We start from the raw sequence: 247,559 nt of genomic DNA, 5'->3' as shown, positions 1-247,559 counted from the left end.
CAACTGCCTCTGCCTCCCAAATTCTGGGATTTAAGGTGTGCACCAGCATCATCCCACTAAATAAATCTTTTTTTAAAAAAATCATCCTTACACTTCTGTTGCTCTAGAGCAGTGGCTCCCAACCTGTGGGTCATGACCCCTTTGGGTTGCATACTAGAGATCCTGCATATCAGAAATTTACATTATAACTCATAATAGTAGAAAATTGCAGATATGAAGCTGCAGTGAATCATTTTATGGTTGAGGGATCACCACAACATGAAATGTTTAAAGTGGTCGCAGCATTTAGAAGGTTGAGAACTACTGCTATAGAGGAACAGAACTGATAGAATGAAGCTCTATCTATCTATCTATCTATCTATCTATCTATCTATCTATCTAATATATATGTATATGTATGTATTTATTAGAGTGGCTTACAGGCTGTGTTCCAGTTGGCCAAAGAAGGGAGGCTATGAACAGAAAGTCTAATAATCCAGTAGCTGTTCAGTCCATAAGGCTGAATGTCTCACTCTTCTTTTCTCGACATATGCGGGAATCCCAAATAGGCTCCAATACCAGTGAAGGAATAGACTTACCAGCAAAGTGAGAAAAGCAGTCATGCCCTTATAATATAGGCTTCCATCAGAATGTGTGATCCAGAGGACATGTGGATCTTCCCACTTCAAATGATTTAATATTGAAATTTATAGTTTATATATTCAATGAATGCTTAAACCAGGCCCTTCAGTTGTAGCCAGCAATTTCCATGCATTCACATAGCCCCAACCTTACTATTTAAGACAGGATGTGTCACTGGCTGGCCAGCAAGTCACATAGGATTTGCTTGCATCTTCCCATTCCCAGCTCAGAATTATAGACACTGTCACTACCCTTGACTTTAACATGAATGCTGAGGATCTGAACTCAAGCCTTCATCTTACATAGCACCACTTAACCCAGTGAGCCATCCCTGACGTTTCTTGGGCTTTGATACTCATTTTTTGTTTTGTGTTGTTTTTCAAGACAGAGTTTCTCTGTAGCCCTGGAGCCTGTCCTGGAACTCGCTCTGTAGATCAGGTTGGCCTTGAACTCAGAGAACTGCCTACCTCTGCCTCCCAAGTGCTAGGATTAAAGGCATGCAGTACCACTGCCTAGCTAATATTCTTTTTAAAAAATACCACCTTATAGTTCAATATCACCATTTAAACTGTAGCTATCATGACCATCCTTTGTGGAACAGAATGTTTTAGAATTTCGGTAAGTTCCTCTCCCTTTCCCTCTCCCTCTCCCTCCCTCCTTTCTCTCTCTCTCTCTCACACACACACATACACCATTCCCACCTCATTGGCCAGAATCTAGTCATGAAATTAAGAAGTGTTAACTTTTCATTAGGTAAATGGAATCCCCAAATTAAATAACATGCTTTTCTGTAAAGAAACTTGAGAAGGGATGTAATAATAATAATAATAATATAATAAAGTCAATTTTGCTACAAGCTTCTATATCTGGAATGAACTGGCCAACTGTAGAATGCATAGACCACCATTAAAGAAAGTCTTAGCAATCTTAAATCTGTAAAAGGAAAAATGTTCCTTTGGGTGCCTCACTGTTTCTGCCTTTAACAATAAGTAGGGGGAAAGAAGGCGGGATATTGTGTTTATTTTTCAATTGGGAAAGTAGTTTGTCTTGAATAATTCAAATGTACATCTGGGCGAAATGACTAGTTGCTAATTCAAGATTTCTCATCATGAGTTGGTTGAAACAGTCACTGAAAAAGATGAACAGGTAATTTGAGGAGGTATAAAAGCATACAGTTTATTGTTAGATATTTTCTTAAAATTAATAGAACTGAGAAGAAAATGTACATTTTAGGGCACAGTAGGCTAGATATATTCATCTATCTTGCCATGGAGTAGATTTAGCTTTAGGATATGGGAGGAGAGTTTGGTGTATGGAAGATTTTGCTGCTTATTCCTGCCATCTCTGTGGAGGGCCATATCAGTGAAATAGAGGGTGCCACAGCAGCATGGTAGCTCTTCTTGCCAGGAGCACATATCAACATGTGGCTTCAACTTAAATGGCTTGCTCCAAAGGACCACAGAATGGAAAGTAATCCTACACAAGCCCACATATGTCCAGGAAATCATTACTTTCAGAGACTATGCAAGACAGGCTTTGTAGTTGACTGGTTGTCTCTGGCCAACCACTGTGCTTGAGTGTGCTGTTCATGGTACTTACTAGGGTTTCTTCCCTGCATGTCCTTGAGTTGCTATTGGACAGATACCAGAAAAGGGGGCTTTTTGTGACTAGTGCTTTGATATAACAGGATGGGCTCAGCGTCACTGCATTGTGTTTTTAGGAAGAGTTGAGACCCCTGCTTTTATAGTAACTTTAATGTTGCTATGACCAGTACTATGACTGACAGTAACTTGAAGAGGAAAGGGTTTGTTTCAGCTTATAGTCCCATGGAGCAGTTAGGAAGCAGAAAGAAGCTGGAAGCTGATGCACAGGTCACAGTTGATTGCTGCTAATGGGCTAGCTGTGTCTGCTTTCTCAAAATACCCAGGACCAGCCAAGGGATAGTCCTGCCCCATTGAACTGGGCCCTCCCACATCAATCATCAGGCAAGGGAGTTCACCACAGACCATTCTGGTAAGGCATTTTCTAAGTTAAATTTCTCTTTTCCCAGATGATTCTAGCTTGTGTCAAGATGACATAAAACCACCAGCACACCTTACTTTTATGTTATACTAATCTGAAAACCATCTCCAAAGGTTTTGAGCTACAGATGACACAAGTAACTAATAGAGAAGACACTGAATGGGCACCATACAAATAACTGTCACAAGGCATTTGGTAAAGGACTTTTGTAAGCAGACAGTTTTTTTTTTCCAAAGTACTTTTAGGTTTATCTTACAATCCCCATAAGGCAAGGAGTTCCTGGATATCCTGGAAGCCCTCTAGTTTAAGCAACCAGCAGCAGTGTGCCAATGTATGGCACATTTATTGAAATCCATGAGTTGACAGTGATAAACTAGGATTCACTGGTTTTATATAATTTATGAGCTTTGACAAATATAAAAGGACAGTATCATGCAGGATGGTTTCCTCTAGTCAACCCCTCCCTCGGGTCATTCCTTCTGTACCTCCTGCTCAGTTCTCTAGCATCAACTGTTCCTTTTGAAAAATGTCGTGTAATTAATGTCATACTGTAGAACAGCCTTTCGTTTTGTAGACCTACACTGAGAGGGGTCTCGTGCATAGTCACCAGTGTAAGAAAAGCTCCATTTCTCCCTGGAGCACCTACTTAAGTCTTTCCCATCTGTGGGGTAAAAGATTTACTTAGATTCCACTTTCTCCCCTAAGGACTATCTTAACTCTCTTCTTTTTATAGCCAAACCTTGTTAAGCTCCCATTCACTTCTTGGCCTATTCCAATCTGCTGTCTCTCCTCATCATTCTACAAGAACAGTTCTTATTAACGTCACCAATGCGGAACATGTTCCAAAGCCAATGGACACGTTCTCTACTCGTCGTACTTGACTATGAAGACAATACTTGGCACTGTTTCCATACTCCCTTTTTTAGAACACTCTCTTCCTTTATCTCTCCGTCCCTGCCTCTTGGGCTAGTGTCTAGTTTCTAGCTACAGCCACTTGACATGAGGAAACCTCTATTGAGAATTAAGGTTGGCCTATGGACAAACCTGTGGTGCATTTACTTGATGAATGATTGATGTGGGAAGAACCACTCCTGGGCTGGTGATCCTGCTGCTATAAGAAAGCAGGCTGAGCAAGCCACAGGGAATAAGCCAGTAAGCAGCTCTCCCCCATGGACTCTGCATCAGCTCCTGCCTCTAGGTTCCTGTCTTGAGTTTCTGCCCTGACTTCCTTCAATGCTGGGCTGTGATGTCAAAGTCAAAAGGAAGTAAACTCTTTCCTCATCAAGTTATTTATGGTCATGGTGTTTAATCACAGCAACAGAAACCCTAACCAAGAAGGTTTTTAAAAAAAAGCTTATTTATTTTCCTTTCACTGTATATTCTGCATAAACAAACTCAAAGGCTTTAAATTCCATTGTATATGAAGCCTTCCAATTTGCTTTCATGATCTGCCTGTGTCATCAGTGCAAGTACTCACATAGTATCTCTAAGTATCTCTACTGGAATTATAAACAAATCCTTCAAATTCACCAAATTTAAAAACAAACACGTGATCACTCCCAAACATCTTTTTAATATATAATTTATTTATCTTTGTGTGCATTTGTATGAAGGTGTCAGACCCCCTGGATCCAGATTTGTAAACTCCCAGGTTGGTGCTGGGAATTGAACCCAGGTTCTCTGGAAGAACAGTCAGTGCTCTTAACTGCTGAGCCATCTCTCCAGCCCCCACCCCCAAAGATCTGAATGGCAAAGGGTCATACAGGTTTTACATAAGTTTATATGTTATGAAAAAGAATCTGGGAAGAAAGTTGATTGAATGCTCTACAATTCTGTGTGGTGTTGAGTGGGATAGGGAATGCAAGCTGAAATGAGGTGTGGATATTTTACTACTGCTGTGTATCGACTGTCCTGCCACTATGATAAGATGGGCATATGAAAGGTATTTAGAATCTTACTATATATAATTCATTTTCACAGTCTATTTAGAGGAAGCATTTTACTCCTTCAAGTTAAATGGAGAAATTTAGCCACTATATAGGTTACTTTACTCCTGCAATGTTCACTCCTAGCATTTCTGACACCAAATATGCAGATTTTCTTAACTGAAAGAAAGTAAAGAGATAATGAAGTTTCTTACTCTTCTCATTGCTATGACCAAATTCCTGGCAAGATGTAACTTAAGGGAGGAAAGGTTTATTTTGATTCCCCGTTCAGAGTACCATGAAGACCATGAGAACAACAGCATCAGTTCCTGTCGTTGACAACAGAAGGCTGCCTGTTCACATCCTGGGAAATCAGGAAAGATGCCAGAGATCAGTGGGCTACTCCTCTTCCCCTTTTTATTTGGGTCAGGACTCCAGGCCATGGTTGGTGCCACACAAGTTCAGAGACAGTCTTCCCGTCCTTTCTAATTCTTCCTGGAAAAACCCTAAGACACTGGAAGGTATGCTTTATTGACAGATAACCCAGGTGTTTCTTAATTGTCAGTTGAAATGAACCATGATAATTTCAGATTTATGGGACTGGAAACTAATATTGTGGGCTGTCAACTTGATTGGCTCTGTAATCAGCTAAGCAACATGACTCCTCATTGTTCCAGGGTGGGTGTCACTTTCCAGTAGTGACCCAGAGAAAAGTAGTGCTGCTCTTTCTTGTCTGCCTTTGCTCCTTGCTGGTCAGTGCATCTACTTTGTTGCTGTTGCTGCTGCTACCACCTTCACTGACATCAAAACCCATCTTCTTCAGCCTTCTAACATAAACAGAAGACTAACACTCTCCAAGAATCCTCCAGGCTTCAGGACCAGATTGGGACTGTGGAGGCACCTGACCTTGTGGACTGAGCAACTACTGGATTCTCAATCTCTCCAGCATCCAGACAGCCATATTGGATAACTGGCCCATATCATGTAAGCCAATCCCTTTTCACAATATATACTCATTCTTTGATTCTGCTTCTCTAGAGAATCCTTACTAATATAAGAGAAGTACCTGTCACATAATTATATAACCCTTGGGGTAACTGATTAAAATCTATCCTTTGCTGTATATCTGTATACTCCATAAGTACAAGAACCATGCCTTGTTGCCTACTATTATATCTTTTGAATTAATAATGATCAGAATGTGGGAGGTTTCAATAAATCTTTATTGCAAAAAAAGTAAACCTGAATGAGTCATCTGTGTCTCCTGGTGTGATACTTTACATTCATCTAGTTGACTTTTACCCTTATTCTTTACCTGACCTTGTTTGCCCTCTTAAGTTGAAAAAGTGAAATTAGCAGAGCTAGCTTGAGAGTAACACTGAGCGTGTTTTTAGACTGTTTTGTTAGGTATGGGAGATGTAGACAGAAACCTTTTTTTCCAAATGAGCCATCTGTCTCTTTATCTTTCTTTTAAAACAGTTTATCATTCTTCATTTTGATATTTTCCTGGTCTTTCTGCTCTTTCAAATAATTTCAATTTTTATGTATTTTCAAAATCAGAACTGAAAGCATACTAGATGCAAGTGAAACACTTGAAAATGTGGTGTTTGGAAGGTTACCAAAAGCGATTATTACATGGCATGCTCGTGAGACTTGGGAAGGTGACTGGAACTTCATCGCCTATCAGGCAAAGACTCACAATCAGAAAGGAACTATAACACACTTGTAACCACACTTTGGGTTGACATCTGTTCGAGCCCAGCCTCAATGGGGTTCACACTCACACGTTCCAGGGTAGGGGTATGTAGATTAGAAAATTTAGGTAGGAGAAACAGATATGAACAGAAAGACTTAAGATAGATCCCGGAAGGCTATCCAGTGAATACTGAGTACACCCATGTTTATTTTCCATATGCTTATATACCCCAATCCAAAAAGGGGGAAGAAGGCAAAAGCTTGCTTTAACATAACACAAAAAACAAACAGAATAATTACTTGTTTCAGTACTTGAAACACCAAGTGACTATAGTCTTTAGTTAAGTATTCTGTTGTTTAGACAGTACACTAACAACCACACCTTAGTGGACAGCCACTCCCTGGGCCAAACCTCCAGGCGCCTCCTTGAAGAAGGAAGGAGGAATAGGCTTGAATTCTCTGCCCTTTTTTCAAGGTGAAGCAGACCCACCTCTATGGGCTATCTTACACCCAAAACACCAAGTATCCACACCCTAGGTCAGGGTATCTTGTTTGTAGCCACTCCTTAAGTCAGACTTCCTGTCAATAACTTTGAAAGAGCTGAGTAGGTCTACCCTCTCTGACCTTCAGTCAAGCTGGGGCAGACCCACTTCTGTGGACACCCCACACAGACTGGCTCCTTGTGTCTCCTCTGATAGAACATGACTTAGTTAAGAAGAAAGGAGCCAGAATCTCCATGGTTGTATTACCTAGAATTTCAAAGCATAATTAACCCCCCAGATCAATGACCTGTGGCTCTGCATCTGCATATTTTCCTTTTGGTTCATGCTATTATGTTGCTCAAACCCAATAAAGAGAAGAGCTTATGATCCAAGCTCTTAGAAATTATGATGTCCTGGATTCTGATTGCTGTGTGCATCCATTGAGGACCACTGTTGAAGCACTTATGAGAAATAAAAATGGGAAAACTGTATAGTCACTCACTCAAGCAGACAAAATGTTTCTTTATCAGCTCACGAACTCAGATGTATTGCATTGAGGCACAAGGAATGAAGCTTTCACATTCCAGCTCTGCTGCTAATACGAGGTTGTGGGTGGTGAATAATGGCTATTCTTTGTTGTCAACTTGACTCCATCGGGAATTAACTAAAATCCAACTGGCTCAGCACACCTGTGAGGGATTTTTTTTCCTAATTAAATCATTTGAAGTGGGAAGATGCACTTTTAATCTGGATCTCTTGAGATGGGAAGATAATCCAGGCCATATCTTCTGCTGGTTGCCTATATAAGGACATGGAAGAATGAAGCTTTTGCTCTTTGCCTGCTTGCTCTATCCTTGCAAGCAAGTCCATTCCTTCCCTGGCATTGCAGCCTACTTCTTTGGGATTCGAACATATACTGATGACCAGCCTAGACAGCCAACCTCATGGACTGAATCAGCTACCATATTCTTGGATCTCCCATTGGTAGACAGCCATTGTTGGACTAGCTAGACTACAGCCTATAATCTACTCTAAAAAATATATATTCTATATGCATAGAGATTCTTTCTATCAATTCTACTCCTCTAGAGAACCCTGACTAAAACAGGTGGTTTCTGCCTAACTCATTTGATTGCTCTGCAGTCAGCTGCAAAAATTTTATATAGTATAGGAATAGTTCTTCTGGGTCTACAAGATCTTTTTTCTCTTGCTTTAAATGCTTTTTTAGTGTTTTTGGCAAAGTAGACAAATACCTATAGTGTGTGTGTGTGTGTGTGTGTGTGTGTGTGTGTGTGTGTGTGTGTGTGTGTGAGAGAGAGAGAGAGAGAGAGAGAGAGAGAGAGAGAGAGAGAGAGAGAGAGGTGGAGAGGGAGAATATGAGTGTATTTGTCTTTGAAAGAGATCTAAAATCTTAGCAAATGCATATATACACATCCATGGTAATTATATTGCAGTAACAAAGTTACTAGGATATGTTTAGCAATAACCCAGAGCCAAGAATTTTGAAACATTACGTTCTAATTGATTAGGTAAAAGATTTCCTCCATCTCATTCCTCTAGAACCTCTTGATGATAAACAAGAAGATGCCCATATCTTGAAACCCAGAAATAACATCTTGGTCGTATTTACCTCCAACTCCCTCCCCTCTAGCTACTATATCCTTCCACCACTTTTCCTCCTAACTTCATGTACTCCTATTTTTTGTAGAGACAGTATCTAACTGTGTAACCCTGTCAGGTCTGAAACTCACTATGTAGATCTGGCTGGCCTAGAACTCACAGTTATCTGCTTGTCTCTGCCTCCTAAATGCTGGCATTAAAGGTGTGTACCACCACACCCAACAATGTATTCTTTTTATTTTTATATTCCATTCAAAATTATTCAAAATTTAAGTATTTTGGAATACATGTGACTAAAGAAATGAAAGACTTCAATATCAAAATATATCAAGATATTGAAAAAGGAAGTCACAGAAGATACTAGATGATGAAAAGATATTCCATGCACCTAGATCAACAGAATTAATACTGGAAAAATAGCCATACTACTAAAATTAATTTACAAGATGAATACAATTACCTGTCAACATTCCTTAACCTCTGAGCCATCTCTCTCCAGACCCCTACCAACATTCCTATGTCACATGTCACAGGCTCAGAAAAAAATAATACAAGATTCCACATGTAATCAGCAAAGACTATGAATAGACAAAGAAACCCTGAAGAGTAAGAACAATACTGTAGGTATTACAATAAGAGACCTCAAATTATATTCCAGAATTATAATTATACAGTCTGGTACTGACATAAATAGACAAGAACAAAATGGAGTCTAACAGAGGTCCTGGAATTAGAGTAAACACATGCCTACTTTACATTGGAAAAAGATTTAACAAATGGTGCAGGCAAAACTAACTAGATTTCTACTCGCAGAGGAATGAACATAGGTTCTTTTTCTTTTCTCTTTTTGTTTGTTTGTTTTTGAGATCCTTTCTCTATGTAGCTTTGGAACCTGTCCTGGAACTTGCTTTGTAGACCAAGTTGGCCTCAAACTCACAGAGAACCACCTGTGCTGGGCTTAAAAGTGTGCACAAACACTACCCAGCATTTTTTATATATTTATTTATTGTGAACTTAGAGTTTTATCTTTCTCCTTGCACAAAAACCAACTCAAAAAGGATCAAAAGCTTTAAAACCTGAGACTGGGGGCTGGAGAGATGGCTCAGTGGTTAAGTGCACTGATGGCGCTTCCCAAGGTCCTGAGTTCAATTTCCAGCAACCACATGGAGGCTCACAACCATCTGTAATGAGATCTGGTGCCCTCTTCTGGCCTGCAGGCATGAATATTGTATACATAATAAATAAATATTTTTAAAAATAAGTATAAAGCTTCATTTTACAGTACAGTATTATAATCATAGCTAGAAAATCTACATTTTATTGCTTTCCTATTTATAACTTGCTTAGTGTATTTCTTGTGTTTTGCTATTAGAAACGTTGTTACCATTAGATGAGGATTGACCTAGGTGGCATAGAAATCAAAGAAAGAATAAAACAACCCTCGACAGGAGCAGATTGTCCTTTAATCAGAACAATGAGAGATGACAGTCTCTCCATGGGAATAGGGACCATGCATACATGGTACATGGAGAATGGGGGTTTTATGTGCAGACAGAATTCTTGAGCTGAAAGAGTCCATCTGCAGGGCTATTCCCCCATGGTATCAGGGCTGTAATTATCAGCGGAGGTTGTGTGGTGTTATCAGGAGAAGCGTGGATGTTCTTCTTGAAGGGCAAGGGAGATTGCTTAGTTTATGGGACCAGATCATCATTTGGGCTCCCTTGTCAGGAGCCTCCCAGATCCTAGAGGCCTGGCAGATGCTATCAGCCTGTCCTTAGAGTAGGAGGCCCCTCAGCTTCAGGCTTCCTTATCGGGAGCTTCCAGCATCCTGGCAGCCTGCAGATGTTAGTAGCTATCAACATTCCTGCCCTGGTTCTTAACCAGCTTTAGGCTTTTGGGTCATTAGCCCTTTAGCTATAATAAATGTCTTTCCAGAAGAGCTGTGGAAAATTACTCAGAATTGGACCATTCTCATGAGTGCCCATTACCAGAAACATAGATGGACATGTCTGTGTCTTTCCCAGGTGTCAGAATTTGTTGAATAACAATTCCAAACTGTATCAACAGCTTGTCAAGTAATCCCAATTTCCCTTGAGGTCTGGCTGTTGGAAGACATGTTCTTTGATTTAACTTTATTTAGTAATATTAAGTCTTAGTTCACACAAATTGTTTCTGTGTAAGTTGCAGATTGGTCACAAAGGGTTAACAAAGCCACAGACTTGTTGGGGAGCTCAAAGAAGGATCACTGGTGGCCAAAAAGAGGTGGTCTAGACAGTCTGGGGAAAGCTTCTTCAGTACAGAAAGAACTTTGATGCAGACACTGCAAAGTTGAGCCACAAGGTCACAGGACTGAGCCAAGAAGGCGTGGGCCTGATTTGAGGTGCAGAACAGCATCAAGATAACAGTTGGAATAGGCCTTGCCAGGAGTCTAGATTGAGCTGAGCTGAAACCCTCGAGGAAATAGGATTCTGTACCTAATCGGTTTGTTAACTGACAGACAGGGGAGGCTGCCTTGGTCTCAGTGCTATGTGTCTTCTTTTGTTGTACTGTATATTATTGTACGAGGTGATGTGTTGTCTAAGAGCATTCTCATTCAGGTATATGTTACAGCCTGGGCACAGTCTCTGCCTTCCTCCTTACCCTCCTCACCACCCCTCCTGTCAGTCTCCTTTGTCATACTAGAGATTCACTTCTACCTTCATGTCATATATGCATACATAAGTATGCATACATACATACATGCTTGTGTGTCTCTGTAAAATCGAGGGATAGTGTGTAAGAGAAAACTTAGGCTAGTCATCTTTCAGCCACCTTTCTGCAAGTGACAAAAGGATTTTCTTCTTTATGGTTAGAAAAAAAATTCCATTGTGCATGTATGCCACATTTTCTTGGTTGATTCCTCTGTTATTGGACACATAAGCTGTTTCCGTGACTTACCTACTGTGAATATTGCTGCAGTGAACATCAGTGTTGCAAGCATTATATCCAGTTGTTACTCTTGGCTTAGGATTGCTTTGACTAAAGGCCTTCTTCTGTGCATCCATGTGAATATTAAGATTGTTCTGGTGGAATTCACGGGGATATTGATGAGCATTCATTGAGTAGAGTCCTTTGGCAGTCTAGCCATTCTCACTTACTGATTCTTCGAATCCAGAGCACAGGAGGTCTTTCTATCTTCTGGTATCTTCTTTCGTTTCTTTCTCTGCTGTTCCCAAGTTTTCATCATGCACATCCTGGAGGTCTGTGCCTTCCATGTTTAGGTACACTGCCAGGGATTTTCTTGAGGAAATCATGAGTAGTATTGTTTCCCTCATTTCCTCCACAGCTCGTTTGTCATTGGTGCATAGGAAGGCTGCTGATTTTTTTAGATTAACTTTATATCCTGCCGGTTTGCTGAAAGTGTTCATCAGCTCGAAGATGATTTTTTAAAATTTTGTTTTGTTTTTTGATGGAAGCTTTAGGGTGTTTTATGTACTAAATCTTATCATCTACAAGTAGTGAAACCTTGACACTGGTGTCCTTTTCCTCATGGGATTCAGGTCAGGGTGTTGCACCTTCCTTGGTCTGGTGTGTTTGGTAAGTCCTCAGGCCTAGTTTTTCTTACATGGTTTGGATACCCCTTTGTGGTGATTTAGTAAGATTAATCTACCTTAACCTCTCAATCTACTTTAGTAAGTTTACAGGATGGTTCCGTTTGACTTTTAGGAATAAGTCATTTGTCAGTCTGGTACTGCTGACCCGTGCTGGTGCTTATGCATCCAATGGAGTGTGCTCAAGCCCCCCTGCTTCTGTACTGGCATGCAAAGTGGAGCACTGAATTCTGCTTGTAACATGCAGTTGCCCACTGTTTTGCATTGATATTCAGGAATTTAGAGCAGGAACAACCTGATTTCAGTTTAGGTGAGTGCTTTATTTGTGTTGATTTTATAAACCAGGAGCAATACGGATGCAGGAGCAGCACAAAGGTTACTGCTTACTTCCAGTCTTAACAAAAAGAAACAAATAAACAACAAAAAAAACCCAGGAGCTACAAATTAGCAAAGAAAAATAAGTTCCTTTATTTTGGGGCCACAACTAGAGTGGAAAAACTTCAAAAACTTCATTTCCTCCTGTTTCAGTGTTACAACAATTTTTTGAATGTAACGGACGCTAAAAACTATCTATACATTTAGCTGTGAGCTAAGGTATTAGAAGTGTGAAAATCTCTTCCTGATGCAGTTGGTAGGGTTTCTTCTGATGTTATAGCTTAAGAATTCATCAGTAGCATAGGATTATATAAAGAAATTTTAGTTTTTAAAGTCCAGTTGTTGATTCCCTGTTCACCTCACAGATTGAGTGTAGTAATGGTTGGTTTCCTGGAAAAGCCACAGATATGTTACAAATTCTACAGACTTTCTCATTAGAAGTTCCTGATGGTGAGGAGTTGGAATGTTGCAGATAATGGACCAAAATCATCTTGGGCGATCATTATCCTCTTTATCGCGCATGTATCACTCACCTCTGTTTCTGCCCTAGCTTCCTCCTGACTATCAGATAACCATTGAAAATATGTGCTACCCTGGCAGGCCATTTGCTTCCAGTGACTCAAACGCTAAGAATAAGATAGCGTCTGAAGCCTGTGATGCCATAAGCTAGGGTCTGAAACCGGTAGCGGATACCTCTGCATTGCCTAACTATTGACCTGATGTCACCACCAGCGTATCTTGTAAGTGGTTCATAGTTTTCTTTTGTTCCATAACTAGAAAAGGTTAATAGAAATGCATTTCTGTGATAGAACATGTCCTTCATGCCGGAATTGCTCCTGGACCATGGTCACTCATGTGGCTCAGAATAAACCCCATAGTATTTCTTTTGGAATGGTAGTTGTGATCTAAAAATACTGTAGTATGAACCTTCAGAAATTTTCTTCTCCATAAAAGAGGAAACAGTAAGAATGAATCTTTTTTTTTTCAGAATTTTGAAAATTAACTCAGGCTGACAGTAGCCTGAAAACGTTTATCCAAGTCATGTGGGTGATCACGATGAGAATAGCAGTTTCCCACCGTGTGGCTTGTCTTGTTGCTCTAGTCCCTCCTCAGCTCCCATGTGGACTGGAAAGCCAGCCATCAGCATGATAAACCTGAGCCTGGCAACCACAGGAGCAGCGGCAATGCAGCCACCATGCTTCAAAGCTCCATTCTTAGAAAAAGCTCAGTATTTGAACTGTCTGGGAGTTTCCTATAAAAGCTCACTCACAGCGCTTATCTGTATTTGACTTCATTCAGAGCTCACTTTATCCATTTCCCATCAGGTGTTCACAAAACCCAAACCAAAACAAAACACAGGCAGTTCTTGGACTCTGAGCTAACTGAGTCAGTAGCATAATATTGAGAAACAATTGCCCACCCAAACCAAAAAACATAAAAGGCAAATCTGAATCAAGGATGCCTTTGAACAGCTCTGATATATTCTGGGAAGCCAGAAGTCTCCGTTTACACTTCAAATGGTGAGCATGTTCAGTGAAGATTCTCATTTCCAGGTAACTTGAGAATCAGTTAAATCAGGAAGTAAAGCCTGGGGCAGACTGTTAAGCAACCCAATTCTTAAAGCTTGTGTCTCAGTTAAGGTTTCTACTGCTGTGATAAAACACCTTGTGACCAAAGGAACTGGGGAGGAAAGGGCTTACACTTCCACATCACAATCCTTATCAAAGGAAGTGGGCAGGAACCCAAATTAGGGAAGAGCCTGGAGGCAAGAGCTGATGCAGAGGCCTTGCAAGAGTGCTGCGGACTGGCTCACTCCTCACAGGATATCCAGCCTGCTTACTCAAAGTACTACCACCAGGCCAGGGGTGGTACCACCCACACAGGGCTGGGCCCTCCCACATCAATTTCCATTAGGAAAAAGCTCCACAGGCTTATGGATAAGCCAGGCTTATGCAGGCAGCTGCTCAACTGAGGCCCTCTCCTCTCAGATGACTCTAGTCTGTGTCAAGCTGACAAAAAAAAAAAAAACCTATCCAGCACACTTAACCTCTTGTCAGCCAGCTGTGCAAACATCACTCTTCAACTCCAAACTTTCCTGTTTCTTCCTAACATGGCATGTTAATTTTATATCACAATATGAAGCATTCCAACTTTGAAAACTGCCACAATCTTTTAAAAACTGAATACTTTAGAAGTCCAGACTCTTTACATTATCCAAAGTCTCCCTAAAATACAAAGTCTATGTAAATTCCAAAGTCTCTTAACTATGAGTGCCTGTAAAATGTAAAATACGATACATGCCTTTTTACTCCAAGAAGGAAGAACCAGAAGACAGTGACAATCAAATCTAAGAAAACTGTAGTCCGGCACTGTAAATTTCACTGTCAGACTTCTGGGACCCACTTATGGGGCATCTCTTGTCAACAAAAATTGTAAGACATATAAAGAAACAAATGGCCTGTATAGAGGAAAACTATAGTCCATACAGATGTTTGCAAACGGATACCAATAAGCTATCAAATGATGTCATATTGGGAACTAAAAAGGTTGCTCAGCAGGAGAGAACATACTGCTCTTACAGAAGATCTAGGTTTACACACACACACACACACACACACACACACACACACACACACACACACAGAAGCCCGGAACCTCTGTAACTCCAGCTCCTGGGCATCTGGGTGGTACCCTCTTCTTTTCTCTTTGGGCACCAGGCCCCCACATGGTTTCTAAGCATACACACATGCAGGCAAAACACTCTTAAATGAAAATAAATACATAGTTTTAACAATGTTAAACTAAAGAAAACTATGCCTCATATAGTACAGGAAAACTATATCTCATCAAAGAGAAGATATCAATAAAGAGATCAAAAATGTATAATGATACCAAAGAGAGGTTCTGGAATACAATGAAAAGCAATGTAAAATTCTTCAATCTTTTTCATTTCTGAATTTAAATTATTTATATTCATAAGCTTAAATTATGGTATTCCCATTAGAGTTTACAGTGTATTTTTAATTGTCAACATTTATGACACCAAAGATTGTATCATTTTCAAGTATTTAAAAATATATAGGTGGCTGGAGAGATGACTTAGTGGTTAAGAATGAGGCTGCACTTGCAGAGGTCTTGAGTTCGATTCCCAGCACCCACATGGTGACTCCCAATCATCTGTTATCTCCATTTTCAGGGGATCTGATGCCCTCTTCTGTCTTCTGTGGGCACCAGGCACACAGTGGGGCATAGACATACATGAAGGCAAAACATCTATACATATAAAATAAAAATAAATAAATCTTTAAAAATCTATAGGCTTTTCTAGATATCAACGTCAAAATATATTAAAGCACATTAACATAAGAACTGCAAAGGTTGTCAACTTTGATTTCACATTGGAGCTGTAAAATGTATGGGTGGCTAAATCTTACTTCTGTAGTTTCTGACCACAGTGGTGTGATGTATGGCCTGTGCCCCATTAATTCTAATTCCAGCCAAAGTAGGCCACTGAGTGTGAAGGCTCTGATAAGGATGCTCTTTGTCCCTTCTAAGCCCAGCACCATTCTTTGAAGGGGTCACTATTGGTCACATAGTATCAGATCCTGTTCTCATTTGTTTAGTGTTTTGTTCTCCACATAGTTCAAGTGTTCCCAAACATGATTCCTTCAACCTCAGGCTGGGGTTTGCTTACAACACTGCCTTTTTTTCTGGGTAATCACTTTGTGTGCGCTCTGTCCCCTAACATGCTCCAGAGAAACCTACAATGCTGATGCTACCATTGCCTCCTATTTTCTTATGAGCTCCTGTAAGTAACCCCTTACACATATTCCTGTAACTAACCTCAATGAAACTCATTGGTTCGGGACTGGAGAGATGGTTCAGTGGTTGAGAGCACTGACTGCTGTGTAGGGGATTGGGGTTCAATTCTCAGCGCCCACATGGCAGCTCAGCACTGTCTGTAATCCAGCTGCAAGTGATGGATTTGACACCCTCACACAGACATACCCCAATGCTCATGAAATAAATAAACATTAAAAAACAATTCATTGATTCACCAAGATGGGCTTTGGTAGTACCTGTGCTTTATTCTGTCATGAGTTCCCTATCTGGGATGAGTAGGTGTATGTGTTGCTTCTCCCCAGGAAAAGCTTAGTCACACAACAGAAGCAGTGATGAATTACCCTTCAGGTGGGTTTTGTTAGGAAAAATGATGGCATCAAGGCCACAAGCAGCCATGTCTGCAGGGAGGGAGAGTGAGTGGGCTGTCAGGTCCAAAGATGAGATTCATCAGGAGAGATAGCCACCAGGGATAGCGGATAGCGTGGTGACTTCCTAAATGAAAAGACCCTTTGGTTCCTAGGGGAGCTAACACATTACACCATGCAGTGCTGTGCAATGTGATTTTAAGGAGGCCTTAGGCTGCCCTTTCTTTCCCAAAGAACAAAGGGCGTGTCCTGCTCTCATAGGTTTTCAGTAGGGGGAGTTCCATACCACAATTCTAGTCTGTACCCTAGAAATCCAGAAGGTGCTGATAAAAGGAATTTAAAATTCAAGGTTCTTTGGAGTCTGAGAGAGAGGGAGACTAACCTTGTCTGCAGCTGCAAAGGGGAGGGGGGGAACTCAGCTCCAGGAGAGCTGCAAGATTACAGCAGACAGCTGGGGTCAAGGCCTGATTTCTGGGAGGGAGAACAGCTAAGAGACTTCTGGGAGAGAGAATAGCTAGGGCTGTGGTTCTCAACCTTCCTAATGCTGCGACCCTTTAGTACAATTCCCCGAGTTATAATGACCCCCAACTCTAAAATTATGTTTGTTGCTACTTCATAACGGTAATTTTGCCACTGTTAGGAATGTAATGTAAATATCTGTGTTTTCTGATTGTTTTAGGCGACCCTGAGAAAACTGAGGGTCGCGACACGCAGGTTGAGAAGCACTGGGCTATAGAGACTGTAATGTACAAATAGTGTCTAGTGAGGATCTGGTAACTATGACAACTTTGAGCTGAAATCACATGGGTTGGCTCAAAACTGTGCATTTCCATTTACTGCTTCAGCTGGTTAGCTCGGAAAAGATGTTAAAGGTCTCAGGGAGATAGTACTTGGAGCTGTCAGAACGCCATAGCCTAATGTTTTCCTCAAATAGGCTTTGGCTTTAGCAGATTACATTCTTCAGATGAAATCTTTTCGTGTACTAGGCTCTCACAAAATTCTTATCCATGTTTCCTCGGAGACATTATTTTTATTTTTTTATTATTTATTTATTTATTTATTAAAGATTTCTGCCTCCACCCCGCCACCGCCTCCCATTTCCCTCCCCCTCCCCCGGTAAAGTCCCCCTCCCTCGTCAGCCCAAAGAGCAATCAGGGTTCCCTGCCCTGTGGGACTTGCTCTAATGCATGCAGCATGGGTCTCTGCATCTGCCCTAAGTTGCTATCTGGGTGTGGCTTTAGTGCTTGCATTTTTCTCACAGTCTTCTTGAAAAGTGTTGCCCTGTTGCACTAAGAGAGGGTGTTGGCCTAGTTTGTCTTTTTTGTTGCTGACCAAAAGCACCTTGGGGAGGAAAGGGTTTAGGGATCTTACAGCTCTCAGTTCATCCTGGAGAAAGGTCAGGGCAAGAGCCTGAGCAGAAACTGAAGCAGAGACCACTGCTCTGGTGGCTGGCTCCTCTGGCCTTTATCATATTCCTTTCTTAGGCAACCCAGGGCCACCTTCCCAACGGGGTCTCCACCCACAGTGGGATGGGCCTTCCCATACCAATCTTTAGTTAAGAAAATGCTGGGCAGGCGTGCCCATTGACCAATATAATGGATGCGATTTCTCAGTTGAAGTTTTCTCTTCTCAGGTGACTCTAGTAGACAAAAACTAAGTAGTATAGGTCTCAAACTTAGTGATGATGGGATCAGCACAGAGTCTTGGACCACTCCTTAGAAACGGTTGCCATCTTTGAAAGAACTCCCATCAGAGAGAAGCTCTGACACTAAAGCATAAGGCCCTCATCAGCAGATTACTAGGCCTCATTAGAAAGGGACTTTCTCTTTGAGTCCTTGAATTTTCCTGATTCCTTTAGCACACTGTCAGTAATTTGAATTATTCATCCCAGTAATGAATGCTATCATCACTGAAGTGGAAACATCATCAGGGGTTGCTGAACCTGTGCCAGTGGTCTGAGGCTTTCCACTTCATTTCCTGTGGGCTCTGTGGTTATGTCATCTATTGTTCCCATGTGAAAGTGTCTGTGTCCTCTTAACTCCAGCAGCCTCGTTGGCTACAGGCAGTCCGTGAGTATAGCACCCAGGGCTCTCCCACCTGCTCCTGCCTCATCCAGCCCCCTTTAATGAAATGCTCTTGCTTTCCTGAACCCTAAACCAAGTGTAATACATACTGAATGCGTGTGGCAGTAACTGTGTTCAGGATTGTACCAATTTTATTCCTCTATTTAATGTTTGGCAGTCTTCTGATCAAGAGTGGGGTTTCATTGTTGTTTTCATTTGGCCTTCTCTGATCACCATGAAAGGAAGGCTAGCTTTTCTTTTGTTTTGATTTTTTTTAATTGCCCATGTGTTAAACACCCTTCACTCACTGACGCCTGGGGAATTTTAACGATAGTCTTTGTAAAAAAGAAAACCTCAAAAGACTAACTTCGATGACCTTTTTACATAAACTTCGTTAAAATTTTATCTTTGAATTATAATTTTAAATCCTTATATAACTAACACCTTTTCTTAACACATTTGTAAAAGGAATGACTTCTGCCTGTCTGGTGATACATGCATCTTGCCTGGATCATTACATGCTTCTGTATTGTTCGTTGCTACTGATGTGTTTGTATCGTCAGTGTTTCTAGAGATGTGACACAAATTCATAACTAAATAAAAACTTTGAAGTTTGTAAAAGGTTATTTTCCCAGTCATTGTCTTAAGTTTCTTCTTGTCTCCTTAGTTTATTTCTAAATATTTTAGTATTGATACTATTGTGAACAAAATCATTATCTTAAATTATCAGAATTTTTTCATTGCCATGTAGAAATATAATTAGCTTCGCATTAATCTGTGTGCTGCAATTTACTAAACTTTTATTGAATCTTTAGGGTTTTCTATATGTGCAGTCATTTCTTTTCCTGGTTTGACGTCCCCTTTCTTGCCTAATTGCTCCAGCTAGAGCTCCTTGTCACAAGGCGTTGGACAGAAATGGTGAGGTAGGGCATCTTGTCACGCAGCATTGGTCTTCACTGCTGGAATCTTGGCCAGCCCTTGTTGTGTTTGGTATTTCCTCCCATTTCTGGTTTTCCTCAGGAATATATATTAATGTTTTTCAATTGCTTTATCCTCTATCATTTGAAAAAAAACACAATCTTATGTTCCCCCCTTTAGTCTATTAATATAACATGTCTCATAGATTGCTGTATGGTGAGGAATTTAGGTATACTGGAAATAACTCTCACTTGGTGTTTAATATTTCTGTTATGCTGTTGAATTCCATTGGATAGCATTGAATATTTCTATGTGTATGAATGTTTTGCCTATATGTATTTATATGCACCATGTGTGTACATGGTACCTGAGGAGGCCAGAGAGGCATGTTAGATCCCATGGAACTGTACTACTGATGGTTGTGAGCCACTGCGTGGGTGCTTGGACCTGAACCCAGGTCGTCTGTAAGAATGAGCAGTGCTCTTAACCAATGAGCCATCTCTCTAGCCCCAGCATTAATTTTTTAATATATTTTTATTGATTTTTATTGAGCTCTACATTTTTCTCTGCTCCCCTCCCTGCCTCTCCCCTCCCCTTCAACCCTCTCCCAAGATCCCCATGCTCCCAATTTACACAGGAGAGCCTGTCTTTTTCTATTTCCCATATAGATTAGATCTATGTAAGTCTCTCTTAGTGTCCTCATTGTTGTCTAGGTTCTCTGGGATTGTGATTTGTAAGTTGTTTTTTCCTTCCTTCCTTCCTTTCTTCCTTCCTTCCTTCCTTCCTTCCTTCCTTCCTTCCTTCCTTCCTTCCTTCCTTCCTTCCTTCCTCCCTCCCTCCCTCCCTCCCTCCCTCCCTCCCTCCCTCCCTCCCTCCTTTCTCTCCTTTCTTTCTTTCTTTTTTTTTGGGGGGGGGGGGTTCGAGACAGGGTTTTTCTGCATAACAGTACTAGCTGTCCAGGAACTAACTCTTGTAGACTAGGCTGGCCTCAAACTCACAAGGATTCACCTAGCTCTGCCTCCCGAGTGTTGAGAATAAAGGTGTGCACCACCACCACCCGGCCAGTAGGCTGGTTTTCTTTGCTTTATGTTTAAAAACCACTTATAGCTGGGTGATGGTGGCACACGCCTTTAATCCCAGCACTCGGGAGGCAGAGGCAGGCGGATCTTTGTGAGTTCAAGACCAGCCTGGTCTACAGAGCTAGTTCCAGGACAGGCTCCAAAGCCACAGAGAAACCCTGTCTTGAAAAAACCAAAAAATAAATAAATAAATAAATAAAAACCACTTATGAGTGAGTCCATATGATAACTGTCTTTCTGAGTCTGGGTTACCTCACTCAAAATGATGTTTTCTAGCTCCATCCTTTTGCCTGCAAATTTCAAGATGTCATTATTTTTTTCTGCTGTATAGTACTCCATTGTGTAAATGTACCACATTTTCCTTATCCATTCTTTAGTCGAGGGGCATTTAGGTTGTTTCCAGATTCTGGCTATGACAAACAATGCTGCTATGAACATAGTTGAGCACATGTCCTTATGGCATGATTGAGCATCCTTTGGATATATACCTAAAAGTGGTATTACTGGGTCTTGAGAAACGTTGTTTCCTAATTTTCTGAGAAATCACCACACTGATATCCACAGGGCCCGAAATTAATTTTTAAATGCTTGGTAGAATTCAGCGGTAGGGTCATCTAATTCTGTATTTTCCTTGGTACAGATGTATTATTACTGATAAAACCTTCATTATTTTTTATTTAAAGATTTGTTTGTTTATTTTTTTATTATTTTTGGCTTTTTGAGACAGGGTTTGTCTGTGTAACAGCCCTGGCTGTCCTGGAACTTGCTCTGTAGACCAGACTGGTCTTGCCTGCCTTTGCCTCCCAAGTGCTTGGATTAGAGGCGTGCACCACCACCACCCTTAAAAATTTATTCTTATTTTTAATTATGTGTGTACATGTATCTCTTTGGGAGTATGGGTGTGTGAATACAGTTGTGTGTGGAGACCAGAAGAGGCCATTGGTTCCCTGGAACTGGAATGCAGGCAGTTGTAAGCCATCCAATGATTTGGGTGCTTGAAACTGAACTAGGTAGGTCTCTGAAACAGTAGTACACGCTCTTAACCCCTGAAATATCTCTCCATTCTTACTAATTGAACCTTCTTTCTAGTGCTAAGAGCATTCCATTTTTTTCCTTATTTTTATTCTGGCTCCCACAGTCCTTCCTCCCTCTCTTCTACAGGATTCCCTGAGCTCTGCCTACTGTTTCGCTGTGGGTCTTTGCATGTTTCCATCAATTGCTGGAGGAAGTCTCTCTGATGACAGTTGGGCTATGTCGTAAGCCACCATTTTGTGGCGACTTTTGCCGCATTTCTAGCCATGGTAGGCAGGTTCGTACTTTTCGGGGTCAGAGTGTGAGGATTAGAAATGGTAGATAGGAAGAACAGGGATAAGAAAGAAACACAGAGATGTAGAATAGAGCGAATCCTGAATGCTGGATTTCTGACTTCTGAGTTCGCCTGTGTTTATTTTCCATATGCTTTTATATCCCGATACAAAAGGCAGAAGAAGGCAAAAGGCTGCTTTAACATGACACAGAGGACAACCAGAACAGATTCTTGTTTTGATGCTTGAGACATCAAGCCATTAATTCTTGAATAAAGCCATTTGATGTTTGGGCAGTGAACACACTCTAGAACAAGAATCCTGTAGGCAGCCACTCCCTAATTCAAACCTCCTATTTCAAAAGAAGGAGAAGAAGTTTGCTTGAATTCTCTGACTTTTGGTCAGGGTGGAGTGGACTTACCTCTGTGAGCCAAGTAACCACAGCCCTAGGTCAGGATGTCTTGTTTTGTAGCCACACCTGTTGTCAACAACTTTGGAAAAGCCAAAAATAAGCTCAAACTCACTGACCTTCAGACAACGTAGAAAAAGCTCACATTTTTGGGCTACCATAGGGATGCATCGGTCTATGAGTATAGCAAGATATCTTAGAAATCATTTCATTGACTTTGGCCTTCCTTCCTTCCTTCCTTCCTTCCTTCCTTCCTTCCTTCCTTCCTTCCTCCTTCTCTTCTCCTTTTTCTATCATTCGTGTTTGGCTCTACCCTAAGTCTCTGAGCCATCCAACTTTTGGTGCCTGGCATGGTCTCCCTGTCTGGGTTTGGGCCTCAGATTGGACCAGTCATTGGTTGGTCATGCCCATAAGCTCTGAGCCACCATTGTACTTACTAGCACATCTTGAAGGCATGATAGGTGTGTGTTGAATGTTTTGTGATTGAGTTGGTGTCCCAGTCCCACCACTGGAAGCCTTGCCTAGTTACAGAGAATGGCCAGGGCAGACTCTGTATCCCCCATTGCTAGGAGGCCTCACCGAGGTCACTCTCATAGATTACAGGAATTTTCCACTGCAGTAGGTTTCCAGTCACTGCTGCCCAAATGCCCCCCCCCACCCCAAGTCTGCCCTCAAAATCTGTTCTATTTCCCCTTCCCAGGGAGATCCATGTGCCCCTTCTAGAGCCCTCCTTGTTACTTAGCCTCTCTGGATCTGTGGATCAGACTGTGATTATCCTTTACTTATCAGCTAATATTCACTGACCAGTGGTACGTTATCACATTTGTCTTTCTGGATCTGAGTTACCTGAGGAAGAAAACCTAGATCACTCTGATTTTTAATGCAAGCATTTATGGGTCTAAACTACCATAGGACTGGATTTAGAGCTTGGAGAAGTGGCTTTTAGCAGGTTCATTTTCTAGCATACATACAGTATGTCACAACCATCTCTTATTCCAATTCCAGGGGATCTAACTTTCTCATCTGGTCTCTATGGATACCAGACCCACACTAATACACACAAAATACAAAAATAAACAAATCTTTAAGACATTGCTTTTAGAACTGCATTTATCCCACAAGTACTGGTATATAATATTTTCATTTTAAAATTTCTCCCTGATTTCCTTGGTGATTCATCATCACTTTACAGATTGTTGTTTGATCTGCATGCTTTTGTATATTCTCTATAGTTTTTCCTGTCACCAATTTCTAGTTTTCTTATATTGTAATCAGATACAATAAAAAGAAATTTATATTTTTATTCTTGCTAAGACTTGCTTTGTATCCTAAAATATAGTTTATTCCTCATACTGCTGAGATGATATTTTGCAGTATTGGGGTGAAATTTTCTGCAGATGTGTTAAGATTGTTTGATTTATAAGGTCATTTATCTTTGGTGTTTCTTTGTATTTTCAAATTAGCTGTGTTGCTCTGGATGTGACTTGATCTGCAGTAAAATTCAAGTTTTCTTTTTTATTGGTGGGAGAGTTACACATGCACTTACATTCTAATCTCAAGATTGTATGATTCATTGGTTCAAAATTAAGGTATTTTTTTAAAGATCATGTAACTCATAGGAAAAAAGCAAAGAACTATAAATATCAAGGTCTTATTCATTATTGTTTTCAAACAGAATTTTAATTTTGTTGTGTGACAGATTTTTCTGGGGAGACACAACACATACCTGTCTAATCACCCCAGATAGAGAGCCCATGACAGACCAAAGTATGGATATCCTCAAAGTCCAACTTGGTGAACCAATGAGTTTCACTGAGGTTAGTTACAGGAATATGGGTAAGGGGTTACTTACAGGAGCTCAAATGATTCAAAGACAGCTGTATCCACAAGGCCCACTTCAGCATAGTGACAGCTCCCAAAGATGGGGCCCTAGAGAACATTGCACATCCTGCAGGCAGCTCCACAGGTTGGATGGAGGGTGCCCTTCCCAGGTGTCCCAATGGGTTAAATCTTTCCAGGCAGCTGGGCTGGTTTCTGCTTCTCTCGGGCAGCTGGGTTTGCTGGAGAGTCTTCTGTGCAGCTTGGGTCCTCTCAGAGTCTTCTTTGCAGCTTGTCTTGTCTGAGAAGGACTCTCGGAACTCTTCATTGCTTACTCTGGGATGGCGGGGCCCAGTGGATTTGGTCAGTTTCAGGGACTTCCTGAAACTGTTTTGAGTTGCTTATGTTCTGTCTTAAGGAGCTTCCTACAGGATGAAATGATCCAACCTTGGAGGAAACTGTTATACAACTCCTGTATAATCAAACTTCAGTAATGTTGAAAATTCACAAGAAAAGAGGGGAACCAAAGAAAAATGAAAAAAAGAACAGGTCTATGGAAAGAGCAGAAAAACAAAATAAGATGAGGTGAGATTTATGAGGTCCTTTTTAATTTTTCCAGACAGGGTTTCTCTGTGTAGCCCTTGTTGTCCTGGAACTCACTCTGTAGACCAGGCTGGTCCCAACCTCTCAGAGGTCTGCCTGCCTCTGCCTCCCAAATTCTGAGATTAAAGGCGTGCGCCACCCCATTCCATCTCTAATCTGTGAGGTCTTATGTGCATAAGCAACCAAGCACCAATTGGGCTCTGGTAAATTGGAAAGTTTAGGGAGTCCTGGTGGAATCACTATTTGTTACAAGGAAAATCAGGGTTCCTTCTTGGGGTTCTTAGTGTTATTAATAAAAAAAAGTTTAAGGGTAGACTCAATAGGGACAATTTCATTAGAGTTTAAAAGAAAAATCTCAGGGCAAGAAAGATGAAAATCTCAACAGATACTTGGAGGAAGACAACGGTATGTACATTGGTGTGGACATTGGTCATGGCAGACACACAGCTACATGGTGGAGATTTCTAGAAAAGAGTGGAGTCCAGCATGTTAGAGGAAAGCATGCTCAGAATAAAAGAAAGGAGAGAAGAAATGGGAAAGTTACTCTCTTCTCAGGAATTTAGAGAGATGGGCTGAGTGACACAAACTCGAAGACTGAAGCCCTGCAAGCTATTGCGCTGGGGGCTGCAACTCTAAATAGGAACAGTGCATTACTTCATAAAGGACTAATTGTTCCTCTTTTCTCTTTAGCATGACTTAAGGTGAATCTGCTGTCTGGAGGGTTGGTCCCTTTGTCAGATGACTGGCCAGTCCAACTGGATTAACAGGCAACAAAACAATCAGAATCTTCCTAGGAAGAGAACACCCAATCACAAGATGCACAAGGATAGGTGGTTCTTCTAGAAGGCCCACAAGAATGTTCCCAAGTCCCACTAATTATAAAATAAATTCCTTGTACCTGGAGGGGGAAAATAAAGCATTGGATTATATTAAGTATAAAGAGTAATTTTTCATCCAACCAGAATGGCTACCATCAAGAAAAAAAGCAGCGAATGCTACTTTTTGTGTGTATGAAAGTAAGTCAGTCCAGGCACTCTGAAAATCAATGTAAAAGTATCTCACAAAGCTAGAAGTTCAACTACCATATAATATATCTATACTACTCCTGGGAATATAGCCAAAGATACCACATAGACACCTGCATATTTGTGTTTACTGCTGGACTAGCCACAAGAGCTAAGACTTGGAACTAGCATATATAACGTGTGTGTGTGTGTGTGTGTGTGTGTGTGTGTGTGTGTGTGTGTGTGTGTGTATGTGTGTGTAAATATTTGCCAGCACCGAGAAGGGAAAGGTAACACAATGTCTCACATTAGTCAAAAAGCTATTTGCAATTGACACCTCTGTAGTGATAGCTCATTTGTATTTTAATAAATAAAGCTTGTCTGAAGATCAGAGAGTTAAACAGCCACCCTGGTCAGTCTTACAAACCACACAGTGGTGACACACACCTTTCATCCCTGTAGCCATACTAGTTGCCATAAAAAAAGGCGTTAGAGGTATATGCCTTTCATCCCAGCCCTAGAGAGGAATATATAAGACAGGAAAAGACAGCTCTTAGACACAGTCTCATTCTGAGGTTCCTGGATCACCATTTCGGACTGAGGTAGAGGTAAGAGCCAGTAGCTGGTTGTTTTGCTTTTCTTACCTTCAGGTTGAACCCCAATATCTGTTTCTGGATTTTTTTTTATTAATTGTGCTACACACTTCCTAGGAAAGAGAAATTCAGTGTTTCCCAAGGCAAAGTCATTGGATATATCAACCACAGCCCAGGGCAGGCCCTGTGCCCAGGAGTAGTTGACCAACACAAAATGGATTACATGTTTTGCTGTGTGTGTTTGTGCATGTGTGCACACACACAGACGTACACCCTTTTTGCTTTGTTCTGCTTTGGTATTTTTTGTCTTAGTGATTTTTCTTCTTTTTTTCAGTTTGACTGTTTTGATGTTCGTTTTCTGTTATTTTTCCTGATGTTTTTTCTTGGGGCAGGCTGGGGGCAGAGGTACAGAAGGAGAGGCAAAGAAAGAGGAGAAAGAGTGTGAATGGAGCTGGCTAGGTAGGGAGGTCTCCAACGAGATCTCCAAATGATAGTCTTCACTTATTATTACCAGCAGAGATTTGGGAGGGAGTAGATCAAAACAGAGTGTGGCAGTAAATTGTCTGGACATAAGTGTCACTCGATTAGGTACTGGTGTCATCACTTTGTCTTTTTGACTTTTGTCCCTACATGCACTGCTCTTGTATGAGTGCTAACATCCATCTTTCAGCTAGAATATGATGTAGGGAGTCATTTCCTCATCCGGATGCTCCTAATGAAGGTCCTCTATCATCATAATGAAAATTGTCTCCAAGTCCTTTTCCCTCTCCTTCTCCACAGTCTCCAGTTCTGCTTGTTACTGCTGCTTCCCATGCTTTTTTGTGGGTTCCAGACTTCACTTCCTTGTTCAGCCTGATGTTTTTTATCCTCAGACTGCCAGATAAATGTTTAGAAGGCAATACAAATATCAAAAGGGACATACCAGTATTTATTTTGCATAATACTGAAATGACAGCATTTCATTTTAGAGGTGTTTTTAAATTTCATAATAAAGTAATGGGTGAAATCAAAATTCAGCGTGTTTACAACTAAATTGCTTGTATTAAAGATGAAATACAATTATTTTAAGATCAATATTAAGCATGCATTACTGTTTACACAATTACTATAAAATTGAAAATGCAAAATATTATTTCAACATAATGAGCTTATGAAAAATTAAGCAATGTTCAATAGTGGTGACAAGTCAAAAATGGAATAAACTTGGTATTTTAAATGGGTGAACTTTTTGATAAGTTTTATTTTAATGACGTTATTTTTCATAAAGAAGATCTGAATGTGGAAAAATATATCATATTCATGACTGAGACAAGATAATATAACAACAATATTAATTATCTCGCAAATTATTTGTACATTTAATGAAATTTCCATTAAAATTCCTTATAAATAATGGAAGGATGAAAAAGCAATAAATCAACCAAAACTCAGGACATTCAATAGAGAATATTTATAAGCAATTTGCCAAATTGTAGGCCCAGCTGGTTATGTTATGAAGAAATTCTCAGCTTTGCTCTACTCACAAATACACATAATTCAAGCTACATGGAGTGATGATGCGGTGTGACGGCAGAATAGGAAGTCCCTGCTAATATTCCCCACAGGGCAACAATCAGTTCACAGATATGCATGGCCTTTTCGAGAGTTTTGGAATTGAGGTAGGTATTTGTGATATCTTTGTGGTACTATGGCATAGCAGAGGTCTTTTGCGAGGAGAGACCTAGCCCAGATGACAGGCTCATTAACTGTGGACTTAGCTCTCCACATTGGGCCTGAGTTCTTTTATGAGAACTATCTGCCGAGACACCTGGTAGAAGCTATGCTTATTTATCCCTTAGGTGACAGGCACATAAATCTCAGTCCTAGCTATAGGCCTTGAAATCACCTTGAATATTGACTCCAGTTCCTGTGATCTGAGATCTCCGAGTGTTGCTGCCCACACGATAGCCCAAGTGTTTCTCTGCAGATCCTAAAATGGCCTTGTATACTGGGTCCAAACCTATGACCAGAGAAACATATATGAGAGAGAGGCTTGGGAATCCACAAGGAAAATAAAAGGATGCCCAAAAGGGGGAGGAACAAATGGGCAGTATAGCTCCTTGGTAGAGTGGAGAGAGACAACTGCTTCCAGCAGTTATGCCTGGTTGGCCAGTCCTCAAGGTAAGCTCGCTCCCAGCTGAACACATTCAAACTCAGTCGGGGTCTTTGATAAGACAGTGACACCTCTGCTGGATGGGTCATCAGTAGAGAGAAAACCCATTTTGTTGTGTTATTTGACTCAGAGGCAACAGCCAGGTGTCATATTGAGCTTAAATATATATAAATATTATGTATTAGTATAGATAATATTATAAATATTATTATAGAATAAAACATTTGTGTTGTAGGAGCTGCGGGTTGCATTCCACCACCCAGCTCCCGCCACTGGCTAGCTTTACCTGAAATAACAACACACAAACTGTATTCTTTTAAACACTGCTTGACCCTTTAGCTCTAGCCCTTACTGACTAATTCTCACATCCCGATCAACCCATCTCTAATAACCTGAGTAGCACCAGTCTTACCGAGAAAGATTCAGCATGTCTGACCTGGTGGCTTGCTTCATTGCGTCTGCCCGGGAGAGGGGAGCATGGCATCTGAGCTCACTTCCTCTTCCTCCCAGCACTCTGTTCTGTTTACTCCTCCCACCAATGTTTTAACCTATGAGGCCAAGCAGTTTCTTTATTACTTAACCAATGACCTTTCTCCATCACATTTGGTCAAATGTGGATATTAAAATGATGAGTAGCACTAAAATAACCTCTGGATCTGATGTCTAAAACAATCTGTACCAACTACCTAAAACATTGATGAAGAAGAACTAATTCTAACACACTCTACTAGTTCAGCATTATTCTGATATAAATATTTTGATATATTCTGATATAAAAGCTGTAAAAGGTACTGTCTTCCCACCCTGTGTGTGTGTGTGTGAGAGAGAGAGAGAGACACAGAGAGACAGAGAGAGACAGACAGACAGACAGACAGACAGACAGACAGATATTGAAGGCATTCTTTCCTCTACAATTTGGGCAAAAACAAAACAAAACAAAAAATCAGAGATGCCTGAACAGGAGACAAAAACTTTGCATTGGGTGACTGTGGGTACATTCATATATCCATTCCTTGATACCCAGACATATGAAGTCTAGTTTTGGTAGAAACAGCATTGTTTATATGTCTGGGTAGTATTTTCAAAAGGCCGAATTCCTACATTGTAAAGGGTACCCTTGTAGTAACAAATCCACAAGCATAGAAACATTGACACATATGTTTATTTTTACAAAATGAGTCATTGATCAGATATATTATTGTATGATTCCGTAATGGTATATAAGAATCTTTTAAATACATAAATGAGAATTCTGACATAAGTATTGTATTCTAGAAAGACAGCTGTTTTGGGGAAAATATTTTATTTTATTTTTATCTATGTGTATGCATCTGATGTTTGTCTCTCTGTGTTTATGTTGATGTGAGTATAAGTGATGTGGGAGTAATTTCTTTCTAATCTGTTGCTTTCATTGGTTAATTAATAAAGAAACTGCCTAGGCCCATTTGATAGGCCAACCCTTAGGTGGGTGGAGTAAACAGAACAGAATGCTGGGAGAAAGAAAGCTGAGTCAGTGAGTCGCCATGATTCTCCCACTCCAAACAGCTACAGGTTAAGATCTTCCCTGGTAAGCCACCTCGTGGCCTACACAGATTATTAGAAATGGGTTAGGTCAATATGTAAGAGCTAGCCAATAAGAGGCTGGAACTAATAGGCCAGGCAGTGTTTAAAAAAAAATACAGTTTCCGTGTAATTATTTCGGGTATAAAGCTAGCCGGGTGGCCAGACGCAGCCCCGCCGCTCATATTACAACATATAAGGGCCTGCACAGGCCAAAGGCATCAGATCCCCTGAACCTAGAATTACAGTTGGTTGTGAGCTGCTTGATGTGGGTTCTGAGAACTGAACTCAGGTCTTCTGGAAAAGCCCAAAGTGCCTTAAACTATTGAGCCATCTCTCTAACCTTAGAAAGACAAATTTCTTGAGTTATTTACAGCTTTAAAGACTGAGGGTTCTATTGTCTATAATGTTCCCTATTGTGCTCAGTAAAGATCAACTAAGAGAGATTTCTGATAATATGATTGAATTTGAAATACAAAAATATTGTATTGCTTTCAGGGCTCTGAGCATTAGGTTCCTTGTGTACAGTATATCTCACTTCATTTTCCTCAGAGCAGATGGATAGACTTAGCAGTTCTGAGAGACCAGGCTTATCTGTATTCGAGGCTCATTTCACATTGTCAAATGGGCCTTGCTGTTGCTACTGTCTGTGAATAAAGAAACAAAATTCCCCAAGCCTCAGCCCCTTGAAAAACTTTACTAAAGAGGCCAGCATGGAAATTTGGAAGTCTTGTCCTGATGTGTGTGTGTGTGTGTGTGTGTGTGTGTGTGTGTGTGTGTGTGTGTGAGAGAGAGAGAGAGAGAGAGAGAGAGAGAGAGAGAGAGAGAGAGAGAGAGAGAGAGAGAGATGGTCAAAAGTACAGAAATAATAGGCCTTACCAATTAAATGCATGCTCCTCTAACATGGAAGATGTCTGATTATTTTGGTCATTGATGTCGAATGCTAAGAAAAAACTTCCCACATGTTGTGAGAAGTCCTTGCTCAAGTCCTTTCTCTAGTGGCGTCTAAAGGTAAAGGAGTTGAACTACAGTAGATTGACTGGTATTTTCAGATCTAACATGTTTCAGAGTTCTATTCCAATCCCCATCGTATGTTATTCCAAACTTCCTTGACGCAAACTGGCATCTATGACTAGTCTACCATAATAAGTATTAAATATGCAAGAGCCTGGGTGACTGAATATTTCCACTATGTGTCGTCCAGGCTGGCCTCGAACTCACAGAGAGCTACCTGCCTCTGCCTCCCGAGTGCTGGGATTACAGGAGTGCACCACTATTTGATTCCTTTTTTATGTTCTATTCTCTATCATATTTCATCCTTTCACCAAGTTTCCCATAAAATAGGAATTATATACATTAATAAATGTACAAATAATAAAATTTTGGGTTATATACAAGTTTATTTGAGAAAATATCAAAATGTATCTTTCCTGAATGTGAAATATATAATATCATATCACATAATAATGATGATGATGTAATATTTGGTGGTCTGTGATGTCCATATATATATATATGTATACACATACACACACATATATATGTGATATATATATATATATATGATATTTGGTGGTCTTTGATATCCATATATATACTTGTGGGAAGCAGAGGATTCTCTGAGAAATTGTGTAAGGAGAGACTGAAATCCTGAGCTAATGTGTATCATTGCCATGAACACAGTCATATCCAGGACCCAAAGCCTTAGACCCATGGAGATGATAAAGCCCTCCCCGGGTCATGCTCAGAGAAATGACAGTCTTTTTCTTTAGAGTAGGAATATTGACAGTGTGTACAGAAAGCATCAACGGCAGCATGCTTCTCCAAGATGTTTGCAACCTGAGGCTGTTCCCCTACAAAGACCTCCTCGCAGAGAAGCTAAGCCCTCCTCCTTCTGCTACACACAATAAATACCTTGTGCTTCTCAGTTGTGTAATAGTGCCCTCCATCAGAGTGACCAATCTCAGATTTTCTGTATGTGTATCTGACATTTATGAGTTATATGTTGTATCTTCTTCCCCAAGTTGCCCCAGTCAGTCCTCGAATCATGCTTACTGGATACAAAAAATAATGAATAATTGCCCAGAAATAAAACTGCCCTTATATGGTACAGCTTTTCTTGGGCTTCTTGAGACCAGGGATGATGCATCTGTAATTGCAGGATTACACTGGATCTCAGCATGGACATTTCAGCCAGCTGCTACTGACTTACAGGGAGTGGGAAGGCATGGTTACCATTACTAAGTTCTGCCATGATTTGCTGAGATGCCAAAGGTCATTAAGGTGTCTTGAGGCTATATGCCCTGTTCAATATGCCTGTGAATTTATGGGACTGATACATCTTGAACCAAATGGGGGTTCCTTTGTTTAACCCAAACCATACTCTCTCTCATCAGATGCTACACCAGGGATTTAACCCTTTGTGGGGGTTGGGTAAATTCAGGGAGGTACAACCACTCTCATAAATACTCCAAGTATAAAAGGCTGGAATTAGTGTATTCCATGGCTGACTGTTTTAGCGAACATCCCTGGTCAATGTTACAAGGCACACCCCCCATAGAAATTTCCCTCCCAGACTGGTATGGTGACCATTGCTGCTTGACGAAGTTCTACCATTATGACATTGAAGACCATATTTGTCCAGCACATTTTAACTTTCATTTTTAATGGTTCTCAATATTAATGTCTTTCCTCTTGGAAAATTTTGTGTGGACTTCGGTAAAAGATAAAAATATGTACAATGATAGCCTCTCTAAGCAAAATAATTCTTTGGGAAAAAATCCCCGCCACCATGGAACTGGGAATTCCATTGTGCCCTCCTAATTACACCAAACACAGGAAAGTTAGGTAGAGAGTTATTAGACCCACCAAGAATGATTCCCAAGGATGAAATGTCTACAATTCATATCCAGAGCCTGAGGCCATCAAGAGCAAGTATTCAGTTAATAAATGTAGAGAAATCGGAATGGTGCGGTGTGATGATATTTTGTTCGTAATCTAACAAATAAAGCTTGCCTGGAGATCAGAGTGCTGAGCTAAACTACTAGTTAGTCATAGAGACCAGGCAGTGGTGGCACACACCTTTAATCCAGCACTCGGGAGACAGAGGCAGGCAGATCTCTCCTTTAGGCCTTGAGACTGAAGCGTCTAAAAGAAACAGCTCACACAAAGGTGATCCCAGCATTTAGGATCCCATGCCTTTAATCCCAGCACTAGAGAGGTGGAGACAGGAGTGATAGGGCTGGTCAGAGAGAGGAATATAAGGTGGGAGACAAGCACTCAGATGCAGTCTGAGGTTTTGTAGAGACAGCATTCAGTCTGAGGATTCGAAGAGACAGGATCGCCCCTTTGATCTGAGCATTGGTAGAAGCAAGAACTCTCCAGTGATTGGCTACTTTGCTTCTCTGATCTTTCAGCATTAACCCCTATATCTGACTCTGGGTTTTATATTAAGACCAATTAGAATTCATGTTACAGTACAGTAAAATGGAAAAAGAGACTTTCCCTTTTGAGAGCATGTACTAAGGAGAACAAGGCCATATAGTAAGACTAATAAACTGTAGTATTGTGTCTGCTTTCCAGAAATCCTCAGGCATTTGGATAAGGATTTCCATTCCCTTGGGATCTTGAGGAAAGTTCCTGCTTGAGAAGAGAAAGCAGTCCTTCTTATCTCTAGCAAAAGGAACTTGTGGCCCTTCCAGTAAACGCTGCCTGTTGTCAAGGTCAATACTAGAGTCCTCAACAGCTGGTCTCATGCCACACCTCAGCTCATTTGCCCCTTGTCTCCAGTTTAATCCTATGTGCAACTATAGAATATAAAAGGCATGGTCTTTTTTAATTAAAGACTGCTGGCATCCATCCAGATTCACCCTTGAATCGTGTCTGTCTCCTCCTTCTCCTCCCCCTTACTGACTCCACACATCCTCTTTGGGACCTGAAATCACATACACAGACACACACACACACACACACACACACACACACACACACACACACACATTGAAGCAGGTCTCTAGTCCCAGATCATTTGGCTATTAGAGAAATTGGTCAGGGTGGATTGAAGGAAAAACTTAACTGCTACCACTGCTTTGGTGGAGATATAATTACAAGCCGGACACATAGAACAGTCCAGTTATCCTTAGAACATCCCAAACTTCATCATAGAAAAGAAACTGAGTAAATGTAGGCTGCTGCCGGATTTAAGAGGTACAAATAAAGTCACACAGACAATGGGGCCCCTGCAGCCAGGACTGTTGTGGCTTACTGCTAGTCCATCTTGTTTTCATGTAAATTATAGTTGACTTAAAGAGTAGCTTTCCACCATTCCACCACGTCCTGGGATTGTAAAAATGTTCCTTTTACCTGTCTCTTGCCTAGCATTTCTAATGGAATATTTTTTCTTAGGGTCTGAAAAACAACCCTACTATGTGTCAGGAATTTGTTGCCAAAGCTCTCAAGCCCATATGCAGCGCAATCCCTAAGGCTTATAGTATCCGTTATATGGATGATATTCTAGTCAGCCACCCTGACTGAAAGCCATCCATTTTTGTCTCCCTCCAGTGCTCTTTGGTTGCTTTGGCAGGTAGATATTCTTCATGTCTCCTCATCTGGGAGAGTCAAATCTGTGAATGTTTCTGTAGATATGTAGTCTCCTTTTGTTTATGCCTCTGTTCACACAGAAGAGACTGCAAAACATATGACCGCTCACTCACTGCCCTGCTGCATTTGCCTTCAGTGCCTCAAGCTTATAGCCCTTCCACCTTTGAAAACCTTTGTGCCCAACAGAAAATGGCTCCCAATATGTGCATTCCTTACAACCCACAAGGACAGGCTAGTGTAGAAAGATCCTCTTATGGCTCAAACAACCATTAGAAAAAGTAAAAGGGGGGGGGGGGTAGAATTCTCTACCATCCTAATTTTCAAAACTAAGTTTTATGTACACTAAAAATTTAAATCATACAGAAGATGATCTGGCAGACAAGGAGTGCTACTGGTTCCCAAGAAACTGGAATAAAACCCTGTGTGCGATGGCAAGATGCTGTTGTGAGGAAATGGTTTGGCCCATCCCCTGAGCTAATGCAGGAGTGGGCCTCAGCTGCTGCCACGAGTTTGAGGGTACTCCTCTGACTGCCTGGCCTCCATTCAGCTCATCAGGGTAGGCTGCAGCCTTGCAATGTGGACAGGATTTAATATATCACAAGAATCATTACCAACACATATGTATGACAACAGCTCCTTCTAATTGAGAGCAGATATATTTGGGAATCGACTGGGTGTTTGAATTCACAATAATGATAGCATGGATGTGGCCCAATTATGTCAGCACATCCTAGCAGTATAAAAGGCTTATGATCAAACTGTTCCTCTTGCTATTATTATAAAAATGATCCTTGATGAGCTTCGAGGCTTCATTCCCTTTAACTTGTTAAAGTATTCCTTTTGTTTTTGCTGTGCACAACAGCTGTTCTGGCCTTTCTTAGCATCCTTACAGTGTGGTGTTGAGCATTGTAGTGAACTGCCCTGGACTAATCATGAAGATTGATCCTAAATATCTAAAAAGTAAGAACCAGGGAGATGTGGTGAATTCAGAAATCCCTTAGTATTGAATGTGTGTTTTTAACACGAACATTAGCATGTCAAGGACCTAGTGCCTCGCTTGGACCCACGGAAATAACAAAGCCCTCCCCAGGTTACCATCAGGGAAATGGCAAAGCCTTCCCGTATCCATGTGCAAGTACCAGTGTTGACTGTGTGCAGAAAGCATCAACCAGCAGCTTCCTCCTTCCAGTTGTTTACAGCCTGGGCCTGCTCTCCCACGGAGACCTCCCACTGAGAGTTGCAACCCCTCCTCATTCTGCTGTGCAGAATGACTTACCAGTTTGTTTGGTAGGGGCTGTTTATCAGTTTATCAGAGCCAGCAGAGTCCAGCTGATTCCAGCTTCTCTCTCTCTCTCTTTCTTTCTCTCTCTCTCTCTCTCTCTCTCTCTCTCTCTCTCTCTCTCTGTGTGTTGTTTCTTCTTCATTGTCTGCCATTTCTTCCTTCCCTCGTAGCCCCAGGCAGGTTTCTAGGACCCAGTTGCACAGGATCCAGCATATATTCATGTGTTTATTTCTTGCAGCCACTCTCTGAAATAGGCATCATTATTGTATATCCATGTGCGTGTGTGTGCGCGCGCGCACACATAGATATTTTTCACTGAGAGATGGTACTCAGGAAAAAAAAGGTCTTGTTCATTGTCATCACCACGTCCCACGGGCAGGAAGGAACACTTGTTAGGTTCATGAGAAGAAAGAACACATGCTTGGAACAAAGAAAATAAAACAGAGGCATGAAATAAATGTCTCTTCTATGACTCTTTTAGAAAAACAGTGATTTCTTGTGCTTGAAATATAAAACAAATGGGAACCCTAGGAAGATAGGGTTGAGGTCTTGGTGCCCCTCATCCTTTATGAAAGGATCAAGTATCTAGGGGTAAAAAGAAGAGTCAGATTTCAAAACTGTTGGAAGGGAGTTCAGGAAAACTCAGAATAAACACTGGCTTGAAATCCTTACAACCTGAGTTGGATATTTTTTTTTTCATTTTGTTTTGGTGACAAGGTTTCTTTGGTGCCTGTTCTGGAACTAGCTCTTGTAGACCAGGCTGTCCTCGAACTCACAGAGATCTACCTGCTTCTGCCTCCCGAGTGCTGGAATTAAAGGTGTGTGCCACTACCATGCGGCTGAGTTGAATATCCTAAAGTCACATAAAAGTAGGAGAGAACCAATTACACCACAGAATACACACAGACAGACAGACAGATACACACACACCAATTACACCACAGAATACACACACACACACATACACACACACACACACACACACACCAATACATTACAGAATAACATACACATTATTATTGTTAATTACTGGAGGTGAAGTCAAATGACTTACTTTTTCACTAATCACATGTGAGTACACAGCTTTAGGCAACTGAGTAAACAGAAGGCCCACATAGATTTGAAGCCCAGAAGAAAGCTTGAAGTCAAGGAAATAAAGGTATGACAATAAGCACACAGAGCAATGGCTAAGTGAAACCGGGGCTTGAGTGAGGTCTCCACAGGCAAAAGTGTTAAAGAAACATCATGCTAAAAGACAGATGGAGAGGTTATCAGCCAAGTCTGCCACACAGGATGTTTTTATATGTGTTGTTTGGAGCAAGTTTTTAACCTTTCTGAGTCCGTTTCCGTATGTTTAAAGTAGACACAACAGGATTGCCCCCTTTATTCAAGAGATGAAGGCTAACGCTAATGCATGATTGAAGCCCAGCTTCCTTGTGAGAATTCCTGTTAAACAGTTTTTTTTGCTTCAGTGCTACTGTCTCTCTTTGCAGTCTTGGCTCCGAGGAGTTTCAGAGCATAATTATGCTGCTGTATACACTTCTTCACAGCTTTTATTTGCTAATCTTTTCTATAGTAATTATAATACCAAAAAGTACCATGAAGATTGTTCCCAGAAGTCACAAGGCGCACAAGTCACAGGACACTGACAGGGTACAAAGGTATCCATGTTTATCAGCCTAACTGGACTCACTACGTGCAATAGTTTGCTTTTCCTTTAAACTCTGATTTTGAGATTAAGTTTGTGGGATTTTTAATTTTCTTTGAACTTTTTTTTTTATTTATTAAAGATTTCTGCCTCCTCCCCACCACCGCCTCCCATTTCCCTCCTCCTTCCTCCAATCAACTCCCCCTCCCTCACCAACCCGAAGAGCAGTCAGGGTTCCCTGCCCTGTGGGAAGTCCAAGGACCTCACACCTCCATCCAGGTCTAGTAAGGTGAGCATTCAAACTGCCTAGGCTCCTACAAAGCCAGTACGTGCAGTAGGATCAAAACCCAGTGCCATTGTTCTTGAGTTCTCAGTAGTCCTCATTGTCCGCTATGTTCAGCGAGTCTGGTTTTATCCCATGCTTTTGTAGACCCAGTCCAGCTGGCCTCGGAGAGGAACATGGGACGTACTCACTCATAATTGGTTTCTAGCCATAAACAAAGGACATTGAGCCTATAATTCGTGATCCTAGAGAAGCTAAATAAGAAGGTGAACCCAAAGAAAAACATATAGTCATCCTCCTGGATATTATCCTTCATCAGGCGATGAAAGGAGACAGAGACAGAGTCCCACATTGGAGCACCGGACTGAAATCCCAAGGTCCAAATCAGGAGCAGGAGAGAGAGCACGAGCAAGGAACTCAGGACCGCAAGGGGTGCACCCATACACTGAGACAATGGGGATGTTCTATCGGGAACTTTTCATTTTTTTTGAGACAGGGTTTCTCTATGCAACAGCCCTGGCTGTACTGCAACTCACTCTGTAGACCAGCCTGACCTCAAACTCTGCCTGCCTCTGCCTCCCAAGTGCTGGGATTAAAGGTGAACCACCATTACCCAGTTGGTGATGGAGTTTTTAGCTTTCAATCGTGGCAGAATTTATTACTTACAATTTCATGCCTAACAATTTCTATGTGAATTTCATCAGCAAAATTTGCATATAGTAAGCTTTGCTATTGTGTTGTGGCAACTTCATCACAAGAAATTTTCAATGAAGGGCTGGAGAAATGGCTCAGTGGTTAAGAGCACTGGCTGCTCTTCCGAAGGTCCTGAGTTCAATTCCCAGCAACCACATGGTGGCTCACAACCATCTGTAATGAGATCTGGCGCCCTCTTCATGCAGGCAGAATGTTGTATACATAATAAATAAATAAAATCTTTAAAAAAAAAAAAAGAAATTTTCAATGAAGATTTTGACGAGGAATCTAAGAAGTATTGCCTGAGTTAACATTGACCACATGGTAAACGTTCACAAATGGTATTTCACTTCCTCCTCGCGTCTCAAGCACTGCAGACACTGTAGATGCTTGAACAGAAGGGCAGTTTGCAATGTTATAATGTGTAGAAATATCTAACAATGTCTATAAATTCTCATTTGAATTACATAAATTTCTACCCCACTTTTTCTTTAATTAAGAGTATCTCTACATTCTTCAATCTATATTCCCATCTAGTGGCCCACAGAGGCAACTGCCTGCAATTGAATTTCCTCTTGGTTTTATTTTTTTCTAAAACCTGGAGAAAAAACAAGAAAGATAGTATGCCCTAGTTAAAATCACAGATAGACTCACTGACCCAGAGGTGTCTATTACAAAACCTTGGACAAGTTTCTACTCGTTTTCTATAGACTTTTTATGTCAGAGAACTGAACTCAGCAACTATAGACTGTTTTAACTGAGTTTTGCTTTAGTATTATATTCAAAGTCATTCTCCATGTCATTAGGTCATTAGCCACTTTGCAAACATAATATTAAAGACTATACAATATTCCAACATTTGTTAGATTGATTGTTCTTAAAACTTCAGCACAAACATTGCGTCATTGTGCCTTGTATCTCTTTGTCCATATTTTTCCTATTCCTTAAGTTTGAATTCTAGTCTAGAAATAACTATCAAAATGTGTTTGCTTAAAAAAAGAAAAGAACAGCCCGGTGGTGCTGGTGGTACACACTGAAAAACTCTCTTGGGGGTGGAGTCTGGACTGAGGTAACTCCCAAGGGAGGGGATTTGGTATGGAACTTCCACCCAAACACACACCTTTAATCCCAGCACTTGGGAGGCAGAGGCAGGTGGATCTCTGAGTTTGAGGCCAGCTGGTCTACAGAGTAAGTTCTAGGACAGGGCTCCAAAGTGAACCCCTGTCTCAAAAAACCAAGAAATAAATAAAATAAAGAATCTTGTCTCTATGTCGATGATCTCAAGAGTGAATTGGAAATAAAGGATAAAAAGGAAGGACTATGTATGGTGGTAATCCCCATAAGAGGATCACAGTCTGTCTAACAAAGGAAGCAAAGAAAGAGTGATGGTTCAGCAGGTAAGGGCACTGGCTGTCAAACCTGACCACTGGAGTTCAATCCTTGGAACCCATATGGTAGGAGAGATCTGATTCCTGCAAATTGTACTCTAACTTCCAAACAAGCACTATAGCGTGTGCATGAACACACACACTCACACACACACACACACACACACACACACACACACGTGCACACACAGCTGCACAAGAGAAACAAAGATAATTACAAATTTCAAGTTAATTAATGATTTAACTAACTCACAATGGGTAGGAGCTGCTGATTCCTGGATATAAAAAAAGAGCTATCATCTCAAAGAAAAGATGGTAGTAAGAGCCCCACAGCCCCAGCTCATCTCTGGGCTGGGGAAGCCACGTGTGTCTTCTGGATCCTGGGAGGGTCCTTATTACAGAGGGAGAACATTTTTCTTGACCCTAGGTGCTTTTGGAGTCGCCTGAATTAAAATTCTGAACTCAGGACTTGGTAGGAATTTCTGTGTTATATCTTGAGTCAGTCCTGCTTCTTTTTGCCAACAATTTTCTCTGTTGAAACGTGAGTGTCTTTCTACACATTACCTTCATGTTTTAGAATGGAAAAGCCCGCTATCCTCAGCTTTCTCATTCAATACTGAGCAGCTGCTAGGATGCCACTGTCAGCCACTGACAAGCTTACATCTCCAGGATGAAAATAACAATGAAGATTGGTCTTACGTCGCAATCTCAGTAATCATAAATAACTGAGGATGCAAACAGAAGTTGATGGTTAATGTAAAATAGGTGCTTGGGTGTGTATTTGTGAATCCTTTCTCTTTTAGAAGGCTAAATAATACAAAGACTACGTGGCTGGCTTCTGTACCCAGCAATGACAAGCTCAAAAGAGGCCTGAGTCTCAGTAGTTTACCCGAAGGCAATATCTGGTTCCGAGAAAGACACAAACTGAGACCACCCAGGTACCACCCAGGAACAGACCATCCAAAGGAAATTCCTAATGTTCCTACCATTGTAGATAGGATTACCTGCCAGCACACACCCATTGTTTTTCCACCAGGACACCCCTAGACAAATGTCAGCCAGCCACAGGTCCTGAACCTTAGAAATCCCTTACCCCAATCTCTGCTATTATGAAAACCCCAACCTAACTGAGCTTGGACTCTCCTGGTCACTCCAAAAGTTGGACACACAGAGAGTCCGAGTTTGAACTTGAATAAGAATAAAGGCTCTTTGCTTTTACACGACTCGGTCTCCTTGTTGTTGTTTTTTTTTTAACAGACTTAATTCACTTTTATTTATTTTTTTTTGTATAAAAATCCTTATGTGGTGGCCACAGCTGGAGCCTGGGTCCTCTGAACAGAGACTCTGGTGCGGGTTTTCACAAGATGGTCAGTGAATTCCTGGTAAGGAGACTTGGTGAACACAGTCTTTTTCCAGAGGTCGGGGGTCAGGTAGCTGTAGGTCTTAGAGATGGCATCAAAGATGGCCTTGGCAAAGTTTCCCAGAGTGGCAGTACAGCCCCTGGCTGATGTGTAGCAGTCATCAATGCCAGCCATCACCAGTAGCTTCTTGGGCACAGGAGCGGGGACTATGCCAGTGCCTCTGGGGGCAGGGATGAGAAGCACCAGCACAGAAACACAGCGGCCTGTCACTTTTCAAGGAACAGTGTGGGGCTTGCCAATCTTGTTCCCCCAGTAGCCTCTCCACACAGGGACAATGGAAAGCTTGGCCAAGATGATGGCCCCTCGGATGGCAGTGGCTACCTCCTTGGAGCACTTGACACTGAGACCTACGTGACCATTGTAGTCCCCAATAGCAACGAAAGCCTTGAACCTGGTCCGCTGGCCTGCCCTAGTCTGCTTCTGCACGGGCATGATCTTCAGAACCTCATCCTTTAGGGAAGCTCCCAGGAAAAAGTCAATAATCTCAGATTCCTTAATGGGCAGAGAGAACAGGTATATCTCCTCTAGGGACTTGATTTTCATGTCTTTGACCAGGCGGCCCAACTTGGTGATAGGAATTCACTCCTTGTCTTCAGCTTTACCTCCGTAAGCCCTGCAGCCTTGTCCTCGGCCACGGCCTCCACCAAGGCCATGGCCCCTCAGACAGCTGCCGAATCCTGGGCAGAAGCCGCCACGGCCTCCTAATCCTGGGCCCCTGGGTCCTCCGGGCCCTCCTGCTGCACCGGCGTCTTCCACCATTTGGTGTTTTCCAGAAGAAAAGAAGCTCCTAGTTGGTTTCTGGGGAACTCTGTGGTCTTGACATAATAGCTTCCAGGTTTTAAAAAAATATTTTTTAGAATTGGTGAGATGGATTGGTGGGTATTTGCCACCAAAACCTTAAACCCCGAATTTGATCCCTGTGACCCACGTAGCAGAAGGAGAGAACCGACTCCAGAAAGTTGTCCAGTCCTTTCTTAAAAATATTTTTTAAAGGCCTTCAAATTTGGGTCCTTATGATAGTGCAGTACTAGAATGCACTTGGTTTCCACTTAAAGTAAAAGAGATGATAAAATGTTATAGACTTCGAAATCTTTACTGAACAAGAACAAAGATCCAGAGTGGCAGTTCCACCTTGAATATGATATGCTTTTAAGTGCTGGTTTCTGTTTTGAGATAGAGTCTGTGTATAGCACCCTATCCTCAAACTCGTGATCCTCCTGCCTTAGCCTCCTGCCTTAGACATGTAGGAGTTTAGGTGTGTACCATCATACCCAGGCTGTATTTCCTGAGTTCAGATCCCCAGAACCCCGGACATGTTGGGTGAATGGGGTAGGCTGCATGTTATTTGGGGGCACAAAAGACAAAGCAGAGCCCTGGAGCAATCTGGCCATTCCAAGTGACCCGTATGAGCAAGCTCTTGATTCAACTGAGATGAGTAAAGAAGGGAGAGCCTGGATGGTGACCTCGGGCCTCTGCATGCGCATGCGCACAGTATGGGAAAAAGGCACAAAGAAGATAAGATGACTCCACGGTCCATCTCCAACTCTGGGTGTAAAACAGTGGAGGGAAAAAATGAGAAGCTTTCCATCAAGTTTTTTCTCCTGAGAAAAAGAAAAAAGTAAAATCTTTCCTTAGGACTATGTGATCAGAACCACCGGAAACGCGTTAGATGAAATCAAGAAGGTGTAGCATTAGAGCATGTCATGGTGTTCCAAAATAACCGCCCAGGACCATGGGTACTCTAATGCCTGGGACATAGGACAAATTGCCCACAATTTGAAAGTGATAGTCATGACATCAAACAGAAAATTCTGAAGGTTCTAATGTTTACTTAGATTGGTCCGCCAATTTGAACTGTAATAGAGAGATCCGTAGTGAATACTAATCATAACTGAAAACACAATTAAGAAGCCGTGCCGAAGTTACAAATTTCTCTGAACATCTGCTGATACCAGGCACCAAAAATATGTTTGGAAACGCAGCTATAATAATTTGAATCCATTAAAAAAATTTCAGAATGATGCAACTTGAGCTGTGATTTTCAAACAGATCATTTGTGGGAAGAATTAGGTACGGAAAACTGAATGAAAAATTGTCATGCCTAGGCATGAAATGACTTGGAAGAAGTGTTGTTTAGAGCTTTCTCAGCAATAGGTGGGAGTAGACGGCTGAGGTTATGGCTTTGTCTAAGATTTAGAGTGGGAAAAGGAGAAGGGCCTTATAGTCATATGAAGATATGTTGGACTGATTCACCAAAAACTGCAGAAATTGTGGCCCAGAGACACGAGGCGCTAGAGCATACGTACAAGCAGTAGAAGCAAGGTATTAAAGATATTAACTGAAGCCCATGCATAGATTGCTGCTATGGAATATTGGTTTAAGGTGTGTTACATTTGTTTATGCTGTGGAACATTTGTTTAATGATGCAAAGTTGTGTTGCGTCTTTTATGATGCATTTGTTTAACTCTGTGAAGCTGTGTTACTTTGCCTGTCTAAAACACCTGATACTCTAATCAAGCGCTAAAAGGTCAATAGTGAGACAGAAGAAAGGATAGGTGAGGCTGGAAGGCTGAGAGAATAAATAGGAGGAGCAAGAGAACAAGGGAGGGGGACTCTAGGAGCCTGCCACCCCTCCCCTCTCCCCCTCCCACCCAGCCATCCAGCCACACAGTCAGCCACGGAGTAAAAGTAAGATAATTGGGCGGTGGTGGCGCACGCCTCTGACTCGGGAAGCAGAGGCAGGCAGATCTCTGTGAGTTCGAGGCCAGCCTGGTCTACAAGAGCTAGTTCCAGGACAGGCTCTAAAACTACAGCAAAACCCTGTCTCGAAAAAAAAAAAAAAAAAAGAGTAAGATATACAGAAGTAAGAAAAGGAAAAAGTCCAAAGGCAAAAGGTAGATGGAATTATTTAAGTTAAGAAAAGCTGGCTAGAAATAAGCCAAGTTAAGGCCATGCATTCATAAGAACGAATAAGCATCCATGTGTGATTTATTTGGGAGCTGGGTGGTGGGTCCCCAAAAAGTCAAAATTGTAAAAAAACAACATCAAAAAACCACCACCAACAAACAACTATAGATTGCCTCTGAGAAATGCCACTAATTATTATTTTTAATTTAGTTTAATTTAATGTGTGTGGGAGTTTTGCCTGTATGTATGTCTGTGCACCATATACATGCAGTGTTGAAAAAGGACATCAGATCCCCTGGACCTTGAGTCCTAGATGGTTGTGGCTACCATATGGGTTCTGGAAATCGAACCCGGGTCCTCTGGAATTGCAGCTAGTACTCTTAACTCTAGGGAGTCGTTTCTCTAGAACTGTCAACCAATTACTATTTTTTTCTTTTTGAGACAAAGTTTCTCTGTGTAGACCAGGCTGGCCTCAAACTTTTTCCACCTACTTTTCCTTCCCAACTGCTGGGATTAAAGGCATGTGCCACCATGTCCTCTCTTTGACCAATTATTTTAATTGGTATTTCTGTTAAAGTTGGCCAGGTACCGTAGAGACTTGGCTTAGTGACTCTAAATTTCCTAGTTTCTTACTCTTGGTACCCAACTCTTATACGCTCATGAGCTCACCCAGAAAATGCAGGAGCTTTATCCACACACTTTCACAAGTCTCATTCTAGCAAGGATTTTGTCATTGTAGTTTTGATTTGAAAACATATCTACATCCTAGCTATATTAAAATCCCAAGTATATTCTAAAACAAGAGGCAGACAGGATTTATCAAATATCTTAAGCTCTTTGGCTGTTTCTGGAAGCACCGAAACAGAACACTTAGAGATCTGAAAGGTCTCCTGGAAGAGGTAGCTGTTTAATGAAGCTTTGCCATTAACAGCTAAGCTAAGTTTAGCTAACTCTGTTCTCTTTAGGTATTTGCAGGGATAGCTTTTTAATTCATTCACATTTGATGTGTGTGTGTGTGTGTGTGTGAGTGCGCGCACACACATGTGTGTCCTTACTGACAGCTATAATTTGGAAATCACATGCCTCACACAGGGAAATGTACTGGAACTGGGTCTACAACCAGTGCCACTCTTTTTGGAGGTTCAGAAACTTCTGACAGAGGGGCCTGCTAGAGGAGTTGCTCACTGAGGTCATTCTTGTATCACTATCTTCTAAATGGTTATCGCTCTTCCTCTCCTTCTCTGTCTTCCCCATTCTTCCTCAGGTTCTCCTCTCCCTTCCTCATCTTCCTCCTCCTCCTCCCCTCCTTCCATCTGCCAAGCCCTCCTTTTCCTTTTTGCTATCCCTCTCTCTTTCCCTTCCTCCTCCTGCCATACACTCTCTCTCTCTCTCTCTCTCTCTGTGTGTGTGTGTGTGTGTGTGTGTGTGTGTGTGTGTGTGGCCCAGCAATCATGGGCTTAGCAGACTCCTCTACAACTTATGTCTGCCTCTAGTATATTCTAGCTTAGTCTGCCTCAGCACAGGCTCAAAGGCAATAAATCCAGCCAATCTTTTTCTTCCCTGAAGCAGATTTCCCTGTGTAACCCTGGCTGTCCTGGAACTCGCTCTGTAGACCAGTCTGGCTATGAATTCACAGAGATCCACCTGCCACGGCCTCCTGAGTGCTGAGATTAAAGGTGTGTGCCACCATATCCTGGCAAATCCAGCCAATCTGAAGTGAAATAAACCCTCCCTGATTTCAGGTGTTTCTTGGGCATTTGTCACAGGCATTGGTCATGTCTTAATAATATTTGTTAACCTATCTATCATCCAACCCCAAAGCTGGGACATTGCTAATAATGTACTTCTGCTTAGCTTTTCCCATCTCTCCCAGAAATGGCCTGATGTTTTATGCATTTGCTGTTTTGTTCTGTGTGTGTGTGAAAACACTGTCTTGTTTCATTCTGGTAGGTTTTGTACTCTGTTCATAGCTGCTCAGCCATGTCTCCTGGGACTTCCTTTGTGTCTTGGTTACTTTTCCTGTTACTCTGATAAATCTCCCGACAAAGGCAACCTAAGGGAGAAAGGGTTTATCTTAGCTCTCAGTTTGAGGGCACAGCTCACCGTGGCAGGAGGTTGAGGCAGCAGGAACTTAAGGCAGCTGCTCACATGGCATCCATGATCAGGAACAGAGAGTGATGCATGCATGTATTAAGCTTACCTCCTTTTCATACAGTCAAGCATACAGCCCCCAAGTGGTGCCCTTCAAACTGGGTGGGTCTTTCCACTTCAGTTAACCTGATCAAGATAATCCCTCACGGGTGGGCCCAGAGGCTTATCTCCCTGGTGACGGTGGAGCTCCTCAAGCTGACAGTTAAGATTCACTTCCACACTTGATTTACTCGGCATGAGGTTATTAGCAACTGTGCACTGTGCTGCATTGAAGAAGTCGTTCATCTTCTTTTGAATAATTAATAGAAACCAACCAAGGAAAGAGTGACTATAGGAGTATTTCAAGCGAGGAAGGGAGTAGCATAGGTGGTCACTAGTGCCCAGGAAATGTTGGGTAGACAAGAGTAGAAAGATGTTAGATATTGGTTACTGAAAGATGATAGCCACTTATGATGAACTCATTTTGGTGCCCCTGTAGCACATTAGGGAAAATATGGTCCAGAAAAAAAAATGTATGGTACATTATCATAATTAGAAAAGAGGATCTTGGGATTGGAGAAAATGGCTCAGTGGTTTACAGCCCTTGTTGTTCTTGCCGAGGACTGGGGTTCAAGTCCAAGCACCCATATGATAGCACTCAACCATCCGTAACTCCAGTTCCAAGTCCCTCTTCTGACTTCCAGTGCAAGCTTTTGATGTACATACAGACAGACATAATACTCAAATAAATAAAGTAAAATAAATTAGTCTAAAAAAGTTTTTTTAAGAAAAGAGGGTCAGCTGTGGAATATCATTTTAACTATGTGAAGGTGTGTAGCATTTGTTTCCTCTGCCTTTGTTACCAGTGCAAAGATATGTTGCATTGTTTTCTGCCACGTTTATTTAATTATGTGAAGATGTGTTGCATCTGTTTCACCTTGCCTGCCTAAGTTACTTGACTAGTCTAGTAAAAAGCTGAATGGCCACTAGCTAGGCAGGAGAAGAATAGGTGGGGATGGTGGACAGACAGAATAAATAGGAGGAGAAAGTCGGTCGGGAGAAAATGAGAAGAAGAGAACGAGGGAGAAAGAAAGGGACACCCAGGGCAAGAAGTCAGGCAGCCATCAGCTAGCCAGATATGAGGAGAAGGAGTAAAAGGAAGATATACAGGGGGAAAAGAAGGCAAAAAGCCTCAGGGCAAAAGATAAAGAGAAACAGGTTAATTTAAAAGAGCTAGCCAGAAACAAGCCTGAGCTAGGCCGAGCATTCATAACTAATGTCTCTGTATCATAATTTGGGAGCTGGTTGGTACTTCAAAAGAAAAAGTCTGGTACAAGATTCCCAAAATTTCCCACCACATAAAAATAGTAAGTGTTTGAAGAGGTAGGAATTCTGCGTTGTCTTGATTTGATATATTATACACATGTATTGAGTTATCCCACTGTAGCCCATAAATTTCTGCAAATAATCATGGGTCAATTAAGACAATAAAGAAATGAGTGCTTTCCAGCCTGGTCTACAAGAGCTAGTTCCAGGACAGGCTCCAAAACCACAGAGAAACCCTGTCTCGAAAAACCAAAAAAAAAAAAAAAGAAAAGAAAAAGAAAAAGAAATGAGTGCTTTGCATGGAAGTAGAGCATGTGTGATCTATAGCAAGGGAGGCCAGTGACTCTGAGGCCTGAGGAAAAAACAATAGAGGATGACTTTAGACCATCACCTAAAGGCCAAATCACACAGGGTCATGGAGGCCATGGTAAAGATCCAGGCTTCTGTCCTAAGTGTGATGAGAGAAATTAGGCAGGATAATGACACACTCTGATCTTTAATTTAAAAGGTCAATTTGACTACATATGGCGAATAAATTGAGAAGAAAAGGTGCTAACAATTCAATCCTGAAGTCGTTTCTATTCTCATCCCCACTAGAAAAGACAAGGAAATTAAGACTCAGTGATTTTTGGGTGACTTGCCTAGGAATGCATACAGAACAGAAAGGATTTATGTTAAATTATTATACTTTGTATGTTACAATTCTCTAAAGGAACAGTACCGATAGAAATTGATTTACTTAACTGGCTGACAGGATGTGGTCTAGGTAGTTCAACAAAGGCTGTCTCACAGAGGAAATGTCCTCAGTGGTTGTTCAGTCTATGAGGCTGGAGGTCTCAGCTGTTCTAATCTGGCCCTGAAGGTCTCAAGGTTTCTTTGGGAGCTGCTAGTCTGCAATTTGTGTTGAAATACTGAGGAAGTCGGTTTGAAAATCAGTGAAGGAATTTCACAGCAACAAGATAGATGGGTTTGCCAGCAAGATTGAGGACAAGCAGGCAAAAGCCAGTTTCCTTCTTCAGTGCCCTTTATATCTGGGCTGTCACCACTTCTATTGTGTACCAGATTTAAGGTCTTTCTTCCTACTTCAAATAATATAGTTCAGAAAACTGTACACCGAAGTGCCTCATATCTTTGGTTTTAGTTGATGCTAGATTCATTAAAATTGGCAACCAAGATTAGCCATCACAAGTTCATCCATTGTCAACTTGACACATAACTTTCATCTATTCATATCATGTTTAATTTCTAAATGAAAATAATAATCATGCCATAATTCCATCAAACATGATATAATTATCCCACCTAAAGCTATAGACACATTATATAATTTAGAATAGATGTCATAGTCCCTTGAGGTATGCTTGATATTTTATTGTTTCGTAACTTAAATACAATAATATAGGTTTATACCAAGTAAACACTGATATTATCTTAATCAATGATACATTGTATGATAAAGATATAAAGGAAAGAGAACTCAAAAATAGGCTTTTATATATAAATGTGTAAAACTTGTTCTGAACACACTAGAACAGAAATTGGTACCAAGATTGTGTGGTATTGCTCTGAAACCTGACCTGTTTTTTTGTGGGGGAGGATTATGTTGAAATTTGGGACTTTGTGTGTAAAAAGTCATTGAGTGATCAGAGTTTAGTAGACCGTTCTGTGGGAGCTTGAAAGATGAAAACGTTGAGAGCAATATAGACAACCGGAGGTCTGCATTTAAAGGTTTAAGGAAACAAATGGATGTGACATTTTGAATTACAAATCTTTGGTTCTGATCAGCTGGGGGCTTAAGGATAATTGTGATTAACAAAAAAACAAAGACCATTTTGCTTTACTGTGACAATTGATGCTAGTTAGATGGGGCCCAAAACAACCAAACAAGCAAACAAACAAACAAACAACCCCACCTATAATTAACATGAGATCAGCATTATTGAGATGAAATCTTCTGGAAAGTGTTTCCTCAAGGTTAATATACAAAGTATTTTCCAGAGCAGGACCAAGACTGCATCTCAGACTGGCAGCTGAACTTGGTGCTGTGTAAACGTCTCCTGGGTGTTCCTGACTTTGACAAACATGCAAACTGCAGTACTAAAGGGTCATGGAGACCAGAGCAGCTGAGGCTTAGCTTTGTGAGAGGCCAGGAGAGACCACTGGTGAAGGGGTTTCCACTGCAATGGGTGCAGTGGAAACCCCATTATTGAAGAAATCATGGAGAGATGTTAAAGCTTGGCACCATGTAGCATGATGAGAATTCTTACAGATATGGCAAGGGGCCATTGGTGAAGAGGAAGCTTCAGGAATAGTGGAGACCCCACCATATTGGAGGTACCAGTGCCATAGGACACCGGCTACCTTAGTGACTGACAGGTGGAAAGTGGAGCTGGCTTGAATCTACAAGACAACTGCACATTCAGTGGGTTGCAGAAGCAGAGAACTGGAGGAGCTTCCCGAGCCCCATGGAGCCCGGGAGACTGGGAATTCTTACCTCTGGACTTGGGTTTTGCTTTGATTTGACTATGACTGTGCCCTGGTTCTTCCCTCTTGAAATATTGTAGGAACTGAATATTTTAAAGAAACTGAACTTTTAATGTTTGACTTTTTTAATGTGCACCGGTTATTTTGCCTGTGTGTATGTCTGTGTGAGGGTGTTGGATCTTCTGGTACTGGAGTTACAAACAGTTGTGAGCTGCCATGTGGGTGCTGGGAATTGAACCAGGGACCTTTACGAGAGCAGCCAGGGCTCTTAAGCCCTGAGTCATCTCTACAGCCCTTAGTGTTTGAAGTTTTAAAGACTGTGGGACTTTAAAAAAAATAAGAGTGTGCTTTGTATTGTGGTATTGATATTAATGTAAGATCTTGTGGATTAGCAAGAAAGTAAAGGTTATGGTTTAACTACGGTGTACTGGTGCATCAAGTTGGCAAGTAGTCAAATGTTCTGATTAGAGGTTTTTTTGGGGGAGTCAACTGACACAATTGAAAGTCATCTGGGAAAAGGAACCTCAACTGATAAAGTACCTCCATAGGATTTCCTGTAGGTAAATTTATAGGGAATTTTCTTGATAATTGAAGTGGGACAGCCCAGCATACTGTAAGCATTGCCACCCAGGGGCTGGTTGTCCTGGATGGTATCAAAAATGAGGCAGAGCAAAGAGCGAGGAGCAAGCCGGGAAATAGCGTTCCTTCATGCTCTCTGCCTCAGTCCTGCCTCCATGTTCCTGCTCTGCTTGAGTTCCTTCCTCGACTTTCCTCCGTGGTGGACTGTGAGAAGGGTGTGTAGAACAAGTAAGCTCTTTCTTCTCCAAGTTGCTTTTGGTGGTGGTGTCTGTATTACAGTCATAGAATGTAGCTAGGATTCTTCAGAATCTGTCCTCTGAAATGTGATACCATAGATGGAGGTAGAATTTAGACAGGTTTATATTTGAGATACAGACTTAGGAATTCATTGGCTCATATTCAGAACCACTGTACTGTAAGAGATCACACAGGAAGACAATATAGATAGAATAAAAAGGACAAGAGAAAACTAGAGGTTCTCTATTATTTAGAGCTTAGCAGAAAAGCCGTCTGAAGAGCAGCCAGCAAGGTAAAAGTCAAAACACAAGAGTATTTCTATGCTGGGCAGTGGTGGTGCAAGCCTTTAGTCCCAGCACCTGGAGGCAGAGGAGTCTCTGTGAGTTTAAGGTCAGCCCGGTCTATTGTGCAAGTTCCAGGACAGCCATGGATACAAAGACAAATACTGTCTGGGAAAAAACAAAATCCAAAAAGAAGGAAAGAAAGAAGGAAGGAAGGAAAGAAAGAAAGAGAAACGAGTATTTCTTTTTTTATATAATAAACACATTTTATTATTTTTTAAAGATTTATTTATTATGTATACAATATTATACAATTATTATGTATACAACTTTCTGCCTCCATTTATACCCACACGCCAGAGGAGGGCGCAAGATCTCATTACAGATGGTTTGGAGCCACCATGTGGTTGCTGGGAATTGAACTCAGGACCTCTGGAAGAGCAGACAGTGCTCTTAACCACTGAGCCATCTCTCCAGCCCCAGAAACGAGTATTTCTATATGAAAACCATTAGGAAAAGAACCACATCACTTCCTGGTCAGTTATACTAAATGTTTCAGAATGACAAAGACATTTAAGGACTGAAAAATGATAGTTTGATTTAGAAATAGGGACATCACTGTAGATCTACAAAAATGACCACTTAAGTAGCATCACGAGGAAGAAAAGCATGCTGAATTATATTTAAAAGTAAATAGAAACTCTCAGAGAGTATTAAGTTTTCACAGGAAATATTATGATGGAAACCATAAGAATTTTAGACTGGAAGCTTCTAAAGGGAAAGAAAACATCTAACTCTGAGCAGCTGGTAAAGTTCTTCCACTTGATGGATGTGCAGTAAATGTTTCTTGAGCTCAACTAAATTACATGCAGCTCCTACTCCCTCTCTTAGGGAACTATGCCAATCAGAGTGGAGGTACAACCACAGCATGGCGGCATGGCATGTTCTCTGCCCCATGGTAAATGTACCTTCAAAACGAGTGCGTATCCATGAAGCCAAAGTCCCTCTGAAAAATACTCAACTGCTCTTGGATATCTAAGGATCATTGGGGGCTTTCAGATGTCCATCTTGTGGCCATTTATTATTTATTAAGGATTAAACACTAAAATGCCTTCCCAAGCCAAAGTGATCGCATAAGTAAGTGTGTGGAATGTTCTAGTAGGGACTACAGTGAGCTCATAAGATCAAATGACATCTGAAGAGGCCAGGCACTGATTATTTCCAACCAATTAATGACCAATTGGAAAGTGTGTATAAACATGGAAAATTAAGTTTTATATCGAAATCTAGATTTTATACAGAAATCTATTTTTATTAACAATGGGTCAGCCTTTTTTAAAATTTTTGTTTTATTTGCATTGGTGTTTTACCATGGGTATCAGGTCCCTGGAACTGGAGTTACAGACAGTTATAAACTGCCATGTGGGTGCTGGGAATTGAACCTAGGTCCTCTAGAAGAGCAGTTGGTGCTCTTAACCCCTGAGCCATCTCTTCAGCCCAAAAATCTAATTTTTATACAGAGATTAACTTTTACATAGTATTTTCCAATGCTGGTAGTCTTTTCGATTTGACACATACACATGTATGTTTGTGAACATAGTTGCACATATATACTGTAGGCTAAATAAAATATATCTGTTGACATTTAACCTATGAATTGTGGATTTGTGAGCTCCATTTTAGAGCACTTTTAACTCTTGCTACCAGACTGCCGGGAGTTTCTCCACCATCCTTACTAACATGCTTGCTCTGATTTTCCCAAAGAATACAATGTTGGAGCCAGGCAGTAATGGCACACGCCTTTAATCCCAGCACTTGTGAGCAGAGGCAGGTGAATCTCTGAGCCTGGTCTACATAGTGAGTTCCAGGACAGTCGGTGCTACACAGAGAAACCCTGTCTTGAAAAATGAAAACTAGAACCCCCCCCCCCCCACAAAAAAAAAAAACAAACCCAAATCAAGCAAGCAAAAACAATGCTGGCTGTTTATTTATTTATTTTTTGATGTAAAAAACTATCAGAGATTCCTATTTTTCTACAATAGCTACTTCTTAGCTAAGCTCTATCTTAGCCACTTTAGGGTATATGTACAGAAGCTTGATAACATTATTTCCTCCATACTTCTGTGTTACATGGATAGGCAATGATATTGCAGGATATGGAGATTTTCTTTCTTTCTTCCTTCCTTCCTTCCTTCCTTCCTTCCTTCCTTCCTTCCTTCCTTCCTTCCTTCTTTTCTCTCTCTCTCTTTTTCTTTATTTTTTTCTTTCTCTCTTTCTCCCTTCCTTCCTTCCTTCCTTCCTTCCTTCCTTCCTTCCTTCCTTTATTTCTCTCATTCATTCATTCATTTATTGTTTTTTTTCGAGACAGGGTCTCTCTGTGTAACAGTCCTGGCTGTCCTAGAACTAACTCTTGTAGACCAGGCTGGCCTTAAACTCACAGAGATCTGCCTGCCTCTGCCTTCTGAGTTATGGGATTAAAGGCATGTGCCACCACTGCCAGGCTGAGGATTTTCTTCCAAGTCCACTCTTTTCTGAATGAAAAGATGAAATAAAAGGAGGACAATTACTCCTAAAATAGGAAGAAGATTTTTAGTGTATATATAAGGGAGAAAGCAGAGAGACGAAAGGGTACAGGCTGAACGTGCCTGGCAGACTAAACGGGAGCTTGAGACAAAGAGAGGAAGAAGGAGAGCAAGAGAGGAGCAACCTACCCAAAAGCTAGTAATCAGGCTAGGGAAAGGGAAGTGAAGACCAGCCCCTGGGAGCGGGAGGTTTAGGATAGAGGGTGTGGTGAGAAGTTCTGGGAGGAGCCATAGGTACTGAGGGGATTCTGGGAGAACTGGGAGGAGCCACGGGTATTGAGACTGCTGTGAGAGCTGACAGAACGGGTCCCAGTTGACTTTGCTATGTTAATAGATGTCTCATTTAGCCATTTGTCCTGGGTTTCCGAGATGTAATGCTTTCCACTGTAGCACAGCTGTCTTCTGCATCAATCAAGGCATATTTTTGTTTGTTTGCTGCACAACTAAATAAGATACTACATATATTCCGTTCAACACGCCAGAGCGCTGTACTGCAGAATGTTTGAATATAAACAAGACTCAGACCAAACTCATAAGGAAGCTTGTGCGGTCTAGTAAAACAGCATCTAAATATCTGTAGTCTAAAACAAATTGGAAAGTATTGGAAGATCAGAAAAATCAGGACCTGGTTTAGTTTGGGGCTAGGAAATTGGCAAGAGAGAGAACTTCATTTTTCATTCATTCATTTATTCACTCATACCTCTATGATAAATTTATTAAACGCCCTTATTTCGCCAGTTATGTCACAAGTTTCTAAGAGCAAACTACTATCTAATTCAGAGCATCCATTACCAGAAGTCTGGAAACTGGGCCTGGTAACACCTGTAATCAAAACAATACTGAGTTTAGAACCTATCATGGGTAAGCAGCTGAGAATGTCTTGATAATGGCTAAAGACAGCTCTTTAAAAAAGGATTCTTATTCTCGTAAGACTTTTTGTCTTGAGATTAAATAGCTTTCTGTCCTTCTGCTGGTGAAGGAAGGTGGGGGTTTTTGATGACCTTGCATCAAGGTCAGAGGTTATAAAATTACTCACACAATCCTTGCATTTACATACCTAATGCCCTTCATTTGCCTTGCCTACATCTCTGACCAGTTAACTCCAGAAAATCAGCTTACCTGTTTTTCTAATATCATGGTACACTACAGATTTCCTTAAGAACTATATGGGAAAGTGTTTGTCTTCAGAGCCCTCTGACTGACATTTAAATTCCAGCTTTACCATTTCTTTGGGCTGGAGTTTTGGACAAGTCTACCTCCCAAGGCTTCTGTTTTCTCATCTGAAAATGAGGATAATAATAATAATAGCCAACTCATTGTGATGTTGTATAGTTAAATGAGGTAATATACACTAGTGGGTGTGAACGAATATAATCTCACTATAAAGCAGAGAAGATTCTATTAATTTAGATGGTCTTAAGTCTCCAAAAATCTATGCTCCCTGGAACTATTAAGACCCTAAGTGAGAAATCAGCTACCAACTGCAAATCCTAAAGACAACCCAAAATCACACTGCTAGTAGGCCACAGCTTCTACCAGTTAACCTTAATGTTAGCCCAAGGGTAAAGTATCTAGGCAGATTTTTTTTTTAATATTTATTTATTATGTATACAATATTCTGTTTGTGTGTATGTCTCCAGGCCAGAAGAGGGCACCAGACCTCATTACAGATGGTTGTGAGCCACCATGTGGTTGCTGGGAATTGAACTCAGGACCTTTGGAAGAGCAGGCGATGCTCTTAACCACTGAGCCATCTCTCCAGCCCCTCTAGGCAGATATTTTAAGAGATAATAAAGGCAAGTTGTTTATAAAAGGCATCTATGTCTTTAATACCGTCTTTTTTGGCTTGTTTAAAAATAGATACTAGTCTGGGCGGTGGTGGCACATAACTTTCAATCCTAGCCCTCGGGAGGCAGAGGCAGGTGGATCTCTGAGTTTGAGGCCAGCCTGGTCTACAGAGTGAGTTCCAGGGCAGGAGGGAGGGCTACACTGAGACCCTGTCTTGAAAACAGTAACAGTAAACCAAAACCAAAACCAAAACCAAAACCAAATAATAATAAAATAAAAATAGGCATTACTCAATAGAGACAAAAACAAATAATTGAATAAAATAAAAATATATATTACCCAATATATCTCTGAAAATACTGCGCATAATATTTTTTTTAAATTTGTTTTTCCTATTTTATGTTCATTGGTGTTTTGCTTCCGTGTACATCTGTGTGAGGGTGTCATAAGCCCTGGAACTGGAGTCACAGACAATTGTGAGCTGCCATGTGGGTACTAGGAATTGAACCTGGGACCTCTGGAAGGGCAGACAGTGCTCTCAACTGCTGAGCCATCTCTCCAGCCCCAATATTTTCAAACATATATTTATTGGCTTCCCACTATACAGCAGCCAATACTCATATATATATATATATATTTAAAAATAGATTTATAATTTTATAAAATACAAGTATATATATTTGGTTTTTATTTTTTCAAACATTTTTTTTTTGGAGACAGGGTTTCTCCGTGGCTGTCCTGGAAATCATTTTGTAGAGCAGGCTGGCCTTGAACTCACAGAGATCCATCTGCTTCTGCTTCCAGAGTGCTGGGATTAAAGGTGTGTACCATTGCTGCGGCCTGGCACTCTTCGTTTGTTTGTTTGAGACAGGATTTTCCTGTGTAGCTTTGGCACCTGTCCTTGAACTCGCTCTGTAGAGCAAGCTGTTCTGGAACTCACAGAGATCATCCTGCCTCTGCCTCCCAAGTGCTGGGATTAAAGGCATGCGCCAGCACTGCCAGGTTCCTGGCCATATTTTACAGATGGAGACAAAAGGATGTTCTGAACAATTGAAAGTGACCCAGGAGGGGAAAATGGTCAAGTTGGCTCTAAGATTTTCTTTTTGTTTTTTGGTATTGAAACCAGGTGTTATCAAGAACTAAAAAGGACACTAGCAACAAACATATATATTTTTTTAAGTTTTTCAAGACAGAGTCCTGGCACTAGCTCTGTAGACCAGGTCGGCCTCAAACTTACAAAGATCCCCCTGTCTCTGCCTCCCAAGTGCTGGGATTGGCATCTGCCACCACTGCCTCTCAACAAATATAATTTCTGATGGGTCACTGTAGAGCTCCACTTTCAGCCCATGGGATAGGTCCTATGCAATGCTCTTCTGACTTCTGAGTTGCCTGTTTTGTGGAGTGGGGTGGTGGTACTGGAAGGCTTTTTATGGTTTGGTAAAGGTATCACGCAGATTTCTGGGTATCACTACAGCTTCTTTTTCCATTCTAGTCAGAAATTTGGAGTCACATGGATGAAAGGTGATGACAGTATCCCCCCTCCGCCCCTGCACCAGGCATAACTTGGAGAAGCCCCAAAGGCCAGGAGAGCTATTAAGCCCCTTCAGTCTAGAAAGTGCACAAGAGTGGGTGGTGCCAAGGAGGGCGTAACAGGAACTTTCTGGAGTTCTGGCTGGCTAAGGAAGAGCTTTTACCAGAAGCAAAGTTAAGTGACCCGGCCTGGTGTGGTGGGGCTGAGCCTGGCTTGGCCGGAAGGAGTTTGGGTGGGGTAGAGTGGGCCAGCTTCTGGACAGAGGTGAGGAGGGGAGGCTTCCACTAGGAGCTAACCCCAGCTTCATAAACCCAACAAAAAGGTCTGGGGCATTGTTAAAAAGGCCCTAGGATTCTGTCTGCCCATTTAAGAGGGAGGAAAACCCCAGTTGTGTGATGCAGCTTTAAAGGGGCTGGTGATTGACAGAATGTGTAGCAGTGGATGGGGTGGAGCCGCTGGGTGGGGTCTGGGACAGGCAGCTGGGAGAAACCAAAAGGGAGAAACAAGCAAACCATTGCCCCAGATATCGCTAAGGCTGGGCAAGGGACGCTCCTGCGAATGAGGGGAAAGGAGGGTTTTCCATCTTACCACCACTCACACCACTGGCTAACTCCCTCACACCCTTCTGTCTCGTCTTAAGATCAGTACTACGGAGTGTGCCGGCATCTCCCTAAGTCTCCCTGGGCTTGGCTCGCGGGGCGAGGCGGCGAGGACCCGCGCGCGCTCTGGCCCTGGAAGGGGCTGGCAAGAGAGGATGCCTTCGGAGGCACGGAACCCCAAAGTAAGTCTCTTTCATTTTGCGCGGCCAGCACCTCGCCTTCGGCCGCCCTCGCAGGGTTTCGGCGGGGCGGGGACGTGGCCGCATTTCTTCGGGTGGCTCACTCCTGGAGGAAAGAAGGGTGGGGCAGGGTGGAGTAGGGTGGAGGAGACGGGTGGAGGGTGGTGCTCTCGCGCCCTGAGAGGCCACGCGGCCAGCCCGTGCGCACTGAAGCGTGTTGTGTGTTTACAGCCTGGGTTTCCACTCCTGGTGTTACTGCTTCCCTGCCACCCTTCTAGCATTCTTTCTTTTTGTCACACTCCAGCATCCCTATCAGGTTGCTTGAAACCTCAAGCTGCGAGCTGGGAGGGCTCCATCTTGCCTGGCTTCTTAAAGGGGCAGTGCACAATTTTACCTAGGGGACGTCTCTACTTGGACTGGCAATTCAGTTTCAAGAAGAATATCTATCTGTGTCTTACCTTGTTTTAACACTGCCTGTTTATTGGAGGGAATTTATGTGCAGAGAGCGGCACCTCCCTCCCCCAGCTTCCCCTTCAAACTTGGTTGTAATATCCAGTGGAATTTTAGGAGGTGCAGCGTGGGCATTGATGCCAATGTGCACATTAGTTAACCACAGAGTCAATTGGCTCTGCAGTTTTAGCTGAAGGGAAACATTTCCATTTCTTAAGAGATAACACTGCAGTTTAGATGACTTGAACAAATTAATTCATTCTACAAATATATATTTAATGCCAACTTTATTGCCTGTGGCTAATTATGCTGCTGGACGATGTGTATAAAATCTCAAGGCCCTGCAGAATGCTGTCAGTGACTCCTTTATTAGCTGATTGCTGGCCAAGACCTCCTCCCAGGATATGGAGAAGAATGTTGAATTTCATTCCAACATTTGCCAAGCATCTCTAACATACACACTCCTAGTTCATATGTATTTTCTTCCTATCAATGCTGGGAATCTATATACTCAAACCAAAGGAACTGGGAGCACAGGCTGGGTAACAGGATAGCTAGTCAAAATGGCTTGCAAAGTGAGTGTGTTGGTACATGCCTGTCGTGTCCGCACACGGGAGGCAGAGGCAGGTGGATCTCTATGAGGTCAGGGTCAGTCTGGCCTACATAGTAAGATCCAGGCCCCCAGAGCTACAGAATGAGACACTGTCTTAACAAAAACAAAAAACAAAAAACAAAACAAAAAAAAAACAAGCTTTGGAAGAGAACAGGGCAGATCTTGTATGCTCGATCATTTTCACATTGGTGTCTTATCCACTACCTTGTGTTGGGAAGGAGGTCCTCACTACCTCCCTCCCATTAGCTAAAAAGAATTGGTATAACAAAAATTCAGGAGAAATGGCTTTTATGGACCAGGGACATCTTTTACATGTGTTTCTCTTTTGTTTCTGCTTAGCGAGGGTGAGGGTGGCAGGATTGAGGATGGAACTTAATGATGTCTCCACACACAGTCCACCAGTTAGCTGTCTCTAGTTTAAATGCAGAGAGTCGCTTTCTTCTGTAATACGCTGGCTTTCATTGTGTCTCTAGGACCAGTTCTCATCAAGAAAAGGTGTCTGTTCTAGGTTCCCCAGCAACATTTTAAAGGGAATAACAATCCTCTATCCTGTGTCTCCTCGCCTCTATCCTGTGTCTCGTCTGTACATCTTCTAAATTTCAAACAGTCTTATTCCAAACAGCCCATATTATTGAGTTGGCTGGATTCAGATTAAAAAAAAAAAAAGACAAAAAAAAAAAAAAACCACGACTCAACATTTTTCCTGTGGCCTCCTGAAAACAAAGGAAAACACCTTCAAAAGAACCACTCCTGGTTGGTTTTGACAGCGGGAGTGTAGTCTTGTCATTGAGTCAAAAGCCACTTGTGCATACCAAACCTCCCCTTGAATGGAGGGAGGGGAAGGAACTGTGTGTTGATTCCGCAGCCACTATTCCGCCTTTGGTATTTATGTCATTTATTTGGGGCTGCTGTATTTCTGTTTTAACATTTGCTTGTCCCTCGTTTCACATTTGTTGGATTTTCTTTGTGGGGAATTTCTAGTTGTATATTTGGGAACTAGGAAACGCTTAGCTGTCATATTGTTGCTGAAATATGCTCAATGCCTTTCTAGGACAATGGAAACTTTATGAACCTACTAAGAAGTACTCAAGGAAAGCAGTAGAAATTTTCTCCAAGGGTTTTAAGTGGCTTTTGCGTTATTTGGCGTCGTTCTGCTTCCTTGGATTTTCATCTATGACAAGGAAAAGGGGCTTCATGAGAGATAATTGTAAAAAAAAACAAAAACAAAAGAGAGTATCTCTCTCTTTGTCTCTGTCCACCTTCTGTCTCTTTCTCCCCCTTCCCCTCCCTCTGCCTCTGCTTCGCCTCCCTCTGCTTTTGTAATTCCGTAGCACTAGTTCCAACCCTCAAATTGCCTTTTGGAATGCCTAGACTTTCCTATACTAGAAAAGTTTGGACAGCTTTGCTTAAGTCCTGTTTTGGTTCTTATTCAGCCCACAAAAGTAGAAAGCTGCAAAAGAGAAAAATTTCAACACAAATTTGTATTGTATCATGATAGTCATTTATTCATTTAGTTATTTCATGTATTTCAATTTTTAATGAATTCATTCATTAATTCATTTACCATTGTGGAGATGCTCTTGGAAGACAGCAAAGATATGTGTTGGGTAAAGATCTAAATTAGTAGGAATAAAGTATGGCATGCTGGGGGAGAGCTACTTAATCCAGAATAGTCACACGAAGCCTCTTTGACACAATACAGAACAGAATATCTCCTGAAATCAGGGAGGTAGCTATGAGGATATTTGAGAAGGGTGTTTTATGTGGTGTGTTCCAGGACTAGCAGGAATCCCATTATTGCAACCATGGTAGCAGATACCTGGTATCCCAGCACTTTTGAAGCTGAAGGACAGCCATTGCTAGCTTGAGGTACATAAGCAAGGCTGTCTGAGAAAGAAAGGAAGGGAAGGAGAGAGAGGGGGCGAGCATCATTGGAGATAGGACATGAGGTCAGTGAGACAGAGGAAGGCAGATGCTGCAGAATAGGACGTAAAGACTTTGGCTTTTTTCTGAAGGAGTTAGGATGCATTTTTTTCTGTTCTTTAATATTGTAATTATCTTTTTTGTTTTAAGTTGAAACAGAATTATATTACTTCCCTCCTTTTAACCATTCCCACAAATTGATAGCACAGGGTGGTGGTGCTGGTGCAAACCTTTTATACCAGGCAGAGACAGGTGGATCTCCTTGAGTTTGAGGCCAGCCTGGTTCCAAAGCTATAGAGAAATCCTGTCTCGAAAAACCAACAGAGAGAGAGAGAGAGAGAGAGAGAGAGAGAGAGAGAGAGAGAGAGAGAGAGAGAGAGAGAGAGAGCTGAGCTGTTGAGCTGTTGATCTTGACAAAGTTGAGGTATATTGTTTTGCTGTTTGGCTGCAATGCTCATTGTAAAAATTCTTAGTAGAAGCCAGGTGGTGGTGGTGGTGGTGGTGGCAAACGCCCTTAATCCCAGCACTTGGGAGACAGAGACAGGTGGATCTCTATGAGTTTGAGGCCGGCCTGGTCTACAGAGTTAGTTCCAGCACAGGCTCCAGAGGTACAGAGAAACCCTGTCTCAAAAAACAAAACAAAAAAAAAACTTAGTAGGAATTTTTTGTGAGTTGTTCTTACAAACTAGTACTTAATTTTCACGGTGGCCTTTATTAGCATAATTATCTGAGGATGGTTTCAACGTGAAAATACAAACGGCTCCAGTGCATTTTAACAAAAATATCACCATACATTTATTAGCACTAGGGAAATTCTTAACTTTAATTACAAAAGTGTCACAGATTTTATAATGCTATTTATCATGGAAATGTGAAATATTTGTTTGGAAATCTTTTTTAAACGTTCAGTACTACAAACATTATTTCTTCTTCTCTTTCTTTTCTTTTCTTTTCTTTTCTTTTCTTTTCTTTTCTTTTCTTTTCTTTTCTTTTTTTTTGGCTTTTCTAGACAGGATTTCTTTGGGTACCAGTCCTGGAACTTTCTCTGTAGACCAGGTTGGCCTCGAACTCAGAGATCCGCCTGCCTCTGCCTCCCAAGTGCTGGGATTAAAGGCGTGCGCCACCACCACCACCGGGCCACATCAGTTCTTTTCAGTTAGTTGTTCAATGTGCTTTTCCTCAAGTCCTCTAAGAAGACGTTCCATGTTTAGATGTCTCACTAGCCTGGGGAACTCAGAAAGCCAGAATGAGAAGAAAGGAGTTAAAGGAGAGAGAAAAAGGACCAGAGATCATAGTGGAAACTCTAACAAGGCAGTTTTCAGTGTCTCCATTTTACAGTTTGAAAATTCCATAGGCCTTGAAAATCCCCCTTCTTATTACAGATCCTCTTTAGGAGTGAAGTAGGTGTGTATGTTGGATGTATGCATGGAGAACTACTTGCCCCCCTCCCCCCATAATTCTCAGTTTGGCCACATAGTAGACTCAACTTCATGAAAATTTGGATATTTTTGCCTATCTGTATAGATTTGGATTAGGTACCTGGGGAGTAACCTGAAAGAAGGTAGTTTTAAAATCAGTCTTCAGCAGCACTCGGGAGGCAGAGGCAGGCGGATCTCTGTGAGTTCAAGGCCAGCCTGGTCTACAAGAGCTAGTTCCAGGACAGGAACCAAAAGCTACAGAGAAACCCTGTCTCGAAAAATCCAAAAAAAAAAAAAAAATCAATCTTCAGGTGATTTATACACACACACACACACACACACACACACACACACACACACTCCCCAATCACCCAGAGATCAGAGATGTGCCAACCACTCTGAACAAAACCTTCCCATAAGCAGTGGGCATGGACAACTGTTATTTAAGCTGGACATGGTATATAGTCCATGCCTTTAATAGCTGTGGTTGAGGTAGAGGCACGTGGAAGAGACAGGTGGATCTCAGAGGTGGAGGTCAACCTGTTTTACAGAGAGAGTTCCAGGACAGCCAGGGCTGGGTAGAGAGAGACCATGTCTCAGAAAACAAAACAAAACAAACAAAGCATGTCAAATTTCAGGCCTTGACTTAGATGATCCGGTTCAGAAACTCTTATGGGTGGGACCCAGTAATATGGATTTTAACAAGCCTCTAGGTGGCTCATTGCTTTAGAATTTAGAGGATCTCAAACATTTGTTCCAGGTCCAACACACCTGAGGATATAATTGACTTCATTCAGTAACTGAAGATTTCTGTGCTTGCAGGTGATAGGCAGGAAAGATGCGCTTGCTCCCACCCTGTGTCAGGGCTGCATTCCCACGCCATCACCCCACTGATTGTATTGCATGCATCATGTGCCCACCTCTTTTTTTATTTTTAGCTGAAACCTTTGTTTATTGTGCATTGCTTTATTTGATCTTCCCAGTAACTTCGTAAGACAGATACTGTTATCATCTCTATTTCACAGATGAAGAAACTGGGGCTCAGGAGAGTCGTTACTAAAGATCATACAGACTAGTTAGTGAAGGATAGATTGGAGTGATATTTTGTTTGTGTTTTAACAAATTAAGCTTGGCTGAAGATCAGAGGACACAGCTAAGCCACTAGAAGCCAGGCAGTGGTGGCTCACACCTTTCATCCCACGCCTTTAGTCCCAGCACTAGGGAGGTGGAGACAGGAAGGGTTCTGCCTGGTAGAGATGACTGTAAGGCAGGGGGAGACTAGAGCTCAGTGTAGTGGGAGGATTTAGTCTGAAGGCTCAGTCTGGGGATAGGATTGCCCCTTCAGTCTGAGCATTGGTAGAGGTAAAAGGTCTCCCTAGCGGCTATTGCTTCTCCTATCTCTCTCGGCTTTCACCCACTAATACCTGACTCCGGGATTCTGTTAAGAACAATTGAAATTCTAGCTACCGTATATGTTCTCTGTTGTATCCTAGGAGATTTTGTTCTGTCAGCTGATGTCCTCCTGTCCTGACTTCCTCACTTTTTCTTCTTTTGTCCTCCTGCCTATCCTGCCATGCCTACACAGTATACTACCTTGCTCCAGACTCTCTCTTAAGCGCTTCCTTTAGATGCATCAGTTCATACCCTGGTCACAACAGTCCCTTGAAGTAGGTGCTGTTGTTTTCCTGCTTTATAATTGGAGCACAGGAAAACCAAGCAGTTTGCCCAAGCTTCCAGAGCTTGTAAGTGGCAGAAAGACATCTGGTGTGGAGTGTGCAAAGTGTGCACGCTGATCATTTCGTCATACTGCCTTATCGGCAGTAGTTTGAATGAGAAATGTGGCCAGTGGGCTTGGGTCTTTAGACACTTGGTCCCCAGTTGGTAGCACTCTTTGGGGAGATTGTGGAACCTTTGGAAGACGGAACCTTGTTAGAGGAAGTAAATCACTGGGAGCAGGCTTTGAGTGTTTCTAGTCTCACCCTTACTTTCTGTTCGCCCTCTCTGCTTAGTGCTGTGGTTCAAGATGTGAGCTTTGAACTTGCTACTCCAGCCGCCATGGCTGCCACTTGCTGCCATGCTTCCTCGCTATGATGGCCTCTTAGCCTTCTGGAGCCATAATCCTAAACAAACCCATTCTTCCATAAGTTGCTTTGGTCATGCTGTTTTGTCCCAAGCAACAGGAAAGCTATGAATACACCTTTCTAGCCATACTTTCTTTCCGGGTCTCAAGCAATCTTTCCTCGATAGCATGCAAATTAACATCCACTTTGTCTTCACTTTTGATTTAAATCCTTTCTGAAGCTGTGCTCATCGAAGTTACCACAGGCTCTCTCCTGCCTAGTGGTAAATCTTTAACCCTTCAAACTATGGCCTTCAGGGTTGCAGGCTGTCCTTTCTTCAGAGCCTCCCCTTGCTTGTCTGTTCTGTCAGTGTTATTTCTTAGATTTCCACTTGCCTCTTACTGCTCTCTGCACTCTCTTCTCTCGCTACTCTGGAATCCTTCAGTATTTCTGCCGCTGCTTGTATGATGACGTCTGTCTGCATGGCAAGTCTCCATTTTCAAACGGAATGTTTCTCCCGAGCCTAGACCACGCATCTGTTAACTGGACAGACATTCCAGCATCTCACATGTGGTGTGTCTAACACCCTTTATGTATTGCCAAACCTTCCATTTCCCTTTTTGTCTTCTGGGTAGCAGTGACCTAACGGACTCAGTTACCCTTTCTTTTCCTCCCTTTGCAATTATGCCAATCATGTTTTTTCATTGTCTCTAACCTGGCGTATTAAAACAGCTCTTTTGCTGTTGTTTTCCTTGCGTATCTGTGTTTCCTGTTGAGTTGTATGCTCCAAAATGTGTTGGGGCCCTAACTTTTTCAGTGCCTTAGAATGTGAGTGTATTTGAAGATTGTTGTTTTGTGTTTGGTTTCTGAGACAGGGTTTCTCTGCGTAACTGCTCTGGCTGTCCTGAAACTTGTTTTGTAGATTAGGCTGGCCTCGAATTCACAGAGATCCACCTGCCCCTGTCTCCCAGATTCTGCAATTAAAGGTGTGTATCACTGTCGTCACCACCTGGTGAGACTTTTTTTTTTTTAATGATTTTTGAGATGGGGTCTCTCTGTGTAACATCTCTGGCTGCCCTGGAATTCGCACTGTAGACCAGGCTGGCCTCGAACTCACAGAGATACATCTGCTTCTGTCCACTTGGATGGGAGATTTTTTTTAAGAGAGGCAGTAAAGTAAGAATGAGGTCAACCGTACTGATTTAATTACTGGAAACATAAGATGAGAAATTTAGACACAAAACTCACACATTGGTGCTAAGTGAAAAGCTAGACAGCGAAGACAGCTATCTGCAAGACAAGTGGGAGGTCTATACCTAATCCCTCCCTCGGAGCCCTCAGAAGAAACCTCCCCCTGCCGCTCTAGCTTCAGATTGCTGGTCAGGAGAACTGTAGGACAGTGTGTTTCTACTGTTAAATTAGTGTGTGATGCTTTCTTATGGTAGTCTCGATAAACTAATATCGAGTCCAGTCTGTTGTATAACTTAGGCCTTTTCTGAGATTTTAACCCTTTCTTGTCCAATGTTGAGAATCTTTCAGAGATGCCCTGTCATAGGATTAAATCCATGCCTCTTCATAAGACACTTTTGTCTACAACCTGCTATGCAGATAGCAGATTTTTCCCCACCATAGGACTCCTGTTAAACTTATTAATATTTCTTGGATATGCCATATTTTTTCCCACAAATTCTGTCTTTAGTCCTTGCTATTCCCTTTCTCTCTAGTGTCTTTCCTGGGCTAGGAGTGTACCTCTGTGGTGGAGTGCTAAGCCAGCTCGTTCCCGTTCCAGCACTGCAAACATTCCATTAGCGTTTTCTACTTCAGCCCACCCTTGCATCTCAGTTTTCTCTTTCCGGCAAACTCCTAGGTGTATCATGAGCTCCAATTCAAATTCAATGAAGTCTAGCTGTTGTTAAAAGTATACGTAGGACTTGGGTAGTCAGGGTGATGGGAAAGGGATATTCCCATCAGGAACAACATAACCATGGAAACAAAGGCAGAAATATAATAAATATAATGTGGGTTGAAGGAGATTGAAGCAAAGGCAGCCGCTGGAGAAGACAGAATGCTCAGGCTATATAGCATTCACTCTTTCAGATCCTACATATGAGTGTACTCGTGTACACTGAGTGTACTTGATATGCCTGGTTTAGTTCACTTAGTATAGTGTCCTTTAGCTTTTGCATGTTGTGGTGTATGGCAGCATTTCATCTTTATCATGATTAGATAATTCCATTTTGGTGGAATTTCCATTTCTTTTTCTTTTGGTTTTTGGAGACAGGGTTTCTGTTTACAGCCCTGGCTTTCCTGGAGCTCACTCTGTAGACCAGGTTGGTCTTGAACTTACAGAGATCCGCCTGCCTCTGCCTCTGCCTCCTGAGAGCTGGGATTAAAGGTGTGCGCCACCACCGCCTGACAATGCAATCTCATTCTTGTCTTTTACTTTCTCTTTTCATGCTTCTGGGTACCTGTCCAAAATTACTTGCTTGTTCCAATCTCTGGAAGTGTTTTTTCCTAATAGGTTCAGTTTTAGGTCTTACATTTAACGATTTAATCAGTTTTGAGTTGATTTCTGTAGCTGGTGATTGGGACTGCATCTACATTCCTCTGCATGTAGATAATCAATTTTCCTAGCACCATTTATAGAAAGACTGTCATTTCTTCAGGTCATTCTCTTAGAACGTCTGCTAGAAATCAATTGTCTGCAACTGGATGGACTTACTTGTCTCTATTTTGTTCCATTGGTATCTATCTGTTTCTATACCGTTTCTAACAGCTGGTCTTATTTATGCCTTTATGCAGACAATATAGCTTTATAGTATATTTTGAAGACAGGCAGATGATGCCTATGTTGTTCTTATTCTATAAGGTAGCTTTGAGTATTTAGGGCTTTTTGTTTATATATGTTATGATTTTTTCTAGCTAGGAGAAGAATGTTATTGATATCATAACAGGGTGTGTATTGAATGTGTGCCTTGCTTTAGGTAGTGTGCATATATTAATGTTGTTTCTTCATTTTTTTGTTTTTTCAAGAGTTTCCTTGTGTGTAGCCCTGGCTATATTGCATCTTGGCTCTGTAGACCAGGATGGTCTCAGATCAAACTCAGAGATCTGCCTGACTCTTTGTCCTGAGTGCTGGGATTAAAAAGGTATATTCCACCTCTGCCTGGCAATTTTTGTTGTTGTTTTTTTTTCAGACAGATGAAAGGTTTGAAAAGTGAGACAATAGATAGAAAACTTCTTGATAGGTCACAGTTCAAAGACCTGCACACTGATATCAGGGTGCACATGTCCATGTTTTTGAAGAATGTCTTCTCAAAATTAGACTTCATTGTCAGCACATAAGAGAGTCACCAGAACCCTGAGCAGGTGCTTCAACCTTAAATATTTAATTTATTAATTAAAGTTAATATCTTTGATTATAATTAAAGTTAAGATTTGTTGTTGTTTAAGACAGGGTCTCATTATGTACCTTTGGCAGTCCTGGAACTTACTATGTAGATCAAGCTCGCCTCAAACTCACCAAGATCCTTATGCCCCTGTCTCCTAAGTACTGGTGACTAGGTCTTAAGCATGGACTGAGTTTAAGAAATGAGAAGTTGTGCCGTGGTGGGATCCCCGTTTCTGCCTCTTGGCCCATCATGGTATAAATTGCTCCGTTTTACCACACCAGTCCTACCACGGTGGACAGACACCCAAAACCATGACCAAGATAAATCTGTCCCTCTAATACTGGGCATGGGGGTAGGCACTGTCATTTAAACTAACTCAAGTAAACTAATATTTATTTAATCCCATTCAGGAAAAAATGAGATTGTATGGAAAGAGATAGGAGATTGGTGGGACTCCAAAGTCTCCAAAGTTCTCTCTGTGTGTATCTGTTGTTATCCCCACTTTTAGAAAGCAATAACCCCTAGTGGGCAAGAGATAACTTCTTTGTGTGCTGAGTTCATGTTACAGTTGTTATGGTTCAGTTACTTGAAAAGACTTTGGATATCATCATTCTGTTTCCAAACTCACGGGACTCTGATATGCCTAGCTTTGATCAGTTCTGGGTTGCTAGATGGGTTCTTAGGACCATGTAATATGACCAGGGCTCACAGCTTTGCTAACTAGTGAGGTGTTTCCAGGGGATAATTTCCCCAGTCTCTGTTATTCTATTATAGCAATAGGAAGCAGATGAATATAAGTACCTAGCGTAGAACATTCAGTCAATAAATGGTACACACATGGATTTTCTACCCTTTCTCCTGCTCTTTCCTATTAAAACCTACTTGGATTGGGCCTGCTATAAGTCCATGCTTTCTCACTCAAACTCACCTCAAATTCTGAGACATTTTTATATCTGTCACACCCTGTTCAGCCTACTTACAAATTTGACACCCTAATTTGCTGATGAACTGTATGTATTCCTTCATCTATCCTTTACTTCCCCGAGATATGCTCAAACCTTAGTGCACATAAATTCCTTGCAGTTCTGTTTGTAATGCAAATTGAGCCTGGAGATTCAGACTGGAGCCTCGGAAGCTCTCTCCTTTCTAACTGCTTGACTGACCTGAATGGATTGCACAGTGTATAGTAAAGGGAAAAGTTAAAATTTCATCAAATCTGTTTTCTTTACAGGAAAAGTGATTGCTATTTAAATATGTTAAATGACTTTCTCAAGGTCACAGAGCTAGTCAGTGACAGAGTCCAGACTTCAGTCCTAGTAACTGCTGTTTATTATGCTGTGTTTACTAGTCTTTGCTTAAAATCAATTCTCGAAGCAATGCCTTGATTTTGAATTTCTTTTTCTATCTCACCTTAGCCTATGAAAGTACAGTAGAGGAATTTTATTGTGTCTTCATTGAATATAATTTTGTTTTGTTGAATTATTACTTTATTTACTGTTGTGTCCTTGTAAATAGATTAAGTCAATTTCATTGAACACGAGTGATGATTACTTTATGAAACCTTTAAGTAACATAGAAGGCTGCTTCTTACACTATTCATACAGTTTTATTGGTCAAAAAGGAGAAGTGAGGCTGATTCAAATATCTGAAGATAAGATTCATAGTTGCTGATGAGGGAGAGGTAAAAATCTTTAAAATGTGCTTTTACTTCTGGTCTGAAAGCATGCCTACTCTATCCGAATGAGGCTGAGGTCCTCTTGTCTCAGTGCATGGAGGGTCAATGGACAACTTACTTATTAGATAGCAGCTATCTTTCAAGCTATTTCTTGCCAGGTCCCTCCGCCCAGAATACCTACAAGTTGATGAATTTACGATAATCTGATAGCCCAGGCATCTGACATTTGAGAACCTGCAAAACCCTCTTGGGTATCATTGGAATCCACCACTTGAGTTATTCGTCTTCAGCTGTGTTGCAATGTGTGTGACCATGTTTATAATGCCTGGTGGTACCTTTAACAACCTGCAAGCTTTTTCTCGTTTGTAAAAATGCATTTGGTGCAGTTGTGTTAAATTTGTCCTTTTTGACTCACTCAGGGGATTTAAAATATAATATTCATAATTGGGTAGGTTTATGCTTGGGAAGCTAATTTTGCATTTCAGCCTCCTGCTAGTGAGAAACAGTACATTCATAGGGAGGAAAATATTCAAGCAAAGCAGCCTCTTGGTGAGTAGTCAAGGGTCAGGGCAGCACAAGCTTCTGAATGCCCAGCATTGTTTCTTTTTCCCCCTCTGTGTAAATGTTATTTTGTTGAATCAACGTAATACAAACCTGTGAAACGCCATTTTCCCGTGTTATGAATAAGTAAATATAGAATCAGTGAAGTTAACTAAATATCTTCCTCTAGGTCACATAAATTGTACTTTAAGTGATAGATCATGTCACTTTTACTCATCAAAGTTAGCAAAATGACAGATTCAAAGTCACAGGCTTTTTAAAACGTATTTGCTGGTTTCCCATGATTTACCAATTTTCTTCTCACTGCCTTACAGAGAGTGAAAATTAGATCAGGGGCCTCTGGACTCCTATAGTAATAGACTCAGTTATATAGAAATATCTTAGTCATGTCTGCCCTGAATGCCTACAATGTAAGAGGATTCCAGAAAATACATATTTATGTATGTCTATAGGCACAGATAAACATACTCATTCAGAAATTGCTATCCTGATATACACAGACTTATAAAGATACATTGCATAGGGAATGGAGAGATGACTCAGTGGTTAAAAAGCACTGACTGTTCTTCCAGAGGATCCGGGTTCAATTCCCAGCACCCACATGGCAGCTCACAACTGTCTGAAGATCCAGTTGCAGGGGATCTGACACCTTCACACCAATGCACATCAAATAAAGTTAAATAAACCATAAAAATATTTAAAAAAGATACATTGCATAAATGAATATACTTGGTTTTCTGATGTTATAAAAAATCATACCATAAATAGTGTCTTATTTTTATTTTTCAAGACATGGTTTCTCTGTAGCTTTGGAGCCTGTCCTGGTACTCTCTCTGTAGACCAGATTGGCCTCAAACTCACAGAGATCCACTACCTCCCTAGTGCTGGGATTAAAGGTATGCGCCAGCATTGTCTAGCTTTTTTTTAAAATGTGCATTTGTGTTCTGCCATGGGTGGTAGGTCCCCTAGAACTGGAATTGCAGATCGTTGTGAGCTGCCATATGGGTGCTGGGAATTGAACTAGGGTCCTCTGGAATGGCAGTCAGTGCTCTTAACCACTGAGAAATCCCTCCAGCCCCCACAAATAGTATCTTATACTGAATTCATACTGCTTCTAAACTTGGCTTCCTAACTTTCTGATGTGATTCATTCTTTCAGTCTCCTGTACTTGAGCTGTTAGTACAGTTCAAATTTTCTGTGCATAAATGATCTGTTTCTCTGATTACAGTACAGTTAGAACCAGAAGGTCTGGGTGGAACCTCAGGAGAATATTTCTATGACCACAGAGTGGGTGACTTAAAACACAGAAATTCATTCTCATAGTTCCATAGGATAAGAGCCTGGCATCAACATGCTGGCAAGGCCAGGGTCCCACACAGACCTCTACACTAAGATCCTTGGTTGGCTTTTCCAGCTTCTTCTAGCCCCATGTATTCCCTGGCTTGTGACAACACAACTGATTTCTCTGTCCTTTATTTGTGTGTATGTTTCTCTCTCATCTCATGATGGCTTCTTGTAAGAGCATACTAAACCAAGGTCTCCCTTAATCACCTCATCTTGATTTTATTCACAAAGACTTAAATGATTTTTAAGTAAGGTCTCATTGGCAAGAACTAACCACAACATAGCAAAAACTTATTTTGAGGGATACAATTCAACCTGTAAGGCCATATCCTCTGACTCGCCAGGATTCATGCCCTTCGTATGGGAAAAGATTTTCAACCTATCCCAGTATTCTCAAAGGTCTCAACCCAGTCCACCACCAGTCTAAGTCAAAAAATGTCAACTAGACAAAATCAATACAAAAGTCCCAAGTTTCATCTGTCATTTATTTAAATAAGATACGGTTGGTTGGTTGATTGAGAGGTCCCTCCAGGGGCAGAATTCTTTTCCATTTGCAGACTTGTAGAACCTGGAAGAAAAATTAAGAAGTCAGGACAGGGACAAAACAGGCATTGTCATTCCAAAGTCCTTCAAACTAAAAGAATGAAAGGAATCATGGGGTCGAAGCAGGTCAAGGAACATTGTCGAAAAGGTCAAAGCCTGAGAATGATCCTGTGGTGTGATTCTCTGTCCCCTTGGCCTGGAAGTTTTGCCCTCCCAGCCAGAGGAGCAGTGACCCTGCCATCCCTGCTGACGGAAGTGTTGGGTTTGGCCCAGGCCTCTGCAGCCACGCCCTGGCCCTTCAACTCCCTCTTTCATTCCTGCTCTTCTCTGTTCCTTTAAATCAAGACGAATAATGCTTCTGCTGGCATGGGGTTCTCACAAACTTGTTGAATATCTAACCCACATATATGTGTGTGTGTGTGTATTATATATATGTATACTTATTTACACTGGAGAGTATCCAACTGTTATATATTTATTTTGTTTATTGTTTGCTTCTCACCACTGACTACCACTTCATGAGGGCTATACCTTTTGTTTGTTAGTGTTCAATGTTGTTTTCCCTAGAACTTGAAATGACACATAGTCCATTGTTAGAATTCAATATCTGTTCATGCAAAGAATGCACAGAGGAAGATGGTTTTTATGGAGCATCGATTTGATGGTGGGTATTTTCACCCCACTTCACTATATTTATTACTTTTTATTTTGTGTCTGTTTGCTTGCATGTATGTATGCATATCTAGTGTATACCTGGAAACTAGAAAAGGGTGCTAGAGCCCTTGGAACTAGAGTTACAGATGGTGCTGAGCTATCATGTGGGTGCTGAGAATTGAAGCCTGGTCCTCTGCTAGAGCAGGAAGGGCTCTTTTTTAAAAATGATTTATTTTTATTTCACGTGCATTCATGTTTTTGCCTGCATATATATCTGTCTGTATGAGGATGTTGGATCCCCTGGAACCAAAGTTACAGACAATTGTGGGCTGCCATGTATGGGTGCTGGGAATCGAACCCTGGTCCTCTAGAAGAGCAACTGGTGTGGTTAACCACTGAGCCATCTCCCCAGCCCCTGCAGCAAGGGCTATTAATCACAGAACTGTGCTTGAGAGATTTTATAACCGCCAAGTAAACAAGGGAGGATCAAGTGAAAGCATGTGTAAAAATCAGGTCTGTCCCTTTGTCTCTTAGGACAAAGTGACAGCAGCTTCTCCTATTATGTCAGTGACTGATGGTTCCATCCGATTAAAGGTTGTAATGTAGAGTTTCACATTAAGAAACTACGGGCCTTTTCCTCAAGGAGAAAAGAATTTGGTGCAGAAAGAAGGAAGCATTTTGCTTGTTTTTTAAAGGGGCGTGGATAGTGGCCTGAAAACAGCAAGGGCATAGTAAATATAAGGGTGTGGGTGTAAAGCAAGAAAAGCAATGGCATACTGTATCACCACTATAAATACCCCACAATGGACTATACTGTCTTAATCAACAGCAACAGCAGCAGCTCTTGGACCATCTGTTGCATTTACTACATGCCAGGCACTGTGCCAGGCCCTAGGGGTAAGAATGAATATGGCTTAATATGTCCCCTGAAGATATTTATGGTCCACTTGAGTGGGGGAGGCCCACAAGGAAGTAGTTACAACCAGGAAATGCAGAATACCCAACTTGAAGGGAACAGACAGGTTTAAGGGAAATGACAAGGGTAATGGCGGTCAGAAAAATAATGTTTCAATGACATGGAAAGGCTTGAGTTAAAGCTTTGAAGATGAAATTTTTGTCAAGGAAGCAAGCAGGAGGACGATTTTGTGAGAACGAGGAGTGATCTGAACTCAACCTGCCTGGCTCTGAGTTCCCTGGGGGCGAAACAAGCCTGTCTGTTTTGACCACATTCTTGGTGCCTAATGCGTGTTTGGCCACATAAGAGAGTGCTGCTAGTATTTGTGGCCACACGGCGACACCTCTGCATTTCTATTTGGATGGAGCACACAGTCTCTGTAAGTGAGCAGTTAGAAATGAGGGGCAGTTGTAGGAAATCTTTTGTATAAAGTTCCCTTACTGGTGATTCCCCGTTAAGGGTGCTCCTTTTACAAGAGAAAGGGAGAGGGCACCCAGAAGCCCAGTGAAGACTGTCGTTGTAAAGGCGTAGAGTCTGTGCTCTGCCTGTGCCTCCCACCCTTCTCTTTACCCAGACACCCAGTTTCTCTCTTACCATTTGCTCTTTCCTGTGTTCAGTTACACATTTTCTAGAAATTGATCATTCCCTTTGTATGTGGAGGTTAAAAGTTGGAATCAGAGTCAGGGTTTTATATCTTATATTCCACCTTTTAAAGGTACCCCCTTCCACGCACGCCTTTGATCTCAGCACTCAAGAGGCAGAGGCAGGTGGATTTCTGTTGAGTTTGGGGCCAGCCTGATCTACAGAAAAAGTTCTAGGATAACCAGGGCTACATTGAGAGACCCTTGTCTTGAAAAAACAAACAAACAAACAAACAAAAGCCAAAAACCCCACAAAACAAAAGAAATTAATAAAGAAAAATAAGATAAAGTTTTCTACTATTAGTGTAGCTAAGATGTTTACCCCAAATTGGACTTGAATAAATAGAGCATTTTCCCCAAGTTACAGGTATCTCTGTTTTCATTTTATTGTACTATTATTGATATAGACGTTGTATTGCTGTACCATAGAAGAAAGTGTTGCTTGAAAAAAGAACATTTTAATAACTTTAGGAACATACTATACTTTAGGATTAAGAGGCCATTTGATCTCCCTTTATGATTCGATAACCAAAGAGGCTAGATCTTACCCAAATTGGATTTGTGGCTCACTTAGCGCTCCCCAAGCTGGTTGAAATCCTCAGATGTACAAATGAACAAGCATTACAAAGAATATGAATTCTAGGGAGATGAAAGCTGGTGTACAGAGAGGAGTTAGAGTTTTAAGAAGTTCTCCTATGGATAGGAATTATAAACTGATGTACTGAGCATACACCACAACAGACTGGATGAACATGAAGATTATGAAGATTACGGCTTTGGGCTTTAGCCAATTCCCTGTGAACTCTGAAGTGATAACAATACTATTATCTAAAGTACAGTGTCATATGAATTTTCCCAAGTTGTTACCTGATGGCCTGCTTTCTGTCCAATCCAGAAATACACACTGCATTCACTTTTTATTTTGTCACTTAATTTGTGATGGTCTGATGTTATCTCCTGGTCACATTGAGGTTTGGATTGTGGGGCAGAATAAAACAGAGCTGTTGGACCTTATCTTTGTGTCATTTCAGAGAGCACGTGATATACATGTGATGTTACTGGTGCTGTTAACCTGGACCACTTGGTGGTGTGCCAGGTGTCTACACTGTAAAAACACCATTTTTTCTCTTTTTCTTGAGAATAAATCCAGCTTACTACTCTTGATTTTTCATGACAGGATTTCTCTGTGTAGCCCTGATTGTCCTGGGACTCTCTCTGTAGACCAGGCTGGCCTCAAACTCACAGAGATCTGCCTGCCTCTGCCGCCTGAGTGCTGGGATTAAAGGCGTGCGCCACCACCACCTGGCTAGCTCACCACTCTTAAATCTGGACCACAGAACAGCTGCAATATCATCTGGGAGCTTGCTAGAAATATAGACTCGCAGGCCCACCACAGACCTACAAAATCAGAATCTGCAAGTTGACAAGATCCCAAGTGTTCTTTATATACATTAATATTTGAGCCTTATCTAGAGGAATAATCAAACATGTGTACAAGGAGACCTGATAAAATGCATTTCCAGCTTCAGTGTAACAGGGAAAGAAAATAGAAACCATCTAAATAGTAGGAGAAAATCTAATTCTGATATTTTGATAGCATGTAAGGCATACTAAACAATGAACTAGAGCCTCATGGATAAATTAATTCATACACAGGCATACACACACCCACACACACGTGCATGTATGCAAGTATGAAAAATTACTCCAGGGAGTAAAGGAAATGAGATGGTTACTTGATTGGCTAACTCTAAGGACATGTATAGTGCTTTGTTTTTCCAAAAAAGGAGCTGAAGTAAGCATTGTGGGTTATAATTCACCGAAGTTTTAAGGCACTAACATGGATTTTCATTACTTTAATTTTTGTACATTTTCAAGTGGCTTACATATTATTGAATGCAAAACAGGTAAGTATACAGAGGCAACCAGACAAAAGTGCCCTTGCTTTCATAGGACTTTTTGGTAAGAGGCATACATGGATCCATCTCTCTTTTGTCTTACAATTCAAATTGTAAATGTTCTTGCATTGTCCTCTTTTCACAAGAAAACATAATTGAAAGCAGCAGTGGCTGTGTATATCTGCCACAGTGATCAACAGTCCTTTAGACATGTTAGCTGCTCAGGACTTGTTGAGCTGACTTAGCTCAAACAGTTTAAGTTTACAGTATAAAGTATACTTATCAAAGTATAGTGACCGATGGTATCATGTGGCAACAGTGACAGTGACCTTTTATCTCACTGCTTGTAATTTTTGAATTGATTGATTGGTTGATTTAGTGTGTGTGTGTCACAGTATAACTTGTGAGAGTTGGTTCCCTCCTCCCATCGTATAGTTTCTGGGCATTGGTTGCAGGTTGTCAGGCTTGGCAGCAAGTGCCTTTACCCACTGAGCCATCTCACTGGTTTTCTCTTCCTTATTTTCAGAGATTCATCATATAGTCTATGGTGATTGTTCAAGATTATGTCATAGATATGAATTAGGAATTCCCAAAGTTCCTAGGAAGTGGAACAAAATGACAATAGCCATTGCCAAGTCAATTAAAGCAACATCTTTTGGCTTATTATGTGTAAAAGACTATGGCAGCTTTATGGGGACATGTAAATCTCTGAAGGAAAGTAAAAGGTAAATTATAACGACAACATTTTTGCTTTTTTTATTTTCTGGCTTAAAAAGGAAACTTCAAGAAGTTCCAGGTCTAGGTCTCTAATGAAAGTGGCATGTGATGTTCTTTAGAAACACCTGGAGAGTGGTTTAAAGTGGTGAGGGCTATATCCCAACTGCTGCTGTTCTCATGTGATTGGTCTAGACTGGTATGTGGGAACTGGGGTCGTTTTAAGCCACTCTAGTGATTTAGCTCTGTAGCTGAAGTTGAAAGTCATGGCTACAGAGTCATGTTTCCTTGAGGAGCTCAAGTAGATTATTAAGTTATAGTCAGTCCTTCTGATGTAGTAAAATAATAGTCATTCTGTTCATTTCTGTCAAGGACATGCAATCCTTTTTACCAGAGTGTAAAGCACTCTTAAATAACAAAATTACTGCCATAACTCAAAGGAATTCACTTGTGTATGAAATATTGACAGTGATTATATTAATTTTATATTATTGCTTTAACAAGTTACCACAAAACTAGTGATTTAGACCAGCACAAATTTATTTTATTACTGTTCTCAAACTCAGAAGGCTTAAAATGAAGGTGTTCACAGGACTGCCCTTTCTGGAAACTCCAGGGCAAATCTTGCTTGCATTTTCTAGCTTCTCAAGGCTATTTGTGTTCTTCAGCTCAAAGGCTGCGGTAATCTTCTTCCATCCCCCCTCTCGGATTCCTGCCTTTCTCATAACTAGTATCCTTTGATTACATTGGGCCCAGTGCAGTAATCTTATATACTACCCCAATTTCAGATTTCTACCACATCTATAAAGTTTCTTTGGCTGTGTATAATAATATATATGTTCCAGGGATTAGATGTGGGATCATTTAAGAATTCTCATTTGGCCTCCTACTAGGACTAACAATGGCAGTACTTCTACTATTACAGCTACTGTTTCTTCATGTCCTCTAAACCACAGCACAAACACTTAATGTCTTTAGAGAGAACTTGCAGGACCGGCTTGTGATGACTGTTAACATGAACTCTGTTTAAACTTAGAAGACAGCTGCAGTTAGTATCTATACAGTGACTTGTTCAAAATCACATATCAACTGAGTCGGTGAAGCTAGATCTCAAGCCCAGATGGATTTGAGTTTAGTGTTCTAACCACAGTGTGTGACTGCTTTCCCTGGTGCCCGACTTCTAGAGCTTAGCCTTTCATACAGTAAGTATGACAGTGTCTGAGCGCACCAAGTGTCAGATACAGTGAATAAGACAAGGTAGTTGGTCTCAGTCGGTCCATATTCTGAAGGAGGATACCCGAGTGTAATTACAAAACACAGTGCTAAGTGACTCAAGGCAAACTAAAGCGACTGAGAGTATCCAAAATGACAGCTGTGGGTGCACCATCGAGCTGCTTATTATATACAGAGTGGTCAGAGAATGGCGTATAGTATTTGCCAGAAGACCAGTCATGAGTGCCATATTCCTGAAGGCTGAACTCCTGATATTTTTTCATGTCTAGAATCTTGAAAATCACAGTCATGAAAGATTAAAATCCTGAAAGTTGAAATGTTGAAAACAGAAACCCCTCAAAATGATAATTCACATGAAAAATGAAAAGCTGTGAGAAGGCATAAAGCCAAATTCTGGGGCACTAGCCATGCACTGCGGTAATCAAAACAGGGTTATTTGGGTGTTTTGGCATTCACTGTAGCTTCTTTTCTTCATAGAACTCTGATCCTTGGGGGGGGGGCATGCTGTTGGGACAGATGGACTGTGAAACATTCTCTCAGACCTTAATTTGAGGCCAATATGCCCTCAGTTATTTTGCAAAATAGAAACTGAAAGAACATATAATTCTTTTTTACGAAGCCACTATTACCCCAATACCAAAACCACACAGATTCAACAGCAACAGCAAAGAAAATTGTAAGTGTAAATGCACAAATTCTCAATAAAATAGTTCCACACCAAACTCAAGAACACATTAAAAAGATCATCCATCATGATGATCAGTTGGCTTCATCCCAGAGATGCAGGGATGTTCAGTGTATGTAAATCAATAAACATGATCCACCCATAAAGAGAGGCCCTGGCTCCCCTAGAACTGGAGTAACAGGTGGTTGGGAATTTCCTGCCATGTGTGCTGGGAAGCAAACTTGGGTCCTCTGCAATCGCTATGAGTGTTCTTAAGCACTGAGCATCTCTCCAGTTCCTCAACATTTATTTTTATTGATGAATTCTTGTGTTAGGTACTCGTCTTGTTGTGACAAATACCCCCACAGAAGCACCTCAAAGAAGGAAGGGGTTCTTTTGGCTCAAGGTTCCAGAGTACAGTCCATCATGGTGGGCAAGTCATAGGAGCAGGGGTCGAGGGACAGAGAGATGAATGCTATGCCCAGTTTGCTTTCCCCCTTTTTTGGGATGTCTGTGAAATGGTGTCACTCACATTTAGTGTAACTCCAAGCTCAGCTAATCTAATCTAGAAAATCCCTCACAGATTTGCTCAAAGGTTTGTTTCCATGTTGATTACGAATCACATCATGTTGACAACCAAAATGGACCGTACCAATAATTGTATGTATTTATGAGATACATAGAATGTTTGGTCTTGATATACATGCATATTATAGAAAGCTTCAAGTGGGATAGCAGAACAATTACTTCAGCAATTTGCTATTTTTGTGGTGAGATGCTGAAAACTTATTTTTGCAATTTTCAGTATCTACTGCCTTCCTTTTCCCGATCCTTCCATGTATCCCCTAGTGTCTGCTGAGCACTTTCCTACTCCTTTTCTTTCTTTTTTGAAAAAGCGTTGCTTTTAATTATGTGTATGTGTGTGAGTATATGCTCATGAGTGCAGAAGAAGGTGTCAGATTCTCTGAAGCGGAACAGGCAGTTGAGAGCTGCCTAATGCGGGCCTGGGGATTAAACTGTGGTCATCTAGTTGAGTGTTCTTAACCATTAACCCATCTCGCCACCCCCCCCCCCCAATTATATTTCTATGAGTTCTACTTTTTTCTTTTTTTAAATTTATTTTTTAAAAAATTATCTTTTCTTATTTTACATACCAAATCCAGTTCCCACTCCTTCCCCTCCTCCCCCTCCCTCCACCTTTTTCTCCCATCCTACCCCCACCCAATCCACTCCTCAGAGAGGATAAGGCTTTCCATTGGGAGTAAACAAAGTCTAGCAGATTGCTTTGAGGCAGGACCAAGGCCCTGCCCACTATATCTAGGCTGAGCAAGATATCCATGCAGAGAGAATAGTTCCAGAAAGCCAGTACAAGCACTAGGGATAATCCTGGTCTCACTCTCAGTGACCCCACGAGTTCTACTTTTTTTGAGACTCTGAATAAAAGTGTAAGGTCATTTGACATTTATTTTTCTGTACTTGGCTTAATTCACTTAATGTAATTTCCTCTAATTCCCATACATGTTGTTGCAAATGAAAGATGTTCCTTATTTCTAAAAGCTACATAGTATTCTATCATATATATATATATATATATATATATATATAGTTATTTATCCATCCATTGGTGGATACCAATGCATATAAAATATCTCAATTATTGCCAATGATGTTAAAATGATCATTGGAATATCCATCTATCTATCTATCTATCTATCTATCTATCTATCTATCTATCTATCTATCTGATATAATAGCGTAAACTCCTTTATGTATATGCCACCAAGAACTAGGATTGCTGAATCATATTGCAATTATAAGGAACTTATAATAATTATTATAAGGGACATGTCTACATTTTACAAAATGTAAGCGTAAGATTCTGTTTTCACAACATCCTAAACAACACTTATCTTTCTACATGTATTCAGCTATGTGGTTAGGTTTATGTGTGTGTGTGTGTGTGTGTGTGTGTGTGTGTGTGTGTGTGTGTTGTCCAAATGTCAGCTTTGTGTGTCAGTTCTAGTGTTACCTACATTTGTAGTGAAACAGGATCTCTACTTAGTCTGGAACTCACCAGATAGGCCATCAGGCCCCAAGAGTCCATCTGTCTCCACCTTCCTTGTGCTGGGATTAAAAGCACCATGTCTAGCTTTTCAAATTTTATAATAACAGTTATTCCAATAGTTATGATAGGTTAACTTGTTGTGGTTCTATTTTGCATTTCTCTGCTATTTAGAGATGGTAACATTATTTTTTTCATATATAAGTTGGTCATTGCTGTCTTTCTTTAAGGAACGTCTGTTCAGATCTTTTGCCAATTTGAAAATCGTGTCATTCAATGTGCAACGATCAAGAAACTACAGAATGCTTAGCCACAAATGGGACACCTGTATCACCCCCGTCACCGAGGCCGAGGACGGTGGAAAAGGGGACAGAAAGGTTGTTAAGAGCCATAGGTGAGGGAGGAACAGAGTGAAACAGAATCACCACACTCTTGAACTCTTGACCACTGTGGCTACCTGGACAAGACCTGCACAGAATTCATCAAGTCACTGGTCCAGCATGGGGGTGGAGGAGCTTCATGAGTTCTTCCTCTAGCTGAGGAGCTTTGGACGGTCTGTGCCTTCTGGGATCAGGAGAGTAGTTTCCTTTAAGGCTGTGTCTCTTGGTAGGTGGACTATGCTCCAGTGGCTGGCCATATACCCAGAAGTTTCTGGACAGCACAAATTGGAATTGATGGGTTATGAAGTTAAAAAGAGAGAGAGAGAACATGAAGTTTTTAAGGGTAAGGAAGTATGGAGAGATCTGGAGAAGTTAAGGGAATGAGTTGGCAGTGTATATGATAAAACATGTTTATGAAATTCTCAAAGATATTTATTTATATAAGATAGATATTTATTAAAAATAAAAATTATGTTACTTGTTCTTGAGAAGTTTGAGTATTTTGTATATTAGCCCTTTATCAAATGTTTGGTCTCTTCATTCAGTTAATTATTTCCTTTGCTGTGGGTAAACATTTTAACTTGATATAATCTCATTTTTTCTATTTTTGGTTTTGCTTGTATTTTTGGAGTCATATCTAAGAAATCATTAGTCAAAAAATAGTTATGGAATTTTTCTCTAAGTTTTCTTCTAGCAGCCTTATTATTTCCATTTTTAGATATAAATGTAGTCATTCATTGTCATAGTTAGGGTTTCTATTGCTGCAACAAAACACCATGAACAAAAAAGTAAGCTGGGGAGGAGTAAGCTGGGTCTGGTCTATTTGGCTTACACTTCAACATTGCCGTTCATCACTGAAGGAAGGGCAGGACAGGAACTCAAACTGGGCAAGAATCTGGAGGCAGGAACTGATGATGCAGAGGCCATGGCTTGCTTCCCCTGTCTTGCTCAGCCAGCTTTCTTATAGAACCCAAGATTACCTGTCCAGGGATGGCACCACCCACCATGGTCTGGGCCCTCCTCCATTGGTCACTAATTGAGAAAATGCCTTCCAGCGAGATCTCATGGAGGCATTTCCTCAACTGAGGCTCCTTCCTCTGATGACTCTAGCTTCTGTCAAGTTGTCCCACAGAACCAGTCAGTACATTCATTTCAGTTTATATTTCGTATGTTGTGTAAAAAGGTCCAGTTTTATTCTTCTGTATGAAAATATCCAGTTTTTTCAGCACGATTTGTTGATTGAAATTATTATTTCTTCACACTGTATTCACAGTGTCTGTCAAAAATCAAGTTGACTTTAAAATTTGCTTATTAAAATTTGTTTTGTTTTTATAGTTTTCATTGATTAATGTATCTATACTTAGAGGAGCATCATGGTGATGTTAGGATCAGAATAATTAACCTGTACATTTAAAATCCAGTTTTATAACTATATTTATAACCATACAACACATTATTGTAGAATATCATTAATTCATCCTAAGTTTAAGGTTAACAATGCGTCTGTCGACCAGTCTCTACTTTTTGTTCTCCTTGTTGTCTAATCATATTCTACTTTTGATTTCTATTATATTACTGTTTTTAGATTTCATGTAAAAATGAAATTGCATAATAACATCTTCCCTATTTATCCATTATGGACAAATTGCCAGATTTCATGCTGAACAGTATTTTACAAACACACGCGCGCACACACACACACACACACACACACACACACACACTCACATTCTCTCCATCTATTCATCTGTTGATTGATAGATTGATATTTTGATTAATTCATTCCATGTCCTCGTTACTGTGACTAATGCCACAGTTAACATAGGCATGCATGGGTCTTACTGAAATATTGATGTTACTTCCTTTCTGTGTTTATCCAGTAGTGACATTCCTATATGGTACAGTATATCATTCCTTTAGTCTTAAAACTTTCAGTTCTAATAATGGCACACAATGAGCATTTACTATATGTCAGGAATTATATGTTTGCCATAAACTTATTTAATTTCTAAAAATCCTCCAGTGCATAGCCTCTTACTCTTCTAACTTAACATAATAGAACATTATGAAACAACAAACCTCAATATATCCAGTTACCTTACAGGAATTGCCAAATTCTAGAGGCCATTGTAAGAGCTGAATGAACTCCTGTGCCAATGGTAGATTTATGGAGATTCAAGGAAGCAATAGTCGCATATGGCAAGCGGTCGTGGTCAGTTTATAATAGAATTCTCTTTAAAGACTGGATGCTTGGTCCACAATTACAATAGACCACCTGGTTCAGAGAAGAGGCTAAGACTATTGAACAATGGAGTAAAGTTAGAGGTATGGAAAAAAAGAAGAAAATTAAGGCATGGAGATGTGATGTACTTTTTCAGCATCATACAGGCAAGAAGATATACACACATAGGATTAGGAACATAACATTATTTTTGCATTAGTTAAGAAATGATGTAGTTGATGGAAATTAGACTCTTACCCCTTTTCTACTTTTTAAGGAAAAGTATTACCCACTTTTCCCCTTAATGATGCTAGGTACTGAGCCTATATATGCTGTCCCAGTGAGCTATATCCCTAGCATCTTATACTTCACTTCTGATGTAATTATGAGAGAGAAGGGCTAGGCAGGATCTTCTTTTATTTCTCGTGAACAGAAATGGAGCATGGGTAGAGAAATTTCAGTATCTGCTATGGAAAAGGCATATTTTGTGCACAGTGTTACATTAACGTGGGAGTACAGAGTCATAATAGCCAAGAAATGGGAGAAACCTAAATGAACATTATAGCTGTTGAATGGATTAAGATATTTACACCATTGAATGAAACTGCCATTTGTGCCAACTTGGATAGAACTAGAAGTAATTATGCAAAGTGAAATTTTACACACACACACACACACAGATTGTATGATCTTAAATATGTAGAATTCAAAAAAAGGTTGTTATCAGAGAAGCTAAAGGCAGAACATGGGTTCCCAAGGGCCCACAAGAGTGCAGGGGTGAGGATAGCTGGTCAATGAAGTTACAGACACAGGAACAAGGTTTCTGTGCTCTGTGTAGTAGGATTTCTGTTGAGAACAGAAATGTGCTGTATATATCAAAAGGCTAGAAGAGAATATTTTGAAGATTTTTACTATAAAGAAATGTTTGAGGAGATAGCTAAGTTTAACTTGATTTTAGTATTACACAGTGTATTACAATATTCCATATTCTCTTCAGTGATATGCATAGCTTTATGTATCCTCAAACACTTTTTAGAAGGATTTGGGAGAGTTGTCTTAGGGGTTAAGAGCACTTAACTGTTTTGTTTGTTTGTTTGTTTTGTTTTTTTTAGAAAATCCACATTTTGTTCCCAGTTCACATATCATAGCTTACAACCACCTGCATCTCTCGTTCCAGGGATTTCAATGCCTTCTTTGGGCCTCTTGCGTGTTCTTGCACACACATGGTGCATAAATTTATACAGGCACACACACATAAATGAAGTAATAAGGGCAGCGGGGCCGCTTCCCCAGCACCCCAGCCGCCCGCTCGGCTAGCTTATGCCCCGAAATAACAACACACAAACTGTATTCATTTAAACACTGCTTGGCCCATTCTCTTCTAGGCTAATTCTCACATATTAATTTAGCCCATTTCTAATCATCTGTGTGTAGCACCCCAAGGTGCGCTTACCGGGGAGATTCTAGCCTAGTCCATCCTGGGTCGGAGCTTCATCCCGGGAGCGGGGCATGGCGTCTCTCTCTGAGGCGTCTGTTCCCAAGAGAGCTGTGGAGTCTCTGACCTCACTTCCTCTTCCTCCCAGCATTTTGATCTGTTTACTCCACCTACCTATGTCCTAACCAATAAAATGGGCCAGGGCAGTGCCTTTATTAGCCAATGACCTTCCTCCATCATTTCCCCTTTTTCGGTTTAAAAAAAAAAAGGCTTTAACTTTAACATAGCAAAATTATATATAACAAAACAGTTATCAAGTAAAAGTTACAATAATCTTTATCATAACTAAGGAAAACTATAACTATAACTAACTATTCTTAACTCCATCAAAGACTCCAGAAAGATATAATATTACCTAAGTAAACAAGAACTAAGAAACTTCAAACTCTAGAAATGACAAAGACATTGACAAAGACATCTCGCTGCCTGGACAGTCACCCAAAGTTCTTTTGTACCGTTGGGGCATCCATCTTCAGCCTTCAGGCCCATGGTATCCAGCAGACATTTCCATAAAGCAGGAAAATTCAAAGTCAGTTCAGTCACTATCTGTTGTGTCCTGCAGAATGTCTCGCAGACTCTTTCATAAATCAGGAACCCCGAAAGATCATCTCACCTTAGGCAAGTTCAATAGTCCTCTCTCTGTGGGTTCTCTGTGTCCAGTTTATGCAATAGTCCAGGCAAGAGCAGTTTCTTGCCCAAATGGCTATCAAACTCCATAACGAGCCTCTTCGATGCCCATCTTCCTCTTGAAGTACATTGGTGCTGCCAGGAGCAGAGTGTCTCATTGTCATGAAAAGTCCTCAGTTATTAAAACATTAAATGTCCTATTCTGTAATCTTTGAAAGGCATGAAGAATGTCTATCTAAAATATATCTCTATATATCTAGAAAATCTAACTAACATGATTACAAGCTTTACTATTATCGATGATTATCCATTAACAACCTATATTTCTTAATTATACAGTACATATTTAAATGAACTACACAATCACAATACCTTAATCAAAATCAGAAACACTTATACATATAACAAAATTGACCTTAAATCTCTATTAATAAAGCAAAATCTATACTAATGTAAATTATTCATATCTATATCATATCCCCCTTTAAATGTAAAAGAACATTTATAAACATTATTTGGGAACATGGGCGCAGTTTTTTCTCTCCAAACTGCTTCCTGCTGAATGGGGGCATCGTTAATTAGGTCTTTCATGGTATAACCTGTGTGCTAGTTTCATCTAAGTTGGCAGTTGAGTGAAGCAATTTTTTGAAGGCGTGCACAGGAACCATTCAGGAGGACGTGGTCCATCATACCAAATCGGAATAGAAGAAATGAACAGCGTCTCATTCTCTGTGAAAACAAAATAAGAAACTCCTTTCCAAAGTATCATATCCTTAGATCCAAATTCAAAATATCTATGTTGGATTAGTTTAGCAGTATTTATAAACAAATATCTTTTAGTAGCTTTTGCTCTTTCCTCAGCATTCAAACAATTCAAAGAGAGCATAATAGCATACAGTATCAAAATTCTCTGTGTATTTTCCATCTTTATGTAGCTTTGTTTTAACCTCTATTTTGTTTATTTTTACTTTTAACTCTTTGCTTTTTGAGACAGGTTCTCTGTATCTTTGACCTGAAGTAACTCTGTAGACCAGGCTGTCTTTGAACTCTCAGAGATCCGCCTGTCTCTGCCTCCCAGGCATTCGGGATTAAAGGTGTACACTACTACACCTTGAACTCACAGAGATCTGTTTGTCTCTGCCTTCTAGGCACTGGGATTAAAGGCGTGTGTTACCACACACAACAACTCTCTTCCTTTTTTTGTTTTTTATTTTAAGAATTTTGACTTTTAGTCTGCATATATTTTTAACACGCTGTAAATCATTTAGAAATTTTCTGTCTTTGAATCTCTCTTTACTGTATATCTCTCTTTTTCTGACCACACGAGTCTTTAATTTACCAAGCAATATCAGTAGGATTAAAGGCGTGGCTTTGCCGGCTGGATCCAGCCCATTCCTTAGCTTTCCAGCCTCATGGCTGAGGTACTGGCTGTAGCCAGCAAGCGAGCTTCAGCAGCCTGTGCTTGCAAACTGCACAAACCGCCTGCGTAAAAGAGTCAGAGTTTGTCCTGGCAGGACAGCCCAGAAAGCCGGCATTTTTAAACGGCACAGCTTTTTTCCTGCTATGGCTGAAAACCGAAAAGCATGTGTTCAGCTTTTCGTCAACACCGTTTAAGTGTTTCGTGGCAGGACCTCTTAATGAGTTGCAGGCTTTGCAGCTAAAGCTGAGTCAGGAAGCCTCTCTTTGATGAGGCGCTTGCTTGCCTCTAGCAAGCAGAGTAGAACCGAGAAATTGCTGCTACCAAGAAACCAGGCACAATGCTTTCATTTTGTTCTAGAATTACTTCCCAAGCTGTCTCAGGCTTTATGTGGAAGCAGTTGTCCACGTGGGCGCCATATGAAGTAATAAGGGTGGCGGGGCCACTTCCCCAGCACCCCAGCCGCCCGCTCGGCTAGCTTATGCCCCGAAATAACAACACACAAACTGTATTCATTTAAACACTGCTTGGCCCATTCTCTTCTAGGCTAATTCTCACATATTAATTTAGCCCATTTCTAATCATCTGTGTGTAGCACCCCAAGGTGCGCTTACCGGGGAGATTCTAGCCTAGTCCATCCTGGGTCGGAGCTTCATCCCGGGAGCGGGGCATGGCGTCTCTCTCTGAGGTGTCTGCTCCCGAGAGAGCTGTGCAGTCTCTGACCTCACTTCCTCTTCCTCCCAGCATTTTGATCTGTTTACTCCACCTACCTATGTCCTAACCAATAAAATGGGCCAGGGCAGTTCCTTTATTAGCCAATGACCTTCCTCCATCACATAAACATCAGAATAAATAAATCTCAAAAAGCCCAAGACATTCTAGAATCGAAAAGGCATGTTAGTTTACAGACGGTGATGAGACTGTGCCTGGCCTCCTGCCTTTGTCCCTTACAAGAAGCTAAGTGACAGATGTTGAGGTGGGTTAGTGGAAGAGTGAGCCATTGTGGCTGTGTCCAACAAGAAGCCCTATATTTAGGAGCAGTAGTATCTGTGGGAAGAAAACCCTCAGTCTGTTCTAATGTCCGTTTGGCATCAGAAAGAAGTGAATGGGTTAGGGGTGTTTCTGTGCAATATTGTTCCCTTTTTTTGTTCCTTTAGCCCAAATTTAATATTTTCCATATCCTGGTTAAGTATGTTTCTCATATGCCTGGAGATATTCTTCAATTAATTGAAATACTTCGATGGACTAGGAAGAAAACACATAATCTGACTAAAATGACTCTGAATTTGTCTAGAAATATTGTGCAACAGCAGAAAAGTCACTTATTACTATACTAGAGAGGACTTATGCATTGAATAGAGTGTAGCATAGATAAGAGTCCTGTCGTCTGCGCAATCTATGATTAAGTGCAATGAGATGGCTTCAGGTTTCAGTAGCTGAAAACCATTTGTGTATTGTTCATTTCCTCTGCTGAATAGTGACGATATCTTCATTTGTAAGTGATTTCATACATGAACATAAAACCTGGATAAATACTTTCCAAAGGGTATTCTTCTGAGTAATACCCTCACCACACACACAGGCACACACACACCTGCGCGCGCGCGCACACACACACACACACACACACACACACACACACACACACACACCAGGTGTGTCAGCTGATGAAATAACTGCTGAGAGACTGCAGTGATCAAGTCATGCTTGGTCTCTGCATCAGTGGCTCTTACCGTCTAGTAGAGGGAGACAGACAATAAAGACGACAAATATACAACTATTGCATGAACAGCTTAACGTAAAATGTGAAGTGTGTTCCAAAGGAAATTAGCAAGGTGTCGTGAAACGGGCTGAGGAAAGGTAGGTTGTGTTAAAGTAGAGTCGCATCTTCAGTGAAATAACATTTGAGTTGAAATCTGAATGATAAAAGCAACCCTGCAAAGTGGAAGTTGAGAGGGGAGCTAACAGGCAAGGCAGAGAGGCAAGAATGAGTTACATGGCAGAGGATGAGAAAGGGGCAGAGACGATGAGAAAGACAGGACTGTAGGGCTATAGAATTTGTATTGAAATATTTAATTTTTAATATATTTCTCAGATGATAAAGTATTTTTTTGTTTTATTCTCATCTTAACCTTTCAGAGTTTTTTTCCATATGTAAATATCACACATAATTTTGAATATGCCTATGACCTTTTATTATGTTAGGACAAATGCAATTTGTATTTGAATGTGACTGTATAGTATAATTTAATAAAACTATATATGACACATTTAAATTTCATTAACCTTTTGCCACAAATCATTTTTTATTGAGCTGGAGTTCACATATAAAATTTCGTTTTGTAGTATACAACATTTAGTTTGATATACTTATATATTTTATGAAATGATTACCAAAATCAAGTTACTTAAAATATTTGTCATTTGAGGTTTAGAGAGATGGCTCACTGGTTAAGACCACATATAGCTTTTGTAGAGGACCCAAATTCAGTTCCTAGTACCCATGTTGGATAGCTCACAATTTTCTCCAACTTCTTCTCCAAGGGATCCCACACCATTTTCTAGCCACTTCAGGCACCACATGCACATGCGCACAGCCACACTCAGACACACACACATACATAGAATTAAAAATAAATCCCAGTAAAGACTAAAAAATATCCACCATCATAATACAGCTACCATATTTTTTTGGCAAGTATAGTTAAGTTTATTATTTGCATATTTAAATTAAATTATACATTATGGTATAATCAACAGAATGTATTATAGTATAATTAACAAAGTAGCAATACTCTATGTTGGATCTTCAGAATTTTTAGTTCTTCATAACTAACACTGCTCTCTGGGCAACATCTTGTTTTTCCAAGCCTCCAGCATCTTGCATCCACCATTCTAGACTTCACTGTCCACACAAAAACATAGCTGTTACCTTAGTCGGAGTGGCCCCAGATGCCATGACCAGCAAGCACATTAACAGTTGAGTGAAGTTTTTATAATAACAACAAAGAAAGTCACAAATCAAGGTTTCTCTTATTTTAATTAAAGATAGGTGGGAACATCCAGTAGACAGGTTCTGGTGGAGCGAGCCTCTGCTCTAGGCCTCAGATTTTATCTGATTGCCTTATTAACCTTGGGCTTGATGAAAGCTAAGTGTCTGTTTTTACATTTCAAAAAGGATTTGACTAATAGTCAGTGGATATTGGGTCAAACACACAAGTAGGCAATAAATGGCTATTAAGGGGCTAAAGATAGCGCAAGATAATTTGGCTCCAGACCTGAGACATTAACCTCTCCATAGTCACAGAAGTTCTAATCAACTGGTCTTGTAAAATTTTTCACTTGGGACTGGCTTTTCCCCCTGGGAACTTGAGTTCATACTGCTTTTGTGTGTTTAACTTTATAGATGCTACAAGTGAGATCATGCAGTATTTGTACCTTGTCTTTTCACTTAGTATAATGTCTGCTAGGTTCATCCATGTGGCAAATTCCAGGATTGTCTTCCTTTTTAAAAGTAGATAATATTCCATGTTGTTTGTAGCTGTGTTTGTCCACCTACCATATCTTCTTTTTGATTGTTGATTGATACTTGAATCGATTCCATGTCCTAGCTACCAAGAGACATAGGAGTGTAGGTAGTCCCTCTGTATCCTCAGCTTGGTTGCTGGGGTTGTCCAACCAGAAGTGGAATAGATTGCTCTATGATAGTTCCATTTTTAGGGGTTTTGATATTCTTTTTGTTTTTGAGAAAGAGTTTCTCTGTGTAGCCCTGGCTGTCCTGGAGCTCACTCTGTAGCCCAGGCTGGCATTGAACTCAGAAATCCACCTGCATCTCACTCCTGAGTGCTAGGACTAAAGGCCTATGTTACCTCTACCCAGCCATTTTTAAATTTTTGAGAAAGCTCCAACCTGTTTCTTGTAAGGGCTATGCCAGTTAAAATTTATATCAGCACTGAATACTTTTCTTTTCTCCCCTACATCCTTGCAAAAACAAACCTTCCATTTTTAAGTTGCTAGCCATTCTAAAAAGGGCGAGGTTCTGGATATGTTGGCTTATGCTTGCAATTCTAGCACTCAGAAATCAGAGGCAGGAGGAATGCTGCAAGTTCAAAGCCGGCAAACTAGTTCTCTTAGGAAGGCTAGCCAGGTCTACAGAACAAGACCTTACCTCATAAACCTAAATATACTAATAAAGAATAGTGTGAGCTTCTATCTATCTCATTGTAGTTTTGAATTATATTGACTAGTGATTACTGATGTTGAATGTATTTTTCTTGTACCTGTAAGTCATTTATATGTTTTCTTCTGAAAAATGTTCAAGTCATTTGGCCCATTTTTAACTTGGTTATTTTTTTCTTATTTGTTTGTATTCCTTTGGATAGTAACTCCTCAGCAGAAATATGACTTATAATTTCTTCCATCTTGTAAGTATTTATTCACAATCATGATTGTTTCCTTGTTTTTACAAGAGGATTTTTTGAAAAATTGACATTTTTCCATGTTTGCTTATGTTACATGTGCTTTGGTGGTCATGTCCAAAACACAATTTTCCATAGTTCTTTTCTGTGCTTTCTTTCCAGTGATTTCCATTGCACACTGTATGCCAAAGTCTTAATTAGATTGTGAGTAAATTTTTACATATAATGTGAGGTAAGGGTATTGTTTTACTCTTGCTCATGATATCAGTTTTTCCAATGTAATTTATTAAAAAAGCTTTTCTTTTCCTATTGTGTGTCCTTGGCACCTTTATTGGTGATAAATTGATCATAAAGTTATAGATTAATTTCTTGGCTCTCTTTCCATTCATTTATTTCATTGGTCTGCATATTTTTGTATCAGTGCCATTCTTGCTGTTATCATTATTGTTTTGTAGTAGAACTTAAATCCAATAGTGTAATGTACTCAGCATTGTGCTTTTATTCAAAGATTATTTTTGCTATAGGACTAGCACATATGTCTGTGCAAATAAAGAAGGGAGTTTGGGCATGAGAGAAATTTTGAAGTTTACAGAACAGGATTTGATAATTAATTAATAGACATGGGAAATGAGAGAAAGAGACGAGCTAAAATGATTCCTATTGTTTTGACCATCCTTATAGGTTGCAATTCACTAAACCGGGGACACAAAGAAAAAGAGCAAGAAGCATAGCACTTCATTGAAAATACCATCAGTCTAGGAAAAGTAGACTCCACTAGAAAGGATTACTCAGTGCTTAGGGAAACCCAAAGCAGAAAAGCTCTAGTGGATAAATTATTGTGTCATCGAATTACATAGCTGCAGGTCAGGAGGGAAGCAAGTGAGGTTTTAGAATGATTGGTTGGCCTATAAAGCTGGGATGACCAGAGGAAATATGCAAAGCAGGTCCGTAGAGGAGGTCATATGGATAGCTTAGTAGAGGAAATATGCAAAGCAGGTCCGTAGAGGAGGTCATATGGATAGCTTAGTAGACGAAATCATTTTCAAGAATAGGGGGGAGTGCCGGGTGGTGGTGGCGCACACCTTTAATCCCAGCACTCGGGAGGCAGAGGCAGGCAGATCTCTGTGAGTTCGAGACCAGCCTGGTCTACAAGAGCTAGTTCCAGGACAGGCTCCAAAACCACAGAGAAACCTTGTCTCGAAAAACAAAACAAACAAACAAACAAAAAAGAATAGGGAGGAGCTAGCGTGAATTGAGTGTCTGTTACTAGCTAGGTGCCCCATGTGTTGCCTCATTCATCCTTGGGACAGATAGCAACTTCTCAGAGCTTCAGGTAACCTCTCAGGTAAAATTGACATAATCACATATCCAGAGTACAAGAAGGGGCATTTGAAAAGGATAGGGAAAATGCTAAGTTCAGATCGAGTTAAATTAAATTTGAGGATCGTGCTTACACACACACACACACGCACACACACACACACGCGCACACACACACACACACACACACACACACACACGCGCACACACACACATACACGCGCAGTGAGATCTGCTCTGATTGGTCATTGTCTTTTACTCTCTCCCATCACTGTTGAGTCATCACAGTGGTGGTTGTTGTGGAAAAGGACAAAGCATTACTGCATTTTGGTTCAGGCTTAATGATAACGGGGTTGAGAGTTTTGGTTGAATCAGTTTTTCATAAAGAGCTATGTCTAATTCCTAATTTTGAGGCGTTTCAAAGAAAATTTGATGGTTTTGGTCTCTTGGTTAGCTTTCGGATGGCTGTAGTGATGATTAGTCATGTTTAGGTAGGCCTTCAATTTTGTTCCATTAGTCTATATGTCTGTTTTTGTGCTAGCACTACTGTTTTTATTACTATGACTCTTTAATTTATCTTTAAATCTAGAATGGTAATCCCATTATCATTGCAGTCATTACCATTATTCTTTTTGCTCAGGGTTGTTTTGGTTATTCAGGGTCTTTTTTGGTTCCATATGAATTTTTTAGACTTTTCTCCCTATTTCTGTTGAAAAATATTGTCAGTATTTTGATTGAGATTGCATTGAACTCGTACATTGCTTTTAGCAGAATGATAATTTTCTCAGTGTTAGTTCTACCAATTCATGACCATGGTGTGTGTGTGGTGGGGGGTGAGTCTTCCCATTTTCTAATCTCTTCCTTGAGAAATTTGAAGGGTTTTTTTTGTTTGTTTGTTTGTTTGTTTGTTTTTTTGAGACAGGGTTTCTCTGTGTAGTTTTGGAGCCTGTCCTGGAACTAGCTCTTGTAGACCAGGCTGGTCTCGAACTCACAGAGATCCGCCTGCCTCTGCCTCCCGAGTGCTGGGATTAAAGGCGTGCGCCACCACCGCCCGGCTAGTAGTGCTCTTCCATGTTTTCTACCTTGTCTTCTGCCTTGACTTCCTTTGATAATGGACTGCGATGTGGAAGTTGGAAGTGTAAGATGAAATAAGTCTTTCCTTCCTAAGTTTCTTTTGGTCATTGTGTTTCATCCTAGCGATAGAAACCCCAGACTAAGCCAGGGGTCCACATTCTGCTTTGAGTGCACAGTTCATAATAACCTAATGACCTTTTCCTGTTTATTATCTTTTAATATTTTTGACACTCCCAAGTAGTCTTGAATTAGGAACAAATCTTTTAACACATAAACCTTTGGGGGCACATAAGTTCAAATTATTATAGAATGCAATGTCACATTTGATTTTAACTTAGCGCCATACTTTAATGAATGGCCCTATAACTTCTTTGCCTGTAATTAGTGACTATGGACAGAATGTATTGTGTTGCACAGCCATAGAACTACTGACTTTCTGGGACATACAGATGTGGAGACACTGTTGTGACTCAGAATTGGGTAGGATATGCAGAAGTTATTGTAAGCCTCCTGTGTGACCCTTCGCGCTGTAGGAATGGTAACACTCTTCCACCAATGGTCATTTCCTTAGTCACGTGGCTAGAATGAGTCCTGATGTTTTCCAGTTCCTCTGGCCCTTGTAACTGCTGTAGCTGGGGTAAGACTAAAACATCTGCCCTCAGACCAACTGGTAGTGTAGTCACACACAGTAATTGGGACTGTGTGGTGTTAGAATCCCAGCTCTTGATGTCAAGGCCCCTGAATTTTTACATATCATGCGGTGTGCCCACTTTACAGCCTTCCTTTCTTTTTTTTTTAATGTTGTAAGTGTGAAAATTCAATTTTTTAAAAAAATTGACTTGTTTATTATATATATGATGTTCTGCCTGCATGCCAAGAAGGGGACACCAGATCTTATTTCAGATGGTTGTGAGCCACTATATGGTTGCTGGGAATTGATCTCAGGACCTATGGAAATCAGCCAGTGCTCTTAACCTCTGAGCCATCTCTCCAGCCCCTCAAGTTTTACTTATCTTTTTGAGTAAATATAATCACATTGTTCAGTTAATAAAGAGCACAGAATAGCCAAGCCCTTTTAAAAACCCATCTATTCGCTCTGTTATCTTCGTACACATAGGCAATCAGTTGTTTTCTACACACTTTAGAGGCATCTGGATTGTACATATTATACAAGTGGTAATCTAATACACACATGCTCCTGTATACTGCCTTATCTTAACAATGTAACTTTGAAATGTACAGAAACAGCATCCCCCTCATCGATCTTTCTATCCCTTTCTCCCCTTTGCCCCCCCTAGTCTGTTGGCCTTCAACTCCCCCCTTTATTGAATATGGATTCTTTTCTCACATAATAGATCCTGATTATGGTTTCCCCTCCCTCTATTCCTCCCCGTTCCTCCCTACTTTCTCTTTCTTCCAGATCCATTTTCTCTAAGTCTCTGGAAAAGAACAGGCTTTTAAGAGATAACAACCAAATATGACAAAATAAATGTACCAAGGTGACACAAAATCAAAGTTGTCATGGCAACCCAGCAGGAGAAGAATTGTCCCAAGTGCAGGCAGAAGAGTCAGAAATCCACCCATTTACGCATTTGAAAATCCTGTTTGACTAAACTAGAAGCCATGATATATTCACAGAGGACCTGGTGCAGGCCCTGTCCATGCTGCTGCAGTCTCCGTGAGTTCATATGAGCTTTGATCATGCTGATTTAGAGGGTCTTCTTCCCTTGGTGTCCTCCTTCCCCTCTGCTTCGTTCCCACTTTCTCTTCCACGGGGTTCCCTGATCTGAGGGAAGGGATTGATGGAGATAGCCCATTCATTTAGGGCTGAGGGTTCTATTTTAAGGTCTCTCAAGCTCTGCACAGTGTCTGGCTGTGGGTCTCTGTGTTTGTTCCCATCTGCTGCAGGAGGAAGCTGCTCTGATGAGGGCTGAACAAGGCACTGATCTGTGAGTATAGCAGAATGTTATTAGGAGACATTTTGTCACTACTTTTTTATTTTTTAAGACCATTAGTCTTTGGTTTCACTCTGGGTCTCTGGGATATCTAGTCTCGGGTTCTCGGTCACCTAATCCGTGTTGGGTATGGGGTCCATCACAAGGAGTAGGTCTTTAGTCACATCAGTTACTGGTTGGTGACTCCCAGTGCTTTGTGCCCCCATTACCCTAGCATATGTTGCAGGCAGGACACCATTGTAGATAGAGGGTTTGTGACTGGCTTGGTGTTTATGGTTGTCCCCCAGAAGCATGCAGAGTACCTTCCTGGAACAAAGACACCTAAAAGTAGGGGTGAAGGCTCTGTATAGGCATTGATTAGTCATCTCCATGTTCAGTGAGTTGTGTAAGTATTATCTTTAGCATTAGGGCCTGGCTGTATGTTTGTGGGAAGCAGCCTATAGTTTTGGCAACAGTTTGGGTTGTTTGGGGATTCCCAGGGGACCCTTTTGGCTAACAACTCAATTAAATGTAATTTAATTCAGATACTGAAAGCTTCCATTGGTGAAAAGAGCTGGCCAGTTGGGACTTTGTCTTCCCCGTTATTTGGCAATGTCATCTGTATCATGAATGTATATATTTTAAGAAGTTTCTACTGTATTAGGTTTCCATACTATTCCTCAAATGTCCCTTAAGTTTAGCTGTTTCTCCCCGTATTCCCTTCCTCAATTCCCTCCTTCCCCACTTGATCCTGCCATTCCAGCCCCCTCGATGCATTCAAACCCTCTATTTGCCTTTCCTAAAAAATCTGTTCCCTCCAATTCCTTATAACTACTCTCTGTGGTTGTCTGGACTAAAACTTGGTTATCATTGACTTCACACCTAATATTCTCATAAAAGCAAATACATGCCATATTTGTCTTCCTGGATACCTAACTCTGGATGATTTTTTTAGTTCCATCCATTTGCCTGTTAATTTCATGTTGTCATTTTTTAACAGCTCATTAATACTCCATTGTGTAAATGAACCACATTTTCTTTATTCATTTTTCTGTTGAGAAACATCTAGGTTGCTTCCAATTTCTGACTTCAGTTGTCTTATTGCTCTAGCTAAGACTTCAAGTACTATTGAATATATATAGAGAATGAACAACCTTTCCTTGTTCCTGATTTTGGCAGATTGCTTTGAGTTTCTCTGTATTGCCTAGAGGCTTACTGTAAACTGCCTTTATTATGTTTAGTTATGCCCCCCCCCACCCCTTATCTTTCGAAGACTTTTATCATGAAAGGGTGTTGGATTTTGTGAAAGGCCTTTTCAGCTTCTAATGAGATAATCGTGCATTTTTTCTTTCAGTTTGTTTATATGTTGAACCATCCCTACACGTCTGGGTGAAGCCTACTTGATCATTATGGATGATCTTTTGATGTGTTCTTGGATTGGGTTTGCAAGTATTTTACTGAATATTTTCACATCTATGTTCTTAAGGGAAGTTGGTCTGTAGTTCTCTTTCTTGCTTGGGTCTTTATGTTGTTTGGGTATCAGGGTGACTGTGGTCTCATGAAATGAACAGTTTTCCCAGTGTTCCTATTCTGTGGAACATTTTGAAGAGTATTGACATTAACAGTGCTCTGTGGTAGAACTCTGTGGTAAAACTGTCTAGCCCTGGGTTTGTTGTTTTTTGTTGTTGTTGTTTGGTTTTTGTTTTGTTTTGTTTTTGAGTTGGGAGACTCTTAATGACTTGACTGCTTCTATTTCGCTGGGGGTTACCAGTCTGCTTAAATTGCTTATCTGATCTGAAGTTAGCCTACTTGCTTCCCTGGTCTGAGTGGCCTGTGAATTCCCAGGGGGTGCCTGCTAGAGTTGGGGGCTGGGACAAAGCAATGGGCGTGGGGAAGGAAATTTGGAGGAGATGATCTGTGCGGTACACTGGAGGTGGGGGCAGGGGGAAGGGAGGCTGCAACAGAGCTGGGGAGGAGCCTGAGAGATTAGATCTGGAGGAGCCCAGGGAGAGGTGAAGATCTGCAGTCCGCCTTCCTGCTTCCCTGGCTTGGGTGGCCTGTGTGTTTGGAGTTGTGTGTTCTCGAGATGGTGCCTGGGATAAAGGAATGAGCTGGGGAAGGGAGGTAAGGAGGGGATGATGGGTGGAATCCACTGGAGATGGGGGATGGGAGGCCTCAGCAGAAGGTCTCCTGCAGAGCTGGTGGTGACACAGGGGGATGGGTCTGGAGGAGCCAAGGGAGAGGTGGAGATCTGCAGCCAGGCTTCCTGTTTCCCTCAGAGAGGCCTGTTGGAATTAGGGGGCTGGAACTGGGAGAAACAAGAGTCGGGGAGGGCATTCAGGAGTGGAGGACCTGTAGGATCCGCTGGAGATGGGGAAAGGGGTGGGAGGAAGGTGTCATAGGTCTCCTGCCAAGCTAGGGATGAGACTGGACTTGAGCAGAGGGAGAGGTGACAATCTGCAGCCAGCCCTGTTTCCCTGACTGGAGTACCTATGGGTTCCCAGGGAGTCAGCTGTCTTCTTTAAATCTTAATAAATTGGTGCCATTATGATAGTGTCATATTTGTATATCATGTAACTTGTGCATATACTTCCTATTACCCTCTTAATTCTTAATCATCTTTCTATTTTTGACTCAAATGTCACTTCTTAATGAAACTGCTTCATATACCCAGAGTTTTCTCTGTGGTCAAGACACATTGCTTTTTGTACTTCTTATTTCTAGTACAGATAATATTGAAAACAATCAATTTGTGTTGTTTTAATAACTAACATCTTCACTAGACTATGCTCCACAAGAACAAGGATCGCTTATAATTCCAGAAAATAAAAAAATTATTTTTTAAAGAATAAGTTTTTATACATAGCTTTTACTCCAGTATATTGGTTGGTTAATTGAGTAGGACTCCTGAAGCATCTGAGTTTTTTTTCCATTTTAATATGTGTGCGCATGCATTCATGTGTACACCCATGGTCATTTTCTAGACTCACCTTCACTTGATCTTCCACCGTATTCACCGAGGCAGGCTGTCTTAATCAAACCGAGTACTTGTTGATGTCTCTCGTCTTCATAGCTTGTTTAGGGAGATCCCCTCTCTCCACCTTCCAAGGCTGGAATTATAGGAAGACCACCATGCTCACCTGGCTACTACATTGATTCTGGGACTCCGTACTCCAGGCTTTACGCTTTGGTGGGCAAGCTCTTAAACCTCCTGGCCGTTTCCACAGCTCTGCACCTGAGTTTTGGTAAGAAATAGGAGCTTCGATCCTTGCCTAGTGGGGCCAAGGAGAAGGCACTAATAGTTAGAATGCTTGCTACGCCATCATGAGTACCTATGTTTGTATCCCCTGCACCTACATACATATTATGTAATCCCAAAACTGTAGAAATAGAGACAGAAACAGAAGGATATCTGGAGCTTTCTGGCCAGCCAGGCTAGTCAAATCACTGAGCTCAGGTTCACTGAGATCCTGTCAGAAATAAAGTTGGGAAATAATTTGGTATACACACACATGCACATACCCCCCTCCCCAACACACACACAGGTGTACACATATGCACAAAGCAGCAAGAAGCACTTGCTTAATGAATGGATGTCAATACGTAATGGATATGTTCTAAAGTGCTCTTTTATTCCTATAAACTACATCTTAGACCCCAATAACCTCAATTATATTTTTCACTATAGCTTTGAAGAATCCATAAGATGATTGGTCTAATTAATGAAATTTTCTTTTTTGATACTTAATTGTTATTCCTATATAATTACTCTGTAATTGGATTCGTGTATTTGTCTCTTTGTCTTAGGACAAAGGGAGTGATAACTAAAGCCCTTGATATGAAAGGAAATGGAGATTCTCTGTGTTTCACAAGTGGATTAGTACCCTGGAATAAAGCAGCTAAAGTGGAGTGTGATTCAAAATGAGATTGAAAGGGTCAAATTAATGGAGACAGAAACCCTTCTTTGTTGTTAGCCTTCCCAAACCAGTCACTAAGTGTTCCCCTCCTTTCTCTCTTCCCTGGCACACTGAGAAGCAGAACCATTGAAAACAGAGTAGGTAACATTCCAGGAACACTGGAACCTTTTTAGAAAGTGACATGTGCCTCAACATAAAAGCAAGGATCTTCTGTTTTTCGAGAGAACAAGAACATACATGAACAACAATCTATGACTGTATGGAATGCACAGACACGCACATGTGGTCAGTGGTATTGTTCCCATTACAAAGCCTGAGACAGAGTGGTAAAGGACCTCATTTCTTGATTAGATATTGACGCTTTGCGTTTCTAGCTAGTTTGAAGGTGTACTCCTTTTTATTCCTCTTCCCAGTGACTATCTTTAAAACTCTGTTAAACCAATTTATACAATTTCTTTCTGTCATTGCCTTATCATAAGCGTCACCCCCCTTATAATCTGTCTTTCCTTTTACTTCTCCTTATCCCTTCTAGGCTTAAAATAATTCTCTGTGACAGAAGGACAAAAAAATTCCTAGAGTAGAAGGTGGGGAACAACCTTTCCCAGGTTGTTAAGTGGTTTATGCAGTTGGCTTTGTGTAGTTTTCCTACTCATGCTTTGTTCATCTTGTTCTGAATGTCACCAACACGTGTCCTTTCTCTTACTCTTATTAGTTTTGGATTTCTTGGTGGACTGCTTGCTTATGCATTTCACTCCTTTGCACCATGGACAGAGAGGTAGTACATTTCTTTTAATAGTGACAAGGGAAGGAAAACATCTGGATTAAAAATAAAGGAGGAATGAGGTAATTTATAGAAGAAACTATGTTTCCTTCTGAGAATCATCATTAAAGTGACTCATTATGTCTGCACATCAAATCGACACACAGTAAATGTTCAATAAATGCTGTGTATTATTACGTGGATAGTGATTCTGATTATACAAATGACAGTCCTATTAAAAAATGTAGGTCCAACTCATACTGAGTAATTTGCGGAGAGTTTAATATTGTAACTACTTATAAAGTTCCAAGTAGGGGATAGGGAAATCATCACATGGACATTGTCCTGGCTGGTTTTGTGTCAACTTGACACAAGCTAGAGAGGAAGGAGCCTCAGTTGAGGAAAGGCCTCCATGAGATCCAGCCTAAGACATTTTCTCAATTAGTGACCAATGGGGGAGGGCCCAGTCCATGGTGTGGGGGGGGTGCCATCCCTGGGCTGGTGGTCCTGGGTTCTATAAGAAAGCAGGCTGAGCAAGCCAGGGGAAGTAAGCCAGTAAGCAGCGCCCCTCCACGGCCTCTGCATCAGCTCCTGCCTCCAGGATCATGCTCTGTTACAGTTTCTGTTCTCACTTCCTTCAGTGACGAATAGCAGTGTGGAATATAAGCCAAATGAACTCTTTCCTCACCAACTTGCTTTTTGGTCAGGATTATTAGTCACAGCAATAGAAACCCTAACTAAGGCAGATATTATCATTTCCTAAGCGTAATTAATACCAAGTGATATTATTATTCTTATATTCGATAGTGCATCCATATAGAATGATGCCTAGAAAGCTGAGAATTAATACCTAGATCTATTAGTGTCCACTGGATAGAGTTATGATCTTTGAACAAATGTAACAATCACCCTACAGTAATCTTTCAGGTTTTTCTGTTTGTTTTTGTTTTTTGAGATAAGGCTTCTCTAAGTAACAGTCCTAGCAGTCACATAACCAATTCTGTAGACCAGGCTGGCCTTGAACTCACAAAGATACACCTACTTCTGCCCCTCAAGTGCTGGGATTACAGGCGTGCGCCACCACCACCCAGTAATCTTTTAGGTTTTGTACTTGGAGAATAAATACTTCACCCCTCCTCCTTCAGGACTCCTGATGGTATTTCTGATTGGCTAAACACCAACAAAGGCTACAGAAGGGGAGCCTATTCATGATACATATGCTAGCCTCCAGGATCACAGCGCAGAGTGGAGAGAGTTCATATGGTCTGGATGACAAAATGGAAGATGTTGACAGTCAAGACTATGTATTGAAAACAATTTGTGGAGTATTTGCAGTATGAACAAATCACCTGTGGCTTCCCCTCAAGATTTCTTTGGGAAGGCATATATGGTGCTCTACAAATAAATCCATTCACTACATTGGTGACATTTGCATCACTGTGGCATACCTAACAGAAACAGCATAAAAGAGGAAAAGTTGAATTTGGTTCATGGTTTCAGAGGGTACAGATCATGGGAAGGGACGCTTGGTGGCAAGAACAGTTCAGTTCATGGTCACTGGAGTGTGATAGCAAACAGGCCAGGATCAGAAATATCATTGGGCTCTAACTCTTCAAAGCAACTACTGGTGCCCTACTTCGAGCAGCAAGGCCCTTCCTAGAGCTTCTGCAGAGTCGTCCTACATCACCTGCAGGCAGGGAACAAGTGTTCGGACACAATCCTTAAGAGAATGTTTCAGATCCAAACTTCAGCATCTACTTTGTTTCAGGGTTAATTTAATGCTTTACAGAAGCTGCTCTGATGAAGGTGTCTCTCTGTTTTTATCCCGCATAGACTTGTCTTTCTGCAATTCCGAGGTACTCATGGTTAGCTCCATTATAAAGAAAGTACTTTAACTCACTGCTGTGAAGGTTCATCGCTGGCATATGTGTGTCTGTGATGAACACGCCACAGAAAATGAAGTCACAATAACAGTAATGTATGCACGTGGAGGGAGAAGCATCGCACAGTAAGACAGGAAGCCAGAGCGAGGAGGAGGAACCAGGCCTTTTTTTCCCCTTTAAATCACTGTTGAGAACTATTTCAGGTCCATAAGAACTACTTTAATTTTAAGAGTTGTGTCTCCACTGACCTAATCAACTTTCACTAGGCCCTACATCATAAAGGTCCTACCTCCTCTTAACATCACTGTGCTGGGGAATCAAGCTTTAAAGACACATTTATGCCATATGTGAACCACAGAAATTCTAAAGAATGGACTATTGTCCATTCCTGTTTACTTGTTTGTTTTCTCAGACAAGATCTTATTCTAGTTTCCAGGGTGGCCCAGAATTTACTGTGTAGCCCACATTGGCCTAAACTTGGGACAAACTTTCTTCCCCAGCTTTCTGAGTGTGGAATGATAGGCACGAGTGACCAGAAAGTAGCTCTGGACATAGGCACTTAACAGTTGGATAATAGAAAGCATTTTAAGGAGAAAAGTACAGGCAAAGAAATAGATTGTGAATGTGTGATTATTTAGGAAACATTGATTTGCCAGATAAGGCTTTTTCCAGACTGACGTCTCTGCTGCACAAGGTGAAGCGGTCAGGTGGTGTATGTGTTAGTTACTTTTCTCCATTCTTGACAAGAAGTGGTCTAAGGAGAGAAGCATGTACAGCCCAGGGGAACGCACATCATCATGGCAGGGATGGCATGGCTACAGGAGGCAGGCTGATATAACACTGCATAAGCATCCAGGAAGCAAATATTGAAGAGTAGAGCCTGACTGTTACACCTCACCCCTCACCGTGCCATGGTGACTCACTTCCTTCAGCAAGGTATCACCTCCAAAAGGTTCTCCAGCCTTCCTAAATAGCAGCACTGCAAGCGCATGGAGGGCGTTTCCCAGTCAGCCTGTCTCCGTGGCCCATTTTATACCTTACCATGCCTATCTATGGATTCTTCAGCTATAGATCATATAGTTGAGAATGCATAATGTTAAGGTCTATAAATAAAAATATGTTGCAATGCTAATAATCTTCATGTTGTTCCTACACACATTGTGGCTTCTGCACTGCAGCCATATTAATACATCTCAGTCATTCCTCTGTATACAGCTGTCAGCTATCCTATATTTTATTTATTTTCCTGTCATAGATTTTAGTTCCCAAATTTACTGTTGCAGATAGGCCACTTAAGATTTCAAAAATGTGCACTAATCAATTTGAAAAATACGAATTAAAACAAAAGTGAGATTTCATCTCACACTTATTTAAAATAGCTTTTAGGAACATTAAAATAGATACCAAATGTTGGTAAAGATTAACATTTGCTTTAAACTCGAGAATGAGCTTTCTATTCTGGAAAATACAACAGTGCCTAGTCTAGAAATCCATTCACTCCCCCAGTCTCAAGTCGGAGACTTGACTGAAAGAAATAACAGCAGGACTCATAAGAATACATTTTCATTTTTTGTTATTACTTTCCTACAACACAGAAGCAGATGGAGCTACTAGTGGGACCTACCAAGCTCACAGACATTCAGGCTGTGTCATTTAGGGCTAGTCGTGAGACCCACCAAGCTCACAGACATTCAGGCTGTGTCATTTAGGGCTACTAGTGGGACCTACCAAACTTACAGGCTGTGACGTTGGTGCTACTTGCTGTGAAGATGGTATAATGAAGGTAAAATTAGATTTTGAAGTATAATGGCAGTAAGTTCAGAATACAGTCTCCTTCCTTGCCCTGTTTGGAGCTACCGGCCAGCAATGAAAACATTCATTTTGCTTTGGAGAAAGTAAAGGACACAGTAAACATTTTGGACAAAAAGAAGGATGTGTGTGTGTCTGGTATAAGGGAGGAGAATAGGGACATGTAGTGTAGGGTGCATCAATGGGTCTGTGAGTGACATGAGCCAGAGTGTTGGGCTATAGTCATGATTGCTCTCAAATGAAAAATGAGCAAGTTGCTCCCCAGTGGATTATGGGTAATGTTGAGAATGAAAATGCTGGTGGTGTACATTTGCTAGTGAAGGGTTGAATTCTTATAGGCATTAGTGAATATATTAGTGTCATAATTGTTGGGGTTTCTGTAGATACTGGATCTTTATAGCCTAGGTCAAACTAGATCTCACCATATAAGGCATGCTGACCTCAAAATTGTCAGCCTCTTGCCTCAGAGGCATACTGAGATGACAGGTGTGCGCCACTGTAATCAGCATTGCTGGCTGTGACAACCTTAAGTGGAATGACAATTCACCTTAAAGTTAGATATTGATCCTTTCTTTAGTTCTCTCATCAGCTCACAGTAAAAGAAAGAGGATTAATTTTGTGTGTGTGTGTGTGTGTGTGTGTGTGTGTGTGTGTGTGTATGACTGTGGGTGCTGGGAATCAAACCTCGATCCTTTGGGAGAATAGCCAGTGTTCTTAACCTCTGAGCCATCTCTGAGGCCACAGAAAGATTCTTTTTCTTTTAACAACTAACAAAAATAACTGAAACTAGTGTTCATTTTGAGTGAAAGGGTAGAATTCTATTTGCATTTTTGCTTTACCCCTTTCTCTACTGTTAGTAGTCTCTTTTAAATTTGTTTTTCTTAATTTTAATTTCCGTGATATTAACTGCAAGTAGAAATATGCTGCTTTGAAGAGAGAAAAGCAACCCGTCTTTGACATAGCTCTTGGTTGCCGTGATGCGAAAGGCTTGGAGTTCACTCTTGGGAATATGAGTGTGTGTTGGATGAAAAGCTGTATTAGAGTTCTGTAGCAGTAGAATATTATATATGTGTGTATATATGTATATAATGCATAGTGTACATTATGTGTAGTATATATTATATATTAAACAGCGCTAACTGTACATCTTAGAAGTTCCGCGGAAGGCTGTCGGAGATAGTACACAGTGGATGGCTGTGCTCCTGCAGCATCAGAAGATGGCAGTAGTAGTTATGGTTTCATGTGTTCATGAAGAGGAACTGTCAGAAAGGCAGCAAGTTTTCCCTCAACCTTGTCACTGAGATGTGATTTCAACTTCAGAATGGCTCTTCTCCACACAGGTAGCCTTCCCTGAAATGTCCTCACAGTCTCTTAGGTTAATCCTAAATCCTCTTAAATTGACAGTAAAGACCAACAACCACAAAAGGAAAACACAGCAAATAATTAAAGGTGAATTAGGATAGTCACTCCAAATTTAATGGTTTGATATTCATAGAAACTTGTATTGTCTAAATCTCTAGGAAGAAAAATATATTTGGGGTATCAAGTGCTCCATTTAATTGAATATATATTTTTGTGCCTTAGGTCTATTGTTCTTCCATCTCCAGGATGAGATGGATTGATCTTTTAATGGTGTTCTTCCAAGTTCCTATGTTCTGTTCACATTTGTTTTGTCTTTGTCAGTGTCTGAATGTCCTAATTCATATATTTTTTTCCTACATTTCTGATAACTTCTCTTTTGCTTGAGCCATTTTATTGGTAAGACTTCCTGCTGAGTTTTTTAAATTAGACTTACTGAGTTTTGCATTTTTAAATTTTAAATTATATTGTTTTAGTATTTTATTGGCATGGAATCCTGCTTTATATCCCATATTGATTTTCTAAAGTCAGTTTTTACTTTGTATTCGCTTTGAGTTTTTAGTTTATTGGTATCCCTTTGATTTTATCAAACGTTCCCAATCATTCTTTGCAATTCTTTGAGACGTCATTGGTTTCACTGCTTTTGGAAGTTGTTAACGTTCAATTGGTATTTTCAGGAGTGGTGTCTCTTCACAGCAATAGAAACCCTAAGGCAGTAGGGAAGAGAAGAGGAGAAAAAGAAGGAGGAACGAGAGGGAAAGAAAGTGAGCAGAGTAGCATAGTAGACACTGCACAGTAGGCTGGCTTGAGAAATACAGAGCACATGCAGCCCAGTGATGGGCAGACTAAAGCAAACCCACTATGAGATATTTATACAAGAATGAAAGTAAAACATTAAACTGTTTTAAGAAATAAAATATTAACAGAAAAGCTAAGACAAAGTATAATAAAATACATTTAAAGTACAATGATCACATTAGTAGATATGGTTTGGTGGAATATGTTCAAATATTTTCCTTCCCTGTGGTGTTTCTTTCGTGCAGCAAATTGCACTGATGAAGAAGGTACAGTTTGTAATTGCAGTTCAAACCTGTAAGATCAGATTCGGGTTATTTATTGCCCCAGTGGAGTTAACATAGTTAGCATTTGGCTTGCATTTTTGGCACAGCTGTACTAGGTTGAGCAGTGTAGTTCTCAGGTCCCTTGTTGATGCTCTGTCTGGATCTGTCCTGTGTTAGGGAGGGGAGCATGAAGACCCTCGCTAACCTCAGTGGCATTAGCAACAAGTCTGCATAGGTCTACAGCTTCTACAGCCAGGATGGATTTCTGTGCTTTCTTCCCATGGAAGTGTATAGGGTCCTTGGTTTCACATATAGTTTGGATCTGTAGCAACTCTGTCTTTCCTTGGTCTTCTATGGTGCCTTTGTGTGTGATGGGGCTTATGACCTTTAGCATATGGTAGGTAGCCACTGATCTCAGGCAAGCCCATTGCTATGCTTCAAAATTATCAGCTCCCAGGCCTTACTGTTAGTTATGTGTCCATTCTTTGCTCATTCAACTAACTATCCTTGAAGGACCAGTGTGTTTAAGGAGAAGCACTTTCCTGGGTCTTCTCTGACCTCAGTGGAGCCTTGTGATGTGGATTTGCAGCTGCCCATGCCCACTTTCCTATGGATTTAGAGAAAAATTGATCATGTAGCATATGCCTGCTCCACTACAGTTTCACTGTCATTTGCATCTTACATTGCTGTGTAGTATTTGTTGCAAGTACTGAACCAACCAATACAGTGATTGCAGTATTGATGTAGCATTATTAACTCTACCACTTTCATGAACCTGCAAGTATTGATAGACACATAGGAGTATTAACCATGCTAGCATCTTCCAGAATAGATCCATACCCTAAAAATTTTGTTTGTCCCTCTTTATTTTCTCTCATTCTTCAAACCATGGTAACATTAATCATTTTACTGTTTTTTTTTTTATGAAATTGAACCATTTTTATAGGGCAAGTTGTGTTACCTATCAGAAAGTCCATGTAATATTTAGGATGTGTGTGAATGTCTGTGTTGTATATACATTTCAAGATGAATACAAGGTAGAGATATGAGGAAAATAGAGAAAGGAGTGTATGTCGTGTATGTACATATCAAATTTACAGCTTTTAGGAATCTGTAGATCTGAATTTAGGACGAATTCTTTTTTAGCCATGCATATACTAAGAATTGTAGGCATGACTGCTTGCCTGAGCTGACTTAGAAAACTAGCATAACATTTGCCCTCGATACATTTTTTTTCACTTTTCTGCTTTCGTTATTCTTAGGATGGCCTGGAGTTTTGAGGCAGCAGGGAAAGAGGTCAGTGGTAGACTGAGGGAGGAGGGTGTAGAAATGGCCCAAGGATAATGGATGTAGGTTCTAGGTTATCTGTATAATTGCTTGGTATTCACAAGTAGGCAAAACAGGCTGGTTTTTGCCAATAAGATAGTAGCTTAGGGGTCTTCATGGAATAGAAGCCTAGGAGGCCTACAGCTGCTCCTGGTATGTATGGGGTTTCAAGATCGGCAGAAGGAACCTTCTAAGACTGGGGGGCTGCCACAGCCTGCAGTTTCCTCCTACCTCAAATCATCTTCTACCTTTACCACTCCAGTCATAGCCTTTGACCCTGGATGGTTTCTCAACTGAGACAATGATCTCTTCTGGAACCAAGGATGTTTTTAGCAGCCCTGGGCAATCCTGAGCTTCCAATGCATTTTCCCTTTCCTCCTTTTTTATGTCAAATCAAAATGGAATTTCCTGTCTGGCGCCAGCTGGTCCCTTGCGCCCCCAGGTGCTAAGGGAGCTCTGGTGAATGGTGTCATAGGGCTAGTCCTACAGTTCTCTTTCAATATGTCCAAGACACCTGGGCATCCGGGTGGGAGAGGTCTTCCCACATCTGCCAGGGCAGGTGTGCAATGTACGTGTGAAAGCCACCTGAGACTTCTCCATGGAGATAATGTGCTTGCTGCCCATGGGCCTGGTCAGTTCCTAATCTCTCTGCTGGAGGAATTTCACCATAGTGTGGTCAGTTCCCTGGTGTTACCAGCTCCAGTGACTGGGGGAGGTCACTGAGTTCTGTAGAGTATACCACAGTCTGGGGGGATCTGGATGTGGGCTACGTGGCTGTTCAGCAAGAGAAGCCCTAAACTGGTTATTTTCTTAGTATCCATCATGGTCTTTATGTCACTCAGGAAAGCCATGTGCTTTAATATGTCCATGGCCAGTACCATATCAGTGGATGTCCACCTTGTGTAGGCTCTGCTGCTCTCAAAGCCTCTGCTTCTGGTTCTTGCTGAGGTTATGGATGATAATCACAGTTCTCTTTTTCAGCAAGTTGAAGCCCACGGTCAGCAGGTGATTCTGCAGCACTGATTTGTCATAGGTAGGATCTTGCTCTTTATATTTTTCATCTTTATTTTAATCATATGTGTGGGTATTTTGCTACATGTGTGTCTGTACCACGTGTGTGCCAGAGGGCAGAAGCGGGCATTGGATCCCCTGAAACTGGAGTTATAGATGGCAGTGTTGAGGCTGGGGATTGAACCCAGATCCTCTGGAAGAGCAGCCAGTGCTCTTAACTGCTAAGCCATCTCTCCAGTCTCTTAGTGTTTTAAAGAAACAACTTCTCATTGAACTTCAGTGATTTGAACAGGGACTTTAACCGCCTTTGTTCTAACAGGCTTTGTTTGCTATGTGTTTTGGTCATTTCTGGAAACCGATCTTGCTTTGATTCTGTCTGTATCTTACAGAATAAAAAGAAATAACTTGTCAGCATCATAAGCATTAATAATATACAGTTGTGCGTGGCAGTTAATCTTGTAGCTGCAATGGAAAACTTAGTTCCAAATGTTGTAAATGTAACCAAATCTTGGTAGTCTATTTCATGTATAGTGCCATCCCTGGAGATGGTCTGCTACCATTTCTCTTGGAGAATGTATCTTTGTTAAATACATGGTTGATATTTTGCAATTTTGTTTTATTTTGGCAAGAGTACTAAGAGCATCTAGGTATGAAATGTACTGCTTTCCCATCAAATTGCTTATTGCTGTCAATTTTTAAGGTTTTTGGGTTATCTTGATTGACATTCATCTGTTATATTTTTTGGCATGACCTGTCGGTCTAGGATTCTACATGCCTGAAATAAAAGGAACTTCCAAAGTATATTTAAATTTTTCTTTAATTTTGAGAATTTCATGCATGTCTATGATAAAATATGATCATATCCACCTCCTTTTCTTCCCTCTACTTCCCTCATTTCCCTTTTGAACTTTATGTTTTTTTAAAAATAATCCACTAAGTTCATTTAGTGCTGCTCATATGTATATGGATGTGCAGCTACCCACTGGAGCATGGGAAATTTACCAATGGCCATATCCGTAAAAAAAATGAACTCCAGCCGGGTGGTAGTGACGTACACCTTTAATCCCAGCACTTCGGAGGCAGAGGCAGGCAGATCTCTGTGAGTTCGAGGCCAGCCTGGTCACAAGACCTAGTTCCAGAATAGGCTCCAAAGGTACAGAGAAACCTTGTTTCAAAAAACAAAACAAACAACAACAACAACAAAAAAGATGAGTTCCATCCCGCACCAACAACTATCCATTGCCAATAGCCCCAGAGTAAGGAATGGGTCCTGGAGATCCTCTACCTCGTATATTCAGAAATTTTGCCTGGTTTGATCTTGTGTAGAGCTTGTGTAGGTAACCCACAACTCCTGTGAGTTCATCATTGTGATAGCCATGTCATGTCCAAAGACAGCATTTCACTTCACTCCTCCCTTATCATCTGGCTCTTGTATTCTTTCTGCTTGCTCTTCTGTGATGCTCCATGAGGTTTCTTTTTTTTTCTTTTTTTTTATTAGAGTCTATATTTATATGGTAATTCCTTTTTGTTTCTTACAATTCTTTTTTTTTCTTTTCTTTTTTTTTATTGAGAAAAGAAGAAAAAAAACATAAACAAAAAACAAGTTTCCACCTCCTCCCAGCCTCCCATTTCCCTCCCCCTCCTCCCACCCTTCTCCCCGTCCTCCCACCCTTCTCCCCCTCCCCCCCACTCCTCTCCCCCTCCCTCTCCAGTCCACAAAGCAGTCCGGGTTCCCTGCCCTGTGGTAAGTCCTAGGTACTCCCCCCTCCGTCCATATCTAGGAAGGTGAACATCCAAACTGGCTAGGCTCCCACAAAGCCAGCACATTAAGTAGGATCAAAACCCCGTGCCATTGTCCTTGGCGTCTCATCAGCCCTCATTGTTCGCCATCCCACTTAACTCAGGAACACGACAAGGCTGTCCACTCTCGCCATACCTCTTCAATATAGTGCTTGAAGTTCTAGCAATAGCAATAAGACAACATAATGGGATCAAGGGGATTCGAATTGGAAAGGAAGAAGTTAAACTTTCGTTATTTGCAGATGATATGATAGTGTACATAAGCGACCCCCAAAACTCCACCAAAGAACTTTTACAGCTGATAAACAGCTTTAGTAATGTGGCAGGATACAAGATCAACTCCAAAAAATCAGTCGCCCTCTTATACACAAAGGATGTGGAAGCAGAGAGGGAAATCAGAGAAGCTTCACCATTCACAATAGCCACAAACAGCATAAAATATCTTGGGGTAAATCTAACCAAGGAAGTGAAAGATCTATTTGACAAGAACTTTAAGGTATTGAAGAAAGAAATTGAAGAGGATACCAAAAAATGGATGGACCTCCCTTGCTCTTGGATTGGGAGGATCAACATAGTAAAAATGGCAATTCTACCAAAGGCAATTTATAGATTCAATGCAATCCCCATCAAGATCCCATCAAAATTCTTCACAGATCTGGAGAGGACAATAATCAACTTTATATGGAAAAACAAAAAACCCAGGATAGCCAAAACAATCCTATCCAATAAAGGATCTTCTGGAGGCATTACCATCCCTGACTTCAAACTCTATTACAGAGCTACAGTAATGAAAACAGTGTGGTACTGGCATAAAAACAGAGAAGTCGACCAATGGAATCGTATAGAAGACCCGGATTTTATCCCACAAACCTATGAACACCTCATTTTTGATAAAGGAGCTAAAAGTATACAATGGAAGAAAGAAAGCATCTTCAACAAATGGTGCTGGCACAACTGGATGTCATCCTGTATAAGAATGAAAATAGACCCATATCTATCACCGTGCACAAAACTCAAGTCCAAATGGATTAAAGACCTCAATATCAGCCCGAACACACTGAACCTGATAGAAGAGAAAGTGGGAAATACCCTACAACAGATGGGCACAGGAGATCGCTTCCTATGTATAACCCCAGAAGCACAGACATTAAGGGCAACATTGAATAAATGGGACCTACTTAAACTGAGAAGCTTCTGTAAAGCAAAGGACATTGTCACTAAGACACAAAGGCAACCTACTGACTGGGAGAAGATCTTCTCCATGAGGTTTCTTATGTTGGGGTTAATTAGATGTCTGGTTTAGGGCCAAGCACTCACTCTCTTATTCTTAGCACTGTAAATAGAATTTTAAAGATAATTGAAATCTGTACATTTTTAGATGAACGTGCTATTTAAAAGGATATTAATAAAACTTTATTTAAAGAAGACAATAATACTCCAATCAGAAATACTGTGAATGATAGTAAAGAGCATGTTGGAGGAGGCCGCTACTTAGTTCCCAGTCCCCAAAATAATCACACAGAAACTATAGTAATTAAAACACTGCTTGGCCCATTAGCTCTAACTTCTTATTGGCTAACTCTTACATCTTAATTTTACCCATCTCCATTAATTTGTGTATTGCCACATGGCTATGGCTTACCAGCTGAGGTTCCCAGTGTCTGTCTCAGGCAGTGGATCCATGGCTTCTCCTAACTCCACCTTCCTCCTCCCATGTTATAGGCCAAGCCAGTTTTTTTTTATTCATTAACCAATAAAATCAACACATAGACAGAAGGACTTCCCACACCATACAACATGCTAAGGATTTTGGTCTTTTTGAAGCATTTGCTATATCATTGTGGGGCATGGGTAGAATAGGAGAAAGAGACACAGAGACAGAGAGAAAACAGTAATAGTAGTGGGGTATTTATGGTTGATTTCCAAAGTGAAAAGTAGGGTCTAAACTATGGTAGTAAACACCAATGGAAGATACAAATGAGGCAAGTTGGTATCAACAAGGTTGAGTAGTTGGTCAGTTTGGGGCAAGGAGGAAGTGAAAGTGACTCCTAAGTTTTTGCCTTGGACAATGGAATAGAATGGTACAAGTTACCAAATGAAAAACAATTCTAGCATATGGTTATAGTACCTGACTATAACATTTTGTTCCAAAGTATATATGATATAGTATACTGGAATGTTAACCTATGTTCATGTTATGGCCTATGTTAATAAATATATGAATTAGTATTTTACTTTCTTAAATACATTTATTTTATCCCAGAAATAAAAAAAAAACTTTCTCTGCCTTATATCTCTTACCTGTAGACATAACTGAGCTCCAGCCCCACTGAATCAGTCACCATTGCAAGAACGTAGGGTGCTTTTCCACATCACAGTACCCCCATCAGCATTGTTTCCTTTGTCCCAAATCCTTCCTTTCTGGAGTCAGAATATGTAGGTTAATCTGGTTTGCCAATAGTTCATTTTAGTAAAGAGAAAGTGTGAGTACAGAAACATGTACAGCTGTAGTGAGCCTCCTAAACTGAACATGTGCCTATAAACCACATCAGACAAAACAGAAAATGACTGGACTGCCAAAAGTTTCCACTACCCACGGTTAGCTTCTGTATCCCACAGAAAACCACTACGCAGATTTCTAGCATCATTTATTAGCACTGTCTGTATATGTGTGTGTGTGTGTGTGTATATATATATATATATGTATGTATATAAAATCTAAATGAAACCATGTGGTATATACTCATTTATGTTTAGCTTATTTCTCTCAAGGTTTTGTGATTCATTGATGATGTTGTATGTACCAGTGGTTTGCTTCTTTTACATTGGTATATAATATTGCATTGTATTTATTTTTATATTATCATAAATTTCCATTGTATATCTATACCATAATTTAGTTATTATTACACATTTCATGGATATGTGAACTGTGTGCAGTCTTGAGTTTTGCTGTATGAGTTTATATTTTAATAGGTAGTTTTTTGTTGCATGCATACTTATTTCTCATGGGTATATATAAAATAATTGAGTTATGCTACAGGTTACGCACATGTATAGTCAATGCTCCCACATATATCTCTCGTGTGACTTTACTGATATGTGAAAACTATTTCTCTATTTTCCCTGTGTGAAAAACTATTTCTCCATTGACATTTTTTGTCATTTAAATGACAGAGATTGCAGAATTGAGTTACATCTTCATAAATACAGAATTTTGAGATATTGTTTAATAGCTGAGTAGGTACGGTAGTTATCTTCCAATGAAAGTGTGGAATCCAGCATCATATGTGCACCTGAACTTATGATCTCCCCACCTTGGCACAGAGTTTGACCAAGTGAATACCTTGTACATATTCAGGATAATCCTCAAAATACACTTTTGTGGCCTTATTCAGGACAACAAAAATTGGAGTATTGAGGTCCCAAAGATCTGTGCAGAGAAACATGGAGTCAAACAATGGATCTTATTAAAACTTCAAAGCCGTTGTAGTCATTAGAATAAATGTAAAGAGCAAAACCTCACAGGTGATTATATAAATATTATATATAAAATTTAAGAATGTTGTAACTTGATTGTTATCAATGAAAATGTTGGAACAAGGACCTGTATAAAATGTCACTCATATATAAAAAATTAAGAATACAGGACAAAATCATAATAGATGTTTTTAGTATACTAGGAATAGCCTGAGGCTTGCAAAAATCCATGAAGCATTTTTTAAAATTAAATTAATTAATGGATTTTACATCTCGAGTATAGTTCTCCCTCCCTGCCCTTCTTGTATTTCCCTCACCCCTGCCTCACCTCTGCCTCCCAATCCATTCCTCCTCTGTTTCTGTTCAGAAAGGAGCAGGCCTCCCATGGATATTAACAAAACATGGCATATCGAGTTGCAGTAAGACTAAGTACCTCCCCTTGTATTAAGACTGGACAAGGCAAACCAGTATAAGGAATAGGTTCCCAAAAGCCAGCCAAAGCATTAGAGACAGCCTTTCCTCCCACTGCTAGGAGTCCCACAAGTAGACCAAGCAATACAACTGTCTCACAAATGTAGAGGGCCAAGATGGGTCTCATGCGGGCTTGTGGAGCATTTATTTAAGAAAAAAATCTTTTGGTAAGAGCTGTGAGTTTATAATTATAATTCATCTCATTCCCATTTCTCTTCTCCAGCTGCATTCAGTGAAAGCAGAAATTTGGCACCCACTAGCAAGGGAAGAATGGGGTTGTCAGTTCTCTAAAGTTCCATTCCCAAAAAACTGTCATTATTTAACTTTTGTGGCAGCCTTTTGGAATGCTTCATGTGCAAATGTGTCTTCTATTGGTTCTGACTGAGATCTTCTCTGTGTCCAATACGCTACATCCAGGGAAATTTGTCTGAAGAGTCAGAGAAAGATTTATCATGTACAGCCAAAGTGATATATTCAGCATTCAATTAAAGAATAAGTTAATAAAAGTACTTAAGATAATTTGGGGAAAGTGATGTCTACAGGAATATTGATGAACATGCAATACATGCAATATACTTAACAAACGATGAGGGAAGGAATTGGAATTTATAGGAGTAAAACTTCTGTAAATTACCAAATATATTTAAAAATCAGTAAAAGAAACAAAGGAATTAAGATGATATATTGCAAGGTATTTAAGAGACATGAAGTCAAAACAGAACAAAAAGGCATACAGTGTCAGAAATGCGTGATCCCCTCTGAAAAGGATTTTTAAAAAATCAACATCTCCTTATGATGAAAGTCACAAAGAGACTAAGAATAGAAAGAATATAATTCAACATAACAAATACTATATATTATTGACTTTCCTATATAGTAATAACAGACACACAGAGAAAGAAATCAGAAAAATCAGCTTACTTATAATTGCCTAAAGTGTATATAAAAGCAAAAAATAACAGCCCTTGATCAGAAATGAAAGGCCTCTATAACGGAACATATAAAACATTAAAGAAAGAAATTGAAGAAGACACTAGAACAGTCATTCTCAACCTTCCTAATTCTGCAACTTTTTAATACAGTTCTTCATGTTGCAGTGACTCCTAGACATAAAATTATTTATTACTACATCATAACTTTAAGTTTGCTACTGTTGTTAATATAAATATCTAATATGTAAGATATCCAGTATGCCATTCCAAAGGGATCATGACCTTCTAGTGCAAGTTGAGAAACACTGCACTGGAAGATGAAAAAATATATTAGCAGTAATAATACTGTGAAAATGGCTATCCTACCAATGGTACCAAAAGATTCAGAGCAATCCCCTTCAAAATTTCAATGCTAGTTTTCATATAAATAAGCAAAACAATCTTAAAATTCATATGGAAACCAAAGGGATCCTTAACAATAAATAAATTAATCATAGTACTTGAACTATCATGGCACCTTGTTTCAAGTTGTACTAGAAGATGAGATAATAAAAAGAGCATGCGCTGCCACAAACCAGACTTGTCAGTTAATGGACTGGAATAGAGACCTCAATTTAAACTCATGGCACTGGAGCCACCTGTTTGGAAACTCTGATTTATTCTTTCAAAGTTTTATAGGTATATAACTTCACTATTCTCTTATCCCCTCCCCCTCCCACAGAATCCCTTCTTTCTGACAAGTTCCCCTGCTTTTTTTCACGTGTTTTTTTTTTGTCGCCCACTGCATTTAATTAGGGTTCCTTGCATGAGCAAGAGCAACTTCTAGGGGCTGAACCAGTGAGCTGCATAACAACTAACTACCTATAGCTCCTCAGGAAGAACTCAGGCCTAATTAACCCTTCATTCATGATTTCTTATATCTATTTGACACATTTTTAAAATACATATTATTATGATCTCCAGATATGCAGTATAATATCTTACTAATATTTTAATAATTCTTATTTAATCATATATGTCATTTTCTTTTATTTTTGTTACATGTATGTAAGTGATTAAGTATATAAATGCAACCTGCTGAGTATGTTTAGTGTTGCTTGAATATGTATGTTTTTAGGTCTGACTACTTGGGATTGGATGACCATTTAGGGTGCGCAACTCTGGAGAAGACCAATCCTCCCTTTCTGAGTAGTCTTTTGTTTTTTGAGACAGAGTTTCTCTGTGTAACAGCTTTGGCTGTTCTGGAACCCACTTTGTAGAGCAGGCTGGCCCCAAACTCACAGTGGTCAGCCCACCTCTGCCTCTCAATTGCTTGAAAGGAGTGTGCCACTACCTCCTGGCTATGAGTAACTCTTTATCTGGGGATAAAGGAACTGTGTAATTTCCCACATTCACATTGGCATGTCAATTGATGTTGTCTTTGGTCAGGCTTGTCTTAAGCACGCATGCTGTTGTGATTTCCTGGGTATAGATTCTCTGTCATATCTAGAAAGCACAATCTTGCAGCAGATTTCTTGATCCTCTGGCTTTTACTTTCTTTCTGCACCCTCCTCCGAAATGAGTTATACTGGTTTGGAAAGCGACATTAGTAGACTCTTCTCTGAGATCTATGTCCTCAATAGCCATGAGTGGTTGGCTAGTTTTCTAGTACCAGATGTTCCTCCCCTCGCACCATAGAGTGGACCCTTAAGTCCAATCAGATAGCTGTTGGTAACTGCCAAGATATGAGTGCCACTTTTGCACCCCTTAGGGATATCTTTTTGTCCTGATCATTGTTGTGGTTCGTAGCTTACTTAGGTTACAGTCGTGTAGGACTATTGATTACTTTCTTCTGTTGGCAGCTTGTATTAGTCCTCAGAGAGACTATTACTCGGCCAGAGCCACCTAGGTTGCTCCATGTCCTGTGGCCAAAGTGTGAGATTTCTTCAGCAATAGGGACTTATCTTCAACTTCTGGGAGTCAACCAATGGCAATATTGTATTTTGTTTTGGGAGTCTCTTGAACTCCCTTCACCAACAGCTTGAAGGAAGGTTTCCTATACCTGGCTGTAGGATTTTTTTTTTATTTTTATTTTTTTTTTCATTTTTATTTATTTTTTTTATTGAGAAAAAAAATTTCCGCCTCCTCCCAGCCTTCCACTCCTCCCCCCGTCCCCCCACTCCTCTCCCCCTCCCCCCACTTCTCTCCCCCTCCCCCCACTCCTCTCCCCCTCCCTCTCCAGTCTGAAGAGCAGTCAGGGTTCCCTGCCCTGTGGAAAGTCCAAAGTCCTCCCCCCTCCATCCTGGTCTAGGAAGGAGAACATCCAAACTGGCTAGGCTCCCACAAAGCCAGGACATGAAGTAGGATCAAAACCCAGTGCCATTGTCCTTGGCTTCTCATCAGCCCTCATTGTCCACCATATTCAGAGAGTCCGGTTTTATCCCATGCTTTTTCAGTCCCAGTCCTGCTGGCCTTGGTGAGCTCCAATAGATCAGCCCCACTGTCTCAGTTGGTGGGTGCACCCCTTGTGGTCCTGACTTCTTAGCTCATGTTCTCCCTCCTTCTGCTCCTCATTGGGACTTTGGGAGCTCAGTCCAGTGCTCCAGTGTGGGTCTCTGTCTCTATCTCCATCCATCGCCAGATGAAGGTTCTATGGTGATATGCAAAATATTCATCAGTATGGCTATAGGATAGGATCATTTCAGGTTCCCTATCCTCAGCTGCCCCAGGAACTGGCTGTAGGATTTTGTATCGCCACCCAAAGTGGTGTAACTGCATTTAAAGTCAGCCAAAATCTCTCTCTCCGTGTGTGTTTGTGTCTATTATATGTAATTATAGGTGAATATAATATGATTTCTTAAAGCATTTACAAACGTCCTTGTCATTATTATCTCTTATCTCTCCTGTATTAATGTTCCACCATCTCCCCAATTAAAATTTCCCTCCCTATCTTCCCATATCCCCCAGGATATCACTTGTATCCTGTGATTCCCCTCTCTAGCCTGCCCCCACGGCCTCCTTTTACTTTCCTAGGTTATGCAGGTACACTAGAATCTAAACCCTCATCTGAGGATTCCGAACTAGGAACCATGGATGTGAGAAAATGTGCTGTTTGTCTTTCTCAGTCTGGGTTACCTCATTCAATATATTATTTTCTAGTTCTGTACATTTACCTGAAAATTTCATGATTTTATTTTTCTTCCCTGCTGAATAGCACTCCTTTAGGTATATGCACCAGCTTTTCTTTATCTGTTCGTTCAGTTGAAGGACATTAGGTTGTTTTCATTTCCTAGCTATTCCTTCTTGCTGGTGTATAGAATTTTTTTTTTTAAAAGTTGATTTTGTATTCAGCCCTTTGCTTAAATTGTCGATTATTTCTAGTTGTTTTCTGGTGGAAATGTTGAAATCTCTTATGTATAACAGTGTACTGTTTGCAAATAGGGATAATTTGATTTCCTTTTTTCCATGTTAGTACCTCAAGTTTCCTTCTCCTGCCTTGGTGCTGCTGCTCGTGCTCTAAGCACTATATTGAAAAGGAGTGGGGATGGTGGACCGCATCGTCCCACTCCTGATCTTAATGGGATTGCTTCAAGCTTTCCTCCATTAGGATGATATTGGCTGCGGGTTTATCATATATAGTCTTTATAATGTTGATGTTTCCTCTGATCCTAGTCTCTAGGACTTTTTTTTTTTAATCATGAAAGCATGTTGAATTTTAATCAAAGATTTTTTTTTTCAGAAAACTATTGGGAGCTGATCATGTGATTTTTATGTTTAAGTCCGTTTACATGTTTTATTAGATTTATTGGCTTACATACATTGAATCACCCCTGCATCTCTAGTATAAAACCAATATGTTTGTGACAGATGATCTTTCTTATATATGAATTTGGTTTGCAAATCTTTTTTTTTGATTTTTGCATCTTCTTATTCATCAGGGTATTGGCCTGTAATTTTCTATTTGTTGTGTCTTCCTGGTTTTCATAGTAAAGTAACAGTGGCTTAGAAGGAGTTCAGACGTGCTCCTTCTGTTCCGGTTCTTAAAATTAATTGTCCGGAGAGGTGGCTCAGCTGTTAAAGGCTAGGCTCACAGCCAAAAAAATAAAAGTAATTTAAGAAGCACTGATTGTAAATTTTCATTGAAAGTCTGGTAGGATTCTGCCGTCGACCCATCTAGGACTGGCTTTGCAATCAAGTGTTTTTTTTTTTTTTTTTTTCTCGTTTGATCCTATTATTTGTTCTCTGTCTCTTTAGGTTGTGGAGTTCTCATTTCACTTTGGATGAATCTAGAAAACTTTCCCTTTCCTTTAGATTTTCCACCTTAATGGAATACAGGTTTTCGAGTGTTCCCTTATAACATTCTAGATTGCTGTAGTATCTGTGATGGCTATTCTCGGTTTTCATCTTGACTACATCTGGAAAGAACTAAAACCCCCAAATGAAGGGCACACCGGTGAGGGACTTTTGCTTAATTTGAAGTAGGAAGATCCACTTCTAGTTCAGATCTTTGACATAGGAAGACACGCCTTTAATTCTGATCTTTTGAAGCTGGGAAGGTCTGCCTTATCTGGACCACACCTTCTGCTGGAAAGCCCTTATAAAGGCCTTGGAAGAAGGAAGCTTTCCGCTCTTTGTCTGCTTGGTCTTATACTGAAAGCAGTTCACTTTCTTTACTGGCATTGAAGCCTACCTCTTAGGGATTCCAGCATAGACTGAAGACCAGCGGAGACGTCCAGCCTCGTGGACTGAACAATTACGGGAGTCTAGGACCTTCTGTTCATAGGTAACCACTGTTGGATTAGCTGTAAGTCATTCTGATTCTGATAAATCCCACCATATATATATATATATATATATATTCATTCTATAAGTTCTGTTACTCTAGAGAACCCTGACTAATACAGTGTATGATTCTGTTTCTTTTGTTTAGTTGGGGCAAAGTTTTGCCAATTCTGTTTATTTCTGCAAAAAAACCCTGCTCTTCGACTTTTTTTATTGTATTTTTTATTTTTCATTAGTTTCTGCTCTGGTTTTTATTATTTCTTGCCAGCTACTGGACTTGGGTTTGGTTTGTTCTCATTTTCCAAATTCTTGAGTTGTTCTATTAAGTCATTTATTTGTGTGTTCTGATTTTTTAAATTTAGGAGCGTAGAGAAATAAATTTTGCCTATAAGATTACTTTTATTGTGTCCCAGAGGTTTTGGTATGCCATTTTTTTCATTTTTATTAATAGTTTTAATAAGTCTTAAATTTCTCACTTGATTGATTCTTTGACTCATGTGCTATGTTTAATGTGCTTGAATTAGTGTACTTTCCTGGTATTCTTTTGTTGGTTCTTAAAAATTTTTCCTGGGCATTCCTGGGCTGTGACGGTGCACGCCCTTAATCCCCAGCACTTGGGTGGCTGAGGCAGGCAGATCTCTGTGAGTTCAAGGTCAGACTGGTCTACAGAGCTAGTTCCAGGACAGCCAGGGCTGTTACACAGAGAAACCTTGTCTCGAAACAACAAAATATAACAATGTTAGTGACTTTTTATTTTCTTATCAGTGATTGTGTGTGTGTGTGTACGTGTACATATGTATTGAATATGCCAGCAATATTTTGTGCTAATGCATCAAAGTGATCATTAAAAATAATTCATCTGTTGCCAACTAACATCATCTCATTTATCACCAGTGAAGTACATGTCAGACTTTGTCAATACTTAGGACACAGCAAATTTTTTTATTCCCTGATTAATTACGTAGAAATCATTTATTGTGTCTACTTTGTCTTAAATACTGTTAGCAATAGGCATATAGTACCCAGAAATCATCTCCCTTGTGGAGATTGAATAATTGGAATGAAGGGAAAAAGACCACGTTTATAATAATAATTTTCTTATATGATTAGACACTATGACACACACACACACACAGCATCAAGGTGACAGTGGAGAGCGATCCCTTAGCTGTAGTGCCATGCAAAACTGAGATGAGGCTATTGTAAGAAAGAGTAGCTGCTAGGAAGGCCCTGAAGTAGAGATGAAAGAGGGTATGTGGCAAAGACCCAAAATACACAAGTACCTGGAGCCTCCTAAATGAAGAAACACGTTAGAGAAGGATTTAACTTTGAGGAGATAGTAGGTTAGACAGTATTAGGTTTTTATTATTTTTTTTCCACAGTATTACAAATTTTTTATAGATGTTATACGGATACATTTTTCCTTTTTATTATTTATTTATTTATTTTTTAATATAAGAGACAGATGATTTTATTTTTGTTGTAATATTTGCTTCAAGTCAATGAATTTCTGAGCCAGGTTCAGGTAGCCGAAGGGTCTTTATGAGTTTGTATTGTCTACACCCAAGGTATGCTGCAAAAACAGTCTGAAGTACAATGGGAAATATCTTTCTACAGACAGGCTTACAAACTGTAATCCAATCATTTAAGATGTTTCCTTTCTGTAGTAGAGGGCTTGAGTCATACCTGGCAGCCAGGCCTCCATTCACAGGTATAGCCAAAAGGATAGGGTACCCACTAGTGCATTCCAGGTCATGGCCCAGGTCTCACAGTTCAAGTCACCTGTACTCAAAGGTAAACTTACAAAACTTGCATAAGACAGACTCACTGTCATAAATGGCATCAAGGCCATTGGTAAGCTAGAAGCTTGTGTCATGGGCAGGCTGCTCCGAAAAAGACCGTTTGCTATTAGGCCACTGAAAGCAGCATTAAGTCCGATATATGCAGATCCATGTTCAAGCAGATACCTTTCTGATTCTGGAAGTTGTTTAATTTTTCTGGATATGATATCAGATATTAGGTCTTCTTTGATAGTTTGTTTCTGATCTTCCATCTTGGACCGCTCCCGCAGCACCTTATGCCCTCCTCCCAGCCACTGGTACTTGCCCAGAGTTTCCTGGGTCGGGTTTCACCGTAACCTTCCCTCTGGTAGCCTGGGCTTTGTCTTTGGCTGACGCGTGACCCCTCCTTTTTATTTTTAAAACAATCTTATTTTACATACCAATCCCAGTTCCCTCTCCCTCCCAACCTCCCACTCTTCCCACTTTTTCCCCACCCCACCCCTCAGAGAGGGTGGGGCCTTCCATGGGAAATCAACAAAATAGGGCGTGTCACGTGAGGCAGGACCAAGGTTCTTCCACTGAGCCAGGTATCCTTGCCCTGGTGGCAATGAGCTCCAAAAAGTCAGTTCATGCATTAGGGATAAATCCTGATCCCACTGCCAGCAGCCCCACAAACTGGTCATACATAAACTTATTTTAATTGGAAGTACTGGATAGTAATGACCAATGGGTAGTATAAGCTGTTATAATTCTTCTTGTCTTTTCTCCATTTCATGTATATATCGTGTGTGTGTGTGTGTGTGTGTGTGTGTGTGCGCACACACACACACACACACACACACACGTACATGTAGAGGTCTGAGGTTGATGTCAGGAATCTCCCTTTATTGCTCTTCCACTTTAGTCTTTGAGGTAGGACCTTTTATTGATCCACAGAGTTTGCTGTTCAGGCTAATTACACGAGCCCCCTTGCTCTGGGGACCCCTTTCCTCCATTTCCACAGGCCTGTAATTCTAGGTGGACCACTCTGCCCACCTGGCATTTACATGGGTTCTGGGGTTCCAAACTCTAGTCTCCTTGCTGCATGGCAAGTACTTTAAAAGCTAATTCACTTCCCCAGCCATTAATGGGATTTTTAAAGATCTGTCTGTTCCACAAAGAATGCAGTCCAGTGGAACTGACAGATGAATTGAGGGTCTAGCGTAGGTAAGAGGTGAAGGTAGCTTAGCGTCAGCTAATAACCCTGGAGACAGGATTCTTTATATATGTACCAGGCATGCGAGATAGAGTTGTCACCATCTCTTGACTAGTCAAATAAGGATAGGATCAGAGGGAAGGGAAAAGAAGAACCTAATGACTCCACAAGCTTAGATCTCAAGTTTTGCATAGTGGCTTCAGAGATGGCTCAGTGGTTAAGAGCAACTGTTGCTCTTGAAGAGTCCTAGTTTTGATTCCCAGCAGTCGCAGGGCATCTCGTAACTATAACTGCAGTTTCAGGAAATCTGATGCCCTCTTCTTACCTCCGTCAGCACAGGACACTTAGGCACATGTACTCTTGCAGGCAAAACACTCGTACACGTAAAATAGATGAATGTTTCTGAAGGGAAATAAGAGAGCAGTGGATCTGGGGAAGAGGGAAGGTGGTGGATACTGGGATGAATGAAGGGAGGGGATGCTGTAGTTGGAATGTATGAGAGGAGAATAAAAAAGTAAACAAAAAATTTTTCTTTATCCAGGCAGTGGTGGCACACAGAGTGATGTCCAGGACAGCTAGGGCTACACAGAGAAATCCTGTCTTGAAAAACTAAAAAAGAAAGCCTAAATCAAAATTTATATAAATATGTATTTTCTGTATATGACTGTTTTTATAGGCAAGAAAACTGGACAGAGCATTGCCAGCAGTAGTGGTGCAGAGCTTTCATCCCAGCACTCGGAAGGCAGAGGCAGGCAGATCGAGGCCAGCTGGAACCACACAGAGAAAACCTGTCTTGAAAAACAAAAACAAAAAACCAAACAAAACTATAAAGAGAATCATGAGAGGGGAGGAAGAGGTGAAAATAGGGTAATGGAGTACAGTACTAGGAAAGAAGGAGGAGCTAAGCGGAGAAAGGAAACCATCTGGAGACATGTGTGGGGAGCACGGGGGTTGGGGGAGCGATAGGGAAGAAGAAGTAATGAGAACAACATGTGTATGAAGATGACAGTAAATTCCAGCTTTGCATGCTAACCTAAACAGTAACTGGCTGCATAGTTTTAATCTGTGTATATAAGAGAATGATAATGTTAATTATTAAAAGCCGCAAGAGAGCACTGCCAGGTTATTTCTAAAGGTAAACTTATCAGAATCACATCAGACTTCTCAGCAGAAAGCCTAAGGGCCAAGGAAGCATGCGGTGCATGAGTGCATAGAACTGCTAATCGTGGTTACTCTGTCCAGCAGATGCTATCCTTTAAAATAAACAGAGAAGCCAAGACTCTCCAAGATAAGCGCAAACTAGAGCAATTTATGGGCATTAAAGCAGCATTTCAAAAGATAGCTGAAAAAAAATCTTATAAACAAAAAAAGAAGAAAGAAATTTGCAACCATGGAAATAACGGTGCTCAGTAAAACATTTGCAAACTGAATTCAACAATCTATTAAAAATCATATACCACAATTGACATAATTTCACTCCAGGTTTGCAAGGATACTTTAAAATGGATATCAGTAAACATAGTCTATCACATAACTATGGACTTGTATATATATATAATTTTGATAGATGCGGAAGATTAATTTGAGAATTCATGAAGTATCTCTTCATGATAAAAGGCCTGAAATAATTAAGAAAAGAATGGTCATACCCAATATAATAAAGGCTCTATATATCCCAAACCCATGGTAAACATTCTGATGAACTGGGAACATTTCTTCAGAATCATGAATAAAGTGTGTTTTTCCTCACTGTAGTGCTTGACATCTTAGCTAGAGTAATGAGGCAAGGAAAATGAAAGAAAGAGCATCTAAGTAAAAAATGAAGAATAAACGCCCCAAGGAATACCCAGGAAATCTATTAGATCTCTTAAGTACGTTCAACAAAATAGTGAATTTGCAGTCAAATCTTTACCACTGAGCTATACCCCTGCACCTCAACAAAACAGTGACTTTGATTGGGTTGTGTGTCTTCTTGATGTTTAGTTTCTTGAATTCTTCTTGTTTGTTTTTGTTTGAGACAGGCTGTAGCTGACTGTCTTGGAACTCGCTCTGTAGGCCAGGCTGGCCTCAGACTCACAAAAATCGACCTATCTCAAAGTTCCTTGAGTTCTTTGTATGCTCTAGATATTAATTCATTGTTGCATCTGATGTGCAGAAGCCTTTTGATTTTAGGAGATGCCATTTGTTCATTTTCGGCATTATTTCCTGAGTGATCAGATCCTATTCCTGAAGTCCTTAACTACCCCTATCTCTTGAAGTGTACTGTCCTCCTCCAGCAGTTTCAGAGTTTAGGGTCTTATTTAAATTTCCTTAATCCACTTTGCGTTGATATTTTGTAGGAGACGAGTGATAAGTATCTAATGTCGTTCTTCCTCATGCAGATACCCACTTTCCCCAGCTGTACTTGTTGAAGATGGTCTATTTTCTCCAACATGTATTTTGGCATCCTCGTCAAAAAACTGGCGGCAGCAGTTGCCTGTCCTTTTATCTGGGTCCCTTATGCTGTTTTCTTACCCTGCGCCTGTCTTTGCACCAGCACCATGCTGCCTTTATTAAAATGGGTCTGCAGTACAGTGAAATCGGGGACGTTACCTCTGGCATGTGCTTACTCTTCAGGACTGTTGTTTGCGCTATCTGAAGTCTTTTGTGGTGCCACAGGAATTTTATGTTTTCCCCCTCTGTTTCTGTGAAGAATTTCACTGAGTTTTTTTTATTGGAGTTGTGTTAAATCTATAGATTTTGTTTGATAGGCTGTCCATTTTCACAATTTTGGCGTTTATAATCCGTGGTGTATTCTTTAATTCTTTAATTTCTTTCGTCAGTCTTTTCAAGTTTTCATCGTGAAGTTTTTCACTTTCTTGGTTGGGTTTGCTCTCTGGTATTTTGTTTACACTATTGTAACTTTTGTACACTATTGTATTGTTTTCCTGATTTTTTTCTCAGTATGTTTGTTATTGGTATATAGGAAGGATACTGGGTTTTATGGCAAGTACACATCCTGCCACTTCTCCTAAAGCATTTATCAGATCTTAGCGTTTTTTGGTGGAGTCTTTACTGGCTCTTATATATAAGGTCATGTCATTTACAATGAAGGATACTTGGACTCCTTCCTTTCCTAGTTGGAGTCCTTTAATTTACTTCTATTGTCTTACTGCTCTAGTTAAGGCTTAAAGTACTATATTAAATAAAGGTCCAGAAGGTGGAACTCTTTCCTTGCCCTCGTATTAGTGGGAATGCTTTGAGTTTTCCCATTTAGTATAATCTTAACTATAGGTTTGTTGCATATACCATTTGTTATGTTGAAATAACATTTCTCCTATTCTGGATTTCTTCAAGATTTTAACATGAAGGAATACTGGATTTGGTCAAAATTATTTCTGTGTGTCCATTGGGATGATTATTGTGATTTCTATTGTTGAGTTCCTTTGTATGATTTATAACACTTATTGATCATTCACCATTCCTTCATCTCTGGAGTTAACCTAACTTTAGCACGGTAAATGGTGTTCTCGTATTTGGTTTGCAAGTGTTTTTTTTTAATTAAAAATTTCCGACTCCTCCCCACCTCCCATTTTCCCCCCCCTCCCCTCACTCTCCACTCCTCCCTCCCCTCCCAGTCCGAAGAGCAGTCAGGGTTCCCTGCCCTGTGGGAAGTCCAAGGACCACCCACCTCCATCCAGGTCCAGGAAGGTGCGATGCTAAACAGACTAGGCTCCCTCAAAGCCAGTACATGCAGTAGGATCAAAACCCAGTGCCATTGTTCTTGACTTCTCAGTCAGCCCTCCTTGTCAGCCACATTCAGGGAGTCCGGTGGCTGATCTAATGGGAGCTCACCAAGGCCAGCTGGACTGGAACTGAAAAAGTATTTTTTTTGAGAATTTTCACATGAATGTTTACTTGAGAAATTGGTCTGTAATTTTCATTCTCCCTCCCCCCCCCCAACTCTGTGTTGTGTTGTGTTTTTACCAGGTTTTGGTTTAAAAAAATGGTACTGTTCCGTTCTTTTCCGTTTTATGGAGTACTGTGAAAAGCATTGGTGTTAGTTCTTTGAACATCTGATAAAGTTCACTACTGAATTCATTTGGGACTGGACTTTATTGGTTAAGAAGATTTTTTCTTTTATTTTAAACCAATCTTGTCACAGAAGATTCTTTTTTATTATTTATTTATGTATATTTTATGTGCCTTGGTGTTTTGCCTGCATGTATATCTGTGTGAGGGTGTTAAATTCTCTGGAACTGGAGTTACAGACAGTTGTGAGCTGCCATGTGGGTGCTGGGAATTGAACCCTGGTCCTTTGGAAGAGCAACCAGTGCTCTTAACCACTGAGCTGTCTCTCCAGCCCTGGTTGGGAAGATTTTTAATTAATGTTTATGTCTTACAGCTTCCTACAGAGATGTTTACATTTTTATCTTATCTTGATTTGATTTTTGTACGTCATATGTATTAACAAATGTATTCATTTGTTTTAGATTTTCCATTTTAGTAGAATATACATTTTTTTTTTACCTAAGACCTAACATCTTCTGAATTTTAATGGTATCTGTTTTAATGGCTCCATTTTTATCTCTAATTTTGATCTTTCCTCTCTTTTGATTTCAATCTCGCTTCTCTTTTGGAAGAATCAGTTGTTTGATTCTTTATATCAGTTTTTTTTTTCATTTCATTAATTTCTTCTCTGATCTCGAATTACTTTCCATCTATTGATTTGCAGTTTGCTTGGTTTTTTTCTAGGGCACAAGGTGTATCATTACATTATTTATTTGAGATCTAGTTGAGTTTTAAAAATATTTTTCTATTTTTGTGTGCATTGGTGTTTTACCTGCTTGGTTGTCAGTGTGAGGGTGTTGGATATCCTGGAACTGGATATGTAACAGTTGTGAGCTATCATGTGGGTGCTGGGAATTGAACCCATGTCCTCTGGAAGAGCAGCCTGTGCTTTTAACTGCTGAGCCAACTCTCCAGCCCCAATATCTGATTTCTTTTTTTAAGGTTAATGATCATGTAATATTTAAATAAATTTGCTTATAAACATACCACATGCACCCACAGGGAGAAATGAGGCTCTATAGACACAGCAGCATAACAGAAACACAAGCAACCACAAAGAAGATTGCTTTATGTAGGCACTTGCCTCTGCTTTCATTGTGTTCCTCGCATTTTAGTGTGTTGTGTTTGCATTTTCATTTGATTCTAAGAATTTCTGTTTCACTTGTGACTTCTTCTAGGACCAGTTCATTATTTCCTAGTGTGCTATTTAATTGTCACATGTTTATGTATGTTCAAGAGTTTCTCTTGCTGTTGATTTTATAGTCGTATTATGTTATGATCAGCTAGAATACAACAAATTATTTCAATTTTCCTGTATATTTGTTGTCACTTGTTTCGTGCCCTAATATACGAACCATTTTAGAGTAATTTCCACTGACTGCTGAGAAAATAAGTATGTATTCCGTGCTGTTTGGATGGAATCTTCTTTAGATGTCTGTTAGGTCAGTGTGACCCATGAAATAATTAGTCTATTTTTCATTTAGTTTTTGTTGGAAAGACTTGTCAGTTGATAAGAATGGAGTACATAAGCTTCTCATTACTTTTGTGCTAGCACTAATCTGTGACTTTACATTTAATAATATTTTTTATGAAATTGAATGCATCAATGTATACAACATATATTCTTGGATTGTATTATACTCTGGACTATCCCCTTAATCACTGTTAAGTGACTTTATCTTTTCTCACTAGTTTTGTTCAGATGTATGTTTTGTCAGATATTAGTTCTAGCGACATCTGCTTGTTTCCTAGTTCCTTTGTCCTGGAACACCTTTACCCATCCTTTTATCCTATGGCAATGACAATCTTTTGTGGTGAGCTGCATGTTTTAGGGGACAGCAAATAGATGGTTCCTGGGTTTTGATGCCATCTGCTTTTCTGTGTCATTTGGTTGAGGAATTCAGACCATTAATATTCACAATTATCATAAAAAACTTTGTGCTGACTCCTGGTTTTGTTTTGTTGATTCTGCAGGGTTTTCTTCCCTCTTCCTTTCCTGCTCAACTCTTTCTTATTCTACCATGGTTTATTCTTTCCTGTGGCCTCACTGATGGAATTGGTTTTTTCTCCTGTCCAAAGAATTCCTTCCGTTATCTTCTGTAAAGCTGGGTTTGTAGTCATAAATTCCTGTAGTCTATTTTTGTCGTGCCAAGTTTTTATTTTTCCTTCAATTGTAACAGTTTGCTGGTTTTTTGAGTATAGTAGCTTGTGCTGGCAGTTGTCTTTCCGAACTTGAAGCACAACATTCTAAGCCATTCTGGCTTATAAAGTTTTAATGAATTATCTGCTATTAATCTGATTGTATGTGAGTTCTTTCTCTCTTACTACTTTCAATATGCTTTATATATTTAGTGCTTTAATTATGCTGTGATGAGTGTCCTGTCTTTAGGATATTGTCAGTTCTGATTGTTTTCTTTTTGTTGCTATTTTTTTCTTTTACATTTTTATTAATTCTTTAAGAATTTTGTACAATGTAGTTTCATCATTTTCATTCCCCTTCCTCCCCAACTCCTTCCAGGTTCATGCCCCTTCTCAACACACCCGACTTTTTAATCATCTTTTATAAACAAACTATCAAGTTCATTTTGTATTGTCCATATGGTCTTGAATGTGTGGCCTTCCCCTGAAATGTGAATTATTCACCAGAGGCCAAGTTCTTGAAGAAAACTGACTTTCCTCCTAGCAACTGTTAACTGACAAAAGATGCTCAGTGAGGGGTGAGACTTCATGCCCACCTCCTTCACCGTGCTGGAATTTTGTCTGGCTTGAGCTTTCATAGCTCTTGTGTATGCTGTCACAACCGCCATGAGTTCATATGTGCAATTGCTTGGTTGTGTCCAAAGAAACACTGCTTGCTTGTAGTCGTTCACCATCCCTGGCTCTTATTTTTTTTTCTGCCTCCCATTCTGAAATGATCTCTGTGGCTTGGGAGGAGGGACTATAATATAGATGTCCCATTTGGGCTAAGGATTCTGCAGTCTCTTATTCTCTGCACCTTGACTCATTGTGACTCTCTGTGTTAGTCAGCATCTGCTGCAAGAAGACACTTCTCTGATTATGTTGAAAAATGCATTTATCTATGGGTATAATAATGTTAAGCCATTAAGAGTTGATTTAATACTGTGTCCATTTAGCAGAATAATGGTACTAGTTTCTCCCCCTATAGCCTATGACCTATCAAGCTATAGGTTCTTGGTCCTGTTAACAGTATCAAGTATGGGTCTCTTCTTTCTGAGTGGGACTTAAACCCAATCAATAAGTAGTTGGTTACATCCATGATGTTTATGCCAGTGAACATGTCTTTCCAGACCAGAAAATATTGCTGCTTACAGGATTCACAGCTGGGTAAGACTGGTTATTACCTTTCAACTCTGATAACATTTGTAGAACCTTTCAGCACTGTGAAAGTTAGCCAGCAGAGAAGAAGCTTCTATTTGACTGCAAGTTTGACTTCTTTCTGTTTTATGATTTAAGTATGAGGTGCCTTCAATAATCAGGTCTTACTGTTTCATTCTGGAGAGTAACCAATAGCATTAACAATAGCCTATAACATTTAAGGGTCCATGGAAGCTCTCTGTGCAATGACTAAAAGAAGGAACCTATCTTGGTAGTGAGGATTTTCTTTGTTTGCCTATTGTATCTAGTGGGGTGATTGCCACCCTGTTATAGTGTAACTTCATTTTAATTCTTTTAAAGGAAGGTTCTGACTTTTTCAGAATATCTTTAGAATTTAACTATCCCTCCCTTATTTACTTCTCTATCCTCTTTTCCTATCAACCACCCTATTTTATCTTTCCTGTTCCCTTATTCTCTTGATGGCCACCTGTGTTTGTTGCACATATGCTTAGGATTATGATAGCCTGTTGGTGGAGTTTTCCTTTGCTGTATGGATATGGAGAAAGGTGAATACTTATTCAATGCTCGTTTGGGTGAAAACTGTTAGAGCCACTATAAAAATCAATATGGAAGTTCTTCTAAAATCTAGAAATAAAGCTACCATGTAATCCAGCTCTACTACTCTTGGGCATATACCCAAAGGACCTTGCAAACTTACAGTAGAGATACATCCTCATTCCATATTCATTGCTGCTCTGTTAATAATAGTCAGGAAATAGAAGCAGCCTAGCTTTTCATTAACTGATAAATGGATATAATAAAAATGTGTTGTATTTTCACAATGGAATATTATACTCAGCTGTTAAAAAAAACAGAGTTGTGAAATGCATAGCTTAATGGATGGAAATGGAAAAAAATAACCCTGAGTAAGGTAACTGAGACCCAGAAAGACAAATGTCACGTTTTCTCTCATTTATGGATGTTAGCTTTGATGTGTGTGTTTCATTTGGAATACCTGTGGAGGTTAGAAAGTCGGTAAGGAGGTGTGGGGATGGATAGCTTTCAAGGGAGAGGATCTCCATAGAAGTCAGTGGTATAAAGAGTTAAGGGGGGATAATGGAGTTGGGATAAGAGGCAAGTATAAGAGGGTATGGGGATATGGGTGTGTGTGTGTGTGTGTGTGTGTGTGTGTGTGTGTGTGTGTAAAATCTTTTTTAAAAAGGTCATATGGAAGCCTACTACTGTAGAAGCTTCCTAAAGACAAAAGGGATGTTTTTCCCCTATGTAAAATTTAGGGTTAACATGACAGAGAAATAAAAAAATAAAATGACAGAATATTAGGGAAAAGAAACAAGTAAAGAGGAAATGTAGATGTCAGGTGCCAAAATGTGCTGAAGGGACTACTATCATTAAAGTATGCTTTGTGCATGTATGCAAATGTCATACTGAATCCTGCCTTAGTCACTCTTCTGTTGCTGAGAATAGACACCGTGATCAAGGCAAGTTTTAGAAGAAAGCATTTAACTGAAGGGCTTGCTTACAGTTTCAAAGGATTAGTTTGTGATTATCAGGATGGGGTGTGTGATGGTGGACAGGCAGGCATGATGCAGGCAGCAGTAGCTGACAGCTTACATCCTGATCAGCAGGCAGGAGCCAGAATAGAGAGCAAGACGCAGCCTAGAATGGGCTTTGGAAACTTAAAAGCCCACTCTCAATGACAAGGCCACACCTACTTCAACAGTACCTTCTAATCCCTCCTAAACACTCCACGAAACGGGAACCAAACATTCAAGTATATATGGAGTCCATCTTATTCAGACCATCGCAAACCCTTTACAAGTAATGTATCTTGTGAAAAAAATTAAAGGTTCAATATTTATCCCTTCTATACCCTGAGTGATGTTCCAGTAGTTCTCACCTCACAAAATGATGAAACACATTGAGTACATATGAGTTTATATATACTGCAGCCATCCAGATAGCTCAGCAGTAACACGTGGTAGTGCACAGCATGAAGATACTTTGACAGTCTGAACCAAAGTATTTGATCAATGTGATCTTGGCTGTGTACCTAAGCACACACATGTAGTGAGTGATAGCTGGCAGAGATGGATTTGTCAGTATTGAGAAAGTGAGGCATTCCGAGAGAAAGACTAGTTCTTTTGTCAAACTGGACCTGTGAGAGGAAGAAAAAATGGTCTGAGAACTAATGAATGAAAAGTAACTATCTTCATATCTCCTCAGTTAAAAGCTGATTCTGATCATCTCCTCTTTAATGAACTTGCCTTTTTTTCCCCTTATAATCAATATCATACCCAGAGGTTCAGAAACTGCAAGTTATATTCAGGTCACCGGGTGGCTTATGCCTGTAATCCTAAGATAATTGGGAAATTAAAGCAGAAAGATTGCAACCTGAAGGCTATCTGGAATTACAGAGTGAGTTCCAGGCTATCCTCAGCAACACAGTGAGACCCTGTCTCAAAATAAAAATGTGTTAGATACATAGATCAGTGATAAGAGTACTTAACTAGCATTCTCAAACTACTAGGTTCAGTCTTCAATATTGCCAGGGGAAAGAAGTTTCCAGTTACTGAAAACCCCTGTTTCAGAATAAAAGTTAAGAGCCAGGTATGTGGACCTTTGTTAAGGATCATTGGTTAAGAGCCTGGGTGGCTACTTTTCTAGAGAACCTGTGTCTGATTCCCAGACCCAAATGGTAGCTAACAGCCATCTATAACTGTAGTTCCAGGGGACTGAAGGTCCTGTTTGGCCCTGCATGGGCCTGGTGCATATATACAGACCAGACACACACATAAAAAATAAAAACAAAATTTGAAAGTTTTCATGTAGCATGTTTAAGGCTTTATGATTGGTTTAAATGTCAACTTGTCACAAATTGCAATGAACTAAAGTAGAAGTGCCTTCATTGCCTTGATTGATGTGGGAAGATCCACCTGGACATTAGACATTACCTACAGATGTTACAGATAAAAATGCTTATATAGAAGGCTCATCATTTCTGCCTATTGTTTGCTTGGATTTCTCCATTGCTAGTACATTAATTTGACCTGTTGCTGCTGCTTCTGATTCCTTGATGGATAGCAGAACCAGCATTTCCAAGCTTTTGTTGACTAGGGTCCAATGCCTCTGTAGGAATCTTGGCTTCTGTGCAATTAGGACTGCCAAGGCACCCAGGATTGAGCAGCTACCAGTTATCCTCCCTGACAAGTAAGAGACAGCAGACACATACCTACATACATGGATACAGGGTGGGGAGGGAGAGGAGGAGATAGTCCATCAGTGCAATATGGACATTTATCCTTCAACTTTGAAGTATCATAGTGTTATAAAAAATCTACATATATTTTTGGTATACAATATGATGTTCTGATGTGCATATCTCTATATAAATATAATTAGCTCTTTATTAAACCAATGAGAGCAACACACCTTCACAGTGTACACAACATTACCTTATTTTCAGCTTCCCTTCTTCTTAAGAAAGAGCATATTCCAGGGTCATTGTAGGCAATGTGAGAGACATCTCTGTGTCTTGTTGCTTGTATGAAAGCCTGAGAAGAGAAAATAGTTGCCCAGTTTATGTGGTCTCTACCCAGTCTTTCCATTTACAATATCACTGTATACATTTCTGTAGTCGCCTAGGTGTTGTATGATATATATTACTAGCTCCAGAAAAATACCTCCCTGTCTCTACCCACTATGTACACCTAATTGCCTATCCCATTTTGTTAAAATCAGACAAAAAGAGTCTACCCCACTTCTACTCCATGGGCACCAAGAGGCTGGAAAGGGATGTTTCCAAGTGAGGGTTAGTGTTTGGCCTTTCTCTTCTTTGCTCAAGGACTCTTGCTGAGTTCTGAGTAGTGTGAGTGTAACCTGCACCAGACTGAAGGAAAGCACTCCATTTAGCCTCTCACATGTAAGGTTTCTTTCTCAAGTCTGTGAAGGGGACATTCAAGAAGGGAAAAGGTACAGGAGGAAAGGAAGCAAAGAGACTAGAAGGGGAGAAGGATGAAGTTAGACAACAGGAAGTGAAGTGTAACAGGCTTTTGTTTGTGCCACCAACCAGCTCCCAAATCATGACAAGGAGACGTATTATTAGTTACGGATGTTCAGCCTTATCTTATGCTTGTCCCATTTGCTCTTATAATTTAATTTAACCTGTTTCTCTTCATCTACATTTTTCCTCGGGGCTTTTTATCTTTCTTTCTTACTGTATGTCCTACTCCATGTCTGGCTGGCTGGTGGCTGCCAACCTGTCTGCCCCTAAGTGTCTTCCTCTCTTTCTCCCATGTTTTCTTTCTTTCTCTTCTCTCTCATGCCTAGACTCCTCCTCCTACGTATTCTGTCTTCCTGAAAGCCCCGCCTATCTCTCTACTACCTATTAGCCATTCAGCTTTTTATTAGACCAATCAGGTGCTTCAGACAAGCAAAGCAAGACATCTTTACATTATTTAATAGATGCTCCATAAACAAATATAACACATCTTGGCCGGGCAGTGGTGGCGCCCGCCTTTAATCCCAGCACTCGGGAAACCCCAGAACTCTGGGAGTTTGAGGCCAGCCTGGTCTACAAGAGCTAGTTCTGGGATGGGCACCAAAGCTACAGAGCAACCCTGTCTCGCAAAACCTAAATAATAATAATAATAATAATAATAGTAACACATCTTTACATTGTTAAAAAAACGCAGCATAAGCAAATGTGACGCATCTTTACATAGTTAAAGTAATATTCCACAGCAGTGAAGTTACAAAAAAGTGTGGAAGCAAAAGGAAGAACATATGTCTCTGAGCGGGGGAAAGACTGCCTTGTTTGTTTGTTTGTGCTATCTGCCATTTGTGGATTGCCGAATCGTTCAGTTTTCTTTGTCTGCCCTGAACATTTGATTCTCCCAGAATCGGCTTTCCCCAAAGACAGAGCAGTAGAATGGTGGTGGAACTTGTCATGTTTCTGCCTTACTTAGCTTTTTAGGGTCAGTCTAGTAGGAGGTTGGTTAGAAAGGAGCCACATGCCCTATGGTGGCCATATTTCAGACATAGCTAGAGAGCTGCTGTTTTAGTCAGGGCCTGATAGCTTTTAATAGCACAATAGCACCTACATAATTTCGAGGTACATTTAGTTGACATCAAAAAGCCGATAATACTTAGTAAATGTGTTCTCAAATAGATGGGCCATCATCTGAAGAAAATAACCTATGTAATACCTTAAAAAATCATTTCTAACTGTGTGGGAACTAGGAATAATTTTGCAGATTGTTTTTTTTTTATCTTGTTTTTACAGTGTTTACTCTAGCCCAGGTTTGCCTCAGACTCATTCTGTAGCCAAGGCTGGCCCTGAATTCCTAGTCCCTCCTTCTACTTCTGAAGTGCTGAGGTTAGTCATATATTACCACAACTCCCTCAACGTAGAATAAATATCTTGATGTGTGCTTATTTTTCAATTTTGTGCATAGTCAATACTCAATAGATAGTTAAATCTTGAGTAAAATTTGATGGTTTTATTACTCTTAAGATTGTTATTGATTGATTATTTTTCTGTATCCTGTCAGCTAAAATATTGATAAATGTCACAAAGGTTCATGGCCACCTGGGAAAGCGTTAATAATATTGATTATGTACTGTACTCTGTGATATGAGCTATGGGATAAATGAGGAAAAAGTCAGTTATTGTTGGTTGATCTTCTGAAACTGTAGGACTCACATACAAAAAAAGAGAATGAAATGTGAAAAGGTTATTCTTGGAAGTAAACATACTAAATTGAAAAAGTTGAAGACTGAAAAGTTGAAATCTGGGTTCTTAATCTCGCTCTGCTATTATCAGCTGAATACTTTGGGGCAAGTGAATTAATCATAGTGAATGAGATTTATGATGTGCTGTTGAATTCAATTTGCTAGTATTTTGTTGAAAATTGTAACATCTATGTTCAGTGTGATTATTGTTGTATAGCTTTTCTTTTGTTGTTGTGTCTTTATCTGGCTTTAGTATGAAGATATTTCTAGCCTGAAATTAACTTTAAAAGGAGCAAACATCGGAATATATGACTTGAAATTGCAAAAGAAACCTTTGAGAACGTTTTATGATATTTGTATAGGCAATGTTGGTTTTTGTTTGTTTGTTTGTTTTTTACATAACCTCAAGTATAGAGAACAAAAGCTAGAATAGACAAATGAGATATACCAAGCTCAGGGTGAAAAACCCTTCTGCTCAGCAAAGGCAATAATTGAAAGAAGCCTATTAATATATTTGGCATTTATACATATGGATAAATATTAATGTTATCAGAATATAGAAAGGTCTCAGAAAAGCTAGTAAGAACAAAACACCTAATACTCCGAGAGAGAATGGAACAATTGGGCTAGAAAGATGGCTCAGTTACTAAGTGCTCTTGCCTGCTAGCTCAGTGGACCCAGGTTCAGTTCCCAGCATCCATATTGTGGTTCACAGCAATCTGTAACTCCAGCTCTATGAGATATGATGTCCTCTTCTGTCCTCTGTGGGTACCAGCCATGCACATGGTACATTTAGTAGACATCAAAAAGCAGATAATACTTAGTAAATGTGATCTCAAATAGAAGGGTCATCATCCAAAGAAAGTAACCTATGGAAAACCTTGAAAATAATTTCTGAGTGGGAACTAGGAGAAATATTTTTGCAGATTTTTTTTGTATTTTATTTTTTACAGTGTTTTACAGACATCCATTCAGGGCAAACACCCATACACACAAAGTATATTTTACTGTAAAGAGAAGCTTCTTTGATAAGTGGTGGTAGCTACACATATCTATGGACAGAAGACTAAGATTTAGAATGTTGTAAGGAATTATGGTGGCCTAGTGAAGTTGTGGTAAATGGGCAAATTGTTTGAATAAGTCTTTCTTGAAAAAAGAGATGCAGTGGCCATGAGGCGTGTAGAAACATGCCACGACAACATAATTAGTGATCAGGAAATTGAAAATCAAACAATAATGAGATTTAAAGAATAACAAATTCTGGTGAGACTATGGAAGAAAGAACTTTGATGCAGTGGTGATGGGAATGTAAATGAATATAGTCATTAGGAAGGTCAGTATGGGAGTGCCTCAAAAAATTTGTATATGAAATGATCAAAGTAGCCCACTTCTGAGTATACTAAGGAATTGAAATCAACTTAACAAAGAGATAATTCAATAGCAACATCTGTTATAGGTACTATTTAGAGTAGCTAGTTTGGGGAATTAGGCTTTGTATCTATCAGCAGAAAGATAAAGAATATGAGTGTGTGAGTGTGTGTGTGTGTGTGTGTGTGTGTGTGTGTGTGTGTGTGTGTGTGATTGAGTGAATGTGTGTGTCTGTCTGTCTAATGGGTTTTATTCATCCTTAAAGAAAAATAAAATCATGCTATTTACACCAAAATGTATGCAATTGCACGACATCATGTCAAATAAGCCAAAGAATGACAAGTTGTGCATCTTTTCACTCACATGTTCAAGTTTGTTTTTTTTTTTCTAAAGTCAGCCTGAATGTAGAGTGCAGATTACCAGAGATTAGAGAGGCCAAGTGTGAGTCAAGAGAGGCTGGATCTGGTCAGTGAATACGTTTTGGACCACTGCACTGAGCCCCATTAACATGCATGATTAGTACATGCTAGTAAGAATAAAATACCATTTAAAAATAAAGTTTGAAAGTAATTTTTCAATTCCTCATTTCGTTTGCTTTTCTGTACTTTCCTCGCTTCTTTCCTCTTCTTCCGCTGGTGGTTATCATACTCTATTCTTCACATCTTCCTACATTCTCATCTCCCAACCCAAAAGCCACATACATTGGATAACTGAATAAGTCTAAGGGAATCAAGAAGCTGTGTAGGAGTGTACCTGCTCTGCTGACATCTCAGTGTCTGGAATAAGAGTTCTCCATTTTGCTTTCTGTTAACATGTTCTTTTTATATTTCTTAAACTTTCTTGCCAACTACATTAGGCAGAGAGCTAGTGCAATCCCCTCAATTTACAAAAAGAGTCACAAAATCATATCTAGTCATGACCTAAAGTTGATGATAGCTAGAAACAACCTCTGACTTCTTTAATGTCATAATTTCTCTATGAAAGCAAGGGATTTGGGAAGAAGCCAGTAGTAAGTCTATAAGAAGAATTTTAACTTAGTTGAATGGTGGGACATATCCTTACTCCCAGCTGAGGCAGGAGGATTCACACTGAGTTTGAAGCTAGCCTAAGCTATATAATGACACTGAGGCTAACCTGAGCTACAGTGTGAGACCCTATCTCAAAAACAAATTGGCCAGCAAGATGGCTTAGCAGATGAAGGCACTTGCTACCTAGGGTGATTGCCCCAAATTCAATCCCTGAGACCCATTGGTGGAAGGAAAGAGATGACTCCTGTAGATTATTCCCTGACTTCCACGCGCACTCCCCACCTGAACACAATGTAATAAAAAAAAGCAAACAAAAAGCGTTGGCTTAATGAAGGGAATGACAAAGAGGCTTGTTAGAAATAGAGTAGTGATGAGATCTCACTCGTATTTTCCAAAGGTAAGAATTGCCACCATTTGTTCACTGAGATGTCTAATATGCCTATGCTATCTTTGTATATATTAGGAGAGTAAATATTTGCTGAATAACTTGGTTGAGGCTCTACAACTTAAGCCCTCTCTTAACCACTAGACTGTACTTGCTTTCTACCTGAAGAATAGAAATTATTCATGTGTTTTACATCATATAATACCTAGTGCTTTCCACTCCTGCCTTCATAAACCGTAAACCATTGTTATGTCTACAGGGACAGGTCAAAGAGTGTTCGTCATCACTGCCAAGGTATTTCCCTGGAGCAGTCATAGCACGTATTGACTCCCGCAGGCTCAGTTGAACCAGACAGTGGAGTCATTCTTGGTGACGAAAGGTGACATGGTGAGGGTTTCTGCATTTTTTTCAGTCTTGGCTATTACTGAGCTCAGAGAAAATTATTCTCTTGCTTGATGCAACAGCAACGTTTTGGTGGCTACTAATTCTCACTGGTCCTTTCTGAGTCCGAGAACTCTGTTCATAAAGATCAAAAGTCCTAAGGAGGTTCAAGTGTGTTGTTCATTCATAAGTGCAAATGCACTGCAGAATCTCTTCAGAAGCTTCTTTTTATCCACAGTGGGTTTTAGATTAGCAGTCAACTGAGCAGACTTAAATGCGAAGGTTGCTAAAAGACCCGCAGTGTCCCAGTCAGCTAGGCATCTGACCAGCTCTTTGTTCACGCCTTCATTACATGTGTATGGAAGAATATGATAGTAACTTTTTAAACCTACAATTGTAAGAAGTATAAAGTATAAGAGGCAATGCATTTTACATTAGAAAGTGAGATGCAGCAACATTTTTTTCGTTCACACATCCCTGTGTGTTCATATTCATGAGAGATCAGGGGTGATGATTCATTGATGTCAAGACATTACACAGAAGAAGAAGGTATCTCCATTTTAAGTATTTTAAATAGTGCTGAGGAGTTGAATCCAGGGCCTTGGAAGTGCTTTGTAAGTACTCTACCACTGAGCTTTATCTACAGAGTATATTTTAAATCTTAATAGATAGGCTAGGTCAAGTAACATGCTTCAACTGCACATATACCTGTTTCACCACACTCTGGTCAATATAAATAGTATAAGAAAAATGCTGATTTCAGGCCTGAAAACATCTCATTAGAATTACATTTGCATTTATTGATAATACATTGTATTCTTTTATTTTTATGTTTTTGAGATTATAATTACAACACTTCTCTCTTGCCTTTTCTACTCCCAAACTCTACCATAAAACACTTTCTGCTTGCCTTCTAATTCATGATCTGTTTTTTTGCTGCTTGTTAATGAACGCATGCACACATACACACACACACACACACACACACACGTATATAACCTGTTCAGTCTATATACTCTTACCTGTATGTATGTTTTCAGGACTGACCACTTGGCCCTGGACAGTGTGCTCTTCACTGGGAATGACCACATCTCCTGATCCCAGATTTCTTCCTCAGTTGCTTATAATTCTTTGTGTAAGATTGGGGTCTCATGGGCTTTCCCCCATATTTCATTCTGTTGCTTTATTTGTCTTGTTAAGATTTCAAGCACTTTATGGACTAGGCGTAGTGAAAGTGGATACAGCCTTCCTTCATTCCTAATTTTGAAGAAAGTGGTTTCTGTTGCTGTCATTCAATAGAGTATTGGGTATGAGTTCATCATGTAGAGTACTGTTAAGTCAAGGTATAATTTTTCTATGTTTTTTAATTCAGGATCTTAAAGTCCTGACTATCTAGGAACCCACTCTGTAGACCAGGCTGTCCTGGGGGTACATAGAGATCTGTCTACCTGCCTCTGCCTCCCAAGTAAGTGCTCGAATTAAAAGCATGTGCCACCATACCTGGCATACTTTAGTTTTTCTATTTTTAGTTTCTTCAGTTTTTTTTTTGTTGTTGTTTTTTTGTTTTGTTTTTCGAGACAGGGTTTCTCTGTAGCTTTGGTTCCTGTCCTGGAACTCCCTTTGTAGACCAGGCTGGCCTCGAACTCACAAAGATCTGCCTGACTCTGCCTCCTGAGTGCTGGGATTAAAGGCGTGCGCCACCACCACCCGGCTCTTCAGGTTTTTTTTTATGAAAAAGAAGTGTTGACTTTTCAGCATGTATTAAACTTACCATGTGTTCATTGTTCTTGATTTATGTACTGTATTTTTTATTGATTTGCATATGTTGAACATCTGTGCATTACAATGAATGAGTAAATAATTTCAATTTGATTCTTCTAAATATCTCTATAATATGTTATACATTAGTTTGTGAGTATTATGGTGAGGATTTTAAGATCTGTATTAATTTATGAATTTATGTAGATATAAAATTGTGATCATTTTATTTTTTTAACCCAGTTTTGGTATCAGGGTAATCCTGGCTTTGTTGAATGACTTTGGAAGCTTTCTTTCTCTTAGTAATTTATGGGGTAGTTTTGTGGTGCATCAACATTAACTCTTCTTTAAAACCTGCTTGGTTTCAGCAATGAATCTATCTGGTCCTGGCCTTTTCCCTTTTGTGAGGCTATTGTTTATCTCATTGCTCAGTTTTTCTTTATCCTCTTGTTTTACCTTTGATAGGCCATATAATGTAGAAATTTACTTGTATCTTCTGGATTTTCCAACTATTAAAGCATTATTTAAAAATACTACCTAATTAACTGCAGAATCTCAAGAATATTTATTGTAATATTTCTTTTAAAAAGTTTTATTTTATTAACTTGGGTCTTCTCTTTCTTCCATTAATTTGGCTAAGGGTTTGTTGATCACATTTATCTTTTTCAGGTAACTTTGTTTCTTTGAACATTTACGGTGTTCTTTTGTTTTCTATTTCGATTTCAGCTCTTATCTTTAAAGTTGCTAGTTTGCCTTGTCATGCTTTATAAGATGGGATGCCCACCCTCGGGTTACTTGTTTGAGAACAGGATGCCCACGCTTGAGTTTGAGAACGGGATGCACACCTTCGGGTTACTAGTTTGAGAACGGGATGCACACCCTCGGGTTACTAGTTTGAGAACGGGATGCACACCATTGGGATACTAGTTTGAGAACGGGATGCACACCCTCGGGTTACTAGTTTGAGAACGGGATGCACACCCTTGGGTTACTAGTTTGAGAACGGGATGCACACCATTGGGATACTAGTTTGAGAACTCTGCAACTTTTTCTGGTAGCGCATCCTTAGTTACAAAATTCCTTCTTAGGAATACTTTTGCTGTGTCAAAAAATATTCCATTTAATGGTGTTTTCATTTTACTCAATACTAGAAAGTTTTCGATCTCCCACTTGATTCAGTAACATACTGCTCACTCAAAAGCACAATATTAATTTTCCATGGTTATGTATTTTCTATAGTTTCTCTTGATGTTGAATTTTAGTTTTATTCCATTATGATAGGATAGGATACCAGTTTAGATATTTCTATTTTTAAGACTTGTTTAATGGCCTAAACTGTGATCTGCACTGACGAAAGTTCCACTGGTGTATTCCATAGCTATTGAATGGAATATTCTATAGTCGTCTTTTTAATCCACTTAAATATGCTGTAATTCAATTCTGATTATTTTGTTTACTTTTGTTTTGGTTATCTATTTATTAGATGGGTTAATTGAGATTTCTCACAGCCATTGTATCTTTACAAATCAATCTGTTTATATCCAGTAGTGTAAATTTTAGGAAACTGGGCACATGGAAGTTTGATGTATATATATTTGCAATAATTATATTCTTGATAAATTATTCTCTTTATTAATATGTACTGAACTTCATTATCTTTTCTGACTAATTTTGGCTTGTATTTGTTTTGTTAGATATGAATATATATAGCTAGTCCATCTTGCTTCCATTTTTATCCTATATATCTTTGCCAGTGAGGTATTGTCTTAGTTAGGTTTCTGTTGCTTTTATAAAGGCCATGATATGATCACAAGTAACTTAGAGAGGAAAGGATTTTTCAATTTACATGTCCCCAACACAGTCTACCATGAAGGGTAGTCAGGACAGGAACTTGGAGGTAGGAACCAAATCAGAAACAGTGGAAGAGTTTCTGGCTTGTGCCTCCTTGCTTCCTCGTCATACTTTCTATACCACAGGACCACCAGCCTAGAGGTGGCACTGACCACTGTGGGATGGGCCCTCCCACATCAATCATTGCTCAAGAAAATGTTCAACAGATTTGCCTACAGGTTATTTACTCATTTGGGGTTCCCTCTTCCCAGATGACTTTACTTGGGTTTGTAGTAGAGAATGCATGGTTGGATCTGTTTTTAAAATTCAAACATCTAGTGTTTTTGTCTGTTAACTGGAGAGCTAAGATATTTATGTTTAGAGTTATTACTGAAAGAAATATGCTATTTTCTACACTTTTGATTTTTTCCTTGTTGATTTTATTTGTTCTTTTGATCTTTTTAATTATGAGCCTTTGTCTCTGCTATTTTATTGAAAATGTTTGTGTAAAAGTCAGTCACCGATAACCTCCAAGCAATATAGCAAATGATGTCTTAGTCATTCCATTTGTCTGAAATCATTTCCCGTATGTGGTGTCCAAGACTTTATCATCGTCTTGTTTTTTCCTTTTAACCTCTGCTCTCGTCTGTCAGTCTACTTTGCTAAACCACTCAGATGTTATTTACCTTTAAACTTTGGAGTCCTACAAGGCTCAATCTTTCTACATACAATCGCTTTTAATGTAATCCAATTCTGTGACTTCACACGTCTGTACATGCCAGTGATTCTTCAATTTTTTACCAGCTAAAGTCATGCCCATAAAAATAATAATCCACAGTTCCTCTCCCATCCATCCCCCACAAACAAGCTTTCTCTGTGTAGCCCTCGCTGTCCTGGTACTCATTTTGTAGACCATGCTGGCCTGGAACTCACAGAGATGACCCTGCCTCAGCCTTTCAAATATGGGAATTAAAAGCATGTGCCACCACCACTAGGCCAAAATCACAATTCTTATGTCTACCACCTACTTGATTCTTGTTTGCCTTGCCTTATCACCAGCCCTGTATAACCTGTAGCCTTTCTTGTTTCTTCATTTGTTTGTCTAGGTAGGGTTTCTCTGTGTAGTTCTGGCTGTCCTGGAACTTTCTGTAGACTAGGCTGGCCTCAAACTCACTGAGATCCACCTGTCTCTGCCTCCCAAGTGTTGGGAGTAAAGGCCACAACTGCAAGACAATAACCTGTAATCTTATCCATTTATCATGACAGTCCCATCCTTTTATTTGCAGAGGACAAAACCCTCAAGTCTTTTCTTTCTTTCATTGTCTTAGCAGTTGAAGAAAAACTGTTTATTGGGGGTGAGGAAGCACAGGCATGCTGCAGACACACACACAAAATTACCCTCTGCAAAACGGAGGGAGGATTTGGGAAGCTGAAGAATCCGGTCTTTTCTTGAGGCCTGTTTTTTTTTTTTTTTTTTAAGTCTCTGAAGAGTTTTCCTTCCCTAATTTAGGGTTGGTCAGTTTGAAGAAAGATGGGAAGGTAGATTGGCTCACAAGTGTTGTGTAACATGTCCCGATCCAGACACAAACGGAACTTGTTGAGTCAGTCCTTCAGCACAGGGCCTGCTGGTGGGAAACAGAAGACCACTAGCACTTTGTTTTAGCGGCCGGCTTTTGTCGCAAATCAGGAGGATGAGGAAGACGCTCACTATCGTTGCTATCTTGGAAATTCCCCTCCATTATTCCTAGTCATGGCCCCTTACCCTATCTGTCTGTCGACCAACCCCTAGCCTCTCATTACTCCCTCTCAGAGGTCACCCTGACTGCTCTCAGTTTGGGTTGCTAACTGCTCTTAATTGCTTCCTGCTCACCAGCATAGATGGGGGTGGGCAGTCAGTCCTCTGAGACGGCTTGACCTCATGGGCCATGATAAAACTTCACCAGTGAACCCTGTCTCAAAAAACCAAAAAAAAAAAAAAAACTTCACCAGTAGTGATGATCCAGAACATAAGATAGCCAAGGTGGTGGTGGTGTATATCATTAAAGCTTGCCGTCCCAAGGGGGGTAGCATCTGTAACATATAGAAAATGCCACTCTTACTAACAGCATTGTTAGAAAAATAGCTGGGGCGGTTCTGCCCTTATTTGAGGAAGAGAACAGGCAAGACAACCATCCAAAGAATCCTTGACAGGCTTTGTCGTAGGTATCAAGGAGACTGATGATTCCTTTGCTAAAATTGTAAGGCTTAAGGTGTATCCTGTGGAGGAGGCCATTTGTTTGATTCAAGAGTTCAAGGAGTATTTCATCAGCCCTAAGTTCAGAAGTCACCCATTGAGTATTTTTCTGTAACCATGGGAAACATTGAGAGACAAGGTTAATGTGGAAAGTTCCTCAACATCATGGTTAACATAAGTTTTGTATAAGAAGGTGAAGCAAATTGTGTAGCTGACTGAACTGTGTACAAGAACCTTTTTACCAGAATCCTGTAGAGGCCTATAGGCGGTACCTTACCAGCAAGAGATGCCTCTGCCCATATACCAGCTGGAATGTCTAGTGGAGGCATACACTATAGACCAAACCTGAATGAAATCCAGATTTCCTTTATTGAAGTTACAACCAGACAACAGCATTTGATAGACAATGAAAAGAGGATATATCTTTTTCAGAGTTGTTCAGCAATGTCCCAAGACACCATTTTATTACCTTGAATATTTCTTCAAGCCTGGGAGTTAACAAGGTATTTGGCAGCCTCCTTTAATAGGAACATGATTGGGTAGACATCATATTACAGCTGTGAGAAGTGCTCTTTTACAAAGAGATAGTGTGATCAGGAAGAAATGAATTAGTAGGAAATAGTTGTCCAAATGATATCTCATATGGTTCTTTCAGTACAATGTCTAAGGACTGGTGAATCTAGGGAACGTGGGGCGGTGGGGGAGGGGGTAAAGCAGGAGAAGAGAAGGGAGGGGAAACTGTGGTGATATATAAAATGAAAAAAAACTTTTATTTTAAAAAAATCATACTAAACCGGGCAGTAGTGGTACAATCCTTTAATCCCTGCACTCGGGAGGCAGAGGCAGGCGGATCTCTGTGAGTTTGAAACCAGCCTGGTCTACAGAGCTAGTTCCAGGATAGGCTCGAAAGCTACACAGACAATCGCTGTCTCTAAGAACCAAAAAAAAAAAATCATCTTGATCATTTCAACCCTGGTCATACTTTTCTGATGGGCGAGGAAGTATAGGTGGCCAGAATGAATCACTTTTTTTATGTGCATTGGTGTTGGGTCCCCTGTAACTGGAGTTAAGTGAGCTACCATGTGGCTACTAGGAAATAAACCCGAGTCCTCTGAAAGAACTCTTAACTGCTGAGCCATCTCTCCAGGCCCCACTTTTTTTTTTTTCTGCCAGTGCCAATTGAAGATCTGGTCCTCAGGGATCATTTGTGCTTGGGAGGAGCCTCTCTGACTCCTCTAATCTCTCTGTTGTCAGTTAATCCATCTGTGTGAGGCCGTGCCTGACCGGTATTTCATTTGGATGTGTGGAGGAATTTTTCTCCTTGTTGACTCTCTTCTTTACAGACAGGATGCTGATTAGCGGCCATTCAGTGATATCTCCTCTGAGCAAGGAAACAGGTAACTTCCCACAATTATAGGACACTTTGAGACATGCCCCATAGTTCTGTGGGACACAGTTGATCTTGAAGGCCTGGGGAGGGGAGCGATCTCCCCTTCAATGTGCCTGACCACATTGTCATAGGCTTCCAAGTATGGTTATTGAACACCTGGAGGGTCAGTTGCACCACTTTCTGTAAAGTTCAGGTGAAGCCTGAACAGAAATTAAACATGTTAAAAATAAACTTTCATTAGATTCACATAAGGTAATCCATCGTGTAGGGGTTTTGTTTGTTTGTTTTCTAGCAATATCTGTATGATCTAGTGGGTAAAAGAAAAGTTGGACATAGGGGACTTTAGAGGACATTTCCTCCTATTTGTAGAACAGCTTTAGCTATTGGATGATATTAGAATTTAGTGTTGCCACTGGGGGCCACTTTCATTATTCCCAGAAGAGCGTTTAAGCCATGCTTGGGTCAAGAAAAAGACTAAGGCCCTCTTTCTAAGTACCTCAGGGTCTAACCTGCTCCAGTTGTGCAGGAGGCAAGTCTGTGGGGGAACTTGAAGGACTCTTGGAGGATTTTGTCCCCATCTGTAAAGTGCAAACAAGATTGGGAGAGACTGATGGAGGTTCAATTAAGCCTCCGCCAGTCTCTCAACCCAGCATCCAGAGAGAGAGGAGAGTGACCGGCCAGATTCTGACACCCCAGGACCACTTCCCAGTGTCCTTCTTACCCAGGACTGCAGTTGTGGTCCCTGTCGGTTTTCACTGACAACCCAGATATCATTGTTAGATTATTTTAGTTTTCTCCTAACCTCATTGGAGGTCAGATCAAGGTTGGAAAGCCCTGTCCTGTAAGAGACACACACTAGTTCCCTCCAAGCCTCGTCCTTGGGACAGATCAAGGTGGGGCTCTCACTAGCTCTTCTGTAACCTTATCCTTGGGACAGATCAAGGTTAGGGTGCCAGGGCTTCTGAGAGAGAGATTGAGGTTCCCTCTCCCAGGACTTAAATAGTGGCCTGTTTTCTGTGATATAGATTTACATACCTTTAACTCCTGCAGAGGAACCCCAGAGCATTTCAAGTAGTTGCCTGAACAATACAAAAGGGATTTTTTGCTCTGCCATAGGGTCTTCCAGACCTCATGTCCATTTTCTTTCTTTAAAGCTGTAAATTCATATTATTATTGTTATTATTATTATTAATAACTTAATCCAGATAGGAAGCAAGCATGATAAGTGATTTTCTTTTTATTTAAAGAGTATCATCTAAATTAGAAGAGGTTTCTCACAATCCACTATATGTAAATTGTGTTTAAGTCCCTGTAATCTGGAGGAGAGTAAACAGAAAACAACAGAATAGCAACAAAGCTAAAAACTCAGAAGGTCACCTTATTCGCTTGTTTCTTTTCTTAACCTGTTATTTAACTGAAAGGCTCACATTTAATATAAAACAAAACTGAACATTAAAATAAAGTAAAACAAACCATCTTGGAGGCCTGGTTTTGCCTCTTTAGTCTGATTTAAAAGAGAGAGGAAGGGAGAGAGAGAGAGAGAGAGAGAGAGAGAGAGAGAGAGAGAGAGAGAGAGAGAGAGAGGGAGGGAGAGGGAGAGGGAGAGGGAGAGGGAGAGGGAGGGGGGCAATGGTAATCAGGCAGCTCAGTAGGACTGTCTTGTAAGTTATTTTGGGGGGGTGTTCAAGACAAGGTTTCTCTGTAGCTTTGTAGCCTGTCCTGGATTTAGCTCTTGTAGACCAGGCTGGCCTCGAACTCACAGAGATTTGCCTGCCTCTGCCTCCCGTGTGCTGGAATTAAAGGTGTGTGCCACCACCACCACCACCCAGCTTTGTCTTGGAAGTTTTATGGGTGCCCCATGTTTGGTCTATGGTAGATTGTCACATTAGCTAAGATTGTGGTGAAGTTGCATGGCATTTGTCTTTTTAAAAATAGAACATTAGCAAAGATGGCAGCCAAGTCACATGGCTGCTTCCATCTTGATGTTGTCAGCAAAGCCACATAGTTGTTTTCTGCTCAAGATGAGCCCAGGTCCCTGATAAGGTGAACTCATAATCTCCCACAGGGGTGGGATCCGCACATCTCACAGATTAAATGTGGACTTTTACACCCTTTTCTTTAGAAAGATCCTTTAGTTAGGTGAGGGTGGATGTAGGAGATAGTCCTATGTACTCAGCAAGTAGGCCCTCAAAAGCAAAAACAGAGGAAGGAATTCCACAGTCTCAGCTCAGGGTAGCTACCATCAGTGGGAGAGCTCTCAGCTAGCTTCTAGAGGGAGAGGGAAGACATTTAACCACCATCTAATTTTAGTTCGAAATAGTAGTGGGTTTCTCTCTCTGTGTTTGTCTCTGTCTGTCTCTCTGTCTCTCTGTCTCTGTCTGTCTCTCTCTCTCTCTGTCTCTCTCTCTCTGTCTCTCTCTCTCTCTCTCTGTCTCTCTGTCTCTCTGTCTCTCTCTCTCTCTCTCTCTCTCTCTCTCTCTCTCTCTCTCTCTCTCTCAGTGTTGGAGAAGAGAAAAGTAAGGGTAGGAGACACAGGCGCTTTGCAAAATCCAAAGGTCTGTTTGTCTCCAGGTTAAGCGGAACCTTCCAAATCTCTCTCCAAATCTCTCCCTCAGGCAGCCAGATGGCCCTGAGCAGAGTGAGACTGTATTGCTCTGGAGCCAGGGCTTAGGTTAGCAGGGTAGTGTTAGTGTCTGTTCACAGGTCCCTCCCTAGTCGCCAAACAGTTTAACAGACTTCCTAGGGCACACAGACATCGAGTTAGAAGGTCGAAGGGGACCTTCCTGGTTAAAGAAAAGAAAATCACCAGTCTCTATCCGGGCTGGGGGAAGGGTGCTACAGCTAATGGGACAGACACAGCTTCCTGTCCTTGAAAGGCTTGGCCTTTCTTACTCACCTTGAAGAAGTCCTGAGACAGGTCCCCAAAGTTATACAGACCAAGGGCCTTGGTTGGGTTTGTTTTCTCTGCCTTTTAAAGAATTAAGAAACAAAACAAAACAAAACAAGAAGAGTCTCAAGCAAGGCAGGTGGTAGTGGAGGATCTGGAACACTGAAAACGGGCGCAGGTAGAGTCAGCAGTTTGAAGAAAGGCATTTAATTGAGGGCGAGAAAGCATACACATACCGCAGACACAGGGAAAAAGACCTTCTGCAGAGCAGAGGGGCACCTCAAGAAGGGGAGAAAAACCCCAAGTCTTTTCTAGAAATTTCTCTGATGCTCTATCTGTTATCAGAAAGCAGATCAAGGGCATCTCCTTCAGAATGTGACCCTCATTCCCTTTGTTGCTGTTTCCCTGGGTTAATGGAATAAGGGATTTGAAAAGCCTCCCTGCTCGCCTTTAAAACACTGATCAAATGTTGTTGCTTTTCTCCTTGAAACATCTTTCAGTAGGTTTCTACTTCATACATCTCAATTAAAGCTAGGTCTCTATGCCTGCTAAGGTTTTGGGAGCTCTGACTCCCTGACCTCAGTGCTGTTCTTCCATCCCTGCGTTCTTTGTACTTTAGCCACATTTTGTTCTTCCTGTTTATCTTGGAAAACTTTAGACATACTTTCCCCTCAAGCATTACCTGTTCCATGTCCTTAAAAAGGTTCCTGCAACTCTTCCTGCGGATTGCCCCATTCTTTCCTTCAAATGTTTGGTCAAATGTAAATTCCCTTAAATGGTGCTTTCTTCATTGCAGTAATTTCCTGTTTGAAGAAGTTTTACTGGTGAAGTTTTGGGGTCTCTTATGTATCCTAGCATATTATCTGTAGATAGTGATAACTTGATTTCACCTTTTCTTGTTTGTATCCCTTTAATTTCTCTCTTGTTCTTACTGCTTCAGCACTATATTGAAATGCGTGGGGATGGTGGAACAGGCCTGACTCATTTAATAGTATTGCTTCCAGTTTCTCCACACTTAGAGTGAGGAGTTTTCTTTATCTTTTTCTTTTTTTTAATTTATTTTTTCCATTCAAAAATATACACTTCCTCCCCTCCTCCCATTCCCCTCCTGCTCCCCCACTCACCCTCCTTCCTCCCTCTCCCTCCTCAAGAGAGGGCAGGGAACCCTGCCCTGTGAGAAGTCCCCCCCCCCAGGCCTAGGAAGCTTTGCATCCAAATAGACTAGGGTCCCAAAAAGCCAGTACAAGCAGTAGAAACAAGTCCCCAGTGCCTTTATCAATGGCTTCTCAGTCAGCCCCCATTGTCAGCCACATTCAGAGAGTCCAGTTTGATCATATGCTCATTCAGTCCCAGTCCAGGTGGATTTGGTGAGCTCCCATTAGATCAGGCACGCTGTCTCAGTGGGTGGACCAACCCCTCACGGTCCAGATTTCCTTGCTCATCTCCCTCCTGCTCTTCAACTGGACCTTGGGAGTTCAGTCCTTGCTCTGATGAGGGTCTCTGTCTCTATCTTCATCCATCGCCAGATGAAGATTCTATGGTGATATTCAAGATAATCATCAGTGTGACAGTGGGGCAAGGACCGTTCAGGCATCCTCTACTCTGCTGCCCAAGGACCTAGCTGGGGACATCTCCGTGGACACCTGGGATCCCCTCTAGAGCCAAGTCTCTTGCCAACCCTAAAGTGTCTCCCTTAATGTAGATATCTTCTTCCCTGGTCCTATATCTTCCCTTCCTCCATCTCCACCCTCCCACTCCCCCAAGCACTCGTTCCCTTTTCCCTTCAAGAGAGGAGTTTTCTAACATAATTTTGTATAGTTTTTTTTTTCAAAATAGTCCCTTATAATATTCTGAAAATCAGACGAGCAGCATCAGTAGACCCTTGGGCCAACAAACGAAAGGAAAGAAAGAGGAGACCCAAATTAATGGAATCAGAAACAATCAGGAAAACATTACAGCAGACATCAAAGAATTCAGAATACAAAGGCATTTTGAATCTCTTGCATGGGACCTGGATTCAGTTTCTAGCATCTACATCCATAACTCCACTTCCAGTGGATCTGCTGCCTTCTTCTGACTTCCATGTGAGCCCAGCACACATGAGGTATACATGTGCACATACAGGCAAAACAGTCATATGCATAAAATAGTCTTAAAAGCCTGCATATGAAAAATCCATACCAATATCATACCTAAAGGGAAAAAACTGACATTTCTGCTAAAATCAGAAACAAAAGTTCCATTTTCACTTTTATGCAAGTATAGTACTTGAAATTTTAGACAAATCATCAAATTATTCCTGATGTAGGTAACTTACAAAATCCTATGTCTCAATACAAAGACTCAAAGCACTCAGAATTGGGGTCTGAAAAAATGGTGAAGAGCACTGGTTGCACCCATGTGATGGCTTACAGCTGTCTGTAACTCCAGTTCTGGGGTTCTGACACCCTCTAAAGGGATACTGTATGCACACGGTGCTCATACACAGTTAAAACACAAAACACACAACATAATAAAAGTTTTTAAAAACTTTTTAAAAAACCTCTTAGAACTAATAAATTCATGAGAAATTTCTGTATACATAACTCGTATGCAAAATTGAACTACAGGACAAAGAAATAAAAAACAATTTATATATATATATATGTATAAAATACTTTGAAATAAACAACTAAGGAGATAAGAAGACCTCTATACTGACAATTATAAACTATTGAGGAAAGGCAAAGAAGAGACTAGAAAACAGAAAGACTTTGCATGTTGTGAGTCCACAGAAGTAATGTGTATTTTTGAAGCCTGTCCTGGAACTAGCTCTTGTAGAACAGGCTGACCTCAAAACCACTGAGATCTGCCTGCCTCTGCCTCCCAAGTGCTGGGATTAAAGGCGTGTGCCACCACTGCCCAGCTGAATTAACATTGTTAAAATGACTATCCTATCAAAAGTGATTCAGTAGATACAATGTACTACCAATTAAAATACTTGGCATTTTTAATAGTGCTGTAAGGATATCCTAAAGTGCCCATGGATCCCCAAATACCCTAATAGCCAACCTAACCACCAGCAAAAAATGATCTTGATGGAGACAATACAATATATGGTTTCAGAATACATTTTAAAGACATACTATCAAAGGAAGTATGGTATTAGTCTAAAAATGGATTAATGGATGAATGGAATAGAATAGAGGACCCAGAAAAATACTCACACATTTACATCAACTGATTTTTGATAAAGGTGCCAAAACATACATTTCAGAAAGATAGCTTCTACAACATATGGTTCTGATAAAGCTGGCTATTTGCATGTACAACTCAAAATGGATCAAAGACATTAATTTAAAATGCAAAATACTGAAACAAGTGGAGATAAACATAGCAGCAATACTTCAAGATATTGACACAGGCTATACTTTGCTGAACAAGAGTTTATTGGCTGAAGAAATAAGAACAAGTGTTGGCAAATGGTGCTTCTGTACAGGAAAAGAAACAGCAGAGCAAAATTATAGTCTACAGCACGAGAGGAAAATCTTATAAACTATTTATCTGCTAGAAGAATAAGGATAAAATGCATAAGAAACCCGAAATGTTAACCAAAGAATAAATAATTGAATCAATATCCAGGTAATGAACTGAACAGGAATTTTTAATACTAATGGGCAATAACTACATGAGAAAATGTTGAAACTTGTTAGCCATTAGGGGACTGCAAATCAGAACTACGTTAATATTCCATTTCCTCAATAGGTGTGGGTATGATGAAATAAGAAAACTGTAGCAAGAAAAAAAGTCAGAGATAGTGCTGAAAATGCAGGGGCAGAGGGCTATGAGCCTTACACGATCTTGGTGGTAATTTAGATTAATGTAGCCACTATAGAATACACTGTGAAGACCCTTAAAAATCTAAAACTGGAACGTCCATAAGATTCAACTCTTACAAATAACATTTAGAGTAACAGAAGTCAGCTGGCTTGCTGATCATGGTCATTGTCCCACTGTTAAAAATCACCCCCAAAGAAGAATGACTGTTTCCGTCCCCCAGTAGCTATCAACTGCCAGTACCTCTTTGGCTTGGAGTGTGGCCCCTTGTGAGTCCCTCCCCCTCTCTATGGTGGAATTTTAGCTGGTATGATCTTGAATAGGTCCTGGGCAGGTAACCAGAGCTGCTGTGGTTTCCTAAGCAACAGTATTGTTCAGAAGACAGCATCTCATAGCAACCTCCAACATTCCTTTTTTTCTAGATTACTTACATTCTTTCTGCCGCCTCTCTTTTCGTGTTCCCCTCTGCCTCGTCTTTGTGATGTTCCCCAAGACAGGGCAGTGAGAGAAGGGAGTTGATAAAGATGTCCTACTTAACACAGAGTGCTCACACTCACTCTTCGCATAGTTTTCATCAGTTTTCGTCTCTACCTTGACCCAGGTCTGTGGGTATAAATGAATGGCCCCATACCCATGAACACATAGGAAGCACTAACTGGGCTTAGTGGGTTATTTAAAAGAGAGAAGGATGGGAAGTTAGTAGGTATGGTTTTTGTTAAGCTGGAAGAACACAACATAAGATCTATTCTCAAATAATGAGATGAGATTTAGATGGGGAGGAGAAAGGAAGGTTGGGCAGAGGAGGAAGTGGGGGAAGAATAACTAACACTAAGAATGTTTGAAATGGCCATATGGAAACCTTCTCAGGACTTTAGGTAGAATATCCTACACAGGAAATAATGCTCTTCCCACAAGCTATAGGTTGCCAAACAAAAGATCCCAGCTCCTGGTGTGGGGCATGTCCCCTTGAGCAGTTAGGGCAGCCCAAGAGACCCCCAAAATATTAAAAAACTGTTGCCATTGTTCCTGGTTGCCCACCAGAACTTAATGGTAAGACCCCATTGCTGAACATACCACACATTTTAGTCACAGGAGTTGGAGAAATCAAACATACCTGGAAGCTTCTACCTTGCTGGCTGGAAGGTTCTTGTCAGAGTACAGAGGGTAAGTGCCTGTATACTGCCTAGCTGTAAGTGGGATTGCATTTGGACAGGACTGCTACACTCATGAACTCACAGCAACTGTGGTTATCACACAAGACCTATGGAAGATCAAGCCAGTCAACAATCGGCATGGATTGGGCTCCAAGCCCCACCCCTAGAGCTGTTGACTGGTATGGCTTCTCAGAGAGAAACAGTCCATTTTCATTAAGGATTTGGCCCCGTAAGGTTGATCATGTTCCAGTGGATACCCCTACACCTGTGAGATCATGGAGAGCACAAATTGGTTTTAGTAGAATATTAAAAAAAATGAGGACACATAGTTGGATGGGTACTAAGGAGGTAGATTTGGGAGGAGTTGGGGGAGAGAAGTTTATATGATTAAAATATAATATATGAAATTCTCAAAGAATTAATGAAAACTTTTCAAAAAAGAGCATGAAGTTGTAAGGGCACAGGCGGAAGGATGTGGGTGGAGTTGGTGGAGTGAGTTAGGAGGTGACTGCAATACAAATACTTTGTATGCATGTATAAAATTCACAAAGAATAAACCAAAAATATAATTTTTTAAGGAAATGACCTATACCCAGCAAATTTTAAGTATACAATATGGCATTGTGTAGGCAGTATGTTATATTAGCTATCCAGAACTTACCTGGCAATAACAGAAATGCTTTATTTTTCAACTAATACTTAAACATAAAGAGCTGTACATCTTTTTGAGTAATATATAAGGTTTGATACATTTATGTGTTGCATGATGTTTAAATCAGGCTAATCATGTTTATTTCAAAGACATGATAATTTTTTTTAGGGTGTAAACTTTCAAAATTCTCTTTTCTGGCCTTTGAAAAGTGCAGTTTATCCTCATTATCTCCAGTCACCTCCCTGTAGCTTTTTGCTTCTCTCCAACTTTTAATTGATTATCCAGTGTCAGCTTTCTTCCGTTCCTGAACACTAGGCTCCCTGAGTTCTTGTAGCTGCCATTCTACCCTTCTGTAATAACTTCCACATATGAGTGAGCCCAAGTGCTGCTTCCATTTCTATGCTTGACACTTCTCAGCAGGATAGCCACTTCCACCCTTCTTACTACAAGTTACAAATTCCACCCTCTTCTAAAACCGTATTGTGTATGTGGACCACAGTTTCTGAGCCATCCTTCAGTTGTCCCCATTAGGTTATTTCCATTTCTTGGCTGTTCTGTACAGTGCAGTAAAGAACAAGGAGTGTAGACCCACTAGTTTCATTTCCTTTCTATATATTGCCATATTTTAATTTTGGGAGAAATACCAATTCTGTTTTCTATAATGGCTGCACTAATTTATATTTCCACCCACAACATGTTCCCTTGTAGCCACATCATCATCAACATTTGTTATATTTAGTCTTTTGTGTACTTGATTTTGTGTGTGTGCATGTGTGCACATGTGCACTGTGTTCATGAATGTGAACTCCAGAGTTCAATACCAGATGTCTTTCTTGATTGCACCCTACTTTAATTTTTGAGACAAAACCTCTCACTGCACCTGAAGTTGATTGATTTAGCTAGGCTGGTTGGCCAAAGAGCTGCAGAGATAATTAATTAGTTAATTGTGTGTGTCTGTGTGTCACAACATGCATGTGGAAGTTAGAGGACCTTTGTGGAACTCAGTGGGTGCTAAGGATTGAATTGGGGTCTTTGTACCTTCTCACCTTCTGGCCTCTCATGGCTTTGAATTGTGGTTACCTAAGGATGGAGTATGTTGACCATTTTTTTTTATTCTATTCTGTAGTTCTATTCTGTACTGAGTGTTTGCTGTCATGGTGTAGACTTCCTTTCAATCAGCCTACTCTGTCCCATTGGTCTGTGTGTGTGTCAGCACTTTTGATTAATACAGTTTCGAGGTATATTTTAAAGTCAGGTAGCATAGTACCTCCTCCTCTGTTCATCTTAGTCAAAATAGCTTTGTCTGAAGATATTTGGAGGTTCAATATGCATTTTAGAATGTCTTTTAGCTTTTTGAAATATGGTAATTAGAATTTTGATGGGAATTGCATTGAATTGTACATTGCTTTGCAATATGAATGTTTATCAATATTGTTTCTTCCAGTCAATTACACCAGAATATCTTGCAATGTCTTGGAGAGCTATTTAATCTTTCATCAATATTTTATAATTTTGTTATAGAGTTTTTTGATCTCTTCAATTAAATTTATTCCTAGCTAGTATATTATTTTAGTTATTGATTTGTTTTATGGAATTTCTTTTTATAGTATGAAATACTACTGCTATTTGTATATTAAATTCCCTCTCTCCACTTCTGTATTATTTTAAGACATTTTATTCATTATTATTGTTGTTGGGGTGCCTCACTTGCTATGACATATGTGTGGAATTCAGAAGACAACTTTGTAGAGTTGATTCTCCCCTTGGATCCTAGAGGATCATAGTCTTGATTGCTGTGTTTGTGTGAGAAGGGGCTTTACCTAGTATCTGGCTGGCTCTCTCTCACTAATTCTAATAGGTTAGTAGTGTTTTCTTGATCTGTAAGATCCCATCATATATAAACACTGGCAGTTTTCCTTCTTTTCTAACCTGACGTCCTTTATTTCTTTCTCTTCCCTACTCATTCTACCTAGAGTGCCTAACGCCATGGTGGATGAAGTGGTAAAAGCATATGCACTTGTCTTGCTTGGTTCAGGTGTATCAGAAAGTTTCCCTCCACTCCTCACTCGGCAAATGTTAGGCCTTCCTAACAGTGGCCTTTATTATGCTCAGCCGTGTTTGCATTCTGATCATGAAGGAATGCTGAGCTTCATCAAATGCTTTTTTCTGTTTGAATTGAGGTGACTATGTTTTTTTTTTTAATCCTTCCGTTTGTTGGTAATGATGCATCACATATATTTACTCATGTATATTCTACCACCATCCCATTCCTGTGATCATAGGGAATAATCATTTTGTGTGTTGATTTCATTTACAAGTATTTTGTTGAAGATTTGTTTTTTGTTGTTGTTGTTGAAGATTTGAGTGTTCATGTTCATCAAGAATAACTTAAGAAATTTGCATATCACTGCATTGCTTAACCCTCATCAGAGAACCTTCTTCTTGCAGTAGATGGGAATTAACACAGAGACCCACAACTAGATAATCTGAAGAGAGTGAGAGACTTTGGAACACTCAGCCCTAAGTGGATGTCTGTATGACACCACACTCTTCTTTTCTAGATTCAAAGTTCTGTGTGGACGAGGAGGTGGCACTATTGCCACAGGTGCTAGAGAACTCTGGGAAACACTGTCTTCCAGACACAGCAGGACCGATGCACATCTGAGCTCACAGAGCCTGTAAGAGCATGCCCAAGATGTGCACAAATTCAAGCCAGACAAAAATCCCAGTATAGACAAGAGGAAGTGAGCACAAAGTCCTGCTCCTAACCAAGAAACTATTTCCAATTACTACCTGTTGAGAGAGAGAAAATTGGTTTTCTCCACTGGAGTGATAATTGAATATATCAACCACACTCCAGGACAGACCTCATGCTCAGTAGCAGTTGACCAACACAAAGCAGACTGCATGTTTTTTGTTTTTTTGTATGTGTATGTGCTTTTGTCTTTGTTGTTTTGGTTTGGTGTTTGCTGTCTTCTTGGTTTTGTTTTGTTTTAAGTGACAGAGAGAGAATGTGAAGCTTGGTGGGTAGGGAGCTGTGAAAGATCTGGAAGGACTTGGAAGAAGAGAAAGAATATGATCAAATATATCATATGAAAATATTTTTAAATATCCCACAGTACTCAGGAGGCAGAGGCACATAGATCTCTGAGTTTGAGGCCAGCCTGGTGTTCAGAGGAATGTCCAGGTCTATACAGAGAAACCCTATCTCAGAAAAAAGGAAATAATAAAACTGTGAAAAAGAAGATTATAATATTTCTTATATTTGTATCTGATTTTGGTAGAAAGCTAGTATTAACCTTGTAGAATATGTTTGGACAAATTCTTTTATTTAAGGGGAATCTCTTTAAGGAAAATTTATATTATTTCATCCATAAATGTTTGCTAAAACTTACTAATGTCACTCTCTGGTTTTGAGCTTCTCTGAAATGGGAACCTTTTTATTACTGATAAACTTTTATTACCTGTCACTAGCTTGTTTATGTTTTCTAGTTTCCCCTAATGTAGTTTTGGTAATGTTTATGTTTTTGTGATATTTTTCCATTTCTAAGTTACCAAAATTTGGACATATAGTAGTTCATAATAATTTCTAATAAGACTTTTTGCAACCCTTATTCTTTGTTGTATTCTCTTATATTGAGTCTTTCCTCTTTTCCTCCAGTTTAAGGATTGTCAAGTTTTTTTAATAATTTATTTTTATTTGCATTGGTGTTTTGCCTGTGTATATGTCTGAATAAAAGTGTCACAGACAGTTGTGAGTTGCCATGTGGGTGCTGGGACTGAACCTGGCTCCTCTGGAAGAATAGCCAGTGCTCTTAGCTGCTGAGTCATCTCTCCAGCCCTGTTAAATTTTATTTTATTTTGTTTTTTCTTAAGCAGTTCTTTGTTTCTTTGGTCTAAAAACAGACATGGGTTTGATTATTTTATCTATCTTTTTCTTCAAAAACCTGCTCTTTTTAAAATTCTGTCTCCATTGGTTTTTCAAAAGAAAGTTATTTTATACATACTTGTATACTTTTTAAATCTTTTCATGTTATTCATTTTTGGGTTTGCTATTATGGGATCTGAAAATGGTTGGTATGATATCAATTTTAAAAAATACTTGTTGGTACATGTTTTGTGTGCTATCACATGATCTATCACAGAGCACGTTCCATGTGCTGATGAGGCAAATATGGATTTCCTAGTGGTGGAATGGACTATATTTTTTCACTTTTTAAAAAGAGAAGGTATTGCTATGTGTTCTGGGCTAGCCTGTATGGCATAGGGATCATAATCTTCTTGCCTCCGCCTTCCAAGTGCTCAGATTACAGGTATTTATCACTGTTTCTGGCTTTGGGATGTTCCTTAGATGTTTACTATCTCCATTTAGTGAAGGGGAAATTTAATTTTTAGAGGTTGTATTTTTTATTATTACCATGGGGGGTTTAAGGAGGAATGCATCATGGCATTTATATGGAGGTCAGAGGAGAACTTTGTGTTTTTTTTTCTCCCATGTTGTGGGTCCTCGGGTTTGAACTCAGGTTGCCAGGCTGGCTTGTCAAATTCCGTTACCTGATGAATGATCTCACCAGCCCCAAGTGTGTAATTTAACTCTTGTTTCTTCATTGATTTTCTGTCTAAATGCTTTTCCCACTGATGAGCATGGGTGTTAAAGTCCTGAGCTACTTTATGTTACACTCTGTCTTCATTTAGCTTTATTAATACTTGTTTTATACTGTTATTTGTTCGTATACTTGGATATTATATATTATTCATAGCTGTTGTTTGCTCCTTCTGAATTGACATCTCTATTATTAGGTTGGTTTCTCTTCTGACTGCATTTGATTTCTAATGCCATTTTGTCCCCCAGTAGTTGGCTCCTCCTAATCTCTCTTGGTTTCCATTCACACTGACTATCTCATCCCATTCCTTTTTTCTGGATCTTTTCATGTTCTTAGATGCAAAGTGAATGAAGTGGATTTTTTTTTCTTTTCTTTTCTTTCTTTCTTTCTTTTTTCTTTTTCTTTCTTTCTTTCTTTCTTTCTTTTTTTTTTTTTTTTTGTAAAGCCAAAGAAGACTTTGTTAAGAAAAGGTTTTTTGTTTGTATTTTTCTTTTTGAAACAAGGTCTCAGTATGTAGTTCTGGCTAGCCAAGAACTCACTGTATAGAACAGGAAGATCTTGAACTTGCAGAGCTCCATCTGCCTCTGCCTCCTAATTGCTAGGAAGAAAGGCATGTGTCTCATGCCCAACAAAAAAGTTTTTAATATAAGCTTAAATATAAGCTGAGAAGGAGACGTGGAGGGAATGTGAGTTAAGGAAACAATGAGGTTTCTTCAGTGACTGTGGATTTGGCAAAGTTGCACTTAACTGTCTTGATACTAGCTGTATACACAGTTTTCATAGGTTTTGGAGTTATATCACTCAAATTACGTAGAAGATTAAGTGAAAACATTTTGGTATGCCCATATATACCTGAAGATCTTTTCTTTGGTAAATAACATGATTTATGAGCTATAATATATAAGCCAAATGACAGATAAGATAAAAATATAGATTAAAATGGATTTAAAGTATTATGATAGGTCACAGAGAGATCAGGACATGGTTTGACTATAAATAAGATTCATTATTGTATTTTTGAGATTTTCTTGATTCTCAGCCAACAGGGTTGAAGGAATTCTTTTCTCTGGCCATGTCCCCTTGATTTTTACTGCCATTCTGTTTTGTCCCCAGTTTCTCCCTCTAAGACTTTGCCTAACAGTAAGAGTTGATAATGATCAAAGTCCCATTGTTCAAGTTTCTTACTTCTGAAAATGGATAGAGACAGGACCTGCCTATCCACAGTTTTAAAGTCTTTGTCTTATCTGAGGGAGATAGACAAGTTGGAGTTTGGAGCTCTGAGGATCACCGTTTAACTGAAAAAGTGAATTTCTTTTCAGTAGGTTTGTGTGTGTGTGTGTGTGTGTGTGTAGGCAGAGTTTTCTTTGTAGCTTTGGAGTCTGTTGTGGAACTTACTCTGTAGACCAGGCTGGCCTTGAACTCACAGAGATCCGCCTGCAAGGCCCAGCTTTTTTTTTTTGAGTAGTTTTTAACTTGTTTCAGTTACAATGTCTTTTATTTGGAACTCTGATCTATTTCCCTTGCAGGCAACCATTGCCTTGATTCAACAACTATGAAATCTGTCTTCCAGTTTTTTTGTACTGCCTTTCTCCTCTTATACTCTTCCTTAGTGATTAAGTGACTTACCCTACGCTATGATTTGAATCTGTTATTTTTTTATTCTAAGTTTTGACCCTGTAGTTACTAGGAGGTTCAGAAGCATCTTTAATTATAAAAAGTTAATTTCCGTTAGTCTTGTTCTAGTAGTTTGCAGATATTCTTGTTCCTGTGTGTCTGTGGGGAGTTCTGTGTGTCTGTGGGGAATCCTGTGTCTGTGGGGATTCCTGTGTGTCTGTGGGGATTCCTGTGTATCTGTGGGGAGTCCTGTGTGTCTGTGGGGAGTCCTGTGTGTCTGTGGGGAGTCCTGTGTGTCTGTGGGGAGTCCTGTGTCTGTGGGGATTCCTGTGTCTGTGGGGAGTCCTGTGTCTGTGGGGAGTCCTGTGTGTCTGTGGGGAGTTCTGTGTGTCTGTGGGGATTCCTGTGTCTGTGGGGAGTCCTGTGTGTCTGTGGGGAGTCCTGTGTGTCTGTGGGGAGTCCTGTGTGTCTGTGGGGAGTTCTGTGTGTCTGTGGGGATTCCTGTGTCTGTGGGGAGTCCTGTGTGTCTGTGGGGAGTCCTGTGAGTCTGTGGGGAGTCCTGTGTGTCTGTGGGGAGTCCTGTGTCTGTGGGGATTCCTGTGTCTGTGGGGAGTCCTATGTTTGTGGGGGAATGCTGTGTCTGTGGGGGAGTCCTGTGGAGAGTGCCGTGTCTGTCGGGCGTCCTGGTCTGTCGGGAGTCCTGTGTCTGTGGGGAGTCCTGGGTCGTGAGGAGTACTTTCTGAAGGATCTTGTTCATATCCCACCTTGCTCTGTATTCTCTAATTCATACAGCATATACCATGTATGAAACTTTCTTGTTGGATAGATTCTTGAGAGGAAGTTTTTATTGATGTTTCTTACCTAGCTCTGCTAGACTACGTGTCTAAAACTGATAATTTATACCTGTCTCCACCATGTCAGCCCCCAAATACTGACATGGAAACTTATTATAAATTATAAAAGCTCGGCTGATAGCTTAGGTTTGTTTTTAACTAACTCTAATAACCTAACCCATTTTTATTAATTTATGTACTGCCATGTGACTATTTGCTTCTTACTTAATTAATCTCCAACATGTCATGCTTCCTCCATGTCTCCTCACAGATCTGCCTTTTTCTTCCCAGTGTTCTCTCTGCACCAAAAAATCCTGCCTAGCTATTGGCCATTTAGCTTTTTATTAAACCAGTCACAGTGACATATCTTCGTACAGTGTAAAGGAATATTCCACAACTATCATGGCCGTCAGATATGTGCTGCACATTTGGGGAACATAACTCATTGAAAAGTTTATACTCTTTTATGTTTTGTCTTGGTTGCACACTTAAGGACAAGGGACCATATCTTGGTATTGATTTCATATGTGCTATGCATTTTATACCGGATTTCCCCTTGAATTTCTGTGATATGTGTTAAGATAATCCATTGTTTATCTTTTTATTATCAGATCCTAAATTATAAGGTAATTGTTTCAGTTCCATATAATCAAAATTGTACCATTCAGTACTCTGCCATGCCGTTCTCATTTTCTCCTTTAAAAGGCTCAAGACCCATGAGTTGAAGTGGATGATTTTGTGGGTAAGGATTTACTATGACCTGCAGTAGACAACTGGCACTTGCTTCTAAAATTTTAGTGAATTTTCTGAACAGATGAAAATATGGCCTTGGGTAAGAAAATAACAATGGAAATATAAATAGATATTGTTTTCAGCAGAATGTTGGAAAAAGGAGATAGTACAAGGAGTAACAAGAAATGAGTTCCACACTGAAGAAGGGTTAAGTGATCGATAGTACCAAGATTCTAGGCCCCTGGTGACATGTGAGGTCACTTGTTGCAGATCAGTACAGTGCAGATATGATTGGAAGAATCCCAGCAACTCATTGATTCAGAGATGAGACTGCCGAGCAACCATTCCAGTACTGGACATAGTGAGAGGCAGAAGCAAACTCCGTCATATACCAAAGCAGAAAGAAAAATCTGTGCCATGGCTATATCTGCGCTAGTGGCAAGTGGAGAAGAACTCGGCGGTTGAAGGAATCTAATTTAGAACTCTAGGGATCTGGCGTGCTAGACGCTTTGCTACTACTGCAAGTTAGTGAGTGGTTTGGCCAGAGTGGTTGGCGTCTAAGACACACTAAGTTGTAAGGGAAAAGTTACTGTTGTAATTTAAAAACGTTTGGTGACAAAACTCTTCAGTAAATTGGCTGTTTGCAAAATGCAAGGCTACAGTGTATCTATAAAGTCAGTGTCTCCTCTTAGTCCTTCTTCCTTGTTGTAAGTGCATTCCCAGTCTATCTGAAGAACATATGTGAAGATCAAGAGAACCCACTAGTTTAGTGATAGAGAAGTTAAAACGTACAGCATAAAAGTTGACCTCACGTGTTTAGCACATAATTATAATTGCTGGCCGGGCGGTGGTGACGCACACCTTTAATCCCAGCACTCAGGAGGCAGAGGCAGGCGGATCTCTGGGAGTTCGAGACCAGCCTGGTCTACAGAGCTAGTTCCAGGACAGGTACCAAAGCTACAGAGAAACCCTGTCTCGAAAAACAAAAACAAAACAAAAAAAATATAATTGCTGTTTTGCTTCTTAGGAACCAGTCCTAGGAAAGTTGAAAGTAAAAGGTTTCTTTATTTGTACTGTAAATGTTAGGTTAGCCTGTTCCAGTTGGTTGCTCTGGGAAAAGGGTTTGAAGATTTGATTACGCTTTCACCCTGAGACAGTAAAATGTGGGATTATCAAATGAAGGTCACACTCTACGAAGAAGCAGACAGAGCCGTAGCCACCAAGGAACAAAATACCCAAGCAACACAGATAGTAGCAAATATTAGCACCTAGAATTACAATCTTCCCCAACCTAGATGCCTAGATGCCAGCATAAAAGCCACAGTTAATAACAGCCAGGGCAATATGTCTCCAGTAGAGCCCAGTCCTACCACAGCAGGCCCTGAGTATTGCAACATAGCTGAAGCCCAAGAAAGACCTTAAAACAGCCTTTATGCATGTGATAGAGATTCTTAAAGAAGAAATAAATAAATCCCTCAAAGAAATCTATGAAAATGTTAGCAAACAGTGCAAGGAAATGAAAAACAATTCAAGACCCAAAAGTGTAAATAGAATAAAACAATTCAAGACCCAAAAGTGTATCTATCACTTTGCACAAAAACAAACATAAAATTGATCAAAGAGCTAAACTTAAAATTGTAAACTCTCTAGAAGAAAATATAAGTAGTCCTCTATGTGATATATAGATAAAGGATAGAACTTTTTTAATAGGACTGCATTCGCCCAAGTATTAAGGCCAACGCTTGATAGTGGTACTTCATAAAACCGAAAAGCTTCTGCATAGCTAAAGAGTCAGTCAAGTACAGAGGAAACCCACAGAATGGGAGTGAATCTTTGAAAAGTTATACATCTCACAGAGTATTAATATCTAGACTTTGTAAAGAATTCAAGAAACAAATTGTCAAAACAAACAAACAAACAAAGAAACCCAAATGACCTATTAAAAAAAAATGGGCCTGGGACCTGAACGGTGAGCTCTGAAAAGAAGGAAAAACTGACTAAGAGTGTTTCAAAAAGTGTTTATGGTCTTTAGATGTTATGGTCTGAATAGAAATGGCCCCCATAGCCTCAAATCTTTGAATGCCTCGTCATTAAGGAGTGGTACTACTTGAGAGAGATTAAGAGGTGTGGCCCTGTTAGAGGAAGCTTGTCCAAGGGGGAGTGGGTGGTCTTTAAGTTTTCAGAAACCCAAGCTAGTCCCGGTAGGTGGTTCTCTTTCTTCCTGCTGCCTGCAGATCCAGATGTAGAACTCCCAACTTCTCCAGCACCAAGACGTCTGCTTGTATGCTGCCGTGTGTCCCACTATGACCATGGACTAAACCTCAGAGACTAAGCAAGTCCCAATTAAGTTATTCCATTTTATGAGTTGCTGTGATCTTGCTGTCTCTTCACAGCAACAGAACGGTGACTAAGACACTAGCTATTAAGGAAGTGAAAATTGAAATACCTCTGAGATTTCATCTTGTTCCAGTCACAAAGGCAAAGATCAGCAACGGAAAAAGCAGACAGTACACGCTGGAGGGAATGTGGAGAAAGGGGAACCTTCCGTCACTGTTGGTAGGATTGCAGTCTGTCTGTCCGCTCTGGAAATCAGCATAGAACATTACCAAAAAGAGATATCCTACCCCTTGGCAATGCCCAAAAGGTTTGACATCATCCTCCACAGATACTTGCTGAAAAGTTCCTGTACCCCAATAAGCCTCTCTGCTGACACAATAATCCGAATCAAAACAAATCAAACTAAATTAGAAAAAAGCCTAGGTTTAATGGATACAAATGCTCCTGGATGGTTTTCCAGCCCCCCCCCCCCAGAAGAGGAGATGGGAAAGGAAGACCGATTTGTTCTGGGAGGGGATTTAAATACCCTGTGGGAGTGGTTTTGAGTATCTCTGGGGAGGGATCATTCTTTGGGGGGCTTTCTCAGGGGTGGAATCTGGACTGAGGATCAATTTCCCGGGGAGGGGGCTTGGGATGGAACTTGCACCTGAACGTTCCAAGCATCTTTGAATATGGATGCCAAGAGCTGAGGTGAAGCTTCTATCCAAACACTTGCTCAACCATGTTTATGCCTGTAGCTAGGGAATGGAAATAACCTCTATGTCCTCCAGCAACGATAAATGTGGTACATATTCACTATGAAATACCATTCAGCTGTAATGAAAGATGAAATCATGAACTTTGCAGGTAAAAAGATTGTATTGAAGGGACTAACCCAGACCCAGAAAGACAAACATCACACCCTATCATATGAGGGTCCTAGTTCCAAATCTTCAGATGTGTGGACATATGCTGGAATAATTGCTGAAATCAGGAAAAGAAAAAGAGATGTTGCTGGAGTGGGGACTTTGGGGGGAGCAATAGAGAGGGGAAAAGCAAGATCCAAGTGATTTAATGATGGAAATGAGCAAAAGAGGAAGGAGGGTCTAATTAGGGAGAATAGAGAGAAATAAATACAGAAGGAAGGAGGAGGGTTAAAAATCAGAAAGGATGTCTGAGGAAGTCATATGGAATCATACTACCTAAAAATTACACATGCACATAAACATACCATACAGTTCTAACTATATACTTTAAATGAAATTTTCCCATCTGGTTTGACAGTGTTCCCCCAAGAGTCAAAAACCATTTAACATAAACCTCAACAGCAGACTTTCTTTTCAGGGTCATTCAAGAGACTCCCCAAACATTATGTACTATTCCATTTTCCTTGCTTGACCCATAGAGGTGGAAGGTAAGCCCCTATTGCTGAAAACACCATCTACTTAAGACAGAGTCCAGGAGCCTCTAAACAGGAGCAGACCCAAAAGGCCTGTTCCTGAGGACTAGTTTTTGTGATACCAGAAGGTGCCATTCAGTATTCTAAAGGAAGGAAGCAACTAACAGCCCTACCAAACTATAACACTGATGAGCCACATCATAGCCCTAAGGGTGCAGTAGTGGTATTCATCCCAGTGGCGGGCACTAACAAAAGGGAAATTGTGCCTGCTGCAAGTGAAGTCATGGATTTTGGAGGAGAAGCCACAACTGCCACTTTACAAAGCCAGTACAATCCCTAGCTGAATTACAGTCTAAGGATTTGTCCTTTTATCCTGTCTTAGTTACTTTTCTACTGCCATGCTAAGACACCATGGCCTAGGCAACTTACAGAAGAAAACATTTAGTGGGGCCTTACAGTTTCAGAGGATGTGTCTATGGGACTTAAGAGCATAGCAGTAGGCGGACAGGCGTGGCATTGGAGCAGTAACTGAGAGCCTACATTTGATACACAAGCATAAGACCGAGAGAGCTAGCTGGGAATGGTGTGGGCTTCTGAAACTTCAAAGCCCATCCCCAGGAGCCCACCTCCTCCAGGCCACACTTTTATTCCTTCCCAAATTCTAGGGACTAAGCATTCAAATAGAAGAGGCTAAGGGGCCATTCTCTTTCAAACTATCACATTCCAGTCTCTGACCCCCATAGGCTTGTGGCCATATCATAATGCAAAATGCATTTAGAACAACTTCAAAGGTTCCCATAGTCTTTTACCGTCTCAACACAAGTTTAAAAAAAATCCAAAGTCAAAGTCTCTAAGCAATCTTTTAATTGTAACCTCCTATAAAATAAAAAAAGCAAATTGTGTGCCTTCAACTTACAATGGCACCAGATATACATTACCATTCCAAAAGGGAGAGAATGGGAGTAGAGTCAGGAAATACTGGACCAAAGCCTAACTAAAACCCAGCAGGGCAAACTCCAAATCCTGTAACTCTTATGTCTGCTACCAAAGGACTTGGATGGTTCTTCTCTTCAAGTTTTGCTGACTGCTACACACTTCCCTCTTGGGGCTGCTTCCATTTTGCATATGCTGCTCTCCTTTGCATATATCCCAGGTTTCTGGCATCTCCAGCATCCCGGATTCTCAACACAATCCAGGCTTTACTTCTGTAATGGCCTTACCTGACCTCAGAATTGCCAGGGAGGCTTTCCTTAATCTTAGAGGAAGATTCCAAAATGTTTATATTCTCATAGCCTTCATGACTCTTAAGCCAAAATCAGGTGGCTCATGCTGCAAGTTCTGCTGCCTGCTTGGGCTGGACTCTGGCCGCCTCTTTGAACCGCATTTGCACAACCTTTGATTCCTTGCTTGGTTGGAACAGATAATTCCTCGGCCTTTTGTTTTCCCAGATTGCTGGATTAGCTGGGTGGGGTCTCACCCTGAGAGCACCACTCCCTTTCTTCCATTTCTCTCTCTATTTCAGCACAAACCCCTGCTTCAGCATTAAATTTCCTAGTGTTCTTTTTCTCCTCAAACTGCACATTTTTTCAATTTCTTTTTAGAAACCTGCATAAGGATGTGAGCTCTCAGTTACTGTTCCAGGGCTCATATATTTGACGGTTTAGTCCCCACTTGGTAGAACTATTTGGGAAGGATTAGGAAGTATGCCCTTGTTGGAGGAGATGTGTCCTGGTGGGTGAGCTTTTGAGGTTTCAAAACTTCACGTCACTTCCAGTTAGCTTTCTGCCCCTTGCTTGAGGATCAGCTGTAAGTCCTCAGCTACTGTCCAGTACCACGCCTACTGCCTGATGCCATGATCCCAGCCATGATGTTAAGGACTCGAAGCTGTGCTCGGAAACTGTAAGGCCCGATAAACTCTTCCTTCTGTGAGTTGCTTTGGTCATGGTGTCTGCTTAGCAATAGAAAAATAAATCAGGATATCACTCAGATAAGTGTAGTCTTAACCCCTCAGTCAAAGAAACTTCTCTTTATAATAGATGAGGACCAGTACAGAAAACTACAACCAATCAAAATGTGGAGGTGTGGAGCTGCGTCCCAAATGAACCAACTACAGTTGAACTGCTACACCTAAGGCTCAGGGATTATTGCAGAAGATGGGGCAGAACGATTTTTTTAAGTAAATTATATCTTTATTCAGTTCCAACTTCATTATACAAAAAATAATCCAATACGTAGGAAGAGAGAGTAATTCAGACACGAAATAAATTGACAGCCTGTGTGCCACTTTCTTTTTTTTTTATTTTTTTGCCACTTTCTTTTTTATTATTTTATTTTATTACTTTTAAAAAAATACCAGTTCAAATTCCCACTCCCTCCCTTCCTCCCACTCCCTCTACTTCCTCCCACCCCACCCCCACCAATCCTAAGAGAGGGCAAGGCAAGGAGGGGGCACAATGATTTTAAGAGAGAGGAACGGGGTGCTTGCTGTGAGTTTGCGTCTCTTCCAAATGTCAGAAGTTATGCCCATAAAGTCTCACCAGCGTGACTATTTAAACATGAACTGAACAAGGGCAACAGCAGTAGACATGTTAAAGTGGATAGGTAAAAGTCCATGAGGTGCCAAGCCAATAGGCAATGCTTGAGGGTGGAAGAAATCATCTTCCCCAGAGAAGAGCACACCAATTGGATATCTCATACCAATTGCCAGCCCTGAAAACATACATATAAGAACATTATACAGATTGAGTAGGTTGTACTTATACATTTAGGAACACACACACACACACACACACACACACACACACACGTACATATATGTATATTACAGCAATTAATGAAAAATTAGGCCATGCAATTAAAATGGAGCAAGAAGGGGTATATAGGAAGACTCGGAGAAAGGAAAGGGAAGGGAGAAAGGATGTTATTATATTATAATTGCAAAAGATAAAAGAAACAACTTTTTTATTTGTTTTGGTTTCTGAGACAGCTTTTCTCTGTGTAGCCTTGGCTGTCCTGGAACTTGCTCATGTATCACTACGTCTTACTGTAAAATGTGCATCTCAGTGAAGTAGCAGGAAGCAAATGGAGCATATGGTATATAGTGTGCTAATATGGTAGTCATTACTTTTAGCTGCTTCCGTAGAGGGAATGTTTTACAGTTAATAATGGAAATAATTTTTTTGCTATGAATAGCAGCAAAGCTGTGTGTATGGTGACTGTTTCTGAGTCTCATAGAGCAGTAAGTAGCCCAGTAGCAGAATGCAGGTTCCCGTGGCTCCACGGTACTTCATGTGGGCTCTGGGACAGAAACACCAGCATCTCCTGGAAACTTGTGAGACATGAGAAGTTTGGGGTTCCTTGCAGTAATCCACTATATCTGAGTGAGGCTGGATCTTAGCAAGACATTCAGATGAGTATCTGTGCTGAAGTGTGATGTCCGTAATCTGCTGGAGGCTTAAGATGTGTCATAAAATCTTAGTTTTGCATGAGAAACTTATTTTTCACAAAGATGCTGTTTACATAGCTTTTTTTAAAAATTTTTTATTGAGAAAAAAAAAAGTTTCCGCCTCCTCCCAGCTTCCCATTTCCCTTCCCCCTCCTCCCGCCCCTCTCTCTCTCCCTCCACTCCTTTTGTCCTCCCTCTCCAGTCCAAAGAGCAGTCAGGGTTCCCTGCCCTGTGGAAAGTCCAAGGTCCTCCCCCCTCTGTCCTCTATTTTACCTAATTTGTTCATATTTTATGCACAAATCATTATAATTCAGTCATATTTTTTAAAAAATAAAAATAATCAATTTTATTCTTTTTTAGAAAAATAAAATATTAAAGCAAAACATCACGTTAAAGTTGTACAAGGCAAACCAGTAGGAGGAAAAGAGTCCAAGACAAGGCACAAGAATCAGAGACTCATTTGTTTATATAATCAAGAGTCCCAAAAAAGTATGAAACTGAGCCGGGCAGTGGTGGCACACACCTTCAATCCCAGCACCGGGGAGCAGAGGCAGGCAGATCTCTGTAGCCAGCCTGGTCTACAGCGTGAGTTCCAGGACAGCCAGGGCTACACAGAGAAACCCTGTCTTGAAAAACCGGGAAAAAAAATTACTAAACTGAAAGCTATAATATACATACAGAGGGCCTGGTGCAGACCTGCCTTGACCCTGTGCCTGCTCTCTCAGTCTCTCTGAGTTCATATGAGCTTTGCTGAGCTGATTTAGAGAGCCTTCTTCTCCTGGTGGCCTCCATCCCCTGTGCCTTTTGCGCTCTTTTCACAGCCTCCTCTTCCAAAGGTACCCTGAGCTCTGAGGAAAGGGATTTGATGAAAATTTCTCATTTAGAGATGTGTGTTCCAAGGTCATGCTCTCTTTCTCTAATGTTGGGCTGTGGGTTTCTGTATTTGTCTCCCATTTGCTAAAAAGGAAACTTCTCTGATGGTGACTGTGCAAAGCACTGATCTAAGAGTATAGCAAAATATCATTAGGAGTCATTTTAGTGATACTCTTTTAGAGCAGTAGTGTTTGGTTTACCCCAGGTCTCTGGGCTATCTAGTCTCTGGTTTTAGTTACCCAAGCAGTGTCGGGTATGGGTTCCATCTCATGGAGTGAGCCTTAAGTCAAAACAGACATTGGTTGGTTACTCCCATAGGCTTTATTATTTGTAACCCTAAGTTTTAGGAATTATTTTTATTATTTTAAGTGTGTGTGTGTGTGTGTGTATGTCTGTCTGTCTGTCTGTCCGTCTGTCTGTGTCTATGTCTGTGTGTGAATACAAGTACTCATAGAGGCCAGAGGTGTCAGATCTCCTTGAGCCGGAATTACAGTTACTTGTGGATTCTGGAAGCCAAACTCAGTCCCTCTGCAAGAGCTGTATGTGCTCTTAAGCACAGAGCCGTCTCTGTACTAGGTTACAGTTCAGACAGTTAGCCAAATAAGGAATCTGATCTTTTGGTTTCCTTTTTTAATGTGCTCATTTGTATCTTTGGCAGAAAATAATGTAAGTTAAATTATATCTTCTTATTCTACATAATAAGCAATATTGAATTGTTTTGTGCAGAAAAGCACATGCTTTTCTGGCATGCTGAAATGGGAGCAGCAACACTGCATGGAATCACAGGGATTAGTTTGTAAGAAATTTCTCTATTCAAAAAATTGTGTAGTAAATGCCTTCTGAATTGCCATGAAAAAGTACCTCTTGCTTTGTTTTTATTTGTTCGCTAATAGAGGAATCACCCCCATTCAATTATTTCAGCACAGAACAATCAAGAACAGATATAGGCTTGCAAAAAGAATTGTCATTAAAAAATTATATAAATTTAAAAGTTTCTTATCTGGCTAGACAGTGGTGGCACACGCCTTTAATCCCAGCTCTTGGGAGACAGAGGCAGGCTCACGTGGACCAGGCTGGCCTTGAACTCACAGAGGTCTGCTAGCCTTTGCCTCCTGAGTGCTGCTTTTAAAGGCGTGTGCCACAACCACACAACCTCTTGAGTTATTTCTTCCTCAGGTTTTTTCCTGGTTTTCATTTTGGGAAAAGAAGCTTCTACAACCTACTTGATTCCCACCAAAATTCCATGCAGATATCATCAGGAAACTGTAGAACAGAGAAGTTAAAGATAAATGCGGGGCACAATGGCATATGTACCGGGAACAATAGTGAGTTAGAGCTTAGACTGGGTCTCACAAAGAGACCTTTTCTCAAAACAAAATAGATGAACATGACATTTAAAGAAATCAATGATTCAGTGATCCAGTCAGTGAAATTAACAAATATTTATTGAGCAATTACTTTCTTTCAAGAACTAAATTACATCCTTGAGTAAAGCTGACCTAGATTCTGCTTCTTTCAATGAGGTCTGATAGGAGAAGCAGGAATCACACAAACACACAGTATACCCAACTAGAAACCAGGATTACTGCTGCAGAGGAAATGATCTGCTAAACAGGGAAGTGTGGGAGAACATTCTGCCAAGATCTGTGCACTTTGGCTCACAAAACAGTGTCTGTATTAGGTGGCAAATGCTCGCTGAAGCAAAGCCATCAGGGAGAAAACCGTAGAAAGAGAAAACCATATTTAGTGGCATTAAGTTTTGTCTTGAAACAGACACTTTTGAGAAATTTCTGAGTTGGAATAGCCAATTATAGCTGCAGTTCAGGAGGGCAAATGTTGTTAAGAAAACCAATTAGGAGAGATTAAAATTTGTTTTACATCTGTTTATTGTGTGCATGTGCAGGTGGAAACATAAAACATAAAATTCACCACAATCTGTGCTGCCCACAGGCTAATCTATGTCCAACCCATATTTTCCAAATATAAAAATAATTCATGATTATTATGGAAAATGTTTTAGATATTATGAAGTTTTCAGATAATTCTACAGGCCATTCTTTTTTAATGCTAAATATATTTTTGTAACAAAAATGTGTGTTTAGGCAAATTTAAATGACACTATATATTTTCTTTGTGTCTTACTTTTCAACCCAATACTACACAATATCCTAATTTCCTTTCTTTTTCCTCCTTTTCCCTCCCTCCCTCCCTCCTTTAGTCTCCCTTCCTCCCTTTTCTTTTTTCTTTTCTTTTCTTTTTTTTTTTTTAGGACTTGGCTTCCAAAGCTTAAGCAAACCTATTCCCACTGAAGTTTATTCCTATTCGTGTTTCTGTTTTGAGATGAGAACTTGCTCTGTAGCCTAGAGTGGACTCCAGTTTATGATCTTCCTGCCACTTTGCATAGCTTAAAGCGTAAATTCTGATGTCTGTATATTATCATTCTTTATGCTGCTAAATGATATCACATAGTGACTATTTTACAGTGGGAGTTTATGTCTCGTTGTTCTGAAACCTGGTACATAGAAGATCTAGGATCTTGCAGATCACTGTCTTATAAGAGCTGTTTTTTGCTTCTAAGATGGTACCTTGTTGCTGGCTCTCCAGAAGGTATGAGCATTGTCTTTACATGGCAAAAGGAATGAAAGTGGGGAAGGGGATAAAATCTGTTCCTTAAGCCGTTTTATAGCTTTCTCAAGGGTCCTTTCTCTTAATAACATCACCTTGGGAATCAAGGTTTCAAGATATGAGTTTTGGAGAGAGGACATATGAAATCTGGCTAGCAGTATATTTGTTATGTGGGCGTTTTGTAATTTAGCTCCCTAATATCTTATTGTTGAACACTCAGTCTCTCCTATTACATCTAAGTATGGAGTGATGGTCTTCCTTTGCCCTTCTTTCTGTTTTTCTGTTAATAGACTTACTCTTGCACTTAATTACCTGGTGAACTAATATGCTAAAGCACCTTGGTTTCTGTGAGATGGCATCACTGGCTGGGCAGTCTATAATTTGTTGTAACTGAGATAGCAGATAGCAAAGTGTAGAAACGATGTTACAGAAATGGATTGAGCCATTAGGGATGAGAAAGGAAAGAATAGGAGGCATTTGGATGATCATGGATGGAAAAAATAGTCTTATCTGTAGTTCTCCAGAGTTGAGTCTCAGGAGTAATAATAAAGTATAATTGAGTTCAACACAAATTCAGGTTTTGAGTCCCTTATCCAAATGCTTGGGAACAGATGTTTTAGTTTTCCACTTTTTCCTCAGATTGTGGAAGATTTATATATTTATATACTAATTTATCTTGGGTATGGGCCTCATGGTTAAATATGAAATTTGTTTTTGTTTCAATTTATGGGAATAGTGTGAAGGTAATTTTATGTAATATTTCGTGAGAATGTATTTTCTACATTTGTATTATTTAAGGTGTGAGTATGTGCATGCACTCGTGTACACATGTGGACGTGAGAGAACACACTGCAAGAGTCAGTTTGGACTTTTCACCATGTTATGTGAGTTCTGGGTATCAAACTCAATGCATCTGGTTTTTCAGCCAGCACATCTCACCAGCCCCTAGTGGAACTGCACTTTGAGTATAATTCTCTGATGGCAGGTGAGGACCATTTCCACCTTTGCTGTCTAAGCACTCCAAATGCTTCAGAATCCAGAGCACTTTAGATTTCTGGGTTAGGGATTCTCAGTCTGTAAAATGTGCTAGCACCCACTCTGTACCAAGTCCATGCATTGTCACCTCATCTTCTCAGCAACTTTCCCCTAATCCTCATTTTAAGAAATAAGGAAACCAAGACCCAGGCAGCTTATGTAAGTTGTCCAGTGCCTCACAGCTAAGTGATGAATTAGGGGCAGTGTTAATGAATTGGTGGCAGTATTAATATGCAGATCTCTGTCTCTGATTCTTAATTATTATACTGTACCAACTTTCACTGGGCATTTGCTACAGTACAGGTACTATCCTCAGAAATGAAAACATAATGTTACTGAACTATGGTGATCAAACTCCTGACATCAAGGAGCTAGCAGTCAAATGAGTAAATTGCACATAAAAAAAAAGAAATTTCATAGAATGCGACAAGCCCTGTGGGAGACATATGTCACGATGGCGTAAAAGCCAAAAGAAAGCATTGTAGTATCAAGTGGACTAGTTCAAGAAGTAGGGGCTGGTGGCTTTTCCCCTAGGTTCAGTGTTAAAATGCCATGCTCTATTGTCAATTCTGCCATGGCTGCAGGAGAAACAGGCAAGTTTGATTTTTATTTGTAGACTGAGGTGTTAACACACTCCTCTAAATCAAGGTGTCCAACAAATGAACTGTTGGATTGGGATAATTAGATTCACACTGGCTTGCTAAAGATCAATTATGTTTGAGTTACTTTCATGATTTAGAACATATCTGTAGCGTTGCTTACTTCTTACTTAAATGGGCTGACTTCAATAAAAATAAATTTTTACAAAAATAGCATGACTGAAAATGGAAAGCCAGTTTTATTTTCTGTAAATAGAAGGTAACCATAAAATAAATACACAGTATGGGAAAATATTTATCTGTGTGCCATCCAAAATGATCCTTCCTAGAACTATTGGCATGCGTGGCACATGTTAAGAACACTTACTGAAATAACATCTTTAGGCCTTTTCCACACCAACATTCTGTAACTGGGGTGAGTAACTCTTGCAAGGATTTGTGTCCCCCACATTTTATTTTCAGCATATTCATGTATATTTACTCCACTTGGCCACATAGTCCTGACCATTGCAATTATGTGTTTCTACCATGTAAATAGGTGTATCCCCATGGCATACTAATTAGACTCTCATCCCTGATCAGACCATTTATCTCATCTTAGGAAGTGAATTGCTACTGCTAATCTGCCTGACATACTCATTGAAATTCATCAATGTACTGACTGGAGAGGGTAATGCCCTGTCATTGTCACTCCCTGTCAAACTGCTTTAACTGTGTTTGTGGTATTGATTTGAGGATAAAAACTAGTACAATACAAGGCTGTTTGGTGAAAGGAAGAATGAAGGAAATAAAGCATATGGCTTCAGTACTTTTAGGAGGTGTGTTAAGAAAGATATTAAGAAAGCACCATAAGCAGAACCCCTATTCAGATTTTCTGCGTCACTTTCTGAGTGACGCGATACACTGTTCTGGTCCCCAGGGTAAGGATCCATTCCTTACTCGTTTGGGGGACAGTGGGAGCTAGACCATACTCTTCTATAGGGACATTTTGCCTTTGGGGACCTAGCACTCCTGGATCAGCCTAGTGATAAAGAAATTTCTGTCCTATTTATACATTTCCTTAGATAATCTCATATGTTTATTTGTGTAATATGAAAGCAAGAATTCAAGTCTTATACTGACTCAGGAATAGACATTCTAGGGACAAGACTATATTACCCCTCTCCTTAGGTGAGGCGCAGACTCCCAGTTTTTCTGGTTTGACTTGGTTGCTGACTCTGAAGGCTCTTCCTTCCTCCAGTTTATGGGTGTGGTAACTTCTGTAGTCTGAGTGGTGTAAAAATCCACGGGAGCCCAACATCTTGTCCTAACACATACACCACCACCACCACCATCACCACCACCACCACCGTCACCACCACCATCACCACCAGCACTACCACAATTAATCAAGCTTTTTATTTATAAAGTTAGTGGCCTAAGGCACAATTAAATTTATAGGAGTTGTAGGCCTGCTAGAACTTGCCTGGGTTGATCTCAAATTCTGGCCATATGCTGCTGGCCCATTGGATGTTCCTAAGGTGAACTTAGTTGTGCCTCTGGGTGTATTAGAGCAAGCACTTTGGTTGCTATTTTTGTAAATTAGTGTATTTATGTGTATAAGGAGAGGAAATACAAAGAATACGGGTCACTGCTTCAACCTCTGTGGCCAAAAAGGAGACTCAGAGTTCAGAGGTTCCATTGTTAAGAGTAACACTAGTTAACCTTTGAGAGCTTCCTTTGTGCAGAGCACTGTGCTTTGCAGGCGGTAATCTCCTTGGGCTGAGGTAGGTTTTTCAGGGACTGATTGCTGATAGAACTCTGGAGACTTTCGGGAAAAACAGTTTGATTCCTTCCATTCTGGGAAAGAAGCCCCAAAGCTTAAATTCACTAGTCACTGCAAAGCCTCCTCTGTGTCTTATTTAATCTTTTTGACAGTTCTGTGAAGCCAGCGCTAACAGTATCTCTGTAAAAGAAATCGCTGTAGAAACTGGTGTTTAGAGACGTGAAAGCTTTTGCTCACCTTTGCACAGCTTACAGACCAAGTTTTTTTTTTTTTCCCCCCCAGGTTCTTCTCTTCTCATCTAAATAGACATCCTTCTTCCTTACTGTCCTTATCCTTTGCTGCCAGTAACCTTCGTGATGTCCTCTGAGCCATGGGAGGAACTCAACACTGCCCCTCCACTAGCAGGGAGGCAAAAGGTCTGCGACCAGCTAAGCTTGCAGGGAGATTATACCCCCTGGGGAACTGCAGAGCAAAAAAAAGTGGGTGAGGGGGGCGATTTTGTTCCCACTAGGTCTGAGCTAAGCACTGGTTTTGGCAATATTCTTGCTGTCCCAGGAACAACAATATCATAAGAGGGCTGATTTTTTTTTTTTTTTTTTTTTTGCTTATGTACTACTGCCTCCTTGTCCCCCAGGCTTCTCTACACTGCTGACCCTTTAAGTCCCCTCCCTGGTCTCCACCCTTCCTCATCATCCTCTTCTGCCCTTTTTTTTTCTGCCCCACCTTCTCCTTAGCCCCAGCTCTTCAAGTATTTTAAATTGTTGTTGTTGTTCTGCTGGGAGCAGGGAGGGTGGAGACCTCTTCCTGAGGCTTTTCCTCCTCTTCTCCCTCTAGCCCTCATTCCGGGCTCCACCCTGGTAGTTTGTTGGCTTGCATTCTGGAAGAAGAGGAGAGTCAGGAGAGTGAAAAGGAAGAAGGGCAGCAAAGAGCAGCATCTTGTGAGACCTGGGTGTCTGCAGGCTTTTCTGCCATCTTTCATTAAGTTCAGTATATAATTTAACTCTCACCTTCCCCCTGTGATGTAGAGGAGCGTTTAGGCGACTTTCTCAAGTACTCAGTCTCCCTTATGCTTTGGGTGGAATGGAACAAGTTGAAGATACTTGTTGCTATTTGCTTTATGCATTTCTTAAGCCACCTAAGAAAAGGGGAGCCTGAGGTGCTTCCTACAAGGAAGAAACACTGCATCTTTTTCATGTCTGCTCCCTCACAACTTTCCATCTGACATAAGTGGCGTGCTGATTATTGATGCGACAAGTGGCAAAGGACAAGGTTGGGTGTGGCTCAGTGAGAAGTGCTTACCAAACATACACAGTGTACTGGGTTCAGTCCACATTATGGAAAAACAACAGAGACAATACCAAGAAAAACTCCATCTTTACAATGAACTGTGGTGCTGGGGTACATAGTTCCTTCAAGCAAGACAGATATCATATCTAAAAACTTCAAAGGAAAAATGTGAACCAAAACACTGGGTGTTTTGAAGTCAAGGGCTCCTACACTGGAGTTCCTGGGGAAAGAATGGGAGGTTTTATTTCTCCTTCTAATGCTCAACGTGCTTCTTATTATGGCATAGGTACTCAGCATGTTTCGTTGACTAAATGGATGGAGGAATGGATGGGAAAGAATCTTGAGTTTATTTACCTAAGGCTTAATAATTGACCTTTTTCCCAAAAACAGAATTTGGCAATCTGATACAATGTTTTCTATACAAACAACAGGTGAGGCAGACAAAAAACAGGAGTCTAAAATAAATCACTTTTAGCAAGAGGATAGATTGTTTTACTATCTTCAAATGGACACAACTTCTTGAGGAGCCTGCATAGATTAAATAAAGAATTCATGATTACCAAAGAGTATACCTAGCATAAATAAAGAATTCTAGTGGCGGTTGACGTTGGAATGTATTACAGAAGTCTGCCTGTCTCTATTTTTCACATCACAAAAATATATTAGTCTTTGGTAAAAAAAAAAAAGTTTTACATCCTTGAATCTAAAACCGTCTGACATTACTGAGGATAGTCTTGGACTAATGAAAAATATTTTTTTTAGCAACACTCCCCAGATTTTATACATTAAGAACATAAGAATTCAAGGGATAAAATGCCCCTTTTAAAAAAGAATACGTACAGTTGTACATTGTATTGCATGACTTTCACTTAGCATGTCTTACCTTGTAAGCAGGATAGGGCTGTGGGCAGCAGTGGAAATACAGTGTATAGAAAGAGGCATTTATAAAAGCTCCTACTACAGGGACATTCTTTCACGTAGCAAGTACATATATGTGCTGTTTAATCCTTGTTCCTTGGTTTCTACACAGGAAGGTGATAGTGATAGCACAGAGTTCAGCATAGCTACTGTTTGATAACTATTATTGATAATAATACCCAGCACATACATTACAGACAGAGTAACATCTGATGCCTAACCTCCAGGACATTATGGTGCAGTAATAAGGAGAAGCCGTTATAACAAACCTAGAGGTGCAGCAGGAAATGGTCAGTTCTTCCTGAGCGAATTAAATAAGGAGAGGGGATGACCTTTAGTCAGTCCTTTTAAAAACGTAAGACAGAGTTTAAAGGGCCACTTCAGATAGAGAAGGTAAAGTGTTTTATGCCCCCAAGATTGGAAAAAGCCTGGGATTATCAGAGATTTCGAATCTGGGTAAGATCTAGTAGAACAGCAAAACCGCTGCTGCTTAAGATAAAGGCAGCCTCTGGATCATCACAGCAAGTGGAAGGATTCCGAGGTGTTGCCTTGAATGTTCAGGTGGTCGCTGAACTACCAGTGGGAGAAGAGATTGTTTGGGGAGCGAAGGAAAACGAGATGTTAAAAACGCATCTGAACAGAAGAGCAGTTAAGAGAATGGACCTACCTGCGGGGCACATACTGAGCTGTGACCCCCAGTTTCCTTATTCTTTTTCATAAGAAGCTGGGTGTGACAGTGCATGCCTGTAAACTCAGAACTAATGAAGCTGAGGCAGGAGACTGGTGAGTTTGAGGTCAGCCTAGGCTATAACATTAACCTGAGCTCCATTGTAAGACTACCTGTCTCAAACAAATAACACCAAAAATGAGCTGGGGATACAGCTGAGTGGTAGAGTGCTTGCTTAGAATACACCAGGCCCCGAATTCAATCCCCAGTACTCTCTGACGGGGCATAAAAATATAATGCTACCTACTTTCCAGGGTTGTTACCAGGAATAAAGGAAAATGGATGACTATAATGGTACCTGGCCCAGTGAACTGCCCATATGAGGTGCTGAAAACGTGGAACCTATTATTATTCCTTTTGCTTGGCTGCTCCTTCCCTTCTTCTCCTTTGTTCCTTCTCTCTCTTTTCCTTCCCCTTTGAAAGAACTGTGCTAGGGAAGAGACACTGGAAGGAGGCTGTGGTTATCTGTGACTTCATGAGTTTCCATTAAAATGAGCTAGAGAAGGACTTTAAGGCAAGGGCAAAAAATGCTGGAAATGTGGCTTCTAGTCTATGGATTCAGTTCTTCAGGGATGTTAGCCAATGCTTGGCGGAGAGGCGGTCTCAGGGGGTTGAGAACTCTATTCTTAGAGAGCTGGTAGCTGGGAGACTCAGAAAGCCTCTCTGAACTCTCCCTGCCAGGGCCACAAGGTGTTAGGAATTCATCTTCAACTCATTTCTCCCACCTTCTCCTTCACTCTCACCTTCTCTTATCTATTGCTAGAAAATGCACTCAGCTCCAATCTCCTTTCCTCTTAAGCGTCCTCCCTAAAAAGACACTGTGACCCCTCTTGTCCTTGCTAGTGTCACGCGTTGCCATGGAGAACTGGGAGGGTAAAAATCCTCTTACAGTTACCATCTTTCTGACACTCCCTATTCCGCATCCTTTTCTTCCTGGAGATCCCTTACTCCTAGTCACCACACCCTCTCATCCTCCCCTAGAGAGCTTAAATCCTGGTGGATAGGTGAGCATGTAGGGTGTCCGAAAACCCGTCAGGGACTGAGTATTCACTGAAACTGATTTCAGTTGTACCTGCTGCTGCAGGAGGCCAACAGACGCGGCCGCCAGGGGCGAGGCCAGCTCCTAGCTCCTAGGTCTCGCCCCACCCCGTCTCCTGTCCCTCCGCCTTCTCTGCCCCACCCATCTCCACCCCCTCCTACTCCACTCCCCTCTAGCGGCCACTTGTCCCTTTTAAGGAACTCCACCCTAGGTGGAGTCCTCATGGTAGTCACACCTCTCTTCTGGGCCTAGTCTGCCAGAGAAAGAGCTAAACACTCCACCTACTCAGGTTGCCCGGCGAGCGCGCCAAGCTCTGACCCCACGGGCGTGGTGTACCAGTGGGGCGGCCAGGTACCACCGGGAAGTCTCTCTGGCGCGGTCCGGCGGGAGTGCCTCCCACTCGCGTGGGAGCTCCTGCCCTGGGCTGGTGTTTTCCTATATGTTTCGACCATTTGCCGGCGCCTTTTCCTCCTTTCTTTTTAGGAAGGCGCCGGGTGTGCAGCGCTAACCGCTGCGTGGGGAGAGGGGTCCTCTGGCGCTGTCTGCTTGTGGGTCTTCACTGACTCCTTCTCCGTCTCAACTTTGCGTTCAAGTCGTGATCTGAGGTTTGGGTGCTTGGTCGGGACCCCGCCCCAGCTTTCTCGGGGAGGGCGTGAGGAGTTCTGAGGTGGGTGGAGAATGGGCTTGGCCGGAACTGAATCGGTTGAGGTAAAAGGGGAACGCAGGAGCTTTAGCGCTGGCCACTTCGCCCCGGAGAAGCCGCTGTATTTTTAGCACAGGGAAGGCTGCAGTGGGAGGATTCTTTTTAGGAAGTCTGCTCTGCCGCCCCGATTCGGGGCTTGGATGCTTGAAAGCTTTGTTTCCCTTGTTCTGAGGGTGGCCCAGCTGGGTCTGAATCGACTCCCTCCCTTTTTCGTTTCTCCCATCCTTTCCCAGCCCGGAGAAAACAGAGAGGTGGGGGACCAGGGAAGAGGAGGCTAAAGCGCGTTGCCAGGCGCGCTGTCAGACATGGGCGGGTGCGAGGGTAACAGCTGTCTTGAGATCAGCTCAGGAGTAAGAGTCTCCGGGAGGACTGCTTGAGCTCCGGACACTTCAGGAGTCCTCAGCTAGAGACAAGGGCGGTAAGTGACTCGGGAAAGAACCCACTCTCCTGTCCTCAGTCTAGGTTCTAACTCTCCCCCTCCCGCCGCCACCGATACCACCACCGATGCCGCCGCCGCCAACCGCACACACCCACTTGGCTTTGGATTTTAGCAGTGAAGTGGGATGGGGGGCGTGTGAGCGGAAGGGGTAAGAACATTATGTGGAATCAAATTAAACTCAAGGGAAAATGATTTCCCTTAAGGATTGTGAAGAGAGACTAAGAGGAGGGGGTACTTCGGGGGGCCTTGTGGAAGAATTGAAAGGGAACAAGAATGGATAGGTTTGTCTAGTTCAGTCTCTCCTGTCTCGGTGCTCTCAATTCTTTTTAAGTGGTTTGTTTTAACCCCATATATCTAAAGTCTCAGCTAGAGAGAAGAGGATTTGGAAGACCAGTGATCCCACTTACTGATCCCACTTACGTCACTCCTCCCTTCCCCCAAGCAGTAGCAGGTAGAGATGCTTCTCGAAAGCTGGAGGAGGGGCAGCGAAGAGTTAAGTTGGGAGCCTGGTCTCTTGGTACTAATGGCAAGACCCCCTTCAAGGAACCTCTGAGGAGGAGCTGGTTAGGGTGTGCCAGCTCTTTTTCGGGGGGCTGAGCTTGGTTGCAGTAGGAAGCCAAAGCATAGCCCAGTCTAGGCTCCTTAAGATGTGGCCAAGAGGTTAGTTCCTGTAGGTGGATGATCAGCCAGCATTGCTGTGATTACTGGAGCGAAAGGATTTGCTTAGCTACAAGGTGAAGCTTTTTTGTACTTTTTTGGCCTTAAGAATTTTGAAGAAACTAAATCACATCCTAACAGGTGGCCAAGAGAACAATACCTTATTTTCTCTAATATTACTGTCAGTGCGAAAAAAATATATAAAGTATTTATATGCCACTTAGTGTAATAGTGACAGAGAAAAGAGAGAATAATATTTAAATTTGGATTGTAAGCTGAAGATTGTTGATTTGGGGTAATAAAAAGATCTACTTTGAAAGCCTACTACCACCACTAACTGGTTGCATGAGCACGAACCTTGCTTTTCTCCTCTGTAGGATGCATATTGGAAATTCTCACTCAGGAGATATACATGACATACGCTGCTAGTACTTGCTCTGATTTCCACTTTCCTTTTCTATTCTTCGTGGTTTTCCCGCTGGAGTACTGCTAGCCGAATTATTACTTTGCCGTCCTTAAAACACATTTCAGTCGAAGGGAACGAAGACCTGTGCAGTTTGAGTAGTTTGCACAAAGACAGGCTGGAATATATGTCTTATTTGTGATTTAACATTGTTCTCACTGGATTTTATCAGCTGCAAGAAAAAAGGCCACTAATCTGCCTATCTTCTGATTCTTTGGTCAGTTTAACCATATGATGTAACCAACAGGACCTTTGGACAGCAAACCAGTGATTCAGAAATGATTTCATCCTCTTCTTCAAAGTTTGGGGGTAACCCTTATAAGAGAGACATTAATCCTTGCTAACTGCTGGTGAGACAGTCTAGGCACAGCGTGTCTTCAGGTTAGTTTTAGAGGGCAACTAGGCAGAAATACAGGGTGGTAGAATTCTACCTTCCGAAGTGTAAGTGACATGTTCAGTCTGTTCTCCAGACCCGTTGGACTTCACGTCATCAGAATGCTAGAGAACCCTCTTGCTTTCGGATCTCAGAGGAAAGAAAATTGGTGGGAAAAATGATGGCCACAACTACCCTTATTTTTCTGGTATATGCATTTCAGAGATGAGGCTCTTAGTGGGTCTGCTATTTGTTTTTGTTTTTTTTTTATTGCCAAGGTACCAAGACTAGATATTATTAGTCTTTCCAGAATGTTCTGTTTCCATGTGAGGAGGTAGAGATTGGGCACTCACGCTATTGTACTCTGGCAGGGGCTTATTAATGTTTGATACATTTAGATGTTTTATTTATTTTCTTATTTATATTTTTATTATGTTTATTTATGTGCTTTTTTATGTGTCTAAATGAGTAAATTGCTGCTTGTGTGAAGGAACCAGAATTACTGGTGATGGTGAGCTGCCCAGCATGGTTGTGGGGAACCAAACCTGGGTCCTCTAGAAGAGCAGGAAGCACTCTTCAGATGTAGAGGTCCCTCCAGCTCAGGACATTTATGTTTACCTTAGGTTTGAGTCACTTCTACTTTATGAGCTCACTTAAATTGTTAAGTGAAGGAAAAAGAGTTTGGGGATACGTAATTCATTTACAAATTGACATACTGGATGTTGGAAACTGGAGAAAAATGGTATTTTGTTTGTTTGTTTCTTAGTATTTTGGGACATTGAAACCAGTATCTGGTATATCATTGGAATTTTTTTTTCAAAAGCAACAGGGTCTTACTTTGTAACCAGACTGGCCTGGCTCGCAATCCTCCCGCCTCAACCTCCTGAGTGCTGGGATGAAAGGTGTGCGCCACCACCGCTCCGCGCACTGAGGCATTTTTAAAGCTCATTTTGTTTTAAAGTTCTGCTGCATTTTGGTTCTTTGTATTCAGAACTAAGTCCCCAGTTCTGTTGAGACTCCATGACACTCACTGTGCCTTCATGGTACTTACCCAATCACCTTTTCCTTGGAACAATTTGGTACATAGTTTGTAGATTATCATCTAAAGTCTTACTCTTTTTTTTTTTTTTTTTTTTTTTTTTTTTTTAGTTTTGTGAGACAAGGTTTCTCTGTACAACAGTCCCGGCTGTCCTGCAGTTGACTCTGCAGACCAGGCTGGCCTCACAGAGATCCACTGCTTCTGTCCTGTGCTGGGATTAAAAGCAGTCACCACCGCCAGCACCGCCTCGGGGAGCCTAAGGTCTTACTGCCATATATTTTGTAAGTGAAGGGAAAACTGATGGGTGTGATTGACCTAAATGATCATCCAGTGTGGTTACAATTTAACTGCTAAGTAGAGTCTGAATAGATGGGAGTTGGCTCTTGGACTGAGGACGGTGTGAGACCACGTTTGGTTTTCTTTCTGACTTACGGACTCTTTTTTTATTTCTTTAGATTTTATAAGTAGAAGTCGGGTTTCTGTTCTTTTTATTAACCCCAATTTAACTTCATCATCTAGTCTCTTATTTCTAAAATGATACGGTCCTTTTTAGTTGTAAGTAATGTATTTAAGTGACTGGTCTCACCAACTTTGCTGTTTTGAGTGCTTTACTTTAATGTTGTTAATGTTGTGTGCCTAAAGGGGACAAATATAAATTATTGAGCAGGAAGTTACTTATAAATGTCCAGAACATACTAGATATATAATACGCTAAAAGATGTTATCTGTATATTTAGGTTCTTTTAAGCCTAACGTGGATTTTGTTTTTTGTTTGTTTGTGGTGCTGGAAATTGAATTTAAGGGTCGTGCATATATAAGTGTTCTGCCACCGAACTGCGTCCCTAGTCTGTGAGAGTTTGAAGGTTCAATAATGTAACGCTAGATAATGTTAAGATACTGCAAACCTGCTAGGTGGTTGTGGTTGTGCACTCCTTTAATCCCTGCTCTCGGGAGGCAGGCCGATCTCATAGTTTGGGGCCAGCGTGGTCTACAGAGTGAGTTCCAGGACATTCAGGGCTACACAGAGAAACCCTGTCTTGAAAAACCAGCGCCCCCTCTCTCCCAAAAGCAGCTTATTTCAAACCGCTGAAATTTTGGTATTTTGTTGTAACCACCACCTTCTAAAATAGGGCCTATTTTCACCACTAGAGTTAGCCGCTGCTCATTCAGGACTTTCCCTTTCCTTGTTCTACAACTTGCCATTAACATTACCTTGGTGAAGTTATTTAAACTATGCATTTGAATGTTCTCCTGTGAATTGGAGATCACTGTAGAGACTACTTGTGGTTGAATGGCAGTGAGGAACATATTGCTCACAGTGAAATGCTTGTGAAAATTCATTTTGTCAAAATGCTTTAAGAATATGTGAAAGCATAAAGTATAAACAGAAAATGTATTTGTGCTTCTCATGTCTTTGGAACAAAATAGAAGCTTTTTCTTCCTTCTTAGTTTCCTTATCTACCTAGTTAGCTAACTGTTTTGTTGCCTGTCTTTGTTCCCCAACATCTTTTCTGTTATCCTAAAAATTGCCGCAACCTTAATTTAGACCAAATGCTTAATATATCCAATTACAGCTCATACAAATGTTTTGTTTTCTCTAAAATTGTTGTAACTTCTCATTTAACAGATTGTTTATTTTTTCTTAACAGATGTATTTTAAATAGGTAACATTTCATATGGTTCAAGACCCATATAGGTTTATAAAAATGCCTCGTTGTTCTATGTCGCTGTAGAGTTTTTTACTCTATGAGTAAGCCATGATTTATTTAACCACTCTTCTATTGATCAGCATTTGGGATATTTCCAGATGTCTGTAGCGATTCTTTAATAAGAAGGAAAACTCAGTAAGTAGTATATATAGTGTTGTTATAACAAAATACCACTAACTGGGTGCTTTAAACAACAGAAATTCTGTTTTTCTAGTTCTAGAGGCTAGGATCAAGAGATCAAGGTTTCAGCATAGGCTGATGTGTCATGAGGGCCGCTTTCCTAACTCCCAGATGGCTGCATTCTTTGCTGTGTACTCAACCAATGTCTTCCTTTGTTTAAGTGAAGAGACAGCACTCTCCTGTGTTTCTTCTTAAGGGATTAATCTTCTGTGATTAGAGCACTACCTGTATGACCTCATTTACTTTTAATTATTTCCATAAAGGCCATATCTCTAATAGCTCAGGAGTGAGGGCTTTCACACATGAATGGGGGGGGGCATGAAGGCACTTTGCCTAATTTCATACTCTTAAAAATTGGCTGATTGCCAACATTTTGAAGTTGGATTTCATTTAAAATCTAGATTCCATTTTCTCATAAGTAATTAGATGATAGAATAAGGTAAGATTTTATATATTTCAGAGCATTGAGTCGTTGCTGCTGTGGCCTTTTATTCTTTTTCTCAATTGATACTTAAGTGCTGTGTGCCACTTGTGATTGCTGCACATTTTGTCTTATGATTAGTCCCACAATTAGTGGGTACCTTTACTCTCTTTGTCAATAATAGACCTTATTGTGACGGAATGAAAGGACCTCCATTCTTGTTTTCTACTTTACGTAACTATTCCAAAGTCCACGGTTGTCATATTTTTTTCATTTAAAAAATTTTGTTCTTTGAGAATTTTATACATGTATATAATGAAATATGTACATATCCACCTCTCATTTCCCTCTTTCCAACTTTCCTCCGAATGCCATCCCAACTTCATTTTCTCCTCCTCTTTTTTAAAAAAAAAAAAAAACACTAAGTCTACTCAGTGCTCCTGATATGTGCATGGATGTGGAGCCATCTACTGGAGGGAGCGGATGCTACCTACTAATGGCCACACCCCCAAAGAATGTTTCTCTGACTCAGCAACAATAGCATCTTAGTTAGAGGCCAAGCCTTGTGGGTTTCTCCATTCCTGCTGAACTTTTGTAGGTCTTGTGTAGGTAACCATAGCTGCTGTGAGTTCATGAGTGTAATAGCCATGCCATCTCTAGAAGAAAACATTCAAGTATTTTTAGGTAGAAAAAGAACTTTTGTATTGAGCTGGTTTCAAATCCCAGCGCAATCATTTCCATCTTACATGGCTTTAGCATTGCTTAATCGCTTTGATCCTGTATTTCCTTTCGTGTGTATGGCGTTAACAGTAGTGTCACTTTTATTGTTGTGTAAGAGAAAATGGGGCTTAAAAATCGTCATCTGAGGTACCTAGTCCAACCACCACAGTGGATACTCAGAAGCAACCCCTTTCCAGCACTGCCCTGACTCTCTATTTTCTTACAAGACATATAATAAAGTGAAGTGCAAAATATATATGTGCTACGGTTCTTTATTTTTCTAGTAATAAAAATATAGGTGATACTTTAAAAAAATGGAATCTCAAAATTCTAAAACATGCTCCCCCCCCCCTTTATTTTTCTGTGTAAACCAGGCTAGTCTCAAACTCAGAGATCCACCTGCCCCTGGCTTCCTGAGTACTGGAATTAAAGGTGTGTACCATCACTGCCTAGCTCTCTTGTACATTTATTTACTTAAGAAACCTACAATAATCTATGTGCTAGTGCTGTTATTATCATAAGGAACTCAGAATTCTTGCCCAATTTGTTGTTGATGCAAAATTGATTATTACAAAATTTTGAGCTGGTGGTGTTTATAATCCAAGTACTTCAGAAACCAAGGCGGGGGAGGGGGTTGTTCTGAGTTCCAGGCTAGCATGGATTACAACATAGTGAGACCCCCATCTCAATGAAAAGAAAGGAAAAGAAGAAGGCAAATGCAGTAGGGAGAGGGTGGTTTGCATATTTGGAGCCAAGATATAACAACATAAAAAGTAAACATTGAACTTAAAATCAGTTATTTCATCTATTGATTATCAGGAAATTAGGAAATCATTTCTAGCTGAAAAGCAGTAATAATACGCAAGGAACCTCCTTGGGAAATATAAAAGAAAACTTCTGAGCCACTATCAAAATTTAGACAATTTTGACAGTTAAAATTGTTGTCTCCAATTTCATTTGAAAATTCAGAGGCTATACTAGGCATAATACTACCAATTTGGACTCTAGGTGAGTCAAGCATATGGGCACAAAGCAAATGCAGCAGAGATATTGATCTGAGCCTATGAATCACATTTTCTGACATGAAAAAGGTGTTTTTCTCTGTAAAATGCGATTTGTCCGTCTAGAACTACAGGATTTCACATTATCGTTTGCAGAGCCGTAATGCTTCAATAGAGCCTCCCAGGGTTAAATCAGTGGGGGAAGTGTATACTAAGGAATAAGAACAATTAGGACCAGAGCTTGGAAAACTTTGACTTCTAACAGAATTGAAGCTCTTGTCACACACCCCTGGATGTAGTCTAAGGACCAAGGACATTATCTGAAACTATAATAGATGCTCAACAAATTTCTGAAGGCTTATCATAATGCTGACAAAAAAAGGAGCAAGGGGTCAGGGCTGGTATTTTAGGCTTGTAATCCCAGCTTTCACCAGGGTAAGGCAGGAGCATTTGCTTGTGTTTGAAACCAGGCTGAGCCACACAGTGAGTTCCAGGCCATCTTAGGCTACAGTATAAAACCCTGCCTTACTCTCACAGAAAGAAAAAGGGAGTAAAGAATGGAGGGAGGGGAGGGCTTCTTAGTAAAAACAAGAGTTGGGAAATGTAGGAAAGCGTGAACTAAAGCTGCAGAGGCTGCGTATGAAACACACTGGAGTGGTAACGGTAACTTGAAGGGAGAGGTGCTGGGAGGACTAGCTAAGTGGTTTCCAGTTCCTAACTTGAGGTGCTGGGAGGACTAGCTAAGTGGTTTCCAGTTCCTAACTTGAGAAAGAGGTGTGGAGGTAGAAGAAGGGTTATGTCAGATAATGCTCTTGTAACCCAAAGGGGGCACTCGTAACTAGAAGCATTTGATTGACTGCTGCCAGGAAAGCCTGGACAAGTGTTGCAGAATTATTTCCTTTGCATTCATAGCATCCTTGGCTAGTTGTTATTTCTAGCTAGGACTAATTGCAAGGCATCTATTGTCTGGTCTCCTTTGTTTGGTTCCTCTGGGTTAAGATAGGACAGGGTGGAGGAGGCACAAGTATGATCTGAAATTGACTGGCTAATTTGTAGGTAAGCTGTAGATTTTGCTTTGTTTCCTTGGCCCCTGTTTTCCTCTCTGGTGAAACTGAACTGTAGATAAAGCAAACAAAAGCCATTCCAGAGGAAAATGTAGGTGCTTTTTATAAGATGACTGATGGTTCAAGGTATTGAAATGAAGCTATCAACACCATCTCTTCGTAAGAGGGACAGCTATGTATAGTATAGAGGAAGAGGAAAACTGCTTTTAGCTATGCTTGACTTACAGATTTAAAATGCATAGACAAAAATGGTTTGTTGGTTTGTCTTTGTACATATATTACTCACATAAATAGTAGTTAAAAGTCCTTAGTGAAAACAAAGACAGGACCAGGATCGGAAATATTTTGGAACTATAGAAGTATGCTGATAATCACTGAAACAGGACAGGTTGGAGAGGTTTGTAGAAATAGGTTCACTTACATGAAGGAAGGGAAGTACTTATAGTATGTAGGCAGCCAGTGTCTTTTCCTTGAGTAGATTAACTTAGAATGTTCTAATAACTTTTTAGCATAAGTTTCGTCTGAAAAACTGTTTGTAGAGAATGGATGGGTGAAACCAAGTGTACATGTCACACTCTATGCATATAATGGGGTCAGCATTGTTCTGAAAGCTGTTTGCCCTTTGTGTCTTTTCTAGATATGGATCACCTCATGAACAGCTTGGAGGTCCAACTTAATTCAGAAAGAGGATCAATGCAGGCATTCAGACAGGTGAGTTTTGGGGAGTTGAATATCTCTTAAGCTTTGCAGAATTGAAGCCCCATTTTTAAATGACATGTATGGAAAATGAGAAGGGATAAAAGAAGGTAGCTTTTTCCAGAATTAATTGAATGTCTGGGTGTGGATTTCTGTGTGGCCTCGAAGAAACAGCTTTGTATTGTCCTTGTATTCTTTGGCGAAGAACAATGATAATTTATTTAGCACTGTCCCAGATTTCAGATACGGTGAAAATTGTGTGCTTTCCTTCATTTCCTTTCTTCAGTAGCCAAGTTGAACAGAGTATATGAGGGTTTTCGAAGGAAGCATCCTGTTGACTCTACTTCCCTGCTGTTTTCCTCGAGCACCCTGGCCAATACTTTTGCTGTGTGTGTGTGTGTGTGTGTGTGTGTAGAAAAAAAGATAGAAGCACGCACACACACACACACACACACACACACACGGATATTATATATAGATATAATTTTTAAAAAATTGGCTCCTGTGATTATAGAGTATTGCAAGTCCAAAACCTAATGGACTGGATCAACAGACTACAGAGTTAGAAAAAGCTGCAGTTTGAGTCTCCAAACACTGTTGGCAGAATCCTTGTACCCAACGTGGTGGTACAAGTCTGTAATCCCTCTACTCAGAAGGTTGAACCAGGAAGAGTATGAGTTCTAGCCCAAGGAGATCCTGTCTAAAAAGAAAAAAAAGCAATTCTTTCTTTCACTGTGAAAATCGATGTCAGTGTCCTGGTTTGCTTCTGTTGTTATGATAAACACCATGACCGAAAAAGCAGCCTGGGGAGGACAGGCTTTATTTATTATAGTTCATAATCAAGGAAATCAAGGCACAAATTTAAAGGTAGGAATCTAGAGACAGGAACTGAAGCAGAGACCACTGAGAAACAGGGCTTGTTTCCCTCTCCTGCTTGGCTTGTAACCAGGCTTTATTTGCCCAGTGATGGCTCCTCCCAAACCAAACATTAAAAAATTACCCCACTAAGAGGCTAATCTGATGGAGAAAATTTCTCAGTTGAAAATCCATCTTTCTATGTATGTCTATGACACTTAGTCTTTGTTTTATTTTTTTTTAAGATTTATTTACTGTGTATACAGTGTTCTGCCTGCGCACCAGCAGAGGGCACCAGATTTCATTATAGATGTTTGTGAGTCACCATATGGTTGCTGGGAATTGAACTCAGGACCTCTGGAAGAGCAGCCAGTGCTCTTAACCTCTGAGCCATCTCTACAGCTTAGTCATTGATTTATTTAGGGCTTTAATAATTTATTAAAGCCTCTTCACTTTATGGAAGTGGTTTATTACAGGTCCAGTGATTTAAATATTTGTCCTATTGGGGAAAAAAAGAGGCTAGTTGTGATATTCCACATCTTTAATCCTCTATTCAGGACCTCGAGGTAATCAGATCTCTGAGTTCAAGGCCAGCCTGGTCTACATATCAAGTTTCAGGCCAACAGTGATTGCATAGTGAGACTCTGTCTCCAACCAAACAAACAGAAACATGTAGAAAACTGTTTAACCAACCATCTGACACTGCTAACCAACTAAGTTTTCATACAATATTAACAATCACTGGTCTTGATGTTTGTGTTTTACAGCAAAGAAAACTGGTCTTGAATGATGTGAAGAAGTATTTATTTTTTGAGATGGGTTCTATTATTCCATAGGCCTGACTGGACAGGAGCTTGCTGTGTAACTCTGGGCATCCGCACACTCATAGCAATCCTCTTGTCAGGCTCTTCAGTTCTGGGCTTTCAGGCAAGGTATGGTGCCTAGATGTTCAGGGTTGAGTCATAAGACTGCATAAGTGAGCCCCAAATACAATCAGAATTACCTTGAAAAATCTGTTAAAATTGCATGGAAATTGAATATCCAAATCTCTCTATATAATATTCATCTGATTCTTTCCATCTTTTTAACCTGTCAATAGTGATGGGTTGCTAGTCCTTATTTAGTCCCAGGTGAAATCTCTGGGTTACATTTAGGAGTCATATCTGCCATATATATGCTGTGTGTGTGTGTGTGTGTGTGTGTGTGTGTGTGTGTGTGTGTGTATACATATATCATTTTCTTGAGGTCAGTCCTCAATATATAGGTCTTGTTGGCCTGGTACTCAGTATATAAACCAGGCTAGCCTTGAACTCAGGGTAATCCTCCTGCTTCCTTCTTGTCAAGTTTTATTTAGAATTGGAGGTGTGTACCACCAGGGCCAGCTAATGAGTCCTATTTTTAAGCAGTGAATGATTGGTCCATGGCGTATAATTGGATTTAAGTTACGTATGCATTTGGATGAGGCTCCTCTGTAGTGTTTTAATGATGTTAAATTGAATTGAATATCTTGTTTATCTTTGTAACTGCTGCCATTTAGAAACTATCAGTACATCAAAAACTTCCTAATTGTGCAAAACATCGCTGGAGCTTGGTCATAGTGGTACTAAGAGAAAGCTTTCTGACTCAGGAGACACCTGCTTCTCTCCATTTTCTGTATTTCTATATATTCATACCATGCAGAGCGGCACTTGACTGCCACCCATCTTTTGTTTCTAGTTTTTGGTTACTTTCTTGAAGTGGAATCTCTTGGTTGAAACTTGTGAGTGCCTTGTTATAACCTACATGTCTCTTTCCATGTATGTCCTTTGACTGTTAGCATATTACAACTTTTTAAAAAATATTTATTTATTTATTATGTATACAATATTCTGTCTGCGTGTATTCCTGGAGGCCAGACGAGGGTACCAGATCCCATTACAGATGGTTGTGAGCCACCATGTGGTTGCTGGGAATTGAACTCAGGACCTTTTGAAGAGCAGGCAATGCTCTTAACCTCTGAGCCATCTCTCCAGCCCCCATTCTACAACTTTTTTACAGTCTTTCTTACACACATACACACACACACACACACACACACACACACACACACACACACACATACACGTGCTCTCTTTCTCTCTCTCGATCTGCATCAAGACACTTTGTCCCTTAATAGCTGGAAATAATCACACTCTCCTGTTAAACTTCATCAGAACTGCCACACACCCCCAAATGAACAGTTTTTCTATATCTAGTGGAGATATATATGTATTTCTGAGAGGTTTCCAGTGACATATTTTCTTAATTTTTTTTTTGCCCACCAGGACTGTGCCTAAATGAGTCTGTCCAATCCTCATCACATTTAGGAGTCCAAATTTCAATTCTATCTCTTCTATAAAATTTCCCCTGACAATCGAATGCCCATGGATCTCTAGTGCACTCATAGTCCCAGAATGCTAATTGATTTCTAGCAGTTATTCACATAGTTCCATTCACTTCTTGTCCTATATTGTCAGCTGTAGCATGGAAATATCTCACATCTTACTGTTGATGATTTTCATTTCTTGCTTCCCCTTTCTCTCTTTTTAAGATTTATTTTTTAGTGGCATGTAAATGTGTGTCTGTATGTGGCCGTGTGCATATGGATGCAGGAGCTCTGGAGGCCAGGGGCATCGGATTCCCTTGGAGCCTGAGTGACAGGTGGTCGTGGGCTGCTCACTGTGTATAAACAAATCTATTCTCTCAGAATCCTAGAAGCATAAGTCTGCCACTGCCCTGGACTATCAAATTGTCATATCAGTTGACATAGTGACAACATAGTTTCTTACCTTTTCACACACCTGGAAGATACAGGCGTTCCTTGGTTTGTGGCCCTATCACTCTGGTATCTGTCTACCTTTGTGTTCATATCACCTTATTTTGTGGCCCCCTAGGTAATCCAGAGCGGTTGCTTTAACATCCATAATTCTATCTGTAGTTATTCTTTTCCCAAATAGGTGATGTTCCTTGATTCTGGGCACTAGGATGTGGATAAATATTTTTTTGTGACCATCTATCAACTTGGTATAAAATGTTACAACAAGCATCTAGTTGTTAAAGTAATTTTGATGATATATCATTAAAAGTAATTATACATTAAAAAGAAATGATTTCCTCTCTTTTTCTTTTTTAAATTTCAAATGAGCTACTAATATTTCTATGCTGTGTAATAAGCAAATACTTAGAACTCATATATACACAAATACGTATATGTGCACATGCATATCCTGTGGTTTTATCTCTTTGTTTTTGGGGACGGTCTCTTGTCATGTATTCTAGGCTGACCTGAAACTGAACATCCTCCAGCCTCAGTCCCCTGAGTTCTGAGATTTCAGGTGTTTGCATTTTTGATCTTGGTTTCCCCTTTTGTTATATAATGTGTTAATTATCACATTCATTAGGTTGTATAAAGAGAAATTGTCCAGTAGTGCCTTATTTCCTAATGCTACTGTGATGGCGAAGACAGAAGATTCAACATTCCTCTAGGTTTAGATTAAATTTAGCGTTTTAATAATATTCATCTCCATCCATTTTTCTCTAATACTGAAACACATCATGGCATTATTGGAGAAGGGCTGGAATTTCAGAGGGTTAAACTGGCTTTTCGACCAAACTAATGAATGTGCATAATATATGTGTACGCACACACAAGTGCACCGAGGCATGAAAATGATTAGTCGAAACCCAGAGCAAAGCTAGAAGAGACCTGTGTACAAAAACAGCTTTTATCTTTCGCTTGGGGAGGAGCCTGGGTTTTATCTTGTTACCATGACAACACTCCTTCCTCTCCTTTCTACTTACTGCGCTGCCTGCAGTATTTTGTTCTTTCATTTTCTTTCTTGTCTTGCCTTCCTACTTTAAAGCTCCACATCAGAGCTATTTCAGATAAATGAGAAGTAACAGTTTGGTTTGCCTCACTTGATTTCCCCTGCTCTCCTGAAGCCAAAGCTGTCTTCATCAGATGTTTAAGAGCTTAAATATTTATAAAAGTGACCACTTTCTTTTCTGGATTTTTTTGTAGAATTGCGTTTCTCCATGATCTTTGGTAATTTGTCAATAACGAATTTAAGAAAAATGCCAAATTAAACATTCTTTTTTTTAAAGCCTGATTAGGATACTAGGCATATGAGGAGGAGTGTGGGAAGTAAAACATCTTTAAAAGCCACTCCCAAGTTTTTGGACTTTTCCATGCACAGCCGCCTTCATAGACTCTGAAGCCCTGGAAGGCTGTAGCTTCAAGCTTTGAAATAGCAGCTTCAGAAAGTAGCCATTCCCTTTCTTTGAGAAGTGGTTAATTATTAACTGGAGAATACTCAAAACCTGAAACTGCCCCCACATTATTGAAGGAGGAAAAAGATGAGTTCAGGAGAAAAATCTCATGGCCAAGCTTTACATCAGTTTCCATATGAGCTCTCAAACAAGTAGTTATTCTGTTCGTTGAAGAATAGAATAGGGAGCCAATCCTTAGGCAACCACCAGAATGCTAGGGCTGTAACCTCATTCCTTACATGATTCTTCTTTAGAATCTGCAGGTATAACATGCTGTGTAGTGTGAGAAAAGAAAAGAATGAGGTAGTACGTGTTTGTTATTGTTTGTTTTTTTCCTTTTTTTTTTTTTTACCATAGTGGATTGTTTTATATGAAATATAGGATAAATCGTACCACACATCAGGATACTCTATTTTGATCATATTTAAAAGGTACACACAAACAAAAGCATTGTTTCTACTAGTAGATAAATATGGCTGTCTTTAAATCACAAACGTAATTGATGGCTGCTTCCAAGTGCAGAGGACATTTTCTTAAGGAGCTTACTTGTAGAAGCGTTGACACCCAGGAAATACTTGTTATAGGCTGGATTCATTTTGCTATAACAAGTAATATGTGAAATCAGTCTGTCCAGATGGAAAATGTAATGATATTCATTAAGGAAGTTATTAAAACACTAGGATCTAAATAACCACCTTCTAACATTTGCTTCAGAGCTATGTGATGACAGCAAGAGAGAGCAATGATTTAAGCACCATTGCAGACAGTTTGAGTGAAAAATTGAGAATCCACAAAGCAGGCTTGGTCTGCAGAAGCTCAACCCAGGAGAGAGAGTTTGAACAGGGCCTGTGCCGTTATCTCTCATCAAAGCAAGAAGCATAAATGTGTTTCTACACTTTCTTTGTTCAGTTTCCATTTAGGGTGTTCTTGAATAATGTTTTCAGTAACCTGAGTAGCTGCAGATCAAGTACCAGCTTTGTGCAAGCCCTTGTGCTGATAGTAGTATCGCGGGTAGCACTCTTTGTCCTAGCAATGGCCTTGGCAAAAGAGGAAATTTACAAATAGTCTCCACTTTATATGTAAGACTCAGAGGTTTGACTTCCTTAGAATTCTAGGCCTAAAGCACGGACCCTAGAAAACACATTAAAAATTGTAACTAAGTACTTCTTTGTTGTGTCTATCTATATATCAGCACCAGTGATCTTATTAGAGAAAATATTGTATATAGGGCTGAGGAGATGCCTCAGTGGTGAACAGTGTATGCAGCTCTTGCAGAGGATCTGAGTTCAGCTGTCAGCATCCATATTAGGTTGCTCACATCCACATGGAACTCCAGGTCGAGGGAGTTCAGTTTCTTTGTGCATCTTCATATCCTTTCTTCCATCACTTCATACGCATTTCAAGCAACCTGTAAGTCACGTGTGGATTAACCCCCTTTGTGAAAGGGGCTCAAAGAAATCCCATTAGCAGAAGCAGGTGTGGCGTCAGGTGGAGACCAGAGTGATAACGTTATCAAGATCTGCTTCACTGGGGCTAAGGAGATGGGTCAGTGGTTAAGAGCACTTGGTGCCCATGCAGAGGACCTGGGGTTCAGTTCCTAGCGCCTGATCTCCACAGAAACCTAGCTGCAATGTGCACATACCCACATGTGTGCACATACACATACAGACATAATTAAAGATAAAAATAAATTTTAAAAAGAAAAAAAGAAAATATTGCATCTAACAACTTTTTTAAAAATATTTATTTATTATGTATACAATGTTCTGTCTGTATGCCTACAGGCCAGAAGAGGGCGCCAGACCTCATTACAGATGGTTGTGAGCCACCATGTGGTTGCTGGGAATTGAACTCAGGACCTTTGGAAGAGCAGGCACTGCTCTTAACCACTGAGCCATCTCTCCAGCCCTGCATCTAACAACTTTTATTGTAGCTCTTTTCTCAGTATCATCAGAAGCCATCGTAAAAAAAACAAATGTGGGGCTGGAGAGATGGCTCAGTGGTTAAGAGCATTGCCTGCTCTTCCAAAGGTCCTGAGTTCAATTCCCAGCAACCACATGGTGGCTCACAACCATCTGTAATGGGGTCTGGTGCCCTCTTCTGGCCTGCAGACATACACACAGACAGAATATTGTATACATAATAAATAAATAAATATTTAAAAAATTGTGGAAATACGTGACCTTCCTGCTTTGCTTAAAGAATCTTTTTGTAAAGATTTATGTATGTATTGTAATGTTCTGTCTGCATGCATGCCTACAGGCCAGAAGAGGGCACCATATCTCATTACAAATGGTTGTGAGCCACCATGTGGTTGCTGGGACTTGAACTCTCGACTTCTGGAAGAGCAGCCAGTGGGTCTTAACTGCTGAGCCATCTCTCCAGCCTTACAGATTGTTTTGATTCTACTTTTGATACCACTGAATGAAGCTACTCTGGCAGAGACAAGTAGGAATGTAGAAAAACATGGTTGCTTAAATTGATTTGGGAGATCCAGAGATCAGTAAAGATGTTTACTAAAATAATTCTTTTTCAAAAATTTGTTTTTATGTATATGTGTGCATGCCTGTTTGTGTATATACATGTGCCCACGGTGCCAGATGCGGGGCACTGGATCCCTTGGAACTGTAGTTATACAGACAGTTGTGAGCCACCACGTGGGTGCTGGGAACTGAACCTCAGGTCCTCTGCATGGGCACCAAGTGCTCTTAACCACTGATCCATCTCCTTAGCCCCAGTGAAGCAGATCTTGATAACGTTATCACTCTGGTCTCCACCTGACGCCACACCTGCTCCTGCTAATGGGATTTTTCTGAGCCCCTTTCACAAAGGGGGTTAATCCACATGTGAGTTACAGGTTGCTTGAGATGCTTATGAAGTGATGGAAGAAACGATATGAAGATGCATAATGTAAAATAAAAAAGATTAGCACAAGGCCCAAATTGAGTTGGGGGCTTCCAAGTCAGCAAAGAGAAGAGATGCAGATGGAAGTCTGGTTAAGTTCTGATGGTTGAATTTAGATTCTTTTTCTGTGCCCACACTCATTCCCTTAAGACTTTTGGGGGGTGGTCCGTAAGTGAAGTCACAGCAAGAGGACGCTACCTCTCTATATTTCTTCCTTTCAGAATTCAGCTCCTTATTTTCTCTCATCAATTTTTAAAAAATAGTTACTACTGTAGTACCGTTATCATACCTTATAATTATAATTAATAAAGCTCATTCATACCGCGTGTATCCAGTTAGCAGTCGAGTTTCTCCAAGTTTCCTTTCTTTAAATGCAGTATTATTCGTCTCTCACTGCTCTCCGGTCATTGGCAGAAATTTAATAGCTTTGCTCATGTCACTGTACTCTTCTGCTACCCAGCCTTTCCTCGAATCCCCTTTTCCCTTCTTTCCAAATCAAACTGTAGACTAGCTCAGTAAGCATTTTGAACATCTCTAATAGTTTAAAACTTCCATAACTCAAATGTGTTTTCAGAAAGTAGAGCCGTGCTCTGATTATTGGCTGAAGTGGCCCTATCATCTCCAAGGCCATAGTCTTGATTTATATTGCTTGGCTGTTGTTTACACAGTACCCAACATCCTTGACATCTGATTTGATCAAGTTTTTAGAGATATTTTAATTAGATTGGGACTTTTCTGTTTATATTACATGTTCAGTGACCATTTATTAGTATTTTTGATTGTATTTTAACTAATCAATTAAAAACAAAGTTCATACACTTTAATGTAGTGCCGTGTCATGTTTGGATATCTGTATACATTGAATAATGTGCAGCTTATGCTAAACACAGCCATTTCCTCAGCCATTTGTTGTTTTATAATAAAAATTGTCAAACTCTTTTCTGTTTTTAAGTTTTTATTTTTATAAATGTGAGCCTGCATGAGTACATGTGTGTGTAGTGTTTTTAGAGGCAGAAGAGGATGTGGGGTCCCCCTGAAACTGAAATCACAGGTGGCCTGTGAGCTACCATGTGGGTGCTGGGAACTGAAACTCCGTCCTCTGCAAGAGCAGTAAGCATGTTTAATCGCTGAGCTGTCTCTCTAGCCCAATGTCATATGTAGCCACACAGGAGGCTGTGGGATAGGATTCCAGGGTTCTTTGCTTATTAAACCATAGCTTGGTTCGTATTGATCATTCTTTGCCCATCTTCCTTCCATTGTCCCTAAGCTCTGGTAGTCAATTTTTCTGTTCCCAATTTGTGCAAATTGAGTTTATTTAAAGCTTCCACACATGAATAGGATCATGTGATACTTGTGTTTCTGTGCCTCCATTGTTTTCCTTAAAATAAAGATCTCCAGTTCCATCCATGTTGAACTGATAACAGGATCTTATTCCTTTTGAGGATGAATACTATTCTATTGAGTGTATTTATCATGTTCTCTTTATCCTCTTATCAATTGCTAGACAGAGTTCATCCATGTCCTAGCTATTGGAAAAACAGCTGCAGTGACTGTGGGGGTGCAAATGTCTTTGCCTGGGTTTCTGCATTTCTGTCTCTCTCTATCTCTATCTCTGTGTGTCTGCGTGCATGGATGCGTGTGCATGTGTGTATGCATGCAGGCCAAGTCACTGTGTATCTCAGGCTGGCCTCAGACTCACAGTCCTCTCACCTCAGACTCTCCTGCCTCAACTTCCCAATTGATGGGATTATAGATAGATGTGCATTTAATTTTTAATTATTCCACATTTTAGAACTTACAAAATTTAACATTGCATGTAAATTCAACTAATTACCCTGTATCATATTCCCTGTGCCTGTTATCTACTAACACACCATTGCTAATAGAAGTGCTCTTCTTACCTCTTTTCTCTCCTTGGGAAAGCCTATTAATTCTCTGACTCACCTAAACTGTCACCTTCTCCGTAAAGCCTTCCCTGTCTAGATAGAACAGATTACCCCCCACCCCCAAGCAAATCTTTTCCATGTTGGAAGTGGAACCTATGACTTTGATTTTGCTAGGCAAATGATGTACCACTGTGCTACATCTACTTCCTCGTTTCTCTGAAGCATCTTGTTTATATGTCACATTACTTATTTCAGTATGACTTGCAAGGTACTCATTCTAACATTCTAGTTAGTATATACTTAGCTGTGCCTTATTCATAAGTAAGTTAAGAATAGCATTGCTGTGTCTTACTCGTAACTGCTATCATTGGACTTAGAACATTACCTTTGCAGGACCATTGTGTAAATGGTTTCTGCTCTTTTTTTCAAGAGCTATTTTCTAAATGAACATCCTTTTATTGGATTTTTTGAGTTAAAATTGAATTTCATTTTAGCTCTATGATTGTGAATTTTTTTTTGAGACAGGGTTTCTCTGTGTAGCCCTGGCTGTCCTGGAATTAGTTATTGTAGACCAGGCTGGCCCTGAACTCACAGAGATCTGCCTGCCTCTGCCTCCCAAATGCTGGGATTACAGGCGTTTGCCACCACTGCTCGGCCATGAAAATTTAATTAAAGGATTTTTATCAATTGTACGATACAGTAGTGTCAATACTTAACACTGGTGCATAGTACCATTTTCTTTCCTTTTTATTCTGTAGTGTATTACAGTCTCATTTCTTTCAATATGATGTATCTTTTCCATGAGTGTAGAGATTTCTTTCTTTCATTGTTCCTGTGTCTCTGTAGAATACTAACAGTGGCTGTCTCACCTCATATTCATTTATTTTAGGTCACTGGCCCTGTTCAGATCAGAGATCCCTCTGTGACAGCACACAGAAGTAATATGACTTCTTCCCCACTCCTGGATGCCAGCCCAATGGAGCACCCAGCCCTGTTTAATGATATCAAGATCGAGCCTCCAGAAGAGCTCCTGGCTAGTGATTTCAACCTGCCCCAGGTGGAACCAGTTGACCTCTCCTTTCACAAGCCGAAGGCTCCTCTCCAGCCTGCTAGCATGCTGCAAGCTCCAATACGGCCTCCCAAGCCACCATCTGCAGCCCAGGCCATGGCGATGCCCACTTCATCTGACACAGGCCCTTCACCGGCCATTCCTACCGTTCTCACTCCAGGCTCTATCCTGGCGTCCTCTCAGGGGACGGCGGGCCAGCCGATTTTACATGTGATTCACACCATCCCCTCAGTCAGTTTGCCAAATAAGATGGGTGGACTAAAAACAATCCCACTGGTGGTGCAGTCTTTGCCTATGGTCTATACCAGTCTGCCTGCAGACGGGAGTCCTGCAGCTATTACTGTCCCACTCATTGGAGGGGACGGCAAAAATGCTGGGTCAGGTGAGTGCAGGGTTTACAGCTTCTTGTAGTCAGGGAACTTGCTTTCTCAGTCATTCTGTTTTGTCTCTTTTCACCTCTTCCAGTTGGGAGGGACACTGTTTCAAAGGAGATTTTTTTTAAATTATCATTTTTTAAAAAGTGGTTCTAAAATAATTTCTATATAATGCTTAAGAATGTATAATGAGCCATGTGTCTTGGCACATATCTGTAATGTCAGTACTTGAGAGGCTGGGGTAGGAGAGTCCCAGACTAACCTTGGACTGCAAGCTCCAGGCCACACTGTGGCAAGGAACTTGTGACAAGGAGACCTTGTCACAAAAGAACCTATAATTGATCTCCGTTAGATAGAACATGTTTCTCAAACAAAGATGCATATTTTTGAGTGAAATAGCACGTCTCTTCCTAGAATCTTTATGTTTTTTTGATAATTAATAATTTAAATCACTATATTTACAAATAGTGCTATTTTAAAAGAAAATGCAAAATTTGAACTCTGAGTTAAATTACAAACTAAATTAAAAAACTGCACTCAGTAAGACCTTGTTCATCCTGGGCCTTCCCAGATTACTGCGCTATTTGCTATCTGTGCCTTTAGGAACGCTTTGTTAGAAAACTCACTATTCCTCCCAGGGCCGTAACTTAGCCGAGCTCAGTGGTGGCTCACCACACCGTCCCTGTTCTCTATAGAAAAGTCTCGGCAATATAGCCACGTTTCTTGGGAAGCCCTTTATTTGACGTCTGTGACCTTCTTTTTAAGATTTTATTGCTTTGAAGATTTTATTTGATTTCAAGAGTATGAGGCCATTTTTCCTACATGAAGACTTTATGATGTGACTCTGTACCTCTCCAGGGACACCCAGCACAGGGCTCCCTAGTACTTAACTACAGATCATTTGTTGAACAAATAAGATTGAAAATTTGCTTGGAAGAGTTTCATATGCTATCATCTATCTATTTATTTATGCTTTGTGGTACTACTAGTACTCTTCTACTGAACTAAACCCCCCAGCCTTCTTTTTGATTAAAAAAAACAAAACAAACCTTTTTTTGAGATAACAGTTTCACGAATTTACTCAGACTGGTTTAACATATATTAACCTAGCAGTTGTTGAATTGTGATTCTTCTACATCAGCTTATTGAGTAGCTGGTGTTACAGGTCTGTTTCACCAGGCCTGTCTTATTTAACTTTTGAAGTGAGCTCAGAATTCAGAACGTATAAATTAAACCCCGTCTTTCATTGTCCTCAACAAAAGTTCCTTTTCCAGAATTATGTTGATTTTGTTCATAATCAGAAACGATAAAAGAAAATCTGTTGCTTCTAACATGGTCTGAAATATTTGCCATCACCATGTGTGTAATATTACAATCAGCTTTGAGTGTTGTGATTGTTGGGATAATCCTAGGAATTCTCTCACGACAGTCAGGGAACTCTTCAGAGACTTCAGTGTCTCAAAAATACATGGAACCCATCTTTCCTACAAACCCGGGAAACGGGAGCTGGAGGTAGAGGGATGGATACATCATACTTAGATCGTGTCCTGGAGAAATTCACATTCTGGTGATGGGAGGACAGTCATTGCTACCCTTCCTTCAGAGACACCTCTGTCCTTTCTTATGCTAAAAAATTGTTTAGTAGTTACTGCCTTCCTCCTCTTTCTTTTTTTCCAAGATTTTTCTATCTCCTACTTCTTAATGTGGGAATCCTGAAAATAATTGTCGTGGTGAAAATAACTGTAGCGGTGCACACATCCTGATCTATAGTACTCCCTTTCTTTTTTTAGTCAAAGTTGACCCCACCTCCATGTCTCCACTGGAGTTCCCAAGTGATGGTGATGAGAGTGCAATTGAGAGCGGATCTTCAGCCTTACACAGTCTGCAGGGATTGCAGCAAGAGTGAGTATTTAAAGTATGCACGCGTGTGTATGTGTGCACACACACACGCACGCATGTATAGAGTTAGAATGCCTTACACAGTCAGCAGGGATTGCAGCAAGAATGAGTATTTAAAGTGTGCACGCGTGTGTATGTGTGTGCACGCGTGTGTATGTGTGCACACACACGCGCACGCATGTATAGAGTTAGAATTAACAGAACACAGCAGTAAAAGATTGAGGAAAACGAAGTATAAGCTAACTGCTTTCCCCAAGAACTATATAAGTGTGTGTACTTTTGTAGTGTTTTTCTCTAATAGCCTGGCTTTCTAATCTTGAAAGGAATTGGAAGCAATTAGCTTGCATTAAGCAACCATGATTTTTTTTTTATTTTTTGTTTTAAATGTTCTATTCATTTTAATTACCAACCACAGTTCTCCCTCCTTCTCCTCTTCCTGCTCCCCCCCCACCTTTCCCACAACCCACCTACCATTCACTCCTCAGACAGGGTAAGGTCTCCCATGTGGAGTTAGCAGAGCCTGGCACATTAAGTTGAGGCAGGACCAAGCCCCTCCCCACTGCATCAAGACTGAGCAAGGCATCATTCCACCATAGGGAATGGGTTCCAGAGATAGATCCTGGTCCCACTGCCATGGGCCCCTCAAACAGACCAAGCTACATAACTGTCACTTCCATGTAGAGGGTCTAGTTTGGTCCTATACAGGCTCCCCCACTGTTGGTCTAGGGTGTGTGAGCCCCCACAAGCTCAGGTCAGCTGTCTCTGTAGATTTCCCATTCATGATCTTGACCTCCCTTGCTCATGTAATCTCCCCTCCCTCTCTTCCACTGGACTCCAGGAACTTGGCTTGGTGCTTGGTTGTGGATCTCTGCATCTGCTTCCATCAGTTACTGGATGAAGGCTCTATGATGACAATTAAGGTTGTCATCAATCTGATTACAGGAAAAGGCCAGCCCAGGCATCCTGTCCACTATTGCTAGGAGTCTTAGCTGGGGTCATCCTTGAGGATTTCTGGGAATTTCCCTAGCACCAGTTTCTCCCTAACCCCATAATGGCTTCCTCTATCAAGCTATCTCTTTCATGAGCAAACATGTTATATGAAAAATACATTTTGTTAAGCATGATAATGGCACATGTTGAAGTGAAATGTTCACACTGTTTGACATCGTAGCCACTCAAAGAAAAATTACCACCTCCAGTGCTTTCTCAGTGAGTTGCATTTCCTAAGCAGACTGGCCTAGTTGAAAGAATTGCTTACATTCTTCCAGCTATTTCTTCTCTTAGGGAGCTAGCATTGAATTTGCATAAATGATAAAATGGTCTGAAATCCCACCACTGTAATTAGTCTAATCTTTCTTCCTTTATTTAGACCAGCAACGATGGCCCAAATGCAGGGAGAAGACTCTCTCGACTTAAAGAGAAGACGGATTCACCAGTGTGACTTTGCTGGATGCAGCAAAGTGTACACCAAAAGCTCTCACCTGAAAGCTCACCGCAGAATCCATACAGGTCTGTCCCTCACCCCACCTCACCCCCCACTGTTCCAGCTCCAGCACACACCTGCATACATAGAGGAGGCTAGAGGGAGAGAGAAAAACTACAAGGAAGAGAAGATCACTTATGGGTTTTCATCTTATTGTTCTTATCCTAACACCAAGAACAGTCTAGCGAAACAGAAAGCCTGGTACCGTCCAAATGAATGTGCTGCTGTGCCTAGTTTTGCAGTGCCATGCAGTCAATAGGTCCAAGGCATCATGCATGGTATAAGCACTCTACTAACTTAGCTACATCACCAGCCCCGTTGAGCTTCTTTTGGTTTTCTTTTGTTGTTCACTTTTTTTTTGAAATGGGATATCATGTAGCCACCCCTGGCCTCAAACTTGCTATGTAACTGAGACTGACCTTGAATTTCTAATACTTTTGCCTTCATCTCCCAAGTGCTGGAATTCTAAGTATCCAATACCAAACCCATCATATTTTTGAGTTTTGCTTAAGGATTCTCCATACTGTTTTCTATGTACTGGTTTACTTTTCTACCATCAGTATACCAGGAATCTTTCTTTCCATATTATTCTTACCATAGTGTGCTGTATTGGTTTATTTATTATGCTAGCTATTCTGACTAGGCTAGGGTAGCATACGGGTTCCTTTTATGTGTCTGCGATGACTGAAAACCAAGCATATTTTCATGTATTTACTGGAACATTTGTACTTCTTTTCAGTAGTGAGTGTCCACATCATTTTCCCATTTAGTGAGTGAATTACTCATTTGCTATTATATTGAGTTCTTTGCGTATTTTGGATACTAATCTTCTCTCTTATGCGTAGCTAGCAGAGATTTTTCTCTCACGTTATTGGTTGTGTCTTTTGCTGATTATTTCTTTATTCTGCAGATGCATTTTAATTTTTCACCCCATCTTGAGTTTATTTACTGAGCTCTTTGAAGTATTGAAGTATTTTACATATTTCCTCTAAATTTCAAAATTATGGTCTGACATTAGTTTCTATGCCATTGTGAGTTTAGTTTTGTTTAGTGAGAAATAGGGAGATATTTTCAATGCTTCCCATGTGGGTATCTAGTTTTCTTAGCACCAGTTATTGTCACAGATGATCTTTCCCAATATGTGTGCATTAGATGCTTCTCATCATTGTAACTAAATATTTAAGCAAGTCAACTTTTTTTCTTTTGGTTTTTCAAGACAGGGTTTCCCAGTAGCTATGGAGCCTGTCCTAGAACTCATTCTGTAGACCAGACTGGCCTCAAACTCATAGAGATCCAAGTGTCTCTGCCTCCCAAGTGCTGGAATTAGAGGTGTGGCTGAGCAAATCAACTTTAAAGAGAAAATTATATTTTTGTTTCTAGTTTTAGTGTGTGGTCACCTGCCTCTGTTGCTTCCAGTGAAGCAGAACATTGTGGAGAAAACATGTCAGGGAAGAGAGCGGCTCACCACATGGTGGTGTACAAGAGACACAGATGAACAAAGAAGGGCCATGAACAAGATATGCTTTCTGAGTATATATATCTTCATGCTCCCATCCTCTATGCAGGCGCTGTCTTGTGTTTTCCATCACTTATGAATAATGTAAAGTTTTAAGAGCGTCAATGGATTAAGCATTGATTATAACCCTCATAATCCAGTCACTTCTAGCATTACCAACTAGGGACAAGTCATCAACACATAGCCCCACATAACCTCTTGGGGTTATTTTGTACCAAAACATAATTTTTTTCTTTTGTCAAGAATTTAATGTCTGTAGACATGTGGGTTTATTTCTAGGGTCTTTATTCTATTCCATTGGTTTATGTGTCTGATTTTTTTTTACCAGCACTGGTTTTTTGTTGTTGTTGTTACTATTGCTCTGTAGTGTATTTTATAATACCTTCAGCATTAATATCATAAACATTTTGTTTAAGATTGCTTTGGCTTTTTAGGTCTTTTGTACATCCATATCAATTTCAAGTGAGCCAGGAAGTGATAGTACACACCTTTAATCCCAGCACTCAGGAGGCAGAGAGTTCGAGGCCAGCCTGGTCTACAGAGTGAGTTCCAGGACAGCAGAACTATTACACAGAGAAATCCTGTCTTAAAAAACAAAAAGAAAGGAAGAAAGGAAGGAAAGAAGGAAGGAAGGAAGGAAGGAAGGAAGGAAGGAAGGTAAAGAAAATAAAATTAAAAGACTGCAGTGCACATACATTTTCAACATCATTTTATTATATAGCTTGTAAGAACCAGAGTCATGGCAGTGCTAGAAAAGGGTTTAGGAAGCCATTCCGGTTCACTGTTTACAGCATAGAGCTAATGAAGTGACAATAAAGGGACGCAGAACAGTCATAACGGTATCTACTCAGTATCGGGTTCTGCTTTTATTTTTGCTTCCTTTTGAGTATCACCTATATTTTTATTCTAGAAAAATAAAACTCAGGTTGTCAGGCTTGGCAGCAAGCACCTTTACCAAGTGAAGAAGTCCATCTCAGTTCTCTCTCTCTCTCTCTCTCTCTCTCTCTCTCTCTCTCTCTCTCTCATTTTGTTTTATTGCTGTGCATAAAATTTCAAGCACTGTATTTAAAGGGAGTATGGATTATAGACATCTTTGCCTTGTTTTTTTATTGTACAAGAAATGCTTCCGGTTTGTCCTCATTCTATATTATCCTGGCTATCGACTTGCTGATAGTCTTTATAATGTTGGGGTGTGATCCTCCTATTCTTAATTTCCTCAAGGCTTATATTATGACTATATGTTGAACTGTATCAGAGTCCTGTCCTGCATTTTTGGAGATTATCATGGCATATTTATCTTTGATCTTATCTATGTACTATGTTACATTTATCGATTTGTGTATGTTGATCCATCCTGGCACACCAGAATTTAATCAAGTTAACTATGGCTTATTTTTGATATGCTGTTTAATTGAGTTGAAAATAATTTATTGATGATTTTTGTGTCTGTGTTCATCAAGACTGTTGTCCTGTACCTTGTTTGCTTTCTTTTTTTTATGTGTCCTCATCAAGTTTTGGTGTCTAGATGACACTGACCTTAACTTGAACAAAAGCTTCATTAACCATAATAAAAGGCAAAGATCTTGAAATAGAAAAAGGGACTTGTTCCTGAACTATTTTGAATCTGAGTGTTCTAGCAGTGAGCTCAGATTGCCACACGGTGGCACTACCTCAACACGTTGGTTATTATTCATCTGGGTGTAGTGAAAATAGGATCTCCTAGGAGAAATCCTTGAGCAGTTACAATAAAGTCTATACATAGCAAAACTGTTGTGGAGTGTGGAGATGGGCTACTACTATGTTGAATAAAAGTAAAAAAAAAACCCTCATTTGCACTTCCTACATTCTCTGAGATCCTGTTGTTCTTTCTAGATGTTAATAATCTTACATAACCTACCAGTTTCTTCTTTTGTTCGGTGAAAGAGATAGACAGGGTAGCACTGCCTAGCCTAGAACTCACTATATAGACCAGGCTGGCTTTGAACTCAGAGGTCTCCCTGTGCAGTCTTGTGGTTCTGAAATAAAAGGTGTGTACCACTACACCCAGATTGTCTTTAGTCTTTAATGCTTTCAGCTGTGTGCCATTCTTCTTAAAGGCTAATGCAGCAATTTCTGAATACTGAAATGATCAGTAACTAACATCTTTAGTCAACCAAATAGTTTCCTGGTAATGCTCCAAACCTGTGAGAGAGACCAGATTTAATTCTGTCGCCCATTATCTACTAAGTAATTAGTGAACACTCGAGAGGGTTAGAAGGCGGCAAGCAGTAAGTCAAAAGAGAAGATGCAAATCTGATTGCCACCAGACTTTAAAACAGCACAAAGCAAATGCCTCAGAAATTTTATAATGGGGAAAAGAGGGATAGAAGAGCAAAGACTGTTAGAATCCTAATACATTCTGTGTCTGCATTATTTATTGTCTTTTATTATAAAATAATGCTCATTCTAGTAGATGAGAAACAAAGAAGCGTATAAAGGAAAAAAACAAATATTACTATGATTTGTGATCTGCGTTTATCCACAGTTAATGTGTATTTGTTCACATAGCATACTTTCTTTAATTAAAATAAAGTTTTGGCTGGGTGGTAGTGATGTACACCTTTAATCCCAGCACTCAGGGGGCAGAGGCAGGAGGATCTCTCTGAGTTTGAGACCAGCCTGTTCTACAGTATGAATTCCAGGACAGCCAGGGCTACACAGAGAAACCATATTTTGAAAAAAAATTAGATTTATTTATGTTTATTGTATGTGTATGGGTGTTTCCCCTGTATGCCTGTGTACCACATGTGTGCCCGGTGCCACAGAGGCTAGAAAGAGGCATAGAGGCATCAGATCCCCTGGAACTGGAGTTACTGATGGTAGTGAGTTACCATATGGGTGCAGAGAATTGAGCCTAGATCCTTTGTAAGAGCAGCCACTGCTCAGAACCACTGAGCCATCTCTCCAGCCCCAACTAATTAACTTCTGCAATGCCTTCTCACTTAGGAACACAGACTAGCCTCAAATTCTTGGACCTCCTACCTCACTTTCTTTAGTACTAGGATTGCAGATGTTCACTACCAGTCCTGGCTTATTTTTTTGTTATAATATATATGATGTCTATCATATATGTTATATATGTCTACATCCTGATTTTAAAGTATTCAAACAGTACAAAAAGTTGTAAAAAAAAAAAGTCTCCTGCCATCCTTCATCTTCACTTTTCCCATTGTTGATACTTTTCCTATAATTTCTGTTTCAATGTGTCGATGTTTCCTTTACCCTGAGTGTATAAGTGTGTGGTATATGACCCATGCATATAATGGGATTGTGCTTTGGTAGTTCTTCCTGTACTACTTTTTTCCATTTTTTTTTTCCTCTCCTGGTCATACATGTCCCATATATAATCCAGTTTTAACCGTAAGATTCAGAGCATGGAGCTTGATAGCTCTCCCCATTCCTCTCCATGGAGGAGTTTATGACCGGACAGAGGAGCAAGCAAGCTTCATCTGAGTGCTCTTACCATTGAATCACGTGCTCTTGTTGTCGATGGATTCATTTCAGATCAGCCATTAGGAAGTATCCGATGAAAGACTATAGCTAGACTCAAGTAGTCGAGTAGAAAGTGGCAGCCACCTGGATTTGTGTTACAGTTTGCATGTCAAATTCCGCCTACAGGCTCCTGTGTTTGAAAACTTGGCCCCCAGCTGCTTGTGTGTGCTATTTGGGGGAGGTTGTGGAATTTTGGCAGTTGGGGCTTGGCTGTAGAAAGTGAATCTCTGGGAGGCAGGCTTACAGCCCAGCCCGACTTTCCTCTTTCTGCTTCCTGATCTGCAGAGATGTGAGTACACACTGAACCGAGCACCTGACATGATGGAGCCTCCTGCCACCATGTCTACTTTGCCTTAAAGAACTGCATGCCTGCAAACCATGACCCAGAATAAATCCTTTCTTCCATAGCTTGCTTCTTGCCAGGCATTTGGTCACAGCTAGGGGAATACAGTTTGTACTAGCAATCTAATTTTTTTCTTTTTACTTCTTTTTGAGAGAGTATCTCACTATGTATCCTTGCATAGCCTGGAACTCACTATGTAGACTAGCCTGGCCTCAAACTTGTAATCTTGTTCCTCCTGCCTCTCCCTCTTGAGTGCTAGGAGTGCCGGCAGGCTTTCCTATGTCTAGCCTCCACTGCCTACCTTTTAAAATGTTTTGAACAACCTTGTGGGATATTTCTGCTTCTGTTTAGATTTGAGAAAATGCACTTGGCCAGGGCAAAGTGACTGTGTACTGTAGGTTAGTGTGGTAGAAGCAGGATTCAAAGACTGTTTCTCTCCACTTTACTGTCTCAACCTAAGTTTAGACCTTCTGCAAACAGCACTGTGTAGTTGAGTAGATTTTTAGGTATCCTCACTACAAAAGGCAGTGTGTGAAATAATGCATATGCTAATCAGCTAGATTTAACCAGTCCACAGTGTCTGCGTATTTTGAAACTTGTAGAAGACAAGCAATATGATGTTTATTTGTTAAGCTAACTAATTAAAAAGGTGAATGAGTGTACCCCTTTACTGTGATTGTCTTACTTTTGGACTCGAGCTTTGATATAAATATAACTCATGCATTCTGCTGTGTTTGTGGTAGCAAGTCATTTGCTGATTACCTTAATTTTGCCGTATTCCCCCTGCAGGAGAGAAGCCTTACAAATGCACCTGGGACGGCTGCTCCTGGAAGTTTGCTCGCTCGGATGAGCTCACTCGCCATTTCCGTAAGCACACGGGCATCAAGCCGTTCAGGTGCACAGACTGCAATCGCAGTTTTTCTCGATCTGACCACTTGTCCCTACACCGCCGGCGCCATGACACCATGTGAATATCCCAGGCCACAACAGACGTGCTGCACTGGTCTCCTGAGTGTGTGCTGAGGTCGAGACTGTGTTTGCCTCTTTTGACTACAACTTGCCCCTGTGATTGGGGTTAGAACAGCCTACTGAGCCAGGTTGATGAGACTGGAGAAACAGTAAGCTGGTCTCCATGTGGCTCTTCATAGTCCGCTTTCACCTCTCCACTGTCCAGACTTCAGTTTTGTCAACCTCTTCCTGGGTTGAATTCTAGTGTGGCGCCCATGGTTGCCCTCCCTGATCCCTTATGCTATGTTATAGACATTTTTCCTACAATAACAAACAAAACAGGAATCAAACTCAAGGCTGTGAACAAATTTCCGCTGCTCCCCTCTTTTCTCTTGTTTTATAAAACTTTTATCCATATATATATATATATATATTGTAACCAGTACTTAAAGTCACTTGGTGATGTCCTAAAATGAGGGTTTTTTTTTTTCAAAGTCATAGGTACAAGGGGCATAAGGGTGTTGATTGGTCAGATTTACAGAGAATTGAGTCTGAAATACAGAGTCTCATTCTAACCCCAAAGGTTTTGTAGATCCAGTTTTACTTGTTCTTACCAGTTTGGTTTACAGACAATACCAGCCCTCCTTTTTGAAGTCCATCAAAGAAATGAAGGGATTTTTTTTTGACCTCCTCTTCCTCCTCATGCTCCTTTATAATTATTATAAAAGGTTTTATGGCACAATTACATTCTTTTTAGATTAAGTTTGGACAAATATTCAAAGCACAGAAAGACAGATCAATAGGGAGAAGTATCTTAGGAAAGGGTGTTGGGCTGTGACAGGAAAAAGCAAACCTGGGAGGACCCTGTGAGCAATTATTTGGATAAGGTGTTAGCACTGCTGTTAATCCCAAACCTCATTCAAAGGGCAGCCTGTTGCAAAGGCGCTCTCGATGGGTTACATTGTACTGTTGATTCTTTTGTTTACATGAAGCAACCATTAGTCTGATTACCTGAGAGAAATTGCACACTGAGCATGTTATACAGAGGTGAGGGGTTGCACTAAAGGAATTTTGTTTACTTCGTGCCATTTTTTTTTTTTTTGGCTTTCCTTCTTCTGTTTTTTTGTGAGATAGAAAAGATTGTTTTTCTGACACTGACATATGAACTGCTATCAATCCCCAAGCCAATTTATTTTAGGCATAACAGCAGGATGCATAATATACATTTGGTTGCCCAATCAGACTGTTCCTAATATTCTCTGGGGCAGAAAACCCTCTGTTCCTGGCCCTGGACCTCAGATCTACCTCCATGTGGCATATCCCATCTCCTGGGAAACAGGGGAGGGGCTCTGTGTCAGTAGAATTGGACGCAGCCTCTTGCCTAAAGGTTGTCTTCGTACTAAACCTTTTTTTCTTGGCAGATATTCGAAAGTTCTAGCGTGAACACTTTAGGTTACTACCTCCTGTGGCTGTCCTTTCTATCTAAATCCTAGAACTCTACCATCTAGAAGGGGTCCTGTCTACTTCTATCCAGATGAGGCAAATACGGGTTCAATTCTTTCTCCAGATAGTTCCTTGAGGCCTTACAGACCTGTACACTCCTCCCAGGGATCACACTAGTAAACCAAATTAAAGAAAATAATTATGTGATTGGTTGCAATATTTGTCCAATTTTATATGTTATCCTCAAAATTTATCTATAGTTGAGGACAAAGTAGGTAGAATGTGCTTATGGCCATTGCCGTTAACGCCATGCACACAGTGGTTCTAGTCTCACATTTTGATGGTTTTGTTTTGTTTTTTATTTACCTTGTTGTTTCCAGGCCATAAATTCTCCATAAGTTAAGACCTACTTGTGTTTTTCAAGATGACATATAGGTTTTCCTATTATCATTATCTTCATATAGGATTTTTCCTGACTTGGGGTATGCAAGTTTCAAGCTGTATGTATACTAATTACTAAAGCACTAATAAATATCTAGGGTCAGTCTATTAATGGGGACCACATTGTATGACAGATTGATAAATGTATATTACTACCATGCATGGGCTTAAGCTTATAATTGAGTAGTTGGTGCAATATTATAGAACAGAGTCCGAAGGGTTACCTACCTTTTTCCCACTTTAGATCCTAAGATTTGTTTTCCAGAGTTCAGAATTGGCATGTGCCCCTTAGACTTCAGGATATTGAGACATATAGTTACAATATTAACATTGAGACATATATTTACAAATGAGCACTATCAAATTATAGTACTCATAAGGGTGATCAAATTAGGATCCTAAGTGTTGATGTTCCTAGCATCTCTGAGCCTTTATTCAAATATATTTCTGCAGAGTGATAATAGACTGTGCAAATGCTTGGTTCGTTGTCTTTAGTCACGAAACAATTTAAACCCTGTTCTTGTTGCCCTTTTTTCCAAAAATGGTAAAATCTTTCTAGTTACAAACATATTCTTTAAAAATGTGTCATAATTAAGAAATTTTCACAGAGTAAAGAGATTCAAACACAGTACAGTGTAGAGTTACTGCACCAAAAGCACATGCACGTTTGCTAGATGGTAGAGCAGAAAGAAAATGAAATGCGTCTCTTTTGGTTAACATCTGAGCTTCAACTAAGTTTAACGGGCTTACAACAGCAAAGCACTGTTAGTATGACATTTGCCTACATTGAGATATGGAAATCTCAATGGGATGATAATATTCAGGAATTTATTACAGTGGAATTCCTCCTGTAGACATTTTGGCAGCTGAATATAACTATTGATAATTGCCATTGTAAAATATAGAAAATATAAATTGGTTTGATGAATTAGTGGGGTTCCTTATGTGCAGAACACAAATGTCTATAAAAAGAATTTCTTTTTAAATAAATTTTCCATGTTGGAACTCTTAGGTTTTCATAAAAAAAATGTGAAGGTAGAGCAGAGTTCCTGTTCACTGCACATTGTACATTAGTATGGTACACTTGTTACAGTTAGTGGAACAATACTGATACGTTAATGTTAACTGCAGTCAGTGCTGTGTTCAGACGCCCTTAGTTTTCATCTGTTGTCCTTTTCCTGTTTTAGTATCTCCTTCAGAATACTGCATTATATTAATCGTCACAGCTCCTTTAGTTGTGACAGCGTCTCCTTGCTTGCAAGGACCTTGGGAGCATGTTCTTCAGTTGGAATTTACTTGCTATTTTTCTCATGAAAAGACTAGGTTAGTGGATTTGGGCCTGAACAAGCACACAAGTGAGTTACTATTTTCATAACATCATATTTCTGTAGCTTATCATTCTTCATGTTATCTTCAGTCACATGGCTGGGATAGTATATGTGAAATTTCTCACATAGACCCCTTCTCCTATTATGCTATACTGTTTGGAAGGAAGTTACTATGTGCAGCCCACACATGTGGAAATGGTGAGTTATGAACCATGTTCTTGAGAGCAATGCATAAATTCTTTGGAATTCTTCTGCATGGGAGCTTTACCTCCTTCCCATTTATTTATTTTCATAATTATTTATGCCAACATGGACTCATTGATATTTATTTTATAGTTTATTTTATAATCCAATGCTACTTGTATTTTGTTGCCCAAATTGTAGCTTTGACTGTTAGGAGCTCAATTAATTCCTAAGTCTTTTTTACCTACCCCATCATTTGTTTTTCAGCATGTGCTTGAGGTTTAGTGTCATAAGATGTTCCAGGTTCATCTTGCTTTTGTTTTGTAGAGGGCACTTTCATAATCAGACATTTCGTCAATGAGTTCTAATTCCTTTTACTGAAGAATTGTATCAGAAACCAAGGTCTGTGCACTATATGTGTTTGCTATGTTGGGGATATTATTTCTTCAAGGCTTTTCAGCCAATAGAAATATATGCATATATATTATGCTATATATATGCACGTGTCTATAAACATTTCCACATGTGATCTTCTTTATTATCTGTATATGAATTCATACCATTGTCTATAATCCTTAGTTATCTCCATAGCCTTCCATGCTAACAGTGAGAACCATAGATCCACCTTCTGTAATTGTTGAAGTCTAGTTTATATACATATGAACAGAGACCTAAGTGTTATTCCTTATACCCATGAGAAAAAATCAACCAACTAGAACCCGGTGCTTATGGTAGTAACATTTTTAGAACTTCACAACTCCTTGAACCGGAATGGTCTACAAGATTCTTGAATTAAAGTTATCTGTATCCTCAATTCTATTCTAGCCCCTAAATGCTTTCTCATACATGAAGCAAAAACCATTGGTGATTGACCTAACCTGGAATAAGTCAAGGAAGCTTGTTGATCTTCCGTTGTGTGTGAGTGGGAAGGCAACTGCATGGGCCCAGTTTAAAGAAACACTTAGCACTGTCTTTTTCTTACTAAAATGGATCTCTGACAACTGGGTGGTCCCCTGATTTGCCTCTCTTCTGTATTTTCCCAAGTTTTTAGGCAAGTCACATCACCTCTCTGTGCCTCTATTAACCCATCTAAAAATGGGGATCCACATATCTACCTCACAGGAATGTTGTGAGGCTTCTTATTAATAGATGTTTAAAAATATGATGCGTGATCTCTAAATGAGCAAGAAAGTATTATAATCATTACTATGATGCTAATTAGAGTATCCTATATTTACCCTAGGGAAAGAAGAATAGCCCTCATCAGTAAACAGAGAAATTTAAATCAATAAGAAAGATCAGTGAAAAGCGCCACTGGAAGTAATATTGTTTGTTCTGTTACCCTCACTTTCCTTACATCCTGTAACTATGGGATTGTCAACTGTTTCCAGACTTGAAGCATATTAGGACCTAAAATAATAAGAGGCAAAATACATAGTTTTGAAATGATATTTTTCTCCCTTTCTTACTCTGGTTGGACTGCATTACATATAACTTTGTCAGAAGCACAAAGACAATTTCTCAAAGCTTTTCAGTCTTTGGTCAGTTCCGTTTCATCAGTTCAGCTTTCTCTTTCTGCGTGTACTGTACATTGAACAGTAAAGCTAGGAGGGGAGTGGGGTGGGACGGTTGGGTTGGGAGTGGACGGAAGAGAATGGAAATTATGTAGGTGGTTTTCAAACACTGGGGAATACTTTCCATTTCTTTTTTTCTGGTGGTGGGTTGGGGACAAGGGAAGAGATAACTATTTTGTTAACAAATTCTCCTTCCCTTCCAGTAGATGTTTCCTAGGGTCAGTACAAATAGCCGTGTTGGATGTTACTTTTATAACTACGTTGTATACAGTGCTGTTTTCATTGTGTTCCTGAATCAAAAGGGAAGACAGTCCCTAGTGATGTTCAACCCTGGTTTTGACAGGAGGTCACAGCAGGAGAGCAGTACCAGAAACTGACTTTTGTGGTGGGGAAAGGAGCCTGCAGTGAAGGGATTTATTGGAGTTTTGTCATTATTTAAAGAAATTATAAAACAGTATATTATGTATTAGTCTCTATAACTCTTCTGTTTGTGCCTCCTTATCTTAGTGCTTTCGAGCAGCACCTATTTTCACTCTATTTTATACTTGTTCCTGTTCAGAGGTATGATGTTGAGCACTCTCTCATATCCAAGTCTGTTGTGTACCTGAAGATTCTCGAGAATTGTCTCAGTAAGCATGGCCACCCAGAGGTTACTCTGTTGTAGCTCAGTAGGCACCTCCTACTGCAGCTTCCAGGCAGGGTGTGTGCTTGAATACTAAGCAACCTTGTTCTGTCTGATTACTGTACTTTTTTAATAATAAAAATATTTTAAACCAGAAACCATGGGTTTGGTGTTCAGTTTATCTTCTCATTGTATTTCTTCAACGTGGAACAAGTAGCTTATTTTCTTTTTTGAAACTCTGCCTAAAAAAGTGTGACAGAGGGTACTATATAGTATTGTGCAGCAACAAAGGAAGTCAGACGGTCTCAAACAATGGTTTTCTCTAAGTACATGAAGCCCTCCTAATTCTTGCTGTGTTATATTCAGACATACCCATGAATAAGACTTGATGAAGACTGTGTGCTGTTTTTGTATTTCCTATAGAGAATCCCCCAAGAGTTCTGAGGGTATGGAATCAAATGCTAGGTTTTCTTGTCCAGGCCTTTTGGGGGGAAGTAAATAGGTAAAGGAGGCTATTAGGACAGTTTTAAAGTCCAAAGACATCTGAATACATTGCTAGTCCTGCGTAGGCTCGTAGGAAGAAGTCTCATCTGAAACTTTTGTATTGCAGAGAAGCATTAGAAGAAAAGTAGAAGGGGGGAGGGGAGATCTCCTTCTGTTAAGGAGATGGAGGCCGGAAGTTGGAGGGACAAATTAAAAGTGGCTCTTGCCAAGGCTGCTGGGATGATGGATCCTAAAAAGAACAAACAACAAGTTTACAGATTTCCCCTCAGTGTTTATTTATTTTGTGAGAAGCAAAAAATATTTTGAAAGTGTTGTTAAAAAGAGCTTGGGGCTGGAGAGCGGTTAAGAACATTGCCTGCTCTTCCAAAGGTCCTGAGTTCAATTCCCAGCAACCACATGGTGTCTCACAACCATCTGTAATGGGGTCTGGTGCCCTCTTCTGGCCTGCCGGCATACACACAGACAGAATATTGCATACAGAATAAATAAATAAATAAATAAAATATTAAAAAATAAAATAAAAGAGAGAGGGTTGGTTGTTTGATTAAAATAAAAAGAGCTTTACAAGCTGGGTGGTGGTGGTGCACACCTTTAATCTCAGCACTCTGGAGGCAGAGGCAGGCAGATCTCTGAGTTCAGGCCAGTCTAGTCTACAAAGTGAGTTCCAGGACAGCCAGGGCTACACAGAGAAACCCTGTCTTGAAAACAAAAAAGAAAGGAAGGAAAGAAGGAAGGAAGAAGGAAAGAAAGAAAGTTGGGTGGTCATTAAGGAAGCAGGACTTGTGAGCTTTGTGTCCCTCCCCCTTCTCATCACAAGTACCTGTGGTGACCAGAGTGTACAATTATATTGTGCCTGGGGGGGCTTAACATGCATAACAAAAGATTATCAGGTAATTTTCCTATATGCCAGTCCATCCTGCGTATATAGTCTCTTTATGTCGCTAGTAGTCACGCAGCCCATTTCTGAACCTCCAGCAGCTCCCACCAATACAAGCAAGTACTTTCCCCGCCTTCAGAACACTGATTCAGAGTTATTGAACCTGTGCTCCAGAAATAGAAACTTCCAAGGCCTATGATGACGATTTCCACTTTCCCAGTTCCTGTGTTTAAATTGATTGTCATTACATTCAGGAGTGGATTAGAGGTGACTCATCTCTGCCTCCTGTGCTGCCACAGACATCAGCAGCTACAGGAACCCTCTTGTTTATAACCCACCATCTCCCTGGTACTTCCAAGCTGTAAAGAGAAGTCCTTTCCATTTTTCAACCTCTTTTTTTTTTAAAGTTTCAAATCTTTTTTTTTTTTTTTTGTAAGTGCCCTTTGTTACTGGCTGCCTTGTAGGAAAGGGCCAATTTAGGTGTCTAGGAGAAACGTTTTCCATCTAGATAAGTAATCAGAACTTTGGGAAAGAGTGAATGAACTTCGTATCTGTAGTTGAAGGAATAGAGCCAACCCATGTACATGTTCAGTCCTTAGACTGAAAAGAATACAGGCATTGCTCAGACTTTCCGAAGCCACCATGTACACTTGCCACATTTTTTTCCCTTCCAAAGAAGTGGCCTCTATCCTGTTTCTATGCTCATCATATAATTCCTCTCATTTTTAAAGTTTTTTTGTTTTTTGAATTTATAATACAATCACATCATTTCCCCCTTCCCTTTCGTCCTTCCAAAGCCTCCCATATATTCCTCCTTGCTCGCTTTCGAATTCATGGCCTCATTTTTGTTAACTATTGTTACAAACATACATATTCCTAAATACATAAATACAGTCTGCTTAGTCCATATAATGTTGCATGTATATGTTTTCAGGGCTGACCATTTGGTATTGGATAGCCAATAGTGTACTGATCCCCAATAAAGACTGTTTCTCCTGCTTCCAGCCCTTCTCAGTTGCCTGTAACTCTTTTTTTCTAGGGTGGACATAGCCCAACCTCCACATTAGCATGCCTTTCCCTTGTTCAGACTTTATGGGTGTGGCTTCTGACATTTCCAGAAGATACAGTCTCAGCAAATGCCCTGGTATCTGGCGCTTACAGTCCCCTCCCTCCCCCCCTCCATGTTCCTTGAGCCTTAGGTGCAGGAGTTGTATTATAGACGTGTCTGTTGGGACTGGCTTCTGCAAGTCTCCATTTGGCTTGGTTGTACATTGCAGGAAACTGTCTGTTGCAAAGAGAAATGTCCATGATGAGGGGTGAGGCTTGCATTTATCAGTGAGAATAAGGATAAATATTTAGAATATACTTAGGGAATATGATGGTTTAGTAAAGAGACAATTGTAGGTTCTTCTCCAAGGTCCAAGACACTTCCCAAGATAGGGTAGGTTTCCGGGATCAGGCACAATTTCCCTATTTTTGAGTGGGGTTTAATCCAGTTAAAGAGCTGTTAGGTATGGCCAAGGTATGAGTGCCACTACTGATCCTTAGTGTTATGGTGCCATGCTGGCACTGTGGTTCATAGGCATCCTAGCTGAGAAGGACTGTTGGTTGCTTCCCTCCTTTGGAAACTCCCATGGCTCCTTTTCTGGTGACTGCTAGTCTTCCAGGAGGAGGCTTTCAGCTCAGTTCTAGCTCAGGGGCTCTGTCCGACTAACAATAGTCATAGCATCCCCTCTTTTGAAAAATGTCCTTGTCATCAATGAATGCAAATGCAACTATTTTCCTTTTCTTGTTTTTGAACCACACATATGTGCTTTTGTGCCTGAATTCCTTTACTTAGAATTTTGTTTGAGACCCATCCATGATCTGTGAGCTATTGCTGTGAGATATTTCATCATACACATATGATGGAATAAGTACTTATCTACTCCAAATATACTATATACTACCCCTTTTGTGGTAGGGAGTTTCCCTAACACTGTTTCAAGTTTAAATGTAACAATACTTAGAGAAACACATCTTCGGGGAAGGTTCCCTTAATGGCTTTTGATGTCCATTTGTAAGAAGTTCTATCTAGGGAAGGGAATCCTGGTGCATAGAATATTTGTTTATTTTTAAATATTTTTAATATTTTATTTTTATGTGCATTGGTGTTTTCCTTGCATGTATGTCTTTGTGAGGGCGTTAGATCCCCTGTTGTGAGGTGCCATGTGGGTGCTGGGAATTGAACCTAGGTCCCTTGGAAAAACAGCCAGTACTCTTAATCACTGAACCATCTCTCCAGCCCAGACATTTGCTTTTTTTAAGCTTACTTAGGATTGTAAAATAGTTTTCAGTGCAATTGCATCAATTTAGATTTCTACTTATAATATGTGAGGTTTTAAATCACAACTCTGATAATATGTTACACCCTGCTTTTGGTTTTTTAAGGATCAAATCCAGGGTACTATTGCTGGGAAAGAAGACCATAAGGACTACTTTATGTAGAGAGATAACATGGTACTAATATGGATATGTGATATGAGTCAGCTATAACACAGCAGACACTGGACATCTCGGGAGGGGGGGCTGTGAGTCACTACCAACTGGCTGACTCTGAATGTCCATGGACTCCCAAAGTAAACACCTATATAATCTGTTGGCTGAGTTCCACCTTTTGTGATGCTGTATAAGTATGTCCCTGAGGTCAGACATACTGTGCCTTTGCCCACCTGCCTGTTTCTCTACAGGCCTGTGCACTTAGCTTCATGTGGCCTGGGTGCCAGTTTGCTCACATGTATACAGCCTGTGTGTACCTGGGTGCCTGCTGGTGCCTGGCTAATGGATGTATCTTACCACCGTACTTCTCAAATCCGCACATTCTCCTCAGCCTCCTGATTTCTCATGACACTCCTCCTTTCCTGGCATTAAAGCATGCGCCTCACAACAGTAGGATTAGAAGTCATTCTCCGTTCTTCCTTTGTATTTCTTTTTCTTTTTCTGGTTTATCAAGACAGGCTTTCTCTGTGTAATAGCCTTAGCTGTCCTGGAACTAGGAACTAGCTCTGTACACCAGGCGTCGAACTCACAAGATCCTTCTTGCCTCTGCCTCCCAAGTGCTGGGATTAAGCATAAGCACCACTACCTGTTTTCTTTTAAACTGATAAACTTGTCCTTAAGTTTTCTTCAAACTGTGTTTAGTTATTTTTTTTTATTCATGACACTAAGAGCCTACAAAAGGGATCCTGTGTTCCTGGTAACAATACATGCTAGGGATGATCTAATACCTAGCAAAATGAATTTCTTGAATTCCTGTTTTGGCCAACTTCATGATATGAAAATATGCCAGTGACTTCCATTACCATTTACTTGATCCCCATTGAGATTTTTGTCACAGTTACCTTTTGATGTCTTCTATTAAAATATCTGTTGAAGATTGTTCCCAGATACCAGCTTCCAAGATAGAAGTACTTAGTCTCAAATTACTGGGGACGTTAGTAGGAGATCCATGTGATAGCATCTGTATTGGCTGGGTATATAATGCACAACCTAGAATCACCTGAGAAGAGAGTCATAATTGAGGAGTTGTCAAGATCAGGTTGGTCTGTGGGCATGTCTGTGGGGGGATTGTCTTGATTGTCAACTGACCCAGCCCACTACGGACAGCACCCTTCCCTGGCTGGGTCCTGAAGTATGTTAGAATGAGGAAAGCCAGCAAGTAGACACATTCCTTTCCCCTGACCTTGACTGCAGATGTGCTATAACTTGCTGCTTCAGTTTCTGCCTTGACTTCCCATGGAAGTCTATAACCTGGAGCTGTGATGTGAATAAACTCTTGACTCTCCTGTGCTGTTTTGCTCAGAGTATTTGTCACAGGAACAGAACTGAAACTAGAACAGTTCATCTCAATGGATTCCTCTCCAAAGCATGCCTACTCAAAGGCACATGCCCTTTTTACAGTTAGCTTAGACCCAACTTGTATTCAGTGGCTGATGCATGCAGCTGTTAAAACTGGCACCCTTTCCCCATTCAGGAACAAAACTTGCTTTTGGTTTTGTCTGAATCTTTTGCTGTGATTATATTGAAGTTCTACATTGCCTTCTATGCTGTTTTCTCAACATCCCTCTGGATTTTCATCCTCACAACATATCCCAATATATATATATATTATATATATTATATATTAATAACTGCACTTACATTTTTTTTCAAATTTAGATACAGATTCCACCTAAAACTAGTTTTTACATATGATGAGATGTAGGGACTATTTATCATTATTCTACATGGATAAACATTTCGCCTTAACATGGTTTGTTGAAACCTTTATCATTTTCCCACTGAAAATGTCATGGAGCTCCATTTCTGTTCTGATGATGCAGTAGTATTCATAATAGCTGTATAATAAAGGTTAGAACCTAGTGAGAAAACTCTCATCATATGTTTTTATTCTTTAAGTTATTGGTTTGGTGATTTATATTTTCAGTTCCTAGTATCAAGCTGGTTTTTCTTTGTAGGATGAAGTCACCTTGACTGCAGTTTATAATAAACACTGTTATACATCCTGTAGTTTTCCGCTTCAGTCCTCATTGATTTTTTTCTTTTTGTTTATTATTCTTTTCTTTGTTAAAGATTCTTTGTACGGTGTAATGAACACAGTTAGCAGTGGTGTATTATGCATTCCCAAACTGCTACGAATAAATTCCAAATGTTCTCATCATAAAATTATTTGAGGTGGGGCTGGAGAAATGACTCAGTGGTTAAGAGCACTGTCTGTTCTTCCAGAGAACCCGAGTTCAATTCTCAGCACCCACATGGCAGCTCACAACTGTCTGTAATTTACAGGGGACTCAACACTCATGGCAAAACACCAATGTATGATAGATAGATAGATAGATAGATAGATAGATAGATAGATAGATAGATAGATAGATAGATAGATAGATAAAGATAGATTTGAGGTGCATATGTTAATAAACTTTAATTATTCTAAGTTACATTTGTAAATCATAATATGACTTTGTACCTTATACAAAGTCTTACTCTATTGTACAGGCTAGTCTCTAATTTCCAATCCTCTTATCTCAATATCTCTATTACTAGGATTGCATGGGTGCATCACTATGCCTGCCCCACCTTCCCCACCCTCTCTCCCTCTCTGCCTGTCTCTCTTCCTCTCTCTTTTCTATGTGTGCAAAATCATTGCCTCACCGTGTAACACTGGCTGACCTCCAATACTATCCTCATATGTATTGTGGTTACAGTCATGTACCACCACACCCAGCTTTTTGTAAATTGAAACATCTTCATACATATTTATGAAGTATATTATGGTAATCCAATACATGTACACAATGTACAAATCAGGTCAAGGATTAGGGAGACTGTTCTACACACAGACACACACACAAATACAACACATACATCAAGACAATAAGAATTTTGATCCTATTCTCTTTGGATGTATACCTTGCTCAGCCTAGATGTAATAAGGAGGGCCTTAGACCTTCCACAAAGCAAAGTGCCTTGCCCACTCTTAGGATTAGAGGGAGGTGGGGTAAGAGGGTACATGGAGGGAATAGAGGAGGGAATTTGGATTGGTAATTTTTAAATATCTAATAAATTAAAAAACAAAAAACCAAGAATTTTTACCTCAAACAATGCTTTCTTATGCTGCCAATTTTGTGCACTCTTTCTAGACATCTGAGCTACATTGTATATTTTATTCTATAGTTACCCTACTTGTTAGAGTATACCTTGCTCAGCCTAGATGTAATAAGGAGGGCCTTAGACCTTCCTCCACTCCAACTATGCTTTAGTACCCCACCCTGAACTTCTTTCCACATACTCTGCCTTCCTAGACTGAAACAACCACTAGTCCAGTGCAGTCTTCTATAAGATTGATTTATTAGATTTCAAAAATGATTAAGAACAAGTTGTGTCTGGATGTTTTTCACTTAGCATAAAGGGTCCCAGTTTTGTAATGATCTGTCCTGTCCCTTTAAGAGACATGTCCTGCCCACTCTGCCCTCTCCCTTCCCTCCCCTGCTCTGTCCGCTGAGGCGGGCAGATCTTCCTGCTTGCAGCCTGAGTTTCTTCCTTTTCAATCTCTCTCCCAAAGAGGCAGCTTCTGTCTCTCCTTTCTCCCCACTTCTCCTTTCCCCCCACTCTCTTTCTCTTTCTCTTTCTTTGCCTCTCTCTGCTCTTCCCCCTTCTCCCCTTTTCTTCCATAACCCACTAAATAAATACCCACTTTCTCTGCTTGGCATGCCTATCTATCTTGGTCTCTCACAACCATGTGGCTCCCTGCCTAGGCTACTTGCCTAGGACCTGCTGACCCTCATGGCCCATGGGTCACCTGGGGGCTCCCTGCCTGGGACTCACTGCCTTCGTGGCCCATTATGGTCTCATGCCCTCTGCCCACTGCTGCCACTTGGGGACATGCAGCATTTTATTTTTACCATTACATTGGTGCCTTGTGACTTGGCCAGGCTCTCTACGTTCCCTCCCACCCACCCGGTCTCTGCAACCAGGATTCTTTACAATAGCTCTGCATCCTATTTGCCTGAATGCTGACCTCTACACATGCCAGCAGCATTGGTGTTGAGTTTTCCCATTCCAGCCCCCAACCACAGCCTTCATGGCTAGGTTGAGCCCTTCACTGACATTCATCTCTGGTTGCTTTCCAAAGTTAAAATTGTGACTGGACAGACCAGGGTTGGTCCTCCTGTACTAGCACTGCACACACTGTGCCATGTATTCAATTTGGGGGCCCAGGGTCCCTCAGATTTTCTTTCTCCTTTTCTTTTCTTTTCTTTTCTTTTCTTTCTTTTCTTTTCTTTTCTTTTGGACCACTCATAAGTGGTTGCCTCCATGAGAGAAAACTTGGAGCAGCCTCTAGCCTCTTTGGATTCCTAGTTGCCTGGACCTGAACCAGCCAGGCTTTAACACCCCACTTATATAGAGAGGATGCTCTTCTATAGGCCCTGTAGTGTTTTTCATGGATTTTCACGTTTTCAGCTATAGTAAAAATCCTCAAACTATGCCCTGCTGGTGTCCTGCCAGCTCTGCTTTTCCTCAAACTGTCCCTGCCACTGCTGCTGACAAGATTGGTCAGATCCATGAGACAGCTGTTTTCCATTCCAGTCTTTGCTCCCCGCCGTGGCTTTGTGGCATGGTGGCTCGGCAACAGGACATATTACGCTTCTAGGTAAAACTCCAACAGCTCAAAAAATGTGGCTTTTCCATACAACATGTGACTGGTGCCATTTTGACTTAGGTCAGGTGACCTTACCGCCATCTAAACTGATGGCCAGGTCAGGTGACCAAGTCCTGCCATCTTTAATAAGATATACCCTACCCGGTCCCCCGGTTTACTTATGTTTTTGTCTTTAAATTCCTCTTGCTAACTCTGTTACATGTGTGTTTTGTGCAGTGGCATGCCTTGTTAGGGCCCACCAAGAGCATCCACTTTGCCCAATTCCTGTTCACTCTGTGTGTCTGTGTGTGCACACATGTAACTTAAATACACCTATGTTTACTGTTAAATGTTATAATTGTCTGCCCATTATATCTCGTTCTAGACTAAGAAAGGAATAAGTCTCATGATTTAAACTGGTATGTACTTTCAAGCCTCTTATAAAAATACTCTATATGTAATCCAACCCTGATTTAAAATCTATTAGGCTGTTCTTCCTATTGACAGTTCTGCCGTTAACCTCCTATTGCAAGCATTTTTTCTTCTTTCTGTCTTTTTATGAGTGTAAATCTTACCTGTTAAATTGAGAGCCAGTACAGTCAATCTCAGACCCAGCTCTCCAGACAAATTCTATACTGTAGCTGTACCTCATAAACAGCACTCAACTGCTCAGAGACCTGGGGAATATGGCATTTAAATATTTAATTATTAAAAAAACTTTTCATAACAAAAAAGAGACAGGTTGGCTTCTAGCAGCAGCACTATTTCCTCCAAAGAAGACAGAAGACAAATGGGCACACAACAACCACCATCCTCCATTCATTTCAATTGCCAAGTACTGACCACTGGGCAAAACTGCCTTTCATCTAAGCTGAAAATTTCCAGACATGGACAGAATCACTGGAATTGACAGCTTAGCTGCTCAGGTCAAGGTAGGCTTGTCTTCCTACAGATTTCTTAGCCCACAGGATCTTCTGGAGCCTGGCAGACTCTGTGCTAAACAGCAAAAGGCAAATGTGACCTTCAGCGACCATGGAGGACCCCGAAGAGTAGCTCTGGGTGCCAACCAAGTAAGTTCTCTGTCGTTTTTTAATCAGTAACTCAAGTAAAATTTTGTCCTTCTCCAAGATCTCTGATGCAGTTTGACAGCTGAGAAGTTTTGTCAACTTTAAAAGGACAACCGCACCAAACAAATTCTAGCAAAATACAAATACAAATTATTAAGGTGTGTACCTGCAAGTTATAAAAGTGTGAGGACAAATACAAGCTATCAAATTTCTCTCTAATGCTGCCTTTCATAGTCATAAAGATACTTTTCATTATGTAAAAATACCTGCCACAGTCATTCTGATATAAATATGCTGCTGTTTAAAAACTTATGTTTTCACAAACCCAAAGAATTCTTGTGAGTTCCAAGGAGCCGACTTGAAGGATCCACCTTAAATAGGTCAGATACATCCCTCTCAATTCCCTAGTCCTAATTTTTTTCCCTAAACTTAACTTTGTCCTCTGTTCTGCCATTACCTTAAACAGGTATAAGAGACACCAGACATTTCCATACCACAAACACTGGACAGGAGCAAAGAGACCAGCTACCCCAGGAAGTGACCAGCAGGTTCTTACCCCCCCAAGACAACACCCACAAATAAGCAGGAAGCAGTCTTGAGAATCTGCCACCCCAATTCCTTTAACCTGTTGTGCCTAACCTCCTGCCTTTTTATTATATAAAAGAGATGGGACTATAATGGTCTGTCCTGTCCCTTTAAGAGACAAGCCCCACCCACTCCCTTTCCTGTCCACTGAGGCAAGCAGATCTTCCTTCCTGCTTGAAGTCCAAGTCTCTTCCTTTTCTGTCTCTCTCTCAAACAGGCAGCTTCTGCCTCTCTCCCTTCTCCCCACTTCTCTTCTCCCCCATTTCTCTTTTTCTCTCTTTCTGCTCTTCCCTTTTCTCCCCTTCCCCTTCTCTTCCATAACCCACTAAATAAATACCCACTTTCTCTGCATGGCATGCCTACCTGTCTGTCTCTCACCAGCTGCGGTTGCAGTTCCTCGTGGGACTGGCTGCTTTGTCTCCTGTCTCTCACCCTCCACGCAGCTCCCGGCCTGGCACTTGCTGCCTCTTGTGGCACACAGGCCCCTTGGGGAACTGTGCTATTTTATTTTTATCATAACATTTATAACAAGTTTTATCCATGCTACTCAAAAGAACAGAATTGCATTCTTTGTAATCTGGATTTATGAAGGATATGTGGAAAAATTCTTTAGTTTGGATATTGAACATTGTGCTGCATTACAAGTGGGAATGCATATGTCTTTGGTACTTCATCTCCTTTATGCCCAGCTGTGGAATTACTGGATTTTATGGTATTTCTACTTGCAGCTTTATGAAGAATCTCCATGCTAGTTTTTCAGTTTGTTTGTTTGATTTTCTGTTTGGGGGTTTTGTTTGGAGAATTCTAATTGGTCTTATAATAAAAACCCAGAGTCAGAATTGGAGTAAATGCTGAAAGATCAGAGAAGCAAAGCAGCCAGCCATTAGTTCTTACATCTACAAAATCCTCAGATCAAATGGGATATTCTGTCTCTACAAATCCTCAGACTAAATGCCTCCAGCTCCTGTATCTTCCTGCCTTATTCCTCTTTCCACCCAGCCATATCCCTTCTTGTGTCCACCTCCCTAGTGTTGGGATAAAGGCTTGTGACTCCCAGGTAGTGGGATTAAAGGTGTGAGCCACTGTGACCTGGCTCTGTTTCTTTTTGAGACTGGATCAATCTAGTGTACACCAGGTTGACCTCAAGCTCACAGAGTTCCAACTGCCTCTGCCTGCTGAGTGCTGGGATTAAAGGTGTGCACCACCACTGCCTGGCCTCTAGGGCTAACTAGTGGCTAGCTCTGCACTCTGATCCTCATGCAAGCCTTATTTGTTATAGCACAAACAAAATATCACCACAGGGTTTTGTTGTTGTTGTTTTTCTGTATTACAGCCCTGACTCCTGGAACTTGCTCTGTAGACCAGGCTGGCCTCACACTCAGATCCTCCTGCCTCTGCCTTCAGAGTGCTGAGAGTAAAGGCCTGTGACACCACCATCCTGCTCATACTTTTTTACATAAAGCATGGATTTCAATCAGTGTATAAAAGGTCCTTTTTCTCTGCCTGCTTGCCGGCATTTGTTAATTTTTATATTTTAACCATGATCATTTAACTGAAGTGATAATGATGTCTCTTTATATTTTCAATTTTGTTTGTAATTACCTGATGTTTAGGAGACTGAAGATTCTTTTCTTTTTTTAGGTAGGAAACAAATATGTTTATTTTAGAATAAGCCATACGGAAGGCAGTTATAAAATCAGGAAGGAAACTCCCATGTTCTCCAAATGTGTCCATGAGATCATTTGGTCTCACAGCTTTCTTTTTTTTTTCATTTTTTTATTATTTATTTATTAAAGATTTCTGTCTCCTCCCCACCACCGCCTCTCATTTCCCTCCCCCTCCCAGACTGAAGATTCTTAAATATACTTTTTATCCATCTGCATATCTTCTTTTGAGAAGTATTTCATGTTTAATTGGATTGATTGTGTTGTTCATGTTAACCTTTTGTGTTCCTTATTAAATTCTAGGTATCAATCCCTGACCTAGTGAATAATCGTAACTGTATCTTTTATTGTATGCTCTATCTTAAAAAAATCTAGACAGTTCTTTATTGTCATTTAAGTCACTTAAAATGAGACTTTTATCAAGAATACCTCTCCAGCACAATGTTCCCTCTTTGTCTTTACTTTACTTCCTGAGTTTTTGTTGTTATTGTTGTTGTTGTTATTGTTGTTTTTAATCTAAAAAATTTGTATTCAGTATATTTTGACCATACTTTTCCTCCACCAACTCCTCCTAGATCATCCCTGCTCAACTTTATCTTCTCATTTTCTTCCTCCCTTGCCCAAAAGTAAAACAATTAGAAAACAGAGATCAAGACAAACAATAAGACAAGAGTGAGACTCAAGGATCTATGTGGATGAGAACAGGATTGTTAGAGCCGGAGGTGGTGGATGACTCCAAGGAAACAGTGTCTTCCAGACCCGCAAGGCTGATACATGTAGGAACCCACAGAGACTGACAGCATGCATAGGGTCGGCACAAGTTCAAAGCAGACAAAAATCCTAGCATGAAGAAAGGGAAGTGAATGCAATGTCCTCTCCTGAACTAAGAAGCTTTTTGTAATTGTTGCCTTCTGGGAGAGGGAAAATCTGTTTTCTCCAGTGGTGTGTCACTAAATATTATCAACCAGGACAGGACCCACACCAAGGAGTAGTTAGCCAAAGCAAAATGGACTTCGTGTTTTGTTGTCATGTGCTTTTTGTTTTGTAGGTTATATGCGCTGATAACTGTGTTTGTGCTGTAACAACTAAAGTTTGCCTGAAGATCAGAGTGTGGAGCTAGCCACTCTAGTTAGCCAGAGAGGCCAGGCAGTGGTGGTGGGCACCTTTAATTCCAGCACTTGGGATGCACAGGCAGACGCATCTCTGTGAGTTCAAGGCCACCCTGGGCTGCACAAGATTGAATCTGTTTAAAAGAGAAACAGAGTTTACACCTTTAATCCCATTACTAGGGAGGTGGAGACAGGAATGATGTGGCTGGAGAGAGTGAGAGAGGAATATAAGGTGGGAGGAGATAGGAGCTCAAGGCTTTCAACCCTAGAGACAGGATTTCCCATTAAGTCTGAGGATTTTATAGAGTTAAGAACAAGTGGCTGGCTGTTCTACTTCTCTGATCTTCCAGCATTTACCCCTATATCTGACTCAGGGTTTTTATTATTAAGACCAATTAGAAATTGCAGTGTGGTCATATCTTTTTTTTTTCTTTTTCGAGACAGAGTTTCTCTGCTGCTTTGGAGCCTGTCCTGTAACTTACTCTTTAGATGAAGCTGGCCTTGAATTCACAGAGATCTGCTTGCCCTGCCCCCTCCTCCCAAGTGCTAGGATTACAGTTGTACAACACCACCACCTGGCTGTATGTTATATCTGATTTTCGGTGGCTGGTTACTTTTCTATGAAGAAGCAGCTTCATTTTTATGATCCCATTTGTCTATTTCACTTCATTGCCCTGGGAGTCCTATCAAAAAATTGCCATTCATCACCAATATCTTCAAGTTTTTACCTTGTGTTTTCTTGCTTGAAATGGACATTCCTGTATGGCTTGCTAGCCTGGAACTGCTACATACCTTATACTGGCTTTAAGCACACAATCCACCTCCCTTACCAACTGATAACTGGTGTGTACCACATTGCATAACTATAATATATATGCACATACACTTTTAAATTTAGGGTTTTCATATGAGAGAAAATATGCTCTATGAGTTGTCCTGAGGTTAGCTTTTTTTGTTTAACATAATTTCCACCTCCATTTATTTTCTGAACTACCATTTTTGTTACTCTGCATAGTCAACTAAAGCCCCATTGTGTGTGTGCCACAATTTCATTTCATTCACTTGTTGATGGAGTTCCTGGTTGGCTGCCTTTCTCAGATATTTTAAATAGTATAGCAATAAACATGAATAGATAATTATTTCTGTGGTTTATTGACTTGGAGTCCTTCGGGTATACACCAAATAGCATTATAGCTGGGCCATATGGTGGAAATAGTTTTCGATTTTTAAAAATTAATTGGTTTTTAAAATTAATTTAAATTAATTTAATTTAAAATTAGTTGGTTTTGTTAATTAAATTTGTTCCTATCCAGTTGTGCATATACACCATCAGGGCAGGTCGGTTTGGGTTGGATAAGAAAGCAAGTTTAGCGGCCATGGCAAGCGGTGTTTCTCCATGGTCTCTGTGTCAGTTCCTACCCAGAGTTCCGCCCTGGCTTCCCTCAGTGATGGGCTGTGACTCATAAGCCGAAAAAAACCTGATCTATAAGCTGAAATATACCCTTTGCTCCCATAAATTGGTTTTTTTAAAAGATTTATTATGTATATAGTGTTCTGGCATGTATGCCTGCAGGCCAGAAGAGGGCGCCAGATCTCATTATAGATGGGTGTGAGCCACCATGTGGTTGCTGGGAATTGAACTCAGGACCTCTGGAAGAGCAGTCAGTGCTCTTAACCTCTGAGCCGTCTCTCCAGCCCCCCATAAATTGGCTTTGGTCAGTGTTTTATCACAGCAACAGAAGGCAGAGTAGGCAGAAAAAGTTCCCAGCTCAAGCTTGCTTTCTCTAATCTTTGGTGGTTTTTTGTTTGTTTGTTAGTTTTTTCTTTCTTCATATCTTATAACCAAGGCATATGTCATCTTCTATAGCATGACCTTACCATCTAGTTCTGGTGGGCAGCCAATAGGCCTGACAAAAACTTACATTATTTGGGGCTATTGGGTGCCTCCATGACCCGCCCCTGTGGAGTCTGTAGAGTATTTTATACGTGGGAGTAGGATCTATGTTTAATAACCCAGTGCTTCTTATAGCAGGGTCATCCAGCCATTCAGGGTAGCACCTTTCAATCTGTCTGCCATAGAGTCTATTTGAGTTACAAGACAGCAGTTTTAATATTGTTTCTTTATTCTCCCTTAATCAAAGTTAACCCCCCCCCCCCAGCATTCTCATCTCCCCAGTCCGCCTCTGCCCACATCCCTTCTTGTTTTAGCCAAACCACTTACAGTATTCTCCCTCTTTATTTTCCTTTTACCTTTTATTCTATCTTCCCCGCTCATTTAAGGCAATGCTCCACCATGTCTACCCCACTTTTTTTTTTTTTTTTGAGTTTTCAAGACCATGTTTCTAAACTGTGTAGCTCTAGCTGTCCTGGACCTTGCTCTCTAAACCAGGCTGGCCTCGAACTCACAGAGATCCTCCTGCCTCTGCCCTCAAGTGCTGGGGTTAAAGGTGTGTGCCACCACTGACCAGCGATGTTCCCTTTGTTTCCTGGATTTTACACATACTTCTGGTTAAAGAAACATAACTAAAGAATTGAAACTAAGATTCCCGTGTGAGAAAAAATATGTCACTTATCTCTATGGATCTAGGTTTCAATTCCATTAATTTCCCAGAAAATTTCATTTTTCTGACAGCTGAAAAATTCTTTGTGTATATGTGCCACATTTTTTTAAAAATTAACTTATTTATTATGTTGTTCTGCCTACATGTATGCTTGCACACCAGAAGAGGACAACAGATCTTACTACAGATGGTTGTGAGCTGTCATGTGGGTGCTGGAGTTGAATTCAGGACCTTTGGAAGAACAACCAGTGCTTTTAACCTCTGAGTCATCTCTCTAGCCACTGTGTACCACATTTTCATTATCTATTCATCAGTTGATGTCCATCTAAGCTGGTTCCCCTTCCTAGCTATTGTGAGCAGGGCAGCAATGAACAAGATTATTTAAATATCCCTATCATGGAGTATAGAGTTCTGTGAGTAGGGGGCTGGAGAGATGGCTCAGAGGTTAAGAGCACTGACTGCTCATCCAGAGGTCCGGAGTTCAATTTCCAGCAACCACATGGTGGCTCACAGCCATCTGTAATGAGAACTGGTATTCTCTTCTGGTCTGCAAGCATACAGACAGAACACTGTATACATAATAAATAAATAAAGAGTCCTGTGAGTATATGTTCAGGAGTGCTGTAGTTAGGTCATGTAATAGTTTTATCTTTAGCTTTTTAAAATTTAATTGTATTTATTTATGTCTGAGAGTTTTGCCTGCATATATGCCTGTTTACCAACTGCATGCCCGGTGCCCTTGGAAGCCAGAAGAGGACATCAGATCCCCTAGGACTGTAGCTGTAGACAGATATGAGCCACTATGTGGGTCTTAAGAATCAAACTTGGATTCTTCGGAAAAGCAACCAGTTCTTTTAACCACCGAGCCATCTCTTTAACCCTCATTTTTATTTTTTTAAGGAAAAACAATACTGATCTCCAGTGTGGCTGTATTAGCAGTGTAAAAGAGTTTCTCTTTTGCCACATCCATGGCAGCATTTATTGTTAGTGATATTTTGGTATTCATTTTAAACAACATTTTTATTAATTTTAAAAATATCTTACATGCAAATAATGTATTTTGATATCTACCTCCACACTCCTCTCTTTAACATCTCCTAATATTCAATTCCCTCCTCTCTACCCGCTTCCAACTTCATGCCTCTTGTTTTTTTATAATCTCCTGAGTCCAAATTGTGCTGTTCATAAACTCATGGTCTGCATGGAGATATCCACTACAACATGGCCGACCTACCAGGAGCCATAACCTAAAGGAAAACTGACTCTTCTCCCAGAAGCTATCAGCTATCCACAATGCCTCAGTCAGGGAGTGGAGCTCATGAGCTCCTATCCCCTCTTGCTTTAATAAAAAGAGATTTGGAAGCAGCATTCCTCCCTCTTTGAGAAGTACTGGTATTGCTTTTTGAACTTACAGAATTCTGCAGTGACCCCATCTGGCCCTGAATAACTTTTGGTTGAAGCCTTTCTATAGCTACTCCAATCTCTTCCTTGGTATAGATCTGTTTAAATTATTTATTTTATCTTGTTTTAATTGCAGTAGGTCATATGCATTTAGAAATACATCCATTCCCTCTAGATTTTCCAATTTAGTAGAATAAAGGTGTTCAAGATGACCCTATGATTTTCTGAATTTCATCGACTGGACTGTGTCCCTTTTCATCTTGAATTTTATTAATTGCGTAGGAGTTTATCAATCTTGTTTATATTTTCAAAGAACTGACTCTGTTACACTCACCATTTTTCAATTTCTATTTCATTAATTTCTGCTCTGATCTTAATTATTTCTCCTGTCTAGTAGTTTGGTGGTATGGTTTGTTCTTTTCTTAAGGTGCATAATTAAGCTCTTTATTTGAGAGATCTTTCTTTTTTATTATCTCTTAGGACTGCCTTTGTTGTTCTCCATGGGTGTTGGTATGTTGTGTGTTTTCATTGAATCCTTCAATCCACTTTACAAAAATTTTGCTGAAATTTTCCTTTTGCATCTGAGTTCACAGGGGCTGCGATATATGGTTTCATTTGTTGTTATGTCTTTATCTGGTGAGTCATTTGATGGGCTAGACAGGGTGTGATGACTTAGAGTAGAATCTCCGAGAAGAAAACTTGTTTCTGAAGAAAGGCACAACAGCGTTAGCTTTCTGACTGCAGTGTGAACTGGAGTTTTCTCAAGACCACATCTGTGTGGAAGACTATGAAAACTGATTAACTTGCTGGAACTTCATGAGTTGTGGGGAGGTGGCATGCTACAGACCAGGAGCCAGATCATCGTGGGCTATCTTTGGCCCACATAGTGACCATCTAGTCCCAGTCCCTATATCTGATCTAAGTTTGTGGCTGTTCGGTAAAACTTCTGGAATACATTGTTAAACTTACCAGACCACTAGTTCCCACCAACCCTAAAGCCAAACGGATACAAGATTGCATTGGAAACCCTTTCTGTTCTGTCGTACCCCACATACCTGATGTTTCCCTTGTGTATTTGGTAAATGCATTGATTTTTTATTTTCTTTGGTTCTGTGGCAGCAGAGATTCATGTAACTTCTTGTGGTGGATGCCATTCAGCACATTATAAATCTGCCCCTGGACTATTGTCGCAGTGGGTGTTGGATCCACTGGAGCTGGATCTTCAGAAACTTTTTTGAGGCTTATGAATTAGGACAGTGGAGGCGCAGGAATGAATTGAACAGGTAAACAGTGGCAGAAGCATAAGAGTCAAATGATGGAGAAGGGCATTCCAAGTAAATAGAACAGGGTGGGCTCACTGTTCTCTTATCACACATCAAAAAAATGGATGCCAAAACAAAATTTATCAGAAAATGGGTCTGGAGAGATGACACAGAAGTAAAGAATGTTTACTGCTTTTTAGAGGACTGGAGTTCCGTTCCCAGGACGCACGCCAGGTGGCTCAGCTTACAAGTCACCTGTAACTCCAGCTTCAGCAGATCCAATACCTTCTTCCGGCCTACATGGCATGTGCACTCACATGCACACACTTACACGCACACACATTCACACATAATTAAAAACTATTAATCTCTTTTTTAAATTAGTTTTTAAAAAGATGCAGGGGAAACAATCAAAGGAAAATAGAAATTGAATACTTATACGCTTTGAATATCAGGGCTCCCAGCTTCATAAAACAAACAATACTGGATGTAAAGATGCATGGTAACCTCAGAAAATAAGAGTGGGTGTACTCTAGCTGGGCAGTGGTGGCACAACTTTTAATCCCAACACTCAGGAGGCAGAGGTAGGCAGATCTCTGTGAGTTTGAGGTCAGCCTGGTCTACAGAGTGAGTTCCAGGACAGCTAGGGACAGAGAAACCCTGTCTTGAAACAAAAAAACAAAAAAAGGAAAAAAAAAATATAACAGAGGGACATTTGAGTTAAATACCTGCAGATGAAACAAACCTAAAAAACATCAAACACTGCACAGTACAGTCGTCTCAGCAGCCCCGGAACATTCTCTAAAAGTAGGTTACATAATGGAACACAAAGCAGGTTTTCACCAATAGAGGAAAACTCAAATATTATTTTGGTATTCTATCTGAATACAATGCATCAAATGAAATTGAGAACACAAGATATAACAGCCTGTGGGACATGGTGCAAGCACTCCAAAAAAGAAGTTTATCCCTACACGTGCCTGCATTGAGAAGGGGTGGGAAGAAAGAGAAAGAGAGCGATCTCCGATAAAGAGCCTAACAGTGAAACTTGCAGTCTTAGAAAAACAAGAACAAGAACAAGGAAACCTAAAATCAGTTCATCGAAATAATCAAGATTAGGGCAAAAATTAATGAAATGAAACAATAGAAAAAAATCAATGAACCAAAGACTTCATTCTTTGAAAAGATAAGTTTGACAACCCCCAGCCAAACTAGAAAAATGAAAGAGAGGGGACCCAAATTAATAAAATTAGAGATGAAAATGGTGACATTTCATCAGAAACTAGTGAAATCCAAACCATTAGGACTTGTCTTAAAGTCCTGTATTCCAATACATTTTAAACCTAAAAAAGTTAATGAACTTTCAGTTGCAAAATTAAACATAGATGAGATAAACAATTGAAATTGATTCATAATAAGCAATGAGGCTGAATTAAAAATAAAACAGAACAACCACTTCAATTAGAAAGTGTCCACCCAATTCGAAATCCCATTAGATCTTTTTTTTTGTGTGTGTGTGTTCTTGGATTCGATTTGCCAGTATTTTTTTTAAATTTTTTTATTTTCTTTTTTATTGAAAAAAAAATTTCCGCCTCCTTCCAGCCTCCCATTTCCCTCCCCCTCCTCCCACTCCTCTCCCCCTCCCTCTCCAGTTTGAAGAGCAGTCAGGGTTCCCTGCCCTGTGGAAAGACCAAAGTCCTCCCCCCTCCATCCTGGTCTAGGAAGGTGAACATCCAAACTGGTTAGGCTCCCACAAAGCCAGAACATGAAGTAGGATCAAAACCCAGTGCCATTGTCCTTGACTTCTCAGCAGCCCTCATTGTCTGCCACGTTCAGAGAGTCCGGTTTTATCCCATGCTTTTTCAGTCCCAGTCCAGCTGGCCTTGGTGAGCTCCCAATAGATCAGCCCCACTGTCTCCGTGGGTGGGTGCACTTGGGGAAACGGGATGATTGGGATAAAGGAAGGTTGGATAGGGGAGATAGGGGAGCAGGGAAGCACATATCTTAATTAAGGGAGCCATTTTAGGGTTGGCAAGAGACTTGGACCTAGAGGGGCTCCCAGGTGCCCAGGGCGATGTCCCCAGTTAGTTCCTGGGGCAGCTGAGGATAGGGAACCTGAAATGACCCTATCCTATAGCAATACTGATGAATATCTTACATATCACCATAGAACCTTCATCTGTCGATGGATGGAGATAGAGACAGAGACCCACACTGGAGCACCGAACTGAGCTCCCAAGTTCCCAATGAGGAGCAGAAGGAGGGAGAACATGAGCAAAGAAGCCATTAGATCTTTAAAGAATTGCCGACACCGATGTTTCTGAAACCATTTCAAAGTACCAGGGAAGGAACATTACCAGATTCTTTTAACAAAGCCATTATTATGCTAATCGCAAAACCAGATAAAGCTGCAAAAGATAAAAAAGTAGGTCATAGATGTCTATCAACAGATGGATACATAATGTAAATATGATTCATATACACAATGGGATTGTATTCCTTCAAAAAAAATTGAAATTTGGAAAACATATTGTGCTAACGCAGGCTCGGACAGACAAGTATGATGTATATTTTCTTACATGTACATGTTAGCCTATGACTGTCAAATATTCGGATCCCCATTTGGAATCAATAAGGGGAAAGCGCAGGAAACTAGAAAAAAGGGCCCTGTGACTGAAAACAGGAAGAGACTCCAGGGAAGGAGGAGAAGGCAGTAGGACAAAGTGAAAGGGAGAGCAAAGAGAAGTGGGCAGGAGGATCATTCAAAATGAAAGCTCATTTTAAAAGCAAAATAAATGAAATAAAATGGCAGCTGGTGCCTCTGATAAACAGTGATGCAAAAATTTGCAATCAAATACTTGACAACTGAATTCAAGGCTACCTCAAAAATATCAAATTACATGGTCATCTAAATAGATACAGAAAAGGATTTTGACAAAATCCAACATTATTTTTTTAATGATAAAAAGCCTTGGAGAGGCTAGGACACAGCGACAGAAGGAACTATCAATAAAGGTTGTGTGAGCTCCCTGTTAACTAAATGGGACAATTCAAAGCATCAACACCACAATAAAGAAGCGGATGAGGCTGTCCACTCCTTCCACTCCTGTTCAATACAGTGTGTGGAGTTTTACCTAGAACAATAACACAAAAACACATGAAACTAAAAGCAAGCGACACTTTATAGACACCACCAGGAAACTCCCGGAACTGACTGAAACCTTCAACAAAATGGCAGAATATAAAAATTATAAAACATTAGCAGCTTTCTTATATACAAAGAACAAGCATACTGAGAGGAAAATCAGGAAAACAGTCCCCATTCAGTATTACCTTAAAAAAATCTTGAAGGAAACAAGTAAGTGAGAAACCTTGGCACACACAGGTTAGTATAAGTTCTACAGAGTATGTGGGCACAATTCAGGTGGGAAATCTAAGTTTTTATAGGAACAAAGCAGGAAATGAAGTCAGTGTTAGCTGAAACCACCATTTTGAAAAGTTCTGGCCGTTTTCCCCAACCACCGTCATCAAGATTCCAGGACTGCAGTAACCTATTCCTCTAGATTCCTGCCACTACCCCCCTGCAGGCTCCCTGTAAGGGCTGCCGGTGGAGATGTTATCAATCACCTGACATTCTTTCCTTCACCACTCACCCTTCTTTATCGCTTCTGACAAACAAAGGCCCATTTGGGGCTCTGAAGTAACTCTTCAACCTCGTTCTTTGCCCCTTTACCTTTCTCTCAGCTTGGAAGTGAATGACCAGCTCCAATTCTCACAGTGAAACCTCTCTGTAGGGTTTTGCCCCCCCCCCCCCCCAGAAGCCTGCAGTCTTCAAAATTAATTTTTCATTGAAAATGTTTTCATACAGTTTGTTTTGATCATATTCTTTCTTCTCCTCAACTCTGCCCAAGCTCTTCTCTACTTTTTCTTCCCTCCGTCCTTCCCTCCTGGCTGCCTCCCTGCCACAAAGTCCACCTCCTTAGTTTGTTCCCTTGTCCATCAGACTTTCTAGTCTGCAGAAATGAAGGGATTCCTTCAAAGCATATAACTGTCCTGGCAGAAATAAATTTACTCTAAATTAGAGACTTATGTGCCCTTCCCTTTGCTTGTTGGACTATTGAAACATGGAACTCCAAGAAACTGGAATTTTCCCAAGAGTCTCCTGGGAGAAGGAAAGGCTTGGGAGCCCGGGGCTAGCCAAGGAGGAGTTTATCTGAACAGGAAAGATTTCACACAGTGCTGATTTGGCAGGCCAGTTTTCTGAGGAATTGAAAGTGAGGCAGTGGTGATAGCCCTCCACAGGAACTGCTCAGGTATGCGCTGGCACTCTATTTAAACTTCAACCTCATGTTAGCACCCTGAAGATAAATTTGGTATAGGGGAATCACTGGACCTTGTTTTTCCAAAATGGCTCCATGAATGTCTCCTTTTTGCACTTCACAGTATCCCATGTGTCTTTAGTGGTGCTGTGGAACCTGCTTATTAGGCAGAGCCAGGGCTCTGGTCCTACCTCGGGCAATGAATAGTAAGGCTCATGTGTTGACTTCCCTTAAAGAGACAGCTACTACATAGATTGAGCATGCGTTGGCCTTCAGAGATAACTATGATAAATCTCCGAGTTTTTAAGAATAAAATATCATTGGCTTTTTGGTCTTTGGGCTAGAATTATAGAAGATATAATGAAATAATGATATTTATATACATGAATATAATATGATATATTATGTAAGACATAACGAAATAAACGTGAATGTGTGGACATGTGTATATACTCATTTTGTGAGGACTTGGGAGATTTTTAACTGTTTGAATACAGAAATGTTAAATGTTCTTTAGGTCAGACAGAACACATTCAGTTCTGAAGCCACTGTGACAAAACATAAGGAAACATTGGGGTCTGAAACCAAAAGAATGCTTAACAAGAGAGGCAGGCGAGAAAGAAAACTTGGTGTCAGGAAACATAAGCCATGGGGTTCACAAGACAAGCTACATTTCTGTCACAGTTTTCCTCAGGAGGTTCCCACTTATGCAGCACTTTACATATATGTGTCCATATACATTTGCCATATAAAGACTTAAATTTTTATTTGTTTATTTTTAATAAAAAGATACTGCAAATTCTTCCTATAGGAAACTGTTCTGTCTCGTTACTTGTTTTATAAGTGTTTAAGGCTTACAATTATGACCTCTTCGGTTTAAAGACAATGAAACACTGCTTAAATTTTTTTCCTTGAGAGCTTCATGCATGTATACCATGAAATATGGTTATATTCCTCCGCAGTTCCTCCTCTCAGGCTTCCCACAGGTATGGCATGCACGTCTGCTTCCCAACATCATTTCTCCTTCCTTCTCCTCCTCTTCTTTCCTCCTCCTCCTTTTCTTTCTTTCTTTCTTTCTTTCTTTCTTTCTTTCTTTCTTTCTTTCTTTCTTTCTTTCTTTCTTTCTTTCTTTCATTTTTATAATCCATTAAGCACCATAAGTGTTTCTTATAAATGCACAGGTATGGGGCCATTCACTGAAGTATGGAGCAACCTTATAGCATCTAAATCCCCAAAGAAGAGCTAAGGAGCTCTTCCCCATCAGTATGGGAGTTTTGCCTGACTTGATCTTACGCAAATAACCACAACTCCCATGAGCTCCTGCGTTCCCCAGGCACACCAGGTCCAGAAGACAGCATCTCCCCACACACCTTCCACTTCTGACTCTTCTGATCATTCTTCTTCCAAGGCCTTCTCCGAGTTTTGGTGTTGGGGGCTTGATTAACACAGCCATGTAGTCTCAGCATCAGTTGTGATTATCTACATGGACTGCTGTCTACTACAGAACAGGAGGTTCTCTGTCCAAGCTTGAGAACAGCCCCAGTCTATGGGATAAACATAAATATTTAGAAGGTAGTCTGACAACATGACCATTTAGAAAAAAACAACAGCTGATCCCACCCTTGGGCCTCTGTATGACTTTCCTGGCCATAGGCCTTAAAACGCATTGCTAGTATCAGGCGTGACATTCTCTCCTGTGGAGCAGGCCTTCCATCCAGTGAGAAAGCAGTTGGACACTCTCTCTAGTCGTGTTACTATTTCCCCACTGGGCACACGCCGCCTCACAGGTCAGAACTGTGGCATGTAGTAAGACAGCGCACTGATGCCTTTCTCCCAGCAGCCTACATAGCATCTTAGTATCTACAATGAAGTCTTGAAACAGCACAGTTCTCAATTTATTTGGGGTAAGAAATACTTTGAGCAAAATCCAATGGGAAAAGTTTCTCTACTTTTCTAAATTTATTTTTATTCCTTCTTGTCCCAAAAAGTGTGTGAATCAACATCACTACAATGCTCCATGGGAAAAAGAAACCCCTGTGGAGGGCTCATTCTGCTGAGGCTGGAGCATGCTAGGCTTAGAATTCTAGCCTCCTCCCTCCCCCGCTCTCTTTTCTGTTTCAGGCTCAGAGATTATACTGTGTCTTTAAGTGAATGCAGACAGTTGGCATTTATCAACATGTAACTCTCTACTTTCTCTTGTTTAATAAAAAGGAAAAGAGTATAAAAATGGGGTAAGAAGGTTAACAAAAGAGTGGGTTTGAAATGTGTGGGTGGGTTAAATGGGCATTTTGACAACATGGCTTCTCTTTTGGCATGTTTAATTGTGATGTTTAGTGAACATCCTTGCACTTTAAGATGGCACTTTTAAGCTAAAATTCTCTCCTAATGATGACCCAAGTCCTGCTACTCTAGGAGAATCAAGAAGAACCAAGAGCAATTTATTTAGAATTGATATTCTCTAATTTTATTTTTTGATTTTACTAGGAAGGATAGAAAAGATGCTCAATTTTAAACACTAAAAGTTATACCCACAAAGTCTCACCAGCATGACTGTTCAGACATTTATTGAACTAGGATGACACCAATGAACATGCCAAAATGGACAAGGGGAAAGCCCATGAAGCTTCAGTCCTACAAAAAGAACTGTAGGCAACTGAAGAATGCAGAGAGAGAGAGACAGAGACAGAGAGACAGAGACAGAGACAGAGAGACAGAGAAAGACAGAGCAAGAGAGAGAGAGAATAATCTTTCCTAGGGAAGAGCATATCAGTTGATAATCTGATACCAAATAGTCAGCTCTGAAAACATACAGGTTTTGGATATGAACTCAACAGGTTATATTTAATGTATATATGCATATATAAATATGCATGAACTAATTAGTGGGAAAATAGGTCATGAATTTGAATGAGAGTAAGAAAGGATATGTGGGAGGGATTGGAGGGAGTGAGGGAAAGAGAAAATAAAAAAGGAAAACGTGCAAGTTGCTTTGTTACGGTGAGACTAAATGTGTACGCAAAGGGTCTGATGTTTCTCTGTCATAATAAATAATTATGACCTTCCCAGTTGGATTTGTGTGATGCCATATGTCAAACGTTCCCTGTTTAACTTTGTAGTTTTTGGTATGCATTTTGCAGAATGATCTCAGGGCTCTGCAGGTTGCGTAAAGGGTTTTGAATCATGTCTTAATATTTCTGTAATTGAGTCACATGGATTCAGTTTGTTGCCATGGCCTTGTACCCTTGATTTTTAACTCATTTTGGCATATTTTTAAAACTGGTCTTTAGTTACCTGGATATTATGACGACAGTACCTATTTCTGCCATCTCTGATGGCACAGACCTGTTACTCAAATGCCGGCTGTATGTGGGACTGCTGCAGTTGTGTCTTCCTTGGCAGTGTGACCTGTCAGAGTAAGAAGTCCACGAGTTGTCTCCTAAGTCCCAGGTATGGAGCAAAAGCTTTCAGGTGTGGCTCTGTGGAGCTGGGTGGATAAAGAGCTCTGTCTACTCAGTGCCACTGTGCAAAAAATAATATTTGGAGATGGTTTTAATGCTGAAAATAGAGCTAAAATCAAATGGGATTTTTTTCTCCTTTTAAATGGGACTTTTTCCCAAGATGATTAATGGATAGCCTGGTCAAGTTCAAAGCTTTTTGATATACAAAACATTATAAATGGAAGTACTCTATCAATAGGCAAAGTGTAATGAAAATGTGTCTAGATGGATAGTATATAATTTCTGCACAAAACTGTTTAGTAAATGCATTACTGTATATATAAGAAAACTTACTCTAATGAAAAAACGTGAAGACTTTTTAAGAGGAAGAATTCCCATGAGGCAGTGAAGTGTAGGAGACTGGCAGAGTGAGCTCCAGAGTGGAAGACAGCATATTCTCAGAGGGTGTCCATGGACAGACGATGGCCAAAGTGTCCATTGTGCCCCTACACTTTGTGCATGCTTCATCTTATTTCTAAGTTCTGAGGTACAGTCAGCTTTCTGAGGGTCATTTTCCTGTCCAAAGAGACAATGGTTTATCCTTATTTTTTACCAGAAAGTCTCCTGCTAGATAATAATTTTACAAGGTTTTGGAGTCCTGGAAGCAGAGTCAAAAAGTTATCAGTTAGTGACCGGAGGGCAATCCAGGATATCTTGACTCCTCCGGAGTCCAGAAATAAGAGTCAAATCCCAGTCTTCTGACCAGTAGTTAGAACCCCATAATTTTAGTGATTGTCTTTGGACGCTGTTGATTATGCAGGACAGTCCAGTTCTAATGCCCACTTATCCTGATAATACCTAGTTAGCTACCAAGCAGCGTTAGATACTGTCTTGAAGTTTATGAGGGACGTCATGCTTACCAATGCAAAACAAAGCACATCTGCCAGCACCTACCATTGAGGATTGGTTAACTAAAGTCTACCACAGACAGAACTGGCAATTTGCTCAAGGAGGACAAGAAGTGTCCTAAAGCTGGACTCTAGATGATTCTATAGTAATAATGGCTGTGAGACAGAAAAAAATCTTCTCTCAGGAACTCCTAGCTATGTTTGTTGTGCTCTGCCGAGGCCCGTTGAGATTCTCACAACAAAAACAGGCTTCATTTTACTGTGCTGAAAAACTTGTTAAGAAGAGCTACAATAAAGACAGCTTTATTTTTTGAGATCTCAAAAATATATGCTAATAACTGTTGTTAATGTAATGTACTAAATACACTCTAAAGCTACAGCTGGACATTTCTTACAAACAAGGAAGAAAATAGCATTTTTAGAATCTCTAAATTACTAAAATGGGTTTTGACTTTTGGCAAAGATCTTCAACTACAATATTAATGGGATGTTTTGTGAATATATGTAAGAGTACATGGCCACCTTTAAACATTAATATTTTTGTTTGATGAGACAAAGCCATCCAGAAATGTACATAATTCACACCAATATGACTGAATAAGCTTACGTAGAATAGCATGTAAATTATATATATATATATTCCTGGAAAATGAAATCCCCGACACACCTGTTCTCAAAGTAAACAATTACTTGCCATGTAAAAGAATTCATAAATACTGTGTTCTTGTGCTTTCCCCCAGCGGTCATCACAAATTCATCTAGGAAACCTAATTGCTTCTGGATGAAAGAATAATGACTTTTCATATGTCTTTGAGAAGCACATAGTTAATGCTTAAAGTAAGAGCCGTAGGCAGAATACTCAGGGTGAGGAGATGGGGGTCTTATCTCCCTTGATATTTACATTTCAAAGAGATGGTTCTGGAACACTTAATTAAACATTCTTGGGCTACAAGGATGCCAATAAAAAATTTTTTATGTGCATATCAAAGGGACAGATTTACAAATGCTAGGTAAATATCTCAAAGAAATGCTCTAAGAAGGGAGGGGGCAATTTAATTTTTCATTTTGGAAGAAGAAAACTTCCTTTGTTTTTACAATAATCACTTCTAAATATTGAGAAAGTTATTGTGTGAAATAAAATAAACTTCTGATAAAGAGAATTAAAGGAAAAATGTAGAAGAGTTATAAGGAGATGAGTCAGGTCATCCATCTCTCCCCAAATCCATAATCTTCACCTTTGTGGGTAAATTAGGAATTAGGATGACACCCAATATGGTTTTGTAGGTTCCCTGCCCTGGAGGGGAATTGGTGCTTGAGAAAGGAAGGGACTGGACTGGGTGAAGCATTCGAGTGAGGAGAGAACCAGGTATCTCCTTCTGAAAATAGAAATGCTGATGTAAAACAGCATATAAAGCAAAAGCCAAATTCAGAAACCACCCAATTAAATAACTCCTCTAGGGAGACATGCTCACTGTTAGTCTCTGACCAAGTGAGACAAGAGTTATCTCCCGCATGGAGTAAGGGATGGGTCCAAGATGGATGTGAACTAATCATTTAGCCCAATAGTCAAAAAAGGAAGTGACTCCATTAATAGCCTACAGAGGAAATTAAATGAGTTGGAAGACAGAGTGGATAAAGGTGACTACAATGTGTGACAGCTCCCCTGATTGGATGAGTAACACACGATTATCTCTCTGGCTGAGCTGAGGGAGCATGCGTAGGTTGTGTGGGTGCCTCATTGGGTTAGCCTGTGATTCACTCAAAGGATGAGAACTCATGATAAAGACCACCATAGTGTCCATCTAAATTGGGCTGCATGGTCATGTCCCTTGGGATTCTTCCTACTCGCAGTACTCTCGGGTTCCTTAATAAATGTACATTCTCTCTGCTCCTTGTCCGTGTTTTCTTGTTCATCGTGGGCATAAGCAAGAAGCTCAGAAACAGCTGGCTCAGGGTAGCTTTGGTGACCATAATCATCTGGCATCCTAGTTCCCTGGTGAGCTCACCAAGAGCCAAGAGGGAATCCATTGCTCTAGAAGAACTCATGTAATAAGGACTACTCACAATGAATTCTGGTGAAAGAAATTTAGTGTTAGCTAGTGTTGTGCCAGGATAGAGGAGCCTAGAGGAAGGGGTAAAAGTACTTACCATCCCAGCATTTACAATCCTATTGAATGGAAAGTTTTCATAAGGAATGTAGGCTGTGAACAGAAATCCAGTACGTGACTTATCAGAGAAAGATAATCACCTGCTCCCCTGGGGCATGGGGTCTTTACGTCAGTTAAGAGAAGCTATCTGGCCTTGCCTTCTGGTCCAGCTCAACAGATAAGAGGCAGGAAGCTCACCATCTGCTCAGAAAAACTTTTAATATTCTTTTTCTTCTTGAGAATGCCTATTTGGGGTGAGGTACCAGAATTCATTAAGAGTTAAGGTTTAATTGGTTGTGTAAGACATCCTAAATCACCAGGTCAGGCTCCAAACAGCTACTGTCTGACTGTAAAAGAGTAGAGAATTTCCTTTCTGTCTTTTTGTATCTACAAACAATTATGCATAAAAACAGTGTCTTCGTAATTTCTTAGTTTTACATCCTTTTGAAATGACTGCCACAAATGACTCCATTTTGCCATTGACTTTTAGAAAGTCTTTTCTATGTAACCATAGCTGGCTTCAAACTCCTTCTGCTTCATTATTGGAACTATGGGTATCTATCACAGGAGTCACCTAAGAGCATCAGAAAACAGATGTTTACATCACAATTCATAACAGTAGCGAAATTACAGCTATGAAGTAGCAATGAGAATAAATTTGTGTTTGGGGTTACCACAACATGAGGTATTAGGAACATGCAGCATTAGGAAGGTTGAGAGCCACTGTCCTATATGAACTTCCCAGGGATTGAACTCAGGTGGTCAGGCTTAGCCGCTGAGCCATCTCACTGGACCCCCGGAACAATTCTTTGTCCTGGGAAAGAAGACCATGGAGACTTCAGTGCATGCCCTTTCAACTCTGACTCAGGCCTGAAATAGTAGCCTCTCAAAAAGAAATTATTTTGTGAGAGCTTGTTCTTCTGCAAAATGTCAACAGACAATAGTTACAGGCTTTTACAAGGAAAATAGAAAATCTAACGAACAAACACACACTTTTTAAAAATACTATTTTGAAAAGTAATTACTTGTTAGTCACTTTTCATGAACTTGATTGTGGGTGCTACAGAAAAGGATCAGGGCTGTGGCTGACAAAAGACTTAGAATCAGCAGGGTTAGAATTCTGCAAGGCTCCACAATGGATAAAGCGGAGTGAGCTATGCTTTCATTGTACATAGCTGCTTCGGGGTAGTGATTATGAGTGATAGCATTATGTGTTGATCGACAGCCTATCCTAACTTGCTTCTTATTTGAAGAAATACATTTAAATTATTGCTTCAATTAAAGAATGACATAATTCTAGGTTATGTTCATGCATAAATCCTTATTTCATGCTGTCTTCTAAGAATAAAC

The 247,559-nt window shown here is 40.4% G+C and overlaps 1 protein-coding gene and 2 pseudogenes across 2 annotated transcripts; 1 reads left to right on the top strand and 2 right to left on the bottom strand.

Annotated features, from left to right (window-relative positions):
* Positions 1 to 41,232: 41,232 nt before the first annotated feature.
* Positions 41,233 to 42,114, bottom strand: LOC121444328 (annotated as a pseudogene).
* A 15,612-nt stretch (positions 42,115 to 57,726) lies between these two features.
* Klf8 (Kruppel like factor 8) lies at positions 57,727 to 211,688 on the top strand. 2 transcript variants are annotated; one of them, XM_041646143.1, is made up of 6 exons: positions 57,727 to 57,981; positions 190,447 to 190,520; positions 201,327 to 201,888; positions 203,671 to 203,782; positions 205,149 to 205,288; positions 211,442 to 211,688. In XM_041646143.1, exons 2-6 carry the CDS (start codon positions 190,449 to 190,451, stop codon positions 211,621 to 211,623), a joined length of 1,068 nt encoding a protein of 355 aa, XP_041502077.1. In that variant the 5' UTR covers positions 57,727 to 57,981; positions 190,447 to 190,448; the 3' UTR covers positions 211,624 to 211,688. The 2 variants fall into 2 exon arrangements, with proteins under 2 accessions (XP_041502077.1, XP_041502076.1); XM_041646142.1 differs by lacking the exon at positions 57,727 to 57,981 and adding an exon at positions 181,858 to 182,161.
* Positions 121,734 to 122,287, bottom strand: LOC121444324 (annotated as a pseudogene).
* Positions 211,689 to 247,559: the final 35,871 nt, after the last annotated feature.

This window comes from Microtus oregoni, unplaced genomic scaffold, assembly GCF_018167655.1.
Source record: "Microtus oregoni isolate MIOR12 unplaced genomic scaffold, Mior012 000121F_000, whole genome shotgun sequence".
NCBI classification, from domain to species: domain Eukaryota; kingdom Metazoa; phylum Chordata; class Mammalia; order Rodentia; family Cricetidae; genus Microtus; species Microtus oregoni.
The sequence above is the reverse complement of the archived record's forward strand: the minus strand, read 5'-3'. Positions and strand labels throughout refer to the sequence as shown.

Coding starts and splice junctions, on each gene's coding strand:
- Klf8 (XM_041646143.1), top strand. CDS start 190,449: ATGGATCACCTCATGAACAGCTTGGAGGTCCAACTTAATTCAGAAAGA. Junction 201,889..203,670: donor CGGCAAAAATGCTGGGTCAG/GTGAGTGCAGGG, acceptor TTCTTTTTTTAG/TCAAAGTTGACCCCACCTCC. Junction 205,289..211,441: donor TCACCGCAGAATCCATACAG/GTCTGTCCCTCA, acceptor TTCCCCCTGCAG/GAGAGAAGCCTTACAAATGC.